The sequence below is a fragment of the Phyllostomus hastatus genome, unplaced genomic scaffold (genome assembly GCF_019186645.2).
Source record: "Phyllostomus hastatus isolate PE091 unplaced genomic scaffold, TTU_PhHast_1.1 phas_scaffold_501, whole genome shotgun sequence".
NCBI lineage: Eukaryota > Metazoa > Chordata > Mammalia > Chiroptera > Phyllostomidae > Phyllostomus > Phyllostomus hastatus.
The window spans coordinates 17662656-17915212 of record NW_025334033.1 but is presented as its reverse complement, the minus strand read 5'-3'; the positions used below and the strand labels follow the sequence as shown (position 1 = coordinate 17915212).

The 252557-nt window shown below is 40.3% G+C and overlaps 4 protein-coding genes, 1 long non-coding RNA gene, 1 other non-coding gene and 1 pseudogene across 10 annotated transcripts; 3 read left to right on the top strand and 4 right to left on the bottom strand.

The window, feature by feature from the left end:
• Nucleotides 1–6014: 6014 nt before the first annotated feature.
• Nucleotides 6015–76848, bottom strand: TMOD3 (tropomodulin 3). Of its 5 annotated transcripts, none has more exons than XM_045822387.1 (10): nt 76515–76822; nt 51844–52036; nt 45085–45241; nt 27166–27288; nt 25765–25854; nt 21783–21913; nt 20122–20229; nt 16820–16963; nt 15307–15451; nt 6015–10135 (listed from the first exon to the last, which is right to left on the bottom strand). In XM_045822387.1, exons 2-10 carry the CDS (start codon nt 51967–51969, stop codon nt 10101–10103), a joined length of 1059 nt encoding a protein of 352 aa, XP_045678343.1. In that variant the 5' UTR covers nt 51970–52036; nt 76515–76822; the 3' UTR covers nt 6015–10100. The 5 variants fall into 5 exon arrangements, with proteins under 5 accessions (XP_045678343.1, XP_045678344.1, XP_045678342.1 ...); XM_045822386.1 differs by lacking the exons at nt 6015–10135; nt 76515–76822 and adding exons at nt 11445–12343; nt 76387–76482; XM_045822385.1 differs by lacking the exons at nt 6015–10135; nt 76515–76822 and adding exons at nt 11445–12343; nt 75888–76257.
• Nucleotides 76849–93182: 16334 nt separating this feature from the next.
• Nucleotides 93183–108606, top strand: LOC123808512. The gene is made up of 3 exons (XR_006783794.1): nt 93183–93320; nt 96913–96968; nt 104810–108606. It is a non-coding gene; the product is annotated as an uncharacterized LOC123808512 (long non-coding RNA).
• On the bottom strand, nt 93314–142288 carry TMOD2 (tropomodulin 2). The gene is made up of 10 exons (XM_045823206.1): nt 142174–142288; nt 129560–129757; nt 127221–127377; nt 122500–122622; nt 119640–119726; nt 112537–112667; nt 110641–110748; nt 104202–104345; nt 96304–96448; nt 93314–94415 (listed from the first exon to the last, which is right to left on the bottom strand). Exons 2-10 carry the CDS (start codon nt 129683–129685, stop codon nt 94381–94383), a joined length of 1056 nt encoding a protein of 351 aa, XP_045679162.1. The 5' UTR covers nt 129686–129757; nt 142174–142288; the 3' UTR covers nt 93314–94380.
• A 17876-nt stretch (nt 142289–160164) lies between these two features.
• Nucleotides 160165–178120, top strand: LYSMD2 (LysM domain containing 2). Its single transcript, XM_045823115.1, has 3 exons — nt 160165–160603; nt 173172–173503; nt 177574–178120. The coding sequence occupies exons 1-3, from the start codon at nt 160343–160345 to the stop codon at nt 177614–177616; spliced, it is 636 nt and encodes a 211-aa protein (XP_045679071.1). The 5' UTR covers nt 160165–160342; the 3' UTR covers nt 177617–178120.
• Nucleotides 178121–186115: 7995 nt separating this feature from the next.
• Nucleotides 186116–222852, bottom strand: SCG3 (secretogranin III). The gene is made up of 12 exons (XM_045823970.1): nt 222460–222852; nt 221748–221800; nt 221217–221262; nt 220906–221121; nt 214869–215011; nt 213728–213877; nt 211106–211283; nt 208531–208647; nt 205274–205357; nt 204400–204531; nt 193343–193423; nt 186116–186437 (listed from the first exon to the last, which is right to left on the bottom strand). The coding sequence occupies exons 1-12, from the start codon at nt 222548–222550 to the stop codon at nt 186319–186321; spliced, it is 1410 nt and encodes a 469-aa protein (XP_045679926.1). The 5' UTR covers nt 222551–222852; the 3' UTR covers nt 186116–186318.
• Nucleotides 186533–187882, top strand: LOC123808314 (annotated as a pseudogene).
• Nucleotides 222853–228369: 5517 nt separating the features above from the next.
• LOC123808977 lies at nt 228370–228476 on the bottom strand. Its single transcript, XR_006783863.1, has one exon. It is a non-coding gene; the product is annotated as a U6 spliceosomal RNA (small nuclear RNA).
• Nucleotides 228477–252557: the final 24081 nt, after the last annotated feature.

The window sequence follows — 252557 nt, the reverse complement described above, 5'->3', positions numbered from 1 at the left end:
CTTTCTGTTAACCACATGGCCCTATGACTTTCAAAGAGCAGGTTCAGCAGGGGAGGGCTCACTGGACTTTGGGTGCTTTGCCAGGTGCTGAGCAGACCTTACCAATTCTAATCCTCAGAACAACATGGAGGGCCGGGGCTCTTATTCCAGTTTTACAGATGTGGAAGCTGAGGTGTAAAGAAATTAAGACTGGCCCTGGCTGGTGAAACTCAGTGGACTGAGTGCCGGCCTGTGAACCAAAGGGTTGCCGGTTCGATTCCCAGTCAGGGCACATGCCTGGGTTGCTGGCCAGCTCCTCAGTAGGGGGCGTGTGAGAGGCAACCACACGTTAGTGTTTCTCTCCCTCTTTCTTCTTCCCTTCCCCTCTCTCAAAAAATAAATAAAATTTTTATTAAAAAAAAAGAAATTAAGACTGCTATCCAAAGTTTTTTCTTCCCAAGTAAAGAAAAATCATCATTTTTGAGACAAGGCAGGATCTTCTGTGCACAGCCAAAATGCTGAGCAGGCACATTAGTGACCTTATGGAAAAAGACACCCAAAACACCTACTTGAGATAAACAGCCAGCACAGAGCAGTAGGAGACAAAACAGATTTAGCTTCTAACTTTGTGACTGGTACAGTAACTGGAATGTAATAGGTACCTAGTAAGTATTTACTGAATGAACCAACCATCAGTAATATCTCGGGCAGGTTACTCAACTTCTCTGATGTCAGTTTCCTCAAATCAGTGGTGTTTGGACTTGACCATGTAATACATCATGATTTTATATTTCTCTACCTTTGAGGATTAAAAATACTAATTTGATGTTTTAAAAATGTTTTATTGCTAAATAGCAGAAAACCTGGATTTACATTATATTCCCCTCCCTTTTATACTTTCAGAATGATTTTAGCACTGGCTCCCGAAAGACAAGTTAGAGGCTTATCAAGGACACCGAGAGGTACTAGCACAATTGTAGTTCAGCTGTGCTTCCCCCCATTTTTTCATGTTCTTATTTATTTAATTATATTTTATTGATTATGCAACTACAGTTGTCCTGATTTTTCCTCTTTGTGCCCCTTCACCCAGCACCCTCCTCTCTCTCAGGCAATTCCCGCACCATTGTTCATGTCCATGGTCATGTGTATGAGTTCTTTGGCTACTCCATTTCCTATGCTGTACTTTACATCCTCATGGCTATTCTGTAACTACCTATTTGTACTATTTTTTCTTTTTTTTTAATTGTTCAAGTACAGTTGTCTCCATTTTCCCCCACCACAACCATCCCCACCTCCCACCCTCTATCCTACCCCCCTTCTATTTGTACTTCTTAACCCCCTCACCTCCTCACCCATTCACCCACATGCCCCTCCCATCTGACAGCCATCAAAACACTCTCTGTGTCCATCATTCTGTCTGTTGTACTTGTTTGCTTAGTTTGTTTTTTAGATTCAATTGTTGATAGATATGTGTTTACTGCTATTTTATTCATAGTTTTGATCTTTTTCTTAAATAAGTCCTTTTAACATTTCATATAATAATGGTGTGGTGACGATGAACTCCTTTACTTTTTTCTTGTCTGGGCAGATAAAGCTCTTTATCTGCTCTATGATTCTAAATGATAGCTTTGCTAAAGCAGTCCCTGCTTTTCAAGACTTTAAATATTTCTTGCCAATCCCTTTTAGCCTGAAAAGTTTCTTTTGAGAAATCAGCTGACAGTTGTATGGGAACTCCCCTCTAGGTAATTAACTTCTCTTCTCTTGCTGCTTTTGATTCTCTTTTAATCTTTAACCTTTGGTGTTTTAATTATGATGTGTCTTGGAGTGGGCCTCTTTGCATTCATCTTGTTTGAGACTCTCTGTGCTTCCTGGACTTGTATGTCTATGTCCTTTGCCAAATTAGGGAACTTTTCTTTCATTATTTTTTGAAATAGATTTCCAATTTCTTGCTCTTTCTCTTCTCCTTCTGGCATCCCTATGATATGAATGTTGGACCTCTTGAAGTTGTTCCAGAGGCTGCTTATACTATCCTCATTTTTTAAATTCTTTTTTCTTCTTGTTCTGATTGGTTGTTTTTTGGTTCCTTATGTTCCAAATCATTGATTTGATTCTCATCTTCATCCACCTTACTGTTGTTTCCCCGTATATTGTTCTTTATTTCAGTTAGTGTATTCTTTGTTTCTGACTGGATCATTTTTATGCTGCTGAGGTCCTCACTAAGTTCCTTCAGCATCTTTATAACCAGTGTTTGAACTCTGCATCTGATAGATTGCTTCTCTCCATTCCGTTTAGCTCTTTTTATGGAGTTTTGATGTATTCTTTCATTTGGGCCATGTTTCTTTGTCTCCTCATTTTGGCAGCCTCCCTGTGTTTGTTTCTATGTATTAGGTAGAGCTCCTTTGACTCTGTGTCTTGGTCACGTGGCCTAAAATAGTAGGTATTCTGTAGGATCCAGTGACACAGCTCCCCTGTCATCCAAGCTGGGTACTTGAGGTGGGCTGAACATACCATTCTCTTGTAGTTAACCCTTGGTTGCTGTTGGCAGGTCAATGGGAGGGATTTACCCAGGCCAGTCAGCTGCAAGGACTGGCTGTGACAACTGGCCACCAACCTCTGCCCTCCACGGAGGATCAGCTGTGCAGAGAGGGGCAAGGTGGTGATATTCCAATCTGGCCTGTAGCTGTCCACTGGATACACTGGCCATGGTTATTATCTGGATGCAGGCCAAGGTCAGCCCCCACCTGTGTTTTGCCCAGGGCCACCCTGCCTGAGCTATAAAGCCATCTGAGATGGCTGCTACTTGTGCTGGGCTTGGAGATTCCCAGGTGAAGCCAAGCTGTGAATCTTGGCTAGTTGTTGCTAGTTTCAGACCTGAGGCTCACTGAGGCCAGCTGTTGCTTGAGAGGATTTAGGAAGTTGTGCAGTAAAAGCCAAGACCAGCTGTTCATGGAAAAGGAGCTTAGGTGGGCCCATAGTTGGGTGGGGCAGTCTCTGGGATTTCCAAGGTGGGTCAAACAGTGTTAGCCATGTTGATGGAGTCTCACAGATGGCACCAGCCTGCCAGCTCTGCGGCTCTGTGGGGGTAGGGTTTAGAAAAGGGCCAATGGCCTCTGGTTGCCTTGATACCAGACACATCAATTTCTCCCAGTATACCACTGGTGTCTTTCAAACTGCTACCCTGGTGGTGGAGCTCAGAGGGAGTAAGTCTGTGAGTCTGTGTGTGGGTTCTTTATAAGAGGAAATGCTTGGGGTTACAGAAGTTTCTTCCACTCTCCAATCCCCGCTGATTTTTGCAGCCAGAAGTTGGTGGGACTTACCTCCTCGCACTGGAACCTTGATGGGCAGCTGGGAGTCCTCGCTCCTAAGATATACCTCCCAGATTTTTATCCACCACACATCCATGTGGGGTCACCCCATACCGTGTCTGCACCACTCCTACCAGTCTGGATGGATGTGGTTTCTTCAATTCTGTAGTTGTCAGACTTCCATTCAACTCAATTTCTGATGGTTCTGAGTAATGGTTGTTCTATATTTTAGCTGTTGTTTTGATGTGATTGTCTAAAGAGGCAAGCCATGTCTTCTATACCACCATCTTGACTGGAAGTCCCTCCCTAAATTTAAAAAAATTAAATCTATTGGGCTGACATTAACGTAAATTTCAGGTATACGTCTTTCTCATATAGCATCTGTATACTATATTGTGTGCTCACCACTCAAAATCTAGTCTCCTTCAGTCACCATATATTTCAGCCCCTGTACCCTCTTCATCCTACTACCCCCACCTTCTTTTCCCCTCTGGTAACCACCATTGTTTCATCTGTTAACTTTTTGTTTTGTTTTGCTCCTGTTGCATTTTATGTCTCACATGAGTGAAATTATATAGTTCTTGTCCTTTTCTGTCTGATTTATCTCACTTAGCACAATACTCTGAAGATCCATCCATGTTGTCACAAATAGCAGCTTCGCCTTTTTTGTGGCTAAGTAGTATTCCATTGTGTGTGTGTATGTGTGTGTATATATATATACTTCTTTACCCAGTCGAACATTTAGGTTGTTTCCATGTATCAACTATTGTTAATAATGCTACAATGGACACAGGGGTGCATATATATCCATGCTCTAGATTTTGTTTGGTTCTTTTTTCATGGTTTCAGTCTCTTTGGTCATTTGTTCATTAATTTTATTCCTCAGCTTCACTGAACTGCCTTTTTGAGTTTTCTTGCATAGAGCTGCGTTTCTTCATAACTGCAGTCTTGAATTCTCTGTCACTTAAATCACTACCCCCATGACTTTCAGTTTGGTTATTGGAGACTTTGCTCCCGTTACCTTGGTTGTTCATGGTACCTGATGGATTATTTCTCTTCCTGCACATTTCAGATAATAAAGCCTTTTCTTGTTTAGTATTTTGCTTTCAACATTTCAGGTTGATAGGTAGGGTACTTTCTTTTTGATTATGTTGCTGGGGTATCTCAGCTTTCTTTACCAAGCTCTGCTGGCGTGTGTGGGGCAGGAAGGGCAAGTTCCGTATATGCCAGCTCTATCCTCCTGCCAGCAAAGGCTGCAGGCACCGTTAAAACTCACCCATTTTCTTCACCTGGCAGTGTGGGGCAGGAAAGGCAAGTTTGTTATCTCCAGCTCCCCCTCCCAGTAATGCCTGCTTTTTTTTAAAGGTTGTTAGAAGGAAAGGGAGACATCAATGTGTGGTTGCCTCTTGCTCACCCCCTAATGGAGACCTGGCCCACAACCCAACCACACGCCCTGATTGGGAATCAAACTAGTGACCCTTTGGTTTCCAGGCTGGCACTCAATTCACTGAGGCACACCGGACAGGGCTGTCATATTTTTAAAGCTTCCCAGCCACCTCTACTGGGCTCTGCTGCAGTGAAGAGGGATGGTACCTTTTCCGGGAGGGAAACTCCTTTTGTCCCTCTTCTGTCCAGGCTATAGGGTGAGGGCTGTAACCCACCTTCTCCACTGCTACCATGCTCCCTGAAGCCATGTTAGACCCTGAACTGCGTCTGTGGCCACCATCCGTGTCCATCCCCCATCCACCTCTCCTCATTCTTCACGGGTCCCAACAAGTGGATCTTTAGGCATGTTTGTATATCAAGCAGGGAATCCTTTGTTGAGTTATAATAGTCCAACTTGTAAACTGAAGGGGAGAAACAATGGAATCTTCTGACTCCTCCATGACACTGAGGTCACTCAGGTCAGCGGCTCTTTACGGGGTGGCCATTAGGTTCTGCTTGTCTGTAATCAGGACTGGGCTGGGAGATTCAGGCTGGAATTTCTAGGCCCTCAACCTTTGCAGACATGCAGGAAAGCTTAACACTGGAAGGATAAAAGATGCCTGGCAACTCTGGGCCACATGTGGTTGGCCACTTCTGTTATCTGGTACCTAAAAGAACATGAAGGGCACTGTCTCCCATGGCCACAGTTCCTGACACCACGGACACTGAGACTCACAGGGGCTGAAGTTACCTGACAGCACCTGCGACTCCAACTAGCCAAAGGGAACAGGCATCAGGGCTTCCTGGAAGTAAACTTGAGCGATCCTCAGAAGACCAGCCAACATTAAAGATCCAAGGGGAATTTCTTTATTTGTGTACGTTTCAGGACTGTGAAAATTATACCTGAGAAACTTTTATCCCTAAAGTTTCTTTAAACCCATTACACATTTCACTTTCTCTTTGGGTTGGTGGGTATAGGCGACTGATAAAGAGGTGCCTTTGCTCTGGTGTGAGAATACTCTACTTTATTAGCAGGACTGGTCCCAGTCAGGTCCCAGATGCTGTATCATAGGACCTGCTTCTTCACATCTGTCAACTCAGTTCAATTTTATAAATGGTATTGGATGGATGGAACCATATGAAATTCTATTTTTATGGCTAAAAATGTTCAGGTATTGAGAATTTTATGTTTAGCTGAATAGGGTGGGATAGAATAATTCAGGGAAATTAATGAGCTTGTTCTTGAAGAGGTGTGTAAGGAATAAACTTTAGAACATCCAAAATAATTTTTTAAAAGTCAAAGTCTACAGGATATTTGAAATTTTATTGAAATTCATTCAGTAAAATTTATTGAAATTCATTCCAGTATGAAGTGGTAAGTTTTCAATGCCTATAGTACATATCTTCAAAAGAAACTTCACTGCACTATTATGAACCAGGCTGATAGTATTTTGTAATATTTAGACATCAATATTATAAAATTTAACTTTTATATTTATAAAATTGAAAAAATAAAGCATCTAGAGCATATTTTAGCACTAAAAATGTACTTAAATACCTATTTGATGTGACAAAGAATGATGCATTGAAACAAGGTGATTTTCAAGCCTTTAAACATAACTAAAACCAAATATAATTCATCCAAAAACTAAAAATTAGAAAGTGGGCATTTACTGGAAATTGCAAACATTTGTATGCGATGTGTGTGTGTGTGTGTGTGTGAGCGTGCGTATACATGCCACTCTCTACCCCTTCTCAGCAGACAGATCTGAAAAGGACCTTGTCTGAGGGCAGCAGCGGGAGCTGCTCTGCCGCTCCTGTGTGTCCAGTTCTTGTGGAAGTGAAGTGGCCTCGAGGACATTAAGTAAAACAAGTCAGACAGAGAAAGACCAATAACGCGTGATCTCACTTATGTGTGGAACCTACGAAGACTGAACTTGCAGAAACAGAGGACAGACTGGTGGCTGGCAGAGGCAGAGGTGGGGATGGAGGAAACGGGTGAAGGGGGTGGATAGACAGAAACTCCCAGATATGAGATAAGTAAGGCCTGGGGGTGTAATGGACAGCGTGCTGACTGCAGTTAACAATGCTGTGTTGTATGCTTGAAAGTTGCTGAGAGAGTACAGCTTAAAAATTCTTATCACAAGGAAAAACATTTTTTAAACTATGTGAAGTAATGGCTGTTGGCTAAACTTACTGTGGTGACCATATCTCTATATTCATATACTAAGTCACTGTGTTCTATAACTTAAACTAACAGTGGTATATGTCAACAACATCTCAATAAAACTGGAAAAAAATTTGTTTAAAGAAGTGAAGCGGCACTGTAAGAAGGAGCAAAGTTGGGCAGTATATGAACTTGCGGAGAATGTTAGTTGCTATGGACCCCAGAGAAAAAATGCTCTTCAGATCTGCTGGGTGGCAATGGTGGTTCCTGATTTTATCAGGAGTGAGTGAGGCAGCCCTAGGAACACAAAGCCAAAAATAAAAGATTTTATGAAACCCCATGAATCTTTTCATCTTATTTTAATGGCAGCAATGGTTAAACATAATGTTGTAATAGAACATGACTAACATTTTATCAAAACATTTTTTCTTTTGTAATTTTTTTAAATGTCATGGAATTCTGTTTTAAATGAAAACACATGAGATACTATTAATGGGAAAACAATTTACAAAGTTCTATTTACATGTAACTTTTCCAGAGTGCACCTATTGCATAAAGCAAATATGTGGGTTATTTCATTCAAATAACAAGAATTTGCAATTTAACAATCAAAATAATCCTCTTTGAAATCTATAACAATGTGCTAATTTTTTAAAACACAAAATGTTTATTTGGTCTTTTAAATCACAGGCACCCTTAGAAAATGTATTTCTCCGGTACTTTAGACTTCTATATACTAGCTACAAGTATATAGCACCAAAATTCATTTTAATAGTATCAACATTAGTAATTAACATTTTAAAAAATACATATAATTTCATGTGGACATACTAGAAAAATTAGAACTTTGGACAAGTATGAATATAAATTTTTCTAAAATGAGAAGTTAAAAGGTTTTAGAAAACAGCAATTTAAAAACTTGAAGAATGTTCTTTGACTAGATAACCAGAGAAGCTGAAATTAGTTAAACTACAAAATTTAAGGTCTTACGTCTTTGGTTTAAAAGTCAAGACTACTTTGTAACTCTATTACAAATTTTAGAGCAATGTAGAAGTTACTAAAAGGTTAAGAGGTGCCAGATTTTTAAAGATCAAAGTAAACATCAGTTTTCTCCCCTGTAATTACAATTCTTGAAAGATTTTCCTGTATTCAACTGGGTGAACATTCACCTTTAATGTTATTTATGAAGAAGCTTTTTCTTCAATTACATAATGAACTATTGTAGCTCAGAAATGGAATGGTATAAGTAAAACCCTCAACTTCTTCACACTTTGATAAATAATAAGTGATAAAGATACTACTCATGAGTATGATACACAATTCTAGGGAAGGTCTTGCCTAGCTATTTTAAGAAAGGAAAAACCTTATGGGAGGAAGGGATAACATATTTATCAATGCACAGACTGACAGGACAGTGCACGCAGGCAGCCTTGCCCAAGGTGTAGTGGTAGCCTTATATACTTGCTCTGTGCTGGCTTCCCACCCTGCGGGAACAGTGCAGTCTCTGAAATCAAGTACATTTCCAAAGTTGTATATGAAAAGGAGAGAGAGGGGGAGAGAGAAACTTGCTCACTTAAAAAAAAATCAGCAGCCTATAACTGAAAGGAAATAGTGCAAAGTCAATCTTTGGCCCCTTTAACATGTTGAATACTGACTCAAAGAAACAAACACACTGGCTGAGGAGGCTTATTACCACAGCACACAAGGAGCAGCCTAGCTCACTGGATGTACTGTCCGCCCTAAAGTGAAGGAGCAGACATTTCGTAATCCAATTAAAAATAATAAAAAAAAAATAACAGCAAATCTCTCTGCTACTCTGATATGAGATTCTTCCCTTTAGAAAAATCTCCCTGTAAATGATGCAGCCAGACCTGAATTTCTGAGGCCAGGGTTGCTAGATTCCTTTGACCCCGCCCTTGGTAGCTGTGATGCCTCTGCCCTCTCCTGCCCCAGAGGCTGCCCCGAAACAGGGCGAGGACACAGGTCCAAATCCTCTGTCACACTGGCGGTTCTGGAGTCAGTCTTCCCAAAACAGTACACTGTTCAATTGTTCACTTTGACACTTGGAGGAATAGGAAGACAACTTTTGTTATGAGAAATAACTTTTACATAATGTGGACAAAAAAAGCACAAGATGAAAGGAAACATAATAAAACTTAGATCTGTGAAGAAGAGCAGTTTTCCTTACTGGCTGGAAAATCTGCAGAATGGTGATTAAATACCATTTATGGAATCCTGCATTCGCGTAGGGATGTCTCACTATGTGTGCAACACGTGAGTTACACGAGGGCCTATTTCTAATTTACTTTACAGCAACTATCAGTTCAAATGACCGTTTTGCATGCTCCTCAGACTTCATTACCGTCATGTTTACTGTGTCTGATTTCATGCGTGCAACAGCTTTCTTTCTCCTTTTACCCTATATAACTGGATACTGGCTATCAGCCTTTTATAGGAAAGAAAACAGCTTTCCTACTCAGATGCTTTTACTATGGGCCTGCACAAAAGATGAATCACGTCCATATTATTAAAGTGAAAAACTGTAATGAGTTGAGACATCATTATACTCTTAAAACCTCAGGTGTTGCTAAGACACATCAGACAAGGGCAGTGAGCTGGAATGAATTTTTTCTCTCCCAGAGATCTGCTGACTTCTAAATGGATGACCAGATTTTGAGTCATCTGTTTTAAAAATTCTATCATTGTGCTTTCCTGAGAGAAGCAAAAAGCACACTCTTGCCAAGTTCATGTACTCTAAAACATGAAAAGTTCTCCATGTCCTGGAACAAGGAAAGCTTTGGAGCGAGCACCTCAGAGGTACAACAGCAATTCTGACATCAGCCAACATCCCTTTTTTATTATTTTTTTTAAAAAGACTGGTCTTTAAATTGTTCATATTATTCTATATAAGTGACTAACTTCCTTATAATTGTATTTTATTTTACCAAGACCCATCATAAACCTCTCAATTAAGCTAAATTTAAATTGATTTTAGCAGAAAGTAAAAATAATGCTTTAAAATATAAAATATCACCTACTGTTTTACAATTTGAAACCAGTAACTTAAACTAGAAAAAATATACATGTAGTTAAAAAAAAAAACAATGAAGAAACAGTTCCAGTCTTTTCCCTTCCACCCAGGAAAATTTTGTATCTGGTACCACCAGCACAAGTCCTTGATGGCCTTTCGGAGTTCTCCTACAGTCGCACGTACTGTGGCGGGCTTACTGCGGGTCTCCTTCAACGCGTCTCTTGCGGACTAGGAGAAAAAATAAAAGAAGGCATGTTAGAAGTCCCTGTTCATTTGTCCAAACCTAGCTTGCTTGTTACAAACAAGTTTCTGTATAATCCAGCTATAGTTGCACAAAAATGAAGTGTCTGTTTCCAGTTCACATGGTTGTTAAAATAAAAAATTCACATCCTTCTTCCTTGTCATTTGCCTGCTGAGAGGTGAGGGCCTTCGAAGTGAGAACCACGTGTGTCAGCTCTGCTGCACTCACACAGCCACAATGTCAGAAATCTACAACAGAATGGTCAGCAGTCACCTTCGAGTCATGGTGCCCGCCTCATCTGTTTATTAAACAAAGTTTATACTTCCATTAAAAATGATTAATAAATGATGCAGCTGGGATTAGAAAGTATTAAATGTATTCACATGCTCTTCTGATTAGGTCCTACAATTTATTTCCTTAGTCTGAGAAAGAACACAGCAAACCATTTCATCATTCATTTTAAAAAGTGACTTGCTCCTACTGCTCTCCAAATTTTCCTTCTCTTGTCCCCTACAAGGTGAGCCGGGTCGGGGCTCTGACCAAACAACAAATGCAAAGTGACGGAAACCTCGGAGCCTGGTAATGCGGTCTGGTCATGGCTGGCTGCCCCAAACCCTGGCTGCCAAGTAGGCCAGCCAGCTAGTTCAGTTGACAGAGTAAAGAAAGGCATATATGTCTGAGGACCCCCAGTCTCTCTACAGACTGGTGACCCTAAACCACTAGGCTACGCTCGCTAGTAGCAGGGTAGCTTTAGGACCTGGCTACCTTCACTCTTACCTATCAGCCACCAGGGAGCATTTGCCAAGAGCCACCAGGCCAGGGCTCCTCAGCACTGTGGCCACACCCTATTTAGAGATGACAAAAAGCAGATTTGGAGTCAGCAACAAATAGTGTGAATTGTGGCTGTGTCACCTTTTCATAGTGCGTGCTCTTTGGCAAGGAAATAACCTCTCTGAGCCTCAACTCATCCTCTGTAGTAGGAGAATAGTAGTATCTGTACCTCATGGCTGTGAAGGTAAAGGCTGACTCACTACCGAGGGTACTGAGGACATAGTTAAGTATTCAGTATTAAGAGTACTCAGTGTCATCACACATGGTTACGGGATGGCCCCAAGGTCCTTGGCAGCCCTTCTTTTTGGGGTGAGGAAAGTCAATTTAGCTTTTAGAGAGGGTTTACATTTACACATTATTTGGTTTTGATACTCTTACCAAAGAATATAAGTTATATTTTTGGCTTATTAATTTTATACTCTCTTCTGTCTATGAAGAGAGTATAAAAGCAAGTAGGTAGGCAACTGCCTTTGTTTAGTCTGAACTTTCTGTTTAACAAAGGAATGAAAAGCCAACAGGTGCACCTGCCCTCCTGGCCAAGCTACAGGTGCTCTGCTCTCACGCTACTCTTGCTGCTGGCTTGTTACAGGCTTTCAACAGATGAGACCAGACATTCGAGTGACGTACATAAAAGCTTGCCGAGTTACTGGCTGAGTGCTAGCTAGAAGACAAAAATCAGAAGGACTAAAGTATGAAGTTCCTATGAACATTTTTATACTTACCTAATTAAGTACCCCCCCACCGACTCTAATTTTAGTTCATGTTAATATAGCACAAGTTTCATGGGTTTACTGAAATATTAAGGGGAGAAAAATCAGATGGAGACTTTAGTCTTCAAAAACAAACCTACTTCATGTATATAGATCTCTGAGAAATACAGAAATATCTGAAAGGCAAACCAGATAATTCTTTAAGGTAGAACATTTCCAAGAAGGTTCTGAATTGCAGCAGGGTTTGGATGTTATTGGCAGACCATTTCAAGTGTTAAAATGCATGTTATTAAAAAAAGTGTTACAAACAAGACTGAAAGGACAAAGTGCAGCAAACAGAGACAGTGGAGAAAATCAGGCAGTTAGCCAGGGTAAACAGAGGAATGTGAGACTCAGTTCAATCGAGCACTGCATATACACCAGGACCTTCTTGCTGTTATAGCTGTGACACTTCTTAGCTGGAGAGATGGCGAGTAGTAGCATTATTTCAACGAATAGTTGAGACTGATTCAGCCCCATTTGCAGGGTGAAGAAAGACTGTATGACCATGAGGTTCCGTACAAGTTTCAAGTTTCATTCTTTGGTGTCTCTCTCCGGGGACCACACATTAGATTGCGTGTAAGAAGACATGGTCTTCGGGCTCACCACCTGGATCTACAGGCAGAGATCAAAGTGCAGGGTTGAAAAAAATCAAGCTGACTGCTGGGAGCACGACACAGTAGAAGACGGGCAAAGAGCCATTTTCCTGCTCCTCTTTTTCATGTGGTGCCACATGTCACCTTCCAGCAATTCCTCCGTTCAGCCTCCAGATGAGAGGCTTAGAAATTTGGCCCCACTACCAAATCTTTGGCAATTTCTCTCCAAAACCCACTACTCCACAAATAAAAGTTCTCAGTATTTCGTGGTCAGTCAGTTGTGAGTAAGTCCTAATGAACCTCATATGCTATCACTAGAACGTAATACAAACTTTTTGGGAACTATCCTTTTTTTTTCTTCAAATAAGAAAATGTTTATTTAGAAAGTCACAGAGGCAGAAGAAGTAAGCGGTAGAAAAAATGGGCCCAGGAAACAAGGTGCAGAGGCAGAAGGTAATGGGGATGGGGGTGGGGGATGCGTTGGGGGGGCGTGGGCGTGCTCCCAGGAGGGAGAGCACTGGAACTATCGTTTGAATCTTGTATTCAGTTGTCTATGATGGCTCACAAATGCCTCCCACACAAAATCCAAAGAAATCTAAGTTCTTCGCCACATTATCTTAGTGCCTTCTCTCAGTATCCCTCCTAATCTGCTGACATAGCTTTTTTTTATCGTTAGCTTCAAGCAGCAAGTACTTACTGGAAGTTTATTCTGGAGGCAGCATCCTGCTATGACAGTCCTCAAATTTTCAGGCTGTCTTCAGCATGTACCGTATTTTGCCATGTATAACGTGCACTTTTTGCCCAATTTTTTGAGGGAAAAAATAAGGATGTGCATTATACATGACAAAATATGGTAAATAGCCTGCCTGCTCACAAATCTGAGCTTTTATTCATGCAAATCCCCACTCCAGGAATGTCCTTATTCTCATTTCATGTCTGAAAATCTACTTTAGATAAAAATGAATCAGATTGGGAGGGGGTCTAGAGAGCCATCAGCACAAAGCTGTTCACTTTCTCTCAGTTCTGCTTCGTGTCAGGCGACAATCTCTTTATGTGGCCTCTATCACACATGGCCAAGGACAGCAACCCGACTGCTCAGCACCAGCCTAAAGCAGCCTAGGAAATAGTTTCTGTTTCCTCATCTTTCATCTGCCAAAAATCATCCCACTGCCTTTTCTTGTAGAAATCTGAGCAAAGTGCTGCCACAATGGCTCCTCTGAAGAGCGCACAGCTGCTGAGGCCCTGCAAAGGATGGTGTCCTCGTCGTCTGATGATGCAGGCTCTCCCGGCAGTTCTGCACGGCAGCTGCTGGGGGAGGCAGGTCCCAGAGACGGCTGGGGCTGTAAGTTCGTTGGTGGGACCCTGGATGGATAGCTAAGATAGTTTCAGAGGATGCTTTTGGCTTGTTTATCGGTAGGTGCCAGACAACTGTAACTTTGAGCAGGGTTCAAATTCTATTACTTTCCTTATTCATCTAATAAATCTTTATTAAGTATATTGTCAGGCATGGTTTTAAGAGAGCTGTGGATTCAACCAACAGACACACCCTTGACCTCCAAAAACTTGGACTCTTTGAAAATAGATAATTACAATAAATTAAATTATTGAGTAAAAACTTTTTAGAGCCAATAATCTAAATGTTCTTGAAGCCCTCCAAGTGTCTGTGAAGTTCAGTCAGACTTGAGAAACACTACTCTAAAAAGCAAAATTAAATACCTGAAGGACAATATAGAAACCAACCAGTGAACCAATACTAAAACAATGAGCATGACTTTGCAAACTACATTCACAATAAAAAAATATACCAAAGCCCTCCAATTTTCTCATTTAAAGAGCAAGAGGTGAAACTCTTTGATAGGGAACTATAGTCACCAAAGGACAGAAAGGGTTTGAACTAGTACTTTTCACATTGGTCTGGGTTAAAGGAATGAAGGTGTACTTTTTCTAGTCTAGAAACCCTTAAAGAATATAAATTCAAAATATGGCTGAAACTTAAAAGAGCAGCCTTACTTTGAAATGTTAATCCCTTTAGAAGGTTTAAGTTCTTGTCTAAATGCAACTTCTAAAATATTCCAATGACAAACACCAAACTTAAAAGAAGAGTCAATTTTTGGAAACATGTAGAAACAGAACTATAAGCATCTTATTTTTTAATCCAGCTTTGGCTGCAAAATTTATTTCAAGCAGAAGCCAAGGCCTCCTCAGGTCAATAGGAATGATGAAAGAAAGGAAGACCACTGGCCTAGATGTGTGCAGTGGGAAGAGTAAGGGAGACTGGTTAAGTATAGCAAACGTTAACATACCACTGAGTATAAGACTTGAGTTAAGCCCAGACCAGTGTGGCTCAGCTGGTTGGGCATCATCCCTGCAAAGCAAAAGGTTGCCAGTTTGATTCCCCGTCAGAGCACAAACCTTGGCTGCACCTTTGGTGTGGACGAGAGGCAAATTATTGATGTTTCTCTCTCTCATCAATGTTTCCCTCACTCATTTTCTCCCTGTTTCCCCTCTCTCTAAAAATAAATAAAATGTTCAAAAAACCCACAACAAACTTGGATTAAAACTATAATTATTTTCTATCATATAAAATTCCATTTGTTTGATAAAAAGGGCAAAAACTTTCCTATAATGTTGAAACACTTGTTTTAAATTAATAGCTCCAAGGATTTGAGAATAACCTGTAGTTGAGAATAAATATTTGTTATAGGAGTACAGATGTTTGTTGTAGAAAACCACTGACTTACAGCTGTGAAATATGACTGTCACAGGAAGTACATTTTACCCACCAACCAACCCAACACCATCTAAAACCTCACTTAAACTGAACTCTGATTCAATCAGTATAAAAAGGACCACACAAATTTTAGAAATTAAGGCCAAGTAATCTCTCTGTTAAAATACATTTTAAAAGTAAAAAAAGCTTCACCAATACATTAGCTTAATGGCATAACTCAGAAATTAGATTTGATATTGCATACGTCTTACCTAAGTCATTGTTTTTCGTTATAGCATTAGCTGCCCGGGTTCGGGGTCCCTGCTGTGTAAACCGATAGCCAAATTTAAGGATATTTGTATTTTCCTCAAGCATCTTGGCCATTTCCAATTCTACAGCCGTCCCCAGCTGCTGCCTCTGGAATAGTTAGAAATAAAGAATAGTGTTAATAAATTAGATCAAAATACTTTTCAAGATAAGTCAAGACTAAGACACTGAGGTAGATGCTAATTCTGTTGGTCTATTCTTTTAACTAATTGCACATAAGAGAAACAAATTTTTCTTAAGATTTTATTTATTTATTTTTAGAGAGGGAAGCGGGGGAGAGAGAGCGAGAGCGAGAGAGAAACATCAATGTGCAGTTGCTGGGGGCCATGGCCTGCAACCCAGGCATGTGCCCTGACTGGGAATTGAACCTGTTATGCTTGGTTCACAGCCCGCGCTCAATCCACTGAGCTACGCCAGGCAGGGCACAAAATTTTTAAAAAAGATTTTATTTATTTATTTTTAGAGAGAGAGGAAGGGTGGGAGAAAGAGAGAAATAGCACGCCCCAAACTGGGGACTTGGCCTGCAACCCAGTCACACGCCCCTATTGGGAATCGGACTGGCAATCATTCAGTTCACAGGCTGGCAATCAATTCACTGAGCCATACCAGCAGGGGCGAGAAACAAAATTTAAGTTCAGTATACATCATACAGGTATTAAAAAATTGTGAATTATCACAATGAGATACCTTTCATATCTACTATAATCAAAAAGACAGAAAGTAATAAGGGCTGGCAAGAATGTGGAAAAACTGGGATGCTCAGGTGTGCTAGTAGGAATATAAAATGGTACAGCTGCTGTGGAAGATAAATGGTCCTTCCTCAAAAAGTTAAACATAGAGTTACGACACAACCCAGCAATGCCACTCCTATGTACATGCCCACAAACAATGCAAACACATGTTCATATAATAAGAACCTGAATATGAATGTTTACAACAGCTTTATTTCTAATACTCAAAACATAGATGCCACCCAAATGTAATAGAATATTAATAAGCCATAAAAATGAGTAAGTACTCATGTGTGCTACAACAAGGATGACCCTCCAGAACATCTGGCTAAGTGAAAGGAGGCGGACACAAAGACCACACATTATACAATTCCGTATGTATGAACTGTCCAAAAGAGGCAAATGCAGGGGGACAGGAAGTAAATTAGCGCTTGCCAGGGGCTAGTGGGAGGCATGGATAGGGAGTGACTGCTGATGCATATGGAATTTCTTTTTGAAATGAAGAAAATGTTCTGGAATTAGGCAGTGGTGATGGATGCACAACTCCATGAATACACTGAAAACGTTAAGTTACTATTCTAGATGCCTCGAATGTCCTCTCATCCCCTTTCATGCCACCACCTTGCAAAACGGCTCCCTGAAAACCCTCCTCCCACACACCCGAGTCCCCGAGTCCTATACAGCAGAGTGGGCTGAGCTTCCTCGGTTACCGCTGCAGAACACTGACCTGATTGTCGATCTTGAGCTCTGTCAGGGCCTCATTATCTCTTAGAGCCTCAATGAGTGCTAGAATCCCAGCTCCTGTAATAAAGTTGGACTCCACATTTAAGCTCTTCAAATTTTTGTTCACTCTCAGCATATCTGCAAAAGCCTAGATATTAAAGAAAACATTTGGTGATTATAATTTGACGGCACCTATTAAACACTGTACATGCCATTCACAAATACACGAATTAATGTAGCTGCCTTAATGTTTCTCATTAGATTGTTTTAGCCTGGCACCTACCTCACAGGTCTCACATGTATCCTTTTGTACATGTACCCTGTTACAATTTTTAGATTTTTTTGGTCACATGTAATTAATTCTCTGTTGGTAACATTTTCCTCTGCTATTTACATTCTTATGTTCATTCACACCCTTTGTTATGTTTCTTTTTCCTGTCTCTCATCCTCTCTGTCAGTTTCTGTGTAGGACTAACTTCATCAAAGTCTCTTTGGAACGTCTTTTCTTATCTGGGTCCTGGTGCAGCTGGGTTGCTGCAAAGCCAAAATGAGGGTAAATTATAGACCAATTTCCAAGGCAGAGACCAAAACAAATGCCTACGGCACACGGTCAAAAAAGATCACAGGTCACTAGAACTGCAAGAGCACAAAGACTACAAAGAAGAAGGGGTTAACTACATATTCAGTTCCTCAAGGAATGCTATGTCTTCCACCCACTTCCATTCCTTTCTCACAGGATACTGTGGTGCTAGGCATTCGACCCAGAGCTTCATAAACACCACAGTAATTAATTCACTGACAGAAATTTGTAAGAAGAGGAGGAAAAGGAGAAGGAGGCAGACAGAAAGGGAGAAGTTAGAATATAAGTGAGTTTATATAAAATAGTCTCTCAGAGGGGTCAAACACAAGGTCAGACTCCAGAAAACATGGGTAAGATTCAGCTTAAAGTCAACGTGAAGAAAAGGCAATGGAAGGGGCAGGGATCCTACAAAGAACTTGGAACAGATTATCTACATACTGGTACTCTCCATCAGTGACAACTCGCTATGTGACCTGGAACAAATCCCTTATTCATCCTCCTGTACATCCATTTATTCAAATATTATTTGTGGCTTATTATTTGATAAGCACTATTCTGTACATTCAGAAATAAAACATGCCTGATGGGCCTTGCATTCTAGTGGAGGGCCTAGATAACAGGAAAGCAAAATGTAAAGTCAGATGGTAAAGAGGGCTGCATAGAGGAAGAAAAAGGCAAAGACGGGTAGACAGGGAGTGCAAGGGGTAGGGCTGGAGTCGTTATTTTACACAGCGTGGCAAGGAGAACAAAGACTCAAAGTGATGAAGTGAAACTGGAGTATCTAAAAGAAAAAAGAAAAAAAAAAAGAAACTGGAGTATCTGTAGGGAGGGAGTTCTGCGCAAGAGGAACAAGAGTAAGGGCCTGAGCTGGCAGCCTGCATGGTTGCTCTGAGGGAGAGAGGGAGGCTGTACGGCAATAGCAGAATGAAAGAAGAACAAGTAAGGGAGATGAGGTCTGCTCATGCAAGGCCTTATAAGGCCATTAAGAGACTTTGATTTTTACTTAAAGTGAGATAGGGAGCTTCGGGAAGGTTCTGAATATAGGAATGAGATACTTAAATTTAAGCTTTAAAAGAATCACTTTTGATGTTGTGCAAAGAGCTGGCTTGGGGGTGGGTAAGATGGAAGCAGGCAGCTCAGTCAGGAGGCTCCCGCAGTAATCCAGGCGAGAAGAGGTAGTGGCTTATACCAGGATGGTAGCTGCGACAATGGTGAGATGTGGCTGCATTCGAGAAAAATTTTGAAGACAGGCTTGGGTATATATTTAAGGTTATTGTCGGGGGGGGGGGGGGGAATCAAGGGTGACTCCATTTCTTTTTGTCTTGAGCAGAAGAAAGAATGGAGTTGCCATTTGGTGAGAAAGGAAAGAGTATGAGAGAAGCAGGAATGGGATGGAAACTAGAAGTTTGATTTGGGACTTACTTAGACATCGAAATGAAGCTGTTAAGTAGGTAGCTGGACGAGTGTATGGCGTTCAGAAGAGAGGTATGAACTAGAGATAGTAACAGTGGTAGTCATCAGCATATACAGATAATACATAGCAACGAAACAAAATGAAATCACCCAGAAAATGAACGCAGACCAAGAAAAGAGGGCCTACAACCAAGCCCTGAGCTGTCCCAATGCTTAGAGGTTTGGGAGAAGAGGGGGAACCAGTATAAGGACAAGAGAAGAGATATCCAGATGAGGCAGGAGGAGAACCAAAGTGAGTGATGTGCCTTGGCTGGTGTAGCTCAGTGGACTGGGTGCGGGCTACAAACTAAAGGGTCACTGGTTCAATTCCCAGTCAGGGCACATGCCTGGGTTGTGGGTCAGGTACCCGTTGGGGATGTGCGAGAGGCAACCACACACTGATGTTTCTTTCCCTCTCTTTCTCCTTCCTTTCCCCTCTCAAAAAATAAGTAAATAAAATCTTAAAAAAAAAAAAAAAGTGAGTGATGTCCTCAGAGCTGAGTGAAGAAAAAAGGTTCACACCATGATCAAGAGGGCTTTAACCCAGGAATGCAAGGCGACTTAACATACAATAATCAATCAATCTAATAAACCATATTAATAGAATAAAAGACAGAAACAGCATGATCACCTCAATAGAAAAAGGAAAGTATTGGACAAAACCCAACTTCATTATAGATCCATAAATGGAATCTTCTGCAGATGTTAAAAAACTGGTGTGGAACTTTATGTACTGATATGAGAATATCTCTAAGACATACTGTTGGTGAAAAATTAAACTACAGAATAGCATATATTGCATGTCTCCATTTGTTTTTAAAAATTGTAGAAAGGAAATACAGGAAAAAACATAAAAGAGCAGTAAATCATGTATTGCTTAACAGAGAGCTAAATATTAATTGAAAAAAGGGAGTATATCTTGTTCATAAAATCACGGGTTAGCCATCTCTGTAACACCCTGGTATGTAGTTATAATTTCAATATTATCAGTAGTTAATTTACAGAGAATAAACTGGTGGTTGCCAGAGTGGAGGGAAGTTGAGGGTTTGGGTGAAAAAGGTAAAGGGATTAAGAAGTACATATCGGCAGTTGTAAGACAGGGGACATAGTCAATACTATTGTAACACCTAATGTATGGTGCCAGCTGGGCACTCATCTTACAGGGGGATCACTCTTTAAGTTATATGAGTGTCTAACCACTATGCTGTACACCTGAAACTAATATTGAATGTCAATGGTAACTGAAACATTAAAAAAAAAAGTAGCTTACTTACAATAGCAACAGGGTCATTGCTTCGCGTGGCTGCAAGACTGAAATGCTTCACATGTGTGTTGGTTTCCAAAGCCTTTGCAAAATCTTTTAGGGTTGGAATTGGAATATTCTGGAAAGGCAATAATGTGAAAAGTTACATTTCAGCTTTCAGGGCATTCAGTCCATTAATCAAATAAGTATTTGTTATTACCTTTCTCATTAAAATCTTCTCAGGAATTATATAAACACACAACAGTTGGTCTACAAATGAAAACAAGTAACTCTGCTCCCTCCATATCTACCTGACTTCACCATCATGGTACATTTGCCCAAACTGTCAACCTCGAGCTGAGTATACTATCACCATTTCTCCAGTAGTTAGGTTACTGAAGCTCTTCCTATTCTACATTTGATTATTAGTATTATCAGAAACACCTGAGTATTCCAAGTGGCTCCACTTCCTACAAAAGGAAGACGTGGGAGCGCACCCATAATGATCATGATTCCCACGGCAGAAGACACACTGTTTTTAGTCCCTCAGTGTCAGCTACAAGGCATTAAGGGAGATTAACCCTGTTCTGCTTGAAACGTGGAAGACAGAGTTCTAGAAGGAACCAATTTTTCCCCTTTAGTCCCAAAACTTCAATTCCCTGTAGCCTGGTTGTTTTCAGATCATTACTGCTGATTTACAGAGATGAAGACGGAATTTTTAAAGAATGAATAAAATTAATGACCAGCTATGGGGATATTAACTTTTCTGAAGCTTTCCTTCCTCCACCCACAGGAAGGAACACCCACTAAAGGAGTGTGGAGGATTTATTCCCTAGGCTCTCACAATTTCCAGATGTTCCCTCTACCCTTAATTCAGATAAATCCGGGCTTCAAACTCCAGGGAAATGAAAACATGTTCAGGCAAGACTGCGTGTGAATGTGTATAGTGGCTTTATTCATAGTTATCCCAAACTGGAAGCAACCTATATTCCATCAACTGACGAATGGATAAACAAATTGCACTATATCCAAACAGGGCACTACTCAACAATACAAAGGAACAAACTACTGATACAGGTGACAACATGAATCAATCTCAAAGGCATTATGCTAACTGAAAGATGCCAGACTTAAAAGGCTACGTACTACATGATTCCATTCATATGACATTCTGGAGAAGAATGATGCATTCTGGAGCAAAATGATGGAGAGAAAAACAGATCAGTCACAGAGGCTAGAGCTGGAGGCAGAGAATGAGGACAGAGGGCTGTGGCATGTTCTACACCTGACTGTGCTAGTGATTGTGCAAAGGGATGCGTTTGTCACAACTCACAGAACTGGATACCGAAAAGGGAGAATTTCACTATATATAAATCACACCTCAGGAAATCTGATTAAAAAAAGAAAACCCAAAAGACTAAATGCTTTTAAAAGTAGACAGTACTGTGAAAGCCAGAGAGTTACACTGACAGTTCGGTGGAGTTCACGTTTTCATATGAGAGTCTTCTAGAAGGCAAGTCGGGGAAACACTATCTTACTTTAATTTTTGAAATATAGAGGAATCTGTGTTACCACAGCGTTAGGAGCAAAAACTTTCCCTTTAGGTAGAAAGACATTATATCAAGACTGCCCCACTCTCATCCTAGATCCACCTGACTCAGCAATTCAAAACTGTTTGCTTAGCACACCTACCTTTATATTATTCAAATTAACTTCAACAAGATGAACATCATTTTCTTTAATTCTCTTTAAGCTCTCTTCAACGTTGGTTGGGTTTGGTGGCTCATCAAATACTGGAAGAATTTTTTCACCTTTTACCACATCTGTAGTAACCAACGAAAAGAGCAAGAGTCTCATGGTTGGTAGTATTTACAATGGATGCATGTATTAACTTGATAACACACCACACACACACATATTCAGTAGGACTAATTTGAAGTTTCTTCCCACAATTTCTACAAAATCCTTTATGTGTTGGCACATAAAGTGTGCAGATAAAACTTCAGTGAATATATAGCAAAAATAATTCAACATTTTATTTGAAATATACCAGCCTTCAAAAATGAGTATTTTCATTGTCTCTTGGTGTATTACAAGATATCTTTACCACTAGAACATATTTGATAACATAGGCCAATGCCCCAATTATTTTTATTTAACATTTCACATGATTTTCTTTGAGATCTGACTAGTAATCACTGTAAAGGCAGTAAGAATCACAGACCTGAAGAAACACAGCCTTGACGAGAAGAATACGGTGACAGAAGACAGAATACCTCTCCATCCCAGGGGGAGGACGACACAATGGGAAAGAGGTGGACTCTCTATTTGGAAGAAGTAGAATACGGGATGGGGAGGCAGAGAGAGGTAATAATACACAGAAGAGCTACTGAGGCAGACATTCCAAAAGTTCCTTCCTTCCTTCACTCCTACCCCGATCCTTCACCACATATACTATGCCCACACACACGGCCAGGACACAACTATGCAAAGTTGAAAGAGGACCTGGAAGCCCTGAACCCTCTAATGAGGTATGTGTGCTCTGATGTGTGCGTGGAGGTCTATGAACACCTATAACAGGCAAACTTTTATGGATAAGTTTTCTGGGGAGAATACCTCTAGCATGAGACTCTCCGAGTCAAATGACCATAAAATGTTAAGAATTGACAAGGAAAGACTGACAGGGTCACTGTCTGGCTTAGTTATTCCTATTTGCCCTCCTCTAGCTTTAAGCTTTTAGGAGCAAAACTCATCTTAAGACAAGGTACACTGCTACTCACCCAGCAAATTCCCTCTAACAGTGCTATGTTCTTTTTGAACACACACACACATGCAGCAACCTTGGGAGACTGACTTAGATGAAGGTATTTTCCTGAGAACAGTAGAAAGATCTGAATATATGTAGCCTGAAAGTACATTTTAAAGGAAAGTATGCTTGTTGTCTTCAGATTTACACCTTGTGGAAAAAGAAATTTCAGGTTGTTCTGAAAGGCTGGGTTAGAAGAGTGCAGACTGGCAGGAGGCAGGACTGGATTCCATACAAAGAAGCTCCTAACACAGCTCTGCCAGGAGGACAGAGCGGGCTCCCGCTCCCTGAAGTTCGGCAGGGCAGTCTTCTTCAAGATGTCAGGTCAAGTAGGTAAAGAAGAGGTTCCTCACTGAACTGAAAGTTGAACAAATTCTTCCTCAATTCTAACATCTAAAAGCCAAATGATTTCTTTCCCTACTCCATAGAATGTATGTATTTAGAGATTTGCTCCCTAATGAAAAAATGGATCCAATCAATAGGCTGCTGAAACCACTGTGAAAGGAACTTTAAATGGATGGATCAGGCTGCCAAAATTTGAACCCACTAAACACCCTTTACATATTCCCCAAAGAAGTATGACCAGACCTGATATGCTTCCTAATGTGATTTAATCACCACCGAGGAAGCATTCTCACCAAAAAAACAAAACCAAACAACTGCACCTGAATCTCATCAAGACTCTAGAAAACAAGTAACAGTTTACAGAAACATAGGAAATAAAGAAACATGTAAAAGGATACCACCTGGTTGCAATCAGCCAAATCTAGAATGTAGAACATTCTACATAACTAATGACCCAGGTTCTTTTTTTTTAAAAAAAAGATTTTATTTATTTTATTTAGAGAGAGGGGAAGGGATGTAGAAAGAGAGGGAGGGAAACATCAAATGGTTGTTTCTCACATGCCCCCTGTTGGGGACCCAGCCACGCAACTCAGGCATGTGCCCTGACCAGAAATCAAACCAGTGACCTTTGGATTTTTCGGCTTGGAAGCCGAAGCTTGATCCAATGAGCCACACTAGCCAGGGCTTAATAACCCAGTTTCTTAAAAATGACATGAAGAAAGTGGGGAAGAAGCTGAGGAGGAGAACTATTAAGAAATTAAGAAAAGCTGAAACCAGATGCAATCTGTGACCCTTAGTTGGATCCTGATTTGAACAACCAATGTGAAATGAAGTTTTTGAGAGAATAGGGAAAATCTGAACTCGGACTGGGTATCAGACGATAAGAAGGAATGATCAATTTTAAGTGTGATAATGGCATGTTAAAAGGAAAGTATTTATTTGGAAGAGACACATATGGAAATACTTACGGGTAAAGTAATACAAATGAACAGGATTTGCTTTAAAATACTCCAGGAAAAAAATGAACAGGATTTGCTTTAAAATACTCCAGAAAAAAAGAAAAGTAGAAAGGGTGAGGAGAGAGGCAGGCAACAGATGGTACAAGGCTGGCAAAAAGAGCTGAAAACTAGGTGATGCGTGTATTATTCTCTCTTCTATTATGTTTGCTTGAAAATTTCTGCAGCAAAAAGTTAAAAAATATGGGGAAAGGTCAAACAATAACACAGTCACGAAATGGAGTGTTACACTGATGTCTGGGTGAGGTAGCTCTGTACGTGCTAACCAGGGAACATGATACGTTGCTAAGAGATATGCTGCACAGCAGTGATTTTCAGCTTTTTATACCTCTTAGCACACACAAACTAATTGCTAAAATTCTTCAGCACTCTAAAAAGTACATTTTTTGCTGATATTACAAAAAATATAGGCATAATTTTGATTCATTCACACAGGACAGCTACTGTTGTATTGGCTCTTGTCACTTTTTAATTTGAGAATCTAAGGGAAAGAGGTCAGTGCCCTGACTAATGAGTCAGGTATTTTTAAAATTCTTGTGGCACAGCAGTTGAAAATTGCTACTATATAGCATGGTTTAAAATCCTCACCACTCACTTTGTGTGACATTCAAGCTGGTTATTTCACTCATTCTAAAATCTCAGCTCCCTCACATGCAAATAAAGAACAGTAGTAATAATACCTATTTCATGGAATGCTGCAAGGATTAAATAAGAACGATTCATATTCAAGAGCTGTGCAAACAACATGGCCCACAGTCAGCATTCAGAAAATCAGCCAACAGCATTATTTTTGAAAAATTAAGTTATAAGAAATATCTACAGTATGATCCCATTTGTGTAAACAAACAAACAAGACTATACATACAGATATATATAAGTTTATACACACACTGTACAAAGTCCAAAAGGATATACGCCCAATTCTTAACAGGGTTACAGGCACAGGGAATAGAAGGCATGATGGCTATGAATAGACACTTTTACTTCTTTGCTTACACATTTAAGTATTTTTTAAATGTGCTACACAAAATATACATTACTTTGGTAGTTTTAAAACATCCTACACATAAATTTTTTAAAAAGCTTTGCTTTGGGCTATTTAATATTTTGCTTCAGACCAAAAGTTTTAGGGGTTGAATAGTTCTGTGGTTTCTCCTTAATCTGATTTTATAATGTAGTCTGTCAGCAGTTATAAATTTCCTAAAAACCAGTAACATTGAAAAAAAGAATGTAAACGAAAGTCAAGTTTGACTAGCACTCACCTGTTTAGCATTAGTATTATTAGCGAAGTGAGAGTGGTTTCTATTAAAATTGCTGACTCATTAAGTATAAAATATCTAATATTCTATTTTTAATGGTTTTCTGTATCAATACCATCTAACTGGACTCTTAGGTTGCCAATTCAAATACACAACATTTGGTATGTATACACTGAAGTTGCTACATGGAGAAAACAAAATATATTTAACAAAGGACTAGAATTTACAAAACACTGTTAAGTACTTACTTGAAAAATGTTCTTGGTCAATGCCATTACTACTTCCCACTATATTACAGAACTGTGTATTTGTTATCAAATTGTGCATCCCAAGAATAGCTATAGAGATAGAAAAAGACAGTTACAACCAAAAATTTCTATTAATGATTTTAACATTCTCTGGAAAATTAAATTAAATACACATTTTTGCATCCAGAAAGGGGGACACAACATGATTAAAAATCATCTACAACCCTTTTTCATCAATGCCCTTGTGTTTTCCCCACAGTTCTGAATTTAGATTTCCTCACATTTCTGAATTGAGACACATAGCTGGAGCCAGCCTAACCTCTAAATGTAAATCTACGCTTAGCTCCATCTGGTGGCTAAGAAAAAAATTTAAAATGATCTATTTTTGCTGTTTGTGCTCACAAGGTTTCTAGCAACATAATCCAAAAGAATACAGATTTTCAACTTAACCTTCAGTATTTTTACATTAACTCTCACATTAATTTACATTCATATTTTAGCCGAGAGTAGAATGCTCAAAGTAGAGTTGAATTCCCGTATTTAAGATTAAAGTAGCATACTCCCAAAATGACACTTAGGAGAAATAAATTTGGTTTTTGTTTTTGATGCACTTTTGCAAAAATGAGGCAGAAGCTACAGCGTGCCCCTGGCCCATTCCACTCTGATGAATTTACAAATCCATCCATCCTCACTGTCCCGCAGATATAACACCTGCTATGGCTGTGGCTAATACCTCAACTGTCCTTTTCCTGGGTCCTCCCCAGAGAATCCTCACTGATCCTTTCAAATGTGTTATTCTTGGGGTTACTTGGGACTAAGATCTCCCATGTGTCATATTTTTCTATCTCGGAAAATGGGTGTGTGGGAACAGATGGGGGAAGATTCTAGTCCTTATAAGAAACTGGCAATGATAAAAATAACGGAGGTTTGGAGAGTTCCATGTATACTTTAGAGAGGTTGGGAAAGAGATGAGTATAGCTCAGGGCTGACGGTCTCATCTGCTTTCCAGTTACCCTCCTTGGTTCTTTCTGATAAAATGGGACAGCAGTCAACCCTGATGACTCTTTTCTGGTGCTCAGACGAGACAGCTTCTAGCTGAGTACTGGCTCATGAAAGATTTTTATAAAGACTTTCAAAATGGGCAACATGAGAAAAGATGTAAAGCAATACAATAAATTCCATTAACATAAAAATTTCACTACTGAGAAAATATAAAGAAATGAAATTCTTTATTTCAGATTTAGGGTATAGGAAATAAAGCCAAATATGTGGTCACTGATCCAACAGCACTTTGCTGGGCTAAGGAAGCATTTGCATAATGTATACAGGTGTATACAGGTGTGTGCTGGTATTCCCCTCCCCTCCACACCCACTCACAAATCAATGTGTTTTAGGAGATACCTGCAAGGTCACACAGTTCTGTATCAGAAGCAGTTGTCAAAGCTTCTTCTAATTCTGGATCAAGAGATACTTTTTCTTCTGCAAGAGTCTGTATAGGCTTCTGTTTAGGGATAAATCTTTTCCCTGTAAAATAAAGTGGTCTGTTAATTTATTACTGCTATAAACCCATTAGCATTTCACTCTTCTAACAAAAATTATTAAAAGTATGTGCAACCGAATCTAAAATAAAAAGTCAAGATTAACATCTACAATAAGTTAGTTTCATCTTCAATATACATTTATGTTTCCAGGGTAATACCATAAAAGTTGGAGGAAAAAAACCTAAGAAACTTTCCCATTTTGTAAAAATATAAATAGGCTCTTTTTGGAGTAATTATGAGTGAGTTACTTTACTGAATCAAAAGATAATTAATAAAGGAATAAAAAAATCTATAAACCTTTAAAAAGATTAAAAGAAAATTTACTTTTTTATTCTTAAGCAACAAATTATTCTAGTCCCTTGGGGGATGGCAGAAGTAGAATTCCAGAGATTCAGGTTGTAACTGTAAAGAAATTCCTGCATGTCCTGAGTGGCTGTCTGAAACTTTTCATCATTGTTCCTATGGCTTGATGAATACTAACAAGGTTACCTATTAAGAAACTAGTTATTCTAGAAACCGAGAGTATTTATTATGTGAAAATCAGTATTTTATTACTACACGTTCAATGCAAGGTTAAAAATATTAAGAGAATAGTAAATGATGATGATAAAGCTGCAGCACAAGCTCAACAAACAAGAGGCATTCACACACGGGAGGGACTCCATTACCCAGGTTGCCTCTAGTTTCTCTCCCAAGACAGGTGACAATTCTAACTAAACAATACGGAAAGGCCTATGTATGGATTCACAGAAGTGCCAGTTATTTTGTTCTCTATCAGGAACCTACCAGGGAAACAGGTGAGAATATGTGGCCTGATGAATCTACGCAGTGCTCCATCAAAAGGAGTGTTTGTGGGCTCATAATTAGTGTGGTGAGCTGCATACTTCTTGTTCAAGGTAAGTATCAGTTAGTGTAAACAAGGAACCCTTCCACGATCCAAACAATATAAACTGCTCCCAGGAATCTGGCCAAGGCTGGTCAGGTATTTTTTGTTAAACCCATCTAAAGGATCTTAATTTCTGATATTATATTTTTTATTTTTAGCATTTCTATTTGGCTCTTAAAAATTCCTCATCTCTTCATACCTCTTATGAAGGGCTTGTCACTTTCTGGAATTATTTAGATTTGTGTCCTCAAGTTCTCGGATAGGTTTTTTTTCTTAAACAAACATGAGTAAACTGCTTGTTCTGGTTGTTAACGTGAGAATAACAAGTCTTTTGCAACTTTCTACATCTGAATCAAAAGTCTTTCTGATCAAGGATTTTCTTATTTAAAAAATGGCATTTGGTCAATCTGTAATGTATTCCTATTAATAAGGACTTTTCAAAAACTTTATTTTTGTTGTTGAGACTATTACAGATGTCCCCATTCTTCCACCCTTTGCCCACCTCCACCCAGTCCCTGCCCCTCCTCGCACTGGCCATCACCACATGGCTTGTCTGTGTCTGTGGGTCATGCATAGATGTTTTGGACTAATCCCTTCACCTTCTTTCATCTGGGATGTTTTTAACTACACATAACAAAATACCCAATTAAAAGTGTTTAAGCTGTTGATTCTCAAGCTTTAATGTGCATCTCATTCCCTTAGGGATCTTATTAAGGCAGGTCTGAGGTGAACGCTGAGATTCTGCAGGTCTAATCAACCTCCCAGGTGATGCAGATACTGCTAATCCACAGACTACTATTAAAGGAGCAAGGGTTCAAACCATAAGTATTTTTACCTCACTTAGTAGGTCCCCAGGTATGTGGCTGCTCAGCAGCTCAATGTTGACATTAAAGATCCAGGCTCTGTTCATTTTTCTTTTTGGCTATAATGCCTTTGTTCCTAACCCATCAGCCTCAAGATAAGCTTTGTTATGCTAAGTAAGGACCTGTTGCATGCAGGTCATCATGCAACAAGGCTAGGACCGGAAGGAAGAAAGGAAAAAAGGAAGGAAGGAAGGGAGGGAGGGAGGAAGGAAGGGCACTCTCTCAATTGTCAACTCTATAAAGAAAACTGTCTGGTAGGTTTCTCCCCTAGTGTTACAAAACAGGTCTGGGTCACACAACCAAGCCCCAGTTGTAAGGATGGCTAGGAAAGTAAGCATCTGGCATTTTCAGTGTATTTCAGAGATGAATTCTGCTAGTAGGGAAGAAGGGGCCTGTGAAGGAATACATTTGTCTCAATGTCGAACCTGATGAACTACAGTTCTGTGCTCCCTTAATTCCCTGAACATTTTGCTATAGCTATACTTACATATTCTATATTTTGTCTGTCTTCTGTTTTGGGGAGTTTTTCAGTGTTCTTAAGAGTTGTGCAACTATCACTTGAGCACACAGTAGGCCATCCACTTTGTTGAGTAAATAATTTAGGGGTCACTTCCAGTTCCATTACTGCTTTTATAAAGTATAATTTAAAGTTTAAAGTTACACAGCAGAGCAAACACTAGAACACAAATTCTCAAACTCTTAACCCAATGCTTCTTTCAATAAATTGATGGCTTTAAAACTTTACTTTTTAAAAAAAAATTTTTAGAGAGAGGGAAGGGAGGGAGAAAGAGAGGAAAGGAAGCCTCCATTGGTTGTCTCTCACATGCCCTTAACCAGGGACCTGGCCCACAACCTTGACTGGGAATCGAACTAGTGACCTTTTGGTCTGCAGAATGATGTACAATCCACTGAGCCACACCAGTCAGGGTTCAAACTTAAAGCTCTTTAGCAGTGGACTTTCCCCCTCAAATAAATGCCTGTCTACATGGTGGTATGCAGAAATGATCTTCTCAGTGCAAAATTTTAGAGTTCTGGTGATTATAATCCTTATTATTGGTTCATGAAGGCAAATTCAAATCATTATACCTTGATAATTCCAAAGTACTTTTCACAGTGGCTGATATTATTAGTGGCAAATAAATCAGGTGGTAGACCTTAAATTGCCATTTCAGGATAAATACATTTTCCTGCGTGCAATCTCTTGTGCATCTGTGGACATTTGCGGCAGTGGTTTCAGTGGTGGCTGGACATTAGATTCATCCAGGGAACTTAAAAAGTTCTGATGGCCAAGTCCCAGCCTCAGAGATCCTGATTTAATTGATCTGGTGTGCTGTAAGGGATGCCTGGATTTTCACAAGTGCTCTAGGGACTCTAATGCACAGCAGCAAAGGTCAAGTACCACTGGATCATGTCATTTGCTTACTAAACAAAACCACACAGACTATTGAATAGCTGCCTGTGTCTTATTCTAGGGACCAGTGGAATCTAAAGCATTATAAAAATCTAAAGTATTTATTTTTGTAATCCTCACCCATATTCCATGCAGTTATTATTCATATCTAAGTTTTCTTCATACATAAACTTTTGCTAATACTTACAAAATAAATCTCATCAGAAAAAAACAACAAAACAAAATTTCTAAGGGCTTATGAAAATTGTCCCACGATAAAGAATTTCGTTCTCTCTCTTTTTTAATACAGCTCCAAAAGGGCTCTCCTGACCTTCCTCTATATTTTCTCTGCACAGAGATTTGTGTTGTGGAGGTAGTTAGTCTATACACAATGCTATACTTGTAACAGTACAAAAAAGTAATAACTTCATATTTCTTCATGGTTAGTTTAACACTAATACAGTATAAGAATTATCTTTTAATGTGTACATATAAAATCCAATTATAAAAATTAAAAATAAAGATAATTAATTTTGTAAGAAAGGATAAAATAGGTAGAACTTAAGTTTAGCACTAAGAATACAAAATCTAAGTGTCAGGATGGGCTGGGTAGGACAAGTGGGAATCTAGTTACAATTAGCATTTTGGACTACAAATATGGCCACCGTTTGGACTACAAGTAATATGGTGACTGAACTCTGACCCAGAAGAGGTGACTGACATCAGACCAGGAGCCACCAATGCTAAGTTGCTTCTTTGTTCACCAAGAACCAATCTTTGGCTCCCGTGCGAAGTCAAGCCATATAAAACTCCCACCCTTTCCCTTCTCCCACACAGTCTTTTCTTAGCCCCTTCTCTGGGCGAGGGAAAATGTCGCCCGGGAGCACAAACTTCCAAAATAAAGCTCATCTGCCTGTTTCCATGGCTAATTGGCTGTTTATTTCCTCAGCGGGGTCTAAGAAAACCTTACACTAAGAGGCTCCCTCAAAATTGACTGATAGACTTGAACAAACCCTTAACATATCTTAGCTGATTATCTGCATAAAGTGACAAGGTGATGAATAATTCACGTGGAAACCCAAGGTATCAAGAATGGCCAAATCATCTTGAAAAAGAAGAACACAGTTGAAGAACTCACACTTCCCAATTCCAAAACTTAATAAAGCTACTGTAATCAAGACAGTGTATGGTGCACAAGGAAAGACATTTAGATCAATGAAAAAGAATCAAGAGCCCAGAAACAAACTGTTATATTTAAGGTCAACTGAATTTCTACAAGGGTACCAACACAATTCAATTGAGAAAGAATCATCTTTTCAACAAATGGTGCTGGGACAACTGGGTAGCTACATGTAAAACAATGAAGTTGGATCCCTGTATTTCACGCCATACAAAACTTTAATTCAAAATTGATTACAGACCTAAATTTAAAAGTTTAAACTATAACACTTCTAGAAAATAATGCAAGAATAAATCTCCATAACCTTGAGTTAGGCAATAGTTTTTTAGATTTAACAATAAAAGCACAAGCAATGAAAGGAAAAGTAGATAAACTGGACTATATAGAAATGAAAAACTTTTGTGGAACAAATGTTACCATCGTAACAGGGTGCAGCCAAGAGGGGAGCCTCAAATAGGGATCTGTAATAAGATCCAGAAGAGCCTGGAGATAATTGGCTCCACACCACAGGGCCACACCTGCCCAGAATCTGGCAGCTGTAGCCATTTGTGAGAGGAGCCGGAAATGGGGCTTCAGAGGAAGATTGGTGCTGGGATTTAAACCGAGACGCGGCAGCCATTAGAGGGGGGAGAACCATGTGCAGCCCTGCAAGAGAGAACCACACAGCTTTAGCAAAGTGAAGACTCTCGCGGCCCTGAGGGAGAGAACCACGCAGCTCTGGCAGAGTGGGGACTCCGTGGCCCGGGGAGAGAGGACCGCGTGCCCTTGCCAGAGTGAGGACCCCTGCAGCTTTAGGAGATACGGTACTCTGGACTGGGCAAAGGGGGAAGGAAGGAAGGCCTTGTCTGTTTGTGGGTGCTTTAAGGGACTTTAGGATTTTTGGTGAAGACATTAGGTCCCTACTTTAAGTTTGTATAGCATTAAATAAACGTTTCCTTTCCTTTTCACAAATCTTTGGCATTGAGAGACGTCTTTCCTCTGGCGGCGGACATAATGGACCTGGGGGCTTCTTTATATCGTTTCAGGCCCCCCCCTTGTTTGTTCTGTAACACCATCAAAAGAGTGAAGAAATACCCCAGCTGGCGTTGTAGGAGGGTGCAGCCAAAGGGTGCCCAAAAGAAGGATTTATAATGGAGTTCAGAACTCAAGGTGTCTAGGTGATTTTAAGATGTCCTCACCCCCACTCCCCAGGTGTGGGTTGGGGGAAGGGACAAATGGAACAGAGCCATTGAGAGCTGTTTCACATAGCAGCAGCCTTGCAGCTACCCTCTGGCGTGGTCATTTAACATATCTATAGCCTTTAACTGGTTGCGTAGATATGTTAAATAGCTGTAATCAGCTCTGAGCCAGGGGAATGGAAGTAACTTCCCCACCAAGATGTAACTGGGGGCAGGTCCCCCGAGTTACAGCGCCTGCGTGGGAGCTCAAAGAAGATTGGCTCCATGACATGGGGCCACGCCTGCCCAGACTCATGATGGCAGCCCAGTAAAGCTGAAAGGATATGAGTTCTGGCATGTGAACCCGAGTGTGGGAGGAGTCGGAAATGGGGCTGCAGAGGAAGATTGGAGCGGGGATTTAAAACCCAGACTTGGCGGCCATTGAAGAGAGATCCATGTGGTTTTGGCTAACTGGAAACTCCTGCAGCCATGTGAGAAGGGGGCAGGGGCCGGTGTGGACAGGACGGGAGTCTCCATCGCCGCCTGCCCTGCCATAGACACCACCAGCTATGCAGCCGCCTGCAGCTCCGAGCCCCAGCCGGCTCTGCAGCTGCGGCCGAGAGAAGGGGCCACCAGTAAGTGACTCAGGAGCACCGGATCACTGCCCGGCCGCCGCAGCCACCACCAGGCCTCCACATGCTGCGCCCGCGCTCTCACCGCTCGGGTTCAGCCAACCTCGCAGCCACCTGCTCTGGCCAGGACACGATGAGCTCCGTGTTAGCCCTCTCAGTGGTGCTGCTGCTGCCACCGCCATCACCACGCGGCTTCAGCTGGAGATCCTGGCAACACAGTCAATAGTGCTGGGAACTAAGGAAGGCCTGCCAGCTGAGCACAAATTACTAGGAAAAACCGAGAGCTGCCTAAGCCACGGACTTCTATTTCTTTTCCTGAGATACGGTACTCCAGACTGGGCAAAGGGGGAAGGAAGGACTGTGTGTGTTTGTGGGTGTTTCAAGGGACTTTGGGATTTTAACAAAGACATTAAGTCATTACTTTTAGTCTGTATAACTTGAATAAATAACTCTTTTCTTTTTCATCAATCTCTAGCATGGAGAGCTATAATTCTCTGGCTTAGGGAAAGGTGAACCTAGTACAGGGGGACCCCAGGAGAAACGGGGATTAATTCCGTAGCATTGTGGGACCCCCTCTTCCCTGGTGGCCAATCGGGGAGGATCATGGGAAACCACAAACGCAGTAGCTTTAAAGTAATGCAACTACTTGTATATACTCAGTAAAAGCCCACCAAAACTAGCCAGGGAGGATCCGCCCTATAAGCATAAAGTCCCTCCAGCCCATAAGGTCAATCTCTGCTTGGAGTTGGCCTGCTTCCATGTCCTCTTCTATGAACTCTGGGTGTTCGGTTCAATTCTTTGTCCCAATCACTAAGAACCTGGTTACCTGTGCCCACCTGTGACAGCGTGGCTCAGTGGACTGAGCACCAGCCTGTAAGCCAAAGGGTTGCAGGTTCGATTCCCAGTCAGAGCACATGCCTGGGTTGCCGGCCAGGTCCCCAGGAGGGGGGCACTAGAGATGCAACTACACATGGATGTTTCTTCTTTTTTCTCCCTCCCTCCCCCTGTCTAAAAATAAATCTTAAAAAGAAAAAGTGAAGAAACAACCTACAAAATGGGAGAAAATTTTTTCAAATCATATACCTCATAAGTAACATATCTAGAATATATAAAAATGTTTATTGATAATAAGTATTGATTGACTGATGCAAATCAATAATAAAAAGACAAACCAATTTTAAAATAGGCAAAGGAATTGAAGAAACATCCAAAGATTCAGCTGTCTGACAGCACATAAAAAATGCTCAATATCATTAGTTCTCAGGGAAACGAAAAACAAAACCACAGCACACTATCACTTCACACCTACTAAAATAGCTATAATCAAAAAGACAAGAGTTGGTGTGGATGTGGAAAAACTGGCACCCTAATGCACTGCTGGTGGGAATATAAAATGGTGCAGCCACTACGGAAAACACTTAGGCAGTTCTCTAAATTATTAAACATAGTTACCATGTGATCCGGCAACACCACTTGTAGATATATACCCAAGAAATAAAAACATGTCTACACAACAACTCGTACACAAATGTTCATAGCAGCATTATTCATAATAGTTAAAATGAATCAACAATCTAAATGCCCATCACTGACGAAAGACAGAATGTGATATATCCATGCAATAATATTCATTCATAAAAAGGTATGAAGCATTGATACATGCTATAACATGGATGAAACTCCAAACATGTCAAGTGAAAGAAGTCAATCATGAATACCTACTATATGATTCCATTTATGTGAAATGTCCAGAGTAGGCGAATTTATAGAGACAAAAAGGAGACTCGTGATTTCTTACAGTTAGAGATTAGAGTGAGGAATAGAGGTTAACTGCTAATGGGTACAGTGTTTCTTTTTGGAATGAGAAAAACGTTCTTAATTGAAGACTGTGATGATAGGTGCACAACTCTAAGGATGTACGAAACACCATTGAACTGTACACTTTAAAGGGATAAATTTTATGATGTGGATTGCATTTTAATAACGATGTTAAAAAAAAAAAGGAAACACCACCATGGAGCCAATGTATTAAACATGGGTTTGTTTTGGTCATCCTAAGTAAATTCGTGTTTGGACCCCTAAAAATGCAAAGAAAAAATAAAAAGATAATTCTCTGAGACAACATTCAGCCAGACAGCACCTTTGTGTTTCTTAGTCAAAACCAGAAGTTTTCTTGGGAAAGACATAATTAGCAAACTGTTGGATTGAACCCATGTAACAGAAAATACCTTTCTAAACGTGTTCATTTAAATCAGTCTTATATTAATTAGGTTTAAGTTAAAAATCTTAATTACTATGAAACATCGATGAATAGATCTTCCTTCTTAATCGTTAATTTGATTTCTGCTCTCAGGGTCTTGTGGGACGTGTGAAATGTGGGGCTTCTTATTGGATGTGGAAGTATTATGTACAGTGTGCCTGTGTTTCTGCAGAGGGTAGGAAAATGGGCAAATCTGATACTGTTTTTATCCAAAACCATCTATTAACACACTTATTGGTATTCCATTTCATTAAGATCATTTTGCTTCTTATGTGATTTTTCAAATTATGGATTATTACTTATAGAAATCTCAATTTCATGGTGATATAATGACTTAACATATATAAGGGAACTGGTATATAGTAAACATAATAGACACATGTTAATTCTTTATTGTTATTTCCCCTGGAATTGTGTGTGTGTGTGTGAAGGGTGTGTGGGGGGGGGGAGAGAGTTCCAAAACAAAATAGCAACCCAGAACTGAAAATCAGACACTACCAAGTTATCTATAATAGCAGTTCTTAAATTCAGAGAGTGAGGACTGGCTAGGCATGGATATTCTTGAAAAAGTTCTTTTATGGTTCTAATTCTTACCTACTCAGTTGATAAGCACTTATTTGTATAATAGCTCTGAAAAAGATTAGGATGAGCCCTGGCTGGTGTGGCTCGGTGGTTAAGGGCCAGCCTCTGAATCAAAGGGTCACTGGTTTGCTTCCCAGGCTAGGGCACATGCCTGGGTTGTGCGCTGGGTCCCCAGTGGAGCACTCGGGAGGCAACCACACATTGATGTTTCTCTCTCTTTCTGTCTTTCCCTTCCCTTCTCTTAAAAATAAAATAAATAAAACCTTAAAGAAAAGATTAGGATGAGTTATCCTGTATTGATCCAATTTTACTTTTCCTCTCCTTGAAATACGGTCAACCCCCTCTAACTTATAACTATTATATTTGTATTTATTTGAAAATAACACAATGTCTGAGAAAATACTTTTATTCTTCAGCAGACAACATACTATTTAAATGATTTTAATTTCCTTATTCAAGATAGCAAAGTCTAACACTGGAATTTTTTTAAAAGATTTTATTTACTTATTTTTAGAGAGAGGAGAAGGGAGGGGAAAGAGAGGAAGATAAACACTGGCCTGCAAGCCATGCACACACCCCAAACGGGAACCCGACCTGTGACCTTTCAGCTTGCAGGCCAGCACTTAATCCACTGAGCCACACCAGCCAGGGCTAACATTGTTTTTTTTTTTTTATACTGAAATTATGGTTCTTTACATTGCTGCAAAATATGAAAATAAACAGTGACTAGATCAGAAAAAAATCTCTGACAAATATGAATGACATGTTCCGCCCCACAAAGGAAACAAGACAAACAAAAACAGGGCTATGACTCTTGGTTGCTAAAAATGTTAAAATAGTTCAGAAATGTTTCTGCAACTATAAAATGGCAGCTAAGGAAACAGAAGGAACCGAGATAAGAATTCATATACTAATAGCTGAAATGCATGGCATTTATCCAAACCCATGTCTGTGCCAAGAGGGGAGAGGGAAAGGAATATCTTGCCAAGATCCTAATCTTTGTTCCAAAATCAGTAAGAGATATTACGAACTGTGCTAATTTTATTGCCAGGACTTTTCTTCACTAGTTATCGCTTTTGCTCTGATTTCAAGTTATAGCTATCACAATGTTAAGAATGTCTTAAGTCATAGCTCCCATCGTTGCTGAGTACCTAAAGTATAAAAACTAAAAACAGAGACGGCTCTTTGTTATTTCCTCCTCACAGAGGAGAAAGGCCCTAATTTTAAGGTTTGTATATTTATAAGCTACCTTGTTCCAGGTAAGATTTAAGGCAAGTAGACCACTATAATTGCCACAGTGGGCCTTGGGATATACCTTTTGAAAAGAAGCACACAAACGTCAAATTAACCAAACTAAAGGATGAGGGGGAGGATCCTGGAAAGGTATTTGTTGGCCCAATGACACATACAACACCTGCCCAATACTGCAATATGATCGATCATCAGTAAATATTCCACAAATGTTTACAGAGTTTGTGTATACTAGAGAATGAGCTAGAAAAACACCATAAGCATTAAATAAGAGATCCTTCCCTTTGGGGATCTATAATCTAGTTGGGGATACAGACTATTTATAGTAGATGATTCTGGAGACGACTTCTGGCCGAGATGCAGATTAGGGACTTAACCAAAAAATGGACAACATATGTGAACATTATTAAGACAATGATCATCAGGCAACCAAGGACAGTGATCCCCAAGAGATAAGAAATAAAGTGAGCCCTATCATCGCCCAGCTTACTGCGGCCCAGGAACAGGAATGCAGGCAGAGTCTGGGGAGCTCTGGAACTGAGAGCTAGAGCTGGGGTCCAGAAAGACCAAGGGAGCCAGCATTTGCAGGACAGAGTAGCAGACGGGGAGAGCTAGGCAGAGAGAGCTCTGCAGATCTGCCGAGGGCTACCTCTTAGTATTCAGCAGAGTACTGATCAGGGGCGGGAGGTGGGGGAAGCAAATATTAGAGATAATAGTGCCTGGGCTCAGGCACGGCTGGGAACAGAACCAGCCAAACTGGAAAACCTCATAACTGACAGGACACTGGGTTGAAAACTCAGAACGGTCTTGCCTCAGCATCAGAAAAAAACATGAGCCCTAGACTGAATACTGCTCTAGTCTTGCCTATGAAATCTTATAAGCAAGACCCTAAAGGATCACCAAACTGTTTCCCACAATGATGCTCAAAAATATGCATGGGAAAACCAAAATATTCAGCACCCAACAAGTTATAATTCATGTGTGGTATCCAATAAAATTTATCAGCATGCAAAGAAGCAGGAAAATTTGATCCATAAGAAAAAAAATCAATCTATCAAAACTGACTTAGCAATGACAGATGATAAAATTAGCAAGTAGGGGTATTAAAAGTTATTATATTTCATGTGTTCGAAAAGTTAAGTAGAGACATGATATATAATAAAAGGAAAAGGAACAAAGAACTGATGAGACAGGATATACAGTACTATGCTAACACTAATCAAAAGAAAGAAAGGTTAGGTAATATATTAATATCAGACAATGTAGATTTCAGAGTAAAGAGTATTACCAGGGATAGAGAAAGTCATATCATAATAACAAAATGGACAATTCATCCAAAGCACATAACAACCCTAAGTTAAAGATTTTTAAAAATCCTAATAACAGAGTCCCACAGTATATGATTCTGGAACAATTAAAGGCCATATTCTATGGTATATGAATTACATACAGAAATGTTGAAGGGAAAAGAATATCCAGAGTGAGTATGGTTATCCAGGGAAAGCTTCCCATAAAACAAGGTCTTACCATATTTTGCTGTGTATAATGCCCACCCATGTTTTTGTGCACATATATATATGGGATTATTATACTCATGGTATGTGTTCATTATACCCATGTATAATGTGCTTCCTTATTTTCCCTAAAAAATTTGGGTAAAAGTATACATTATACACGGCAAAATACGGTAACATGAGTGATGAAAAACCCATCTGGCTAACTTCTTATCCCTAAAGATTAATGTGTGAATCATTCAAAGATACAATGAGCAGCCTGAAAAGGAAATGCCAGCATCTGCATGACTCATTTAAGCAGTCCATTTCAAATATTAGCTTCAGTGCCTGGGAAGACCAACTTTTAGAGGTATTTAAGGGATATTTAGAACTCATAAGCTATAAGTACTAAATAAGAGCCAGTCTTTATCCTGAATCTAGTGGAAAACAACTGCCCACTGGCAGTCACATAATCCTGTTGATTTGGAAAGGTGACAACCACCACATTTCTAGTTCACTATGGGATCAGGTCTGACTTTTCCCCAAAGAAATCATGTACTCAGCAAGGCGAGGAAAGTCTCTTTTAGAAAAGAGTGACTACAGTAATTTTTTCTGGAAAGCTAAGGTAACTGTAAATAAATAACTTGAAAAGTATATGGGAAATCCTTAGTTGAAGGCAATCTGGTTCAATTCAGGGTGGGGCATATGAGTTGTGAGAAGGAAACCCAAGGGCATTCCTTTCTTAGGGAGGAGAAAGGAAAACAATGAAAAACATAGATGGCTCTACCCAATAGGCCAGCAGGGAGGCAGGGAGGACACTTCTGCTCTACAAGGAAGGGAGGAGCATGACCTGGGTTAGTCAAAGAAGTGCAAATGGAATCAGGTGGTGCACCTGCAGGTGTAGTGTACAAGATGCAGCACAGTCTACCCATGAACTTTGGGACACCCAGGAAAAAGTCTTAGTCTAAGTATGGGTAAAGTGTGCTGTTAGAAATGGGCAGGACTCCTGGCAAAGCAAAGCAAAGCAAAACAAGCCTCAGTAAGAAACAGTGAAGACTAGGGCAAATGATTTCTTTAAGTGTCAAAACCATGGCAAGTCTCTTTTGCTTTATCCATCCTAGAGACAAAACACTCAAGAGATGTAAAAAATATGATGGGAAATAATAACCTGCTATACAGTCAGCACTCTGCATTTTCACCATTCTTGGGAATGAGAAAAGACCTGGATGCATATTCCCCTTCACCCTTGTCTTGCTCAATGCTTCAGTTATTAATAGTGTAAAATTTCAAGAAGAGGTGAAAAGCTTCCCAACATTTTAATATTATATCTTCAAGTAAAAAGAACATATATTTGAATTATGTTACTGTTTTAATTTTCTCAACCCTTTGGTTTCTTGGAATATAATAGTCTTACAGAAAAGACATTTCCTTTGAACTTTGCCAGGATTACTTGATACCCTGATACTATTCCTACCCTGAGCTTGTTAGACTTAGATGAACAGATGTATATTATGGATTCTACTGTAAATAATGCATTTAAAAACTATACTTAAAACTGTGCCTTACTAGCTGCCTAATACTTTTTTATTTCTGTCAATAAAACTACACCATTAAAAACAGAACATTTACTGGTATAGGACAAACTATTTCCCAAAATGCACTGAAGATATAATGCCTTGAACTTCACTTAATTAAGATTAATCTCTCCTTCTTAGAAGTTGACATTCACTTTCAATTCTGTAAAATATACAATTATAAACAATTCTTTCACAAATCACAAAATGAAATCACTAATTTATCTAATGTAACAGCACTCAAGTGTCCTTGTTAGTGTATCATGTCTTTTAAAAACATTTCGAGATGATCTAGAAAGACAAAATTTGGTACAAGTACTATATTTTGCTGTGTATAAAGCACACCCCACATTTGTGGACCAAATTTTCAAAAAGAAATCTTTTATTTTAAAATTTTAATTCAATTATTTATTTATATTTAGAAACAAAACTGATGATTATATTCCACTAATGTACTATCCATATTTTGCATACAGATATCGTTATTATTTTCTAGAGTTACACTTTTAATGCATAAGCATAAATAAAATAATTAAAAACATTTATATAGATATGAAATTAGTAGTACCCATGTATAATGTGCATCCTTATTTTTCCCTAAAAATTTGGGTGAAAAGTGCACATTATACACAGCAAAAATACAGTATATAGTTTTTGTTTGTGGTCAAAATGAAAAAATCCTGACCTATCCAATTTTCAGTTTTATAGGGATTTCCTTTGTTATGCCTGTTCAATGCCATTTTAGCTCCAGAAAGAGGGTGTACCTTAAGATGAAAGAATAACAAATATAATCAATTGTCATTTAATTGGCCTCAGAATATGAAAAAGTGGACTTTAATAATCAGATAACTACTTCTTTTAGTGTATTCTTATTTTTTTCTTTAAAAAGCATTGAGTATTCATCTGATTGACTTTTAAAAGTAATTTACAGGATCCTTATGTGATTTTGGCACATAACTTGGAAGAAGTTCAGGGAACTGGGTGACATCACTGTAACATTTCCTGGCACAGAAAGCTAACACAGTCATCGAATACTGAAACTCTGAGAGCAGTCATGTTAGTATGAAAGGTAAGTTAAGAGACCAATGGCACATTTTACGAATTCTAACTAGCCAAGTACACCAAAACAATAAAATGCTTCTGTTTTCTCAAGAGAGGCAGGCTTGCCAACTGTTTTATGAGGAATGAAGAACCTCTACTACCTGGGAAGGCATCCTCAAGCGGAAAGTCTCTGTCCTGTGAAATAAGCTATTAAAGTAAAAACTTGGGACTCAACATAGGTGTTCAGGGTAAAGGGTCATGGAGAGGCATCTTTAAAAAAATAACCTTCTGGATTTTCAGAGCTAATGAGGGAATTAATATTTAGCTTGATTGGGATATTTGCTAATAACATATAGATAAATTATTCTGAAGATCTTCTAGAATGTGATCAAGACCTTGGAAATAAAACCCAAGGAAAGGAAGGCCTATTAGTGACTAATGATAACCAAGACTAACTCATTTAAAGACGACTGCCTAGGATGAATTTGAGAAGGTAAGAGCTGGCTCTTAGCTATATTTCAAAGGAGAGTTCTGCAACCCAAGTTCCCAACACTGAAGACAAATTTGACGCTGTCAATGAAGTTATAAAACAAGAGCATACTGGGAAGCTTCCTGGGCTAACTTAGGACAAATGCAATTCTTTCACATGTCTTAGTTCCTTCTTCGGCAGGTCTACAGCACTGTAACATGGCTTTTCATAAGTCTTAACGCCACCCAGTCTAGGTGGTAGTATTTGCTTCGATCAGATGCACTGCTGAAACTCAAAACTCATCTCTCCGGTTCTGGACAACTCCTCTAAGACGGAATGGAAATCTCTTGTTTGGTTATGACATCACCATATGATCTTTTACAATGATTACACTGTAAAGGATTTTTATAGTTATTTCACTGTACCTTTTAACAAATTTGGTTCTCAAAAAACTTTATAAAGTAGGCAAGGCAGATCGCTGAAATGTATGATTTCATTTACATGAATTTCAAACCAGGCATAATTGATCTATCGTATTAGAAGCTGTAATGGTGATAACCTTTGAGAAGAAGAAAAAAAGACTGGAGTAAGCATAAAGGGATCTTTTAGAGATGCCGATAATGCCTTGTGATTACATGGGTGTGTTCACTACCAAACTCATGAATCTGCATCCTTCTGTGCATATTCTATAACATGTTACACTTCAATAAAATGTTCATTACTTAAAAAATTCCCTTGGTCTTAACCGCCACATCATAGTTGCCCATAAATAGTATTTAACAGACAAGTATAGCTATAAGTAGCAGTAAAAATACTTAATGTGTGTGTGTATATATATATAAAAAACCCCTACTGATTGTGAATGCAAAATTACCTGCTTTTTATTTCAACTACTTCCATATAGCTCTTTCAGGTTTTAGATGACTAAAACCTAAAGTGAGAAAGAAGGAAACAAAAACAACCACTCTATAGTTAAGGATATCCTTACTGTTACCCACATTCCTCACCTCTGTAATTTCTCAATTCTGACATTTTCTTATTTTCTACAATTCTCTACCTCCTCTAATCCTCCAAGATCCTTTCCTAGGTAACGGGGTTATGAAACAACAGCATACTGGGAAGCTTCCTGGGTCAGCTTAGGACAAATGCAATTCTTTCACATCTCTTATTTTCTCTTCTAGTCCTCAAATTTCATATTTTTCCCTGCAATCTCTTTTTCTCACATCTCTCCCTCTGAATATTTTCTCCATTTTTCTTCCTAAGTATAATCCCAGAGTCCATCTGAAACACACACAGTAGTAAAAAGTAATCAATATTTATTATCATAAAATTATGTTCTATATAAACAGAATTAAAATTATAAATAGTGTTATAGGTATGACTGTGCAGATGAAAATATAGCCAGCAGTCTTTTCTATAACAAATATAAAAGAACTCATGTTTTTACATATCTTCTCCACACTTCAAAACTATGCACTGATTTTCAAATCTTTTTCTGGCCCCAAACACCTGAGGAGCACGGCATTACCACCTGTAACAGATGGTTAATTTTATGTGCTAATGTGGCTGAGCATGGTGTCCAGATATGGTAAAACATTGTTTGTTTCTATGAGGTGTTTTTGGATGAGATTAACATTTAAGTCATTGAACTTCAAGTAAAGTTATAATGTGGTGGGCCTCATCCAATCAGCTAAAGGCCTTAATAGAACAAAGACTCATCTCTGAGCAAAAAGGAATTCTGCCTGCAGACAATCTCTGGACTCAAACTGCTACTCTTCCCTAGGTCTCCAGCCTACTGGCCTATCCTTACAGATGTTAGACTTACTAAGCCTCCACAATCACATAAGCCAATTTCTTAAAATAACTCTCTCTCCTTCTCTTGCTTTACATTTATATTTACACACACACCCTTTTGATTTTGTTTCTCTGGAGAACCATGACTAATGCCAAGTAGCTAAGGGAGTGATTCTCAACTAGAAATGGGGAGGGGGGTGTATAGAAAGAGCAGAGGGGTTCGGGATAATAATTTTTAAAAGGCCTGATGTAGACCTTGTGAATACCTACTCAAAAGCTGATTACTAGTCTTCCTCTCCTACAGAAGCTGGAATGCTAAAACAAAATTTTCAGCTTCCCTTACAGCTAATGGGTAGCCATGTGACAGAATTGTGACCAAATTCATGAGAAGAGCATCCTTTGCAAATACAAAGCTAATGCCTCACTATGAGAAAGCACTGTTCTAATTATGCTTCCTGCCCAGACCACTAAGGAGTCAGATGTGAAAATAGTACCTGAAAGAGCTGATCTTCAGCTCTACAAATGCTCCCACTACCCCTCAGTGCCCATGCGCAGTACCCTGAATAAGAGTGCAAGCAGAGGCTGGCTTCTCAGGCCAACCTGTACCTGGAAAACTTAATCTATGTCATGTTAAGTGTTACTTTTAAAAACAGAGCGGCACTCAGGCTCCACGGAAACCACCCAAAGTCAAAATCTGCAATGGGAAAGACCTGGACTAGAAGAGTTTTCTGAAAATAATGATTACAAAGTATTGACAATTATAGCCATAAATTACTAAGGAAGGCTATAGAATATCCTTTACAAAAGGTCTTTGAAAAGAGGGCCTGAATTATTTTATGGCATTCCACTGTAAAGACAGGAGTTAGAAGAGAGCAGCACTTGGATATCATTTCCATTCTATAATTTACTGTTGACTGAAAAATTTTACCTCAGTACACTTTCAGTATCTGTCAACAGAGAACTACAGAGTGTTATATAAAATCACTGTGTAATAAAACCTAACAAATAATTAAGAAGGAACTTACTAGGTAAGTTGATGAAAAATGTAAATAAAATGCCCAAATTACCTAACAATTTAAGTCAACACCATCATTCTTTAAGGCCATCAACGATATACCTCTAAAAATATTATTTTCTCCAGACCCATCTAAAAAAAGAAAAATCAAGTGCTAGTAAATAATAATTTCAAAATTCCGTGTTTGTTTACCTTTTTTTTCTCCAGTGTAGGGCACGTAGTCTTCCCGGTCCTTATATTCCAAAGCCTCCTTCTCCAGATATGACAGAAGGTGTTCTCTATCAAATGGCCCCGTGGCGGGCTTTGAGGTCTGGTTCTTCTGCCGGAATCCTGCAGGTAGAAGGGCATTCTGCCAAAGAGAATGAATCAACCATTATGACCACCAAGAATGCCAATGCTATATGCTTACATACATTACTCAAATAGGAAAGAATTACAGATTAGAATGTGATGGAGGCATTAAACACTTCACTACAGGATTTATGGCTGCAATATGAAAGTGTTCCAAAGTTCTTTTTTTTCTTTAATTGGGTAGTATTCACCTATATTATTACTGCAATAGGTACAAATACATTTCTTTAGATAATATTCTTCTACTAGCAGAACACCCTTTTACTTTTAAAATGTCCTTGGACAGTAATAAAAAGTAGTTTTTTAATGCTTAATAACAGTAATAAAAGGATGTTAAAAGACTATACATATCATAGTCCTTCACAATGACTTTTATTTCAGGGTGAAGACTTTCTTACGATCAAAACACGTACACCACACAGCAGAGTACAGGAGATTAAACACAACACGAAAGGTTCAACTCTATGTGTATGTATGTGCACGTATATCACCACTAGGATGTATCTGCAGCAACCACTGTGCACAAGGCACCCAGAGATACTCACAGCAAGAGTTATATCCCCGGGCTTCCCCATGGCTATAGTCTTTCTGAGTGCAGGGAGTGACTGAGCATGGACGAGGGTGAGATGATGGATTCAAGTTGTCTCCTGTAGTCTCTGCTCGGAATTTTCACCACCCAGGAATAGTAAATGGTGACTAGACAATGTGAGCTCCATCCTTCTGCTTGTCAGAAGTCAAAGAGGTGACCTTGCCTTGCCTCACTATTTCTGGGGTATTCCTTTGCTTTGAGAACGGGAGGAAGCCAAAAGCACACCAAAGAGCCAACCCTGTTTTGCAACACCTCTCAATATTGGCAATGAGGCTGTGTCTTAGAAAGGGTGATCTTATATGCATAATGATAATAACAAATATTCATTTTATAACTCGAAAATACAGCACTAAACTTTGGCCATTTACTGAGATCCATCATAGTTTTCACACAATTCACCTTTGTGTTCTCCTCACGTAATGGTGTGCATTACACAGAAAGCTCACCTACAAAGATGAAACACAAAGGAAGTCTGTTCCCAACCCCACACCAAGTATGTTTTTGTACCACAAAACTGTCTATGGGAATATACAAAAGAAAGACAAGATTTCTACTCTTAGACTTTGAAATCAAGACAAACTACACAGGAAGAATCAATTTCCAACCAACCATCAAGTGCTATCCATTTTTACTTCCTAAAAAATCTCACTAGTCTGTTTAATTTTCTCCATTTCCAATACCATTACTTTGGCCTAAACTACGATCCAAGCTGGGAAGGATTATCACATTAGCCTCCCAGTGCTCCCTCAGAATCAGTTCTGGATACTCTTCACCCCTCCCTCCCACCCCGCAAGGTTATCCTAACCTTATCTCATACCCTCTCTGATCTTGCCACACTAGATGCAGCCCCCCCCCCAAACACATGCCATACACTTCCTTCTACCACAAGGTCTTCCCCAGAGTGCCCTGTCCATCCTTATTCGCTACTCATTTTTCAAACTGCAGCTCCATTCCCCCAAAGGAAGATTCTCCTAACTTCCCATCATATGCTCTTATGTCAATATGGCATGATTATTTGATTAATGTCTAACTCCCCCCACTCCTACAGCCTGCATCATGAGGGCAAAGACCACATTTGTTTTGCTCACTCGTATCCCTAAGCCTGGGGCAGTACCTAATATCTATAGGCCACATCCCTCCCTCCCACCCAAATAGTTATTGAATAAAGAGTTGAGAATACTTTTAAAGAAAATTGCTCATTAAGACAAATTAATAAAAGCTATTTCTTTTAGCCATCAAAAAGGCATTCATGTATATACTGCCATTTCATGGTGGTAGGGATAAGAGTAGCTTTATTCCACCCACCTGCTCAAGTCCATATGAAACTTACGAGCTTTAATATGTCAGCTGGAACCCTGGCTCCTTAAATACAACCTTAGACTGCAAAATAAATGATAGCTAACTGGCTTTTGAGGCTTAAAACCCATGAAAAGCTTTATTAGAAGTATACTTAAGTTAATGGATCATAATTCCTTTTTTAAAAAGATAGAAATATAATTAACATGACTGTTACTAAACATTACATAGCCTTCCAAAATATAACAAGGCACCATACCTAACCTTATTCTTTTTGCTCTTACCCACCTTCTGAGACTTTGTAAGTTACAGTGATGCTTCTCTAGCTGAAGTAACTGCTTATAGCCTTTGCTCTCTTTTCTTACCTGGTCCTTAATGACACTCTTTCCAAACACTTCACCTAACAAGTGGCATGCTGTCAGTAAACATCACTGTTCTTCTAGTTTCAACTAACAGTATTTGAGGTTGGGGAAGTTGCAACTAGGGTTGGGGAATTTACAAAATATATACAAAGATTAGAACTCAAGTCTTCCCATACAAAAAGCAGGCCATGTATCTGCAAATAAGAAAATCTAGAGGACTTCCGGCAAGATGGAGGCATAGGTGGACTCACCGTACCTCCACACACAACCAAGATCAGAACAACAACAATTTAGAGCCAGAATAACACCCAGAACTGACAGAGAATCTATCTGAATGGAAGTCGGACAGCCAAGAAGTTGAAGTAGACCCGTTCATCCAGACAGGTATGAGGGGCGGAGAGGAGGAGCCGGGTGGGCGCGGGTGGGAGGCACGCAGAGGTTGGGGAGAACTTGGCACATAAAGCATCTGGGGCGCACAAGATCGCAGCGGGTGGACCCTGAGTACGCAAGCAGCGGCTGGTGGACCCAGTGAGGTGGCAATTGTGGACCAGGGCAGAGCTCCAAACCCAGGATCCCAGAGAAGGGACTGAGATCCCAGGAGAATGGAACTACCGCCATTGTTCCCTCCCGCCCCCAAGACCACCCCCGTCCCCACATATAATGTCACAATCTAACTATTGGGGTGCCCAGCCCCTGTGAACACCTAAGGCTCCGCCCCTCACCGTAACAAGGGCGACCAGACCGAAAAAGGAGAAACAGAGAGAGACATGTCGCCAACAGAAGAACAGATCAGTCCCCCAGGACTCATCCTTTTGAGCAACCAAGAAATAGCCAATCTATCAGATGCACAGTTCAAAACACTGGTGATCAGAAAGCTCACAAAATTGGTTGATTTTGGAGGCAAATTAGATGAAAAAAAAAATACAGGTTACCATAAAAGAGATGAAGGAAGATGCATGGAGAGCCAATAGTAAAGGGAAGGAAACTGGGTCTCAAAACAATAGAGTGGACCAGAAGGAAGAAAGAATCAATCAAGCAGGAAAGCATGAAGAAATAAGAATTCAAAAAAACGAGGAGAAGTTTAGGAGCCTCCAGGACATCTTTAAATGTTCCAACATCCGAATTATAGGGGTACCAGAAGGGGAAGAGGAAAAGCAACAGATTGAGCACGTATTTGAACAAATAATAAAGGAGAACTTCTCCATTCTGGCAAAGGCAATAGTCTTCCAAGAAATCCAGGAAGCTCAGAGAGCTCCAAAGAAGTTGGACCCTAGAAGAAACACACCAAGGCACATCATAATTACATTAGCCAAGGTAAAAGTGAAGGAGAGAATCCTAGAAGCAGCAAGAGATAAGGGGATAGTCACCTACAAAGGAGTTCCCATCAGACTGTCAGCTGATTTCTCAAAAGAGACCTTACAGGCAAGAAGGGGCTGGAAAGAAATATTCCAAGTCATGAAAGACAAGGACCTACATCCCAGATTGCTCTATCCAGCAAAGCTCTCATTTAGAATGGAAGGGCAGATAAAGTGCTTCTCAGATAAGGTCAAGTTAAAGGAGTTCATCATCACCAAGCCCTTATTTTATGAAATGCTAAAGGGACTTATCTAAGAAAAGAAGATACAGAAAAAACATGTATAGTAAAAGGACAGCAAACTCACAATTATTAACAACCACACCTAAAGCAAAACCAAAAGAAACTAAGCAAACTAGAACAGGAACAGAACCACAGAAATGGAGGTCACATGGAGGGTTAGCAACAGGGGAGTGGGAGGAGAAGAGAGGGGGAAAAGGTACAGAGAATAAATAGCATAGAATGTAGGTTGAAAATAGATAGGAGGAGGGTAAGAATAGTATGGGAAATGTAGAAGCTAAAGAACTTATAAGTATGACACATGGACATGACTAAAGAAGGGGATATGGGTGGGAGAGGGTGTACAGGGTGGAGGGGAGTGAAAGGGGGAAATGGGACAACTGTAATAGCATAATCAATAAAATATATTAAAAAAAAGAAAATCTAAACCATCAGCTTTTAGACATATAGCATAGAACGTGAGGTAAAGGGGACTCACTTAGTTTAACAGACAGACCACTAGACTCTGCTAGGGATCAATTAGGCAGTGAGGAACCCAGTCTCAGTTTTTCTGCTAATTGTAATAACTGAGGCAAGTCACTTAGCTTGTTTTCCATCTGTAAACAGAGGGCAAATTCTAGATCAATATTTCTCCACCTGTGGTGGTTTCATCCCCCAGGGGACAACTGGCAACATCTGGAAACATTTTTGGTTGTCACAACATAATGTTTTTTATGTTATAACTGCTGTGACATCTTGGGGGGTCTTGCTAATCCTGAAAAGCCTGAACCCCCCTGAGCTGGCTAATTCCTAAGAGTAGGGTGCCTTTCGTGTAAAAACCAACCAATCCTGAGCTCATACCCCCAGCACCTCCTCTACCTCCCATACACCAAACCAGTATTTCCCTGCCCTGAATCACCCAGGGCCAGGTACTGAACAACCATAGACCCAGTTTTGTAGCCCAGAGCCCACTGCATTTATTCAAACCACCTAGTCCTAAACTTGCTCAAACTCTACCTAGCTGCCTGCCCCACCCACCATTACTTTTCCTATAAACCAACTATAATAAAGATTCACAGCCATGCTCATTCCTAGCTCCTGACCAACCTGGGTGCTTCCCCATGTGGCCCTGCATGGCTTAGTGTAGCTCTTGCTATTGGGAATTGTAAGTAATAAACTCTTGTTTATAAAACAAACAATACTTAAAATATTTTACTTTAAAAAAATTGTTTTATTTTATAAAGCACTTCTTTTTTAAAATCTTTTTTTATTGTCATTGTATTGTAATAAACGCTTCTTGCAAGGCAGTTGTCTCCCTGTCTATCATTTTACTACACACCTGATTGAAACAAAATCCCAGGTGCTTTTTAAACAGAGGGGGTATGCTATTAGCTTGTAGAGGGTGAGTAGAGGCCAGGGATACTGCTAAACATCCTACAATACACTGGACAGCCCCCACAATAAGAATTATCCAGTCCCAAATGTCAATAGTGGTAAGGCTGAGAAAACCTGGACTAGACAAACTCTTTGGTTCCTACCATTTGATTCAAATAGATCTAACAGGTTGAACTGCATATAGAAGGTAATGCTGAGACATGATCAAAACAGCACTGTTCCTGGCTGGTGTAGCTCAGTGGATTGAGTGAGGGCTGCGAACCAAAGTGTCGCAGGTTCGATTCTCAGTCAGGTACATGCCTGGGTTGCAGGCCATGACCCCCACCAACCGCACATTGATGTTTTTCTCTCTCTCTCTTTCTCCCTTCCCTTCCCTCTCTAAAAAAATAAATAAATAAAATCTTAAAAAAAAAAACACCCCAGCACTATTATTCTAAGTATCCCCCCAGATTTACGTGTACTGAAAACTTTTCTTTATAATAGCAATTACGGTTAAGGAATTAGATCTGTGGTATTGATACCTTATCCAAGTGCTCAAGTAATGCTACGAACAGAACTGTATTCTCAATAAATATTCAAAAACATCCCAGCAAGAAACAAATGTGGTAGTAACAAGAACAATTGTATAAAACAAATTCTACTTCAATCCTAAAAGGCACTACAAATCAATGTCTTGGCATAAAGAAACTCAGTAAAGAAAAGAAGCCTAGTAACTATTACCTTCAGGTGATATAGCCACAACCTTAGAGTTCTTTCCTCACTGCTTCACCTCTCCCCCAATGCATACCAAGGAATAACAATTCAAGGGTCAAGGGTCTCTACCTTAGCCTGTGTAATTTATAAGACAAACAATATCCACTTTGCAAATCAAAACATGTATTTTTTCAGGTCTGTTCACATGGATTGCAGTATTGCTGGGAGTCTATTTAGATCTGGTCTACCAATGACTAGAAAATTATTGTTTGATCAGCATCTTTCAGAAAGGTACCAGTTAGATTCAAAGTCACAAAGAACCTTCCAGAGACACTGCACTGTAGCCATCTGGAACAGATAAACTCCGAAGAGGCACAAAAGTTGGCATACATCAAAGAACTAATCATCTGCTGCCTTTGACCAAAAGCCATCTTCCCTGCCCAGAGAGAAACTATTTCTTACAGTAGAGAAAATTTCAGAAGTTTGAAAATAAGGATGTTGCAGAAAGCAGTTTGGAACAGTCATGTCAAAGATGTGGAGGTAGAAGTGGGGAACTAGAGAGGAGGCAAAAAATTCATTTGAATAAAGAGGTGCTGATGAAAGGTCCCTGGAAAGCTAACTGACCAAAGGCAGCTACTTAGTTTCAAAGAGTTTAAAAAATTATTTTGTTTTTCTTCATTAGTAGCACCTACCTCAGGGTCAAGATCATCTAGAACAGTTTCCAGCTGTTTAAGTTCTGTTTCTGATAGCTTCTCAAGGAGCTCATCTTCATCCAGGTCCTTGTACTTTTCTAAGTCCTTCCGGAATGGTAATGCCATTGCTCCCAGTGTCACTTAGCTACTGCTATTCAATAAAGTCAGAAGTGATTTCTCCTTTTTCTTAAATCTATGGAGAGAAGAAATAAAAACATATTAAATACCATCTCTACCCACTCATTTATTATTAGCTTAAATGAAATTTAATTTCCACAGGTCATACATTCTTTGACCATGCATCACACAACATCCTTTTCTATAGATCATTCATTGCCTTTATCTTTTGTCTTTAGTTAACAAAAATAAACTGGAAAAGAGAGGGGCAGGGGAGAATAAAATTAAAACCCATTAAAATTCTACTTGATAGAATTTAGATTTTCTGATAACTAAGTTTTGAGGGAAAGAAGTTATAATTCATGCTAAAATACATTTTTCCCCCATCAATGGCTTCCAATTGAATGCTCCCAAAGTACTTTGCGTAAGCACAATAAGTTTAAGGTACAACTAGTTGTTTTACTAGAAGAACATTATTTCTGACTCAATATTAATATAGCAGGGATACTAATACACTCACTATGGGAGGAGCAGCATCTTGCCATTGGGAAAAAACATTTCTTGAAACGTGCATTAAAACAAATTTAAAGGAACTTTTATTCTAAAAATATTTTATTTACTTATGTTGAGAGAGAGGGGAAGGGAAGGAGATAGAAAGGAGACAGACATCAGTATGGAGAAATACACTAATTGGTTGCCTCTCGCACACCCCAGGGACCTGGCCTGCAACCCAGGCATGTGCCCTGACTGGGAATCTAACCAGTGACCTTTTGGTTCACAGGCCAGCACTCAATCCACAAAGCCATACCAGCTGGCACCAAAGGAACTTTTAATGGAAAAAATATAGCATTCTGAAACTTTCTGAAAAATATGCAAAACCATCAAAACCATGCTGAGCTATGTCATCCACTAATTAGCAAGGTTGGTCAGGAGAATCTGGTTACAGAAAAAGACTTTCACATTTCCTTACTATGTGGTTCTCCCCCAAAGAGCTGTGAGGTGACTCAGTAAGCAACGTCTTTCCAGTTACCACAGGACTGCTCTATAGGAAAGGGTACTTAAAGTAAGTCCCACAAAAAGTGTAAGGCAAAAGTACAATACTTCTATAAGTACTAGCCATACATGTGGGTCATTTGTCTCATAAAATGTTCCTTTCGTAAATAAAATAATAATCCCTACAGTTAGAGATTTGGCAAAATTTTTCACGGCTGCAAAATGCCCAGTACTTCAAAGTTTAGATATATTTTCTTTATTACCTCCTTCCCTCCATGTTTTCCCAATTAATATTTTAATTAACATACTTTCCTCCTCAAAACAGTAACATTTTATGGATCCTTTTGTGTTTTCATCTCCTAAGAAAGAAAGAAAGGTTCATCACAGGGGCCTGTCAGTTAATCACATGACTAGCAACCACCTGAGTCCAGTAAAAAGCAAATTAACAGAATTGTGCTTATGCAGCTGTTAAATTTCAGGCATTCTTGTAATAACTGCTCAAGACAGGTCTTGATTTCACCTGTTCTACTGGAACCGCACAGGTTTGGCAGTTATCCTAGATTTTTCCATTTAAAAAATTTATTATTATTGTTGTCATTACTAAGTTGGTAAACCTCCACTTTGTACTTCCAACTTTAACATAGTGAGCTTACTAAGTATCCTGAGAATGTATTTTCTCAATTAAAAATAATAGTCTGGGAGAGGACTTCAGATGGCAGTGTAGGCAGACATGGCTCACCTCCTTGCACAACCACAATAAAATTACAACAAAAATACAGAAGAAATATCACTCAGAAACATCAGAAATAGAGTCGAATGGAAGTCTGACTACTATGGAATTAAAGAAACCACTTCCATCCAGACTGGTAGGAGGAGCAGAGACACAAAACAGTCTGGTCCCATGCCCATAAGTGGTGGATAAAAATTCGGGAGGGATATCTTGGGAGTGAGGAGTCCCAGCCCCACACCAGGCGCCCCCCTCAGCCCAGAGTTCCAGTACCAGGAAGATAAGTCCCCACAACTTCTGGTTGCAAAAACCAGCAGCGACTGAGTTGGTGGAAGAAACTTGTGGAGTCCCAAGCTGTTCCTCTCAAAGAACCCACACACACACTCACTCAGACTCACTCCCTCTGGCTCCAGCACCGGGGTAAGCAGCTTGAAAGGCACCAGTGACATACAGGGAGGAATTAAAGTGTCTACCACTAAGGTGAGAGCCAGGGAACAGCTTTCTCCCACACAGAAAGAAGGGAAGTGACAATAGTCCCTTTTCTGAGCCCTAGCCCCAGAGAGCCATAGACCTGGCAAGCGGGTATCATAACTGAGACCTGGCTAACACTGTTGGCCCCATCCTGGAGATCCCGCCCACCTCATGGGATCACCCAAACCATTAACTAACTTTTCCATATGAACGGCTGGTCTTGGTTCATGCTTCATAACTTCCTAAATCTTCTCAATAAGAAATAGCCAGCCTCAGTGAGTCCCCATACCTCTTGCTAAGTGGACCCAGGCACAGCACTAGCAGCAGCCAGCCTATATTAACAACTTGGCTTTTCCTGAAAATCTCTGAGCCAAGACAGGGAGTAGCCATCTCAGATTCCTTTATAGCTCAGGCAGGTGGTCCTGGGCAAAACACAGGTGGGGGCTGACCTTGTCCTGTACTACCTAGAAACCCCCAGAGCCTGCACATCCAGTGGACAACTACAGACCACGTCAGAGCACCACCATCCTCTTGCCCCTGCACAGCTGATCCTCCAGAGGGTAGAGGGTGGTGGTAAGTTGTCACAGCCAATCCTTGCAACTGACTGGCTTGGGTAAACCTCTCTCACTGATCTGCCAAAAGCAATCAAGGCTCAACTACAACAGCAGGGTGTACTCAGCCCACAGGAAGGGCACACCTCAAGTATTCAGCTTGGGTGAGAGGGGAGGCTGTGCCACTGGACCCCACAGGACACCTACTACATTAGGCCTTGCTACCAAGACAGGGAGTCATAGCAGCTCTACCTAATACACAGAAACAAACACGGTGAGGCTGCCAAAATTAAGAGTCAAAGAAACATGGCCCAGATGAAAGAACTGATGAAAATTCCAGAAAAAGAGTTAAACAAAATGGAGATAAGCAATCTATCAGATGCAGAAATCAAAACACTGGTCATAAGGATTAAGGAATTTAGGATCTCAACAGTATAAAAAGGCCTAATCAGAATGAAAGATTCACTACTTAAGAAAAATTTACAGGGAAACAACAGCAGAGCGGATGAAGCCAAGAATCAAATCAATGATTTGCAGTATAAGCAAGCAAAAAACAACCAATCAGAACAAGAAGAAGAAGGAATCTAAAATAACAAGGAAGGGTAAGCAGTCTCTGGGACAACTTCGAGTGTTTCAACATTCACATCATAGGGGTGTCAGGAGGAGGAGAGAAAGACCAAAATTCAGAAATCTATTTGAAAAAATAACGAAAGGAAACTTACCTAATTTGGTGAAGGAAATAGATATGCAAGTCTAGGAACCACAGAGAATCCCAACAAGATGGCTGCAAAGAGGCTCACTCCAAGACACATCATAGTTAAAACACCAAAGGTTAAAGATAAAGAGAGAATCTTAAAAGCAGCAAGAGAAGTTAGTTACCTCCCAACTCCCCTACAGGGGAGCTCCCATAAGACTGTCAGCTGATTTTGCAAAAGAATCTTTGCAGGCTAGAAGGGACTGATGAGAAATATTCAAAGTCATGAAAAGCAGGGACCTACATCTAAGAGCAAAGATTGCTCTACCCAGCAAAGCCGTCATTTAGAACCGAAGGGCAGATAATGAGATTCCCAGACAAGAAAAATCTAAAGGAGTTCACCATCACCAAACCATTATTATATGAAATGCTAAAGGGACTGACTTAAGAAAAAAAAGAAGATCAAAACTATGAACAATAAAAATGGCAATAAATAGCCCTGGTTGGTGTGGCTCTGTGGACTGAGCACCGAAATAAGGCCTGTGTACACATATACAAAATACACAAAATAAGCATTTTATACATATTATATGTATTTTGAAATGCATACATATATGCATGCCACCTAGGTTCTATAGGTGAGAAACATGACATTCCTTGGAGAGAATAAAATAGTTTACCCTAATAGCTCATTCTTTAACCCAAAGTAAAATCTGTCACACAGAGCATCTTTATATACTATTGCTTAAAAAATAAAATGAATGCTTATGCATGTACTGTCCTTCTTCAGAAAGAGAACAGTACTAGTCCCCTCACATTCCCTTTGCCAGTGGCATTTTCATACCCCAAAGTAGCAGCCATTGTACTGAATTTTGAATTCTTACTCTCTGGTTTTCCCCTATAGTTTTGCCTCAAGTATACATATCCTTAACAGTTTTAGTTTTACTCTTTTTTTTTGCACTTTATATAAATGGGCTTATATAGTTATATATCCTTCTGTGACTTGCTTTTTTCACTTATTTTTGAGTTGATGCCTAAAGCTATACTTCTTTCATTTTCATTGCTATATAGTATTCAGTTAGTATAATACTGATAGTTATACATGAATATTTGAGGTTTTTGTAGTTTTCCTATTTTTCCACTATAAAAAATCTTATTACCTATTTCCTGATATACACATGCAAGAGTTTCTCAAAATTATGCAAAGGGTATGCTTATACTCTACTAGGTAATGTCAAACTATTTTCAAAGTGGTTATACCTACCTACAGTCTTAAAAGATTCAGTACCTGACAATTCAGGCTGTTCATCCTTTGTAATTGATGGCATTACCAGGTTTTTCTTTTTCTTTTGGCCTTTCTGGTGAATGTGAAATTTTATTTCACTGTCGTTTTAATTTGCATTTTGCTGAATTATAAGGCTGAGCATCTTTTCATATGTTCATTCACTGGCTAATGGTGTTCCTTATTCTATGAAGAATCTGTTGCCCATTTTTTTTGTTGTTTACTTTAAAAAAAAACAGATGCTCTTTTTATTCTGGATACTAATCTTCATCAGTTATGTACTTAAAAAACCCTTTTTCATTTTCTTCCAACTCTTAATTAGCTTTTCATGAAAATGTTTTTAAGTGTTCTTTATTTAATTTTTAAGAAATTGGCTTGCTTTTTTTTTTGGTTTACAAAGCAGTAGAATGCCATTTCAGATAATGAAATTTTGCCAAGGGGCAAGAAATTCCAGGTAATACACTAAAGTTTCCCAGAAGCTTCCATCCAAAGCAAACAACTGGTGCTCATCCTATCTAAAGTCACTGAAAACTTAACAGTAGTATTCTTTCATCAGGTGTTCACATTCTCAGATTCTCTAACTTGATAGTAGCTTCCCTCTCCACTCTCCTCCTCTATTGAGGAATGTCTGTTTGTACTGACAATGTTCCTAGCAGGAGAAGCTGAGAAACTCCTCAGTAAGGGAAACTGGAAACAGTGCTTTGCTCTGCTTTCTGCCCTAGGGAGAACCTGCCCTTGCTTGCTTGTGCTCTGACATCTGTCTACTGGAAGGGGAACAAATTCTGAACGATGAAGAAGTGAATCCTATGTGCTAGAAAAGGATTTTAAATCTATCCTGTGTCTGGAACTTTTTAAGATCGCCAAGCTAACGTAAAATACAATTAAATAAAAAAAATAACAAAGATAATTTACACATCACAGGAATAGGGTTTTTTTAAAGTACTGTATTCTCAGTCACTTAAAATACACACACACACTAAGTTTGTACATAAGCAAAAAGTTTTGCCAGGAAGTTAGGAAGGAGAAAATTTTTAAATTTGAAATTCTGTTATGTTCAGACTGTTTAATTCTTCCTCCTTATTCACTTTTTGGAGTAGCAGTTTTCAAGTTTTAGAAATCTCTGCAGAGGCTTGTTGAGACCCAGATTCCTGGCCCCACCCTCATTCTCCTGACCAAGGGGTCTGCAGCAGGGCTGAGGATCTGCATTTCTAACACACTCCCAAGTGGCCCAGGCCCAGAAGTGTACTGTGAGACCCACTGCTCCAGAAAGCTTACGTCATGTCAACCCTGATAACTAGGTTCACACTCTTGCAGCAGCCTATCTTGTCCTACTCACAGGCCAAAAAACTTGGTTAAAATAGCCCCCAAAGTCTACAGGGGCTGTTGCCATGGCATGCTTTCCTATTTACTCTGCCACTGCTTCACCTGACTTTGGTTAGAAGGGGTACACTCAGGAACATCAGGAAACTCTTCATCCCATTAACCAACTTCCTTTTTAAGTATTACTTATCTCTAGAGTCCTCCTTATTTTTCACACTAGATTTCCAGGACCTGCCAATTTTCAGATGGATTCTCAGCAATTTCATTTCACTGAGACATTTAGCTTTCTATTTGAATAGTTTTTAAAATTAGAGCCATATCCTACCAGGGGTGTGCAACCCGTGTTGGACTCCTGACCACATGGGGCCCAGGATAACTATGAATGAGGACCAACACAAAGTTGTAAATATACTTAAAACCTTTTTTTTTTTGCTCATCAGTGTGAGTTAGTGTTTGGTATATTCAACGTGTGGCCCCAGACAACTCTGTCTTCCAGTGTGGCCCAGAGACACCAAAAGGTTGGACACCCCTGTTGGATCTCTACCTATTTTCTTCCACTTTCATATTTTTGAGAGAGCATAAGGTCTTGACACTGACAGTAAAAACAAAACACCAAAACTGGAAATTACATGTTTCAGAAATACATTCTCTCATTACATGAGGTGTCACCTCCATTTCATCACTACTTCGAGAGGGCAGGCTCAGGGTCTTCAGACCCTTCTCTGTTCTCTCTTTAGTGAACGCATGTGCCGCTGTTCTCTGGCTCAAAAACCCTATATAAGACTCATATTACCACGTGTATAAAGGACACATGGACAAAGCCAAAGGAGTTAAGATCAAGGGTGGGAGGTGGGGATGGGTTGGGTAGGGGAAAATGGAGAAAGCTGTACTTAGAAAACAATTTTTTAAAAAGACCTCATTGTTACCTACAGCAGTGTTTAGGCTAATGATAGTGTCAGCGGGCAAAATTTTGCCTGCTACCTGTTTCTGTAAATAATGTTTTACTGAAACAAAGTCACATGTATTGTCCATAGCTGCTCTTTTTGCTACAATGACAAAGTTAAATAAATGCAACAGGGACAGATGGTCTGCAAAACCTAAAACATTCCCTATCTGACCCTTTGTAGAAAAAACTTGCCAACCCCTGACATACAAGATAAAGTTCAAGTTCCTCAGCATAAAATACAAAGTTCATATCCTGGTCCTAGACAGCTTTCTAATATTATCTCCAGCCATTCCCCAACTACATGGCCTATACTCCAAATACGAATTCTTTAGGTCGCTATGCCTTTATTTTTGTTCCCTCTCTCTGGAAGCATTCTTTCTCATCTACCTCTGCCCACAATCAAACCTCTACACATTCTTTGAGGCCTAGCTGAAGTGTTGACAAGGATGTGTAGCAACTGAAACTCATAAATTGCTGGTGAAGTGCAAATTGATTCAAACACTGGAAAACTATTTGGCAGTATGTACTAAAACTAAACAACCATACCATACATCATACCATAATGACACAGCAAGTTCACTCCTAGCTATATACCCAAGAGAGATGCTTATTTATGTTAATAAAATAAGATGTAAAAAGTGTTCACTGCAGCTTTATTCATAACATCCTCAAACTGAAAATGACTAAAATGTTCATTACAGAATACACAGAGGAATTGTGGAACAGCCATAAATAGAGATAAAGAGCAACTACTGATAAGTGCAAAAACATGAATGAACTCACATGCCTTATGTTGAAAGGAATATAAGAAGCCAGACATAAAAGAATGCTACATGCTTTCATGCACATAAAATTCAAGAACAGGCAAAACTAACCCATGGGAAATAGCTATTAGGCAGTACTGATAAAGCAGGGACATTAGAGAGCATCCTGGGGTATGAAAATGTGCTGTGAACTGGGTTGTAATTACACAAGTATATATATAAGTAAACTTATTAAGCTGCCCACTTAAGATTTTCTCCCTTTACTCTGGAATTGTGCCTCAAAAATTTTTTAAATATACTAAGTCCTCACTTAACGTCATCAATAAGTTCTGCAACTTCAGGCAAAAACACATATAATGAAACCAATTTTACCAATAGGATAATTGATATAAACAAGAGTTAAGTTCTTACACTACCCTCTCAATGTTATAAGGGAAACAATGTTGAACAAAACAATGTTATTTAAGGACCTGCTGTATATGTTTGCATTGCGCAATTAATTATATGTATTTAATTGTTGAAAATTAAAGTTCTCACAAACATAGAAAAGGATTTTTCTGCAGCCATTTTTAACAAGTCATCAAAAACCAAAACAAAACTCAACAATTTACCTTTGTAAGCAAATCAATCACCTTCAGCTTCTCACTTCCAAAGGTCAGCCAATTACAGAGATTCACTTCAGTAAACACTACTCTTAAGTGTCAGCCAACCAATCAAAAGACACCCAAATAATCATGCTTCTACAGTGGCGTCACTATGGCTTTGAAAAGTTTGCCAGTTGGGGAATTCCATGCTTCCCAAAAAACCCCTGTAAGACACTGGTCATCCTTGCTCACAGAGACTATGCCTAACCAGCATGGCTCTCCCTTTGTCTTTCTGTTCCAGACAGTGACTAGTGGCTGGTGGTCTCATTATCCTTTCATGGCAAAGAAGACTCTTAGTGATTACGGAAGTTTATCTTTAAATAAAAGTATTTCATGTTGATATATGTGAGATAATAGTAGTTGGAATCAAAGTATACCCTCTAGATAAATATCCATGTAATCTTTTGACCTGGTTATGGTTCACCATCCAGTAACATCTTAAGTATCTGCTTCAATTTGCTTTAGTTAAAAATTTCAAATCAACATTCCTTTTTTTGGTTTGGATCTGGCTTCAGAATTAATCTGGAAACAATTTAAAAATAAGTGATCTCTGCCTGGAAATTTTAACATTTAAAAGCACCTAACTACTCCCCTCTTTAATGTTAGGCTTCAGTTTCATCTCTGCTGGTTTGAGAAACATTCTTGGTCGCAGAAGGCTGGAATAAAGAAAGTCATCTGTCTATCCCTGGCTCTGTTAAAGAGTAGGAATATCTGTCAGTGATGGTGCGCAGCAGATTCCTCAAGTGCAAGGGAGTTCTAAGTCTCATAAGGTCACTTCCTTTTTGTAAGTTTATGATTCTAGATAACACTAATTATAACCAAAAAATGTACTTTGTGTCCACCTCATCCAAAGCACTATGTACACAGTATTTACTTCTAAAAAATGAAAACCATTTTATTTTAATTGTATATAATATGTGTTACTTTTATAGTAAAGACCATTTTTAAAGGAAATAAATTGGATACTAAACCTATCCCTCTGTTTGGTTCACTGGCTCTTCTACACAATGAAGCCTAAAAGACAGTGCACTAAATGAGTTTTGTGGAGTTCTCGGGATGCTACGGTTGACCCAAATGTGGGCAATCTGAGTGAGGTAGTTGCTTTGCATGCAGAATTCAAGAAAATACTGTGTAAAGGTTTCATGGGAACTAACCAACCCATGTATGAGATTAGCTAAGTGGCCCTGTCTTTCCTGCTATTGCTATTGACAACATCTTGAATTTTTAAAAAACTGATATCTATAGATCCCCAAAGCATAGGTAGGAAAATAGAGGTCTGAAGGTCTCAGGGCAGCCCAGAAAAACTTGATAGGGCCCAGACAAAGAAGAGGTTTAACTGGAAGCAAGTTACTGAGGGCAACCTTAAAAAACAATTTTAAAAAAATTAATCCTCATTCAAGGATATGTGTATTGATTTGTGGGGGGGGGGGAGGAAGAGGGAGGGAGGGATGGAGGGAGGGAGGGAGCAATAGAGATCAGTTGCTTCCTGTATGTGCCCCAATTGGGGATCTAACCCACAACCTTTTGGTGTAGGGATGATGCTCCAACCAACTAAGCCACCTAGCCAAGGCAGTGAGGACAACCTTCAGGTGGAAAGCAGCCAGGTCATATCTGTGACTACTATAAGAAAATAGTTAACACGTTACTCATACCACTTCAAAACCACTCTTTGAATAAGATAGTACTGAGAGACTTTGTGGTTCCCCTGTGAGCATCCAACTTCCTTTTCCGGCTCAAAGCAGCCACAGCAGCTCCTAGTGCTAGCTGACTCCTCTTTTTATTCTTCTTGGTGGAGTTGCAGCATCAGAGACACAAGGGAAGGTCAGAGAGGAGCCCAGTCTATGCATACCAAAGACAAATGTGCAATAGCCACACCCTTAACACACCCAGTTTCTCCTTTCTTTCTTTTTTTTGTTTTGTTTGTTTAATAGACTGGGTACATTAGGAAATGCTGAAGCTTTGCTAAAAGTTGTTACAAGCAAAAAAAAAAAAATCTTAAAATAGACATGACATCATATGAATGAAATCTCCCAGGGTAATAAGGTTACAGAACTCTTTATGTCTGCTGATTAACCTAAAAGAGCCTTCTACCAGTCATACTGTGGATAAAACCAAATATGATATGAGCTGACTTGCAAGGAAAGCTTATTATTGCTCAGCCATCAAGTGAAATGCTGAACCCGTCCAGGTATATAATGAAGACTAATCTGAGGTTTTCTTTTCTCTTTCTCTCCCAAAGGGAAGTACCGCTATGACTCATTCTTCCTCTTGCAAGAGTTTTCTTAATCCACTAAGTTAGTAAGCACTGGACTAAATACAAAATCCTAAAATAAATGCGAGGCTAGGTCTAAAAGAAACCATGCTAAAAGCAAGCTGAATTTTATCCAGTGAACAAAAGGTAACTGGTAACAAGAGTTTCATCTCTTATGAATTTCCTGGGCTTCAGACCAGATTTTTTCCTTACTTCCAGAAAACTCTCCCTTTTTCAAACTTACCAATTTCCCCACCTTCAAATCAATATAAATATGTTTATTTGTACATATCTATTAAGTGCCTCTTTCATTTAATGTACTGCTCTGGGGGAGGGGAGGCACTGGACTGAAGGGGTACAGCATGCAGAGAGAAAAGGAACCATGGGAATGAGAGAAAAAGAACTTGAGAAAATTGCATAGTACAGATTTTGCTCTAAGTCTCCTTTTTCTCAAACTGGAATTTAAGAGATTACAAGAATCAAAGATATGGCACAAACAAGGAACAGGGACTACAAATACTGAACTATAGATTTAATGTTAAATGTTAAGAACTTAATGCTTTTCAATTTTCTTTTGAATAACTCTCTCTCTCAATTTACACAAGTGGTGACCAGAAAAGTTGGGTGCAGAGTGAAAGCAAATCCGATTCTCCCTCAGACCTTCTCCCGCCACCTTCCATCATTAGAGAACAGCCTGCGAGGCACTGGGAATAGAACCCACCACTAGGATGCCCCCTCTTTCTCCACTTCCCGTTTGCACCGAGGGTGTGCAGAACCCTACCCCTAGCAATTCTATATGTCAACATCTGTATCACAACAGAGATTAAGAACTGCACCATTATTCAACTGGAAATTTGTTTATTTGGAAAAACATATCTCCGAATGAGGAAACGACCCTGGGAGAAATCAACTACACTGAACAGCGTGTGTGTAGATGAAGATGTGCATGAATGGAGTTGGCAATACTTGCAGATTTGATTACTTACAGTTAATAAGGCATCAAATATTTTGTATGAAAGCTGTCCTCATTCTACAGACTTTAAAAAAGGTTTTGGTAAAACACGGAAGAAAGTGTTCTAAGGGATTATAAGAACTAATCTAAACCACCAAAATAAGCCCACAAGATGTGGAAATTGTCAGAGAGGATATTTTTAATATGAAGATTTACCAAGTCAATGATCATAAAATAAATACTCATATACACACAGTATATATAGCTACTATTGCCACCTGTGTGTACTGAGTTGTTTGTAATTGCACAGTCCTGGCTAAAACGTAGATAACCGTTGAAAATGAAAAGCTCTTACAGCATCCCCCTACCCTGTGGCATGCTACTGGTGGTTTAATTCTTCCAGGCCAAGTCTTATGAACCAACAATCTCTCTTTAATAAAAGTCCTTCTTTCTGATAAAATTTCAACCTTTTCCCTCTTGTGGGGGGAGAATGGGTCTGGTTAGATTGTAACAGAAATAAGATGATAGCAAGTTTTAAACATTTAAGGGGAAAGCCTACAGTCTCAAAAATAAGTGAAAGCTTCTAAATTTTAGCTAGCTGTAACTCAAGCCCCTTTTCTTTGCTAAAATAATGAGAATCCTCTCTATCTTTAGATGGCCTAATGAATACTTCTGAGCCCTTCCCAAACAAACTGTGACAAACTTAAGTACCTAACAGAATTCAATTCTCACTTGAAAAGAAAAACAAAATCCAGAAGGAATACCAGAATTCTTCCAGAGAAAAAAGCCCAGTACTTAGCGCCCAGCACTTAGCTTCCAGCACTGAACTGGGGGGTGAGCAGATCTACGAATTATGGGCTTTGTGATTTTGAGTAGGCCACTTCACTTCTCAGCTTCCTAGGCTATTTGAGACAGCCAAAACACAGATAGCCCTGGTTCTGAATATGGACTTCTTCATGTCCCCAAAATGTAGCCCCGGTTCTGAAAATGGACAGCTCCACGTCCATAACACACACTGCAAACCAAACAGCCTCTCCCCCGGGTGGCTGACTCTGCCTTGGCCCTCAGGCAGCCACTATCCCACAGAGGAGAGAGAAGTGGTGAAGCCTGTTTGTTTAGTTAGCCCTGGGCTCAGGGGGCTCAGGTCTCTCTCTTCTACCTCCACGTCTATGATCTTAAGAAAACACTATTTAACCCAATATTATGGGGGGAGAAAAATGCTAACTTATTCTCATCACTGCTAAGATGAACAATATTTAAGAAGAAAGGAAAAATATGAAAGCTGAATCATGCTAAAAGGACAAAAACAATAACATGAAATACTTCAGGAAGGTGACTTGAAAAACCAAGACAGATTAAACAAAAAAGTTAACAGTGAAGTCAAACATGGACCAATGTGGTTAAGTACAAAAAAAAAAAAAAAGGTTAAAGTGGAATGACCATAGTAATAAATGCTTTCCTTTAAAGTCACTAAAAAAACCAAATTTTTACAGATCATTTCCTATCTTCCTATAATAAAATTAGAAATGTTTTTATGACAACATGAATTCTCACTACATCATAAATCATAGAAATGAATGCAAACAATCACAAATTAGATATAAATTTTACTAATACAGTAAAAATACTAAAGTACTAATTTATTTCTGCCTTGTTCTTTATTTTCTTTTTTAAATAAATTTAAAAGCATCTAAATATTGCTTTTACTTTAATTAAATTTGAAAACCAAGACACTCAAGAATAGGGCAGTACTAGAAAATATTAGAAAAAACCTTAAGAGAAAAAAAGTATATTCAGAATTTAGAAAGAGATCTTTGGGAAACTGGCTTCATAAAGGATTTAGTTTCAAACAGTGATAATGTAAGAATTCTGGAAGGGCCACCCAACCCCGTTATTTATCCACGTCCATTCCTCAAATCTGACCCACTTTTCTCTAACATCACAAGAAATGTAATGATAAAGAAATGACCCCTAAGATTCTTCCAAATCTAAAAGTCTAAGATCATTCAACATTTAAAACGTGCCTTGGGAATGACTCTTGAGAGGACGAACAAGACCAGAGACCAGCTGGAGAGCCAAGGATACAGGGAGAGTGCTCACTATATATCTAGTGGTTCTTTGAGTTTTGTATCATGTGCATTTATTTTATTTTTAATTTAAAGAACTCAATCGCTTATTGCATTGTGACACCATGTATGAAAAAACGGTAACAAATACCATCTCTGACTTTTGAATTATGCATACCACACGCAAATACAGGTAATAAGAAAAAGTGCTTTGGTAGAAAAGCAAAACAAAAGCATTAGTTATCAAAGAACCCTACGAAAAGAATTTCAGAGTGGTGAACACACAATACAGTGTACAGATGATGTGTGGCAGAATTGTGCACCCAAAGCCTGTATAATCTTGTTAACCAATGTCACCCCAATAAATTCAATGAAAAGGAAAAGAATTTCAGAACATTAAGAAAAAAGACTAACAATCTATGAGACAAATAGCAAAACTCATTTTAAGTGACATAAAATTATATAGTCTCTCAAGTTCCACAGCTTGGGACCAAAGTCCCTATATAATTGAAACTCTGGCACTCTGCACAGTGCTTTTTAAAATACTGGATCCTTGTACCTAAGTTGATTGGTTTTTGTTCGTTTTTTTACTGGTTGTGGGAAGAGAAATAAAAAAAGATTATCAACCCCCACCCCCACAAGTAAACTCTGAAACTGGGATTGAGGCCAGTGTGGGGGTGTTTTTTTCCTTTTCCATAATCAAACATCAAGAGAAGTAACTTTAATTTTTCTGATGTTCTGAGCAGGCCTTCAAAGCCCCATGTCTCTGGACTTAGTCAAATTTCTGGAGCCTCATAAAGAGGAAGTAAAAATAATGCTTTACCAGACTCTCTCCCCCAGGGACAAATAAACTTCTGGCCTGACTCAGGCTCATGTTTTCCTGCTCCGAAGATCTTGATCATAGTCACCTGACTCTGCTTCCTGAAACAGGGCTTTTACACATCATCCCTGTGTTCGGACATTTTTCTTATTTGTTAGGTGTTTGTAGTTTGACAGTTTCTCAGGAGATCCTAGAAAACTCCACCTTCTTCCTTTCAATAACAATTAGTACTAGGAATGCTCTGCTCTAAACAGCCTGGCTTCCTCCAGGTCTCACAAATATCCTAGGTAGTTCACCTTGACACCTTTACCTCATTTGTTTCCCACAACTCTGTGGGAAAGTGTGCACTTCTCTTCAACCATCCTCCTACCCCATCCCTAAACGTCACCTTTCCATCTTACCCAAACTTGACACGCCCTTCAAAGACTAGCTCAAATACATTCTTCTCCAAAGCCTTTCCTAGCTCCTCTGGCCCTAACTAATTACTCTGTTTTCCACTCTGAAGGTTACAATGCGCAGGGTGCACTATACCATTTTGTCCCAATACTTGATTCAGGTATCTGGTGCCCTAACTGGTATGACTGCATGCTCCTCAATGGACCGTGCCTCCCTCTACATTGTGAAGGCATTTTGTACACACCTTCAGAGAAGCAGCACACTTGTGACTTTTAGGTATAACACTGGTTTCACTCTAAACAATCTCAGGGACCTGGGCACATATACGGCAATTACATTAATTTTCAAACTAACATGGAGAAGCAGTTATATTTGAAGAGGCACCTGCCTACAATTTGCATAATGTGTCTTGATGTCTCACGTAGGAGGTGGGAAATACAGAACCAATCAAAGAAATTTGGTGTGCCCTGGAATTAGATGTACTTCTCACCAGGTAGAGAACACCTAAAAAGAGATAATACGTTCCCTTAGGCAGTCAGGCAGAGGGGGGCCATTCTTTAAGAAAATGGCACTGCCCCACCACCTCGACCCTGTGTCCCAACTGTAGAGAACCTCACTCTTAATGAAGTGCTATCGTATCTAGAATGAGTAACTGAAGCAGCAGTCAACAGACGGGGTACTTGTAAGGAGCCACACGTAGCCAGGAACAACATCCACACAAGGGATCTTGGGGACAAAAGGAAAAGGGCAAGATGACTATCCCCTCAGAAACCAAAGAGAACCCCAAAGAGTTTTTGATGGGAAAAGTTCTTGGAATTAGTGAATTGTATACTTAAAATGGATGAATTTTATGATATGTAAATTATACCTTGATAAAACTGTTTTAAAGAAGAAACTTTGGTGATTTGAGCTGGAGATTTGCATGTGGTGAAGCATCCAAGAATACAGTAAAGAGGGGGTATTCACAGGTTTTCATTGGAGTTTCAAGACAGAAGGCACAAAACTTTTGGTACAAAAACTCTAATTTTTCCACATTAAGTTAGGAGAGTTCACCATACATGATAATGAAAACTGCCAAAATATAGCTTTCAAAAATACATGTATACATACAATGAAATCCAAACTATATAAAACTACTGAAATAATGAAAACCACACAGCTAAAGGAGATAGCTTGTGGGGAAAAAAAGAAATGGAAGAGTTGGAGGTAGAAAGAAAAGCAGTATTTAAAATGTGATACTGAAAAAGCAGAACTAACAAAAGAAGGGAAGTCTGAGAGATCATTGTTATTGGCCAAGAAGCTTGGTTTACCAACCCCAGGGTCACAAGGTCTGTTTTGGCACAGGTTCTTCTAAAGAGGGCTAAAGGACATTCTTCCTGTGACAGTAAACAAGGGAAATCAGGAGAGCCACACAGAAGGGCAACTTAATTTAATGCAGAGGAGAGGAGGTTGCTGAGCATAGTTACAACCCCCAAACAGAGGTGCAGGATTAATAGTTCTAAAATGAACAGTTATGACACCAATTTTAAACATTTTTAAATGACAGAATAAAAGTGTCTGTATCTTTCTTACATCTTAGAAACATATTTCTTTCATTTACCCGAGTTTCTCAGATTAACAAAGAGGCCATGTGCTATATTCCCATATAGTAGAGAGAAAAACAAAGGAATCAATTTTTATTTGAGTACCTGTTATATGCCAGGTAGTTTATCATATATGTCTCCGTATAACTCTGCAAAATATAACTACCCCCATTTCATAAATAAAGAAACTAAGACTCAGAAGGGCTAAAGAGTCTGACCAAGGACATGTAAATTCTCAATAGTGAATATATATTTGAACCTGAACTTACTGTGTTGGCCAAAAAGTTTGTTTAGGCTCTAGGAGTGCTTAGTTGTCTTTAACTTCACTTGAAACAATTTTGTTAGATTGTTTTATGACAGCTGTCATGTCAGCATACATAAAAAATACTTATCAAAATTGGTGAATTTTTGTGCAGCCATTTTAATGTTGAAGATGGAAGAAGATATGCAACATTTTCAGCCTATTATGCTTAATTATTTCAAGAAAGCTAAAAACACAACTGAAACACACAAAAAAGATTTGTGCAGTGTATGGAGAAGGTGCTGTGACCGATCGACTGTGTCAAAAGTGGTTTGTGAAGTTCTTGGAACTTTGACATTTGGCCAAATAACTCTTTGCTGTGGGTCTGTCTTATGCACTGGAAGATGTTTAGCAGCACCCCAGGCCTCTACCCACTAGAAGCCAATAGCAGGAGATAGCCGGACATACTCCAAATACCCAAATCAATAAAGTTATTGGTGAAAATGAAAAAAATGTGTCTTTTATGGAAAAAACATAATGGACTTTTTGGCCAACCCAGTATTTTAAATATTAAAAATACTGCTGATTAGACTACTATACCCAAGAGTAATCATAATGGTCAAATGGTCAGCGAGTCATGGCAATAAACAGATACTAAATAAGAAACACACCTACTTTTTAGTTGTTAATCTACCAGATGCAGTGCAGATACATAAAAAGATACCTGACCTCTGGTACCAAAGTAAGCATGTTTGGGAACCATCAACCCTAAATCCCCTTGTTTGGGACCACCATACTGCAGGCTCTGTGACAAATACAGCCTAAGCAACCACATAACAATGCCCTCTTCCTCACAGATGTTTGGCAAAGGGGTTACCCCCAACCCAAGCAAGACAGATAACATTCAATTCTCCAGGAATCTAGAAAGCTGGGAACAAAACCTCAGCTGAGAGATATACTAACCAGTCTGGAGGCAGCATCACAGCAAGCCAAAGTCACATTTAAGCTGAAGTTAAGGGGGGAAGCCATGAGAAAGCCAATCTATAAAGGAGAGAACGGAAGAGGGCGAGGGAGGGAGGGAGGCAGTTGCCGCAGGTGCCAAGGTTGGAGAGTAAACTCAGTAATCATGATTATAGCATAAAGCACACAGTTTTTAAAAAACAAATTAACATTCTGGAGGGGCAGAGAAAGGTACAGAAAAAAGCTAGAGAGTCCATGCAAGACAAAGACAGAGGAAGGAGGACAGGGACTTCCCTGGTGCCTGCTCTGGGGCGCAGCTGCAGGTCATTCCGGGGAGCTCCTCGCCACACAGTAACGACCACTGCAACTGCCAGCCCTGCCACCATCCCTCCTGGCAGGCTAGGTTAAGTGGGTTTGTGTTCCCTGAGACCTGAGAGCCTGGATTAATACACTCTATGTGGGGAAATGAGACAGGCTTAAACAACAACAACAACAACAACAACAAAGCAATATGTAATTAACTGACAAAAAATAGTACTGAAATTAGTGCTACAGAAGTTCAGAGATCGCTGTGGGTTGTGGTCAGAGGAGGATAGATTTAGCTAAATAGAGGTAGAGGGAAGTATATACTAAGCAAACAGATCAAAGTACAGGAGAAAGGAGACAGGGAAAGGATCAGAAGAAAAGGGAGGGGGAAGGAGTGTTTCTGGAGCGCCCAGTGTTACAGCCAAGGAAGCAAACACAGCTTCATGCTTTCCGCCTCCAGCCCTGAGATCACATGTCCATCACACCTGATACAGTACCGCCTTCCCCTTTTTCTCACGTTCAAATCTTTCCACGTCTTTTAGCAACCTGTTAAACCAACATTTCTTTGAAATGTGTCCTACTTTAAGGATATAGGCCAGAACTATGGCTGTGGCAGTGGAAAAGGAAGAAAAGAGGCAATGGCAGGAGGGAAGGCTAAGGGGTTGAATGCAGTGACAAGTGCTGTTCTCTGGGGCAGAGCAAACTATACTCAGGAGTTCACTTGGGATGTTGTCCTATGTCTTAGGAGGGTAGGACGTGAGGCAGTTTGACAAGGAAGAATGCTACTGGGGGCTCAAGAAACTAGGGGCAGGTGTAGAGGGTGTGCTGATGACTAACAGAAGGGCCGAGCTGTACCAAAGGCCTTGCAGAGGGGAAAATGTGCAAATCTGTTGTGGTTCATTTCTATGTATAGCTCTGTGATTTTCTCCAAGAAATAGTAAATATTAGGGACAAACAACAGAAAAACAGGAGTGGGTGAGCAGAGGGCCTCAAGTTTCAAATAATCACATACTCATTGATATTTCCCAACAGAATCAAGCTTTCTTACCCACCTCCCCGCCCACATCCTACCTCCTAACACACTCCCATCCTCCTGCCATAGCACCCCTGTCTCCATATTACAGAGAAAAAGAAAAAAGAAAAAAGAAAAAAGAGCAGTCATTTAAGAATACTAACGTAAACCCACCATGGACGAAAATAAATCTTGGTGTTATATCAAATTGTGCCACGTTTGCCCCAGGGTAAGGGCTGCTGATGCCAGACTTAGAACGTGTATGTTTGAAGGCCCTCCTCTTTTCACAGATGTGCATATCAAGTAAATATTCTTTACCAATTCCACATTAAAATGATAACTCCACACACAGGGAAACAAAGTATTTCGTTGGTGATAATTTCCCAGATGCAAATCCCTTACTTTATGATTAATAATATCCTGCTGAAAGGGCTTGCTCTGTGCAATAGGCTAGGGAGCTACCTACAAGTCTATGCAGATCTACATACACATTAAATATATACCTACTAGACAATTGTTAACTGGTTAAAAAAAAAAAAAAACTTAACCAGAAGTTCTAGGAATTGCCTTAAACACCAGAAGTCGCTTTAAGTAACTTGAACCTGCCATCAGGCTCTCACTCACTCTTGCCCGACCGGCCTTCACCTTGCTCCACACACGTCAGAAATCGCATTCACCTGACGTTCTTGTAGTGACAGTGCTTAGATAAGCTGGATACAAGACTGTTGTAAAGGGTTATCTCTGGGCATCAGTCACCTTAGTTTGTAAGTTTGTCTTGATGTGTTTGTGTTCTTGAGTGTGTGTAGGCGTTAGAGTGTATGTAGCAGAGGAAATATCTTTACAGGAAGAGGATGCACATCTTTGAAGGAACCTTGTCTGTATTTCAGTGATTTTCAAAATGAACTGTTAAGTGCATAAAGGTGAAAGGAGACAGTAATAAAAAACTACATATTGCATGATTCTATTTATATAAAATGTCCAGAATGGACAAATTAAAACCACACAGAGGTACCATTTCACACCTAATGTGGCTAAATAAAAAAGACTGACAACACTAAATATTGATGACATTAAAAATGTGGAGCAGCTAGCCCTGGCTGGTGTGGCTCAGTGCTTGAGTGCCAGCCTGCAAAGCAAAGGGTTACAGGTTCAATTCCCAGTCTGTGGGCCAGGTCCCCAGTGTGGGGTGGGGGACGCATGCAGGAGGCAGCCACACACTGATATTTCTTTCCTTCTCTTTTTCCCTCTCTAAAAGATGAATAAATAAAATCTTTAAAAAAATGCAGCAACTGGAACTCATACATAAATCACTTTGGCAGTTTGTTAGTAAAGTTAAACATACATCTACCTACCCTATGACTCAGTAATTCCACTCCTAGGTACTTACCAAGAGAAATGAAAACATATATCCAAAAGAGAATTGTAAAAGAATGTTCATAACAACCTTATTCATAATTGCCCAGTTTGAAAATAAACCAAATATCCATCAAGAGAAAAACAGATAAACTGGGGTATATTCATACAATGGAATATTATTCAGTGATGAATAATCACTGATTAAAAAACACATACATAAAACAGATAAATCTCAAAAACATTGTTACATGAAACAAACCAGACACAAAAAAGCACAAATTACTGCATGACCCTATTTATTTGAAGTCCATGACTAGGCAAAACAAATTGATGGTATCAGAAATATGGCATCAAAGTGGCTGCCTTTGGAGGAGGCTGGGGAGGAAAATGGCTGGAAAGGAGGGAAGGGGTGCGGGGGATGGGAAAAGGTACAGGGAATAAGTAGCATATATGGTAGGTACAAAATAGACAAGGGAAGGTTAAGAATAGTACAGGAAATGTAGAAGCCAAAGAACTTATATGTGCAACCCATGGACATGAAGTAAGGTGGGGTGGAATGTGGGTGAGGGGGTGTGCAGGGCGGAGGGGAATAAAGGGGGGAATGGGACAACTATAATAGCATAATCAATAAAATATATTTAAAAAAATAAAAAAAATTAAAAGTTTTCTAGCTTGTTTTGGTAGAAGTTACATTGTATAAAATTGCTAGAATTCCTTGAACTGGACACTCCGGATATGTGCATTATACTGAATTTAATTATACCTCATAAAAAATACAAAGTAGGACTGCTTCAAGGCATAGGTTAAAAACTTTGTTTCAAATGAAATCTATATTGCTATACATACATTTTCAATTTTTGCCACTTTAGATTATTCACATCTCTATTCCTTATTACAAATAACCTAATGGATTACAGACAAATGTGGGTAGATAGATATAAGTATGTGTTCATGTTTAAGTTTTCATAAATAGAAAACCAAGTCTGAGTCTTCAGGATTGCAATACATGTACCCAATGGACCGTCAGAGGTCCAGTAGAATTTTATTCTTTATACCATTTTCCTCCCAATACGATTTTATAGTTGTGATTTTAGAGGCCTGAGATAAAACTGAGAATAAGGCATGTAAATCAAATGCCAGCAACAAAGATCGATGACAGCCAATAGTGCTTTAACTGCTATAACAGCCTAGAAACTAATGCCCTCCTCAATTATTTGAATTAAGAGAGAGCTGATAGTATTTAAATTGAAGGGGAACTGAAAAGCATGAAGAAAGTTTGGCAGCTAATTTGATCTTTAAAAGTTGATAACACAGCCTAAATACCAAGAGCAGTGTACATCAGACTGACCCCTGAAAACCCGCCTGAGCCCTTTCCTCCTCCTGTGTTACTGGGTCCTCCTCTTCCTTCCTTACTCTTCCTCCTTCCCCTCCCTCTGTTAGTCTCTATCCAGGTGTATTTTTATCCCCACCACCTCTCACCCTCCCTGTAATATTGCTCAGATCTAGTTGATTTTCACATACCCACTTCACTCCAGGTTCCAAATAAATGAATTTACAAAATTATACAGTATTCTACTGTAGCTATGACACATACACTCAAACAATACACAGACTATAGCCTAGGAAGACACAGATGATCAGTGTGTGGAAAAAAGATGACTTCATTTGTTTCCTATCCCCACAACTGTAAAAGATCTCCCCTTCTGAACTCCTACCACATTTTTACTCCCTATAGATGGCTCTTATATCTATCTCTCTGAACTATAAACAGGTACACATGCCTAAACTCAAAGAAAGTTAAGTTTTCAGACAAAAACTGTGTCTTAAAGTCCGTATTTACCACAAGCCTAAGACAATGACTTGTACAGGATGTGGCAAAACACATGCTGAATCTATGAATTATTGAATTAAAACGAGTAAAAACAGTTGAGAGTGAAAGAGGATGAGAGAGGAGAAAACACTGCGAGAATTCAGCAAGGAGAAAGGAGAAGCAAAGGAGAGAACAGAAATAACAGAAAAAACTTGTGAAAGCAATTATTTTTGTTAGAGTGAATAGGATTATTTTTTAAAACTGAGTTGGAAAAAGCCACTGCTATGCATGTAATATCAAAGCTATAAGCACCTATCTTTAAATTGACATTATGAACACCTAAAGTATCTCCCAACCCTTGATATTCAGTTTTCTTTCTGATAGGTAACTATGCCATTCCCAATCTGACATGCAGGTTCTAGGGCCCTACCTCAAACCTACAGGGTCCTGGGTGACTTATGCATGTTCATATTTGAGAAGTACCACCCTACACCACTCAAGTCCTTTTGTTGTACAGAGCTTGTGTTTTATTTAAATGGGCCAGTAGCTGAGACTTCAAAAATCTCTGATTAGAGTGAAACCTGATCATTGTAATGGGATTTGAATTGCTCGTATTTAACTTTAGGTGAAGTGAAGTGAAGAGTAATTTGCCCTGAAGGGTTTATAACAAAATTTTAAAGTTAATCATAAAAATATGATTAAAGGAAATTGAGTGGGTCAGTAACATCCTCCAGAACTTATTTTTATTCCTTCATGCCTAGCACAGGGTTTGGAATGACACATGTGGCCAATGTTTCTTGAATGATAATATAAATGAGTTTTTTAAAAATCAGAGATGTTTAGGACCAGAATAATGTTGGGGTCATCTGGTCCAACAACCTCATTTTAAAGATGAACAAGCTAGAAATCCTGGTAAGCAACCTGAAAATTATAATACCATATTTTGCTGTGTATAATGTGCTCCTGTATATAATGTGCACCCATGTTTTTAGCCCAAAATTCTAGGAAAAAATTCTTTCAATTTTTCACTTCCATTTTTTATTTATTTGTATTTAGAAACAAAACCAATTATCAAGAGTATTATTTTGCATATGGATATAAATGCTTTCTAGAATTACACTTAATGCATAAGCATAAATAAAATAATTAAAAACATTTATTTAGATACAGAATTAGTATGACCTATGTATAATGTGCATCCTTATTTTCCCCTCAAAAATTTGGGCAAAAAGTGCGCATTATACACAGCAAAATACGGTATATTGGATGTGATATTTTAATTCCCTTTTTGTTCCTTTGGTAAGAATGTGTTAGAAAGGGGATTCTAAGTATTACAATAAAATGACTGAGGGCTCTTAAAGAATAGGGTAAAAAGGTGCCTAGGACTAGGAAGAGACTACCACAAGTAAATGAGGCTGAACAAAACTATTTTTCTAAGCTTATTTTTTTTGACAGGCCAATTAATTAATCAATCAATCTAATCTGCTGAAAAACTAATCTAAAGGATTCTGAGAAAAAGAAACATGAGCTGCATGAAAATGTTACAAACCAAGGGAGACCGCACATAACTAATTTAAATCTCCACAGACTTATTTCCTGTTCAAATATGACCTCCTGGGATAAGTTTTACTGCAGTCATTACCAGATGATTTTTGGTTTTAAGAGAAGCCAAGGGCAAGTTGGAAACGCTATTCTTAACTAAACATAAAACAAAAAACAAAAGTCCTGCGGCTGTTTCTCATTTGTTTATAATCAGAATGCAGGCTTGCAAGGGAAACATACCAATCTCCGTAGGCAAAAATATAACGACCCAGTCACGTCCTCAAAGGAAATCAATATACAAACTTCACAGCCGGACCCAGCTGCACTGCACGGAAGCCAGGAATTTATTCTAAGAGCAGGCAGATCAAAACGGCACATGCCAGACAAGTCAGATTTCAATTGAGAAAAAAAAAAAAAGGGTGTGCCCTAAGGGTTTTTTTTCCCCCTTTCCACTTTCAACAAGTAGAAGCCTTCGAAGGAGCACTGGTGAGAAAGCCCTTTTAAGATGGTCATTCCCCGAGCTAAGCCTGGTGGAGTGGAAAGGACCGAGAGCTTGCACACTGCGACCAGCCCCGGAAAGGGGCCGGTTCCGACCCCGGGGAGGCCGGGCCCCCAACTGATTCATCAACTCAGGGTTCGCGCGCCTCCACTGCAGGCGACGCCCAGCGCGCCCCACGGCCCCACCCGGTACGGTCGTCCCGAAGCAGCCCTCAGCGTCCCCCCGCTCCCCGACAGGGACCTGTAGGGAAAGAGACCAAGGCAGGCGGCTGAAAGGCAGCAATCTCTCCTCCTAGAGCCTCCATGGCCGGTGCGACTCCTGCCCGAGCCTGCAGACGGACTTCCTGGAAAGCACCGGGCTGGACCCACCTGACTGGCGCCCGCTGAGGACACCGACTACTTCACAGACCCGCGGGGACTGCCTGCAGCTCGGTACCCAGTACCCGCCGGTCTTGCCTACGTCTGCCTCCCAGGGAGTTGCCGGATCCACCGCGAGCAGAACCCCCAACTCGACCGCGCTGTCGGTGAGGCTGGTTCCCCACCTCCGTCACCCACGCGCTTGCGCATTCTCAGGTCGCAGGGCATCCTGGGAGTTGTAGTTTCGAGCGAAGGTGTAAAAGCTCAGCGCAGAACCCGGGTCTTGACCAAAGATCTGCAAGACAATGGAAACAGCTACGGATAGCCAGGCCTAACTCCAGCCTGGGACAACGCTCTTTACTCGTGGAAATATTTAACCTCGACCCTCTAGGAGCTATGAGCAGCAGCTAGAGACTCTACTGTATAAATTCCCTCTTTATTTTGAGTTTTACTAAAGAGACACACGAGGCAGGGTTTGTATTGTATGTGCTCTTGAAGTAGCTAATGCAAGGACATGACATCGAGTCCTTTAAACTTGCTATAAAAAACTGATTAGTGAACAAACAAAAGCTAAGGCACAAGAGGGGCATAAATCAGGCGTATGTCATCTCAAGGACGTAGTGACTGTAGTGATTTCTTTAGGCCTGGAACCAGGGATGATGTCTCAGTGCCAGCATCTGCATTCTCCAGCAGTTTCGGCCCATCCCTTTCTCGCATTCCAACGTCAAACTCTGCACCTGGAGGTGGAGCTGGGCTAACGTGAGAGGGCGCTGCACAAAGGAGGAAACTGGGGCTGATGGGTAGCCTGGAAGGGAACATGGGGGCAGTGAATGACTGCCTTTGTGCCTCTGAGGAGAGAGTACAGCGATGGCCTTCCATTCATTCACTCATTCGGAATTTTTTGCCCTGCTTTTCAGGAGTAAACCATTCCCAGGAGTATTGTTCAGCTTTGATACACCTCTTACAAAAATATAGCCAGGAGGAGGACTAAAATGCCTCCTTGAGGTACGTTCTAGAGTGGGAGTCAACTAATAGCTAAACCTCTCCTGGCATCTACTTCTTCACTTGGAGCAAGAAGTACCCTAGGTAAAGTAAACATCCTGGAATTTCATGCAACTGGTACCCACTAATCACAGCAATAAAGATAACTGATGATTTGGAGTTTTTAAGAAAAAAACCTTCCTAAATTGCAAATACTCTTAGAAGACCAACAACATTAAATTGTGTGGCTATTGCATCTTATTTTCTACTGCATCTTATTTTTTATTATATTTTGTTAATTATGTGATTGTCCCAACTTTTCCTCCTTTGTCCCTCTCCACCCAGTACCCCACACTCCCTCTCAGACAATCCACACACCTTTGTTCATGTCCATCGGTCATGTGTAGGTTCTTTGGCTCCTCCATTTTCCATGTTGTACTTTACATCCCCATGGCTTTTCTGTAACTACCAATTTGTACTTCTTAATCCCCTCATCTCTTCACCCATCCCTCCACAACCTTCTCCCATCTGGCAACCATTGAAACACTCTCTGTATCCATGATTCTATCTCTGTTCTTGTTTTTTTTTTTTTAATTCAATTGTTGATAGATTTGTATATATTGCAATTTTATTGTTCATAGTTTTGATCTTTTTCTTAAATAAGTCACTTGAATATTTCATAAAATAATGGTTTGGTGATAATGAACTCCTTTAGTTTGCTCTTCTCTGGGAAGCTCTTTATCTGCCCTTTGGTTCTAAATGATATCTTTGCTGGGTAGAGCAATCTTGGTTGTAGGTCCCTGCTTTTCATGACTTTGAATATTTCTCATCAATCTCTCTTAGCCTAGAAAGTTTCATTTGAAAAGTAAGCTGACAGCCTTATGGAAACTCTACTGTTGGTAACTAACTTCTCTTGCTGGTTTTAAGATCTCTCTTTATCTTTAACCTTTCTCATTTTAATTATGATATGTCTTGGAGTGAGCCTCTTTGCGTCCATCTTGTTTGGGACTCTCTGTGCTTCCTAGACTTAAATGTCTATTTCCTTCACATAATTAGAAAAGTTTTCTTTCATTATTTTTTCAAATAGATTTTCAATTTCCTGCTCTTTCTCTTCTCCTCTGGCATTCCTATGATGTGAATGTTGGAACTTTTGAATTTGTCCCAGAGGCTGCTTATACTATCCTAATTTGTTTTTGGATTCTTATTTCTTCTTGTTCTAATTGGTTGTTTTTTTCTTCCTTATGTTCCAAATCATTGATTGATTCTCAGCTTCATCCACTCTACTGTTGTTTCCCTGTAAATGTTCTTTATTTCAATTAGTATATCCTTCCTTTCTGACTAGATCTTTTTATGCTGTTGAGATCCTCACTAAGTTCCTTAAACATCCTTTTAAACAGTGTTTTGAGCTCTGCATCTGACAGATTGCTTATCTATTTTGTTTAGCTTCTTTTCTGGAGTTTCAATCTGTTCCTTTATTTGGGCCATGTTTCTTTGTCTCCTCATTTTGGCAGCCTCCCTGTATTTGTTTCTATGTATTAGGTAGAGCTGCTTTGACTCCATGTCTTGGTAGTGTGGCCTAATGTAGTAGGTGTCCTGTAGGGTCCAATGGCACACAGGCTTGGTACTTGACGTGCACCCTTTGTGTGGGGTGAATACACCCTCCTCTTGTAGCTGAGTCTTGATTACTGTTGGCATGTCAATGGGAGGGATTTACCCAGGCCAGTCAGCTGCAAGGACTGGCTGTGACCACTGACCACCAATCTCCACCCTCCGTGGAGGATCAGCTGTGCAGGCGCAGTGTGGTGATGCTCCAATGTGGTCTGCAGTTGTCTACTGGGTGTACTGCCCCAGGGGTTACCCGGGTGGTGCAGGCCAATGTCAGCCCCCACCTGTGTTTTGCCAAGGGACACCCTGCCTGAGTTATACAACCATCTGAGATGGCTACTACTTGTGCTGGGCTTGGAGATTCCCAGCCAAAGAAAAGTGGTGAGTCTAGGCTGGTTGCTGCTAGTGCTGGGCCTGGGGATCCTTAGCAAGAGGTATAGGTGCTGGGGACTCACTGAGGCTGGCTGTTGCTTATTTGAGATGATTTAGGAAGTTGTGAAGCATAAACCAAGTCCAGCCATTCATATCAAAAAGCATCTTGGGTGGGCTGGTAAGTTGGGTGGGACTGAGTCGGGGGATCTCCAGGGCAGGGCAGACAGTATTAGCCAGGTTGATGGAGTCTCAGATATGGCACCAGCCGACCAGCTCTGTGGGTCTGTTGCAGGAGGGTTCAGAAATGGGACAATGGTCTGCATTTCTGTGTGAAATAAAGCTGTCTCCCAGTTCTTGCCTTGATGTCAGACACTTCAGTTTTTCCCTGCATGCCACTGGTGCCTTTCAGGCTGCTGCCCCAGAGGTGGAGCTCAGAGGGGATGAGTCCGATTAAATCTGTGTGTGGGTTCTTTTAAAGGAACTACTTGGAACTCCAGAAATTCCTACCACTGACTCAACCCCACTGGTTTTTGCAGCCAGAAGTTAGGGGGACTTATCTTCCTGGCACTGGAACCCTGAGCTGGGTGGCCTGGTGTGGGGCTGGGACTCCTCACTCCAGAGAAGTCCCACCCAAATTTTTATCTAATACACGTGGGTGTGGCACCAGCCCTCTTACCAATCTGGATGGATGTAGTTACTTTACATAGTTGTCAGACTCCCATTCAACTCAATTTCCGATGTTTCTGAGTGATGGTTGCTCTATATTTTAGTTGTAATTTTCATGTTTTTGTGTGAGGAGGCAAGCTGTGTTTACTTATGTCACCCTCTTGATTGGAAGTCCCTCTATGGCATTTTAGAGTTAATCACTTTCTCAAATATTCTTGGAGATAACAGCTTTCTGAGAGCAACTTCCTACATAGTTCAGGTTCAACTAATAATTATTGAGTACTTAATCCACACCAGGCAGTGTGCCAACACTTCACTTATAATAGCTCTCCAATCCTCAAAATAACCCTAAAAAGAAAGTATTAGTATCTTTCATTTCTTTTTGCAAATGAGAAAACTAAGATCTAGGCAAGTTAGGTACAATAATTTGCACAAGGTCACACATCTAGTAATAAAGCATAGGTATCCTGACTGAGATACTAGTGTGCATTCCACTGTTAAATAGATCAATGTGTCTCCTAAATCCCATCAAATCCTTTAAAATGAAATAACCTGTGACCATGTCCAAACTACAGGAAAAAATTCTCTAACACAACACAGGAAGATGGTACTCTGACTGACTGGATGAAATTAACATCTGGTTCACTTTATAGTTCTATTTTTCATTATAAGTTAGTATACAGGTATACTAGCAAGTCTTCTGTGAGTTCCCGCTACACCTCTGGGCCATCACTCCAGGGGAAACTGACAAAGTGGAGTTCTTGAACAAAGCAGAGGACCATGGCCATCCAGATAGGGTTGTTTTTTTTTAAGATTTTATTTATTTATTTTTTAGAGAGAAGGGAATGGAGGGAGAAAGAGAGGGAGAGAAACGTTAACGCGGTTGCCTCTTGCGCACCCCTAACCAGGCACCTGGCCCACAACCCAGGCATGTGCCCTGTCCAGGAATTGAACTGGCAACCCTTTGGTTCACAGGCCAGCACCCAATCCACTGAACCACACCAACCAGGTTCAGATAGGGTTCGTTTTGAGGATTTCCCTTTGCAATGTGGCTCCTTTTGCTTTGCTTTGTAGGCAGAAATGGCTATCAATGCAGCGTCTGATTGAATTAATCTACAAGTTTCCTTCCTGACCTTCCAATATGGGGTTTAGGCATACATTAAATATATATCTTCCTTTTGTTATTCATATTAAGGTTTACCTAACAAACATCTGAATTTTATTTTAGTTTCTTTTTGCAAAATAATGTTATTTGGTGTTTGATTTTCCCTCCTTTCTTCAGACAAATGTTACCGTATTGTAATCACAAGGTTTACAAACATGAATCTATAAACATGTACATTCAATAACACATATGGGGCCAGGGGTGTTAAGAATAACATCCTAGTATTGGATAACAATGTAAAACAAACAAACAAAAAAACCAGAACCCTTTTCAGTGCTTTCACTTTTGCTGCAGTCTATTCCCTATAGCAGCAGCCAGAATGATCTTTTTGAAAACAAATGAGATCATGTCACTCTCCTGCTCCAAACCACCCATGGCTTCCCATCATATTAGAATAAAATCCCAAGTAACCACCCTTGAAAGTCCTTACATGACTATTTTTTGCCCTCCCCACTCTCTCACTCTGCTCCAGCCACACTGGCCTTCCCAAGAGACTTCACAATCCTGCCAAATGTATGCTGCCTCAAGGTTTTTGCACTACACAGGAAAATGACTTTCCTCCCTAATACTCACGGTTCATGCCTTGCTTTTAATGAAGATTCTACTCACATTTCACTCTTGAAAGGCCTTCTATGATCACTTCACCCAGTCTTTCTCCCGTTTTGAGCTTCACAGCACAGGTCACTAGCTAACAGCATTCTGTTTATGTACTTAGTATAAGCTCATAAAAGACGGTGTTGTTTATCCCTCTATCCCTAGCTTCTGCAACAGTGTCTGACATATAGTAGGTATTCAAATAATAATGCTTGTAAGAAAATGAATATTGAATCCTTCCCTTTCCCTTCAGTTCTCATTTTGCCGGTAAATGCCTGCCAGTGACCTGATGCAGACAGAAACGCCAGCTATGAGAGAGCTGACTCCACGGGACAAGACTCAGTGAAACTCACCCTGAAATGCTGGCAGAATTCTCTTTCAAAAGGACTATATTTTATTGGTTGCCATTATTAGCTTATAGTTAGAAAAACACAATTCTTGCAGAGAAAAATAAAAGGAAAAACCTGAACATTGTATTTACATAAAGAAGTGAAAAAGCCCTGGCTGGTGTGGCTCAGTGGGTTGAGCACGGGCTGCGAGCCAGGGTGTCGCAGGTTCGATTCCCAGTCGGGGCGCATGCCTGGGTTGCAGGCCTCGGCCCCTGGCAACCGCACATTGATGTTTCTCTTTCTCTTTCTCCCTCCCTTCCCTCTCTAAAAATAAATAAATAAAATCTTAAAAAAAAAAGAAGTGAAAAGGTAAATTCACTAAATGTTTGTGGTAGATTGAAATGTTTCAAATATTTGCTGCTCTCTGAGGAAAAGACAGCCCCTCGCACTGCCATGTGACATGCAGTGCCCCTGATCTGGTAATGGGGTTTTCCTTCTATCTTCAAACAAATGTTGCATCTTGCTTAGGCCAATGAAATGTTGAGTGGAGGTGACAATATGATAGCTCTGAGTAGAAGCTTTTTTTAAAAAAAGATTTTATTTATTTATTCAGAGAGGAGAAGGGAGGGAGAAAGAGGGAGAGAAGAACAATGTGTGGTTGCCTCTCACGTGGCCCCCTATTGGGGGTCTGGCCCACAACCCAGGCATGTGCCCGGACTGGGAATTGAACTGGCAACCCTTTGGTTTGCAGGCCAGCACTCAATCCATTGAGCCACATCAGCAAGGGCTGAACAGAAGCTTTTGAGTCATTGTGTTTCTCACTTATCTGCCTCCCTCTACCAAGAGAACGGCATGTCCTAAACACAGGATGGTCCTTCCTGGGTCTCAGAATGAGACTTCACATGGATTAGAGCCTCAGCCAAACACAGGGGCTGACATGTAATGTGAGCAAGAAGTAAACTGAAATTTAGGTTTCTTTTGACTATACAGACTCACCTAGCAGAAGCTGAATGCTGCATTGGCCTACTCACTGAAAGGTGATCCTCTGAAATAGAAGTGGTATGGCACCACTCCCCTATGCACGCAATCCCACTTCAAGTAATGGAAAACAGTTTAAATTCAACATATGAAAGAGAACAAATCGGAGACTGTTAGGTAAAATATTTGAGGAAGGGGCAAAGAACAGTTCAGTTAGTTTTCAGAGTTGTGTTATAATGGAAGTGATTGATAAAACAACACTGCAGTTCTACTCAATATATCACAAGCCCTAATTAGTGTTGTTTTTAAACTTGCAGCTAGAGGAACTCATAAAGCAAGGTCACACTGAATCATCATATGCAAATTAATGCCCAAAGCAACTTTCTTGTTATCACAAGGTTCCTTTAGGAAATGGTTTCCTTGATACACTTAAGTATTTTTTAGAAATGTATTTTATGGGAGAGCTGAGAAAAACTTAAGCTAAAGACATACACTTGAAACTAAGAGGTAAGGACTTCCTTCTGGGAGACTGGAGTTAGTTAAATAGTGGAAGGTAGGAATCAGAAGATAAATACCATGGCTGGGGCATACAATTATACACAAAAGAATTCGAACAAACTCTGGCTTGAAATATCCTTCCCCATCACCCCCGACCTGCGCCCATTAGAAGCCTCGTGTTTCATTGTCCATCTCAAATGCCTGTTTCTCACTCAGACTTCCCTAATACCACCAGAGGGAATTAATTTTGACATGCCTCATATTTTCATACCCTGTTACGCCTCCACTGGAGGTGCACTAAATATGCATTTCAGCCAAATTCCAAAGAGCTGAGAATTTACATTTTCAGCTGAAGCCAAGTTACTCACAAATATCACTATCAAATAATAAATTTCTAGGATAGACAAACCTAGAGTATTATGTCAAAATTTAAATTATTATTTTAATATCTTTACTTAAAATGTTTGTGCTAAAACTATAAAGCTTAACGTTGTATATTAACATTATATGCAATATACACAAGTACAGAAACGATAATTTCCCAACTCTGTCAGCTGTTCGACTCTCCTGCGGTCTCGACAGAGTCAAACCTTAGCCAAGGACAGTGGATGCACAAGATCTGCGTCCCAAATGGAATTAGATAAGAATTAAATTCTGGTTTTACACTGTAAATGCTAGGTACACCAAACATTTCCACAAAGAACAGAGTTATGATGTAATCTCTGCTTATTCTTCTTTGTATTATTATTTAACTTTTGTAAATATTTACTGGCTAAAAATATAATGGTCTTCCTAAGTTACCTACCTAATACCATCTCTATATTTGTAGTAACTGTCAACCTATTTCTCTGTTTATCAACTTAAAAGTTCTTAATACTTTTTAATTATTTTCGATTGATTTTGAATATAAGCATTTAACAATTATCAATTGTTATAGCATTTTATTTATTCAATAATTACTATACACTTATACTTTATATAATTTCAACAAATAAATGAGATTTTTCACTTAGGTTACATCCAGAATGCCTGCCTATATCTGAACATAAATATTTGTGTAATAATAACATATAGGAATAATCTCTATACTTAAATATGCCAAAGTCTAAGGATGATGGAAATACATTGAAGCAGGCATCCCAAAAGCTGGGGCCTCAAGCCCAGGCCAAACAGCCAAGAAAGGCTCTTCTTCTGGCGTTGCCTCAGGTAGAGTCGGCTTTCAGGCTGGCACGTTCCACTGCTCACTCATAGTTAGCTTTCGGTCAACACCAGAGTCTTTATCCACACAGATGGGAGTTGTCATATTTTTCCCATTTTATCTTTTGTAGTTGATTTTTTTAAATTAAAAGCAGACAACTATATTGTTACCTGTATTAAATTTTTATCTGAGTAGACACAGCATTATACTTTGGCCTGTCCAGATATTTTAAGCCCATCAGAGTATTCCCTGTCTCTTCCAATGCCCACCAGCTAGAGACCCATTTGGTATTTTATCAGTATCACATCGGAATTACTGCTAAACTGCTGATCAAAACACATCACAGAAAGTGCCCTACAGTGGCTACTAAGCCCTTCTGGTTGAAATTCTTCCGTTCATGAGCACTTACTGATGGTCAAAAGTCAAAAAAGACTTTAAACCAATCATTTAACCATTTAGCTGCACTGTTGCAGCCCACATTTCTCAAGGATGTTTTGGGACTTTGTTAAATGTCTTGTTAAAATCCAAATACATTCATTCTTTTGACCAAATTCTCATGATTTCCTGTTACTTATTCTAAGTGGATCTGTGCTGCCTCTTGGAGATCACTGCTTCACTTCTAAGTGCTTATAAACCACTAAAGTGGGTTATATGCTTTTCTAAAATTTTGCTCAGGATTGATAAATTCAGTGGTCTAGGATTTAAAGACAGGCTGTAACACAGAAACCTTTGGAGCCATGCACCTGCCTGATCTTCCTACATCATTAGGTTGGTTGGGCCCAAAGCACAGCGCAACCTAATTCAAGCACACATGCATCTAGTTCCTGCTGAGGTCCTGTGACATGTGGGACACTTGCTAGAGGTTGTGAGCATCTGATCACGTTCCCCGAGCAGGAAGTGTGTTGGTAGCTGGGGCAGAGAGGGTGTGGGGCACCATTTCATATGGCATAGAAAGAGGCTGAATGATCAAATGGAGAGGCGGGTGGTCCATTGCAGAGTCAAGTCCAACCCACAGCAGGCCCATGCCAGACTTTCAAATCCAAAGGAGGCCACCCAGAAAGCAGAGCAAGTACAAACAAGTTGAAACATCAGGGGAGCTACGAGGAGCAGAGCTGAATGAGAGGGTGGGTCAGGAGTAACTCCTGAGTCAGCTCTATCTTGCTTCTAGCCAATACTTGGCGTGACAGAGGGGGGCCTGTCTGCCAGAAGGAAATGCAAAGTTTAGTAAGAGTCAGTCCTACTTAAATGCCTGACATTGTCAGCATAAAAAGGAGAACTCTGTTGGCATTGAAATCCATGCATATTTATTTAGGTTAGAAATTAGGATAGTAATACCGAAGTGTCTTCTGTATGACAAGCACTGTTTTTTATTAATCCTCGTAACAGTGCTACTGTGAAGCATGCCTATGGTTCCTATTTTACAGATGAAGAAACTGAGGCCATGCAATTTGCAGAAATTCACACAATTAACAGGTGAGATTTGAACTAGGCAAATATGACCCCAAAGTTGGTACCTGTAATTCCTATCCATTACAGCCCCATAGAATGAAAAAGAATTCTTTACATAAAATAATTACTATACCTCCTCGTCCATGATAAGGTGTGAAACATCTTAACTAAACACCTTATATGCTCCTTCTTGGACCTTGTCATCAGTTTCAGTGGCAGAGTTAAGCAGAGTTCAGCAGGAGGGCAGAAAAAATAGGTTTTCTTAATTTTCCAGGGCAAACCTTTATAATGTACCTTTATGATTTTTATCACAGAAGAACTTTTAAACAAGTAAATCCAAAGTTAATATAAAAAATTCAAGGTGAAACACTTAACCCATTTGGGTTATCTGTATTCTTGCTCCCATTTATTCTGATAAGTTTTAACTGTTTATCTAAATGTGTACATTTTTGTTATAATAATGAGCTCTCATTTCTCCCTCTGGCTACTTCTGGTTGTCTGTCTACTCCTTATCTTCATAAGGGCACTTTATAGTTCTTTCTGCAAATGGAGTGTCATCTAACAGGGTGCTAACGATTTATTTTGAAAGAGACAATGTATCTAAAAATTAACTAGATTAAATCAGTCTTTACTTTCATTTTAAAAGGAAAGTTTATTCATTCCTAATGTTCCGTACACATCTGTACTTGGAAATTTCATTTCAGACACAAATGAATAGATTATATCTCTCAAAGCAAAAAGATCTTGATTAACTAAAACAGTACACATTTACTTTAGCATTAAGTCTGGCTGGCTAATTCCACAGGATCAAACATTGCACTTAACTTGTGTCAGCTGGGATCAGGGTAAAGGTATTTCACGCGTCACACATTTTGCTTCAGCACACACTTAATTCCCTAACAATATTCAATTTCACATTTAAAAAGCAAATTAAGTAATTAATTCCTTAACAAATATAATAAATGTCTAGCTTTGATTGAAAAGTTTCAAATAAAATAATGAAACTACAGATTTTTCATCAACTGCTTAGCTAAATAAGTGTTGCCAATATAGGTTTAGACAGATTACAAAATAATACAGGTACACATAAGTCACACATTACAGCATCTAAACTGGAAAAATATTACAGAATGGTGGCATGCAAGTATTTTACATTTTTAAATGCAATAAAGAATGCTCATTTGTTTCCCTTGAATAGATGAAACAGAATTAAGATAAAGGCTTAATTAAAATATAAATATTCCATGTGGAGTTGTATTTTTTTGGAAAAAAAAAACCAAAGTGGCAGAGATAAAAATTTTAGGTCAGAACAATTTCTTTCTTAACTAAAGATTGTCACTGGCAACAGTTGCTAATAAAATACAATTTCTTAAAATGCACATTTCCTTCCATCTCATTTCATCATATGGCCAATTCCCATCTACCCACATTTAGATTATCCATGGGGAATTTTTAATAGTGGGCCAGTTTCTCTCAACCGCACATGTACTTCTGATTGGCTTCTCTGTTATCCAATCAATATGCTCTCAGAAAAACACACACACACACACACACACACACACACACACACACTCTTAACCTTAAACAAAAACCTATGAAAAACATGCTGTTTACTGTGCTCAAGTTTCCATCTCTGCATTTCCCCCTTTCCACCGTCAACCCTGAGGAGAAAAAATTAGGTATTTAAAAATATCCTTTCAGAAAAGGCTGTTCCTCAAGAACTATGCTGAAGATGAACAGACAACTAACTGTCTGGGAAGTTCAGACCTGTTCCTCTGAACAAAAATCTTCTGAAGAGAGATGAAACTGCAAAGGAAACATCTCAGAACCACGGGATCGGATCGTAATGTTCGGGGAGCTGGGAGGGGCCTAGGAGAGCACCTACTCCACTCACTTCATTCTCCGGATGAAATGAAGACAAGATCGATGGAAGTCTTGCCCAAAGCCACACACAGCTGATAGCCAAATCAGTATTGTTTTCCAAAAATACCACATGGTGGCAAATGGAGCATTTTTTTTTTTTTTGGAGCTGGAGGACAATTTAATTCAAGCAACATTTATTAAGCACCTATTGTATACAAGGCACCTTACTAGATTCTACTGAGGGCACAAAGTTTGATGAGATAGTTGTTGCCTCCAAGTGCTTATGAAAAGTCCCATGAGGCCATGTTTCAAGATCTTTCTCTGCAGAAAATAATACTGGGCAGGGCTAAGGTTGCTGGTGATCACAAGGCAGCTGCTGCCCAGGAGAGCTGATATCACAAGTGCGCCCTGAGGACAGTCTTTCTCTTAGCCCTCTGTCACCCCTCGGGTCATAGCCTGTCTCATCCTGACAAGTGACAGAGCTGATAGGAGGGCAGCAGTGCCAAGACCCTCTCCTCAAATCACTGTTTCCTTCCCCCAGGTGTCCAGCCTTAGGCTCTCGGCAAGGGTCCTGACCACGTCCCAAAGAACCACCAGAGTGACTCGGGAAGACTCCCGACCACACACATCACTGGGATGTAACACCCACTGCCCCCACCAACCACCTGTCCTGTGTCTATGTGAAAAATGAAGTAATTCCAGTCCCTTATGTCATACTCATGCCTCTATTTGCCATACTCATTACTCAAAACATGAGGAAGACATAATTGTTGCTCAGAAGAAAACAGATTCAAGAGGCAGTGGAAAACATTAGTAAAGAGATGATAAAAATGACCTCCCACTTTTGTATAATCCTGTCCAGTATAGTATTTTCATCTTACTATCTTATTATGCTCTCACCACAACTCTGTGAGGTAGTTAGTGAAGATATTATTCCCATTATAATATAGCTGAATAAGCTTGGACTTGAGAGGCTAAGTGGCTTGCCTCAAAGTCGCCCAGCTAAGAAAGCATGGAGCCAAGTGCCCAGGTTTCTTGACTCCAAATCCAGTGCTCTTCCCCCTGTACAGTCTGTAACTGGCAGGCAATTAAATGAATTGCCCATGATCATATACCTGCTAAGTGTTGGTGACGGAATTAGGAGTCAGTCTCTAATCTGTCAGTGTGGTGCCCATTCACCATACCAACCAGCAAAGCCAGTGTGCTCAGAATGACTGCCACGGACGATACCAGAGAAATGTCTAGCCTCCTTCACCTTCCCCCAAGTCAATGATGCATCACAAAACTGGGACAACCTCTGGTACCCGTACAGTCTTTCTAGAGCTGTACCCAGAGGCAGTTTCCCAGTTTAGACCCTGGAACTCCACCTCCATTCACCCACTGAATATTCAATCACTGATGTTATCAGCAGTTGGGAAAGACATAAGCTGAGCAGAGCTTACTTCTGCCATTACGCAAGTTAAAACCTCTAATTTCCATCTTCCTTCTCCACCTCACTCAGCCTCTTTACTTTACCCAACTCCTGAACCACAAACGAAATCCAATCTAATCCAGAGTTGGTAGCAAGAAACAAGGAATCCATCCTGGGTCCTGGTACTTTTCTCTTTCTAGTTTGTTGCAGGGGGCACGGGGGGTGGGGGGGGTGGGGGTAGGTAAGGGTAGGGGGGATGGTCATGTGATTTTCATCCAGAGGGCTCAGCCTGACGCTCCCATCATTCTCACACCTTCTCTTTGCATGTGTCTCAGTCCTTTAGTTTTGAAGATGGTACAGTATGTGATGAGGAGACTTGAAATGAGGTACAACAAGGGAAAACTGCTACTGGAAGGCAGAGCTAAAACATTTCATCTTTGTTCCCTGCTCATTAAAATGAAAGTAGCTATTACTACATCATTAGTGTACGAGAGGAAGGAACCTTCAGGATCATGACTTAAAACCTGATTCCAGAAAGAGTTCCACTGAGTACAGGTAACATACCACAGAACCTAGTATTCACATCTTACTGCCCCTGCCCGTTTTTGCTGATGCTATAAAAACTTGCACTAAAGATGGTGTCTGCTTTGCAAAAAGGCACTCTACCCTCAAAGTCCAAGAAACGTGTATCAAATTATATCACTCCAGAGCTTTGTACTTCCTCTGTCTCCTTCACAGTGACTAAGAGAGGGCTAAGTACATCACGGTCACGAAAAAGGGAAATATCTGCAAATTCTTTTGTGAATTTAAAGGGCCACCTTACATTTATAGCATGCTGATGCTTACTTAACACCAGGTTTCAAGTGCGAGGGACTGAAAGGTTCTCATGGCAGTTACTCAGAGCACACTGGTTTCCCTACTGCTGGTGCCCTGCCAGGGACCACGTTTCTGTCTGGAAGGGAAGCTGCTTTGAGGAACATAGGCATTTGGGATTTCTGAATTTTGAAATGGAGATGGGCTTTTACTGCGCAATGAACTGTGCGCTCTCAGACAGGTGAGCTGCACATGCCTCTCCAGGTTAGTGACTCTTGCCTAATGGAGGCCTGTAGCAATGCTGAGAGGGGTATAAGGGAAGTAGGACTAGGAGGCAGCATCTCCCTTCAATCAGTTGTCCAAGTTTAGCCAAATAGCTTCCTCCAGTATTTGGTGATCTTTATGTACAAAATATATATACACGTTTATATGGTATACCCTAACACAGATGGAAGGACGGGGCTGGATTGCATTAATGAAGATGAAAGAGCTTCTACTTACACGCTTTAGGCATATGGAGAGATTTGGGACTAAAACAATGAAATGATTTCAAGGTTTCTAATATTTATTCCCTAAGGTTACTGTCCATACATACTGTAAAATTTGGTGGTTGGCAACCTTCAAGTCCAGGGAGTGACTTCACATTAACCTGGGCCTGCAGCAACTCTAAAAATGACAAGGGACATGGAGCTGGGGAGAGAGCACACCCTTCCATCAGATGTCTAGAGGTGGCCAAACACCCAGTTAGATATTAGTTAGATATTTGGCCACACACACATACACACACACTACATTTATTTACATGAGGCCCTACCAAGATGAAAGGGATTTAATCATGCTGATGACGATGAAACAGCTTCCATTACACACTTCCATAAGATGGGGGATGCACTGCTGGACTACTGACATGACCTCCAGACTTCCAGAATTCATCTCCGAAAAGCCACCTTTAAGGAGTCATGTGATACAAGGCTGCAGGCCCAGGAGAGTGATTATGACCTGATGTGGGCCTGTACAGGTCTACAAGAGGGAAGGAGGTGGTCTGAGCAGAGATTATCTCCCTTCAATCAGATGTCCAGATGTCGCCAAATATCTCAACATAGTATTTGGCAAGACGTATATGTATAAAAATATTTTATATACATTATGCACCACCAAGATCGTGAATGAGCTTCTACGTGCCCACTTTGGGCAGATGGAGAGATGAAGTCCTAGGCTAATTAAGTTATTTAGGATCCCAAATGTAAGGATCCCAAAATGTAAGTTTATTTTCTAATAGTTATCTTTAACATAAGGATACTTATGTGAATACTCATGAAAATGTCACCTTTCAAGCTACTTTTAAAACACAGGTAATACTAAGATAAAATGATTAGTAATAAATATTTGATTTCATAGACTCTATTACATGTGACCCAACTATTTTACAAGCTGAAATAGTGCTAAATTTTGATAATACCCCATTATCTTACTTTAATACTATCAACAACTGCAGCACAGTTACAATCAAATTCTGATTTTTTCTTTCTTGCTTTTGCCAGCGTTTGTCGGAAGCTGCTTCAGCCCCCAGTCTACATACAGCACCTGGGGGCCGCAGAAGATACTCTGTAGAATCCAACTTTTCTTTGGGGTAAAGGTAAGAAAGAGAGTGAATGAGAAAAGAAAGGAAAAAGCCTTACTAGAAGGGGCATGCCAGGGACTCAGCACTTAAATATATCTGCATTGAATCTAAAATGATAGGAGGGAGACAGAGAAGAGAAATGTTTTTCCCTTTGGCAACATGGTAACCAAAACTTATGTACACCCAAAAAAATTGTATACGTTGCTGATGAATGTTTATAAACCAGCAACCTAGTGGAGAAAAGCCCTGACTTATAATATTTGATAACTTCCTTGGTATAAATACTCCCACCACGGCCAATTCCAAACCAGCAACAAGAGGCCCCGAACTTGAGGTTGGAAGAGGTGTGAACCGCACAACGTCACGCAGTGTCTGCCACATAGACACAACAGGGCCAGCAGTTTTAGGAGCCCAGAAAGCAGTAAAATCTTTGAGCACTACTTTTGTTTCTAATACAACATATTTAACTGTAAGTGTATGTCATTTAATTTTTATAATGGCTGTGTTTAATAATCTGCAAAATTCTTGAAAATTTAATCATCAGTCAGCCTGTATAAGTTGGCTCCAACCTTCCACACCTAAGTGATTAGAAGGGAAGGTAAAAATCAGACTGAAAACCATTAAATAATATGCACTGTACTTTTTCTATAGATAGGGAGATGTGGTAAAAAAAAACTAAAGACTTCGGAGTTCTAAAAATGTCAACATGTTCTGCTCATTAGTCCCTCACAAAAAAAGCAAAACATTCTCAAGAAAATGAGATGTTTCAAAGGATTTTAGAGCTACAGATGTGACTACTTGAAACACAGGTAAAGGTCTAATTTGAGAAAGGCTGCCTATCCTAAACGATTTCCATGTGCTTTACAAACTAACTAGAATAATATGTGAATTGTTTTACATTAACTGGTTGTACTGCTCTCAAGCAACTCTGGGAACACTCAATTATTAAACAGATCCTGGACTGGACCCACCTTCTGCCAGAATCAGTACCTCTCTAGCTCCAGGTGTTGCCAGCACAAAGGAAGCCAACTTTGCCAAGGCTCAAATTACAGAGGCGAGAAAAGAGAATGAGCTGGAAGGACGGGAGGAGAGCAGGGAGTAAGCTACTTGTCAGAGTGCCACCAATGACAGCCTTGGGCAGCGAGTTAGCAAAGACCTGTTTCCTTAGTGCAGGTTGCGAGTTGCGCTTCTGGGTTAGAAGATTAATGCTCACTGTCGTGCAATCATCTCAGTTGTGCTTTCCCGGCTCTCATTCTTGAGATGACAAACACCTGGGTAAGTGATAATTCACATTTTCTCCTGACGTTTGCAAATGTCTGGATGGGTCATGCCGCGTAGACAAAAATCTGTATAATTAACTCGAATGTTCTCATTTCATACTGTGATCTTGTTACACTAAAGAAAAAGCAATAAATGCTTCTAAAATATGCCAAAATAATGCAGTTGTGTGTATCAGACAGCCTTGATTAAGGTGCAATCATTGTTTTATTTGGGCATGTACTTTTTTAAGTCTTCCTCTTACTAATATTTAAAAATAACCATCATGTCTGGAAAACTTTCAAACAGTTTTGTGAAAAGTTATCCATCAGAGAGTCATGTTAAAGATTGCATTTATGGTGAATAATCACTGAAGGTAGATGTAGCAGTTCATTTTGCTGCCTGTGAGTACGGCTGGAAGCTATATTTATGGGTTAATAACCATTTTATTTACTTATTTAGTAAGGCTGTGTTAAAGTATCATAATGCTGTCTTGTTTTTATGAAGATGACATCACTGATTTCTGATCTGCGGGCGCATTTGCATTTAGTGACATTTCTGGAACTCAGAGAAGTTGTGCTAAGTTGAGTCACATTTTCTCATCCAGTGAAAGATTGGCAATACTAACTTACTCTGTGGTCAGCAGAATACTTCTGATATACTTAGCCTAACTCAAAGCCATGCATGTAAACAGAGATAGGCCTCTATCATAATCACAGTTACAAACACACTTATCTACTAAACTCCTTTCAGTGGTTAAAAAAAAGTCTATGTAACAAAGTAACACAACCCAACACGAAAGCTGTGAAATCATTTTCCACTGCTGTCATCCTCTACAGATCCGCATATGTCCACAGGTGCAAGTTGCCAGAGGCGCCCATGAGCAAATAAAACTACTGTGTATCTTAAAAAACCCAAGATAAATAAGGAGTGCTAAAAAAGAATAACAACTAAATTATTAGTTGTGTGGTTAACGAAAATGAACGACCTTTGATAAAATGGTCCCGGTGGGGAAGGAGAAGAGTTTTTGTTCGTTTTTAAACGGCTGCCGTGGTGAACCTTTACCTCTTGTAGAAATTTACCTTCGGTCTCCTTCAACTCGCCTTTTACGAACTAGATAAAAAAGAAATAAAGGTTAAAAAGACAAAGTGAAGGAATACTCCTTAAATTTCAGAGAAACAACATTAATCACAGAGAATAACAATCCCACACCCTTGAAGATACAGTTATCTTAAATTTCAATACTCAATTATTTACTGGATTATTCTATCATTCCCAATAATGATAGAAAAAACAGTGTCTTATGAGATGTGCATTTAAATAAACCTATGTCTGATAGTTCAGAATTTGGATGTTAGCACTTTCCCATTTCTATGGAGAAGGTCCAGAATAGATCCACAATGGAGTGAACTTCTAAGTAATTTCTGGGTCACTCATCCACAGCCCACATTCTCAGGTTCTGTGCAGCCCAGTCACCAACTGGCTTTAACCAATGCTGCAGGATGTCACATTCACAATCTGTTAATTCTGATTATAGCCTGAAGACCAAGAGGGTCTGCTACTGGAAATCAAAATTTCTAAGCCTGTTTTAAATAAAACCTCCTAAGAATCAACCACCGGGGGTGGGGGGTGATTCAGATGGCAAGCAAGCTGAGATTAGAAGTTGCCTGGCTGCCCATTCCCAGCATCTGCAAGCCAATTCTTCCCTCTTTCACTCCTCCACCTGCAGGTTCTTCTGATGGGTAGCAGGAAGGCTTCCTGAACTTGGCAAAAATGGTGCCCTGGCTGTGGTCCTGCCCCATTTCTCCTCTTTAAATGGCTCAGCCTACCGAAGGTGAAGCCCATAGCTACTGCTCCTGGGCTCAGGATGGCCTCCCCGGTTACTTCAGACCCCTTGTGTGGTGTGCCTGTTTTCCTTTGGCCTCCATGTTGTTCAGCTGTGGGCCCCCTCTGCTTCTCCTAGATGCCTCCCACCTGTTACCTCCACCCTTCCCCAAAGATCCATTTGCTGGGATGCTGCTTCCTCAGCCTCTGCACCCCGAAGGCAAGAGCTGCCACATGCCTGGCCAGCCACTAGATGCCACACACTGCACCTTGGCTGGGCCTCAGGGTCTTGGCTAAGCATGTGTGGGCAGGCAGCTGGACACTAACCTTTATCTGCCCCCTTCTATCTTAAGCTTCTGCCTCGTCCACTATCTGAATCCTCCCCATGGCCAGCACTGTACTTGGTGGAATAGCGTGCCCAGTTCCCCTGTCTAAGGTCTGGCATTCTGACCCTGAACTTCAAACAGGGGACTGAAGCCTGCTATGGATGACTGCTGGCCAAGTGGACTGTCTGCACCTGGATGTCCTTTTGCCATGCTGCTTCAGGTGGCTGGGATGACCCCAGATCAAGCCTTTCCAATCTGTCCCATTATTCTGTACTGCGGTTGACTAGGACATGCTCCACCTCATTCTAACAGAAGAAATGCCACAGATTCTCAGCAAAGAGCGGACAGCAGGAAAGATTAAGGAGAGCCTACTGAAAAAGCTACTTCTGAGTTTACCTTCATATCATAGTTCCATTAATTCATTCCACGTGTAAATTACCAAAGTATCAGACATAGCCATATTTAAACCCAAGTACAGGGCACTGTCAGGAATCAAATGTAAGTGAACTGGGAATTTCCATATCACTGTGTCCATCCACCTTCTGGTGTGGATAACAACAAAGGGCAATTACATGTAATAAGTAAGTAAAGGAGATGCAACACATAAAGGAAACCAAGCACAAATCACAGGCTGTCTGGAAAACAGAACAAACCATTCCTGAGAGAGCGCTACAACAGAACTTAAACACTGTGATGATGAGGAGGGTTCCTGTGACCATGGAACAGCGTGCCTTTGCTGACGGGCCGGCACTGAAGGCCAGTGGAATGGAGGAGTGTTATATGTGAAGTGGAGAAATGCATGATCATCATGCTTTTCTGAGAGCTAATAGCATGAATTATGGTTGCATTACCCAGGTCATTATTCTTTGTGATGGCAGCTGCCACCCTTGTTCTTGGTCCTTGCTTGGTAAACTGATATCCAAATTTGAGGATCCTTGAATTCTCCTCAAGCATCTGGGCAATTTCCATCTCTACAGCTGTTCCCAATTGCTGTCTCTGGTCACAGGTGCAGACACATACATGGCATGACAAGAAGAAAGAGGAAAGAGTTACTTGTGTGGGAAAGATTCATGGCTACTTGTTGGACAGAAAAAGCAAAGAGGCAAAAATCTCCAACTGAATGGGCAAAGTAGCTGGACATATTTTCTCCCCCGTCCTCATTTGCTCCCTGCTGAGAAGCAAAACCCAACAGACAGTCAAATCTACTAGCATGCTAACCTGAGAAGATTAAGTCAATAATTTATGAAGGAAAAGATGACACCAGATGTAAAATTACAGCAAAACTACTACTTGGTGTGTGTAATTTACCCCCCCGCCCCCCCAGTATCTGTACTTCAAACAGGTATTTTTAAATAGTGAAACTGTCTTGTAGCCATCAATATGATTGATGAATTTTCTATTCTGGGATTCATATCCAAAAATAATTGAAGACCATCAATAACTGTGCCATTCTCTCTCAGGAGAGTCTTACTCGGAGATTCTCAAGAGGCTTTACTGTGGTCAGAACCCCAGCCAGGTGAGTTCTCAAATACCAAAGAAGTTCCTGGGCTAAAAAAACTCCGAGTGTTTTATGTTTCTGAAAAGAGGATTTGTTTGTCTTTTAAGTTGAGACATAGAATAATACAAATATTAAAAGTAGATTTTTTAAAATGGTGACATATAAAACTAAGAATTTAAAATTAACTTTAAGGGACACAGTATATTTTTTCATAATATATACATTAAGTATTTTAAAGTAAAATACAGGCTTGTTTAGAAAAAAACAAAGGAAGTGTATAAAATATAAAAGCTCCCTTACCCTAATATTCGCATTCCCCAGAGGAAGCCAGTTTAGCATATAGTATGTAGTCTTTAAACATTTTCTATGCATTCACATATTTATGTAATCTCTTCTACATGTACAATTTTTTTTCACAGAAATGGATTCTACTAGCATATTGTCTGAAATAGGTTTTCATTTTTCATTTAACATTAGTCCCACCTTTTCATGTTGGTAAATATACGTTTACCTCACCCAACAGCAGAGCATTCCATTATAGTAATGAATCATAATTTACACAGCCAGGTCCTAGGGACTGACTGGTACATTGCCTTCCGTGTTTACCTTGCAGACAATGCTGCAGGGATCTTCCCTTGCACACACACTAGATGCTGGCCAGTTTCTGCCAGTGCACCTGGAGGGCAAATTTTGGCTGGGTCCAAAAGTAAGCATGTTCTAATTTTAGATACATTACTAAGTTACCCTCCAAGGTTATGACAATTTTTACTCCTGCTAATAGTGTTTGAGAGTTACTGTTTCCCCTACCCTAAGCAGCACGGTATATTACCAATCTTCACCTTTGTCGATATAGTAGGTGCAACTTATATTTCACTTGTATACATTTAATAGCTTTAATTTGCTTTTCTCAAATGATGAATAAGAACAATTTTCTCATGCATTTGTGTTTCTTTTTTTGGAAACTACTAATATCTGTGATTTGTCCATTTTTCTCCCAGGTTACATACAGTTCCTGGATATTTTTTATTGACTTGTAAATTTCTTATATATTAGGAAATTAGCTCTTTGCCATATTTGCTGAAAATACTTTGATCAATTTGTCTTTCTTCTGGAGTACTATAAAGGCCTTTATATGGTCATATGGTCAAATTCATCAATCTATATTTTATGTCATGTTTAGAAAGTCTCTACTGATGTTTTTCCAATTGTTTTATGATTTTGCATATTGTAATAGTTAAACCTTGATTTCATCTGAGATGAATTTTAGTATAAGAATTAAAATAGAACATGAAATTTATTTTGTTCCAAAATGCTAGCAAATTTCCCTACCATCTATTACTTAATTTTTCCCCTCCATCATTTGAAGTAACACTTTGCTGCAAAATTCTCAGGTATACTTGAGTGTTTCTGGACTCTATTACTCTGCCAGTCTACTTCTGTGCCAGTATCATGCAATTGGATTGCTTTACAATATATTTTAAAAAAATATATATATATACCTTTTAAATTTGGAAAATTTAAGTATGGAATAGATAAAGGAGAAAAATGTATGGAGGAAGTTTTTTGTCCTAGGCAAGTTCTAGGGCTTTAGGCTTTGCTCTTCATCTTTCTTTTCATCCAACAACCTGACAAACAAGTCTCTTACCAAAATATTCACAGAATGTGGTACTTCCAGTAAGACAACAGTTTCGAGAATGCACAGGGTAGAGATTAGCATTCTAAGCAATGTGAGTCTATGGGAGGGAGAAGTAGCAAAAATGTAAGAGCTACTGACCTCATAGTTTCATAAGCAACTTTAAGTCATGACACACTTTCAGACAATGGGACTGTATTAAGGACCGAGACCCAAGCTAAGGTTGGGCCTGCCAGAGTTCGGCTTATGCCCCTGGACTGGGCAAAGGGGTTCTACCCACTGGCAGCAAGAGCTTATGGTGCACTGACTGAGAGGGAAGATAAACAGTCTCTTTACTTCCTCACAAATCTCAAGCTTTTGGAGTCCTGCACCTGGCAACTTAGAGGATGGCATGCTGATGGTGATATAAACAAGCTGAAGAAAATTGTATTGGGAGGGGACAGATAATAGAAGGGGATGAAGTAATATAACATAGAGCATCTTTCTTTCTCAGCCTGAATCTTTTTTCTTTGATTTGAGGTCTTTTGTGTTGTATAAACAGGGCAACACAGGGGCACCAAAACCTCCTATAATTGGGATAGTATGTTTCTCTTTTTTAAGCCACTAAATACAAAGAAAAAAGAAACAGAAGCTTATGCATACATTTCTTAAGATAACTTTCTGTTTTTTCTTTAAGTAACCTCTTTTCCCTACTCAAATTTATTTAGCCGTGAATATGCATCACCATTTGTTCTTCTCACAGGGCGCTCCGTTAAGTCATTGCGTGTTTTTACCTGGGGCCCGTGCAGGGGCAGGTTCTCAGCAGGCTTCCATTCTGGGGCAGGTGCCTGCCACAATGATGCCAAATGGGTCTCAGCTGTTGACCCCGCCTGAGGAAACTGTCTTAGAGATCAGTTTATTTCAAACCCTTCATTAGACACATGAGGAAACTGAGATTTACTTCTAACAGTCTGAGTCAGTGAACAAAATTGTGGGTGGGAATCAAGTATCAACTCTGAATTTCCTCATCCTTAGAAGAAAACAAAGCATTTTCCAGATCTAGAACTTAATTCTCTTTCTCGTTATAAGTAAAGAGATGTCATTTCAGAGGCACATTGGGGGACTAAAGTTGAAAAAGTAGGACTTCTGGTCAAGATGGCGGCACAGGCAAACATGGCTTGCTCCTTCACACAGGCATATCAAAATTATAACTAAAATACAGAACAACCATCACTCATAACTTTCAGAAACTGAGTTGAACGGAAGTCCGACAATGACAGAATTAAAGAAACCACATCCATCCAGACTGGTAGAAGGGGCGCAAATGTGGAACAGGCTGGTCCCTCACGCAAGTGTGGTGGATAAAAATTCGGGAGGGATATCTTGGGAATAAAGACCCCCAGCCCCACACAAGGCCCTGGAGCCCAGGGTTCCAGGGAGAGGAAAATAAGTCCCCACAACTTCTGGCTGCAAAAACCAGCGGGGATTGCATCAGTGGAAGAAACTTCTGTAGCCCCAAGAAGTTCCTCTTAAAAAACTCACACACACACTCACTTACTCAAAATCAACTCCTCTGAGTTCCAGCACCTGGGTGGCACCTTGAACGGCATCAGTGGCATGCAGGGAAAAACTGAAGTGTCTGATATCAAGGTGAGCAGAGGCCATTGTTGCTTTTCTAAACCCTCCCTGAACTGAGCCAGGAGACTGGTGCTGTATCTAAGATTCAATCAACTTGGCTAACACTGTTTGACCTGCCTTGAAGATCCCCAGAAACTCTACCCCATCTAACTTACAGGGCCCACCCAAGCTACTTTTCCATACAAATAGCTGGTCTTGGCTGATGCTGCACACCTTCCTAAATCCTCTCAAAAAAGCAACCACTGGCCTCAGTGAGCCCCAGGCCCAGCACTAGCAGCAGCCAGCCTAGATTCACAGCTTGGCTTCTCCTGGGAATCTCCAAGCCCAGCATAAGTTGCAGCCATCTCAGATTCCTTTATAGCTCAGGCAGGGTGGCCCAGGCAAAATACAGGTGAGGGCTGACGTTGGCCTGCACCACCCAGGAAACTACAGGGCCAGCGCACCTAGAAGACAGCTACAGACCACGTCAGGGAACCACCACTCTGCCTCTGCATAGCTGAGTGTACACAGAGGGCAGAGGTTGGTGGTGAGTGGTCACAGCCAATCCTTGCAGCTGACTGGCCTGGGTAAATCCCTCTCATTGATGTGCCAACAGCAACCAAGGCTCAACTACAAGAGGAGGGTGTACTCAGCCCACACAAAGGGTGCACCTCAGGTACCCAGCTGGGGTAATAGGGAAGGCTGTGCCACTGGACCCTACAGGACACCTACTACATTAGGCCACACTACCAAGACAGGGAGTCAAAGCAGCTCTAACTAATACATACAAACAAACACAGGGAGGCTGCCAAAATGAGGAGACAAAGAAACATGGCCCAAATGAAAGAACAAATCAATACTCTAGAAAAGGAGCTAAACAAAATGGAGATAAGTGATCTGTCAGATGCAGAGTTCAAAATACTGGTTATAAAGATGCTCAAGGAACTTAGTGAGGAACTCAGCAGCATAAATAAGATCCAGTCAGAAACGAAGGATACACTAAATGGAATAAAGAACATTTACAGGGAAACAACAATAGAGTGGATGAAGCCAAGTATCAAATCAATGATTTGGTACATAAGGAAGAAAAAACAACCAATCAGAACAAGAAGAAGTAAAAATAAAAAAAAAAGAAATCATAATCATATAAGCAGCCTCTGGGACAACTTCAGGAGATGCCAGAAAAGAAGAGAGAGAGCAAAAAATTAACAATCTATTTGAAAAAATAATGAAAGAAAACTCCCCTGATTTGGTGAAGGAAATAGACATGCAAGTTCAGAAGGCACAGAGTCCCAAACAAGATGGATGCAAAGATCTACACCCCAAGACACATCATAATTAAAGTGCTAAAGGTTAAAGATAAAGAGAGAATCTTAAAAGCAGCAAGAGAAGAGAAGTTAGTTACCAACAGTGGAGTTTCCATAAGACTGTCAGCTTATTTCTTAAAAGAAACTTTGAGGCTAGGAGGGATTTGTGAGAAATATTCAAAGAGATAAAAAGCAGGGACCTACAGCCAAGATTGCTCTACCCAGCAAAGCCATCATTTAGAATCAAAGGGCTGATAAAGAGCTTCCCAGACAAGAAAAAGCTAAAAGAGTTCATCATCACCAAACCACTATTTTATGAAATGTTAAAGTGACTTGTTTAAGAAAGAGATCAAGACTATCAGCAATAAAATGGCAAAATATACAAATCTATCAACAATTGAATCTAAAAACCAAACTAAGCAAACAAGAAGAACAGAGACAGAATCATGGATACAGTGTTTTAATTGTCACCAGACCGAAGCGGGTGAAGGGACGGGTGTGCAGGAAGACGTGTGGGGTAAAGAGGGTGTGGTGGAATGGGTGAGGGGGGAGAGGGGAGGGGATTAAGATGTATAAATGGGTAGTTACAGAATAGCCATGGGCTGTAAAGTACAGTATAGGAAATGAAGTAGCCAAAGAACTTATGTTCATGACTCGGGACAAGAAGAATGGTGGGGGTACTGCCTGAGGGAGTGAGGAAGAAGGGGGGCAATGGGGGTGGAAATCAGGACAACTGTAACAGCATAACCAATAAAATATAATAAAAAAATAAAGCTGAAAAATTACACATAGCCTTTCCTAGATGACTGAAGAGGGATGATGAGGTTTATGCTTTGGAGGGGATTTAAGGGAGACTTTGTACTTCAGGGTCTTCTTCACACGCATTACGAAAACCTGCTCTATTCTACCATTTTAGGGTTTTAGCTCATTCACTAGGTACGAGGTTGTCAGATTTTGCAAACAAAAATATACGACACCCATTTAAATGTGAATTTCAATAAATACCAAATAACGTTTCAGTAGATATATGTTCCAAATATTTCATGGGACACACATATACTAAAAATTAACTGTTGCTTATCTGGAATTCAAATTTAACTGTATCTTATCTGGCAACCTTAACTCGATAATATTTTACAAGGAACTAGGAACAGAGTATCTGGAACATTATTTCAGACATGAGGTTTCACCATGACCTAAACCAACACAAAAAGTTAAATATGCTTTGGAATAAAGTGTCCACTTCTGTCTTAGATCTCCTGGGAATATTTACTAAGAGCCCTCAACTTCTTCCTTATCTTAATCTGTTCGATAAATATCCCTGAACCAACACTTGTTTCCTTTTCATATTTTTCTCTAGCTTGTTTTCCTGCTCTCCCACTCCTTGAGGGCTCTTTCTTAATGTACTAGCAGCTGGAGGCAGACCAAGATACACAGCATCAAGCTTCCCCTGAATGTGTATGGTCAGCCCCCTGTGCTCCCCTCCACACCTCTGCGTTTGGAAAGCTGTTCTGGTGACTCATCCCTCCTGGGCAGGGTGTGGAAGGCTGCCTGTCTCCTAGTGGGTTCCCCTGCTCCCCTGGCAACAAGCCTCAGGAGGAGGGCAGGTACTGACCAGTCAGTCCTCTTGTCCTGGTTAGCAAAAGGGAGAGCAGAGCTGTCCATGGGACCTGGTTTGGGTTGCCAGGCAAAAGTCCTGAGTAGAACCCTCAGGCTTTATCAGATCTTGTAGGATCTGGACCAGGAAGTTTCCCAGACATCAGGGGACACTCTCAATAGGCACTTTCCCCACTGTCCCTCCCACTAGCCCACAGGGGAATGCTCACAGCGCAAGTCTCCTGGCTGTCTCCTCTTTTTAGTTCCATTCCAGGGCCCTTTCTTCCTACTATACAGTGTCTAGATCCCTCAGATTCACCAATTCCCACTGCAGACACTTCCCTGTAGCCAAAGAGGCAGGGCACAGCGTCGCGCTGAGAACTGAGGCGTGCTATCTGTGGGCAGGAGCCAGCTGAAGCCAGCAGAGCAACTCCAGAGGCACTGCAGGCTGATGCTGGAAAAGAGAGTGCTTCAGGGGACAGGAAGTGTCCCTGGAAGTTCTCCAGGGAAAAGCAGCTTGCTTTGGCTGCTGATGGGAACCCGAGAAATGGAGCCACAAAGCTGAGACTGCAACTGCACTGTGCATGAGGACTGGTGCTATTCTGAGCCAGGCCATCTTCTAGAACCTGAATTCCTTTAAATGGGCTCTGTGGCCTGCACCACACTGCAAGAACCTGGTGTGCTCTTTCTTTTAGGTCCAGCAACCTTCATCCAGGGACAAGAATTCTGTCTTTGGGAGTGGCCACTCTGATTTCTCCTTGTATCCGTAGTCCCAGTGACAGGCAACAGCAAGGCTGGGACAGGAATGTGCTGATTCCTGCTAAGAGGCAACAGTGATGATGGCTGAACAAAGCAGCTGTCACACCTCGGCCCCCACCTCCTCTCTTTCTCCTCCAGTGCCTGATAGCCCAGGGCTGGGGGCCTTCCGGCTCTTTATGTCTCAGGCTGCCCAACTGTGCATTGCTTAATTATTAACATGCTTTCCCCCACTTGCCCCGTAGGCCATAAGTTGTTGTAATTTATAGGAAAGCCAGAATATCAAATCGAGCAATGTAGCTTTGTCTTTTACCTCACTCCATGGTGGCATTCCTTTCACATGAGCCCTGTGAGGCAGCTTACCTGGTTGTCAATCTTGATTTCTGTCAAGGTGTCATTTTCTCTTAGTGCCTCCACCAGGGCCAGGATCCCACTTCCGGTTATAAAATTGGATTCTATGTTTAGACTTTTCAAGGTCTTGTTTACTTTCAGCATATCTGCAAAAGCCTTATTATGCAAAACAATAATAACAATAACAGTTAGGGTTGCTAAAGATTTATTTCCTGAACTCTCCACCCCCAAATTAAGTATTTTTTACAGTACTTAAAACCTTAGTTTAATCATACTTGTACCTCCAAATAACAAAGATAATAATTTACAACTCAAAAAATTGTTTAGTCCAGCAGCTCAGATTTATGAATTTCACATATCTGCAAAATTAAAAAAAAAGAAAGATACCAACACAGAATTACCAACTTTGCTTTGTTAAGTAAGGACATTTTTTAAAAAATCACTGCCATCTGTTACCATTATCAAAATTTTTTTGAGAAAAGGCATTTTAACATTAGGAAATATGTGCAAAGAACATAACTTCAGAAGATTTTTAGTTTGGTCTTACAGTATGAATAGGTTAAACAAAATTTACCACTGGCTGGCATTCAGGCACTACTGATTTAGTCATACTATTTCAGGTCATCCAGAGATCAGAATTCCTCAAAGACAACTCTGGACAAAGTCATCACTCAGCATGGCAAACCCTGGGAGACTCCCGGCTCATGGCTGCAGACTGCACACATTCACCTGCTCGGTCCCCTTGCTCCCCGGTTTCCCCTTCATGAGGAACAGATATAATTTTTAAGCAACTGAAACTCTCACAGTGCAATAACAACAACAAAAAAGAGGGTCATTATCTTGAAGAACTGCTAAAATACAGAAAAGAGACTGGGGGAGAAATTAGCACAAAGCTGCTTAAGATGCTGGAGGAAGTTCCGACAGGGCCATTTCATTCAAGAACAGACGGAACAAGTAGAGCAGGTGGAGAGCACACCTTCCCTCCCTGTGGCTTCCCCCAAAAGAGTACCTGCTGGCGTATCTATCAGTGGAAAATCTCCCAGGACGAGCCTCTAGTGGAGCTGCTAGGACCATAGAGAGAAGCAGTGCAGATACTGAGGCACCTCCAGATCATTGTCAGATAGTGTGGATGAAAGGCCGGGAGAGGCAGCTATTGCCTAGGATGAAATAGTCCTGCAGAGTGAAGCCCTCCTAACTGCAGCAGCTGTGGGGACCCCCGGCTGCCAGCCAGCTCCTCATATACTCACTACAGAGAAGACTGCTAGTCATTTCACCTGCCTGCTTACAAAAGCACTCATCCGTCCACCCATCCATCCAAAAAAGACTATTTATTGATCTTCCACTATGTTCCAGCCCTAAAGAAAACAAAAATTCCTCTCCTAGGGAGCTGATATTTGAGCAGGAGGGCAGAATCAATAGGTAATGAATAAAATGTATAGCCTGTCACGTGGTGAATGAGGTCTATACAACTTGAGAGGAAATGATGCCGGTTTACACAAATCAAACTCGTTCTCCATTCAGAAACATGAACGGGCCACTCGTGATTGCTGGACAGGTTAGGAAAACCAAGATCGTGAATGAGAGAAGTATTATGAGATACTAATGTTAAGAAGTGTTAAGAAGTCAGCATTCATCCAATAGGAGTTTCACAAAGACAACAACAAAAAAGACAAAAGAATCGAGGAAACTATAAAGTAACAGGAAAAAAGTTCCCAGAGTTGAAGAAAGCTACAAGTCTTTATCTGAAAGAACCCACTGAGGCTCAGAAGAATGAATTAAAAGAGGCTAGAACTGGGCACACACAAGTGAAATTTCAGAACTCTAAGGGAAGAGAGTCCTAAAAGTCTCTAGCAAGGAAAAGTAAGTTACATGGAAAGAAGAATCAGATAAACATTAGTGACTTGATTTCAAGGCCCTTGGGAACAGAATACAGTCAGAACTCGGTACTCATCAGCTTCAGACCTCATCAAACCCAGTACTCATTGCATTTTGACGAGAAAGAAATGTTTCAGCACTCAGTGCTCGATTGGGACTCATCGCACTTGCTGACACTTGTGTAAGTCACGATGCTGCCCCGCAAAAGGAAATGCTTCAGCACTCCTTGCTTGCTTGCTACTCATAGATTTCAGCACTCATCACGAGTTCCAGAACAAATTAATGATGAGTACTGAGGTACCACTATATATAAATATAAATATGAATAGATTTATATTTACATTTGAAGTGGTCTGATAATTGTAAATGCTAGTGATAAGTTTTAAATCCTGGAGTCAATCTATATATATAACATGAAATACAATGACAAAATGTATAATGCTTCAATGTGTGAAAATAATAGAATAACTACAATTTGGTGACAGAAGAGGAAAGAGGGATGGAAGGTAAAGTGAGTTCAGAAATGCTCTCATCTTTTCTAATGGAGTATCAAAAATTATCTAAGATGATAAATAAAAATAAAGATATATATATTAGGGTTTTTCTACCCTGAGTGCTTATTAGAATGACCTGGGAGCCTAACAAACATGTTGATGCGTGGGCCCCACCCCACATGAATTAAATCAGAATCTGGTGGCCTGAATAGCTGCATTTTTGAAAAGCTCTCCAGGTGACTAATATGGTATCAGTCAGGATTGACAGACACTTTAATTAAAGTCATAACGACAACAATTAGAAGAATGAAAACAAGCTGACAGTGATTGCTCTGGGGAATAGAACAAGGAATTTCTAAACTATTTGAATTGTTTTTATGGAGAAAAAAATGAAGAAGAAAGAGAAGGAATCCAACTTGAGTTTCTCAGGCTCTGCACTACTGACATTTGAAGCAGGGAATTCTTTGTTGTGGGGTGTGGAAGGGTTAGCAGTCTCGGAGCCCTACTAAATGTCAGTAGTACCCACCCAGTAATGACAGCCAAAAATACCTCCAGACACTGCCAAATGTCCCCTGGAGGGCAACACTGCCTGAGTTGAGAACCACTGGAAGAGAAGAACAATCCTGTGTTTTAGTCAAGCAACTGCTTGAACTACAAAGAAGGTTCAAAGATCTGGACTGTCCTTATAGCATATACCATGTAAGTTAATGTGCATTTGTTCAGCACTAGGTCTTTAATTAGAATTAAATGTACACATTTTAATTAGAGCACCAGAAAGGAATGCACCAGACCTTATGGCCTCTTCAAGCTTTGGGATTTACTTTCAGTATTAGAATAACAAAAATGTCAGAGCAATTATGCCTTTATAAAAAAAAAGCTGCAGGGCTTCCTGGCAAGCAGCCAGATCTTGCCAATTTCTTTTAAACTTGAGAAAACACTTTTCTCATACTGAACAAAACAGGGGAGACCCAGCCAAACATAACCCTGGGCTGTAGGCCCAAGTTCATTTCAGTTCAGCAAATATTTGAGCATCTATTACATATGCTGGGGATGATAACAATAGTAAAACAAAAACTAGATTTCTTAAATGTTATAGAAATAAAGTACATTTTAAAAAGACAAGTTTTTGAGGCAAGATAGTAAGAAGCTAGGAACATTCCTTGGCAAGTAGAATAGGGCAACTGAAACAGAAAGCTGAAAAAAATGGCCAAGCAATTTACAGCCAGATACAGGTCACCTCCCTAGGGATAGCATCTAGGCCTCAGTTGTATTTCAGCTCCAGGCCCAGAAAAGCAGCAAAACCAAGTGGACAATGCCAGGACCAGCCCCAATGACTAACGACCCCCTGCCCTGGCACTGACCAATCAGTGGAGACCATGACCCTGAAAGAGCACACCTGGAGAACTGATGCGTATTCTGGTGAAAACCTCTCCTGAGACCTCCCCTAGGATTCCCGCCTGCAAGAGATAAAAGCCTCAGGGCAAAGGACCCAGAGTATAGTCTCCCTCTGGGGAGCAGCCCATGCCATTCCCTTTCCCTTCTTCTCTCACAGGCATGGCATCTCCTAAACCCTAAGGGACCCTAAGACTTGCAACCAGGGGAGCAATGGGCAGCTGGCAGCTCGTTCCAGGCTAATCCCCTGAACCTGCCCTCGAGGCCCTCTTTTCTCTGACTTCCCAGTGAGCTAAGGCCGCCCAGCCTAGGCTCTCCCGTTGCTTTGTCTACCCTACACCCTTTCTTATTTCACTGTCCCCAGCTTTAACAACTGTACCCTCATAGTCACCTGGACGCCTGTTGAGAAATCTTTCCTGCATTTGAAGTCAAGAACCCACACACTACTGGCTGGCTCTAGGCAGGCCCACTCAGGGCCAGGTCCCTTGTGCCATAAGTTTTCCTTTTTGCACTTCACAGTACGGTGTGAGAATGCAGTTTTCTGCATGGTCTAACTAAACCTGTGCCATCCAAATGGTAGCCACCAGACATAGGTGGCTATGGAGCCCTGGAAAAATGGTTGGTCTGAATTAAGATGTGCTATATACGTAAACCATACTCTGGATTTCAAAGATGTATATGGAAACATAAGGTAAAACATTTCTTATTTTCAACTTACATTCTGAAATATTATTTTGAATATATTGGTTTAAATAAAATATACTATTAAAATGAAAATTAATTTCATCTATGGCATTTTGTTTTTTAATGTGGTACTAGAAAATTTTAAATTATATAGGTGGCTGACATTTGTGGCTGTCATTTTATTGCTATTGGACAGTGCTGTACTAAACTCTTGATTTTTCTGGGGCATCTTTGTTAATAATAAGAGCATTTATTACATATTTGAGCCTTTTCTCTACATTGGCATTCAGTGAGGGCAAGTTTTATTAATATTCACTTCTATAGGTGTGGGTCTAAGGAAGTACTTGGCACATGGTGAATTTAACTTGATTATAGATAACTTATATTCACTTCCTGGCTTGATCACATGCTGTGTAATCTTAAATTGTTACTTAACCTCTGTGAGCCTCAGTTGCCTCATCTGTAAAATGGGGATAACATGGTCTCAGATACATTTAATTTGTGTACATTCACAGTAACCCCTCAAGTGCCTCATTGAATCAGTTTTTGAACCTTACATAGAAAAGTGTCTTGAAGCTCTTAAGCAGTTTTCAGCCCACAGAGAGATTCTTTCTTGACCATGGCATGGCTGCAAGGGCAGTCATCTGGGGGCATCCAGGTGAGAGCTGGGCCATCTTGGTGTAAAGCCCAAAGCGGCTTTTCCTGTCACACCCAGAAGGACAGCAATTCTTCCTCACAATTGTATGGTGTGTTTGTTGCACAGTATGCATTCAACACATAGAGTTGTTGCATTAAAAACAGTATCAGAGAGATTATTATATTTGGCATGTATTTAGTTCACTTAGAAAGTTATCTTTTTAACCTAGAGTAGCTTAGATTGTTTACTAGTAGTATTGACAATGGATTATAAACTATTCCCATCCCTGCCGTTTTACTCTAACTAATACATTAAAAAAGAGTGACAAATCATTTCTTTATTCATCCCTTTAGTCACTTTCATACAAAATGCATTGTGAATATTTTTGTTTCATTGAAAACAAACCTACTTAAAGGCAGAGATTATACAAAATCATATACAGATAAGAATCCTTAAATTGTTCATTTCACTTTACCAATGATATAGTTGTGCTCTTTTCCTAATTTAACAATAGGTTTCAAATTTGAAACTGCTTTCAACTTACGAATTTAGATATATAATAACTGCTGGTGAAAACATCAATTTTGTGGCTCAATCTCTCTTTTACATGAGTGCTAATCATGGAAATATTCTTTATTGCTGAGAGGTTGGAGGGCACACTCCTTCTTTGATTTAAGAAGTGTTTTTCAAACATCTACCCTGTGCCAGAACCATAACTTTCATACTGTCTGTTTTTAGCAGTATTTTAGATCTTCCAAAAGACATGTTACTTTGTTATTATTATTATTTTTTAAAGATTTTATTTATTTATTTATTTATTTATTTTAGAGAAAGGGGAAAGGAGAGAGAAAGAGAAGGAGAGAAACATCGATGTGAAGGAGAAACATAGGTTGGTTGCCTCTTGTACTACGTGCCCAGACTGGGAATCGAACCGGATAACTTTCACTTTGCAGGGTGATGCCCAACCTACTGAGCCACAATGGTCAGGGCTGCTTTAATATTTTCATATGTGCCAAGTTCTGGTAAGATTTGGGGTTTTATACTATCCACTGATTGTGACAAAATGTTACTAAAGATGCAAAAGTTTAGAAAATTTATATTAAGCCCAGAACGAAATCCAAATATATATTTAGCTAAATGCCTAATTTAATCCCATTTCTTTCTCCTAAAAGTGTATTGCTAACAAAATTCTACTTAATTCAAAGTGTTCAACAACTGGGTTCTGTTTTATTGTCTCATTATAACTAATTTTGTTTATTAGCTGTGTAGAAAATAAATTTACCAGATCTAAAAATCGTTAATAAAATAAACTAAAGAGTTTCTAACAACTTTAATCTTTTCATGTTGCATGTCTGAGAACTGCACTCACAATTGCCACAGGGTCGTTGCTGCGGGTTGCTGCCAGGCTGAACTTCTTCACATGAGTGTTGGTCTCCAGAGCTTTTGCAAATTCCTTCAGAGTTGGAATTGGGATGTTCTAAATGGGAAAGATACAGATAGTTTATAAACCAATTAGCAGCACCACTACGCCAGGCTAAGGACCCATAGATTTTAAGTAATTTATATATTTAGATGACTAATTGCAAGATATCCCTCTAAAAGACACTTATCACCCACCTTGCAGCAACCAAGCCGTCCCTAGCCAACAGCAGCACTTGGTGTCCAGTGAGGGAATGTAACACAATGCGACATTCTGGCATCGCCTTTCGGTCACTGGGAAATAATGCATGTGCCATATTCCCCTCTTCTCCCATTCTCTACAGTCTAACCAGAATGAACTACTTGCTATTTTTTAAAATATATCATGCTCTTTCTTTCCTCCATACCTTTACATATGCTTTTCCCTTTGCCTGGAAATTTCTTTGTCCTTTCTCTGGTTAATTCCCACTCTTTTAAGACCCAGTTAAAATATCACCTTCTTTATTTACTGGCTCTCATAGGCAGGTTCAAAGTTTTCCTTATCTGCAATTCCATAACATGTGGGGCCTTACCACATCGTGTTTTAATTACTTGTTCAGTGTTTTTCTCCTAATAAGGTCTTCAGAATAGACCAAATGAATCACACTCCCTCTTCTACAGCATTTAGCACAGTGCTGACCCCTGGGGAGGAAGACAGTGTGGGGCACAGCCAGGGACTGCTGCAAGTCCTGCATGTGCTAGGGACTGGTTCTGTGACTGCGAGCATCTTAACCTCTGTAAGTTGCTCTAAGGACTAAATGAGAAAATGAATTTCAAGTATTTAGCAAGAAATCTGGTACATAGTAAGTACTCAACAAGTCAGTTATTAGTATTAAACGCTAGAAATTGGCCCAAGAAGAAGAAACAAAGGGGATGTCAGACAATGTTCTCTGTCTCTCACACACACACTTCTTCATTAGAGAGTGACACAGCCCACTGACAAATAGAATAGAGTGGAAGCGACAGTGTATGACTTCAGAGAATAGGTCATAAAATGCATGGTGGCTTCCTAACTGTTCTCTTTCTCTTGGATCACTCACTTTGGGGGAAGCCAGCTGTCATGATGTGAGGACATTCAGGCAGCCCTATGCAGGGGGTCATGTGCTTAGAAATTGAGGCTTCCTGCCCTGGTTGGTGTGGCTCAGTGGCTTGAGCACTGGCCTGTGACTGGGTTGGATTCGCGGTCTAGTGCACATGCCTAGGTTGCGGACCAGGTCCCCAGTAAGGGGCATGGGAGAGGAACCACACATTGATGTTTCCCTCTCTTTCTACCCCACCCCTTCCCCTCTCTAAAAATAAATAAAATCTTTAAAAAAAATAAAAATAATTAAAAAAAAGAAATTGAGGCTTCCTATAAACAGCCACATGAGTGTACCATCTTGGAAGTAATTCCACCTGCCCCAGTCAAGCCTTTAAGATGATTGCAAACCTTTAAGATGATTGGCTGAGAACTTCACTACAGCCTCATTTGAAACACTGAGCCACAACTACTCAGCTAAGTCAATCCCTGCTTCCTGACACTCAGAAACTGTGTGAAATAGCAAATGTTTATTCTCTTAAGACTGTAAGTTTTGGAGTAATCTGCTATTCAGCAATAGATGACTAATAATACACTATATTTAACCCAGAAACTGTTATTATTTTCAAAGAATTCTAAAAATCACTTTTTTAAAACTTCTGCTTCTTTTGAATAATCCTGCCTCAAAATCAGTGACTCAAAAAATTTCAAACAGGTAATCAGTAATCTCCACTAAGTTTTCTAAACTCATGCTAAATCAAGGGACTGACAACAATCATCATGAGGTACCTTGATGTTGTTGAGATTGACTTCTTGGAGGCTGGGATCATTGGCTTTCATCTGCTGCAGGCTTACTTCCACATTTGTGGGGTTGGGTGGTTCCTCAAATATAGGCTTGACCTTTTCACCTTTGACCACATCTGAGACACAAGTTTTCAATTTGAAAAAGAAAATGTAAGGGCTCTCAGTTAAAATTAGTGATGATTTCCCCCCAAATGACCTTTCTTTCATATGCACTGATTCGAATAGTATTCTATTCTCAACCACAGTAAGATTATTCTCAACTAAGCAAGTGTGGGGGTGGCACAGCCTGAGTTACAGTTTCAAGGGTTGATGTTTCTCATCCACAAACAGAAGAACTCTCAGTAGTGACACTGCATGGAGCCAAAAGTGCAGAAGACCCTACAGCAAACTCAAACCTAAAAAAATCCCTGGGCAGCAATAACTGCAATAACCAACCCTAGGATCTGATATGCAAAAAAAGAAATAATGAATTTCTTTGTCTCCCAAACCTTAATACTTTCTGGCTTTTTGGCTAGCCCTCACCCTCCTCTGATATCCACTGTAGAGTGTTAGTTTTGAGGAAGGTATTGGAAGAGAAGTAAAATAGAACAGAAAAATGGAAAATTTTGCAAAAGCACTTAACATAAAATGTTTGCAATACATATATACTGTGTATATAACATACAAAGGGTTAATACTGCAATATACACAGAGCTCCTATAACTCAATAAAACAACCCAATTAAAAATGAACAAGTAATATCAAAAGAATCTGTAATGCAACTAAAAATATAAAAATAATTAAACTCTGAAATAAAGAATGAGATATATTTAATTAGCAAATAAAAGTAAAAGACCATAATATTCATAGTTGGCAACAATGTGGGGGAAATTTAAACTGGTGCATGCTTTTTGGGAGAGTAATTTAGCATCACCTGTTAAAATTTAAAATGTGGAAACTCTAACACAGCAATTCTATATCTAAAAGTCTAATCTACAGAAAAAATAGCATGACTACATAAAGACATACATTCAGGAATGCTTGCTGACGTATTATTGGTGACAGTGAAACACGACAAAATGTCCATCAATATGAAATGAACACAATGTGAAGTGGTTAAATAAGTTATAGCATAGTCACACAATAAGATGCTATCTATTCATTAAAAGAATCAGGCAAACCTACATGTACTGGTAAGAGAAGAGAACCATATATATTTTTCAAAGCTAATGAAAAATAAAATATTTAGGTATAAACCTGACAAAAACACAGAGTCTGGCACAAATGACACCCTTTTTTTATTATAAAATCTTTTTATTACAGAATCAGAAGCATGTAATTCTATAACATAATAATACCACATTCAAGCACATCATATGACATCTTAGGTGAAACATTCATTCAGATTAAGACTACAAATTATCACACCCCTATTTTTACCCTACCAACCACAATCAAGCAGGTGTTACTTTTGCCAGAGTTGGTATATACAAGATCAGTATTAGGAAAATTATAAAACTCTTGGAAAAAAATGAAAAGATTACTAAATGGAGAGATAGTCCATGTTCATGGATAGGAAGACTCAATACTATCCAGATGTCAGTTCTTGACCAACTTGACCTCCAGATTCAATGTAATTCCAATCAAAACCCCACCAAGTTATTTTGTAGAGATCCACAAACCAATTCTCAAGTTTATATGGAGAAGCAACATACCCAGACTAGCCAATACAATACTGTGAGAGAAGAACAAAGCTGGAGGACTGACACTACCCAACTTCAAGACTTACTATAAAGCTACAGTAATCAAGACAGTGTAGCGTTGGTGAAAGAATATATGAATAAATCAGTGGAACAGAATTGAACCCTGAAATAGATCCACATAAATATAGTCAACTGATCTTTAAGAAAGGGACAAAGGTGATACAATAAAAAAAGATGAAACAACTGGATATCCACGTGCAAAAAACATGAATCTTAACACAGACCTTACACTTTTACCAACATTAACTCAAAATGGATCACAGACCTAAATATAAAATGCCAAACTATAAAACTCCTAGCAGATAACATAGGCAAAAACCTAAAGACCTTGGGTTTGGTGATGAATTTTTAAATATAACACCAAAGGCATGATCCATGAACAAAAGATTAGATAAACTAGAACTTGATAGACTAGACTTCATTAAATTAAAAGTTTCTATTCTGTGGAAGACAGTGTGAAGAGAATGAGGATATGACCTACAGCCTGGGAGAAAATATTTGCAAAAGACACATCGTAAAGGAACATTATTAAAAACATACAAAGAACTCTTAAAACTTGACAATAAGAAAACAGCTTGATTAAAATATGGGTCAAAGACCTTAACACACAACTCACCAAAGAAGATATATATACAAATGGAAAGTAAGCATATGAAAAGATGCTCCACATCATGCCATCGGGGAAATGCAAATTAAAATGAGATACTACTACACATCTATTAGAATGGCCAAAATGGAACAATAACAAAACCAAATGTTGCCAGGGATATGGAGCAACAGCAACTCTCATTCTTTACTGGTGGGAATGCAAAGTGATACAGCCACTTTGGAAGACAGTTTCATAGATTCTTACAAAACTAAACATATTCTTACCATAAGAACCAGCAATCATACTCTTTGATCCTTACTCAAAGGAGATGAAAAGTTATGGCCACACAAAAACCTGCATGTAAATTTTTAGAACAAACTTATTCATAATCACCAAAACTTGGAAGGAACCAAGATATACTCCAGGGTGAATGAATAAATAAACGGTGGCACATTCAGACAATGGAATATTATTCAGCACTAAAAAGAAATGAGCTATTGAGCCGTGAGAAGACATGGAGGAATCTTAAACACATATCAGTAAGTGAAAGAAGCCAGTCTGAATAGGCTACATACTATATGAGTCTAACTACATGACATTCTGGGAAAGGCAAAACTATGGAGACAGAAAAAGATCAGTGTTTGTCAGGGAAAGGGTCATCAAGGAACATGTATAAAGGACACATGGACAAAGCCAAAGGAGGGTACAATTGAGGGTGGGAGGTGGGATGGGTGGGGCAGGGGGAGCAGTGAGGGTGGAAATGGAGACAACTGTACTTGAACAATAATAAAACAAAAAGAAAAAGAAGATCAAAACTATGAATACTAAAATGGCAACAAATTTACAACTATCACTAAATTCACAACTATCACTTACTTTAGCCACCAAATCTAGAAAACAAACTAAGCAAACAAGCAGAACAGGAACAGGATTGTTATAGATATAAAAATCATTTGGAGGGTTATATAGCAACAAGAAAATTAAGTACTAGGAATAAATTTAACGAAGGAGGTAAAAGACCTGTATTCGGAAAACTGTATAATACTGAAGAAAGAAATTAAGGAAGATACAAACAAATGGAAGCATATACCATATTCATGAATTGGAAAAATTAACATCATTAAAATGTCCATACTACCCAAAGCAATCTATAAATTCAATGAAATTCCTATTAAAGTATCAATGGCATATTTCACAGATCTAGAACAAATACTTCAAACATTTATATGGAACCAAAAGAGACCCTGAACAGTCTCAGCAATCTTGAGGGAGAAGAACAGAGTAGGAGGGATCACAATACCTGATATAAAACTATACATACTACAAGGCCACTGTAATCAAAACAATCTGGTTCTGGCATAAGAACCGATGCATAGATCAATGGAAAAAAAACAGAAAGCCAGGAAATAAATCCATGTCTCCATTAATCTAGTCAATTAATATTTGACAAAGGGGATATGAGCATAAAACGGAGTAAAAATAAGCATCTTCAATAAATGGTGATGGGAGAACTGGACAGCTACATGCAAAAAAATGAAACTAGATCACCAATTTACACCAAATACTAGAATAAACTCAAAATGGATAAAAAACTTAAATATGAGTCATGACACCATAAAAGTCCTAGAAGAAAACATAAGCAGTAAAATTTCAGCTATCCCACATAGTGATATTTTTTAAAATGATTTATTTAATAAATAAATAAACATTTTATTTATTTATTTTTAGAAAATGGGGAAGGGACGGAAAAAGAGGGAGAGAAACATCAATGTGTGGCTGTCTCTTGCACGTCCCCTACTGGAGACCTAGCCTGCAACCCAGGCATGTGTCCTGACTGGGAACTGAACTAGCAACCCTTTGGTTCGCAGGCCTACACTCAATCCACTGAGCTACACCAGCCAGGCCCACATAGCAATATTTTTGCCAATATATCTTCTAGGGCAAGGAAAATAAAGGAAAAAATAAACAAATGGGACTATATCAAATTAAAAACTTTCTGCACAGCTAAAGAAATCATCATCAGACTAAAAAGGGAACTGACCATATGGGAGAACATATTTGCCAATGATACACCAGACACGGGTCTGATGTCCAAAATATATAAAGAACTCATACAACTCAACATCAGGAAGACAAATAACATAATTAAAAAATGGGCAAAAGACCTGAAGAGACACTTCTCCAAGGAGGACATATAGATGGCCAATGGACATATGAAAAGATGCTCAACATCACTAGCCATTAGAGAGATGAAAATTAAAACTACAATGAGATACCACTTCACACCAGTCAGAATGGCCATCATTAACAAATCAACAAACAACAAGTGCTGGAGAGGATACAGAGAAAAGGGAACCCTAGTGTATGTTAGTGGGAATGCAGCCACTATGGGAAACAGTATGGAATTTCCTCAAAAACAAAAAATGGAACTGCCTTTTGATCTAACAATTCCACTGCTGGGAATATACCCAAAGAGTCCTGAATTACTAATTCAAAAGAACTTATGCACCCCAATGTTCATAGCAGCGCTATTTACAATAGCCAAGTGCTGGAGGCAACCTAAGTGACCATCAGTAAATAAGTGGATCAAAAAACTGTGGTCCATTTACACAATGGAATACTACGTAGCAGAAAAAAAGAAGGATCTCCTACCTTTTGCAACAGCATGGAAGGAACTGGAGACTATTAAGCTAAGTGAAATAGCCAGTCGGTTTAAGACAAATGATCTTAATTTGTCTTAAATACCATACAATTAATAAAAAATTAATTAAATTAAATACCATGTGATCTCACCTATAAGAGGAATCTAATGAACAAAATCAGCTAACAAAATAGAACCACAGGCACGGAAACATGGAATAGACTGACAGCAGCTGGGGGGAGGGGGCACAATGGTGCAAAGAAGGGGAAGGGACTAGTTAAAGCATGTATGAATGACCCACGGACATGGTCAGTAGTGTGGGGACTGACTGTGGGAGTGGGAGGTGGGATGGGTGGAGGAGGGCAAAAGGGGAAAAACTGGGACAACTGTAATAGAATAACAACAAAAATATCTTTAATAAAAAACAAAAAGAATGAACCCTAACGTGAACTATGGCCTTTGGGTGACAATGATGTGTCAGGTTCACTGGCTGTCATGGATGCTCGCCTCTGGAGCAGGGTGCTGACAATGGGGGAGGCGATCCATATGGAGGACAGGGGCGCATGAAATACCCCTGTGACTTCCTCTTACTTCTATTATAAGACCAAAACTGCTCTAAAAAATAATGTTTTCAAAAACATCCTCCACTGAGGATATGTTCGTTGATTTTTAGAGAGGGAGCAGAGAGAGAGAAACACTGATGTGAGAGAGAAACATCGATCAGTTGCCTTCTGTATGTCCCCTGACTGGGGATGGAACCCAAAACCTTTTGGTGTATGAAACAATGCTCTAACCAACTGAGCCACGCGACCAGGGAAAAAATAATGTTTTGTTTTGTTTTTTTAAGTTAATGACATGGCCCTGACTGGTGTGGCTCAGTGGGCTGGGTGTTTTCCCACAAACTGAAAGGCCACCTGTTCGATTCCCAGTCATGGCACAGGCCTGGGTTGCGGACTGGGTCCCAGATCCCAGGTCTGGGGTTGTGGGTGTCCAAGAGGTATGTGATTGATGCTTCTCTCGCACATTGACATTTCTCTCTCTCTGTTTCTCCCTCCCTTCCCTTCTCTCTAAAAAAATAAGTAAAATCTTTTTAAAAAGTTAATGATATGTATGTGTATGTATAAAATCCAAGAAGGTTATACACCAGACTTCTAATAGCAAACATGTTGTCAGAATGTTACCCTTTGATGTTGAAACATAATAAGGTTGAACATTTTTCATCTGTATGCATAAAAAAAACCCAAAAAGAAAATAAAAGAAATATTGTTCATTGTCTGGGTAAATTACCCAGTATAAATGATGATTTACAAGTAAGCTGCTGAGACTAGAAGTGTGTTTTGTATCCAAGAGAATAAAACATAATGTATCCCAGAAAAGCTGTGTTCTGCAGTGAATTTTCACAGCAACTGGATCACACTGTTCCAAAATTACCTCATTACTGGCCTGTCCCTACAACAAGTAGGTAAGTTCCTCTGGGCAGGGACCATCTGTTTTTATCTTTGCACCTAAGCCTAGAACACCCCTGACAGGTAGCAGGTTTCTGAAAGATGACTGCTGAGCAAGTGGGAGAATCTAATGGACCGTCTCCAGGAAATGCTGATGAGAAGACAGTGGTCTGGCACTTTCCGCTCTAGCAAACCCCTGCCAGTGTGTCTTCCCTGCTCCCTGGGGGAAGTGGGTATTCAAGTTCTAATGACGAGCATCCACACTGAGACAAAAAGACACACAAATAGAGAAAGGAACTTATCTAAGATACTACAGTTGATTAAAACATCTCTAGAAACATGAAACTCTGTCTGCATTCTGTGGGAACGACGCAACCTTTGTATCAGTAATTCTATCTTTTGACTGAAGGGACCTATCAAGAAAGTGTGTTTCGGACAAAACAACTGCTTGTTACTAGTTACGTGGCCAGACAGAGCTCCCAATATTAACTACTCTGTTCTGGTTTGACTGCCCCGACCCCGGCGATCCTTGGTGAAGTAACAAAAGCCACCTTCAAAGGCTGTAAGACAGAAGTCTGGACTCACTAGGAGGCCCAGTCTACACACCTCTCTCCGCCCAGCAGACCTGGAGGCTCCCAAGTCTCAGAACCACAGACTCCACGTCCACTTACTTCTCACAGGCCCTTTGCCACCTTTAGAGTTGGGTGTTTCTTCATCAAACTTTGGATTATTGAGCAAATTGTGTACTCCAAGAACAGCTGAAAGCAAAGAAAGTCAGTAAATAGACATTAAGTTCAGGAAAGCATGTTGGAACATCCATATTGTTAGTAAGTCTCCAGACCCCCATTCCCTTGCATAGAGTCTGGTACATGTGTAGTGTTAAATAAGCTTATATATATAAGCTTATTATACATATGTGATATGTTTCAATAAGCTCATATATATAGTGTTAAATAGGTTCATATATATACACATATAATGTTAAATAAGCTCTTATGTGTGTGTGTGTGTGTGTAAAATATACGGAACCTTTCTTCCAAGACCACTGGAAATCTTCACAGGTCTTTCTACCTGTGACACCATTTAGGATCTTGGGGACAGTGATCCAATTATGGCCCCAAATGACTGAAAATCTGCTGAGATCTCCAGTAAACGAGATTCAACCCTTCAGCTTTCTCAACTGTAAAATGTGAAGGCAGGACTTGATCTTAGGATATTTTAAGCTCTAACATCATAGAGATGATGACATGCATTTTTCCAGAGACAAAGAGCAAAAGGATCATAAATCTCTTTCAATGCAAGCCTCACCAAAAGAAGTCATCTTTTCTAGTCTAGAGCACCCCAGGGCGGGAAATCAAAGAACGCTAGCAATAGAAGGTTCAATAAGCATGTTGAGATTCTGAGTCTCCTGTAGTACACGGAACTCACACCAGGAGGCAGCACCATATGCGAGAAACAAGCAGGCACACCAGGAGGGCTGAAGCTGCAACTGCACACCCAGCTTTCCCTTTGCTAATAAAATTACAGGTGGCCACCTGGTGAAGGATCCCTAAGTAGATAATCTGTTAACAGGTGTCACTGTACTGTAATCTACACATTAGAAGAAGGGAGGCAGCCAGCACACCAATAATTATACTTTATCTGCTACAAAGATTAAATGACTTCCTATGTGTCAGGCACTGTTCAAAGTGCTTTACAAATTCTACTTAGTAAATAAGAATTTGTCGCTGTGTTCCTGGCATTGTCTAGGGAGAAAATGCCCTACTTCATAAGCACAGGCTGCTGAGACCATCCCAAAAACATATCTTGTTTTGGCCCCATACTCACTAATAACTTCTAATTACAATTTGGCTCCCATTGCCAAGCTTGAATTTTTGTTTTTTCTGTTTCCTTTGAACCTGGCTAGTAGATCAACCCTTACTGCCTGGCCCCAATCTGACTGCTGCTATATGCAATAACAAGACCAAATCTCTAAACCAGAAAAGCTGGAAACCAGACTGGTTTGGGTGGTGACCACACTGAAACACGACCACTGTGGGAGCTGCTGTCTCGGAGGTCAGCTGCTGCTCCCTTGATGAACCAACCACCTGTCTTTCACTCTGGGTCTGCTCTGGATCCGCTGCAGTAACAGGGGCAGGGCACCGAACTCTTTCAAAGGCTGGCAGCCCATGCACTCGGGGGCTGCTCCACCTCCTCCAGAGAGGGCCACCCTAGAGAAGCTGCTGCCACCCACCCTGACTGGGCTTCCTCCTGAGTGCTGAGGGAGCACTTGCTGAGCAAGACAGGCTAAGTAAAATAAACAAGACAGTTTTCTTCTGGGATTATCCCCCTAGTGGTTTATCTCTTTCTTCCTTCTTAGGCATTTCCTGGGGGTTTAAACCCCAGCTCTGCATTGTCCTCTTGGGCAATTCCAGTACAGACCAGGAAGGAACCCTGAGGAGGAACGGCCAGCAGAACATGATCCCTTCACAGCCACCACAGGGCTAAGCAGGCTGGTCACTGCTGAGCACCTTCCTAACTGTGCGGCACAGGTGCCTCGACTGCTGCCATGACTGCCGAGAGGGATTCAGACATGTGAATTTACTCCAGACCGCTGATACCACAGAAGGAATGAAAACGTAGCTGGAATGGTTTGCATGTTATTAGAATAAGGCACCACTGGTTCTCCCGGGAGGAAGGCGATTATAACAACACATCTTCCAATGGAATAAAAATGTGAGAATTCTTGCTAAAGCTGAGGAATGTTTTTTAAAGCACCTGTCTCCTGCGATGACCTAATGACCCTAATAATCCACATTTTCAACCCATTTGGGAAAAAGTGCATCCCATCAGTACCCAAAGATGCTGGTGTAAGCATGGACTCTTTCTCGATGGATATACAAGACGTGGGAGGGGGCTTGTGCAACTAGGGTCAGAGACTTTCATTACATATTCTTTTGTACTTTTGGGGCTTTTTCTGTCTGCATGTATAATAAATTCAAATAACAATATGAATCCTTATTATATTGTTGCTATTGTTAGGAAACTAGAGAAAAGTAAGCAGGTTGGGCTGAATGTGCACTTCCTGTGCTGTGAACGTTAACAGCAAATTATGCCTGTTCCATCGTCAGGTTTAACAGGCTTCTTAATAGGGATCAAACTGGAACAGCAACTGGGGAAGAGCGAGGACTTCATGGAAATTTCGTGGTGATAAGTGCCAAATGTGAAAGCTCTTTAGAAAGCATAAGGGCTGTTATTTCTTTGTGTGAGTTCTCAGCACTCCTTCACCTTCATGCTCTTGGATTTCTCCCAGAAACTCCTGAGTTTGGTAGGGGATATAATGTTGGGGCAGTTTGGAGCTGAAATACAGCAGAATGTTTGCTCAGCGAGGTCAAGTCACCTGTAGCAAGTCTTACGGCCACACAACGGTTGCAGTCAACCAGGTATTACATAAAAATCGATAGCTATGAAGAAGTTAAAAGGCTACGGCCAGGGGTGCCAGCCTGAAGGTCACTAAGCCAAACAGAAAAGTGTCCTGAGCTGAGGACTAACCTGCGAGATCGTAGAGTTCAGTGTCGGAGGCACTGGCCAAAGCTTCTTCCAGTTCTGGATCAAGGGTCACCTTTTCTTCTTTACGAGTTTCCACGGGCTTTTCTTTGGGGATAAAGACTCTCCCTTTAAATCAGAAGAAAAACAAAAACCATTGTGTGCTGCTGTCTTATTTTAGGGTAAGTGGACCCACCAGAGAATGCAGCTCTGGCCATTAGAAGCTGAGTCATTACGTCACTACACATCCGACTGGGAGCCCTTAATGGCTGGGATGATGCCAGTATCAATACCAGTAGTCCACAAGTGGAAGACAGGGAGGTCAGAGGGGGAACCCTTCATTCTGCAACACCGAGAGCCAAGGAGTCCACAGTCCTCAAACACAGAGAGAAACAGCCTCTGCCTCCCTCCCTCCCACGCATTAGTGGCACTGCCCTTAGACCTGGGCAAGGGGGCCCTGCCATGGACTCCACACTTTCTAGAGGGCCCAACTCTGGTCTCCTTTGGCTGCACCCTCCCACTGCCCCTCCCCCCAACTTGCTTCTGCCCTACCCAGGGAAGACTCGTGGGACAAAGGAACATTCCCATCCGGAATAGAGGCTGCCTGCTAGACCACACCCAGGACACCTGGGTCTGTGGAATTCTTTGCCTAAAGAGCCCTGAGCCTGCTTCCAGGGCCTGCCTCAATCCCTTCTCCATGCCTACCCTCCGGGAAGCACGTCACACTGCTGGGATGCGCACCCCCAGGCCAAGGGGAGGCTGCTTGTGGGTGAGTATGAATGAAACTTGGATATGTAGGCTGAGGTGTCAGCCATATGTGCCTGAGGTCTTAGCAGTGGACAGACATCCCTGTGTGGAACTCTTGGAAGTCCAAGAACACTGGTCTAGATATATTTATATGAAGATATAACATATTTTTATAGTTTGTTAACTTTTAAATATTTGTAAGAAAAATGGCACATGGGCTTCTATTTGTGTTCTTGTCTTGGACCCTGCAAATATTCAGGCCACATGAATCTAAACAGCCCTAGGGATTCCTGAGGGCCAAACTGGCGATCCTCCAGAGTTTTCCTCAAACCAACTGAGACTGTAGACTAGTAAGTAGGATGTTACAGCTAGGATCACTGGACCAGGGAGTGATCTGGGGATATAGCCACCTCTCCAGAGCATACCGAAGCAAGCCCGATTCAAAAGAAAAAAATCAGGGCCGTCACACTCAGAGACGTGGAGGTCTGAGCAGTAGGCGCTCTGTGTTTCCCACGCACGCATCCTCTGCCACCACCTCCCACTTCATGCTGTCAGCTGGATTGCATTTCTTTTGCCCTGACTCACTTCTGAATACACCGATATCTACAACACCCCTACCCCAACCCACCCAATCTCTGGACTAACAATCGCACTGCTGGGAGGACGGCACACTTCCTCAGCCTAACTTCCAGCCAGGCCAGCACACCCACGTCCCACTCGGGCTTTTAAAGGTGAACCCAAGACACTCCAGGGCCACCAGAGCTATAGCCCAGACCTGCTCATACTCTTTCCATTTCCTCCTGGCTTGGACTCAGTTTCTCTTTTAGTTTTTGGCATGATCTCTGAAATTGGTCTCCTCCACTTTAATCTTGGGAGTTCCCTAAAGACTCGCCCCTCCAATTCTTCTCCTCTTTGTTGCTGTGGGTAGAACAGACAGCTGGCTCCAGCTTCAGCCAACTGGGGTCCAAGTTCCTTCCAGGTCTCCTTGGCTAGTCTGACCTTCCCCACACCCATGGGAAAGGAAAGGGTCAAACCCAACGTCAGTACCTCTCCCTCATGCAAACTCTCCAGGACACATCCCTGGACACAGGGGCTGCATATTTCCTGATGGTTCACCAGATCTTCAAATGGCTGGGCAAGGAAACAGGAGCCAGGCAGAACTGGGCACCCCGAAGAGGCCGTACTCCTTGTGGCTCAGGCTAGGGTATCCTGGCCACAGGTTTCTACCTCTGACCATCATATAAGCAGCCACATTTCCCAGACATAAAGAAAACACTCTGGGAAACAAAATAGGAAAATGGCCAGATGATAGAAAAGGGAAAAAAAAAATCAAGTAATCAATAGAATCTCAGACACTGGCGCTTATCCAGACTAAATTTTCATACTATCTGTAACCTGAAGCATTTTATTTCTTGGCTCAGATGATCTTGGGTCCAGAGTCAAAACTAGGATTTCTAAGTTCCTAATTCCTGGTACTGTTTCAGATTACTCTAAACACTAGCAGCACAGGTGGGCCACAATGGTCGGTATTCGGTATCCAGGACAACTGCTGCTGCACATCCATTCCCTGGGGTCCGACCAAATAAGGAGTCCTCAGTGAATAAAGCTACAGTGGAGGGTTCACTGTAGCCTGGGAACTGAGGGCCCAGGGCACAGGGCGTGCAGAGCCGAGGTTGTGCGGTCCCTCTCCTGCGGCCTTCAAGGCAGCCCCCCGTGCGTCCAGAGCATCCATCCGCTGTCCCTCCTGGGGCCCTGCAGACTCCTCAGCCTAAGCCCTCTGCTCTGCTCAGAAAACTTGTTCTCTGCTCATTTTGCTCAGTTGTGTTGCTTCACCTAAGCTACCTGTGCAGTGCATACCCTTTTTGTATCCCCATTCATTACCCAGACTGCTCCGCACTCCTAATGCCCCTGTGAACCATCTGCAGGTTAACCTGGATGGAGAGGGAATTGAACACAGTTGCTCCTCAGACCTCTACTCTAAGAACAGAAGAAAACAGCTTCCCTCTATTATTCTGTCACTACCCTAATACTGGACGTTAACTGGAATTTTATTGGAAATTTGACATTATAATTTATTTTTTCTTTCACAATTAAATAGCCCCATGCTGCCATAGAAAGAGCTCCATATTTCAATGGCAATCCTTGGTTACTTGCCCAGTTTGTCACTGTTCAACTTTGCTTTCTTAGTAAGATGACATCATCAGTGGTGCATGATGCATTAAGGATGCAAGGCTCAGAGGAAAGCCTGGGTGCTGTGTGCGCGGAGGCAGCGCTGCTGTGACTCATGCAGGTGGGGGAGCTGTGTTCCTACTCCCCGCGGCCGAGATACAGACACTCAGATGGCATTCATTCGAACCCACGTTTACCGAGTGCCACCCCTGTGCCAGTTTCTGTGCCAGAGAGACACAGCCTCACTGGAGATCTCAATCCAATGTGGAAAACACACAAAACCCAAAATAAACAAAAGGATAAACACTGTCCGAGTGCTACGAAAGCAGGAAATGCGTGTCAAGGCGGAGAGAAGGGGTCTGTCTCAGATGGAGAGGTCAGGGAAAGCTGGAGGCCCGGGCATGTAAGCTAAGACGTAGAATGTAAACAGCAGGATGTGGGTCAGAGGGAAGAGCTCACAAGAAGCCCTGAGATGGGAAAGGGACTTGGCAGGTTTGAGGAACTGAATGAAGATACTGGGGCTGAGGCTTAGTGAGGGAAGGTACTCAGAGAGGTGGGCAGGGCACACTCTTCCAGCACTGTGAGGACCACAGTAAGGATTTGGGGCTTTGAGCAGGAAGGTGACATGATCCGACTTGTGTTTCGAAAAGACTGTGGTTGGCATGAGGTTATCAGTGATTTCGTTAGTGCCTGTGGGCCCAAGTTGCTGTCTGTAGCTGAAGAATCTGGACAGGCAACTGGTGTCCTCTTCTTCCTCCAAAGGGGCTCAGGGTCAAGAGTGAAGGAGGAGGATTTTCATGTCTTAACTCTGAGCTCACTCTGAGCATGGAGAGAGCTCAGGACTTTGTCTCAGAGCCTTCCAGGACAGGTGTTCTTCACTGCGGGCCCAGCACCTGGCACTTGGCTCTGCGCAGAGGAGGTAAATGCTGGCTGAATGAGTGACGGGCTGCACTGGCCTCTAACGGTAGCATCACAAGGAACAGAGCCAATGCCTAGACATGGAGGAGACTTCAGCAGCAGGTGAAGCACCAGGCTAAGACAAACCACTCATGCCCATGGGACCCTCTTTCAGATACAACACTACTTCACACTTCCAAAATTTTTTCTTTGGGAGTCAGGGTTTTTTTTCTAACGTAACTAATTTGAGTACCATCACGCTCTAAGCATTCATTTAATTTGCCTCCATGGTTCTTTTTTATTTAGTTAATAAAGTTTATTTGGGAGAGCAGTTTAAAAATTTGTTATTACTATTAGTTTTTAATCCCCACCCAAACCTATGTTTATTGATTTGAGATAGAGATAGACAGAGAGAGAGAGAGATAGAGAGAGAGAGAGAGAGAGAGAGAGATTGATGTGAGAGAGAAACATCGATCAGTTGCCTCCTGAGTGCTCCTCAACCAGCAATTGAACATGCAACCTAGGTATCTGCCCTGGGAATCAAACCCACAACATTTTGGTGTATGGGATGATGCTCCAGCTAACTGAGCCACCCGGCCAGGGCTGGGAGCAGTTTTTAGGATCAGAGAGGAAACTACCGAGAGTGGCACAGTTGTTGCAATCAATGAACCTCCACTGACATCAACGTCATTCGAAGCTTCTGGTTTACATTAGAGTGCACTCTTGGTGGTGCACATGCTATGGGTCTGGACAAATGTCTACACTGATACGTATCCATCAGCCTTCATTCTTTTTAATAACGAATCCAATTCATAGGCTTATTTCCCATTCCTATGTCGGTTCCCTTGCCAGATCTTCCATGACAATACAGTAGGAGTACCTTTGCCCCAAGGTGTGCCACCTGAGGTCCTTACCTTTCTTCTCTCCAGTGAAGGGCACAAAGTCTTCCCTGTCTTTCTGTTCCAAAGCCTCCTTCTCCAGATACATGAGGAGATGCTCGCGGTCAAACGGGCCGGTGGCTGCTTTCTGGGTCTGGTCTTTCTGTCGGAATCCAGCTGGTAGCAGGGCACTCTGATTCAAAGACAGAGGTTTGAGCCAGAAGGAAGGTGTCTGCCCAATTGATATTTTGTTATCCAACTGCCCCCTGCTGTATATGGGGGAAGCACGGAGAAGGACACCTGTGCAGAGGTGTGGGGATGTGGGTGTGAGCTCAGGGTAGGTTCTCTGGCATATCTGTCGCCCTACTTGCTTTAATATCCTGTGCTGAGGGCGGGGCCCCCAACAAATGCCGGCAGAACACAGATGGCTGGAGCAGCCTCTGGGTCTTCTGCAGCTGCCTTCTAACATGTGCTGGCAAAAGGCCAGCCTCCCTTCACAGCACCACAGGGACCAGTTAGGTTTGGCCGGAACTGCACCCAAGGTGCTCCCAGGCAGGCATATGGAGACTTTACAGAGGAGCCAACATTGCTGCTCTCTCTTATTTCTAACCCCTCTCCTGGGGAAACAGCCAAGCACTTAAAGAGAATATTATGGTATATATTATGGTGTATGGTATTATGTTGATACCTGCTTGATTAAACGTAGAGATTCCTTAAGTGTGAAGACTACAAACAGCCCTTGCCAGTGTGGCTCAGTTGGTTACAGCGTTGTCCTGTGAACCATAAGGTCACAGGTTGATCCGTGGTCAGAACACATGCCTACCTAGTTGTGGGTTTGGTCCCTGGTCGGGGGACATACAAGAAGCAACCAATCAATGTTTCTCACATTGATGTTTCTCTCCCTCTCTCTCTATCCCTTCCCTTCTCCCTAAGATCAGTAAGCATGTCCTCGGGTGATGAGTAATAAATAAATAAATAATAAATTAAAAATACAAACAGAATACTTATGTTTTTAAAAGTAAATATAATATCCAAGGTATCTGGCAAATCAGAATACCACAGAAATGATTTAGTGTCATTTTTATTTACAGTAAAATCATTATTTTGGATGCCTCTGGTTCTAAGTTTAAGACAATACCAGCAGGGCTGAAGAAAGTGCTTGTTAAACAAACACTATAATAAGTTATTGGGTTGGCCAAAAAATCCGTTATGTTTTTTTCCGTACGATGGCTCTAGTAGTGCTTGGTTTACTTTAACTTCATTTGAAACAATTTTGTTAGATTGTATTGTGACAGCTGTCATATCAGCATGCATTTAAAAAACCTTATCAAAATTGGTGAATTTTTATGCTGCCATTTTAATATTGAAGATGGAAGAAAATATGCAACGTTTTCAGCATATCATGTTATATTACTTCAAGAAAGGTAAAAATGCAACTGAAATGGAGGAAAAGATTTGTGCAGTGTATGAAGAAGGTGCTGTGACTAATCAAACATGTCAAAAGTGGTTTGCAAAATTTCTTGGTACTATTGACATTTTGGCCAAATAATCCTTTGCTGTGGCGCTGTCTTCTGCTTTGGAAGATGTTCAGCAGCACCCCTGGTCTCTGCCGACTGGAAGCCAAGAACAGGAGATAGCTGACATACTGAAACTACCCAAATCAATAGTTATTGATGAAAATGAAAAATGTGTTTTTAATTTTACAGGAAAAAGTAAATGAACTTTTTGGCCCAATACTTAGCTTTTTACGAGCTCACAAAAATATTAAAATCTCCACTTAAATGTACTTGATATTATTGTTAGTTCTTCTAATCTACCTATTGTTGTTTGATCACCATAGAGTGTCCAAGTTGTTTATGCATTTTAAAGGAACAAGATATAAAAAAGATCTGCCTTTGGGGTTAAAGACCAGGTTTAAATAAAATCTCTGACATTTACTAGGATGAGATCTTCAGTAAATTACTTCTCCTAGTTTGTCATCTCGTGCATGAAATGGTGATGATACAATTTACCTAAGGGGCTTTTGTGCCCAGCAGAATGTGTGACTCACAGAAGAAACTCAGTAAGATCTGTTCCCTTTCTCTCTTACCTTTCCTTTCTCCCAGTCAGACCAGTCTTTTGTCAACCAACGGAACCTATTTCTTCCTTATTCACATTAAACTGTTTTCTTGAGAAATACATTTGCCATATCCTATTAAAGATGTGGTTATTGAGGTTCTCCACAAATTTGCAGAAATAAGGGACTCAGACCCAATTGGGAGAACACAGAACTTGTGTTTGAAGCCAAGGCATTCCTACACCACTGCGTGAGGACCGTGCCACGTCATATATCCCAGACCGTCACTAACCCCCAGGCTCAGTTCCAGGCCACTAACCTCGGGATCTAGGTCATCAAGAACATTTTCCAAGTGTTTCAGTTCCTCTTCTGAGAGTTTGCCAAGAAGCTCATCTTCATCAATGTTCTTGTATTTCTCCAACTCTTTTTGAAAAGGGAGTGCCATGGTTTCTTATATGCCTTTTTCACAGGCCACGAACATTTACACGGGCCAACTTCCTGAGACTTCAGAATACTCCTAATAAGAAAGAAACACCGTTATCTCCTTTCTGTACATAGGACCTATAAACAGGAGACAGGGCCAGTGGGAGTCTCCCTAATGGATGATTAATTCATCAAAAAAAGGTACCATAATCTTCATTTGCAGAGCAAGCTGACCACTTACAAAGTGTTTTCATATACAGTATTTTCGTCACTTGATTTTTACAACAACCTAGAAAGAAAGCCTATACGGACATTAACACCCCATTTTACAAAGATTCTGAGGTGAAGGGTAGCTAAGCACGTTGCTCAAGGCATCAGGACTGGGGTGTGTCAGGCCTTCCGATCGATGTCCACTGTAGTGAGTGCTTTTCCACCATACTACTTACTCTACTGCCTTCAGCTTTCTGCAGAAAAAAGTGAGGAACAATGCACTAATTGTAAGGCAGTTGTGAGAAGCACACTTGTGTCTTTTCAGAGACGGAGTGATGGGAAGAATACAGAATGGGGTTCATTCAGGGAAGAGAGTTTGGAACGTCCATGTGAGGAAGCATTGTCCAGTAACTCCCCTGCCATTAAACTAAGTTACGGTTCTCAAATCCTGGCTGCATGACTACCTCTCCACTTCTCTCCTCTCTTTTCTTCTTTCCTCCTTCCCCTTATTCTTTTTAGTCTCATTTCCTTTTTGTTCCTGGGCCACCCTGCTTAATTCTTTAGACCCCAGTCCATTTTCCTTTCAATCCCCTCTCTTTATACCACCTCACCCCTAGGTGATTTTACTCAATTCCTTCTTTTTTTTGCAGAAGATTTTACAGGCAGTCCCTAGAAAGATAATATTGCATTCAGGAAATAACAATGTGCTCAACGGACTGTTTCTCCTTAGGAGGTATTAGTATCAGTCAGATCTTTCAAGGCAATTAATATTTGCTATACTCCCACTAGTTGCCAGGCAGAGTTCTAGAAAACAGGAATGCAAAGATAAACAAGGAGATCATGGCTCAGCGAGACACACAGATAGAATAATACCACTTGATAAGTGTTGTAATAGAAATAATGTATAAAGTAGGTTTAAAGCACATGAGGAAATAATTACTAGATAAGGGGGTCTAGGGCTTGAGGGGACACTGTGAAAAAGAGGTTGAGTTTGAGGCTGAAGGAAAAGGTCATAAGGTAGACATGAGTGGGGAAGGGTTGTTCTTAGGGAAAAGGAGCTGCACTAATAGAGGCATAAAGATGTACAAGTATGTGGTGTGTTGGTGAGTGCACGGATGCTCGGTGTTTCTAGAGAGGAGGGTTATGGGGAGGAGAGAGGAAAGAGCTAAAGGCATGGGAGACATCTATGAAGACCCTTCCTTACATGGCTTGTCAGAGAACCTGGACTTTATTCTGTCGGGAGATAAGGAGCCACTGCAAATTTGTGAAGCAGAGAAATAACTTGAGAAGCCCTGTTTTGAACAAGGTAATTCAAACAGTAAGAATGAAAAATGGGTTGGCAGGTAAAGAATGTTGTTCCTTTCTCCTTATTAATTCAACTGCTCACCATATTCAAGTTGCGGTTTTCTGTTTATGTGTGGTTTCCTTATATAATGTAACTCTCCTTTTCATCAGTCTACCTTCTTTTTGCTTCAATTGGTCTATTCCAGTAAAAACAAATCAAAACCCATCTCACTGAAGTCTGAGAAAGCAACTAGATCTTTTACACTTTGTTCTGGTTCCAGCTATCACCCATTTATTGTGGCTCTGGACAAGGATCTCAATCTGCCAGGCTCTTAGCCATCAAATGAATGAACTGGTTGAACTACACTACTTAACAGATTTAATTTTTTATTAAAAATTTTTAAAGATTTTATTTGTTTGTTTGTTTTTAGAGAGGGGGGAAGGAAGGGAGAAAGAGAGGGAGAGAACCATCGATGTGTGGTGGCCTCTCATGTGCCCCCAACTGGGGACCTGGCCCGCAATCCAGGCATGTGCCCTGACTGGGAATTGAACCTTTGGCTCGCAGGCTGGCACTCAATACACTGAACCACACCAGCCAGGGCCCTAACAGATTTTAAGCTGCACAGTTTCCCACATTTAACATCCCCAAATTAAGATGTGCCTTATAATTGATGGCCCTACAATAACCATTGACGCAGCAGCAGTCCAGATGTACTTGTTGCTACCCAGATAGATGTCAACATCAGAAGCAGCTGCTTCAAAACTAGCAGAAAGGTGTCATAGAACCTGGGGAAAAATCCCAGGGACTCTTTTAAAATCTAGTAAGGAGAGAGTGGGTGAGGTGGTGACTCAGGTGTACTTAGCAACACTCCCAAAGGAAGGTCCTGACTAGGCCAGTTCTGTATAATTACAGAATGGTTTAAGAGCCAATAGCAATAACTTTTATAAAAATACCATTCTTGATTGCATAGAGGAGGTACTATGTCAAAAAAAGCCAGACACAGATGACTATGAGTCAAAAAATGATTCAAAAAGTTGGAATCTGAACATGAAGACATTTAAGAATATCAACCAATTCATTTCACTTGCATTTTCCTTTTTTATGTATGTACAGGAATGTTCTTTTAAAAATCTATGCATATTCACAGCAGTTTTATTTGTAATAGCCAAAAACTGTAAGCAACCTGAATAATTATTAGTAGGTGGATGGGTAAACAAATTGTGGTCTATACATATAATGGAAGAGACTCAGAATTAAAAATGAACAAACTATTGATACACAGAATGACATAGATGAACCTCAAAATAATTATACTGAATGAAAAGAATATACATGGACCAAAAAGAATAGACCAGAAAGAATATGCATGGTACAGTTCCATTGATCTAAAATTCTCGAAAACGTAAACTGATCTACATGACAGAAAGTAAGTTAGTAGTTGTGTAGGGATCAAGGAGAGGTAGGCAGAGACAGAGGGAGGGAATGCCAAGGGACATGAGGAAACTTGGGGTTTATGTGTATGTTCATTGCCCTGATTGTGGTCATAGTTTCACAGGTGCATGACCGGTGCATGCACCGGTCAAAACTTATCAAACGTTACACTTGAAAGATGTATACTTTGTTCTATGTCAATTAAATGTCATCAAACGTCCGTAAGTCAAGAACAGCTCTTTCAATAAAATAAAAAGTATATATTTAAAAAGGCATGTACCACATTTTAATTTTTTTCTTAGTGGCACATAAAATACTGGTGTGTTTTACAATTGAAAGTATCCAGAGTTGATACGGTTCTATTTGTATTTCTATTCCAGGATTCTACCAGTATACCCTAACTCCTCACCTTCCCCTGAAACAGATTTGCTCTCCTGATTTTCTAGAAATCTAGATCATACCATTAATGTACCAGTCAGTCACTTCCAAAGCTCAGATTCCTCCCCTTCATTCCAGGTCTAGTCGGTTGACACCTCTTGTAGAATCTTACTGCACAGGACTTTCCACACCATCCCTTCCTGTCACTCTTGTTTCAGCCTTTTGTTCCCCTGGGCCTGGACTACTCTAATTGCATCTTGAAAGGTTTCTGTTCTTCCCTCTAAGACACCCAGATCACCACGATCAGATCATCTTTCTTAACAGTGCTAGCAAGCCACTACCCTGGTGAAGGACTTCCAATGGCTCCCTACTGTCTATAGAATACAATTCAGACAGTGTAGCATCCAAAGTTCCTGTAGTGTGGCTTTGATCTGCATTTCCTGTTTTCTTTTTTCATTACTTTCTTGGGCAGCCCTCCAATCTAGTCAAAATGTTTTATTCAATCTATGTGGCAGGCAGAATAATGCCCTCCTAAAGATGTCCACATGCTAATCCCCAGAACCTGGGGGTGTACTTTACATGGCAAAGGGACCAGTGTAATTAAATTAAAGATTTTAAAATAGGGACATTATCCTGGATTATCTGAGTGGGCCCAATTAATCACAGGGGCTCTTAAAAGAGGAAGGAGGAAAGCAGAAGAGTCGGAGAACAAGATGTGACCACAGAGGCAGAGGTTAAGAGGGATGAAATTACTTTGAAGATGCAGGAAGGGGCTGAGAGCCAAGAAATGTGTGTTGGGCTCCAGAAGCTGGAAAAGGCAAGGAAGTGGGTTCCGCCCCAGAGCCTTGAGAAAGGAAGGCATGGATTTTAGCCCAATGAAGCCTGCTTTGGACTTCTAACCCCTAAACTGTAAGATAATAAATTTGTGTTGTTTTAAGCCACCAAATTTGTGACAGTGGCAATAGGAAACTAATATATTCCCTTATCCATACACTTCAATTTTCCAACATAATTGTTCTGGATACCTTGTTTGCCCTTCCACATCCAGTCCCCATCCTGCTCTGTGCCCCAGGAAGACGATGTGTTTACACTGCCTCAGTGGGCTCCCTTGCTGTCTGGCTTCTGTTTGGCCAATAGGAGGCACTAGCAAGAAACTGGAGGGCAGGTGGAGAGGAGAGGGAGGTGGGTCCAGAGGCCACGTCTCCTATAGGGAAGCCTTCTCTGTACAGCGGCACTTCCCTTGTGGACTTCAGTCCTTGGGGGTGGTGAAGCGTCTCTCTGTGGCTAGGGCCAGATTTCTGCCTTATTGCATTCCTCAGACCCTTTCTACATCTTTATAAACAGCCTCTTTATTAAAATTCCTTCCAATTATTCAGCTTGCGTGTGTCCTCTGTTTCTTATTGGGACCTTGGCTGATATAGTAATATTACTTGGAATTCCCTTCTTTGTTCTCATGAATAAGCCATGTGCTCTGCTTTTGAGACCTGGCTCAGATTCCAGCCCCGTGATGACCACAGACTGTCAGAGCCGACTGAGGCCTTAAGGATCATCCAGTCCAGCCACATAGATGTTTTTTCTCCTCCCCTCTCCATCCTGATCTGTTTTGACAGCTCCTCTTCCTCTGCCTTAAATACTGGCAGGCTGCATGGTCCTGCCTTAGAGCTTTTCTCACACTATACATTTTCCTTGGGGGAATTCATCTCCTCCAAAACTTTAATTATTTTCCATACCCCAAAGATCCCCAAATCTGTATCTTTGTTCTGGACTAGATTTATATATTTCTATCTGCTGAACTGACATTTCTACTTGGCTGCCTCAGGCTTCTCAGATATCAGAAGTACTCTCATCATCTTTCCTTCCAAATGGCTTCTCTTCCTATAGAGTTTCTCATTTCAGGAAGTTGGCCCAGAAACTAGGGAGCCATTCTCTCTCTCTTTTTAATTTTTACTTAGTGATTTTAGAGAGGGCAGGGGAGAGAGAGGGAGAGGGAGAAACATCAATTTGTTGAGTCAATTATTTATGTATTCACTGGTTGCTTCTTATATATGCCCTGACTGGGGATTGAACCCTCAACCTTGGTGTATCAGGGCATCCTTCTAACCAACTGAGCTACCTGGCCAGGGCCTGGGGCAGCAGGCGGCGCACATTCTTGACACCTTCTCTTCCTTGTCTCCTCTTTAGCCATCGATACCCAAACCCTGTCTTTACCTAAATCTGTTAAGACTCCACCCACTTCACTCTACTGCACTGCCCCATCCCTCTTACCTGCTTTCAATCCATTCACCATGCAAATGACCAAAGTAATCTTTTTAAACAACTCTGCTCTAGTTGCTTACAATTCTCCAGAGGCTTCCCATTGCCTTGAGGACAGTTCAAATTCACAGTTTGGCCTCTGTCATCCTTACCAGCCCCATCCTGAGTGGGACTCCCTCCATCTCCTCCTGGCTCCAGCCTTCTGGACCACTTCCAATTCCTGGATCATGCCTTATGTTGTTCCCTCTGTTCATAGCACTCTCCTCCGCTCCTCCTCCAGCTCACTGCTGTCCTACTCATCTTCCAGCCTCAACGAAAGCTTCAACTCCTTAGAGAGGCCTTGTTCTCCCCATCCCCATGGCACACCCCTTGATCAGAGCTTTCCTTGACTTTATTGCAATTGCATATTTTATCTTTGTCTTCCTTGCTAATCTCTGTGAGGGTGGGGACTGTATCAATTTTATTCACTGTTATAATCCTGGCTCTCAGCACAGGTCTTGAACTAGAGCAGGCGTCCAACAGATATTGTGCAACAACCGTCAGATGAAGGAAATGAGCTCAGAGAGGTGAAGTGACCCACTGGTCCAGAGCTCGTTCCACTATACCCACTGCCTCCTGCTCTGTCACAGAATTTTCTGAGGCTATCTAAGCCCACAGAAGTTGCTCTGCTTCCTTGATTTGAATTGCCTGTTAACAATTTGCTGTTCACCCCTTGCCCTCCTGTTACCTTTTCATGCAGGTTATACATATGGTTCTCTCTCCAACTATACAACAAACTCTCAGGGGACAGGGACAATGTCAAAATTCTTTATATTCCTTCTCCAGCTCAGGTTTGTATGTTTATTCAACCAATATCTATTGAAAGCCCATGTTTTCCAGACACTGCCGGGGCAATAGGAGTAAATCAAACAGATGATATCCTGTGCCCCAACTGAGCCTATGGTTTAGCAGTGAGAGACACATTAATTAAGTAGTTACAATAACACGTTAATACTATGTAACTACCTGGTGAAACAAATTGCATGTGTTGTGTCAATGTACCAGGAGAATCTCAAAGCCAGAGGGGGAAAAATAAAAGGTGCATGCATCCTCCTGGAATGCAACTTAGAGTTGAGGATTTAGGGAAAAGCTAGTTATTATTTTTTTAATAACAAATACAAATATACTATGGAGAAGAATGCAGTATTCACGTAGCTTTTAAAATCAAGTTGCAAATTTCTGGCTCATGGCTGGCCTGCTTTAGCCCCACCCAGGGCCCAGAAGGGTTCGCATTGGTCCTCTCCCCTTGTCAGTGATGCCTCAGTGGAAAGTTTGCAAAGCACTGCCACAGCCTCACCTCCGGAAGACTGACTGTCCCATGGCAAGAGCTCAACAGGCAACGAGATACTAATGTTTACAGTGGAATGAAGCGAGGCAGATAAGGCTTCGGGAGCCCAGGTGGGCGCACACCCGAGCCAGTCAGGAAAACGGAAACCGGGAGCAGGGACTTTAGCTGAAGGGAGGATGACTGGGCCGTCAAATAACTCTTTATATTATCCAAAGATATAAGCCCTGAGAAGGAAATCAAGGGGAGTGGCTTTCTTTGCTTCCCTTTCCACTACCTTCTTTGTGCAACTATGGTATGAAAAAGGAAAATCAGATACAACACCAAGCACCTGACCTTTGGCCCTGCCTATATGCAAAGACTAAGCACCAAAGCAAAAACAAGCAGTGCAATCAAAATCTGAGAGTGATTTTTACAAAAGAGTGAACAAAAACTACTTGTAAAATCCTAATGAAAAGTTTTTTAAATGGGCAAAACAGTTCCACCAGTTGCTTCAGAGTGCGTACCTATCTGGGAAAGATGCGAAGGACTGCTCACGGAAAGGACAGAGCACCCTGGGAGGGAGGGTGGGGGAGGGGGACTTGATTGGATGGGGGACTCAGATTCCAACTGTACTGGTGATGATTTAATCCCAAGTGGGGGCAGTTGGTAAGTGAGAAGTTATTATTCTTTATCACATATCTTCAATATATCATAATTTTTACAGGAGCCAATTTATATTAGAGTCAACTCTACATTTTCTAAAACAAATGAAGCAGCACAGAATCAGCATATCAACATTTCCTCCAATAAAATTTGAATTGATCTTCTATATTTAATTCCTTTCTAGCTGTGGGTAAATACAAAGATGTGTACAAAGCACATAGCCTATATTTTGGAATCTAGCTATTTGAGGATGGCACAGTCAACCAAGTCTGCTTCTTTTTAAACAGCCAAATGGCTTCTGTCATACTATATGAAATTCTTGCAGGAGATAAAGCACAGAAAATAGGATGGAACAGGAGGAACTTCAGGCAAAAATGTGACAAGGCAATCGGAAGGAACAAGCTGGAGGCGATGAGGAACAGATCTTACTGGAATGGAGAGTCTGTGTCTGAGACTATTTGTTCTTAACTGGCCAATCTTATGACACAAAGTTGGCATAGCTCAAATTGTGCTTGAAAACAGTCTCCTTTTAAAACCATGTGCCCACTAGCGACCACCCCTCTTCAGGTTCAGAACACAGGAGACTAAACGTATGAGCCCTGGAATCAAACAGCCCTCGGTCTAATGGTTACAGATTCATGAGTGGGTGACCACCTCTGCAGGCCTCATTTCTTCTTCTGCAAAATGGGCAAAACCCCAGTACTTATCCCAGAAGTTGGACGGGATGCTAAGTAAGATAATGTGTGTACTGGGTTCAGTGCCTACCACATGCGAACCCTCAACCAAAGCCACTTCTCGTTTGTCCTTGGTCAAGGCATAATCTCCTATTTGGGGTATTCGTTCTCCCCGTCATTATCTGTTAAATATAGAGAGGCAGCACCCTGTAAGAGCCTTGAGTCAGTGTTGCCTGGTGTAGCAAGCCACCATAAGTGGGCTTTCAAAAGTACAAGACTGGTTTCCACCTGGTCAAGAAGTAGGGCAAGAAGTAGTCAAGAAACTTCCTGGCCGGGGGCAGAAGCTCTTTAGCATGGAAGTCTTACTGTCTGCCCAGACTGCCACCTGGTTTCTAATTCTCTTGTCAGGTTCTACTTGCTGCTTCCTTTTCCCTTTGTCCAGTCCTATTCTCTGTTTTCCCAGGAGTCCCCATTTCTGTCTGCCTGCCTCCTTGCCTTCCACTTGGGTATCTGTGTTTTAGTTTTGTTGTTTTTTCTTTAAGATTTTTTAGAGAGGGAAAGAGAGGGAGAAAGAGAGGGAGAGAAACATCAATGTGTGGTTGCCTCTCAGGCACCCCCTACTGGGGACCTGGCCCGCAACCCAGGCATGTGCCCTGACTGGGAATCGAGCTAGCAACCCTTTGGTTTGTAGTATGGTGCTCAATCCATTGACCCATACCAGTCAGGGCTCATTTTTAACTGCCTATTGATGCTAGCCATCTCCTCTCACCTTGCCTTCGGGAAGTTATAAGCTTTTCACTTCCTGACTAGCATGATGGGTTCCCTACTTTTATCTCTCGGCTCACGTACCCTCCTGGCTTCTGATGGCTAATATAGTTTTTGAGCCATGTATCTTGCCTCTTTCTCTGTAGGTACTGTGACTCACAAATGCTTAACAAGATTATAGGCAAAATATTTAGCAACTGGTTTGGAACGAACACTGCCCAGACAGAATGGCTGTCAGCAATCCACAACAGAGACGGCAGTCCTTGCATATACAGGCTTGAACAGCAGCCCGCACCCTACACTCTAGACCTCTCCAACCCTTCTGATGAGAGGCCTCCAGTTTCTTCTTAGGGCTCGTGCCTCAGATTTGCTTCTTACTCCTTATGTACAAGCCTGGCACCACTAGTCTTATACCCTGCTTCAGGAACTCCTGTCATCCACAGTCCTAGAGCTGACCTTCTCATTTCCTCTCTATTCAGCCGTCACTGGAGGAATCCAGAATACTGGTAACAGACATGAAAGAGAGGCCTTGATGCCAAAACAGCAGGGCAAAACATAAAAGCAGTATTTTTATATATACATTGCAGGTATAGCAAAAAATATTCTTGTAGCACAAAGTTCTGTATAGCATTATCAAGAGTTATTTCTGTTTTCTTGGTCTGGATACAGGAAGTCTCTTTCGCTCATGCCTTCTATGCACCTTTTTGAACCACTTATAGTCTATAAGGAAACAATTGGTTGCATGTGATTTGCAAATAAAGGGAATCAGAGGAAACCCTACATCTTCTGTTCTGTCAAAAAGCTGGACCTGTCCTTTCTCTAACACTTCCCTCATTCAAAACAAAAAGAACAACTGCCTGGAACCTTCTGCATTCACACAGATCTTGAACACAGAGAGGAAAGGGGCAGTGCGTTCAAGATGGTTGTTGAGTAGGGCTGGAATTTCTAAGGTTTGGTAATTTCTAATACTTTGAGGTTATAGTTAGGAGGTGGGTATCCTAAGAAAATCACTCAGCAGCCAGAATGAACCAGGAAAGGGACCCAACTGTGCATTCCCCATGAACTCACTGCAGCTGTCCGTCACCAACCACCCAGTCCTCTACAATGCTTTCCTTTATGTACTTATTGACTCTATTGATATCTCCCAATTTCTTAATTTAAAAAGTTTCAATCTACAAAAAGTTAAAATAATATAATAAGCACATCTATACCACTGTCTTTGATTCACCCAACGTCATCACTCCACTGTATTTCTGAGCTTGCTCCCCAACTCTTATACTTATTTCCTGAACCAGCTGAAAGTTGCAGATGTCAAGACATTCTGCCTCTAAGACACACATCTTGACAGATTAAGGACAGGGTCCTACATAGCCATAGTACCACTACTGCACCTAACAAAATTCAAAGTAATTCCATAATATTATCTAATATTCAAGACATTCAATTTTCCCTAATTGTCCCAAATCATCTTTTACAGCTATTTTTTTTTTCTGATTTAGGATCCAATGTTCACACACCCTGACTGGATGTCACATCACTTGAGTATTTTAAGCTACAATACTCCCTACTCCTCCAGTCTTCCTGGCAGGAACACACCATGGGTGAAGTTATGACCTGACTGCATCTCAGCAGGAGACTCATTCCAGGCACTAGTAAGCCTGATCACCAGGCTCCAGTGATAACTTGCTCATCTCTTCACTGTAAGGCCTCATGTTTCCTAGACAATCTGTGGTGAGATGCTTTGAAAAAATGTGAAAATCCTGTTTCCCAACAATTCACTCAGAAATTTAAAAAGATTTAATTAATTAATTAATTTGTTTTTAGAGAGAGGGGAAGGGAGGGAGAAAGAGGAAGAGAAACACCGATGTGAGAAAGAAACATCAACCATTTGAGCCTCCTATGTTTTGGGGGGCGGGGGGGGGGAACCTGCAACCCAAGCATGGTGCCCTGATGGGGAACTGAACTGGGGACCTGGACAACACCTGGCCAACTGAGCCGCACTGGTTAGGGCTCACTCAAAGGTGCTGTAACTGTGGATGAGTCCCTGTCTCAATCAGTTACGTTAGGGTTTGCATTGCAGTGGTTTTCTGGTTCTCTCATTCCTTCTATTGTGTAGTATTTATTATTCAAATAAACCCATCAGCACCCAGCCCTCTCTTTTCTTCAGTGGATATGCTCTCTGCTTACTTCTTGCTGGGGCTTCCTCCCCACAGCCCTATTGCCCACATATGACAACTGCAGCCCACCCTGGGGGGCCATTAGCTTCTCCCTTTACCTGCTGATCTCATCACTCCACCTTCAGCAAATCAAAAACAAACATAACACGTTGCCTACAAATTTACAGTAATCGACAAAAATTAAAACAGTGGTAATGCATATTTACTGGGTCAGACTAAAGAGAATAGATAAAGGAAATCACTTTTTTTAAATTAGATTGCATAAACCCGGAAAAATCTTTCCTCCTCTCCAGGGTAAAGCCACTTGCTCTATCACAATCAGGGTCTTCACGATGGTGTTGAACAGAGCCCCCTCGTCCCTTCAGTTCCGTTACGAGAATTTTGGAAGAACACAGGTTTAGAAATCATTTACCCAAACGTCCCATCTTACATGCAAGAGGCCCAGAGAGGTGAAGGGACTTGCCCAGAGTCCCTCAGCTTCTTAACCGTAGAGTTAAGACAGGAACCTGTCCTAAAAACACCTGCTCCGATGTTCTTTTCATTGCCTTTCCAAGTGCCTCGTGATTCGGATGTCTAATGGGCAAGATGATGCCGTAGCATTTCATTGCTAATTTGCATTTGGCCTGCATCAGCTTCCAACCTTTGAATACTTTAAGTTAAAATTCCCATGAGAAGACTTGTGTTAATATTATTATTACGGCATTAAAAAATCAAGCTTCATTTCTGCAGGTCAACAGGGTAAATTTAGGAAGACACAAGAGAACACTTGCTACCTTTTCTTTAATCAGGAAAAATATAAGGGTCTCAAGGACCTGCATCAGGCCGCTCTCTGAATGCTGCTTGCTCGGAGGCTGAAACTCCCTGCGGATGACAGCTCCGGGGGTCTTAGAAAAAGACGCAAGCCGGTGTCCACCCTACCCCACCCTTCCCCATCTCCCGCTTTAACGATGCAGTGTGAGGCATTAGTTAGGTACTGGGAGCTCGTCACATGTTCACAGGAGAGGAAAGTGGTGAACAAAGCCCAGCGTGGAAAAACCCAACCGCGCAGCCCAGGGAGGACAGGAGACCGCGCCCTCCCTGCAGCGGCCCGGAGGGCTGCAGAGGCTGCGGAGGCGCAGTGCAGGGCGTGGAACACACACCCGAAGGCGCCTCCCGCCCGCGCATCCTCAAGCACAGATAGCTCTCCTCTGCGCAGCCCCGCGCTGGAGGCACGAGGTAGCCCCGCTCTCCGCACCCTGCCGGCCGAGCGCCAACGCTGCGGAGCATCCTCCAGCCACAGGGAAGGAGCGGCTGCCCTGGCGCTGCAGACCGGGGCTGCAGACAGCGCGTGGCCCCAGCCGGACCCCTCCCAGCCCTCCGCGTGCTCACCCATCCGTGCGCCCATCCCGTAGCCGGCTGTGCGAGCTGTCAGTCCTTCAGCTTCTTGGTAGCCGGGCCACGAGCAGGGGCGGCGCCGTAGCCGAGCGCGGCGATCAACAGGCGGTTCCCAGACCGCAGGCGGGCGCTGCGCCCGGGAGCACGCGGCAGCGGAGCACGCTGGGAAGCGTAGTTCCGGCGGCGCGCGGCTCCCGCGCGAACGCGGGACCCCCTGCCCGCTTCTCGCCTCTACTTCGTCCCTGCCAAGCAAGCGTTGTCTTCCAGAATCTACGTCCGGACCCCTTAAGGGCTCTGCGGGCGAGGAGAGTCTCAGCCTTGGGGAAAAGCTTTGCAGGCTCTCTTGAGAAGCTAGGGACTACAGATAGGGTAGGTAGCAGGGACTCTTCAGTCTTGTGAGGAGCTGCTGGGTGAGTGAACACCTTAACGTGGCAGTCTCGTCAAGACCCAGTTCAGATGGAGACGAGGCTCAGATACAGACTTGGCTTGCCCTGGGTTTTACTGGTTTTATTCGGGCCTGGGCGCAAGCGTGCGGAGTCTCTGGGGTATAGGCTTGAGGGTAGGGAAGTAAGCGAGCAGATCTGAAGTCTGGGGCGTGAGAGTGTTTGCGAGCCCATGTACATGCAGTGGCTTCATTAGATGTGAGGCTGAACAACTTGGCCTCTGTTAGCCTTAGTATCCTCATCTGTAAAGTAGGCGTAACGCGTAAGTTGTGAGGACCAAATACTATTAGGCGCGAAAGCGCCTGTGTCTGGTACTTAGCACATGCTCAGTAAAGGGTCCTTCCTTGGGAGGTGCAAGGACCTTCCCCGGCATACTTTTTACCTGGAAAAACCTGCATGTAATGCTGAATCAAAGATAGCTGGGCCTATCCCTAGCCAGCGTAGCTCAATTGGTTGGAGCATCTTCCTGGAAATCAGTAAGTTAGGGGTTCTATTCCTGGTTAGGGCACATGCGCACTAGGTTGATGTTTCTCTCCCTCTCTTCCTCCCTTTCCCTCTCTATAAGAAATCAATACCCATGTCCCAAGTAAATGTTAAAAACCTACGGAAATTATTAATTACCAAACTATGTAGCATAAGGAGGTGCCAAACTACACAGCACAATGGGGTAACCTTTCAGGAGCTTTTTCTAGTTAGACTTGATCTCCTTTTTGAAGGAGATGTCTCCCCATGTTATAATTCTTGCTTATAACATTTATCTGGACAGTTTCAGGTATGTCGAGTTTTGTAAGTAGCTACTATACAGTATTTCACACTGTGGTGAGATTTACATCTTAGAGCTGTAGTGGAAGAAAAATTAAGGCCCTGGCTGGTGTGGCTCAGTGGATTGAGTGCTGGCCTGCTACCCAAAACGTCACCAGTTTGATTCCCAGTCAGGGCACATACCTGGGTTGCAGGCCTGGTCCCTGGTTGGGTTGTATGTGAGAGGCAATCGATCAATGTTTCTCTCACGCGTTGATGTTTCTCTTCCTTTCTTTTTGCCCCTCCCTCCCCCCTCCCTAAAAATGAATAAAATCTTTAACAGAAAAAGAAAAATGGTGGATGCAAGCAGCATTCCAGGTGTAATCTCTGCCTGAAACAGGCAAAGGGTGAATGGAGATGAAATGGCATCATCATCTGTGCGACCTGTGCAGGAATCATGTGGGGAAAGAAGTGCTGCAGAGGAAATTCTCTATTGGAAAGTAACAACACCACTTCGCATTTGTGAAATACTTTCCCATTCATGTTCTCACTTGATTTTTGTGATAACCTGTGAGATACAGAGTGAAGAGCTTTCTCCAGTCAGAGTTCTAAAGGCACAGAGAGGTGATATGACTTACCCAAGGTCATCCAACTGGTCATTAAGCCTATCTTTTCTCCTTCCACCCTGGGTACTCTGGCATTCCCTAAAGAGGCACCCACAGCACTGTCTTTCTTTTCTGTGTTTCAAAACAGGGCCATACCTTCTCCAGTAAGGGGGCTGCATCAGAAAATAAAGTGAATTCTCCAGGGCTTTTGGAACTAGCATGATGAACAGTGGCTTACAGGCACTGCTGACTGAGAGACCAGTGTGGTTTCCACCATCAACTGTGATACTGGATGGCACCCTGGGCCTCCTCACCAGAATGACAAGTCTCATCTTGGAAAGAGTTAAATGAAATGGAGGTGTGACCAAACCAGCTTAAATTACATTTCCGTGTTTTCCTAGTGTTATTCCAAATGTTCTGTGTAACAGACATGATATCTTTGACTTTACATTGTGTGCTTGTCACAAATCATAGCCTTCTGTTAGACAATGGGACTGCTTACAGATCAAGCTGTCAGTTTTCCCAGAGAAAATCGAAGGTAGGCATACACTGAAAATAATAAAGCATTTAAAAATATATTTATTTATTTTAGAGTGAGGAAGGTAGAAAGAAAGAGAGGGAGAGAAACATCAATGTGTGAGAGAAATATCCATCAGTTCCCTTTCACATGCACCCCAACTGGAGACCAGGTCTGAAAACCAAGCATGTGCCCTGACCGGAAATTGAACTGGCGACCTTTGGCTTTGTGGGATAACACTTAACCAGCTGAGCCATACCAGCCAGGCAAGCGATTTTATTCAGATAAGAAAAAGTAGTAAAGATTTGATATAGCAAAGATACTCAGTAGTGTAACATGTCTGTGTGTGATGAAATGAATGGAGCATTATTCAGATAAAGACTGTGAAAGCAAGCAGGCACAAAAATGATTTCAAAGTCATAGCTGGCAGTCAAAGGAGAGATACAAGAGCTATCTGACAAGCCCAGGGCCATGTATAAGCTCCAGGAGGATGTTGGCACCAAATAAAGGAAACATTATGAAAAGAACTTCTAATCAATCTGTCTATACCAGGAGGGTTGGCAGCAAGTAGATGTTAATGGATGAGTGAGAATAGAGTGAGAAAGTAGAATAGATAACCCCTCTATTTTTTATGTTAAAATTTAATGGACAGATATCATACATTTTAGTCAATTTAGTTCTTTAAATCTCTCTAAAAATTTCTGTACTTCTGGCCAAGATGGAAGTATAGGTAGATACGCATTGCCTCCTCACACAACCAAAAGAAGGACAACAACAAATTTAAAAATGAAAAATAACCAGAACTGACAGAAAATTGAACTGTATGGAAGTCCAACAACCAAGGAGTTCAAGAAGAAACATTCAGCCCTGGCTGGCATAGCTCAGTGGATTGAGCGTGGGCTGTGAACCAAAGTGTCGCAGGTTTGATTCCCAGTCAGGCCACATACCTGGGTTGCAGGCCACGGCCCCCAGCAACCGTACATTGATGTTTCTTTCTCTCTCTCTCTCCCTCCCTTCCCTCTCTAAAAATAAATAAATAAAATCTTAAAAAAAAAAGAAAAAGAAACATTCATCCAGACTGGTAGGAGGGGCTGAGACAGGTAACCAGTGTGAGAGGATGCATGGCAAGGTTGCAGCTGGAGGACCGGCGAGGTGGTGGCTGGTAGACTGGGTGGTCCCACATTTGGGTGTGGATAAACCAAGAGGGACAACTGGGGAGCAAGTCAGATTGCACAGCCCAGGGTTCCAGGGTGGGGAAATAAAGCCTCAAAAACCTCTGACTGAAAAAACCTGTGGGAATTGTGGTGGCAGGAGAAACTCCCACACTCATAGGAAAGTTGGAGAGACCTGCAGGACCCTAGAATGTATACAAGCTCACTCACCTGGGAATCAGCACCAGAAGGGCCCAATTTGCTTGTGGGTAGTCGGGGAAGTGACTGAAAGTGCTGACCCCTCCCCCACATACAGTGCCACAAGGCAGTGACATGGGTTGCCTGCCCTGGTGAATACCTAAGGTTCCACCCCTTATAACAGGTGTGCCAAGACAAAGAAATATGACCCAAATGAAAGAACAGATCAAAACTCCAGAAAAACAACTGAGTGACAAAGAGGTAGCCAACCTATCAGATTAAGAGTTCAAAACACTGGTAATCAGGATGTTCACAGACATGGTTGAGTGTGGTCACAAAATAGAGGAAAAAATGAAGGCAATGCAAAGTGAAATAAAGAAAAATGTATAGGGACCCAACAGTGAAGAGAAGGAAACCACGACTCAACTCAACACTTGGGAGCAGAAGGAAGAAATAAACATCCAACCAGAACAGAATGCAGAAACAAGAATTCAAAAAAAAAAAAATGAGAGGCTTAGGAACCTCCTCCAGGACAACTTTAAATGTTCCAACATCCAGATCATAGGGGTGTTAGAAGGAGAAGAGGAAGAGCAAGAAATTGAAAACTTACTTGAAAACATAATGAAGGAGAACTTCCTTAGTCTGGCAAAGGAAATAGACTTCCAGGAAGTCCAAGAAGCTCAGAGAGTCCCAAAGAAGTTGGACCAAAGAAGCACACATAAAAGCACATCATAATAACATTACCCAAGATTAAAGGACAGAATCTTAAAAGCAGCAAGAGAAAAGGAGACAGTCACCTACAAAGGAGTTCCCATAAGACTATCAGTTGAGGCCCTGGCTGGTGTGGCTTATTGGATTGAGCACCAACCTGTGAATCAAATGGTAGGGGTTTGATTACCACTCGGGGGACATGCCTGGCCCAGGTCCCCAGTAGGGGGCGCTTGAGAGGCAACCACACATTGATGTTTCTTTCTCCTTACCACCCCCTCTCTAGAAATAAATAAATAAATAAATAAATTTTTTTTTAAAAGACTAGCTGAGTTCTCAAAAAGAAACCTACAGGCAAGAAGAGGCTGGAAAGAAATATTCAAAGTCATGAAAAGCAAGGACCTACATCCAAAATTACTCTGTCCAGCAAAGCTATCATTTAGAATGGAAGGGCAGTGAAAGTGCTTCCCAGATAAGGTCAAGTTAAAGGAGTTCATCATCATCCAGTCCTTATTATATGAAATGTTAAACAGACTTACCTAAGGAAAAGAAGACTGAAACTATGAACAGTAAAATGACAACAAACTCACAACTATCAACAACTGAACCTAAAAATAAAAACAAACTAAGCAAACACCTAGAACAGGAACAGAATCACAGAAATGGAGATCACATGGAGGGTTATCAGTGGGGAGAGGGAGGTAAAGGGGGGAGAACCAGGGAAAAGGTACAAGGAATAAGAAGCATAAATGGTAGGTACAAAATAGACAGGGGGAGGTTATGAATAGTATGAGAAATGGAGAAGCCAAAGAACTTATATGTATGACCCATGGACATGAATTAAGGTGGGGGGGATGCTTGTGGGAGGGGAGGTGCAGGGAAGAGGGAAATAAAGGGGAGAAAAAAGTGGGACAACTGTAATAATCAATAAAATATACTTAAAATTTTTTCTAAGGGAGAAAAGGATGGCAGCCATACCTATAATCGGTTGAAACCCATCACCATTTCTGGAGTATATCTAGTAGGTGTAAGTTTTCAATTTGTTTTTTGAAAAATGAAAATGTAAATTTTTAGACAGAACTCCTAGAGCTGAAATGGACCTTACAGATCATCTATTCTAGTCTCTTTCTCATGCACATAAGGAAGCTTGTACAACAACAGTAAAAATCACTTGATAGTAAAAAGTTCTGTATGGCTGTTATAATGAAGTATTTTTATTATTCACAATGGAAAATGTAGCATATCTCATTAGAAACATGTAGTTGATACTGTTGCTTGCCTGCTCAACATCCATTCCATCCTCTTTCTTCTTCTTTACGGAAGCCTCACCAGGTGTTCACCCAATAGGGAAGGTGACGCTATTACCATCTCACAGGTATACTCCTACCTATCTCAGGCAAGGGGAATAGGATCCTTCTTGACTGGCCAGTGAGAGATTAGAGGTGGGAATGTAACCCAGGTCTGGCCAGGGAGACCTGAGGAGAGGCCTGCTGAAGGCCTTCTGGGAATGTTTTCTTGCTCTTCAACAGACATACAGGGAAACACGCCACCATCTCCACGGATGTTTTTGCATATGACTGCATTACCTGAGATTGGAATGGCCATCTTAGAACCAGCAGGGGATCTAGCCTTAGGACAAAGCCAACACACTGATGATGGCAGAGTAAAGAGACAGGATGAACTGGGTCTGTGATGTTGTCGTTGAGTCAGTAAGTCAATCAGCCCTGGTCTGCCCTACTTCTGGATTTCTTGTTATGTAAGATAATAAATATCCTTATTGTTGAGTCAATTTGAGATGGGGTTCTCTGTTACTTGAAGCTGAAAGCATCCTCAGTGTTACAGATGAAATGTGAAAGTAAGTTCTTTGGATGGACTGAAGGACTATTTCACAGAGTTGATAAAAATAAACAAGAATCACAACCCACAGGCAAAGGATGGGGATATTATCATGTAATAGAAGTATGAGAGGTATGGATTATCATTTAAATCCAGATATTTATTGTCTGCTTGACTGTGATGAAGTCTCTTTAACCTCTCTAAGCCCAGTGTCTTCATCTGTAGACTGGGTATAGTATTGCAATACTTACCATATACTGTTGTCACAGAGATTACATTTGATGATTTGTGTCAAATATGCTGCAAAGAATATGGTCAGCTCTACAGCATTGGTGGCTGTGTTGATGAACCTCGAATTAAGTCATATTTATAGTGTAATTGACAGCAAGTATCTAAAAGTGAATCACCATATAACAGTGATCATGTAAATTACATCACAGTAATGCAATCAACAAAATTCAGAGTGTGGGAAATTCTATAAGACAAACAATAAATAAATTGCAGGAAGAAGAAAAGGGAGAGCTTATAGGTACATAGCATAAGAGAAATAACCAAATACAGTGTAATGATTTTGACCTAAATAAATCAGTTGGCTTTTAAAGAAATTTCTTTTATTGATCTAGAGAGAGGAGAAAGGAGGAAGAAAGACACTGATGTGACAGAGAAACATTGATTGGTTGGTTAATCCGTTCATCAGTTGCCTCCTGCATGTGCCCTGATTGGGGACCAAACCCACAACCCAGGCATGTGCCCTGAATGGGAGTAGAACACTTGATCTTGTAGTTTGGTGGATGATGCCCAACTAACTGAGCCACATGGGCCAGGTCCAAAGCAGCTGTTTAAAATCTGTGTTTATAAGACAATTGGGGGAAATGTGAACATAGGATGTTTAATTATATTAAGGTATTATTTTAAATTTTAAGATTTCTTGTGGAGAGATACTACTACATATTACTAAAAATACTGAATTGTTTGGAAAAAATAATTTCTGGGGTTTACTTTTATAATAATCCAGTGTGAGAGTGGTGGTGGTAGGGGGGCAGTGTGGGGAGCAGATGAAACAAGCTTGGTCATGGATTGTTAATGGTTGGAGCTGAGCAATGGAGCATTCTTACATTTTTAAGTGCAACTTCATTGAGATATATTTTATAGACCACAAATTCACCCTTTTAAAAACTGTACAATTCAATTTTTTAAAGTATATTCACAGAGTATGTAACTGTCACCTAATCTAACTTTAGAATGTTTTTAAAAAAACAGAAAGAAACTTCATGTACCTTAGCAGTCACTGCCCCTTCCCACCACATTGCCAGCCCCTGGAAACCACTAATCTATTTTCTGTCTTCTCTGGATTTGCTTATTCTGGACCTTTCATAAATATGGAATCATAAAACACATGAGCGTTAAGACTGCCTTCTTTCACTTAGCATAATGTTTTCAAGGTTCATCCATGCTGTAGCAAGTATCAGTACTTTATTCTTTTTTTTTGTTTTTATGACCAAATGACATTATACTATATGGATATACCACATTTTCTTTATTTGTCAGTTGATGGACTTTTAGGTTGTTTCCACATTTTGGCTATTATGAATAATGCTGCTATGCACTTTGTGCACAAGTTTTTGTACAGATACACATTTTCATTTCTTTTCAAGTGGAGTTGCTGGGTCATATGGAAACTTTATGTTTAGCCTCTTGAGGAATTGCCAGGCTGTTTTCCAAAGTAGCTGCACCAATTTACATTTTTACCAATAATGTGTGAGGCTTCCAATTCCTCCATATCTTTGCCTGTGGGGAGACTCTGCCCACAGGACACCCCCCCCCTCCCCTGGCCGCCACAGATGAGAATAAGTCTACCAAGACATGATCTGCTTGGGGAGGAAAGGTGGCCGATCTCTCAAAGGAGAAGGGCCAAGAGACTTTTCCTCAATGGGCTTTTATTAGGTTCATTTTGCACAGGAATACAGGTAAAGCTTATTAATCATTGTCAGGCAGTAGGGATCAAACAATAGATAGCATACAAAGAACTATGAGGGCCTGTTCTGAGTCAGGGTCTATTAGCTAAAGGGCTACAAAACTTTGGGAAACAAACTCATTTCCTGCTCAGAACTTTATTTAATTGCGAGCATTCTTAGCAAAGCAGGTTTCACAGGATTTTACGTTTTCTTTCTTAGGCCTGATCACCAGGGAACCCGCCCTTTCCAGCACAGGGCTGCACTGCCCTTTGTCATTGTTTCAGGCTTAAGTCAGGCAGGGGAAGTAAGGCAGCCAAGAGATTAGAAGCGTTCTTGAAGATGGAATGAGAACTCAGGCTTTGTCAAAGCCCAGGGGCAAGGGTCTATCACCCCCTTTTCCTGTAGCCCCTTAAGTCCTTCCTTGGGCCTCCCTGTGATCGTGCCCTTCCTTCAGGAATCTTACCTGTCATTGGCTAACTGATCAAGCACATGGGGGGACAGGCAGGGTGAAGTAAAAGAGGCAGAAGTGGCACCCCTGCCAGGGAGATAAGCTTTGTCTCCTTAGTGGCTTATGGTTAGAAGGTCACTCACTCATCCTTAGCCATGGGGGGATTACAGCTTCTGAAACCAGGCAGAGTGGTTCCCAACATTTGCCAACACTTGCTAATGCTTAGCTTAAAAATTATGGCCATCCAGAGAAAGTAGAATGGTATTTCATTGTGATTTTGATATGCATTTCTCCAATGACTAATGATGATCATTTTTTCATGTGCTTTTTGGCCATTTTTATATTTTCTATAGAGAAATGTCTTTTCGAATCCCTTAAGTTTTAATTGGGTTATTTGTCTTTTATTACTGATTCATAAATTTTTATATGTTCTGGTGGTCATAAATGCATTATCAGACATGTGATTTGCATTTATTTTCTCCCATTCTGTGAATTGTTCTTTTTTTCACTTTTTTGATGGTATTCTTTAGTAAACACCCTTTATGAGTTTGTGGAAGTTCCTGTCTACTTTGCTTGATGCTTTTATCATGAAAGGGTGGTTGGTGGATTTCATTAAAGACTTATTCTGTGTCCATTATGAGGATCATGTGTTTTTTTCCCCTTTATTCTATTGGTATGGTTTATCACTTTGATTTTTATATGTTAGATTAAATATTCATTTCTGGGATACATCCCATTTGATCATGGTGTATAATCCTTTTTATTGATATATGTTGTTGAATTTAGTTTGCCAATATTTTGTTGAAAATTTTTGTGTCCATATTCATAAGAAAATTGGTCTATATTTTCTTTTCTCTTGATGCCTCTGACTAGTTTTGGTATTGGAGTAATACTTGCCTTATATCAATAGAACGAGTTAGGAAGTGTTCCCCTCCCCTTCTATTTGTGTAGAAGTGGTTATGAAGGATTGGTATTAATTCTTTAAATGTTCGGTAGATTTACCAAAGAAGCCTTCTAGGCCTTGGCTTTTCTTTGTCAGAAATTTAAAAATTACTAATTTAGCCTCTTTTCTTGTTCTACATCTATTTAGATTATATTTCTTCTTGAGTCAGTTTCTTTTGTTTGTGCCTTTCTAAGAATTTATCCATTTTATCTGAGTTGTCTAGTTTGTTGACATACAGTTGTACATAATATGAATTTATTATCCTTTTCATTTCTGTAAGGTCAGTAGTGATGTGCCCTCTTTCATTTCTAATTTTGATATTTGAGTCATCTTTCTTTTTTTCTTGGTCATTCTAGCTAAAGGTTTGTCACTTTTGTTGATCTTTTCAAAGAACCAACTTTTAATTTTGTTGATTTACTCTATTGTTTTCTAGACTCCATTTACTTTACTTCTGCCCTAATCTTTATGAACTTTATCATGACCCAGATAATTTCACTGGTGAATTTTACTAGTATTTAAGGAAGAAATGATACCAATTTGCTGTAATTTCTTCCAGAAAACAGAAGCAGAAGGACTACTTCCTAACTCATTCTGTGAGGCTAGCATTACCCTAATACCAAAACCAGACAAAGGCATTACAAATAAAGGAAAATTATAGGCCAATATATCTCATAAAAGTAGATGTAAAAGTCCTCAAAATTATTCAAATCCAATAATGTATATAAAAAGAGTTATATACTACAAACAAGTGGGATTTATTTCAGTTATACAATGTTGGTTTAACATTCAAAAAATCAATTAATGTAATTTATCATATCAACAGGCTAAAGAAAAAAAATCATATGATCATATCAGTAGGTACAGAAAAATAATTTGACAAATACAACATTCATTTATGATAAAAAGGTTCCAGCAAACTAGAAATAGAGGAGAGCTTTATATGTGATTAAGAACATCTGTAAAAACTTTACAGCTGACATACTTAACAGTGAGAAACTAGATGCATTCCTCCTAAGGTCAGAAACAAGGCAAGGACGTCTCCCCTTGCCATTCCTACTCAGCATTGTACTGGAAGTCCTAGTTAATGCAGTAAGATAAGAACAGGGGCTCGGCAATGGGGATGGTGTATACAAATGGAGAAGGAAGGAATGGAACTGTCTGTGTTCATAGATGGCATAACTGTCTATATAGAAAATCCCAAAGAATGATTTTAAAAAAGCTCCTGGAGTGAGGTTGCTATAGGTGATTATAGCAAGGCTGTAGGACACAAGGCTGATATACAAAAGTCAATTGCTTTTCTATGATTGGAATTTGAAAAAAGCCAACACTATTAACATTAGCACAAAGAAAAAAACAGAAAAAATACTTAGGTATATATATATATATATATATAATATCTATATGAAGGGAACACCAAAACTCAGATGAAACAAATCAAAGAAGATCTAAATAAATGGAGAGGTATTTCATGATCATGGATGAGAAAACTCAATATTGTTAGGGCAGTAATTCTTCCCAACTTCACCTGTAGATTCAATGCAATCCCGAGCAAAACCCTAGCAAGTTATTTTGTAGACATCAACAAAATTATTGCAATGTTTATATGGAGCAGTAAAAGCCCCAGAATAGCCAATACCATACTAAAGAAGAACAAAGTCAGATAACTTACACTACCCACCTTTAAGACTTAGTATGAAGCTACAGTAATCAAGACAATGTGGTGTTGGTGAAATAGATCAGTGGAACAGAATAAAAAGCCCAGAAATAGATTCACAGAACTACAGTTAACGTATCTTTGACAACAAAGCCATGGCAATTTAATGGAGAAAAGCTCGTCTTTTCAACAAATGGTATTGCAACAATTGAACATCAATATGCAAAAGAATAAATCTAAGAAGACTTTTTACTATTCACAAAAAATATATGGATTGTAGACATAACTACAAAACAAAAACCTATAAAACTCTTTGAAGGTAACAGGAGAAAATCTAGGTGGCTTTGCATTAGATGGTGACTTTTTAGACACATCACCAAAAGCAGATCCATGAAAGAAAAAATTGATGTTGGACTTTAGTAGGTTGAAAACTTTTGCTTGGAGAAAGCACTGTTAAAAGAATGAAAAGGCAAGGCATAGACTGGGAGAAAATATTTGTTTGCACAGATGTAGTAAAGTTGGAATCATTGTACATTGCCAGTGGGAATATAAAATGGTGTAGTTGCTATGGAAAACAGTTCGGTGGTTCCTCAAAAAGCTAAACATAGAATTATCTATGACCCAGCAGTTCTGCCCTTAGGCATATACCCAAAGAAATGAAAAGCGAGAATGTGAACAAGTACTTATGTATAAATGTTTATTGCAGCATTATTTACAACAGCTAAAATGTGGAACCAACCCAAGTGTCCATCACCAGATGAATGGACAAACAAAATGTGATACAGCCCTACAATGGAATTTTATTCAACCATAAAAGAAATGAAGTTTTGACACATGCTACAACATGGATGAACCTTGAGGACATTACACTAAGTAGAATAAGCTACCCACAAAACAACAAATATTGTAAGTTTCTACCTGTATCAATATCTACAATGGGCAGACTCATGGAGACAAAGTAGATTAGAAATTACCAGGGCCTGGGGGAGGCAGGATTGGGTAGTGGTTGCTTTGTGGTGCAATTTCTGTTTGGAGTGATGAGAAAGTTTTGGAAATAGACAGTGGTGATGGCTGCACAACTTTGTGGATATAATTAATACCTCTAAATTATATACTTAAATATGGTTTTAAAAAGTGGCTAATTTTATGTTATATGTAATTTATTATGATTAAAAGACTAATAGTATAGTATGAATATGCAAAAAACATTGAATTATACACTTTAAGTAAATAATTGTATGGTATGTGAATTTTTTCTCAATTAAGCTGTTAAAATATATAATCATATAAGTATAGTATAATTTACATATCTGTTCTGCTATTGATGGTTAATTGATTGTTTCCAGGTTTTTGTTATTCTGTTTCCAGGGTTTTTTTTTGTTGTTGTTGTTGTTGTTATTCTGAAGGATGCAGACATGAACATTCTCACACACATTCCCTGACATTTAGGTGTGAAATTTTTAACAGAGCATATACAATTTCTGGTATTAGAATTTCTGACTTGTAGGAAATGCACAGGTACAGTTTTGTGAGATAATGGCCGTGTTTTTCAAAGTGGTCGTACTAAGTTGTACTTCTCTCGACAGCGCATCGAATTCATATCTTCACTGATAAGTAGTCTTGCCAAACTTAACTTTTGCCAATCTTTTGAGTGTAAAATGGTTACCCTTTGTTGTCTTAATGTGAAATTTTCTTATAATTAATAACATTAAGCATCTTTTCATGTGTTTATTCACACCAGGATGTTTTCTTCTATAAGATTCTAGTTATGCCATTAGATTATTTGTCTGTTAGGTAGAATCAGCCCTTTAAGCACTCTAGATATTAATCTTTATTACAGTTGTATTAGTTGTATATGTTACAAATAAAACATTCTTTGCTAACAGAATCTATGTAGTTTCTCAATTCAGATAGCCAGAATTTAAATGTTGAAAAATATGTAGTTTTTAGCATCTATTGGTTCCTGATTTTCATATAAAAATTAACTGGAATTTGGGTAATGAGGGATAAATCAAACATTCAAATATGTTTGGTTCCTGGGGCACCTATATCTTTTCTTAGTTCCTAATTTAATTTAAATTTAAATTTAATTTAATTTTTTGTAATCCTCACCCAAGGATATATACTCACTGGAGAGAAACAGAGAGAGAGAAAGAGAAAGAGAGAAAGAGAGAGAGAGGGAGAGAGAGGAAGCGATGTGAGAGAGAAACAATGATCAGCCACCTCGCATATGTGCCCTAATCTGCGATGGAGCCCATGACATAGGAATGTGCCTATGGGAATCTGACTGGGAATCAAAGTCTCAGCCCTTTGGTGTTCGGGAGGATGCTCCAACCAACTGAGCCACACAGCCAGGGCAACAGCAGCTCTTAACATTAATGTTATGTTTACCAATCTTTTCTTTTATGAGTAATTTTTTTTTGGTCTTACTAAAGAAGTCCTTTCTTAGAAGTCCTTTTCTTAAGTCCTTTCTCGAGATTATAAAAATACTTTTCTATATATTCTTTTGAAAGTTTTAAATTTTTATTTTTCACATTTAAGTCTGTGATCTACTGGAATTAAATTGTGTGCATGGTAAGGAACAGAGATGCTACCAAATGGCTAACCAATTGTCCTGGCATCCTGTATTTCATAGACCATTCCCCATGGGGACTGTGGGGTCACCTGTGTCACGTATGAAGTCCTCATACATTTGTGATTGTTTCTGTTCTAAAAGTGTTAGGTTTGCTTTCCCCAATTATATCTGTAATCATTCTGTAATTGATTTTGGTACATGGTATAAGGTAGAGATTTAACTTCACTTTTTTTCACATAGATAACTAATTGTACCAGCAGCATTTATTGTCATAGGTTAATTTCTCTGATACGTATGGGTCTGTTCTGGGCTTTCTTTGTTGACTCTGTGTTACAGTTGTCTATCCCAACTGCAGTAAACCGCTACTGCAATGGTTTACTTCTCATCACTTTGTTATGTCTTGATGGCTGTGAAGGTTAAGTCCCCCTTCATCATTCTAATGTCTTGGCTCTTCTTAGCCCTTTACCTACCACAAGAATCCCATAGGAGTTTTGGTAAAAATTTCAGTGAGTTTATATATTAGTTTGAGAAGAAAATGATATTTTCATCATTTTGCATCTTCCTAGCCATAAACACATCTCTGCTTTTATGTATACCTTCTTTTATGCCCTTTCATATAATTTTATGATTTCTTCCATATAAAGCATTCTTCTCTTTTGTTAAGTTTACTCATAATGTTTTTTGGTATCTAGAAGGTCATCTCTTCCACAATTATATTGTCTGATTGATTGATGCAACTGATAGTTGCATGTTGATCTTGTGTGTTATGACTTTGAAGGTTGAACAGTTCCAGTGCAGACCTTACCTGCATTGTCTGTAAACATTTTAGTGTTGTCCATTACTGGTAAACAACAATTTATTTCTTTTCAATCTTCATTTCCCTTTCTTCCCCCTTTTCCTATTGCATTGGCTAGCACCTCCAGAAAAAAATTAAATAGAAGTAGTAATAGAAGGCTTCCTTCTCTTATTCTTGGCCTCAAAGAAAATGCTTCTAATAATTCACCATTAGTTGTGAGGTTTCCCCTGTGTTGTAGGTAGATATAAATGAAACCGAAATTGAAGAAGCAAAAATAAACATAGAAAAAAATTCAATCTAAGACACAAATTGTAGATATTAACTTTTATTTTTTGAATTAGGGGGAAATCAATATAAAATTCACAGAAAGACTAGGTATTTGGAAACAGCCTAGATATCTAAGGAAAAACAATTCACAAAGAACCCTAACTATAAAAATATCAACTAAGTATTAATTCAAGCTGATTAATTTCTTAGATTTAAAGGAAACTATCATGACGATCACAGAAATGAATCATGGAGGAAATTCTGAGAATTATGTGAAATTTATTTCAGAGCATTTTATGACCCAGGATTTAATGTGGCTGAAGAAATTGAAAATAACCAGGGGCAGCTTAGAAATTAGCCTGAATAAGAGAGAAGTGGAATGGCTTTTGAATCTCCATGCACTTGTGGTGGGAACTTTTCCCTGCACTTTTACAGAGGCTTTGATCATTTTGTAAAGGCATTAAGTGATCACCACCTAGACTTTTTCCGACTTGGCTCTTTTTCTGCCCCTTATGTTATTTAGGTACCTACTTTTCTGTCTTTTGGTAATCTCTGACTTTTCAAAGTCATCTTTCTGTTCTCTTATTTAGGCCTGTCACACCCTCTGTCCTGCTCCCTGCAAAAACTCTGAGAAAAAAAAAGGAGTTCTATGGTCAAATGAGTTTGGGGATTATGGTGTCAAGCAACATCCAGTAGCTTACTTTGCTGCAGGACTTCTAGAAACTTCTGTATTCTCATATGCATTGTGAATCTACAAAAGGGAAATAAAGCTGGCAATATTTCCCTGTACAGATGTGGTTGTGAACAAAAGCCAACTCTATCTTTGTGTCATGGATCATGCTGTTATCTTTAACCACCCTTACTGTCCTTTGTAAGCATACCAGTCTCTAGTTAATGATTACCTGTGTTCCATACAATAGTCAAAAGTATTTTTGTTAGTAATGGCCAGAATGAAATAACAACTGAGATCATTATCAAGCTGGTGATAGAACCGATTATAAATCATCATCTACCATAAGACCACCACGAGATATGGCCCCAGGCTCATACTACATCCTTCGTCCCTTTGTCTTGTCAGTCATCTGTACTTGAATTATATTATAAAAAATGTACTGTAATAAGGGTCTGGTAGTGAAGAATAATTTGTGCAGAACTGCTGGGTCACCTGTCTGCTCTGACCCTACAATCCTTTAAGTAAATTACCCTATAATAAATTCTGTTATATTTTGTGGATTTGGATGTGTCATTCTTCAGTCTGAAAATACCTTCTCACTACAGTGGCCATTACACCTTTGCCACACTGTTGGACATTACCCAATTAATCGATTATTGAACCTTTTCCAAAGAACACCTAATAACATATCATTACACAAGTTCATTAATCTTTAAATAAAAACTCCCAGGTTCTTCAGTAAACTTTTCCTTGCTGGAAGACACGTTATATGCTCTCTCACTACTAGATCGCAAACTCTTTGAGGGCAATTTCTTCCATTTTCTTGAAGTATTACCTGATCTCATCTATATTTTGAAACTCGGGTTTTCTTAGGCCCTGGGATGGGCACACTGGGTACCACCCAAGAGTTCATGCATGGAACATTCTTGCTAATTAAGGTAATTTAGTTTTTATGGTATTTTTACTACACCTCAATTCAACCACTTTTGATGCTTTATTCAAGCCTCTGAGCTAGGCACTGCTGAGCTAAAAAGATGAGGAGATATAGTTTCATCTCCCAGAAGCATGTATAGAGGCAACCAGACACGTACATGACACAAAACACTAGTTAAATGCTAAACAAGAGTTACAAACCACCTTGGGGTTCAATGGAAAAACAATGAACAACTGGGCATTTGAGGGAAGGGGATAGGTAAGAATCAAGAACTATCTCATGGAAGCTGTATCATTTGGGATAAGCCTTAAAAATAGACAGATATTGGAAGAGTAGCATTACAGATAGAGAGTATAGCATGTGCAAGCCATGAAGGTAGAAAGAGGCAAATTCACGTGACTGTTTGGCAGAAGCATATGGAGTATACAGGACGAGTTGAAGATTGGCAATGGCCATAGAATGGATAATAAAAATGGAAACAATAGCTTGAATGCCAGTGAGAGTTATGTTAACGCTATTGTCTACTGGCAGCCACAAAGAACTTTTGAGTGGGAGAATGATGTGGGGGCCATTTGCTCCTTTCCTATCGCTTTGTCTCCTGAACTCTAGGTCCTTTGCCTCCGTCCAACACAGCAACATACAGAAATTTCAGCCAATGAATCAAATTTCTGGTCTCCTAATCTGCCTACCAGGTACCTCATTTTGGAGAGCTGTCCAGAGTACAACAGAAATCCGGGCACTAGATTCAGTAAGTGCACGCCCACTCTGTGTAGAATACTATCACATGCTAGAATGTTGAGGAGAGAGTGTTTAAGATGAAGAATACAGACAAGAGGTCCTTGGTAGATTTAAGGATAATACTTTGGCGAGTTATGATTTCAAAGTATTAAAGAGGAAACCAAATCGATAAGAAAAAAAAAGATGGATGCAGACAGTAAATTCTAAGCAGTAAGCCAGTAACGAGACCGTAGCTGGTCAGACTTTCAAGGCAGCCCAGGACTAACATCGGTACTGGTGTGCAGTGAAGGGTGAAAAAATTGGAGGTTAGTTTGAGGTCACCCATCAGGCCTTGGAAGCACTATCCTCCTAGTGTAATGTTGAAAGGACTGGACCCTTCAGGCTGTTCAAATGGGCCTGGAGAGGCTATACATGTTTAGTAGTGTTAATGTTTTCTGTGACCTAGACTTAGAGGCACCCAGGTAATCGAGTGGGGAGAGCGAAGTACCCTTAGCATGGAGAGAGCCTGGAGGTCTGAGAAGGCTGGTGCCTGCTGGGGAATCAAAAAGGGGAGTAGAGCAAAGCTTTGGTGTTCTGCTGTGGTCAAGGCAGGACTCCAACCAGGCTCTTTCGGCCTGGTGCGGTGTTCACCTGGGGCCGAGGATACCTAAAGATAGGCCGCTCTTAGCCCCGTTTCTTGGCAGCACAGGGCCTCCCCGTCCCGGTGAGCAGGGGGGAGCTCGACAGTCAGCCGGGCGCTGCGGAGATTGGTTTTGCCCTTCCCTTTGCAGAGGCGCCCGGGAAAGGCGGGACGCGCGGGCCGTGGGGGCGGGGGTACCCGCCATGCCAGGCCTTCAGCTTCCCGCCGCCGCCTCCAGCCCGCCACCCCCGCAGCACAGCCATCCGCAGTCTCAGTGAGGAGGAAGCGGGGCGGCGGCGGCGGCAGAGGCGGAGGCACCGCCCTCTTGGCCCGCTTCCCGACCTGGCGGCCTCGCAGGACCCATGGCGGATTCCTCGCCCGTGCTGACCCTGCGGGAAGGCGGCCCCCGCGCACCTCGGCCCTCGGCCACCTCGCCGCCGCCGCGCTCGCGCTCGAGCTCCGAGCCGGAGGAGGCCGAGCTGTCGCTGAGCCTGGCCCGCACCAAAACCCGCTCGTATGGCAGCACCGCCAGCGTCAACGCCGGCGTCTTTGAGCGGCATGTGGAGCACCGGGTCTGCGCGAGTGACACGCTGCAGGGCATCGCGCTCAAATACGGAGTCACGGTGAGCAGGCAGGGCCGCCGCGGCCGCGCTGGCTGCAGCGGTGGTGAGTGGAGGGAGCGAGGGAGGGTCGGGGGGAGGTAGGTGGAGAACGTCTCGGGGCGGGGCGTAAGAGTAGTGGGGGTCGAGGAGGCAGCCTTAAGTCTCCCGGAGGCTCGGCCCCAAGCGCCGGATACGTGCGCGTTGCTGGCGACAGCAATGGTCGCCAAAACTAGTCCTGTTAGCCAGAGGGGCAGGCCGCCAGGGCTCCCCGCCCCAGGTAGGTGCATCGAGTTCCCGGTGCCCTGCCCAGACTCCAACCGATCTGTCGCGTGAGGAATGCCAAAGAGGACCAGGGCTTTGGCATCACCGGGAGCCGCGGTCACCGGATTTTCAGTCCTTTTCATGCCACCACGTATATATTTACTCAAAGTCTAACTGACCTGTGCACTTGAGAAGAGAAATTTGTTTTCTGTATAAACAAGCACTGTGATGAGTCAGGAATGGTAGTTGTTCCCGCAGGATGCTCTGGTTCTATCGATTATGCTTCTTTATTTAGAAGTGAAATTATACCCCTGGGCTCACTGGCAACTGTGAATGTGACATCTGTCGCTAAGCAGCAAGCCAAGAACTGTGGTCTGGGTGAGCTGGAGAGCTGTGTTTATTATAAATTTATAAGTGTGTCTGTCTTGGGTATATTGCATTACACCTCTGGGAAGAACATGGAAACCTGAGGGAACATATTGTTTCATTAAAATTACTTATAATTAACTCTGAGCTATGTGATGGCCTTTTTGCATTTGAGTTATGTATCAGTTTTCAGTGTTCTTTCCTGAAGCATTTCAGATGGGATGGGAAGAAAGTTGATCTTTTATATATCTCTCTTAAAGTGAAACTCTGGCCCTTGACCAAACGACAGAGACTGAGGAATCTATTTTGCACATACAAGCTGGTGTATGTTTACCTAGGAGGTCCTTCTGTCATGTAAACATTTTGAGAGCAAAGATCTTGCTGCACAGGCATGTGCTGACATTATCATGCCATGGATTATCCCATTTTGCCTTCATGGGAGTTTCTAAATGTGAGCTTAGGACTACAATTCTTATGTGCATTAATGGGGCTGGGTTTGGGTCAAAGCCAGAGGAAAGGAGTTGGCAAATGACAGTAGCTACCTCCTGCTGAATGCCTGCTAGGTGCCAGGCATTACATTTGTCCTGTTCCATCCTGTTCTTATTTAATTTGATTTTTCTCATAAGCCTTGAGATAGGTGTAATTAATCTCCTTTTTACAGGTGAGAAGATAGATGAGAGGTAAAGATATTTTCCAAATATGCTTATTCATTGAGGCCAGCTTGAATCCACACAGTGATAAAACATTTGCTTTTTTCTAGGTATTACTTCTGACTTCCACCCATATTTTTATCCTGGTATTATCAAGAGCTCTCTTAACATCAGCTCTCCTACTGAAGAAGGAAAGTCTTTTCTGTCTAGTCTCTATAGGTCTTACCACCTAGGCCAGGGTGACTGCACCTAGGAATCGGTGACATCCAGAGAAGTGATACTTCCCTGGTCACTAGCCACATCAATCTCTCTGCCGCCCACTGCCCTCTGTGGTTTCAATGGACTTGCTTAGAGCTTCTAAGCATCTGCTCACTGCAGGTGTCCGCCTTAGATCAAATGCTTTCTAACCCTTGTTTTTCACTTGTATAGATCCTCTTACTTATAACCTTATTACCCCTTTCTGTTAAAGTGTAAATCACATTTTCCGTCAGCTTTATAAAGATACTTGGTTTAAACATGTTAAGCTGAAATATAATGAACTAGAATCTATAGATACAAACAGTCTATTACAGGGTTTCTCAACGGCAGCCCTATTGACATTATGGACTGGATGATTCTTTGTTGAGGGGAGGGTTGTCCTGTGCATTGTAGGATGTTTAGCAGCATCTCTGACCTCTACCTATAGATGCCAGTAGTACCCCCACCCCAACCAGACATTGCCAAATGTTCCTGGGGAAGAAACTCACTCTTGTTTGAGAACCACTGGTTTATTACATATATATTATTTACTTTGGGCTGTGAACTATAAATTTCAACTTTATAGTTCAGGGCTTATAAAGTTGATGAAATTTCAACTGATGAAATTTTTAGAAACTTTTCCACTGATTATGTAGAACTAATGAAAGTGATAATATGTAACAGTGATGTTCTTGCTTTAATTAATATCTGCACCTATTAACTGGATTTACTCATTGTAAATTGAGATTGTTAGGTAGAAGCTATAAAGGCAGAAAGGCTTTCCTGTTTCCCTGACTGAGCAGAAAGAATTTGAGTAAGTTTCTAATATTGACTGCCAAGATCATCAATATATTTAAACTATTGTTTAAAGGAGTACGTAACCAGATGTTGGAGATTTAGAAACCGAAGGTGGTACACCTGGAAATTAAGAGTGAATCCAGGCAAACATTTGACTTGAACATCCCATGTCTGGCAAGAGCAGAGTACATCTCTCCAGTCTTACTTAGCAGAGCAGGAACTCTCAGGGAAGACTGTCTGTGGATGACAGCTCCCTGGCCACCAGCTGGGAGTCCAGACAGGCCCTCAGGCCCTAGGTGGGGGACACTGATGAAAGCCAGTAGTATTTTAGGTATAAGGAGGTTCCCAGAACAAAGACTCTGACAAGAAGCGAAGATGGAGACCTGGTGGCCAGTCCTGGGTTACTAGGAGAACAGCTTGGAAACTGGTTATCTGAAGTGGAACTCAGTGACTAGCAGCAGTGTGCATCCCAAGATGTGGAAATAGATGAGTTCCTCAAACTTGCCTGGATAGGAGAATGCCCTGGGACAGACTAAAAAGAAAGGATTCTAGCTGATCTTGAACTCAACTGGATCGGAACATTCAGAAAAGGGACTCTGGAATTTTTGTATTTTTATATGTGGCCTCTTTCCTAGTTCCCAAAGCACCGTCCCTTCCTGGAGGGCCTTCGCACTTGCTGTTCCATCTGTCTGGAACACACTTCCCCTGAGAGCTGCATGCAGGGCCCTGTTCATGCGTGTGTGACCGTGCAGTCACACAGGGCCCCATGTTCATAAGAGCCCTGCACTTGGTTTAATGCTCTGCTGTTGCCACCTGGAAGTTTTTAATAATTTGTCAACAAGGGCCCCGCATTTCCTCTTTTCACTGAGCCCTACAAATCATGTAGCTGATCTTGGCTGTGTAACTTGCTCCCTCAGTGCCTTCAGGTCTTTGCTTAACTGTCTCCTCTACGAGACCTTCCTGACTACTCTAGGTCAAGTTGCAACTCTCCTCCCTTTTACTGCCTTGCTTTCCTAACAGTATTTGTCGTTCATCTAATTTTTCTTTTTTCTTTTTTTCCAGCTTCTATCTTTTTGGTGATACATTAGTGAATAAATAAAAATCCATGCCTTCATGGAGTTTATATTTTAGTCAGTAGAGACAGTAAGTAAACAAAATATGTTATATGTCAGGTATTGATAAGCACAGTGAAAAAAAATGAAGCAGGGAAAGGAGATAGGGAGGGCTGGTGGAGGTGGCTGCAATTTAAAATAGTGTGGCCGTGGGAGACCTCCCTGAGAAGGATGTGAGGGAAGAAGGCATGCAGATATCTGTGAAGAATATTCCAGTCAGAAGAAACAGCAAGTGGTGCAAAGGCCCTGAGGTGGGAACCTATAGTATGGCTGGTGCTTAGAATGCAATAGGGTACATTTGGACCAGATAACTCAGGGCCCTAAAGGCCATTGTAAGAATTGACTTTTTCTCTTAATGAGTTGGGAAGCATTGGAGGAATTTGAGCAGAAGAGTGACATGATCTAAGCTATGCATTAAAAGGATCACTCTGGCCCTGGCTGGGTAGCTCAGTTGGTTAGAGCATTGTCCAATACACTGAAAATGCGGGTTTGATCCTCGATGAGGGCACATTACAAGAATCAACCAATGAATGTATAAATAAGTAGAACAACGAATCAATGTTTCTCTCTCTCTAAACTCAATAATTAAAAAAAAAAAAGACCACTCTGGCTGCTGCTTTGAGAATAGGCTGGTGTGGGATGGGAGTAGTGGAGGTGGGGAGGGTGCCAAGGCAGATAGAATAGAAGCTTTGCAACAATGTAGGTGAGAGGGTAGTAGTTTGGACCAAAGCAGTAGAGAAGTGGTGAAATGGTTTGATTCTAGGTAATCTGATGATATGCTATACATTTTCTGAGTATTTGTTTACTGTTTTGTTTGAGTATTTCTGCCCTAGAGATGGGCCAAGGGATCCAGGAAGCTTCTGTATACGAAGGAAAATTGTGGACCTGGCCAGGCATTCCAGTTCTGCCAGTGACTTAGGAAATATCTTAATGACTCTTTCCACCATCCCTTCTAAAGTCATTTATAGTTAATTATAAGTGACATTCATTATTTTTTGACTTAACTTATTGAGGCTGGTTTGTTCGAGGCCCTGTGCTGGATGCTGGGGCTACAAGATAATACATGCTGTCCTTTTTTTTTTCACAGCGAGTCTATCAGCTGCTGCTTTCCCCTAGCCTATAGCTGCTTGAGAAGCCAGGTTGCTTGTGATTTATCTCTGTATATTCTGTGTCCAGCCTGAGTCTGGCACATGGTGGGCCCTCCACATATGTGTGGATTAGTCCACAGGAAAGCCTGGCTGGTCCAAAGTCACTGGGCCCTGGAGTTGAGCAGACCCCTAGAGATGGGGCCCAGGGTCTGGGTTGAATGAGGGGGTGCATTCTGCTTGGCTTGAATTACAAAGTTGGGTTTGAGGCTAGCTCTCTAACCTGCAGAAAGAAGACTACTGCTGCAGCTAGTACATGGTGCTTCTTTCCTCTCCTGCCCACAGCATTGGGTCTTTATATCGAAATAAATATAGATTTAGATTTGAATGTCTCTAGCAGAGTAAGAGGCATTTTAGAAAATGTTTCTGGGAAACAGAAACTCTTTGGGCTGAGTTGAGAAACTATTGAGTAAAGTTCAAATTTCAGACATGAACTTGTTGGGACTGGAATTTCCCTGGCTGTGCTTGTCTGCACTGAGGCATTAAGGCTCTTTATCTAACCTAGTTTACTAGGTTCTGCTTACTCTTCTTAGTTGGATGTAAGCCTCTGGAGGAAAGTAACAAGCTTCAGGCAGCCACTGCAAACTCTTTGTTTGGAAACCCTGAAACAGTGTTCAGAATAGAAACTGAAAGTGGTTAGGCAGGGAGGGGACCTATTATTTGCATAAATATTTTTCATCTCTTTGCTTTCCCCTGGCAACTTGCCCGTCCTCTCCCCTCTCCAGAGTCCACAATACCTCCAGTGCCCTTACTTGCCTCCTGTTTTATTACCAGGGTCTTCTCTTTCTCTTCCAGTGAGTTGCCAAGCCCAGGCACTTCTTGACACTTCCCCTAACAGAAATCACTTTGCTGAGAAAAGGTGAAATGATTGTCACTTTAGGGGAGCCAGTGTTGGGAGTTAGAAATGCAGATGTAGTAGTAAATTGTTCGTGTTTATAACTTGAACACGAACTGCTGGTTGCTGCTGCTGGAAATTGTTGACCTTTGCTGGTCAAAGGGAAGAGAACCATAAATAAATACTGCCACTTGTAGTGAGAGGTATGGTAAAATTGTCTTTAGTATTGGGGGGGGGGGTAATAGATTCTCATGTGTTCTTTTTTAAAAAATAGCTTTATTGAGAAATAATTTACATAGTGCACAATCCACCCATCTTAAGTGTACAATTCAAGGACTTTTAGTAAATTTACAGAGTTGTGCAACCATCACCAGAATCCAATTTTAGAATAGTTCCATCACCCTGAAAAGCTCCCTGGGCCCATTGCCCTTACTTCTCATTCCCTTTTCCAGCCCTAGGCAACCACAAATCTACCTTCTAACCTATAGATTTGCCTTTTCTGGACATTTCATATAAATGGAGTCTCATACATCCTTCTGAGATAGCTTGGAGAAGAATTAAATCCTTTTCCCCTTAGCACATGGTAGTGGAGGAGTCTGATTACTACCAAAATCTAAAACTTAACAGGAGACAGTGGGGTAGTGAATCCGGCACTTACTAGAACATGATCTGGAGACAATTCTAGAATATTTAAGTCTCTTTTCTTTTCTGAAAAATGATCATCAAATGAGAGTTGTGTATATATGAAAATATTCCACAAGCCACACAGTGCTGTGTGTTAGTTGTTTATCCTGAAATGTCTTTGGAAGGGTGTGTCTTTCTTGAGGAATGGAGAATGTTAACCTAAAAATAAAAGGCCTTTCAAGAAAGGCAACATGCACTGATTGAGATCAATGAGAATAACTATTTGGGAAAGGTATATTCAAAAAGAAGCCTGATTAGGAGAAGAAGGCAATGGGTATCTATGAGAAAGGAGGGGGGAACAATGGCATTGGTAGGAGGGAGACTTTTCTGTTGGTGCAGATACTGTAACAGTGATGTTAATTCTAAACAGTGTTTTACACCTTTAGTCCAGTGGTCATCAGCCCAGTGGTCATAGTAACTGCTTTCTTGTTATCTTTGCAAACAGTGTTTTGGTAAACAATATTTCTTCAGGCTCAGCCCGCAGGTTATTTCACCCTGTTTTGGACATTCCAAGGTTTGAGACTTAAGACATGCAAGGCAGTTCTTCTCGTATGGCAGCTCCGGTTACTTTTTAAAGTGGCTCCATTTATATTATTGTTTACAAGAGAAAGAAGAAAATTTGACTGTCGCTTTAACCATTGGGCAGGTGGCCTGGTGACGCTGGCCAGAGTTGCCTTCAGGAGCATTCTTGCCCATCCTCAGCAGCTGCTGTTGAGCTACCTTTGGTGGGGGCAGTTTTACAATTTCCCCTAGGGTAAAACCACCTTTATAGAAAGCATTTATGGGGGTCATTTTATTTTTTTGTTTATTTTTATCTTCACCTGAGGACATGCTCTATGATTTCAGAGACAGGAAAGGAGGGAGAGAGAGAAGGAGAAAAACATTGATGCAAGAGAGAAACATCAATCAGTTGCCTCTCCTATGTGCTGTGACCAGGGACTGAACTGCAACCTAGGCGTGTGCCCTGACTGAGAATCAAACCTGTGACCCTTTGGTTTATGGACCACGTTCCAACCATCTGAGCCACATGGGCCAGGGCTACAGGGGAGTCATTTCAAATAAATTATTTTTAAGTTGTTGATGGCACTTGTTCTACCTGATTTCATCGTGGTTGACCTTACAGCCATCCTGTTAGCTCTTATTTATTCTGCAATCTATTTCTTAGTAAGCAGACAGTAAACTTAATTCTTATTTTACTTTTTAAATTAAACTTACTGGGGTGACACTGGTTAATAAAAACACACAGGTTTCGAGTGTACAATTCACTAAAACGTCATCCGCACACTGTGTCCTGTGCTCACTGCTCTCTCTGTCCCCATTCGTCAGTAAACTTGATTGAGCCATGCTATTCAGTCCTGATTAGAAAAGACTTCTGAAATGAAAGCATTTGATCGCTATACCTCTCCCCTCCTCATCTACCCCCAAGAAACAGAGGGTAGTTCTGCGCCACCTTGAAAAGGTCACACTTTCTATTGTCAACATTAATGGGGCATTAGAAAAGGTCGAACAGAGGACAGGAGGGGCAGCTGTGAAGTTTTCCAGGTCTTCCCTGGACCGGGTCATGGCTTTTCTTCACTTTATGTGAGGTGAACTCCCAGATCATTAGGCCCATCTAAGCTCAGGTAAAAGTATAAAACATTCCTAAAACATCATTTCACTGTTTGGAATGATTTACAGTCTCTTGTCTGTGCTGTTGTGGTTTCCTCCATACTGGGCTTCCTTGTTTCCACTGATGCTAATCATTTCCACAGAGCTGCTGGAGCGGTCTTTAACTCTAATCACATCATGTCACTCCCAGCCTTCACCGTCTGATGGCCTCCCATTACTTTTAAAATGAGATACAGATTCCTCACCTTGGCATCCAAGGCCCTGCGTGGCCTCCAGCCACACCGTTTTTTCCTGCTCTGGGGCCTTTGCTGCTGCTCTTCCTGGCTGGAATGTACCCCCACCCACCCCTGGCATTTTGCATGGCTGGTTTCATTCCTTAACTTTACTATAGGTAACAGAGTTTGAAGCCTACGTAGTTGGTTCAAGCCATAGTTTGTAAAGGAGGACAAACTAAGAGCATAGTAATTGCCTCTGAAAACAAACAAGTACACACCTCGGGGCAGTGACGACACACAGCGTTACTCATCCTGGCTTATTTGCCTGATTTTTTTTCTCTTACTTTGTGGGAGAAATATCTTTTATTGGGAGAAATTCTTACCTCTTTTCATTTGCTGAACATTTGTTAGGATCTGCTCTTACCTGTTGCTTTCTCACGTTTAACCAAATTTAATGATAATAGTTGCTAACATTTCTGAGTGCTCCTGTGTGCCTGCATTGTTCTAAGTGCTTTTCATGAATCAAATTACTTAATCTTCATAATGATCATATTATGTGTAAGGTACTATTCTTCATAATGATCATATTATGTGTAAGGTACTATTCTTAGCCTTAGTTTACAGAAAGGAAAACAGGTATAGAGAATAATTAGAAAGTGGCAAATCCACAATTTAAACCCAGAAGACGTGGCCCTGAAGCCACATTCTAACTACTACCTTATATTAGACTCATTTACCATTTTCACCTTCCTACTCAAAACTGCTCATCCTTAGACTGGTTTCCACCTGGATGCTCACTGTGTCTGGATATCTCCGGTGTCCTTGATGTTGGTATCCCGTGTGTCCTATTAGAGTGTAGCTATAAAGGTCAACATGCACTTTAAATGTTTGCTGACAAATACCCAGAGGGTGCCAGTTCTGACCCCAATTTAAGGAAGCTCACGGACTAGTTAAAGAGGCAGTTCTATTGGTGAATCAATTGTACATCAGCATGACAAGAGCCAGGGGAGCCCTGCCCTTCAATCCCTGTGGACTCCCTGACTACACCAGCCTTTGACTGGTCACCTTCTCTCATGCTCCCTGTCATTGCCCCTGCCTGGCTGTGAGTGATAGATGTATCAGTCAGGATCCTGGCATGATACAGATAGTGGACTCAGAAGGTGTGGCCAAAGAGAGTTTCATAAAAGGGTATTTACAGAAGTGTGAGGAGAATTGAGGGACCCCACAAAGGATGGTTGAAGCACCCGAGACTGACAACGTCAGGGTGATATTACGATATTACTGCCACCCCCCCCACCCCCCCCCCCCACCACCCGGCCTCAAGGCCAGGGGAAGGAGCCGTATAGCTGACGGGGGGTGGGGGGTGGGGGGGGGCTGCCTGGCAAGAACTTTGTCACAGAGGGATGCAGCCGCTGGAGTCAGGGTGTGGTTGTTCTCCTGGTGTCTTCCTTTGGAACACCAACAGGAATTCCAAGGACAAGGGGGCTTGGGTAGTGCAGTTAAGACGCCAGCCTCCTGGGGTTCAGAAGAGGCTCAAGAAGAGTTGGAGATGGATTGGGAGGTCAGGGTGGGTTTACAGAATAACTAACACACCATAACTTACTACCCATTTCTGGTTACTACTCTGGGTTTATCGTCTATGCCTGTCCCTCTGACCTATATCCATCCATCCTTCTATCTACCTATCAAAACATCCAACCATCCTAAGCATTTATTGCGTATACAATCTTTGTTAGATTGTGGGCTATACAAGTAACAGTTCCCATCTTGAAGGAATTCAGTTTACGGATCCCAAGCCCTGCCTCAGGATCTGATTAGATCCTGATGTTTCTGCCCTCTGTTATTATTCCCAGAAAACAATGACGATTAGCAATTGTAGGTCCCTGCCAATAAGCATTTTAGGGGCACTGTGTCAGTGAGGGCTCTTTCATTCACAAGTGTCAGAAAACCTAACTCAAACTGGCTTAAGCAAAAAACAAAGAAAATGGCATTTATTGGCTAATGGAAATGAAGGTCCTAGGGTATCCTAGCTGCAAGCTTTGATGTTGGTCTGATTGCTCTCCTCCAAGATGGCCTCCTTGTCAGGTTCCAGGAGGTGGGAAGGAGGGTTCTAGCAGCTCCAGGCCCATCTCCTTCCAGCAGGAAAAACAGAGGAATTTAACCTCCCAGACCCAGTGGCTTTGAATTATTCTGAGATGGGACTGTGACCTATCATGAAAGCCACTGTGACACATGAAAGGACAGGAGTGAATCACAGGCTCACCCTGGAGCCAGGGGAGAGCTCCATGTCATTGGAAGCTCATGGGCTGAGAGAGATGGAGAGGTCGATACTAAGTGGCAAATACAAGGGATACTAAAGGCAGATTAGACTATACCTGAACCTGCTGTGGATAAGGTATTCAAGTTATTCAGCTCTTTCAAATCTAAGCCTAAATTAGACCAAAGATACTTAGGATTTTTAGATTTTAATTTTATCTCTAAACACACCGGCCTATTCATGGTCTCTCTTTCTCACCTTTGCCTTCTCACTTTTAACTAAGAACAAGAACACTAAAGACCACCCGCTCTACACAAAAGATACTATAATGTAATGTCTTTAAAAGGTAAAAAGAAGGCTTTGAATGTATTATTTGTGTGGATTCAGCTTACAGTAAGAAAGTAGGAGGAATAGAATGCATTTATTTAACTAACGCTTTTTCAGACTCTTTGAAGTAGAAATCTAATTTTTTCACTCAAATCGGTTTGACATTAAAGGATCTCCATAATTTATTCCCATTAGTCATGAACTTTCATCCTGGTGTTATATGGGCCTTAGAGTCAGACAGAAATTCTGGCTCATGTATTTAAAGAACCATATGCACTTTGTCCAATCAGTTATCTGTGTTCTTTTATTTCTTCATTAGAAATGGAGAGGAGTAAGTACCATATACTGCCAGGCACTCTGCTAAATAGTCTCTATCTGTCTCTATTCTGTATCTATCTATCTATCATGTATCTCCTCTCTGCACATATGCGTATAAACTCTCATTTAATCCTTCCAACAACCCTGTGAAGAATAGATACGTTTTAAACATGAAGAAACAGATTCAGTGAGAAAACCAACGAGCTCATGTTCATACAGTCTTGGTAGAGTCGGGATTTGAAACCAAGTCTGTCAGATTCCCAAACAGGCTCAGTACATACCTTATATGAAAAAGTTGTGGTGAAAATTAGATGTTACAGTGAATGCAAAGAGCCTAGCATGTTTCGAGTCCCAGGCTAGCTGGGTAGAGAAGTCTGCAGATACCTTATAATATGGTGTGATGGACATAAGAGTAGGCACTTCGAAAGAAGCCAGTCAGAGAAAGATAAATACCATTCGATATCACTTATATATGGAATCTGACGGACAAAATAAACTGATGAACAAAGTAAAAACAGAGCATGGATACATGGAACAGACTGACAGCTGTCGCGTGGAGAGGGGGAGGTGGTGCTGGATGAAAGAAGGGGAAGGGGTTAGCCAGAGAACACATCTGCATGACCCACAGACACAGACAACAGTGCGGAGATGGCCAGAGGGAAGGGGGCAGGGGCTGGGTGGAGGTGGGCAATGGGGGTGAAAATGGGGACATCTGTAATAGTCTCAACAATAAAAATAAAGTTAAAAAAAGAGTAGGCACTTCTCCACACACTCAGTACCAGCATAGTTTGAGTCCTAGGTGCACTTACCAGCATTATGGACTCAGGCATGCCACTGAACTCTTTCGACTCTGTTTCATTTCTGAAAAGGAGGTACTAATACCTAGATTGCAGACCTGTTATGGAGGTTAAATGAGGTTAAGTAATGTATGTAAATTCCATTCCCCCTTCATCCCCAGCTCCTATCCGCATTTCTGTGTCTAGAGGAGTCACCCAAAGGCCGTGAATGAGTTTGAGGTTGTAGAAACCTGTATTAAATTCCAGCTCTCCATATGCCATTTGTATTATGACTCCATAGGACACAACCTGTATGAGTTTGGTTTCTTTTACTTGTAAAGCGCGAGTACCTCCTCAAGTACGTACTTTATTAGGTAGAAAAAATGAGATACTGTATGTAAAGTGCTCCCCACCTCCTTCCTTAACTGTCCCAATTCTACCTGTTCTTCAAAGTCCATTTAAAGGTAAAAGAATCAAAATCAGAACCCCACCTTCTCTGTGAGGCCTTTCTTAATACACCATTCTTCCAAATTCTCCTTGTGCTTGTCTCTGTACCACTGCCTGCACCCATTGTGCTTACCCCATATAATTCAAGAGACACAGGAAACACCCCATAAGTAAAATAACAGCACTAGTAAATTTTTAAAAAATCAGATAGTAGAAATTTTAAGATAGGAATGGAATTTATAACACAAATGCTAAAAATTCTATATTGTTTTAACTTTGGAGATTGAAGGCTGCTTGGTAAAAGCTGTCTCGCAGTGCAGTTACTATAGTGGGGGAAATTAGTCCGTCCTGTTTTAAAATTAGGAGACAGAATTTCTTGAAATAACTGGGGGTATTTTAGGAGATGACAAAACTCGAATTAAAAATCTCAGATCCAGAGACAGCATTGCACACATTTTGCATACATTGCAAATATTTTTACCTGTGTGGTGTGTAATGAGCCCTACTTCCGCTTTTATTTATTTGTAACTCTGTTTCCTTTTTTATATTTTAGATGGAGCAGATTAAAAGGGCAAATAAACTCTTTACCAATGACTGTATATTTCTGAAGAAAACTTTGAACATCCCAGTTATTTCGGAGAAGCCTTTGCTGTTTAATGGACTTAACTCAATTGATTCTCCCGAAAATGAAACTGTCGATGGCCGATTTTCTCATGAAGAAGGGCTGGTGGCGGCTGCAGAAGCCCTGTCTCCTCCCAGTCCTCCAGCACCTGAGGTTCAGCCCGTGACGCCTGAGGAAGTGTCAGCCAGAGATTTCCTGCAGAGACTAGACTTGCAGATTAAGTTATCAACACAGGCTGCCAAGAAACTAAAAGAAGAAAGCAGGTAAAAATACTCTGGTAGAGTGTCAGAGGCTGAATAATATGCTCTTAAGATATTTTTACTTGGTCAAATTTTCTTTTCTTTTTTTGCTTTAAGTAACTATATTTTAATTCCAGAAAGACATTTTTAATATGTGAAATCTAAACAGAGCCACTGCATTCTATGTAAGACTTCATCTGTTGCAATGCTTTGTCACTGTGGTTTATTATAAAAAGTTTGTTTCTTTGCTTGAATAGCATAACTTGTCCAGCTAGCGATTCTGGACAGCAGCCAGGGAGAGACATCTAGCTGACACCCTCAAAGGAAGTGGTGCCCTAAAGAATACTTCGTAAAATACTGATCCTTATAAAATTTGTCAAAGCCATTGTGCGTTGTTTGTTCCCAGATGATTTTTACGTTAAGCTCTTATGTGAGTTTTTTCCTTTCTTCTTTAACTTGGTACTAGGCAGACTTTTCTTTCTCCTAGAATATTGGTTTCCTTCTTCCTTTATGATTTCAAGGATGGCTCAACCTACCACGTTTCCTTTTTTGCCCTGGCTACCAGAAAGATTGCAACTAAAACTGGTGCTTAATTCAAACACTGTATGATTTCTTATTGTTAATATATTTTTATTCTTCTCCTTCATCCTGATTTTTAATTTCTATTTTATTCATCTTACATGTATCCCCTTTGTTGTAGGCATCTCAAATCCTTTTAAGAGATGAAATATTAAAAATATAAATGGACATAAAAAGAATATAATTAAATCTTGATTTAAGCTTCATCACTTTATTTAAATGTAATATAAATATAAATATATAACAAGTGCCATTCTTTCTTACAATAACTGAGAAATCAACAAAATGGAGTCAATAAGGTACACTCAGTGCATACTTGCATGTCATACAACATTACAATGTAAGTTGATATACACCTGCACTTCTTGGGCAAGTGGATATTAAGTTGTATGATCAGTGCAGTTGTTAGTTTTCTTTTTTAAAAAAACATTTTATTTATTTATTTATTTATTTTTAGAGAGGGGAAGGGAGGGAGAAAGAGAGGGAGAAAAACTTTAATGGGTGGTTGCCTTTCACATGCCCCGCTACTGGCCACCTGGCCCACAACCCAGGCATGTGCCCTGACTGGGAATCAAACCAGTGACCCTTTGGCTCTCACATGCTAGCACTCAGTCCACTGAGCCACCCCAGCCAGGGTGTATTAGTTTTTTGAACACAGTATTTTATTTTATTTATTTTATTTATTTTTTATTTTTTTTTCATTATTTTTTTAAAGATTTTTATTTATTTATTTTAGAGAGGGAAGGGAGGGAGAAAGAGAGAGAGAAACATCAATGTGTGGTTGCTGGGGGCCACGGCCTACAACCCAGGCATGTGCCCTGACTGGGAATCAAACCTGCGACGCTTTGGTTCGCAGCCCGCACTCAATCCACTGAGCTACACCAGCCAGGGCTGAACACAGTATTTTAAAAAATTATTTTATTGATTATGCTATCACAGTTGTCCTGCTTTTTCTCCATTTGCCCCCCTCCACCTATATGCCCCAGATCCCCAGGCAAGCCCCCCACCATTGTTTGTGCCCATGGGTCATGCATATAAGTTCTTTGGCTACTCCATTTCCTCTACTGTATTTCACATCCCTGTGGCTGTTCTGTAACTACCCATTTGTCTTCTTAATCCCCTCACCTCTTCATCCGTTTCCCCACAGCCCCCTCCCATTGGGCAACCATCAAAATGCTCTCTGTATCTATGATTCTGTCTCTGTTCTTGTTTGCTTAGTTTGTTTTTTAGATTCAATTATTGATAAATATTTATTGCCATTTTATTGTTCATACTTTTGATCTTCTTTTTCTTCAATAAGTCCCTTTAACATTTCACATAATAATGGTTTGGTGATGATAAACTCAAGAGTTTTTTTTCTTGTGTGGGAAGCTCATTATCTGCCCTTCAATTCTAAGTATCTTTGCTCGGTAGAGCAGTCTTGGCTGTAGGTTCTTACTTTTCATGACTTTGAATATTTCTTGCCAATCACTTCTCTTACAAAGTTTCTTTTGAGAAATCAGCTTATGGGAACTCCTCGGTAGGTAACTAACTTTTTTTCTCTTGTTGCTTTTAACATTCTCTCTTTAACTTTAATGTCTGGCACTTTAATTATGATGTGTCTTGGAGTGAGCCTGTTTGCATCCATCTCGAGGGGGACTCTCTGTGCTTCCTGGACTTGCATGTCTATTTCCTTCACCATATTAGGAAAGTTTTCTTTCATTATTTTTTCAAATAGATTTCCAATTTCTTGTGCTTTCTCTTCTCTTTCTGGCACCCATGAGATGTGAATGTTGGACTTATTAAGGTATCCCAGAGGCTGCTTATACTGTCCTCATTTTTTTGGATCCTTTTTTTTCTTCTTCTTGTTCTGATAGGTTGGTTTTTTTTTTTTTTTGCTTGCTTAGGTTCCAAATCATTGATTTGATTCTTGGTTTCATCCACTCTCCTTTTTTTCCCTGTAAATTGTTCTTTATTTCAGGTAGTGTATGTATCCTTCGTTTCTGACTGAATCTTTTTAATGTTGCTAAGGTCCTCACTAAGTTCCTTGAGCATCCTTATAACCGATGTTTTGAGCTCTGAATCTGATAGATTGCTTATCTCCATTTCATTTAGCTCTTTTTCTGCAGTTTTGATGTATTCTTTCATTTGGGCCACGTTTCTCTATCTCTTTGTTTTGGCAGCCTCCCTGTGTTTCTTTCTATGTATTAGGTCAAGCTGCTATGACTCCCTATCTTGGTAGCATGGCCTAATGTAGTAGGTGTCCTGTAGGGTCCAGTGGCACAGCTTCCCCTATCACCCAAGCTGGGTACTCAAGGTGCACACTTCATGTCCACTGAGTACACCCTCCCCTTGTAGTTGAGCCTTGGTTGCTGTTGGCAAATCAATGGGAGGGATTTTCCCAAGCCAGTCAGCTGCAAGGATTTTCTGTGTCCACAGACCATCAACCTCCACCCTCCATGGAGGATCCTGTGCAGCTGTTCAGGAGCATGGTGGTGATGCTCTGACAGTGGTCTGTAGCTGGGTGTCCACTGGGTGTGTTAGCCCTGAGGTTTCCTGGGTAAAGGAGGCCAAGGTCTGCCCCAACCTGTGTTTTGCCCAGGGCCACCCTGCCTGAGCTATAAAGCAATCCAAGATGGCTGCTAGTTGTGCTGAGCTTGGAGATTCCCAGGCAAAGCCAAGCTGTGAATCTAGGCTGGCTGGGGTTAGTCCTGGGCCTGGGGCTCACTGAGGCTACCTGTTTGTGTTTGAGAGGATTTATGAAGTTGTGAAGCATGAGTCAAGACCAGCATTCATATGTAAAAGCAGTTTGGATGGGCCCATAAGTTTGGTGGGGTGGAGTCTCTGGGGAGCTCCAAGGCAGGTCAAGCAGTGTTAGCCAGGTTGATGGAGTCTCAGATATGACACCAACTTGCTGGCTCTGTGAGGGGGGAGTTTGGAAAAAGGACAATGGTCTCTGCTTACCTTGATGCCAGAGACTAGTTTCTCCCATTATGCCACTGGTGCCTTTCAAGCTGCTACCCTGGTACTGGAGCTCAGAGTGAGTGAGTCTGAGTATGTGAGTCCATGTGTGGGTTCTTTAAGAGGAACTGCTTGGGGCTCCAGATGTTTCTTCCACTGACTCAATCTCCACTGATTTTACGGCCAGAAGGTGTGGGGACTTATCTTCCTGGCAATAGAACCCTGGACTGGGGGGCCTGATGTCGGACTGGAACTCCTCCCTCTCAAGATGTCCCTCCCAAATTTTTGTCCACCACATGTGAGTGTGGGACCAGCCTGTTCTGCATCCGCACCCTTCCTACCAGTCTGGATGGATGTGGTTTCTTTAATTCTGTAGTTGTCAGACTTCCATTCAACTCTATTTCTGATGGTTCTGAGTGATGGTGGTTCTATATTTTAGTTGTAATTTCAATGTTGTGCGAGGAGGGAGCCATGTCTGCCTATGCCTCCGTGTTGACTGGAAGTCTTGAATACATTTTTAAACACTGTATTATAAACACTGGTTTATACTGTATTCCTTTTTTTTTTTTTTCCAGAGAAGACGACAGTCCCTATGCAACTTCACTCTATCACAGTTAGATGATCAGGGGTCATAATCTCACCTGATTAAGCGATGGTTGGATCATAAAGAAACCAACAACTGAAGATTCAAAAGCATTTCTTTTGGACTCTGAGTGTACATCTTTAAATCACAGTTAAGTAGTTCCACCTACTGCAGTTGCACTGAAGTGATTAGTTGCCTCTGGCTTTCCATAATTTTAAGTCTGCATTATGGCATGAAACAAAATTGTATCCTGGAGCTCATCACTTTTATAGTGGTGGTAGTTTTTAGACTTGCTTTTGTAAATACTGTCTGACATAAAGCATCAAAGACTATTTACATAGCCAAGCTAAAAACTGTTTATTTCTTGAGAATTCCTAGTGATATGAAAAATATGGTTGCCGTTTAAGTGATGCTGATTTTGCTATGTGTTTGTAATTAAGTGCTATATATTTCAATATGTATTACATATTCTGAATTACTATAAAGAACCAAATTTTGTCTGCTATTTTGTAAAAATAAACTACCAAAGTCTAAAAAAATAAACTATGTTTTTATATTTGAGTCTCCAATTTTTTTAAATGAGAAAATTGACTTTAAGTTATATTTTGAAATAGTGACAGCTTTTCTTCTACTTGTACAGTTTTTATTATTTTAACTGCAATTTTGAAAAAAGTTTCAATAATCTGAAAGCAAATCAGTTGCCGTTACTAGTAACTTTTGCATTTTTATAATATTTGATTTGATGTGTTTCAGATATAGTGAAAACATGGAATATGATCAGTTGAAGAAAAAAGCAATACCATGACCTGACACACTGATGAATTCTAGTTTAGATTTCATTGATAAGTCACTTTATGGCATGTTTTGTAGTCACTGTGCTCATTTGAATTGAAGGTTAGGTTTCTATTCCCATAATTTCATTTGTCTTACTTTTATTATATATATAGTTTATAGCAGGAAAAATTAAGCAGTCCATTATTTACAGTTAAATATTTTTTGGTCTCAATTTCTATTCAAATGTCAAGTGAAATAAATCTTCAGGCTTCCACAAAAATTCCTCATATTTATTCCTTCCCAACATTCTAAAAGGGGTCTGCTTTCTGAAGGGCAAAATGGACCTTCGTTTCCTGTCTTCTTTGTCTCTTTCCTCTTTCCCTGTTTTCTTCTCCCAATCTTGTTCCTCTAGGTCTTTCTTCTATTAAGTGGGAAACAAAGGTCCTTAGGTGTGAATGCAGCAGAGTTTACAGTACCAGAACTGCGCATGTCCAACCCTTGAGGCATGAATGGGAAATGGTAGCTGTCTGCCCTTGCTGTGGATTTCTTGTTCGTTCACAATGTACATAATCCCTTGTGTTTTATTTTTATTTGTTGTTTTTTCCCCTCTTGTTTTATATCATCATCTTTGATAGAAGATGATCTCTTGATCATGCTGTTTTCTTGTATCCTATTACGTAAACGATGGAGGGGAGTTAGTTGGAAGAGGAGAAAACTAAAAGAAAAATAAATAAATAAATAAATAAATAAATAAATAAATAAATAGAAGAAAAACAGTGATGTATGTAAGAAAAGGCTCAGGGCTCTCTGGAGGCACAGGAACTTTAAAAAATGTAAAGTAATCATGCTATTTAACATAAAATTATCTCAAAGTTGAGTGTAACCCAAAAGATATAAATCCAAAACACTATCCATAGGGACCCAAGATAGCAGAGGAGTAAGTGGAAGCTACACTAACTTCCTCTCAGGACCAATCTGGAATTACTACTAAATTGTAGAGAAGTCATCCTGAAGAAACAACTGAAAACTACCTGGACAGAAGCCTTATAGTCAAGGACAGACAGAAGAGACCACTTCACCACAACATGACTGGTGTGGAGTGTGGAGGAAGCACGAGAGCACTGGTTGGGCTCCCATGGATGGCAGCTGAAAGTCTGAAGGGATATTTCAGTGGCTGGGTGGTTTTCCCAGAGAAGTGTGGAGTGTAAACCCCAAACTGGGCTCCTCATCCTGTAGCACCAGAGCTGGGAAAGGACCCCAGAAAACATACAGCTGTGAAAAGCAGCAAGGTCTCTGTCTGCCAGGGAGAGATGGCTGGAAATGCAGAGCCTCTAAAGGGCCAACACACAACATTTTGTTTGCAGACAGTTAACCTAGGTTCCAGCAGAGAGATGGCAGAGTGGACTAAAGATGCTTGAGGTGAGTCTGGGGCTGGTGGCTCTGGGGAGAGAACTGAGGGAGCAGCCACCAACATCCCTGTGCTGAATCATCCCTCATACTGCAGGAGCCATCTTGCTCAGGCACAGCACTCCCCTCCACCCAGCATCAGCCAGAGAGGAAGCGATAGCCCCACCCATGGAATTACTCTGCCCCACACTGTGGAGCTTAAGCTGGGCTGCTGAGTACAGCTTGATGCTATATCACTAATTAGTTTAACAACTAAGGTGGATCTCTGGTGGGAATTCTGAGACTTTAGCTGACCCTTCTATAGGCCTGGTGCTGATAAAGGCTTGCCTTGGTGCATAGCCTGGTTCTTTCTGCACACAAACAGGCCCAGCAGAGGGAGCCTCATGCTGTAGATCACTGATAGCTTCTAACAGTTTGCCCTGGGCTAGTCACAAGCAGCATCTGACAAAAGCGTACACCAGAGTCTTTGCAGATCTACCTAATATGTAGAAACAAATACAAAGAAATAGCCAAAATGGGAAGACAAAGAAACAGACCCCAAATGAAAGAAGACAGTTCTCCAGAAGAACCAGATAAAATTGGAGGTGAGCAATTTATCACACAGAGAGTTAAGAGTAATGATTATAGCCTTGGCTGGTGTGGCTCAGTGGATTGAGTGCCAGACTGTGAATAAAAGGGTCACCAGTTCGATTCCCAGTCAGGGCACATGCCTGGGTTGTGGGCCAGATACCCATTTGGGGGCATGTGAGAGGCAACCACACATTGATGTTTCTCTCCCTTTCTTTCTCCCTCCCTTCCCCTCTCTCTAAAAATAAATGAATAAAATCTTTTTAAAAAAGAATAGTGATTATAAGGACACTCATCATGAAAAAACATATAGAAAGGACCAGTAAGAAAGGACCAGTAAGAAATAAATGCAATATCTGAAATAAATAATATACTGAAAAGAATAAACAGTAGATTAGATGAAGCAAAGGATCAATCAGTGATTTGGAAGACAAGGTAGAAAAAAACAGGCAGAGCAGCAAAAAGAAAAAAATTTAAAAAATGAGGAGAGCGTAAGAAACATTTTGTACAACATGAAGTATAACAGTATCTTCCTCATGGGAATACCAGAGGAGAAGAGAGCAAGAAATTGCAAACCATTTTGAAAAAATAATGGTCAAAAACTTTCCTAATCTGGTAAAGGGAAAAGACACACAAGCCCAGGGAGCTCAGAGAGTTCCAAACAAGTTGGGCCCAAAGAGGCCTTACAGAGACCCATCAGAATTAAAATGGCAAGACATAAAGACAAAGAGAGAATCCTAAAAGCCACAAGAGAAAAGCAGGTAGTTATATACAAGGGAGCACCAATTAGACTGTCATCTGATTTCTCAAAAGAAACATTTCAGTCCAGAATGGAGTGGCATGAAATATGCAAGATGATGAAAAGTAGGGCCTACAACCAAAGCTGCTTTGCGCAGTAAGGCTATTATTCAAAATCTAAGGAGAAATAGGGAGCTTCCCAGACAAGGAAAAGCTAAAGGAATTTGTTAACACCAAACCACTACAGCAACAAATGTTAAAGGGCTTGTTTTAAGTAGAAGAAGAAGAAAAAGAGAAAGAAAAAGCAAAAGAGGAAAATAGTCTAACAATAAAATGGCACTAAATACATATCTATCAATAATCACCTTAAGTGGAAATGGCTTCAATGCTTCAACCAAAATACATAGGGTAGTTGAATGGATAAGAAAACAAGACCCATAAATATACTGGCTCCAAGAGACCTCAAATAGAAAGATACACACCTCAAATAGAAAGATACACACTGACTAAAAGTAAGGGGACAGAAAAAGATATTTCATGTAAATGAAAAAAAAAAAAAAAAAAGCTGGAGTAGCAGTACTTCTCTCCAGCAAAATAGACTTTAAAACCAAGGCTATATTAAGAGACAAAGAACAACACTACATGATGTTAAAGGGAACAATCCAACAAGAGGATATAACCCTAGTAAACATTTACATAGGAGCCAACATATTTACACCTAAATATGTAAAGCAAATCTTGATGGACATAAAGGGAGAAATAGACAGAAATAGTCATAGTCGGGGCATTTTAACACCCCATTGACTTCAATGGAGGGATCTTCCAGACAGATAATCAACAAGGAGGCAGTGGTCTTAAATGACATACTAGATCAAATGGATTTAATTGCTATCTTCAGAGCATTTCACCCCAAAGCAGCAGAATATACATATTTTTCAAGTGCACATGGAATGTTTTCTAGGATAGATCATGTATTAGGACACAAAACAAATCTCAATGAATTTAAGAAGACTGAAATTATATTAAGCATCTCTGACCATAATACTATGAAACTAGAGCTCAGTTACAAGAAGGACACTGGAAAACACACAAAGACATGGAAGATAAATAATATGTTATTAAACAATGACTGGGTTGACAATGAGATCAAGGAAGAAATCAAAAGATGCCTTGAAACAATTGAAAATGAAGACACAACAATACAAAATCTGTGGGATTCTGGGCAAGCAATCTCAAGAGGGAAATTCATAGCATTATAGCTCCATCTCAAAAAAACAAGAAAAAGTTCAAATAAAAAAATCTAAGTTTACACTTAAAGGAACTTGAAAAAGAACAACAAAGCCCACAATGAGTAGAAGAAAGGAAATAATAAAGATCAGCAGAGATAAACAAAATAGAGTCTAAAAAAAAGCAATTGAAAATATCAATGAATCCAAGAGCTCATTCTTTGAAAAGATAAACAAGATTGACAAACCTTTAACCAGACTCATCAAGAAAAAAGGAGAACCCAAATAAATAAAATCAGAAATGTAAAAGAAGTAACAACTGACACAAAGAAATGCAGAGTATTGTAAGAAAATATTATGAACAATATGCCAACAAACTAGACAACCTGGATGAAATGGATAAATTCCTGGAAACATACAATCTTCTAAAACTAAATCAGAAAGAATGATAGAATCTGAATAGACAGGTTACACCTAGTGAAATTGAAGCAGTAATAAAAAGTTCCCAACAAACAAAACTATATTATAAGGCCATAGTAATCACAACAGCATGGTACTAACATAAAAACAGACACAGATCAATGGAAGAGAATAGAGAGCCAGAAATAAACCCATACCTTTATAGTCAACATTTGACAGAGGCAGCAAGCATATAAAATGGGCTAAAGATAGTTTATTCAATAAATGGTGTTAAGAAAATTGGATAGTGCAGAATAATGAAACAAGACCACTTTTTTTATGCCACACACAAGAATTAATTCAAAATGAATCAAAGACTTATATCTTAGTCTCAAAACCATAAAAACCATATGAGAAAACATAGGCAGCAAAATCTCAGACATTACTTGTAGCAATATGTTATGGGATATATCTCCCCAGGCAAAGGAAACAAAAGAAAAAAATAAACAAATGGGACTACATCAAACTAAAAAAGTTTTTGCACAGCAAAGGAAAACATTCAAATAAAAAACAACCCACAGAATGGGAAAACATATTCTCTGAAACATCTGATATGGGATAAATATATCCAATATTTATAAGGAACTTACAAAACTCAACACCAAGAAAACAACCCAATTAAAAAATGGGCAGAGGACCTGCATAACACTTCTCCAAAGAGGATATACAGATAGCCAATAGGCATATGAAATGATGCTCAACGTCACTAATCGTCAGAGAAATGCAAATTAAAACCGTAATGAGATATTTCACACCTGTCAGAATGTCTATCATCAATAAATCAACAAACAACAAGTGCTGGTGAGGATGTGGAGAAAGAGGAACATATTTGCACTGCGGGTGGGAATGCAGACTGGTGCAGCCACTGTGGAAAACAGTATGGAGTTACTTCAAAAAATTAAAAATGGATCCACCTTTTGACTCAGTGATCCTGCTTCTGGGAAAATTTCCCAAAGAACCCAAAACACTAACTTGAGAGAATATATGTACCCCATGTTCATTGCAGCACTACTTACAATCGCCAGGATATAGAAGCAGCCCTTGTCCATCAGTAGATGAGTGGGTAGAATAACTATTGGCCATTTACACAATGGTATACTACTTGGTGGTAAAAAAGAAATTTTACCCTTTGTGACAGTATGGATAGACCTGGTGTACATTATGCTAAGTGAAATAAACCAGTCAGAGAAAGACAAACACCATATGATTTCACTCATGTGGAATCCACCAAACAAACTGAACTAATAAGCAAAATAGAGAGACTCATAGATGGAGCCTGATGACAGCTAAAGGCAGGGGGAGGTCAGAGGGTGGTGGGATAAAGCAAAAAGGAAAAAGGACTAATGGACATGGACAACAGTGTGGTAATTGCCAGGAGGAGGTGGGCATAAGGGGAATAAATGGTAATGGAAAAAAATAAATAAAGAATAAATAAATCATAAAATAAATAAAATTAAAAATAAAGAAAATTTTTAAAAAACCAAACTATCCCATAATTAAAAAACAAACCAAACCAAATCCAAAACAAAAGCACTATCCAAAAGACATAAGCTGAATATTGAAATTAAGTCCACAATCTCAAAAACAATTTTCTGAACATCTTATTTTTGCCTAAGGGTCTCTCTTAGCAATTTCTAGCCAAAACACCTCTGCTCTTTTTCAAGTTATTAAAAACTTGGAATTGGTTGTGGCTATAGCAAAACTGTCCTGGCCTAGAGTCCGTTAGCCTTTGCCTTGTGCCTGGAATCCCTGTGGCAGAATGGGCCGAGATCAGACACCTGGGCTCTAGTTTCAGCTTTACGACTTCGTGGCCATATGAGATTGAGCATAATTTTTTGAGAACCAGTTTTCTTATTCATAAAACAGGATTGATGATCTATCTCCCTTTTGTCTGGTTATCAGTAAGAGCTAACGAATGTTAGTGTGTTCACAAAGCTACAATAAACTCACTAAATACATTTTTATTTTTAAAAATACTGCATAGATATGTAGGTAATGTACAGAAAAGCAAATGATAAAATGCTTTAGTCACAGCCAGTGTTTTCTCTTTGATGTACAAGCAGCCTATTTGGACTACAGGACATGGATGAAGTAGAGTCGGCCACGTTATCCAAGATGACTCATTGAAACAAGTCTGAGTTATTGTGCTTTGGCAAGTGTAGTTTGAGCAAAGGTGTTTTTCGTTTTCTTTCTGCTCACTAGTGAGTGCTGGCTTCTCTGGAATAAATTAAGTAAAGAGTTTACGGGTATTTGTGTGTGTGTGTGTGTGTGTGTCAGACTTTGGTGTTTATTTCTGCAATTCTAGAGGGGATGGGAGGAGCTACAGAGGTCTCCTACTCAGGAAAAACAGCCTCTCCCGTTTTCCCTTAAGTTCCCAGTCCTCACCAAAAAGTGAGGACTTAACTGCACCAGCTAGGGGCAGTTAAGACAGGTATCAGAAGGCCATTTGAAGCAGTGACAGCTAATACACAAAGCATTATATTATTGTTATGCTTTTCAACGGAAATGTATAGAAAATATGTAATTGAGTTATACTGAATAACACATTTGCGAAGCGTTCTTTGGTTTGGGGACATTGCATTAACACGTCAGGAGGACCTGGGGCAGCTGCACGTTGCCAGTGCTGCGTGTGTGGTGGTGGTGGTGGTGACTGAGGAAGAGGGTTTGTGGGGCTGTGCAGCTCATTACCCCTTTCCTCCAGGGAAATGCATCGACCTGCTTAGGTTCCCAGGGAAGGAGATGCTTTTTATCTCTGTTTCTACCCTGCTGTCTCGCCCTCTTGAGAAACTTGGCTTGGATCAAGTCCAGTTTAGATAACTCAGATCTGGCATGATTTTTTTTTTTTACCTTACTTTATGTGTTGTTTATGACCTCATTTTCTGCTTGGAGAGTACCTAGTTATCCCTCTTAATAAACAAAATCAATGTCTGAAAACTCACTAATAGAAAAATATTAAGAGTGGGGGAAAATTGTTTAAAAATCCAGCAAATCCTATGTCCAATTTTCAGGTTCCCTTTTGTGCCATTGGGCCTGAAATAGAACCCGCCGGAGCAGCCTTAAGGGAAAAAAGGAAGGTAGCTTCCCTCAAGCTATAGGGGCTTTGAGGAAATGTGAATTTATTTCAACCACAAGGGAGCTGGTAGTGAAAAGGACATCTTGGAACAGATAAATGCTATGAGGTGCTTTGGTAACCAGCATGCCTTGAAAACAGAACCCCAGTTCTTTAAGGGGTGCTCATATGTGTGGCACAGTGGGAAAAAGGTTCAGTTTTAAGGTCAGTCCATTACAGGATTTTCCAAAGCAACAGATCTCTGATTATAAAATGTAAATCTACAAGGAAATAAGGATTCTATATACAAAATCTGAGCTTACATACTTTACTTTTCAGGTAGTTTTTGTGGCAAGAAAGCTATGTTTTAACCACTTCTAAAAGGTTAACTACTGTAAATCCAGCACTTTCTAATAATCCTTGGGTCAAAATAACTTTAATCACAGAATTAGAAGAGTTTTAAGCTATATGATGTTCTCTGAAACAGTGGAAGGACTCCGGGACCTTCTTGCCATTTTTACAGGCTGCTGTAAATGCGCTTGATGGCATCGGCTTCTTCCTTATCAAGGATGCCCTTCTCCACATAAGCATCAGTTTGTTGGTTGATGAAGTCCCTCATCTTTGAAAGGTCATAATCTGAAAAATATCATTGTGGTATCATGAGAAAGAGCAGGAATGAGCAGCCCCATCGCAGTGACTACCATTAACCAAGAAGCGTTCTGTTTGCCACCATGACCATCCCCATCTTTCATATCGAAAGACGTTTCAGGTTTTGGCATTTATGTGGAGTTTTTCAGCTTAAAATCATGTGTATATGAATTATACTAGCTCATCTGCTCTCCAGCATCACACTTGCTAGGTGTTCAAGTGGGGACTACCACCCTCATCTGACCATGGAGGGAACAGGCTTGGAGACCAGGGCTTCACAAACTTGACCGTTTATACCAGTCACCTGGGACTCTTGGGAAGTTGCAGATTTGCATTCAGGAACTCCAAGGTGGGGCCCCACATTCTGCATTTTTTTCCCTAAATTTAATTAAATTTTTTTTTCAATTACAGTTGACATTTAATATTATGCTAGTTTCAAGTTCCAAATAGCATAGTGATTTGACATTTATATAATTTATGAAGTGATCCCTCCTGATAAATCTAGTATCCACCTGGCACCATACATAGTACAGTATTATTGACTATACTCCTGGCTCTAGAAGACAAAGCTTCCTGCTCCAGACATCCTGAGCCCAGATGCCCCCAACTCAGTGCAGCCTTGAGTGCCAAGGTGAAGGTGATGGGGCAGAACCAGGAGAAATTTCTGCACCTGGCCAAGTCAGCCAAGGGGGTAGCCCTGGACATACTTATCCACCAGGTGCTGGAGGCTCACAGTGTCTACCTGTTTGAACAACTGCTGGATATGCCTCATGTTAGACAGCTGGTGAGAGTGACCTCGCTTCCATATTCTGCCTGCTCACAGTGTTTGCTTACAGAACATAGGCTGACTGCTTAGCTGAAGCCTGGAATCTTCCCCCACTCACAGAGATTCAGAAGAATAAGCTTTGACACCTATCAGTCATCACCCTAGCTGCTAAGTCAAGTGTATCCCATATGCAATGTTGCTGAAGGCCGTTGCCCCGCATAATGTGCGGCAGCTGGAAGACCTCTTCATTGAAGCCATATATGCTTATGTGCTTCATGGCTCCCTGGGCCAGTGCAACCAGCGGTTGGAGACTGACTATAGCGTTGGGCAGGACATCCAGCACCAGGATCTCAGGGCTGTTGGCTGAACCCTACAGGAGTGGGGTGTGGGCTGTGAGGTAGTGCTGCCAAGCACTGAGGAGCAGGTAAGCAGTGCCAACCAGTACAAGGAGCAGCAGCTGGGCCTGAAGCCACAGATTGAGAGTGAGGTCACCAACCTTTAAAAAACCATTAAAGTTACTACAGCAGTAGCAGCTGCAGCCATTTATCAAGACCCTGAGCAACACCTGACTGAACTGCAGGAACCTGGCCAGCTGATAATCCTAGGTCCACGACCTTTCACCTCTCTTTTCTCCCCCACCCCCATGCATAGATCACACCTTCTCTAGGGAGGAAGCAAGTACAAGTCATGTTTTTGTTGGTACTTCCTGTTTTATGTGACTTTCTTATGTGTTCTACTGTCCCCCTCACCCTTCTACCATGCTCTTTCTCCTATATTTTAAAGAGCCAGCATTTTTCCTTGAATAGGTGGGGCTGCTGTGTGCCCAGTATAACCCACATATGTTCCTTGTCCTACCACCTGCCCCTGAACCTGCAGGGTGATCCCCAATTCCTACTCTCTCTGCATCTGCAGAGCCACAGGGCTCCACCTTTGTTCCCACCCTGAGAGTTCTGGGAGCCAGTCTGCCATTCTAGGAGTCACTGGACACTCACATCCTAGAATTCTGTCGCACTACAGTTGTTTCCTCTCCTCTCACCTCCCCTTGGTCCTAGGAATGCTGCTGCTTCAATGACCCCAGAGCCTAAGAAGGGCAGCTGTTTCCTGAGATGTTGAGAGATGGTTCTTTCTTGGCCCTGGCTACTTTGGAAAGCCTGATGGCAATCCTGGCTTCATACTCCCTCTTGTGAGTTTTGTGGGGAAGGGAAGGGGATATAGATTATATATATTTTTAAGTATATATACATATATCTATATGTAACATAACACAGAAATAAATCTATGAGGTATATCTACAAAACACAATATTATTGACTATATTCCATATGCAGTACCTTACAGCCTCATGACTATTTTGAAACTGCTAATTTGTACTTTTTAATCCCTTCACCTTTTTTACCCAGCCCCCCTAAATCCCTCCCATCTGGCAACCTTCGGCTTGTTCTTTGTATCTATGAGTTAATTTGTTTTGATTTTTTGTTTGATTTTTTTATTCCATGTATAAGTGAAATCATACAGTATTCACCTTTCACTGTCTGACTTATTTCACTTAGCATAATACCCTCCAGGTCTGTCCATGTGGTGTAAATGGTAAGACTTCTTCTTCTTCTTCTTCACTGACTGAGTAACATTTCATGGTATATATGTATATATGCACCACTTCTTCTTTATCTAATTGTCTATCAATAGACACTTAGGTTGCTTTCATATTTTGGCTTTTGTATATGAAATGTCCTTCTAGCCTTTGTTTTAAAGTCTATTTTGTCTGATATTCTGTGTAAGTACTGCTACCCCAGCTCTTTTTTAACATTTTCACTTGCATGAAGTATCTATCACGAAGTTTTCTATCCCTTTACTTTCAGTCTGTGTGTGTCTTGGAGACAGCATATATAAGGGTCTTGTTTTTTTCTCATTTAGCTACCCTATGTCTTTGGACTGGAGCATTTAATCCACTTATATTTCTAGTAATTATTGATAGGTATGCAGTAATTGTCATTTTATTCATATTTTTATCTTTTTTTCTTGTTCTTCTTAAGGAAGTCCTCACATTTCTTGAAATATTGGTTTGATGGTGAGGAACTTGTCTAATTGTTTCTTGTTGGGAATAGATTCTGCATTTTAAATAAGCTGCCAGGATGTACAGAAGCTGCTAGTCTAGGAATCACACTTGGGGTTAGAAGACCCTAAAGCTTGAGTGGTAAAAGTTACGATCACAACCAGCTGTTTGACTTTTTGAACTCATTACACTGGTTAGTCCCTGTTGAGGTGACAACCCACTTTTACATTGTTTTTTCCAAATTAAGAATTACTTTGATTTTCACACTGTTTGAATTATATTCATGGGGCAAAAAGCCAAACCATGACTTCTTTAAGGTTTCTCTGTCCTACTTAAACACACAAAAACCTGTGTAAACCATCAAACCACCTACCCCAAACAAAGGGATCCCCAAGTAAGGCTGCTTGTGGCACCTTTCTGAAGGCTTGAAAAGAAACCCACATCTTCCCTTGATTCTTTAAGCATTATGTGCCCATTGTTTTAAAAAGTAAAAGAGAGAAACATGAAAATCAAATGTAAATGACCTGAATCTTACTAATCATCAACAACCACAGTTGGTATTTTGTTCTATTTCCTTTTAGTTTTTCAAATAAATCTGTTTCAACCAGGAATTGAGATCACAGTGTGTATACAAACTTATAACTAGCTCCTTTCACCTAAATTTACACAGTGAGTATTAATATTCTTCATAAACACCATTTTTAATGGCTGCATGCAATACATCCTATGGAGGTACCAAAATGTACGACACAAATCCCTTATGGGTGGGCATGTGGGTCTTCCGTACTTGGGGAAACCCCTCCAGATAGTGAGTTTCTTGAGGCTGAGTTCCTTGAGGACAGTGCCATTCCTCTTGGTGGCAGACAGCCCCTGGACCAGAACCTGCCTCCTTTCCATTTGTAAAGGGAAAAAAGCAAGGAGAGAACGGGGTACAAAGCTCAGAGTATTCCATGGCCCCTTTAGCTAGCTTGGGTCCCTTGGACATCTTTAAAACCCTGCGTGGGAAAAAGAAAGAAACCAAACCTAAGCCTGAGGACCTCTCTACAAGCACCGGGTGTTCATCATGTCCAGGTGAGCTGAGGCTTAGCCAGAGCTTGTTTCCACCAAGGAGGGTATTTGCTCCCCACTAGAGCCCAGCCTCGAGGATTAGAGATAATGCTCGGTATTGAACACTTTGCAACCACCATCTGACCTGCTCCTCACAAAACCCCAGGAGTTTAGCATTAGTATTTCCATTTCAGAGATGAAGAAACAAGACAGAGGAGGTAAGTCACATGTGCTCAGGTCGTGGGAGAGTCAGGTTCTGAACTAGGGTCAGTCTGTAGTCACTGCTTTGACCACTCTTCCCTTAAAGGCCACTCTGTGGCCTTTAAGTAGTGAACCTGGAGCATTTAACTGGTGCAGAACAATCGTTCAGTAAGTGCTTGGGGTTTTTCGTTGTTTGACTTTCTGTCTCACTCAGGCACTGAATAGAGGACCACGCTGAACGTGCATTTTGTGTTGCCTCACAAGCTGGTCCTGGCTGACTCACTGGTTCACGCTAATACTCTTCAGACTCGGTTGCAGGGTCAACATCTTTAGTGGGACAAAGGGCAGACTCCCAAGGACAGATGTGAAGAGGTCCAGGTGATGTGAATGGACAAATGGCAAAATACTGTGCTTTCTTTTGAAGTGGAAAAACTACATCTTTATGACTTAGCTCTCACTGCATGCCAGGAAAAGCAGCCTGGTGCAGACCAAAGACCGTTAGCTGGTTATGCGACACACAGGTCAGTCTCTACCTTGCTCATTTTAAAAAAGGTTTTAAGGTGGTGAGGCACAAAAGAAATAAGAAATAAGTGCTGTGATTTACTTTCTTTAAAGTACACTTTAAAAAAATGGCAGCATAAGATGATTTTTATCATCATCCTCATTATCACATCACATGGACCTTTCTTTCCTGCATTTGGAAAGGAGATTCATGTCCCCCAGGCCCCTGTCAAACAAAGGGCATCAGCAGACATCAAGGAAGTCAGAACTGATAGGAAGTCAGTCAGTCTTTGCATTCACACAGCCACAGCCACTGCATGACTCCACAGGCTTTGAGAGATGACCCAAGTCTAGCCGAGCACATATGATGGCAGTGGAGAAAAAGCTCTCTGATTCTGCCTTCAGGAGGGTGTATGATGTTCGTCACCCTTGCTCCCTAGAGGCAGAAGGAAACATCCAACTCAACTCTGTCATTCTAAGTCTGCTCGCAGAGCCTTCGCAATGCAAGCACCAGAGTTCTGTGCATTTGGAGGTTGGTTGTTTCTTGAAGTGAAAGACTGAACTGCAGGATGTTCCTCCTTATGACCAGGAGTTTGACTCATACGTTAATCAGTGACAGAAATAACATAAATAGTCCAAATTGTTGGACCATGTTATTTATACTCGTTTCAGAATGCATTCTGGCCCCTACTATTACACTGATTCTAAGATGAACATTTAAAAAAATTTTCAAGTCTTCGCAGTCAGTCACTGATGGCATGTTATATACTTTTTCTTCCTTAGTGGTGCATTAAACAATGTGCATTTTCTGATCAATGGCAGATTTGATGAACTACAGTTCACGTGAATTTTAACAGAATGAACAGCCTGTAAATCCACAATTATGTTGAGCCAAATAAAATGAATAGGTGTGAAGATCTGATAATTGTTTCCATTTTGCTCAACTTACAAGCCCCCAAGCTAAATGGGGCTGAAAATACCTCTTCCTCCCACTGTGCTCCATCTATCTCGGTGGTTCTGAAACTTGGATGCATGGTGAAAAGATGGGGGGTTCAAAAAATATTGATGCCTGGGTCCTGTCCTCAAGTTTCTGATTTACTGATGCCCCCTGGGCAGCAGGATATATAGAAGCTACGCATGTGGTTTGAATGCACTTTAAGGGTTGAGAAGTACTGTTCATTTCACTTTAAAAGCATCACTTTGCAACTGCTCTGGTCAGACACCTAGGAATCATACTGGACTGTCTCTCCACATAGCTCTTGAGTTTTTTCCTTCTTTATTTCCTCGGCCTTGCCCTGGTTTAAACCCCATCAGCTCTGCTCTAGATTCTTGCCTCCTATTTCTCTCCAGCCTTCTGGGGTCTTATTTTTTCAATCTGTAACCATATTACATGTCAGATAGATTTCTCAGTTCTTAACTAGGTTTTCAGAGCTTAAATAAACCCTAATTTAGGCTCCTCTGGCTAAAACAAACCTCCTTTGCAGGGTGTATAAGCCTGTTCCTGACCCCTGCCCCCCTGCCCCACCTTCCCAGCCCTGTCTGTGGTCCCCACCACAGACACCCAATGGTCCTGGGAAACTGAATAGCTCCAATACTCAAAATGTATCACTCTCTTTTGTCCCTTTGTGTTTTGGTAACCAGTGCTCCCTTTGCCTCCATCTCTCCTCACTTACCTCTCCAGTGAAGGCTTTTGCCCAGCCCTTTCTCCCAGTGATCTCTGTCCCGGTAAGACATACCCCCTCCTCTCATCGCCCTTGCACCACCACACCTGTCTGTGCCAGCTCCAAGCAGGGCCAACCATGCTTTACTGATGCTGTGAGCGCCTTGTGGGGAGGGTGTGCTGCATTTTGCTGTGCTTCACATTTCTGGCACTCAGAACAGAGCCCGCTTAGTGCTGTGTTTTAAGTGAGTGAGTGACTGCTTTCCTGACTGCCGAATGAACCTCATATGTGCTCAGAAAATGCCTCTGTTTATAATACTCCAAGAAAGGGGAGCGGGGGAGTAAACAAAACAAGACTGGCAAAATGTTGATAATTATTGACAGTGGGTGATGGATGCATGGGGATTCATTATACTATTCTGCCTACTTTTGTTTGACATTTTTTCATCATAAAGTGTCAAAAAAAAGGGGAAAATGCCTTTGTTTGAAAGCCTGGCTTGAAAAATAAGAGAAACATAGGTTCTCTTCTACATCTGAGAAGTGCTAGAATCTTTCTGGAATCTGAGAGGAGACTTTAACCTAATTTGATTGTGGGAATATTTATTTAACAAGAGCCCCTGACAAATGGGTGAAATTTGCAATTTATAACCATACTCAAGCCTTACCTTCTTTATTTCCTTTTTTGTTGTGTTTCTTCAACCATTCGATATTTTTTCTGATGGCTTCCAAATAGGCTTCTGTTTTCCCTGGAAAAGGCAAGAGACCCATATCAAACACTCATAAAATATGACTGCATCTCTTTTTAAAGACTACACTTATGTTTAAAGCCATAGACAAAATATTGGCATTATCGAGCATGTGTGAGGTGGTATCCCTAATGAGGTAGTGTGCATATTTGTGTGTGTGGGAGGGGGAAGGGGTGTCAAGGAGAGTGGGTGGGGATAAGATTCTAGGAGGCAGGACCAAGCTGGTAAGTGTCAAGGATGCACTATTCCCCTACACAAATAAGTACAATGTGATATCCTGGCAGAGAAGTGTTTGTAGGTTTTTTTTAAAGAATTTATTTATTTATTTTAGAGAGATGGGGAAGAGAGGGAGAAAGAGAGGGAGTGAAACATCAATGCATGGTTGCCTCTAGCACACCCCATACTAGGGAATATGGCCTACAACCCAGGTATGTGCCCTGAATGGGAATCAAACCAGCAATGCTTTGGTTCACAGGCCTGTGCTCAGTCTACTGAGCTACACCAGCCAGGGCCGAAGTGTTTGTATTTAATTCACTTGATAGATGGCTCCTTATAATTCATGGAGTGGGTCACTTATGGTTAGGGATAGTTCTTCCAAACTGAGGAGAATTGTCAGGTCAAGACCTGAATCAGAGTGGCAGATACTATTCATCACTGAGTAAGTGATGATAAAAGTAAGTCCAAATTTGCGGCTTTGTGTAAGCTGTTATGCAAGTCTTCAGCTCACTTCTGGTAGGGAGTGTGTAAAAACTCAGATAAAGAGGCGACCCAAACCTCATTTCAAGTTTTGGATGGTGAACGTTACAAGTCATTCTAGTAAAGCTTCCCTGGACTTAAGCCGTTTTCTGATGGGCCTCAGCTGTGGTGGGAGAATAGCAGGCATCACTGAACTACCTGCTGTATGATGGCCTTTGCGTGCCTTATTACTTGCAAATCAGTATTATCTTCAACATAGAGATGAGGAAGCTAAGGCGCAGAGAGACTAAGTGACTTGGCTGAGGCCACACAGGAAATAACAGAGCTGGAATTGGGCCTCTGATCTTGCCAAGTTTTGGCTACATGCACCATTCTGAAAGACTCTACCTGTATTTAGACATGAACACTGATGTATCCTTGTTCCATCTCAAAGAAATCAACCATCCCCTTAACCAAGTGAGGTCCCTAATGCTCAGAGTGTCTGTGAGACACCAGAGAGTCTAAAGAGTACTGAATAGCCTAAGAAAAGAGGCTTTCAAAGTGTAGGGCCTCTGCAAAAGTAATGTAATGTCAAGGCTTAGTGTGGCGGCCACCTATTCTGAGCCCCCTTTGAGCCCTCTTACCTCTAGTCTACTGTCCAGACTTCATGGTTGAACTACCTGTACCATATGCTTTTAATGTGCCAGGAGCTGTTTATTGTGCTTCAAAATGCATTATCTCTTTCACTCTTCACATCAACCTTTTAAGGCATTACTATATTATCCCCATTTTAAAGACAAAGAAACTAAGACATAGACAGGTAAAAAGTAATATGCCGAAGATCACATGGCTAGTAAGTAGTAGATCCAGGTTTGAACATGGGCACATCTGACTATACAGGCCATGAACAATAACACTGCCTTAAGCTCTGACAATATTCTGAGGGTCCAATATGGCAGCACAGTAGGTGGAAGTTATACTCATTTCCTCTCAGGACCAAACTAGAATTACAACTAAAATACAGAGCAAGCAACCTGAATAACCATCTGAACATTTGCTGACAGAAGTTTTACAACCAAGGATTTAGAGAAGAAGCCACATCAATATTGGTAGGAAGGATGGAGTCTCAAAAAGGGCGGGCCCTGCCCACACAGATAGTGGCTGAGATCCTGGAGGGATATCTCAGCTGCAAGGTGCCCCCTGAGAAGTGTGAAGTCTCAACTCAAGCCAAGCTCCCCAGCCCAGAGCACCAGGCACCCACATAACATCTGGCTGTGAAAATCATAGGGGATTCTGTCTGCCAGGGAGAGACAAGAGTCTGCTAGAGACACAGGTGGCTTCTTAAAGGGATAATGCACAAAATCTCATTCTCAGTCACTCTCCCTCTGGGCTCTGGCAAAGAGTGGGTGGAGTAGACTAGAGTTGTGTGAGAGAGACTGGGGTTTGTGGCTTGGAAAGAGGGCAGAAGAAACAGCCGCCAGGATCCCTGTGCTGAGTCTCTCTCCCACACCACAGATGCCATCTTTCTTGGGGGGAGCACTCTCTTCTTTACAACTTCAGCCTGGGGGAATGCATTAGCTTTACCCTCCTGATTCCTGGTGGCTCTGCAGAATCTGAGACAAATAGTTGTGTGGCTCTGGGACAGGGGCCACTCTCCCCACCTTCCCCTAAGCCTGAATGGCACCTCCCCCTCACAGGAGATCCGTTAGCCCCACACTCCTGACTCCCTGTGGCCCCATCTGGCTGAGATTAGGCTCCTGGAAGAATCTGGGGCAGGCTGAGTTGTGTGGCTGTAGGACAGGGCCATTGTTCCCTTGCACATATGACCAATGTGGATCTTCCACTCACATAGCCAATTATTGGTCTGTCTGGGCCTGGTAAACTCTGCTGGCCCCACCCTGATGACTCCCTGAGACCATGCTCCAGCAGAGAGGTGTGCAAGCACCCCATGGGTGGCAGCTAGACTCAGTACACCTTAGGACATTTGCTGAGTGACCTGAGACCCAACACTGACACTGAGCTTGAATATATATCAGTCTGATAAATACCACTCACCCCTACCCTGTGACTCACTGAGAATGTACCTTATACAATTTGAGTATGGCCAGAGTCTTCTTCAGTGACTGAGCCTAAAAGGCAGCTGGAAAGTGGAGGAAGGCAGAGGTAGATCTTGGGGTGCCTTGGGACTTTTGCTGACTTGTCCCTGGGCCTGGTGCTGATAAAAGCTGGTCTTGGTGTGCAGCTTGGTCCTTTGCATACACACCCAGGTCCATTGGGGGCAGCCACAAACTGTGGATCACTCTATAGCTCCAAACAGGTTGCCCAGGACCAGTTACAAGCAGCATGTGACATTGACTGCACCAGAGTCCCTCCCAAGAGGCCCCAGAACCAACACACCCAATGGCCAGCTTCAGACAACAGAGCAGGATCTAATTCGCTTTACCAGCAACAAATCCAAAGGGAGACCTTCAGGGCCACCAAACCCTGCTGAGGTGAATTCTAGTTTGTGCAGTCAGTACCTGCACAGCAAGCAGCTTGTACACAGTGGTCAAGGTTGATCCTCATTGTCAGCCAGTCTGAGGGTGGACCCCATGCATGAATTGACCAATAGCAATCAAGAGTCAATTACAACAGGAAGGCTCATGTAACCCAAACAAGGGACATTCTGGAGCTCCCAGCTCAGGTGATCAAGGAGACTGTGCCACTGGGTCCCACAGGACACCTAGTAGTACATAAGCCCACTCTGCCGAGACTGTAACAGATAGCAGATCCACCTAATATACAGAAACAAACACAAAGGGGCAGCCAAAATGGGAAGACAAAAAAAAAAAAAAAGAAGCCTCAAATGAAAGAAGAGGAGAAATCTCCAGAGAAAAGAGCTAAATGAAATGGAATTGTAAGAAAATATTATGAATGACTTATATGCCAACAAACTGGACAATCTAGATGAAATGGATAAATTCCTAGAAACATATAATCTTCTAAAACCAACTCAGGAAGAATTAGAGAATCTGAACAGACAGTTTACACCTAATGAAACTGAAGCAGGGAAGGGGGAAAAAAACACCTCATAACAAACAACAGTCCTGGACTGGATGGCTTCCCAGGTGAATTTTACCCAATAGTCAAAGAAGTTACACCTATCCTTCTGAAACTGCTCCAAAAAATTCAAGAGGAGGGAAGACTCCCAAGCTTATTTTACAAAGCCATAATTGTCCTATTTTCAAAACCAGATAAAGGCACCAAAAAGAAAGGAAATTTGTGCTAATATTCCTGATGGACATAGATGCTAAAATCCTCAACATGATATTAGCAAACTAGATCCAGCAATGCATTAAAAAGATCTTACACCTTGATCAAGTGGGATTTATCCCAGGGATGCAAGGTTGGTACAATATCCGCAAATCAATAAATATGATACACCACTTAAACAAAATGAAAGATAAAAACCACACAATTATATCAGTAGACACAGAAAAAGGCATATGATAAAATCTAGCACCCATTTATGATAAAAACTCTCAGCAAAATGGGCATAGAGGTAGTAGAGGTAATATACCTAAACATAATAAAGGCCACTTATGACAAACCCACTGCCAGCATCATACTCAATGGGAAAGACTACAGGCATTCTCCTTAAGATCAGAGATCTCTATTTCTTGCCTGCTGATGTACTCCCATGCCTTGAATAAAGCTTGAGCCATAGTAGGCTCTCAGTAAATATTAGTGTAATGATATAAAAGCTTTTTACACAGTAGCCAAATTATAATCAGAAAATTGCTTGGTGAGCATGGAATCAAAACTAGAGAAAATACAATTTTTGAGGTAGAAATGGTTAGATTACTTTTCTTTCTTTTTTTTTAAATAAACTATTTGAAAGCCTTGAAATTTAATGAATTCTGAATTTAAATGATGGCTATATCAGAGATATATTTAAGTACCTACAAATGTGCTAGATATACTATATCCATATGTCACTTAATCTTCACAGAGCCTTATTAAATAAGTATTATTGTCCCCTTTTTACTCACGAGGAAACCGAGGCTTGCAGTTAAGTGACATGCTTACGGGGACATGGCTGAGTAACAGTCAGAAACCCGTCTGGGACCAGAACAAGCCTCTAATGAGTGGAGCTGGGTAAAATCTACCTTTTAGACCAATAAGGCAGTGGTTCTTGGATGTGGGTGCATATTAGAATCATCTTTTTAGGATTCACCCTTTCATTTAAAAATAAGTAAAACTTCCAATGCCCAGGTCATTCCTTCCCTGTATCAATTAAGTCAGAACATCTGGGGGGTATGGACCAAGCACCATTGTTTTTTTTACAGACAGTCCTGAGATGAGTCACATGTGCAGTAAAGTCTGGGAACCACTGCCATTGGCATCAGACCTCCACCCTTGTACCAGAGCACTGCAGTGAGGGGATTAAGATTAGGTGTTCCTCTGCCCTTGGAGAGAAGCAGCTACTTCCTATTTACATGGTCTCTTCTCAGGAGCTGCAAAGCAAATCTTTTATTTACACAGTGTGCACTGAAAACCCAGGAGAGTCCACTTGGGAAAACTGGACTATTTTTTTCCAATTTACTTCAGCTTCCTTTGGAAAAAAATAGCTCATGGCTGAGGTAATATGGCACAAGCCTTAGAACATATGCTGAAGCAGATGGGCAGAGGGCCAGAGTCAAGAGGCAGTCCTGCTTTTCTGGTTGTTCTGGTTTTCAGCGGTACCAAAGAAATATCCCTTTTTGTACATGAATTTGTCCTGCCCCTGATATGCTATCGTGATCTGCATCCCCTTAAAAAAATTGTAGAAATGAAGAGAGTTAAACTATTGAATACTGGATATACTACAGATATTAGATCTTATAAAAGAGTGGTTATAAAAATAAAGTTTAATAGGTGAGGCTTAAAATTCTTATAGGGGGAAGATTATATGACTATAATGTTGAGCTGCATTAAGCAAAGCAACTAATACCGATATTGTGGTTGCCAGTATGGGCCCCAGAGCCATTCAATTCAAGAATTTCTGCACAATGATGACATTTCATACGTCCAAAATATGCAGCATGGAATTTTGGGATGAGCACTGAATGGGGGTCAAGGGACAGGAGTTTAAGGCCCAGCTCTGCCACCCTTTGGCTGTGAGATCTTAGGTGAGTCCCTTCATCTCCTAAGCCTTGGTTTACTTATTTGTAAATGAAGGGCTGAATCCTAAAAAGATGGTTCGTGGTTTCTACATCTGGGAAGAAACTCCCCTCTGCAGTGTTTGGAAAACCTGCGTAGATGGCAGGTCTCTGTGCCTGTGCTTAGCTCTCGGCACACTCGCTGACTCACAGGGGAGAAGACTGGACTCGCTACTTTGGGCTACTTCTAGCTATTTTTGCTACTTCTAGCAAAATGCCTTAGGACTTGAATAAAAGCATGAATTTCCTCCACTTATGTTGCTTTAAAAATAAGATCCACATGAGTTAGTCAGTTTATCGATTTATTAATTAAGTAGGCTACCTTCTCTTTTCTGGCTTCTGTAAAAGTATGGAAATGATAGGATATTTAGGTGAAAGGTAACTTAGAGATTACTTTTTAAACCCAATTTCATTATGTGGCCATAAACCTGACAAATGATAGAACTGGAAAGAGTATTATAAGGTTTATCTCATCCCTTGGATGATTTAAAAAAATATTTTCAGTGACTCATAAAGTAGAAGTGAATGAAGAAATATCAAACTGGCAAAGAAAAAGAGCATGCTTAGGTCATTCAATAAAGTTTTAAAGTACTTTTCTTTGGTCTTCAGGGAGTAATTTACTTAAAAAGTTAAGCAACTTTATACATATGGTTGAAATGATAAATTCAATTTCATTGGCATAGCCCTAAATTTAGGACTAATTATCAAATCATTAAATACCTGCACCAATTAAAAATCAATATTTTAAAATATTGTTCTTAATATGAGTCCCTATAGAAAACAAGAGTTTAAGTAGTTAAACTAAGCAATATTCAAAGGTGAATGTGTCATTTTCATCATTGGTGATTCAATTGGATCATTTTACATTGTCTGCCTACAATGAAATACATGTAAACATGCTCTGTAAGTTGAAGGGTGATATAAAAGTAGGGTATTATTATTATTATTATTATTATTATTATTATTATTATTATTCCTGTTTCACAAAGACCCAACATATGCTTGGCATGGTTAATAAATATGTGCAGCCACACCTCACATTGCAAGACTAAAACAGACTCTCTACAGATATTCCTGCCAATGTGTCTTGCTTATGATTAATTTCTTAAGCGGTTTTAGCTGGGAAGAGCATAGCTCATCCCTTGCTGTGCTCTGTAATGTCCTTCAGCTTTATCTCAGAAGGAAGCCTGTCCTACATACTCCTGATTCAACAATAAGGGATGTAGTTTGTGTTACACTTGCCCTCACATGGGTTAAGAACTGCTTGAGGTCATTTCAAAGCTTGCTTGAGTTCTCAAAGTCAGGCAGTGGTTCTTGTATTCTTTCTGTAGCTCTACTTCCTGAACACAGTGGCAGGCAGGCCATCGGAATAAATGTTTATTTGTTGCTGAATAAATATCTTAGAAAACCCAATCAACCCTAATTTCCTCCACATGGATGCTTTTATTTTTCTGCCTAAAGACAAGTGTTTCCTCAGTGGATTTTATAATAGAGAAACAAAATTGATTTTGAAAAAAGTGCAATAAAGCAATTGTGAATACAAAGGTATATATCATAATATGAATTGGAGGGGATTAATTACATTTTTTTCAAGAAATATTTGCCTGTGGCTTAGAGCTCAGTTTGGTATTTTCTAAACTGTACTAGCATCATGTTTCCTTATCCCAGAGTAATAGCGGTCAGGAGTAGCATGAATAAATTAAATCTCTAAATAATGAGTCCCAAATCCCTACCCTCTTTTTAATGTTTCAGGAGTGCCACCACACAGAGTGACACTGAATGGATGGAGTTTCTCTTTCCTCTCTCCCCATTATTATCTCATGGAAATTTTAATGAGAAAAAGAAGTCTAACCTCATCATTAGTCTCCACTCTCATCCTAAACAGGCATAGTAGGTGATCAAGAATCAACTCCTTCATATTCCTTTTTAGCATAATATTTTCCTAAAATAAGCAAAGAGACCCGTCAGCACCCATTTCTAGGAATATTTGCACAGTCTATAAGGTGTTGTCTTAGGCACTGGACATGCAATCTCAGCAAGTTAAAGGACCTAGACGATTGCTTGCTGTGTTCTAGGGAAATACATTCGTTACACATGGGCTGCTTTCAGGGGAGATGATTCAGGCACACTGGGTTTCTGTTGGAACGGGCTGTAGCATTTTTTGCTGCCTAATTTCTGGCTCTCTGTTTCAGGCCAAAGGACCACTCTCTTCCTGGTTAGCTACCTCTCAGAAGTTTACCACTCATCTTCCATGTCATACCCATTAAGACAGCCACCACGAAAAAAATGGAAAATAAAAGTGTTGGTGAAGATGTAGAGAAATTAGAACACTTGGACACTGATGATGGAAATATACAAGGGTAGAGTTGCTACAGAAACAGTATGGGTTTCCTTAAAAAATTAAAAATAAATGATCATATGATTTGGCAATTCACTTCTGGAATATTACTTCCAAAATTGAATGTAGGACCTCAAGGAGATATTTGTACATCCATATTCACAGCAACATTATTCACAATGTCCAAAAGTTAGAGGCAACCCAACTGTCCATAGACAAACAGATGGATAAATAAAATATATATACATTCAATGAAATATCGCACAATCTTTAACAGGAAGGAAATTCTGACATTTGCCACAATATAGACGAGACCTGAGGACATTATGCTAAATGAAATAAGCCAGTCAGAAAAGAACAAATACTGTAAGATTCCACTTATATGATGTATCTAATTAGTCAAATTCAGAGATAGAAAGTAGAATGGTAGTTACCAGGGGCTGGGGAAGGAGGGGAAATGAGTAGAGTTTCTGTTTTGCCTGAAAGAGTTCTGAAAATGGATGGAGCTGATGGCAGCACAACAGTACAAATTTACTTTATGTCACTGACCTGTGCGCTTAAAGTGGTTATGATGGTAAAATGTGTGTTGTGTGTATTTTAACACAATTTCAAAAAAAAAAAGGATTAAAGTTTATCACTGATCCAGAGTGGGTCTAGGGTTGAGTAGAAGTATCAAGATAGCGTAGCTGGTCTACGGAGTCAACAAACAGGGCACATATCTTACCAATCCCTTTCCACTGCCCATGACAAACATTGTTAGTCAGTCAGTCATTCCCATACTCTTTCCTCCTGAGCCCAGAAGCAACATCATAACCATTCTTAACACAGGCTACTACCAAACCATTTGACTTGGTATGTCAGCTATGTTGGCATAGGAGAAAATTGTGAATGTCTTTGAAATCCATGCCAGAGCAAAGGAGGGTATGATAATATAAAACTTTACAAGATAGGAAAAATCAACATGAACTTGATATACTTAGAAAAAATTTCTTTTTCAGCACTGTCTCAAAAAGTCCTAAAATAACTGAAATCAAAGCATTGGCTTTGGCCAATCTGAACCCACATAACCCAGGTTCAGGTCTCTATAAATGAATCAGAACTCTTTGAAGGAGAATTGATGTCAAGTTTTGGGACAGGAAAATTCAGAATGGATCTAGGATATCCTATTGTTGCCAGAGAGCAAAGATGATTTAGAAAACCACTGATCAGTGCTTAAAAGGACAAAAGACAAACTTGGGGACAGGGTTCCTACTGCCCAAGATATACCCATATCAGCATAAAGTCATCATCGTCATCATCATCATCATCATCATCATCATCATCATCTAGAACACACACAAAAGTGGAAAAAGTTAACATAGTAGGGATATAAAACAAAAATGATAATTTTGTTGCTTTTATTAAGCTACAAGGTATTGTCTTCATAGCTAATCTCTTTCTTTTCTATTTAATACACAAACACTGTTAAGCATTGGTTCTGTCAAGTAGGAATGAGAACCTGTTTCTATCCGTATGAGCAGGGAAGATTGGGCAATGCAAGTGGGTTGAGCAGTTGATTCAAAATTAAAGCTATCCTGTGAACACGATCGGCTCTGTGACCTCATGTCATACTATAGCAGGGAACAAGCAAAGTCCATCAGTTCATTAATGATAATATTATACACAATAAACAATAAAAGAGAACCCAATGGTGTGTTTTCAGATGATAAATTAGCTGAATGCCATGCCCACTCCCCAAGAGAGCGCAAGGACTCACTCCCTCAGCCCTTAGGGGAAATAACCTCTAGATGACCCTGCTAACAAGATGCTAAGATGTAAGTAAAGTGCCAATTATACCAAAGAGGTCAACATATAGTGACAGAAAAATGAGGCAGGTTCATGCCATGTGTTCACAATTTCTGATAAATAACAACAACAACACTGAATTTCAGAAAAAAATATCTGTTTGAGGGATAGGGTTATAAATTTTCCATGATCTAAATAGAACACTGTAATAAATGGCACTTGAACCACTGGACTATGCAACCAGACCCTATATCCTGACCTGAAATCAAAGGGGTAACAATGTAGAACTTGCAGCCTCATAGGTCTTTTCTTTCAGGGTATGGTAAAGTTTCCAAAATCCTAGGAAGATGTGAATTTTGTATCATGTAGACTTACTAAGGCAGAGTAAAAACTGGACCTCAGGAATAGGTAAGAATAAAGATAAAAACATAGGTTTTTAAATTATTGAATTAGTTGAATATATTTTTTGCCTTTCAAGGTATTTAGTTTATTTAAGGAAATCTGATATATTTTATTATGATTTTTAATCAAATGTCTAAAAGAGTCAGGTTGTAATCACTGTAAACAATTTAAATTTTTTTCTGTGTTAAATCCATAAATTTTGATGACTTTGTTGAATAAGTAGTATGTGACTATTTGAGAAGTGTCAACAATTGCATTTAAAGAAATACTGCTTAATAAATTCCTAAGATCCTAAACTGGACATTGAACAATGCACAAATGATCATGAGTATTCCTCCCTATGGACAACTGTCCATTGGACACTGAAGACCATCGAAAGGATAAAAACCCATTTGCCATCCCAGGAGACTCAGGAACATTATTTTTTAAAAAAGCTTGTTGTTCAAGTAAAGATATCACATGCTCAATCTTTTCTATACAGATGGTGTTAATTTCTCTAACTTGGTGTAACTTGACTTTTGGATCACCCTTCCAGGTGTGGTGAAAGTTTTTGCTTCCTCAATTCCACTGCCAACCCAGAAATGTCAATTCCATACCTTTGGGCTCATCTGTTTTTCCTCCTGGGTTATCATCTTTTGTGGAATCCTTCAAGGTTCCATATTCCTTTTCCATCTTAGCTGCTTCTTGCTTGGTACTATCTGTTTCTTCATGACTCTGCATTGATGGCGCTGGAATCAGATTGTGTACTGATGTTATAACCCTACTCTATATCTATTAGTTAATTCCTAATGTAGAAATAAACTTTATTGAAAAGATGCAGAAACATTTTTTGAGCTGAAAGAGATCTCAGTGATTATCTACTCCAACTCCCTCCTCCCATTTCACAGAAGAGGAAACTGATGCCCAGAGATGAGAAAGGTCAAGGTCACCTACTGAGTTAGCAGAAGAGCTGGGCCAACCCACTGGCTTTCTGGATTTTGGTTTAGTGCTCTTTCTCTTTTGCCACACTGTGTCATTAGAGTGTAAATTATTTTCCTTACTTTAATTAATATAGGCAATCAAGTGGGATATGTCAGGTCCCAAAGTAAATTTGAGTCTTGATTCCAAATGCCAATAAGTCTACAGTTGCCCAATCTCTCCTTTATGTTGTATTTTTTAAAGAACAGTTTATTATTCATAGAAGCAGCTAAGATTTGGGACTATAGCAGCTGTGTGGGCCTATGGCCACCTTCTAAGAATCTTCAATCAAGGTGCACATTGATTTTCAGTGCTGCTTGGGACCAGATTTCTGTGCTGAGACTAGCCTCAAAGTAACCAAGGTTGTAGCTACTTAAATCTATGACTGGATGCCAGATTTTAAAACTTTTAAAAGTCTATAATTCTTTATCAATGCTTATTGAAAGTTAATTATTTATCACTCAAAAGGGATGTTGTGCTAAAAGCTAAAAAAAATCATTAAATAAGTCATACCTGGGAAAAGCTTGCTTATATTGTCAGTAAAATTTTTTTCTAGCTTGCTCTTGGTCTGAAGAGCAATCGTTTCATCCAAGTTTTCTGGAAGGAGGAGGGGAAGAAATATAATTTTAGTTTCTGAAAGATGATATCAAACTTCTACTAAAAATGTTTACATTTCACCAGAAGTATCACAATAGCAATTCCACAATATTAACACGTCCAATAAGATGCTTTGACACAGATTTTATTTCTAGGAATCATAGATTCTCAGGGTAAAAAAGAATACTACTTGAGATCCTCAAGTTAAGCCTCCTACTCAGTTAACTGCAGAAGTTCCTTCCATATTTTTGTGGCCACTGCTAGAACATGCCCAGGGTTGAAACTTCTAGTGGATACCTGTGGTTTTGGCCTCCTCCACACCTTCCCATAACTACGCCTTGATTTCCTGTTGGAGAACCCAGAGCTCTTTCATTCTCAGCACATTTGGCTCAAGTGGGGGCTGAATTAGCCCTACCTGGCTCCTCAGTGTCTTCCATCACCTGGGCTGCAGTGATTGGTTCAAGGAGAATAAACTGACTCAAGCCAGGCCAATGAAAGTCAGTGGTAGAACCTTTGGGAGAAAGAGGCTCTCTTTCCCTGTAGAATTGGTGTACTGTGAGAATGTGAGATTGGGGTCGTGCTAGCCATATTTTTCCTATAAGGAAACAGCTTGTCTGGAATAATTTAACATATGAAAAGTCAAAGCTGTGAGATGGAGAAGGATAGCCTCCTCACATGTTGCTGGACTTCACAAACCTGAAGTGAGACCATCCCCAAACCTGGAATTTTCAGTTACATGAGACAATTAAATTTTCTTTTTGTTTAAGCCAAAAAGTTGGAATTTCCATCATTTAGGGTTCTCATTAATTCATGAGGCACCCAGTTCTATTGTTAGGTAGTCTTAGGCAGTTTTAATAATTTCCCTATTCCTATCAGGATGAAATCTGTATCCTTGTCTTTGTTCTAACTTTGTGCTAACTTTGTCCTAACTAGACATGGGTCTAGACTGTAACCACCTCAAGGGAGACAACGCATTAAAATCCACACTCTTTGTATTCAGTTATTCAACCAGCCACATTCATCTCACTAATAGGGCTGGACTTTTCTGCTATTTGCACACAAGCATTTATTTGCAATTAATATGTAAAGAATCCATTATTATGGATTGTGTTATTTCTCCCTAAGTAAACTTCTCCTTCTATCCTACACCATGACTCTTTTGAGGAGATGCATTGTTTTATTTCAGGTAATATGTTGGTATATTTCCTTCCAATTTTCTATACATACATTCATTTTTTTACCACCAAGATTGAGGTTACATTTTAAATGGCTTTAAGTATTCAACAGCATATCATGAACATTTCCTCCTGTCATTAATCTTTATAAACAATAATTATATTGCATATGTAATAAGCATACAATTATTAAACACACAAATATTTAAAAGTACAGTTTAAATAGTCTAACATAAGAATAACTAAATAATTTATTTTAGATGTTCCCTCTTATGGAGTATCTAGGTTATTTCCATTGTCTTGTTCCTATAAACAGTGCTGTCCAATAGAACTTTCTGCAATGATGGAAATAGTTAGTTTTTTGTTGTTCAACATGGTAGCCACCAGGTACATGTGGCAATTGGGCACTTAAAATGCACCTAGTGTAAATGAAAAACTGGGTTTTAAATTTCGTTTAATTTTGATTACTTACAATTTTAATAGCAACATGTTGTTAATGACTGCCATACTGCACAGCACAGCCATAAACAGTAGTGGAAATATCCACCTTGTTTATAAGCCTTGTGACATCTCTAATTTATTTCTATAGGATAAATGACTAAAATGTGGAAGTTCTGAGTCATGGAATATTGGTATGAAACAATGACTGGTTCGAAACAATGTCTTTGATCTACTGTTAATTGAGTAAGTAGGCCGAGAAGCACTGTGTGTAATGTGAATCCGTTTTTCATTAAACAAAAGAAAAGGAGAAATGACCTAGGTATACATGTGTGCCTGCACACACACGCGCACAGAAAATATCTGGAAAGACATGAACCAAAATGTTACATCACTGCTGGTATTGAGTGATTTTTTATTTCCTTTTTTGCACTGAAAGACTTTTTAAAATAAATATGCTCTTTTATAATCAGAAAAAAGTTGTACAACTCTTTTTAAGCAGAAAAAATGGAGTTCATACAGAATAATTCTACTTTGTCCCACGAGATGTTCTCTTCTATTTGTTTCTCCCTCCCTCACCCGAGATCGAAGGACTGTGAAGGCGTCTTGCCCAAAGGACATCAGGGGTGAATGGTATTTGTTGACTAACTAAACCACACAGGAAAATAAAAGACTTGAAAACAACAACAACAACTTACATGCAGTATCAAAAAATGTCCAAGCTTATTTATAAAGTTCCAGGAATCAAGGATAGAAAAACGTTTTCTGTGAAGGGCCAGATAGTAAAGGAAGGTTTTTGGCTTTCAGGCCATAGGGTCTCAACTATTCAACTCTTCCATTGTACCACAAAAGCAGCCATGGATACTGAAACAAGCGTGAATGGCTATGTTGCAATAAAACTTCATTTACTAACACTGAAACATGAGTTTTACATCATTTTTTTGTGTCACAAAATACTATTCTCGTTTTGATTTTTTCCAACTGCTTGAAAATATAAAAGCCGTTCTTTGCTTGGGTGCTATACAAAAATAGGTAATGCACCAGAGTTGGTCATGGGCAGGAGTTCACTGGCCCTGCTGCAGATAACCAAGTCCATTACTGATACAGAAACTGAGGCATTGGTCTTCAGCCACATGACAAAGCTGGTCTCAGATAGAACTTCTGGTGCCCAGTCTAGTGTTCTTTCCTCCTTATCACATACAGACCTCACTGGTTAAAATCAAGACTCTTTTAGTCCCAACATTCAAATACAATTGAAAAAAAAGTCCGATTTTAATAAAATTGTCTCTGTCATGGAGATTATTAGAAACTATTAGCAAAACAAAATATAACAAATATGAAATGTTTGTACTCAAGCTGGATCAATAAAGATTAAAAGCTGAAAACTTTTGTTTAATTGTATTTGTATGTATTACCAAACTGGGCAATTCTGGTTACCCAGATGATTCAGGGTATTTTGGCATAAATTATCAGATTACTGAAGTAATTACTACCAAATCCCCACCTCCCTTTGAATGATGAAAACTAAAACAGTGAAAACAAAACAGACAGGACTCTCACCCAAATAGGAGACCCCTTCTTCTGGAGATATAGTGCCGTACTTGACCATCATCTTCACAAAGTCAATCAGCGTTTTCATGATGGTAATCAGTGTTTCTTTCTCTTTTGCCTCTTTTTCTATATAGAAAGACAAAAATATATACTTTTTAAAAAACTAGTGGAGCACAGCTTCACCTTTCAATGTCAGTTGATGAAGTACAGCATCTTATTGAAATATTTCTTCCCACATTTATACTTAAAACCACTTGTATTTAATGTACAAAATGCCTAAGACTTGATTGGGGCAATGTACAGGTATACTAAATTTTCCTAAAATGGATAATTATTACTTCCCCCAAAAGATTTATTTGAATCTGAAATGCTTTATTAGTGGAGTAGATGACAGAGACAGTTTATGGCCAGAGACAACGTGGACTCGAAAGGAACGTCAGAAGATCGGTGACTCAACAACTTTCCTCCACTCAGGCTGTACATGTGAGGGGGCAAGAACAGCCTGCTTTCATTAATCAAGCTTAATATTTTAAATAAACACACACATATCTTTATTTTTTAAATGTAAAGTTTATTCTAACAGTTGTATATATTTCTTCCTACACTGTATTTCATTTGAAAGAATATATGTATACACTAAAAATATTGCAATAGTACAGAAGTAAATAAGAGTCAAAGTAACATTCTCCTCCACCTCGGGGCTCCTACTCCCTGTGGGTAACCACTAGTAAGAGTTTCTTGGGAGCTTTTCATATTTGACACACTGTTCTGCATCTTGGTGTGACAAGATGGCCAATGATTGCATAGGAGTTCAGTAGATGTATTAATTCTAAAAGCAGAAAAGAATCTATTTCCACTTTTGAAGAGAAAAACTATGATGCTAGAGAGCTCATTTTCCCTATTCTTTTAGCTGCTATGAAGGATTTTCTCGACTCACTTTTAGCCTTTCCCCATCTTTTCATCCTCCCCACACTTGAGGTTAGTAGCCAATAGGTATCAGTCTACACTTCTCTACCAATGGAGATTGGACATCTTTCTATTTTCCACTCCCCTGGAACAGTGGAAGGCAGGGGCCTGAGAAAAGCACTGGATCTGCAGACTCTCACTATCCCTGGAATTGGCTGTTTCAAGAGCTAGACTGAGGAGTGAGAGCGAGTAAGCCCATTATGGGCTCTCATACTAAGCTACATTCCACAGCCTCATCTTTATCAGTATCAGAGATATTTTGGTTTTCTACCTGCTTTATTATTTCTCAGTTGGTTCAGACCTTGGGTAAGAAAGATAGGTACTATCAAAGACCTCAGTGTAAGTATTTAAATTAAAAGTCTACAGATATAAAGGCAATATGGAATAGGGTCAAAGAACCTAAAAGATTAAAAACAAATAAAATGAGGAACACTCCATACAATGGAATCTTTAAAATACCATAAAAGTCACAAGGTTGGGAGAGAGAAAAGGTAGGAGAAGAAGTGTGGGGAGATCTCTTGAAAAAGGGCTGGTAAATAACTTCAGCCATCCTATTAGTTACTCAAGGTCACCTCCATATAAGTATTTGGTATCCTGCTGATGGTCTTCACTGACAAGAAGTGAATCACCAGGATGACAGAGGTTCTGAGCTGGGCATCTGCCAGCCAGTGGGGCAAGATGGCTCAGAACAGACCCTCAGGATTACAAACCTTGCAGACACCAGCAGAGGGGCTGGTGCCGTCTGGCCACTGTCTGGAATTTAAAGACAAAGGATGTTGTTTAGTAATGAAAGTTCACTCTAAGGTCACTTCCTGGGGAAATATTGTTACATTTACAGAAACCTTTATTACAAATGCTCAGTCCAAGCCTGAATCTTTAAATAGGAAGAGGAAGAGCCATTGAGGCAGTGCAGGCCATCTGTGTGGACAGTATCAATAACAGAAACTTTGCCCAATGGTATCCTCCTCATAGATCAACCAAAAGTAGAGGAACTGAAGTCTTCAGCTAACTCATTTTGATACACATGTAAGAGAAAAGAGCAAGGAACATTAAGGACTTTGTTTTGAAAAAACATTATCATTTTCCAAGTGTGTTTTGGGCTCCTGACCTCCTTTAGTCCAATGTTTATTTCACTGTGAATCATTTGAAAGGGGAAGCTAAAAATATCTAAAAAGCAAAATTCTGAATCACTTAAAAATAATCAGTTATGGTCCACACACTGTTCCCACTAAGAAGAAAATGAATAAAAGCTTTAAAAAATATTTGCAATAAGAGTTGAGGCTGAACTGGGACACTGATTCACCTCTCACCTGCACCAGGTTCGCTCCAGTACCACGACCGCACATGTGCTCAGTAACTGTTTGCTGAGCAAATACATAAGCCATCTGTCAACAAGAGGATTAAATTGTCCAGAAATTCTGCCTTTCCTGATTACCCTTTTCTCAATATTTCCATGACTCGTACACTTTAGAAAACATGTATGTGAACTGTTGTCCCCCAGGTCACGATATATGTCATCGAGGATTCCATCTAGATACTGAAAACAGGAAGAGAAAGCCACCCACACATTTCCTGGAATTACTGTTTCTGTTCCACATGGTCAGAAAACAGTTTTTACCTGAATCGATGCTTTTCAGCAGTGCATAGAAGTTTGGGAAATACTGAAGTTCTTCAAAGTTGTCTTCACCGTAGGTTTTAGTTCTCCTTTCTAAGCCATTTGTCAAGGTTAAGGTGTTAGATACGGTTTCATCATTTTCTCCATCAGCAAAACCATCCTGAATTGCTGCCATTGGAGTCTCCAGTGGGAATTTAAAAATCAATAAAAAATAAACATTTTGTTAGAACTAATGACACGCCGGCTTGGTTCTTTCCTCTATCCTGCCCTTGACTGTAGGAATACCTCCTCCTCCACCTGCTCTGCAGGATCAAACTAGAAACATGAAAAAGTCATTGGGACATAGAGACTGAAGACCCTGGATCCTGCTCAGGAGAGAAGTAGGGAATTTCTAGGTTTCTGCTCTGACCCAGTTCCCCTCCATCAGTTCTCAAGAGTGTTTCCTGGTAAAATTGCCTCTCACCAAGCTGAGGTGGGGCTGGGGAGATTTGAGTTCACAGACTCTTAGTAAGAAAGATGGTGCAAGGTATAGGAAATCTTGTCAGAATACCTAAAACTAGTAGAACAGTCACACCATGGAGGTTTCTGGGTAACATTTTAAGGACTGTCTTGTCTAGAAGGGTGCACAAGACTCTTTTACCTAAACCTGATCCATGTCTGGGGTTCTCATATTCATGACCCATTCTCCACTCAGTGAACTAAACAGAAGTTTATAAGCTTTTTTTTCTTCTTTCTCTTACTTTTCTTCCATTCAATCCATCAGTAGCCCTTTGGTCCTACTTTCAAAACGTATCCCAAATTTGTACATTTCTCTTTTTCTCCTTACCCAACTCTAGCCCATGCTGCCTTTACCTCTTACCTTTTAACTGCTACACCACCCACCTCCAAACTATTCCTCACACTGCATCTTCCACATTTGTAGCCAGAGTAGTCTTTTTAAAAAACTAATCATGTAACTCCTTTGCTTATAATCTTTTAGTGTTTTTCCATCATTATGATAAAGGTCAGAATCCATAACAGGCTCATAAGGCCCTGCCTGGCCTGGCCTGGCCTGGCCTGGCCTGGGTCCACTTCCCAGTCTCATCTCTCATTGCTCTCCTTCCACTTGCCAGCCTGAGCTTGTTTTAGTTGCTTGGATACTCCATATGTCCTTCTTTACATGCTGCCTTTCCTGGTCACGAGTTGAGTCATTCAGCTTTCAGTTTTCAGCTCAAGTCACTTCCTTAGGGAAGCCTTCCTTGAGCCTAAGGCCAGGATAGGTTCCTTTTTTTATAAGGACTCATAGAACCATGTTTCTTTCCTCAGAGCACTTAATGCAGTTGTAGTTAGAATACATGACTATTTGAAGACCATCTACCTCTTCCATTAGATCTTAAGCTTCTTGAGAGCAGGGACTGTGTCTTTTTAAATGGGCATTATATCCCCAGTGCTTGTACACAGTTGGTACCTCAATAAATATTTATTAAAGAATATTTCATTTGCATTGATGCATTTAGATAACGAGTGAACAGGTGAAGAACATGGATATTTTAGAGATTGGAAACAAGGAGTACATAATTGGAGTGAAAAAAAGTGAAAATTGTTATGTCAGTTTCAGTTCAGACTGGTAAGCTTGAGTGAAAGTCATAAGTTCTTTGACAAACCTAGAAAGATTTTTACAGTGGGTAGATCTTCAAAAACTGTTTAAAAAGATGGCAGCTCATGGGGATTGGAGGTAAGGAGAACAAAGGAGAGGTTTCAGACTACCTACTAACAAGAAACTAGACCCATTTTCTGTGTTCTAGCCTCCTCTAAAGCAGGGGTATAGAAGCTTATATAGATGTTTTCCTGGTATTTGGGATAGGATGTTGAAGGGAATAAGAAGCCATGGGGTGTGGGTGCTCTGGTGAAGAAAAACCAAAGAAGAGGTGGGGAGTTTGATATCTTCCTATCATTAGCTCCATCTAGAGTTTTAAAGAGAATTCAAGAAAGAGACAAAGATTTCAGAGCAAAGGGCTCCAGCAAGGAAAAGGAAGAATGAATGACTGGTCTAAGTAAAGGAAGACAGACAGACCTCTGAGCCAGTGAAAGAAGGCAGGAGAAGGTGAGAGAGCACAGGGTAGAGCAGAGGGAGCATCAGGCAAGCTACCTCTGGGGAATAGAAATGCTGGTATGGCAGAAGATCAAATCAACATGGCTTCTAGATTTTTTTAAATCTGGGGTACATATAATGATATCCACAGTGAACAGGAGTTGGATACCAAAAAAGCTTGGAAATATTTAGTTTCATTACACTAGGATTATACAAATAGTTATGTAAAATATCCATTTTACATAATATCATGTTATTACACTGCAGGGTATAAGATGTAACCTTTATTTTTAATATAATATCACATATATGTCTAAATTATTGTCAAAGTCGAGTTCATTTATATCTTTTAACTTACTAGTACTTCATCAATATTTAAGTTGGCTAAAAATGTCACATAACCCAAATGTTCTTTGGCTCCAAGTGAGGTACTGATTATATACAGATCATGTTAATTATATACAAACACGAGTATACACACACAAACTCATGGCCATGCACATGTGTGTATACATGTGTACATAGCATATTCATGCACATTCACATATACATACCACTTTCTCTCGTATTTTTCCAGTCTGACTCTCAGTCTTGCTTGTGGGTTTATTGGTTCTCTCCTCATAACTGTTGGCTTCCTTAGAGATTAATTTTTGTAAAACCTCTGCCACTTCATCTTCCAGTGTGTGTGCCTGACTTTCTGTGATCTGTTATAAAGAGTCAAAATGTATGGTAAAAAAAAATCTAGACTAAACTGTAGTTGAACACATTTTTAGAAGACAAGAGTACCGTATTTTTCGGACCATAAGATGAAGCTAGGTTTTAGAAGTAGAAAATAGGATAAAAGTTTTGAAGCAAAAAATGTGGTAAAATATTTAATAACATAAATAACATAATATTTCACCAATATAAATGTAAACAGAACTCAACAGCAGCATTAACAACCATTATTCCTCCCAAATGCGGGGAGCGGGGGGTGGGGGGGGGTGCGTCTTATAGTCCGAAAAGTTATGGTGTCTTCTGATCTCTCTTCTGGACAACCCTTGTTTATGCCTCCCCACAGGTAGGTCTTCACAGTGAGTGACCGGCACTCCTGGGAAGAAGTGTCTTGGGCTCATGGTACAAGTAGTCAGGCTTGTCTGTTGAAACCCACAGAACACTTACTTTGAGACACATCTTGACCATTGTTTCTCAATCCTCAGCTGCAAGTCAGGTAACCTGGAAACCTACACATTTTGCACCCTACTAAAGCCTGCCAGGGCTGTGTAGGACTGGGGAGCCAAGCTGAAGCAGGCTCAAATTGGATTGCTTTGTTTCCCAAACATAGCATGCCTTTGTTGATGTTATTTCCTTCTCCTCTCACAATATCTTTTACTTAAGCTGGTTAAACCCTAAGCATCCTTCTAAGCTCACTTCAAACACCTCCTCCTCTGAAGATTTTCCTTATAGCTCAACTGGATATAATCCATCCTCTGGCAAACTAAACTGATCTTCTGGTTCTTATGCTGCTTCCATTGTATGCGTGTGTATACTTGTCTAATTCCTCTGATAGACTATAAATTTCTAGAGGGAAAGAACAGTGCCTAGTATAAAGGAGATGCATTATAAACATTTGGCTATTTGAAGCGAATGACTTGGCTTCATAGCATACTCCAAACTGTACTAAGAATTTGGTTTATTTTCATGCATATGACTCACTAGACCAAGATTCAGAAGTTTAGAGACGATCTTGTCAAATACTCCTCTGTCATTTTCCTCGTAAATCCTGGTAGCAATTTTCTGGACAATGTCTTCAGCGGTTAAAGGAGTTCCATCTAGTTGATGAAGGCCATCTGGATCATCTAGGCAGAGCAATCACAATTTCACATCATGGTGAAAACATATATCTATTTCTTGGATCATGTGAAATTCCTAATCTATACCTTGCTCTTGTATACTTAGATATGTTTGGAATATATTTATAGTGGTGCTTGGTCCACATAAACTCTTGGTTTGAAATAAAGTTTGACTTCAAGTGAAGAACCTAGGATGACAGTAGAAATTCTGAGAGCCTCTTAAGTAATTATAAGAGGCAGAAAAATCTGAAGTCAATATTACTAATAATACAAATAATGTTATACTTTTTATTTTTATAGTATGCCATATTTATCTAATATACCATATTGTTTACAGTACCCTTTTATATATTATATAATGATATTCCATTTCCATGTAAGGAGTAGATTAGTAGTATCCACACATGTACTTCATTTGCAGGCAAATTCCTGGGCTGAGAGTGGGGGCACCTGCTTCACACTCAGAGTATGTACTGATGGTTTTATGACTTACCTGGAATAAGTGTTTACTTCTAAGTGAACATGTGCCAGAGTGCCTTTATATAAAGCAGCTTAATGTGACAAGCCTCTTTCTCCAGAGAATAGGGAACTTATTTTATGTGCCTGGAATTTAAACTTTTAAAATGTGACAACCAATCTGCACAAAACGGTATGTAAATCTGTGTAAATCTCTGCGGAGAATATTGCAGATATGTATCCTTGCCTTTCCTGGGAATACTTTTCTCAGCACCACTTCAGGGAAGGGAGGAGGTGATAGGGTTGGTGACAGGAAGCGTTGTACCTCATCCATGGAGAACTCCCAGCAGCTTGCTTGTTCATTTGCTTTTCCAGTCTATATCACATGGAGCAGTATATTCATATGTGCAAGTCTGCGAGGCACTTAACTGCCCTTGCCACCTCTAGGCAGATTGGAAAAATGAGAATTTTAGCCCCAGTGATGTGTATTGTTATCTATGTATCATTGGATCACTGTAGAAGAATATAATAAGAGTATCTAGTTCATGGGTTGGTAAGGATGAGATGAAATAAGATGTAAAAGCACCTCTTCAATTGCAAAGTAGTATGTGAAAGTTACTGTCATATTAATAACAGATAGTGAATTTGTACCTGAAATCAAGGAACTGTAATTATCTTCTAGAGAAAATAAACATTGAATCCCTGACCAAATTCTGCCCAAATAATGTTGACCGTATTCACTTAAAGAAGGAAGAACCTAGTATTTCTTTTCTAATGCTGCCCTTTTCTTCCATGGTTTCTGGGGACTTGAGCAAGAAATTTTGTCCTTGGTCTGTCCAGATTTTATGGAGATGAAAGTATATGAAGCTTCAGGCAGACTATTTTCTTGTTTGGAAAGAAGCTGAGGAAAATAAGTAGGGGGATTATGCCCAGAGGACAGGACGTTTTCTGGCGGTGTATTGGAATAGATGAGCTGTTGACCACCTCATGAACTCTGACCCCTTTGAGCCCTGTAAACCCCAGTCAACCATGAACACAAAAGCCCTAACAAAGATTCCGTGAAATCAGTTTCCCTCCTGGCTGACTTAAAATTGGGTTCATCATCTGTTTTGTTTGTTTGCTTATTTATTTGTTTTTCAGGAGCACAGACCCATTATCAGTTAGGTCTGCTTTTTTCCACTTGTGGGCTGCAGGCCAGACTCTTGGGAACTAGTGGAGCAGAAACTGCCCAGGTCTATGCAGAGGTGGAAGAATATATTCTCCTATTCTACCAATAGTCTTCCTTTTTCAGTTGTGATCCTGAGGGATAAGTGGGAAGGAAAACAAATAACTGAGATGACTGTTTTTCAGTTCATTTACTTCTCATCAGGGAGATCATTAGCAACACTCAAGAAATAGCCTCTTTCCTCTACTGCACTGCTGTATTGTTTGAGCCAGGAGCTTAGGCCTCCCCTAGCAGAGCTTTGCTAGATGAGGTTAATAATTGAGCAGTTGGACCTTGCTCCTCGCCTTCTACTGATTTCCCCTGGCTCCTCTAAAATGGACAGAATACTCAGAATGATCTCTCCGACACTCATGAAGGGATAGTTCACCCTCCTGTGCAGACCATTAAGGGGAAGCCAAACATGAGGCCAACATTTGTAACTTTCTTTAAGCAGCTATAACATTCTAAGTGAATACAAAAGGACCATGTTCTGCCTGGTTATGTTTTGCCCAGTTACATTTTGAATCTCCAGCATCTAATATGGCATTTGACATTCACTTGCTCAATCCGTTTTCATAAAAGTCTTAATGTGGGCCAAAACTGGAAATAGAGTGATGAATAGTTTAGTCATGGTCCCTAAGTACACCGACCTTATTTTCTAGTTCAGTGATTTTCAACTGGTGTGCCACAAGAATTTTTAAAACATGCAATACCTGACTATTTAGATAGGGACACTGACCTCCTTTCCCTTAGACTATCAAATAAAAAAATGACAACAGCCCTGGCTGGCGTAGCTCAGTGGATGGAGCGCGGGCTGGGAACCAAAGTGTCCCAGGTTCGATTCCCAGCCAGGGTACATTGCTGGGTTGCAGGCCATAACCCCCAGCAACCGCACATTGATCTCTCTCTCTCTCTCTCTCTCTCTCTCCCCCTCCCTTCCCTCTCTAAAAATAAATAAATAAAATCTTTAAAAAAAAATGACAACAGCCAATACAACAATAGCCATTGGGTATAAATGAATCAAAGTTATACTTAATTTTTCTTGTCAGATGGACAAAAAATATAACATATTTTTGGGTCTGCTGCAGAATTTTAGTAATTAGTTTATATGTGCCACGAGATGAAAAAGGTTGAAAATCACTATGTAGTTCATAGTCTGGCACATAGTAAATGCTCAACAAACATTTGTTTGGTGAATGTACACAGAGGCCTGAAAGCACTATTGCATAAAATAAACTTGGAAAATATCCTGAATCTTACATACTGCAGAACACATTGAAAAGGAGAATTAATGGCCCCTGTAGCCCATTTGGCAGTTTCCTAAAGATGTGAAACACCCTATAATACAGTATAGTATAGTATTACTATACTATAAGGCCATAGTAATCAAAACAACTTGACACTGGCACAAAAACAGACACGTAAATCAATGGAACAAAATAGAGATCCCAGAAATAAACCCACACCTTTATAGTCAATTAATATTTGACAAAGGAAGCAAGCACATACAATGAGTTAAAGCTAGTTTATTCAATAAATTGTATTGGGAAAAATTGGACAGATATGTGCAGAAAAATAAAACTAGATCATCTTCTTACACAACACAGAAGAATAAATTCAAAATGAATGAAACACTTAAATGTTAGACCTGAAACCATAAAAATTATAGAAGAAAACATAAACAGCAAAATCTCAGACATTGCTCATAGCAATATTTTATCATATATATCTCCCAAGGCAAGGGAAACAATAGAAAAAATAAACAAATGGGACTCATCACACTAAAAAGTTTTTGCACAGCAAAGGAAATCATCAATAAAATAAAATGACAGCCCACAGAATGAGAGAATATATTTGCTGATATATCTGCTAAAGGGTTAAATCCCAAATTTATAAAGAACTTACAAAACTCAACACCAAGAAAACAAACAACCCAATTAAAAAATGGGCAAAGGACCTGAATAGACACTTCTCCAAAGAGGACATAAAGATGGCCAACAGACATATGAGAAGATGCTCAACATCACTAATCGTCAGAGAAATGCAAATTAAAACCACAATGAGATACTATCTCATGCCTGTCAGAATGCCTATCATCAATAAATCAACAAACAGCAAGTGCTGACAAAGATATGGAGAAAAAGGAACACTTTTGCACTCTTGGTTGGAATGCAGATTGGTGGAGCCACGGTGGACATAAAGAAATTAAAAATGGATTTGCCTTTTGACCCAGAGACCCTACTTCTGGGAATATAGCCCAGAGAACTCAAAACACTAATTTGAAAGAACATGAGCACCCCTGTGTTCATTGTAGTGTTATTTACAATTGCTAGGATGTGGAAGGAGCCTAAGTGTCCATCAGTAGATGAGTGGATAGAACAACTATGAGACATTTACACTATGGAATATTACTTGCCCATAAAAAGAAGAAAATTTTACTTTTTTGAGACAGTATGGATGGACCTGGAGAACATTATGCTAAGTGAAATAAGCCAGTCAAAGAAAGACAAATACCATATGATTTCACTCATATGTGAAACCTAATGAACAAACTGAACTAACAAGGAAAACTGGGACAGATTCATAGATGGACAGCAAGATGACAGCTAGTAGGAGGGAGGTTAGTGGGTGGAGGGATTGAGCAAAAAGGTAAAAGTTCTCATGGACATGGACAATGGTGTGGTGGTTGGTGAGGAGAGGGGATATAAGGGGGCTAAATGGTAATTGGAAAAATACAGTAAAAATTAAATAACAAAAAGAAACAAAAAATTTGACAGATACAGGAAGTAAAATTGATAAGATTGGTGGATTATCATTTGAGAGGTGAGGAAAAAGAGAAATAGTTTAATTTCTAGATTTCTGTCTTGAAAAACTGCATTGCCCTAACTGGTGTAACTGGGTTGGGTATCATCCCATAAAACAAAAGGTCACTGGTTTGATTCCCAATCAGAGCACATGCCCAGGTTGTGGGTTTGGTTCCTGGTCAGGATGCCTGAAAGAGGCAACTAATCAATGTTTCTTTTTCACAGTGATGTTTCTCTCCTCTTTCTCCATCCCTTCCCCTCTCTCTGAGAATAAATAAATAAATAAAATCTTTAAAATAAAAAGAACAATTGCACAGTAGTAGTGTCTTCCTTAGAGAAAGAGCACTTTAAGAGGGCTAGGTTGTAAGGTGTACAGATATGAGATTAATCTTAGCCATGTTAAGTTTGAGCTGCTTCTGAGACTTCTAAAGCAAGTTATTAAGTAAGTAGACTGACATATGTGTCTACATAGCTGAGGTCTGCCCAGAAAAAGTCCAGCCATTGTTAACATAACAAGAATGGTTTGCGCCTCACCTGGGTAATTTGATGTTTCGTCAAAAACTCTGCAAGAGATATGATGCAGGAGCAGGTGTGTTGTAATGATAAAGCTCTTAATCACCAATTGGCCATAGCTGTGGCCTTCTGAACAATCTGAATAGTTCCCGTGGAGGAATGTTCAATTTAATGCAAAATTCAATGCAGATTAGTTGCTGTACTTGCTCAGTCATTTTGGATGTGATGGCCACCAGTTCACATGCTCAATGGTATTTACTGAGTCCACTGACTAGTAGAGTGAAGTTGTCATTGTTTACACATGAGCAATCTAGTCCACTCTCTTTGGCTGCCAGCTTACATCGATGTCACACAAACCATTCTCATTATGTTAACAATGGCTGCACTCTTTCTGGATAGACCTCATTGTATGTATCTGTATATAGGTATGTATGTATGTACATATCTATAGCTCAGAAAAGTCTATACTAATGATATGTTACAGCAGGATAGAGATGGTAACTGAAGCCATGAAAAGGTTAGAATGACCTAGGGAGAAAGGCTATAGCTAGAAAGAGAACCCTGAACAGAGAGTAATGGGTATTTCACCTTTGGGAAGTGGGTGTTTTGTTGATTCAATCATTTGAGAATTATAATATTTTGTTGGTACTAATAGTTAAAATATTAAATCATAAATAGCATAAAATATAGATTTAAATTTTTTTTCAAAGCATCAGTAAAGGGACCTTTAATGAAAAAATAGAATTTGGACTTCTGTGGAGCTGGGGCTTTGTATACTGTCAGTAAATTTGGGCTTTTTCTCAGTTTTGGACCTGACTAATCCATGATTATGAGTCTATTTTTTAAGGTATAGTACTTTCTCCTAACCCATAATTGGAAATGCCAAATTAGACAAACAGGTAGCAATTATTTTCCTCATTTACCTTGAAATTTCTGGTCCAGTCCACTCTTAGTAGAATCATAATCGTCAATTAGTCTTCGATTTTTGGTTGAATCAACATCTTCCATGTTCAATTTATTATCATATGGGGAACTTCTTATGGATTGTCTTTCTTTTTCAATTTTTTCCTTTTCTGCTATTGCCTTTAGCAGGTTCAAGTTATCAACAAAGGAATAATTGCTTTCATTTGGCTTGTTTTCTGAAAGAAAAGCCCCCAAACCCAAAACATTCATTTTAGTTAAGGTTTTCATAGCCTACATCATGTAAATTAATATCAGTATACTTTCTTTTTACCTGGAGGGTATGTTTGTTTAATCTTGTCTGCTTCTGCTTCAGCAATCTGTGAAACAAACAGGAGATAGACCTGGTTTTAAATCATTGCTCTACCACTTACCAAATATGACAGCTAAATGATTTAATCTCCATGGGATTTGGTTTTCTTGTTTGTAAACTATAGATAATAATTTCTATATCAAAGTATTGTCATAAGGATTAAATGAGGTAAAAAAAGAGCAGATGGTCTATAACTATTAATCCTCTTCTCCTACAATATTGGTGAAAAGTAAATCCCTGATAAATCAAGCAATCCTACAATAGAGTGGATGTGATGTGGACCTCACTGGGTTATTATACAGTCAACTCTATAATACAGATATTACATAGATATTATGAAAATTGTATTTCTCATCCTAGTTTCTGTCAATTTATCATTAATCTCCTGAAGTTTGTGAACTCAAAATGGCTAAAATGTCACAGCATAATTACATTAAATTATAGCAACTAAAATAAATAGAAATAGCATGTATATTTTTATTTTTGACTTACCTGTTCATTCAGAGGTCTTTCTGCACTTAATTCTCTATTATGTACAGGCTTGTCTAGAATGAACATACAAATATAAATTTAATTGTGCATCGGAAAGACATAATATGTCTCCTAAGAAATAAAATTTTCATAAAGAAAAACAAATATTAGCAGACATATTTTGGATAACCATGAAACAAAATTACGTATTAACAAATATTATTAAGATTATACAAGAACAATGAGCATCATGTTATCTTGCTTATTGTCCTCTTTATTTCCTGAGTTAACTGAATTACACTTTTTTTCTTACCAGAAACTAACATATAGTTCTACCACTTGGCTTTCCAGCTGTTTTCAACTAGACAGACCATAATTTGGATTGGTATTATAAGCACATTAAAAGCTTTTAACATACACTGTACCTATTATGAACAGAGTATCTGAGAAAGATTAAGACAACTAGAAAAAAAAAAGCCTTTTTATTAGGCAGAAAAGCTACCCTCTCCCAATTTCAAAACAAAATCTTTCAAAACAATCCAGGTTATTGCTCCATTATACAAAAAGTGAGGGAAGAGATGTGTCTCTAAATTCGAAATGATTTCTCTGTCAATATGCACTGATCTGATCTGATCAGAAAAAGAGGCAAGGTGATTTACAGTTCACGTATATTGCCCAGCTTCGCCTTTTCGTGGCGAATAAAGGGGAGGTGGGAAGGAAAGTGGCCACGTACCTTGGATGCCTCCCGGTTTGGGGAAAGCTTGAATCGGGCTGCTGTGGACCACCAAAACCAGAATCCAAGTGCCGGTCCACAGGAACCCCATTCTTCGCTCCTGGCTTCGGAAACAGCCTGGCGCCGGGGTCTCGGGGCTGTAGCTTTTGTTATGAATGAAAAAGAGGACTAACGACAGGAAGAGCAAGAGCGCGGAGGGCGGGTGAGGGGAGGAAGAGTGGTGGGAACCCTGCGGCGCGCGGAGCTAGACGCGGCTTCGGAGGGAAGGTTAGAAAGGCTCCGGGCTCTGAGTCCGGTCTTCAGGTGCAAGGGAGCGCTGTCCGCCCCTTGGGTGCTGAAGTTCCTGTGACGAGGAGCCGCCGCGGATCCGCTAGGGCGTAGCCTCACTCCCTCTCTCCTGGAGAGGAAGTGAGGAAGGAAGCGCATGCTCCCTGCAAGGCAGAGGCGGGAAAGGATGGCGTCAGCGGCTCCAATGCTACTCCAATCTCCTGGGAAAGGGATGGGGCGGGGGGGGGGGGGTGGGGAGGGTGGCCGGTCGGCTGGCGTACTTTCTGTGCCGCAGTCCCGGGGCTGCTCCTTGCAGCTGATCCAGGGCTGATCCAGGGTCACCTGGGTCACCGAGAGCTTGGACATCATCGTGCTAATTCCCCAAGTAAACGCTACTTCAAGGACCAAATGCCTTCTCTGCCCGTGTACCTGTCAAGGAAAGCTAGGTAACCTGTGTGAAGGGTTCTGCTTTGGGATTATTCTGGGATATCTGCACCAGAATCCCTTTCCATTCCACCTTCTATTGAAAGGTAAATATAATCCCTAGAAAGCCCTGCTTTTTGTGATTGGGTTGATGTATCAAGGGGTCTCTTGGTGCACTTATTTGTGTCTCAGTTCCATGGAGTTCTTTTAATGGGAAAATCAAGAAGCATTCTTTCTGATAGATTGCTGCAACACACTCTCAGTTTCCTAGATGCTGAAACAGAACTTAAAAAAAAAATCATTGCCTGTTCCCCTAGAGCGAATAGCCTCACATTCCTGGATAGCTGGTCAGCAAGGGCCAGTTTTATTATAAAATTATCCATTCTCACCAAGGGAGACAGCTGTCCCTTCCCCACCACCACTACCTAAAAGTAAACAACAACAACAAAAACAACAAAGCAAACAGCTACACTTCTGTAAAATTCTTCCCCAGGACTCAATTTTGCCTAAAAACCTGGTTGTTTCAGGGGACCTTGAAGAGAGGGGACAGTAATGAAAAAGCATTTTTGATCATAATTAGGTCAAGGAGGTACTCTCTGTGTTTTGAAAATATTCCCAGAAACCTAAGATTATTATGTAATAAAGGGCATTTAAAGATGAAAGCAAGGAACACTGCTGTGAGCAGGGTGCTGAGTAAGCTCTTTAGTCTAATTTTGAAACTACTTGGACACTTTCCTTTGGACTGTAGCATGCTGGGAACCAGACTGAATAACGATGAAAAGAGAAGGATTCAGCACAATCAGGCCTTTGATTTCTGCACCCCTGCTTTCCAAGGAGCAAGTCAGTCATTCAAGTAACTAAAAACAAATAAAAAACAAACTAACAAACAAATTTCCCTCCTCCTGCAGGTTGTTGAGTTTGGAAATCACTCATGTACTTCCTTTAAGAACCTAAAGAGTACTTTTTATTGATTATGCTATTACAATTGTCCCAATTTTCCCCTTTTGCCCCCCCTCCACCCAACACCCCCCAATATCCTCCAGTGAAACCTTCCCCTTTGTCCATGAGCCATGCATATAATTTCTTTGGCAACTCCATTTCCTATATTTGCTCTTAACATCCCCCTGCCTATTCTGTAACTACCAATTTGTACTTCTTAATCCCTTCACTTTTCCCCCATTTCCCCAGACTCCTATCCCTACTGACCACCATCCCAATGTTCTCCATATCTGTTATTCTGTTTCTGTTCTGCTTTTTTGCTTAGTTTGTTTTATAGATTAAATTGTTAGTAGATATGTATTTATTGCCATTTTAATCTTCATATTTTTTATCTTTTTTTTCTTAGATAAGCACCTTCAACATTTCATGTAATAATGGTTTGGTAATGATGAACTCCTTTAGTTTTTTTTCTTGTCTGGGAAACTCTTTATCTGCCCTTCAATTTTAAATGATAGCTTTGCTAGATAGAGTAATCTAGGTTGTAGGTCCTTGCTTTTTATCACTCTGAATACTTCTCATCAATCCCTTCTATCCTGCAGTTTCTTTTGAGAAATGAACTGACAGTCTTATGTGGATGCCACTGTAGGTAACTGCTTTTCTCTTGCTGCTTTTGAGATTCTCTCTTTATCTTTCACCTTTGGCATTTTAATTGTGATGTGCCATGAAGTGAGCCTCTTTGCATCTATCTTGATTGGGACTCCCTTTGCTTCCTGGATTTGCATGTCTATTTCCTTCACCAAATTATGGATATTTTCTTTCATTAATTTTTAGAATATGTTTTACATTTCTTGCTTTCTCTCCTTCTTCCAGCACCACCAGAGTGGGAATGTTGGTATTCTTGAAGTTGTCACAGAGTATCCTTACACTACGCTCATTTTTTTTGGGGGGGTTCTTTTTTTCTTCTTGTTCTGTTTGGTTGTCTTTTGCTTCCTTATGTTCCAAATCACTGATTTGATTCTCAGCATCATCCACCCAACTATTGTTTCCCTGTAAATTCTTCTTTAACTTAATTAGTGAACACTTTGTTTCTGACTGGATCTTTTTTATGCTGTTGAGGTCCTCACTAAGTTCCTTGAGCATCCTTATAACCAATGTTTTGAACTCTGCATCTGATAGATTGCTTATCTCCATTTTGTTTAGTTCTTTTTCTGGAGTTTTAATCAGTTCTTTTATTTGGGCCATGTTTTTTTTGTCTCCTCATTCTAGCAGCCTCCCTGTGTTTGTTTCTATGTATTAGGTCAAGCTGCTATGACTCCCTATCTTGGTAGTGTGGCCTAATATAGTAGGTGTCCTGTAGGGTACAGTGGCACACCCTCTCCTATCACCCTAGCTGGTTACCTGAGGTGTGCCCCTTGTGTGGGCTGAGTAAATCCTTCTCTTGCAGTCGAGCTTTGATTGATATTGGCAGGTCAATGGGAACAATTTACCCAGGCCAGTCAGCTGCAAGGACTGTCTGTGATCACTGATCACCAACCTCCACCCTCCACAGAGGATCAATTGTGCAGGGGCAGAGTTGTGGTGCTCTGATGTGGTCTGTCACTTTCCAATGGGTGCAAAGGCTCTGCAGTTTCCTGGGTGGTGCAGGCCAAGGTCAGCTCCCACCTGTATTTTGCCTGGGGCCATCCTTCCTGGGCTATAAAGGAATCTGATATGGCTGCTATTTGTGCTTGATTTAGAGATTCCCAGGCTAAGCAAAGCTGTGCATCTAGGCTGGCTGATGCTAGTGCTGGGCCTGAGGCTACTTAACAAGAGGTATGGGGACTTGGGACTCACTGAGGCCAGCTGTTGCTTGTTTGGGAGGATTTGGGAAGTTGTGAAACGTGAGCCAAGACCTGCAATTCATATGGAAAAGTCTCTGTTAACAGCTTGAGTGTGCCCATAATTTGGGTGGAATGGAGTCTTAGGGGATCTCCAGGGGATCTAAATGGTATTAGCCAGGTCAATGGAGTCTCAGATGTGGCACCTGACTGCCGGCAATGTGGCTCCATGGGGGGAAGGCTCAGAAAAGGAACAATGGCCTCTGCCTGCCTTTCTGTCTTGGAGAAAGCTGTCCCCCAGCTCTTGCCTTGATGCCAGACACTTCCTCCCTGTGTGCCATTGGTGCCTTTCAAGCTGCTACCCTGAGAGAGTGAGTCTGAGTAAGTCCGTGTATGAGTTCTTTAAAAGGAAATGCTTGACTACTCCAGAAATTTCTTCTACTGACTCAGTCCCCACTGGTTTCTGCAGCCAGAAGTTATGGGGACTTATATTAATGGCACAGGTACCCTGGGTTAGGGGACCTGGAGGGGTTGGTGTAGGACAGGACTCCTTGATCCCTAGATATTCCTCCTGAATTTTTAGAGTACTTTTCCTAAAGATTTTACTTACTTTTCAGAGAGAGAGAGTGGGGGGGAAGGGAGGGAGAAAGAGAGGGAGAGAAATATCAATGTGTGGTTGCCTCTCACACGTTACCATGGGGGATCTGGCCAGCAACCCAGGCATGTGACCTGACTGGGAATCAAACCAGCAACACTGGTTCTCAGACCAGCACTCAGTCCACTGAGCCACACCAGCCAGGGCTTAGAGTACCTTTCATCTAACAGTACTTCAAACACACAATTGTTTCTTGGCAGGGATAATATAGCATTATTATCTCAGTATACTGCATTAAAAATTTTTAATCAGTGATAGGTGGAGGGTGAGCAGGGCAGGGGAGAGAAATGGGGACACCTGTAACTGAACAATTAAAAAAATTTTTTAAATTTAAAAATAAAAAAAATTTAATCATAACTGAAAATCCCAGCTGAGTTAAGAGTAAATTTCCAGTATCCTCTTCTTTAAAACAGAGATGGTAGGCCATGTTTACCTCACAATGTTATTGTGGAGATTGAATGGATACACGTTTAGATCAAGTAATTTTAATGCCATGAATATTTTGACACAGACTTTAAAAAATATCATTAAATGGTTTCAGCTTTTAAGAAACATTACCAAATATCATGTGAAGTAGTCATTCACTGATTCTGAGACTCTATCACTGACCTAATCTCTCAGCCTTTCTCCATTCTTTGTCCTATTCCTGACTCAATTCTACCCTCAATATATGTTGGAAGTTGGGAGAAGCAGCTCAGGACAGAAAGAGGTAAAGCATGGTTGTTGAGGACGTTGCATTGCTTGTCAACAATAAAAAAAAAGGTATTTGACTTTTCTCTGCCATCTGGACTGAAATGGACTGTGTTAAATGGACAGTAAATCTAGGAACATTTTATGTTTCTGATAATATGAGCTGTGGAGCACTGAGTAAACATAAGGCATGAATTAGTTTACATTCCTCAGTCTTAAGCATGTTTTTGCTGAATTTAGTATGGGTCTATGAGGGGAGTACTCCTAAGTCTTATTTATTCACTCATTCATGTAATAGATGTTTATTGAGCAATTGAAATGTACCAGATATTGAGATAATTTCTGGGTATACAAAGACAACTAAGATATGATCACTGGTCTTATAATCTGATAGAGAGAAAAGACTGTGATTATAACAGTAACAACAATAACCACAACTATTTACTAAATAGGTTTCATGTGCTACACTCTTATCTCATTGAAATATGAATGAACAAATAAGCACAAGAATGTATTATGGGTTCCCCATTGTATGTGCAAAGTTGAGGTTGGGTGCAAAAATTAAATGGTCAGGAAAGGTTTCAAAGAAAAGATACCTCTTTTCTTAATAATGAAAAGATTAAAATATTTGATTATTGTATGTAAGCACACTATAAATGTTGAGTGATATAAAAATATATGTTGTGCCCTGGCTGGTGTAGCTCAGTGGATTGAGCACGGACTGCAAACCAAAGTGTCGCAGGTTTGATTCCCAGTCAGGGTACATGCCTGGGTTGCAGGCCATGGCCCCCAGCAACCGCACATTGATGTGTGTGTGTGTCTCTCTCTATCTCCCTCCCTTTCCTCTCTGAAGATAAATAAATAAAATCTTTAAAAAATATATGTTGTAATTGTAAGACAACAGTCATCGACACAGATCAGATGACCATGAAACAGACAACATGCATGCGCAGTGAGTCGCAGCTGCTTGTGGAGGCATCAGCACGCTCATGGGTTGGTTGTCATTTCCTTATTTATTAGTGAAGGTACCTTTTGAGCTGAAACTTGAAGACTTATTTGAAAGACGTTGTTATTTATTATAGAAAATATTATTATATGAATTATTATTGCCTATTTTTTTAAAATATAGAATGCTTCACAAATTTGCATGCCATCCTTGCACAGGGGCCATGCTAATCTTCTCTGTATCATTCATATTTTAGTGTATGTGCTGCTGAAGTGAGCACTGTTGTACATTTTATTATTACAAAATTTCAAACACAAAAGTAGAGAATATATTGAAATGTACTTTCACAAATTCATTACCCAACTTCAGTAATCGTTAACTCATGTGACCATTCTTTTTATTTTATATTTCCAACCACTTTGCACTCCCAATGGATTATTTACCCATAAAAATCCCAAATTTCATATCACTTCATCCATAAGTATGTCAGCATGTTTACCTAAAAGATAAGGATTCTTTTTTTCCCAACATTACTGGAATATCTTTATCATACCTCATAATAATAATACTACCTTGTTTTCATCAAATGTCCAGTCAGAGTTTAAATTTCCCCGCTTTCATTACAAATATTTTTACAGTTGGTTCACTTGGGCCAGAATCCGAAGAAGGCCAGGCATCGCACTCGGACGGCCTGTGCAGGACACACGTGGGTATAAGACTGGGAAGGCGGATGCTGCCAGGTTTCTCTGACTTCCCAGACAATTCACTTCCACAGAATACTGTGCACATGTCCAATATAGCATGTATCCCTGTGTGCTTTTTGTACATGCCTCTTTTCTTCTTATTTCAAAAATAATAAATATACATCAAAGGAAAAATTCTGAAAATACAGGTGGGCAAAAAGGAAAAAGTCATCTGACAGAGATAACCACTGCTAACTTTTGATGTATGCAGTTTTGGTGCATGTTTTTTTTTTCTAAAAAATATTTGGTACATGTAGCTACAAAATTGTATCTCTGACTGTAATTATCTGCTTACACATCTAGCTATCTGTCCCACTAAACTGTGACCTTCTCCAAGGAAAGGATCTTGTCTTACTCATCTTTCATTTTTCAGCCCTTCTTACAGCATCTGGAAATCCATTTACTTAAATCAATGAAGTGACAGAGGATTGCCTGTTTACCTTTGGTCTTCAAATGCTAAGATTATTATGACTGTGTCACAGTGGAGGATCATCACAGTCTTACAGTGCCAGGAGCTGCCAGCTCCTTAAAGAACTATTAGCCACTCTGCTGGTGTGATTCTCCATGGAATACCTTATTAGCAGGGCTCAGTCCTTTACATACATATCTTTGCTAAGAAGCCACGTTTTCAGGAAGGTGGACTGTCTCAGGTTGCCCTTTCCTGGGAAGCAGACTCTGAAGTGGAGGTTAGCATGCAGGAAGTTTATTACGGTATCCTCTTGAATAAACAACTATGAAAGGGAAAGACTGGGAAAGATGCAGGATTTGGCAGAGAAGGAAGTTAAGCTGCAACATAGTTTTAATGGAAGCTTTAGCCAATCTGTTCTGAGTAGAAGCTAGAGGCGTAGGCATTTATACCCTTGCATAGGTCAGTCATTGGATGCAGGTCTTCCCAGGAAAGAGTCATAACCTTGGGTAAAGGCATTCTTTTCAGCAGCTGGGGAAACATGTTCTTCCGTCCTGAAGTGAGATCTGAGCAGCGCCTCCCAAAGTTTAGCACACACACCCTAACCCCCTTGTTTAAAGTTGTAACCCCTGCACCTGCACTCCCCTCCTCTCCCCTGCCTTATATTTATTTCTCCATTGCACTTGACACCTAATATACCATCCATTCACTTACTGATTTTGTTTTTATCTTTCTCCCCAATTAGACTGTGAAATTTTTTTTTACCAAATCTATATTCTTGTTTTGTTCATATCATGGTTAAATATTAACATCTTACTTTAGGGCACAGGTGCTCCTGACTGACCCTCTTTTATTTGCTCTCACTGATGTCACTGTCACTGCTGCCGTCACTCTCTCTGTCACAGGCCAATGCAGTTAGGTTAGATTGTATGATTTTTGTGGGCAGGAATTTTTGTCTATATACCCTTTTGTTGCTGCATTTTGAGCATCTAGAATAGTGTCTGACATATAGTAAGTGCTCAACACATATTGATACCTGGAATATACTTTAAAATACCCCAGAAAAAAATATATAGTTACATAAATAGAAAAATAGAGTTGCCCATTAGTTGATAATTATTGAACCTGGGTAATGAGTACTCAGAAATTTAATATATTATCCTCTCAAATTTTATATGTAACTGAAATTTTTCATAATAAAAAGCTTTAAAATTTATTTATTTATTTATTTATTTTTAAAGATTTTATTTATTTATTTTTAGAGAGGGAAGGGAGGGAGAAAGAGAGAGAGAGAAAAACATCAATGTGCAGTTGCTGGGGGCCGTGGCCTGCAACCCAGGCATATGCCCTGACTGGGAATCCAACTTGCAACACTTTGGTTCGCAGCCCACACTCAATCCACTGAGCTACGCCAGCCAGGGCTTAAAAATTTTTATTTTAAATTTACTGCTCACAAGTGGAGAGAGTAATAAGAGAGACTTTTTCTTTTTTTGCTCCCAAAGATATTCTGAAAATACAATGATACATCTTCGTCAGTGGCACAAAAATCAGTATCTTCGCTCTGGGGCTCTGAAGCCCGTCCTCCAGCCACCTGGTAGGCATGTGCTGCCATGGGGACTCTGAGTGACTTCGCTGCCGTGCCCCTGCAGGGTTAATGGTGTAATTTCATTTTTCTTCTCCCAGGAGGCCAATATTTTACAGATGCTGGAGAATTAGGCCATCATTTTTTTTTTTTTTTGCTAGACACTGCATAGATGCAATTAGACAGGACTAATGCATTCTGAGAAACTAAGAGTGATTACTGAACCTCCCCTCCTGTCCGTCATGGAACAGTGGGTAGAAGGAGACTGTGTGGGAGTGCTCACCTCTCCCCAAGGTGGAGGGCAAGTTGACTCACAGGAGGGGGTAGAGAGGAGGGGGAGCAGTTACCTCTTCTCTGCTGACTGTTCCCCAAACAAATCCCCAAGAAAGGCCCTGCCTGGTATGGCTTCTGCAGCCTCTCTGACCTTTTTCCTCCCCTCACCCCCAGGCCCCTGAGCTCTCACTGCACTGGCCTCTGCTGCTCCTGACATGGTCAGACCTGCCCTTGTGTTGGCACCTTGACAGTGACCTCCTCCTCTGCCTGTAATAGTCTCCACATGGCTCATCCCCCCACCTTCTCCAAGCCTTAGCTCAAGTGTCACCTTCTCAGTGATGAATTATTTACAACTGCACCCACTTCTACCACCCCCGCACTCACCACCCCATTACCTTGCTCTACTTTTTTATTATTCCTTGCCACTTATCTCTTTCAAGTATATGACTTATTTATCTATTTATCCTGAGTGCCTACAGTAATGCCTGGCTCACAAATAGTGATTGAAAAAGTGGAATAATAAATAGAGCTCAGATTGCTGTGTTTCTCAGTGTCCACATGTTAAGATTCTAAAAGTCAGTCCTGGTTTTAACTGTTACTGTCAAATCTCTCTGTTTCCCTTCCTCTTGCCCTAAACCTCCATTTCTCCAGTTCATAGTTTAAAACAACCAGACTGATCTTTTAAAAATATGTCTGATCACAGGTAAGGGCGAAGCCACATGGAAGGTGCAGCACCCTGTGCCTACTCACAGCTGGGAGCTATGTTACCAGCCAAGGCCTGAGAGCTGTGTAAGAGGGCTGCTGACAGGGACTGTAGCCTTCAGTAGAGGATGCAGCCAAGAAAATATTGGGTTGGCCAAAAAGTCTGTATAGTTTTTTCCTTATAATAAAAGATACATTTTTCATTTTTACCAATAACTTCATTGATTTGGATATTTTGAGTATGTCAGCTATCTCCTGTGTGGTATAATATTAATTGTTCTCAATTAATATCTCGATTTGATCACTATCAGCTTCAACTGGTCTACCCAATCATTGAGCATCTTCCAGAAAGAAATCTCCAGCACAAAACTTTGCAAACCACTTTTGATGCATTTTATCAGTCACAGCATCTTCTCCATACACTGCACAATATTTTTTGTGTGTTTCTGTTGCATTTTTACCTTTCTTGAAGTAAAGCATAATGTGCTGAAAATGTTGCATATTTTCTTCCATCCTCAATATTAAAATACCTACATAAAAGTTTACCAATTTTGATGTTTTTTTAAATGCACACTGATATGACAGCTGTCACAATACAATCTAGCAAAGTTGTTTTGAATGAAGTTCAAGACAACTAAGCACTACTAGAATCATCTTATGGGAAAACAAAACAAAACAAAACAAAATTTTTGGCCAACCCAATATATCTATTGTCCAGGTATTTGAGTCATTTTTCCTTTTTGCTCAATGTCTGGTGATTTTGGAGGTAGGAGGAGGAGGGTGTAAGGGGGGACAAATGGCAATGGAAAAAGTATACAATAAAAAAATTTTCTTTAATCTAAAAAAATAAAAAGCTCCTGACTCCACTCTCCTCCCTTCTCATCTCCTACCAGTGCCACCCTGTGGCTGAATTCATCCAGAAAGCAGAGGGCAAGGGAGCAGCTGATGCCGTCCTTGGGAGTCAGCCTTCTGGGCACAGGGTGGGTGGACAATGGATCCGGAGGGAGGGGGGAGATTAAAGATACCACTTTTTACCTCCTTTCATGCAGTTTATATCATTCCTAGAATATGACAAGCTTTCCCTCAACTGGGACTTTTTTACTTGCTCTTTCTTCTGCCTGAGTGCTCCTTCACACAGCTAGCTGCTGTCATCCTGGTAAATGACCCTTCCTCAAACAGGCCTTCCCTGGTCAATGTCCTTGTGGAAATCAGCTGTAACTGGGGTTCAAAACAAACACACACACAAAAAGAATTGTCCAAAGAGTTTTTCAAGAGATATTTGAATACATTAAGGAATATAAATAATTTTTAGCAATTCTGAATTCCATGAAAAAGGACAGTTGTTATTAAGTTCTACAGTGTGTGACAAAAATGAACACCCAAATATTGTTGAATATTGTATGCATTTCACAGAACATTTTTCTTTTACAAATAAAATTTTAAATATATATCTAAATATTTAATTTCTATACTTCTGTATAATGTTTCATGCACATAAATTCACAAATCAGGAAAAATCTCTTATTATATTATGATTCCTACATTGACATCACAAAATATGACAACCTTAACCATCTATAAAAGTTAGAACCATTATATTCTTTTTCAATTTATAGAGGGAGAGGAAGGGAGGGAGAAGGAGAGGGAGAAAAGCATTGATCGGTTGCCTCTCGTGTGCCCTCAGTGTGCAGGAAGACACCCAGCACACTGAGCCACACCAGTCAGGGCAGAAGCATTATATGCTTGAAATTTCAGGAGAGGTCAACAGACACCAGTAGGAAAAAAGGAACTTGTTCTGAATTTCCTGATGTGCTAATCTTGTACTGTTCCTAGTCCAGTTGCCTCTCTTGTCCTCTCCATGCAAAGATGTCCATTTCATTTTTGGTGTTCCTTATCATTCAGATGATTTGGGAAGCAGAAGTACCTCATCAGATTCTCTCAACAGTTAGTGGCAAATGAAAAATAAATGGCTCTTTTACGCTCTTTTGTTCAAGCCATTGTTCTACTACTCAAAAGACAGATTTACTGTGAAGCCAGTGAAACTTCTCAAGCTTGTAGAAGCCTCTTTCCAGGTCTGGAGAAAAGCCCTAGCTCTTGTTCACATAGCCATATACTTTTGTAAAACTTGAAATAAGTGTTTAAAATACAACTGGTTAAGACCTTTGTCTTTGTACTCCCAAATTCGTACCAAAATTCCTCTCATGTTGACTACTGAGTGAATGGCCATGGCCATTTCTGGAAGTCAGATACAATTGAGTTGGCGATACACTGGGTTTGGTGGGATATTTTAAGTGATCCATAGTCACTCCTATATAAAGTTATTGCTAGTCTTCCCGATATAGCAATGGATTCCAGGAACACACCTACTGCCAGCTGTGCCAGTGGATCTGGCGTTTCAGAATGAAGGTGCATAGATAGAGATCCTATCACAATATGAATGTGTCCTACAGATTCTGTCAACAAAGTATGTCAATAGTGGATGAGACACAAAGTCATAGTTATGATGAAATAACTTGGGGATGATCAATGCGGGTGCAAAGTATAATGTGAAGAGCATGCAAATGCACTAAATACTTCGACTGAACTCTGACTGGTGTGGCTCAGTTGGTTAGGCATCATCTGGCAAAGTAAGGATTGCCTGTTCAATCCCCCAGTCAGGGCGCACGCCTGCATTTCAGGTTTGGTCTGCAATTGGGGCACATATGAAAATCAACCAGTCAATATTTCTCTCTCATGTTGATCTTTCTCTCTTTGTCCCTTCCTCTCTCTCTAAAATCAACAAACATATTAAAATAATTTTTTAAAAGACATAGACATGTTGAAAGTAAAAAGATAGAACCGTACTGAGCCTGAGCTGGCATGTAGAAGTGTAAAGTTATAAATGGAAGATTCAGCTCCCCATGCTTAGTCAAAATGGAAGCTCTCTCTTTTCAGTAATATACTTGATAATGCTGTATAAACAGTTTTAAATACATACCTTTTATTACCACACAACAGATTTTTTCACAATCCCTGTGTTTATGGACATAAAATAAATCTGTAGTAGTCCTAAGTGTTTGTGTATGTGTGTGTGAGAGAAAATGTATGTTTCGAGATCCCAACAATCCAAAATAAAAAACAAGCTTTGATTATCATGCCATTGAAAAGATTGACTATGGAAACTGATATTAAATTTCCATAGCCAATTTCCTCTATGGAAATTGATACTAAAAAAACAATGTCATGTGGAAAACTTGCAGCCCAAAAATATGGGGAAGAAAGATAGTATACAGGTATGTCACGCAGTTAATGAAAATGTTATGTATTTTTAAAAATTTATAGTGTTTTTGGTATTTGTCAGCTTCTCAAAATCTGTAATTTGTCATAATTTTTTGCTTATCCAAGTAAATATTCACCTTTGGGTATATACAAATACCACAATTTAGTATTTTTACTTCTTTTTTTAAAAGAAGGCCTCAAAAATTGTATAAGCTTCAGGCATCCCTCCTGCCAAAAAACTGGTTTCTTCTCTGCCCATATGTCTATGAATGAACTGTAGATAATAAATTAAAGTCAAACCATTTGTTTTATTTAAAATATGCAATTAAACAGGCTTCACAGTTGAAAAGGCTACATCACTCTGAGAACTGAGCTCAGCACAGTTCCTCTGAAAGGGTGAGTCTCTGACCCATCCCTTCAGAAAAATACTCAGTCTTTCATGTAGACTTGCAAACATGAAGTTCTTTGCACTAACTGATGAAGCCATTCCCAGAGCCTCTTCTTAGAATTCTCGGTTATGTTGTGCTCATCAGATTGATGAGGGCAAATGGTGAACAGTGACGATGGTGCAGCAGGTTGCTTCCTCTGTATTCATACTTAGAATGCCTACCGAAGCTGGGTAGGTTCATGTTACCTCTCTCTTATTTGCCCAAAATTGGTTTTCACATTGTTAAGTGTGACAATCTTAGAAGCAGAAAACCCATTTTTAAAGCACACAAATTCTTCCTTTTTATTTTTTATTTATCTTTATTTATTTTTATTTTTTAGAAAGAGGGGAAGTGAGGGAGAGAGAGAAGAAGAGAAACATTGATGTGTAAGAGAAACAGCAATTGGCTGCTTCTTGCATGCCCCCAACTGGGGACCTGGCCTGCAACCCAGGCATATGCCCTGACCAGAAATCTAACTAGCAGCCTTTCAGTTCATAGGCTGGCACTCAACTCACTGAGTCACACCAGCCAGGACAATTTTTCCTTTTTATTTTAAAAAAATTTAAATCTTTTATTTATTTATTTTTTGATAGAGGGGCAGGGAAGGAGAAAGAGAGGGAGAGAAACAACAATGTGTGGTTGCCTGTCAGTCACCCTCTACTGGGGACTTGACCAACACCCAGGCATGTGCTGTAGATTGGGAATCGAACCGACAACCCTTTGATTCTCAAATGGGCACTCAATCACTGAGCCACACCAACCAGGGCGAATTCTTCCTCTTAAAATAAAACACAGAACCGCTAGTGTTGAGCATTAGAAGATCCATCTGTAGGTTGGCAGGAAACCTGAGTAAACACAGCGGGCCTAACTCTGCCCTTTACATTTCAGATTTCTCTGGGTCTCATTTTCAGAGGCCCGACTTCCTTCTGAAAGGTTTATGTGTGAACAAGAACCCCCATGTGTTTTGGTTAAGAATTAGGAGCATGGGCACTGGAGTGAGAAACGTGGAGACCCCACTCCACTACTCACTGACTGGGAGACCATTGGCAGAGTCCTCAAACTCTCTATATCTCCATTCAGTCAGTATTCTAGCAAAGGGTTGTTTATATTTGTATTTACATTTATATATTAATGAGCAAATACTGGAAATACACTAGACAAGACAGATGCAGCTTCTGCCTGAGTGATCCCGCCACTTTCGGGGTGATACAAATAATAACTCAGTAAATAAAAGTAGAGAAGACTGGTGCCTTCTTCTCTTCTTTGCAGCCCCCAGTAAACCTTCTGCACACAGCTCTACACTAGAGTCTGTTTTCAGAGAATGGGAATGAACACAATAAAATATATAAGAGAGATAACTATAGATTGTGGTAGGTGAAGGAGCTCACTTAAGTATGTATGTGTCTGGGAAAACTCGGGGGCTGGGGTTGCACCAGGACGGTTAACTCAGACAGCGGCTCATGTATATGTGAGCCAAGGAGGAGAAATGAAATCCCAAAGGAAATAGGGTGATGTCATAGAGAACAGGGAAAAGCCATTTTATCTAGGATAATCACTGGTAACCACCTCTCCTAGAAATAAGTATTTTTAACATTTTAATATATTTTATTTCAATATATTAATTTTCAATGTGATTAATGTTAGGAGAAAATATAAGTTAATTCATGTACAGTTTGATTACAACTATAAAAATATACTTAGAGAAAGAAGGACTAGAGAGGAATGTAATAATATGCTAACAGGTTATATGAATAAAAATATGTGACTTCTTTTCTCTACTTAAAAAAATGTCTGCTACCTAATAGTTTAGTGAGAAAAATTAACATAAGCTTTTAAAAAGAACCTATTCGTTGAAGCAATCCTCAAAGAAAAGTTCTAGAATTACCATGCCAGTGTACTGACCTCATAAGGACCTGCCAAAACAATCCTACCTCTTTCCGTTCATGTGACTTTGGACATCACTTTGTAGGATTGGGTTTACACGGAAAGTACTCTTGAAATAACAGAAGGTACTTATTTCCTCCCTGACATTCTATAACAGAAGGTACTTATTTCTTCCCTGTAGCCTGTGTAACAATAAGGAAATACTGCCACCAAGTGGGTGGTAGCATTTAGTTTTGGTTCCTCTTGCTTTAATTCTACGTAGGAAGTCAGACTAAGATAGACCAGACGAAGGGTGTGTGTGTCTGGGGAAACTCCAGGGGTTTGGGTTGAACCCAGAGGATTAACACAGAGAGTTGCTCATGTATGTGTGAGCCAAGCAGGAAAGATGAAACCCCAAGTAGGAGAGAAGGTAAAGCAAAAAATCTTCAAAAGACTGAACTGTGTATCTAGCATACTGAGTAATATGTCCTGAGTAATCATGGATGTGCAAAGATTTAATGTGGCTATTTATCATGTTTTTTTTTCATAACAAGAAAAACAAGAATTTAAATGTCCAATTACTGAGGATTAATTGAATAAATAATAATACATCTCTACAATTAATTACTCTTTGACTTTTAAAGTGATACTAAAAATGTGTAGTGACAAAGAATGATGTCACTACATACCATATGTAGTTGACCCTTCAACGTTAGGGGTGCTAACCCTGCGCAGTCAAAAATCCACATATAACTTGTGATTCCCCAAAGACTTAACGTTGGTATCTGAGGGGGATTGGTTGCAGGACCCCCTGCAGATACCAAAATCCCTGGGTGCTCAGGCCCCTTATACGTGGTGTAGGAAATGCATGCAGCCAGGCCTCTGCATCCTGGAGTTCCCAATAATGGATCAAAGATGCTGTTTCAATCTGTGGTTGATTGACTTCTCTGATGTGAAACCCAGGAATATAGTGGGCAGACTATATATTTACTGAAAAAAAATCTGCATATAGGTAGACCTGTGCAGTTCAAACCCATGTTATTCTATGGCCAAATGTATTTTTTATTGAATAACGCAGGTCACGAAGTAGCATATATCATACACAGCTAAAACACCACAAGGATATACATCAAAATGCTAATAATAACTATAATAATTTATATATATGTTTAGGGCTTACTATAATATGTGCTAAGCAGATTAAAATAGTTATCTTGGACCCACCTATTCCTCTCTTCTCCGATTTAATCCTTCTAATGTTTCCCTCTCCTTCCTAGCTTTCTTGGGCCCTGGACCTCTTTAGCAGGCTGGTCATGCATATGGAGTCCAGAAGGATGTCTCTAAATCATTAAATAAAACATATTGCATTAAATAAGAAAAAATTACAGTGAAATACAGTTATTAAAATAACTCAGAACCAAATTTGTGACATAGTAATATGTATGTATAGTATAGGTATATTGTATGTAATATCTTTCTATATACTTTATTAATGCATTGAATAAAATATAGTGGAAAGTATAGTAATAATTTCTGAGTAGAGATATTAATAAAAACTATTCAAGATAATTGCAACAACTGTGATATATGAAAATATTTGTGATTTCTGTTGCTGACAAAGTCACTGTGTTTTGTTGGCTGTATTCATAGTTTAAGTAAATTTTAAATTGCAGTGGAAACACAGTGACAATAAAGATGTATTTGTTCCTATGTCTGTAAGACATAGGCTGAGAGCTCCTGTCCTTCAGTCTGTTTTGCAGCAGCTGCCAGATCATGTCATTCCCTTCTCAAACCCTTAAAGAGCTTTCCATCTCACTTAAGGTCCTCACCCCAAGGAGATCTGCTCCGTAGTGTCCTTTCCACTCTCATTTCCCATGGTTTCCTACGGGTACCCTCCTTGTTCACTGCCCTCCAGCCACACGCCTTCTGTGCAGTTCCTCGAAGACAAGCCAACCACGGCCCTGACTTTTGCTCTTGCCATTCTCTTTCCCAGAGCATTCTTCCCTCAGACACTGACAGGACTTGCTCCCTTATGTCAGGGGTGGATATTTTCCATAAAGGGACAGACGGTAAATAGTTCAGGTTTTGGGGGCCATATCATTTCTATAGCAACTCTGCTGCAATAGTGCCAAAGCAACCATGGACAACATATAAATGAATGGGTGTGGATGTGTTTCAATAAATCTTTACTTTTGGACACAGAAATTTTGAATTATATATAATTTTCACAGGGTATGAAATTATTATCTTTCCAATTTTGTTTTTGCATTTTGATTATGTTATCTCCTTCATCAGCTATCCTAGCCATCTACAAACCTGACAACTTTTATGTTTTCTTCCAAACCTTTCAGAGTAAGGCAGAGAAGGGGACTGACTCCGTATAACTCCTCAGGTAGCTGGAGCACCCCCAATCCACCTTTGTGAGATATATCCTGTAGGAGAGGCTTTAGGTGAGGGTAACCGGGAAGTCTCTCCACATTAGAACTGGGAGTGGAGGAAAGGGGGACTTCAGATACTTCAACTAAATATCAACAGCTGAGACAGTCAAAGCACATTCTTAAAGAGGGAAATGCCTACTATTGATATTAATATGTCTAAAGAGAAGATGTGTCAATCATAAGACACAAAGGAGAATCCATGAGGCAAATGTTGACCTTACCCAGCCTTATGTCAAGCCTCCTGATAGAATATCTCTTTTGAGAGCTAGCTAATTGAATCTAACAAACTCCCTTTGTTCTGATTCCAGACTCATACCAACCCTTTCTGTGAAGATTCAGTTTCTCCTGTAAGGAATCCACAGGGAGAGCATGGGCTGGTCAGCTTGGCTCCACTGTCTGCGCCACCAGCCTGTCACATTTCTCAGTGAAAATGAATAAAATGATGTCTGTTCCAACAAAGTATATGTTCATCAAGAAAGTATATAAACTAGTAAATTCATACATTGCAGTACTTCTTAGCAGGAAAAATATAACAAATAAACAAAAATCCCTGCCCTCCAGAAGCCCTGGATTCAGCAGTGAGGACCAGCCCTCATTGAAGAAGACTGGAATTAAGCATTCCGATCACCTGCTGTGTTAAGTGAAGTTCTATGGTGGTGTTTGCTTGAGAGGGCTCAGTGATGCGGATGCCCTTTCTGCTGGTGTGATTAAGAGAAAGGAACCAGATCGTGGCTTCATTATAAATTTCTGTTGAAGTCTCCAAACACACAAACAAAAGGAGAGGCCATTTTTTGAACACTTAGTTCATAATAAGTGTTCAATAAATTGTGTCGTAATTACTTTCACCAGTACTCTCACTAGGCTTTCTAGTGTCTCTTTAGTGATACAGTTGCATTGGTTAGGTGAAATTAAATACTTTTTTGGTTATTATCATTAAATTTGACCTGAAACACTTAACATATCACTTATTCTATGCTAGGCAGTGTCCTAGGTGTTTTATACATGTTAATTTATTTAATTCTTACAAGAACTCATCAGATCTGTGGTACTATCACCCCCATCTCACAGGTTAGAAAACTAGAGTGTGGCTTGGTTTATTTGCTCAAGTTCAAATAATTGGCAAATGATAGATCTGGTTTTGGACCTAAAATATTTCACTAGTCTTTGTGTTATTTGTCTGCCACTTGGGATTGTGTTCATTAGAAATACCAGGGAAAACCTTCATCAGCCTATTAAATCAGAACCTCCAGGAGTAGGACCCATAATGTGAGACTTTAACAGGTTTTACAGGTGATACTTCTCCAATGAGCCCAGCGTCAGCCAATGGGCTGACATGAAGGAACCAGGGGCCTGGTTCCTCTTGCTTCCTAGTGCCACTGTTGCTCAGGCAACCATCACGGCACAGGTGTTGCCTGTGTATGTGCATCACTTCTTTAGAATGGGTATTAGAAGCTTGGTGAAAATCCCACAGACAATAATGAAATGCTATCGTAGAGATTCTGCAACACTGGTGCTTTTGATGGTACAGAGAGTGATATGGTGTGGAAACACCCAACACTGATAATTCTAACTTAAAGAGTGATTCGGAAGAGTTGAAGTCTGAGTACAAGTGGGTTTTAGGAAATTCTCACCAATTAATTTTGCCTATGTTTTCCTTTCTTTTATTTATGTATTCCTAAGAGAGAGGAATTTGATAAAAATCAAAAGATCTTTCAGTAGGTTTAAATATCCTTAGTAATAAGTAAGGAATGTGTCATAGTTTAATTGGCAGTTTTTGTCCTTTCCTTGTGGTCTATAAAATAATGATACTCTTAGAATCAGTGGCATCTTAGATGAGATTAAATACAAAAAAAAAGTGTCTCTAATCTTTTAGAATTACCCTGGTGATTCTAGTGGTTCCTGGTGGTTCCTGGTGAATGAATGAGATATCTAAATTCCTTCTCAGGAGACTTGGGTTCTCACTTAGGGAAAAAACCAGAACAGCGAATGACAAAGGGAAAAGAAATGCTGTAAACCCAGAAGAGTAGGTAGTAGACTCTAGAATATTCCTTCATCTCCACCCCTTTCTTCCACATAATTTCAATTTGGTTGAGATGTTTGAGAGGGGAGATGGAGCTGGGATGGGGGAAGTTGCAGGTAGGAATAACACAGGCATATTTCAGAAATATTGTGGGTTTGGTTCCAGACCTCTGCAATAAATGCAAGTCATAATGTTGCTGGTGTAAGGTCTTGCCTTCAATTTGTAACCCCCCCCCCCAAAAAAAAACCCTGCAACATCTTTACTGTGAATCACAGTAAAATGAAGCTCCATAAAACAAGGTATGCCTGTAACTTGGTCTTCCACCCACCTTGATTCAACTGAGGGTCTCTGTGTCCCAATTTTTTATTCTTAGCTCCGAGAAGATTCTGGTTGGCTCAGCCAGACTAACAGTTGGTTCATTTGAACAGGTACATAACCTTGATCCATCCTGCTGCTGCAAGCCTTAGTGGGAGTCAGATGGGACAAACATGGTCAGTAAGGCTTCCCCCTTAAGCAGAAAAGGTAAATGGAGGCAATTTTAAAGAAGGGAGCATGATTTGGATTGGTAAGCCAAAATATGTCTATTATATTTGTCATAATTAATTACTAATCTGTAGTTCTTAATACCATTATCATAGTGTTTGTGACTGTGTGGTTTTTAATTTTTTTCCTACTTCATTGGATTCTCAGCTCTTAGAAGGCAAGATTTTAGCATTGTATGGCTTCAATGTTCTCTGTTTCCTCATGTTCATAAAGGGGTTCATAAAAGCATCTAGGTAGTTAGGCAAGCATGAAAGAGAATGTGCTCAGTAAACATCATTATAAATATTCTTATCTCAGCTTCTTCAGTCTCCCTATTCTTCACATACCAATAATGAGTGGCTCTCAATTTTTTTTTGTTGTGTATGTAGTTGAATTGAATTCTCAGTAGGTAAGTCATGAGTAGGTAAGTCATGAATGGCTTTTGCCTTAGGGTTATATGGAATCACTTCTCTCCTAAGGATAATTCAAATTGTTCCCTCTCTCCCAATTCTCTCACTGTCCCCTTAATGGTGTCACAGATTAATCTTCCTAAGTCACAGCTCTTATATATTGTATAATAATTATTTGTTTACATACCTTTGATGTGTACTGAATAGGTCCCTGAAGTCAAAAAAGATATTTTTCTGCCTGGCATGAAGGAGTTCAATATTAAACCATATCTGAAGATTCAGTTTTGAGCTCATGTTCTAGCAGAACTATACACAGATATCCAAGCTATAAAGTGTCAAGAAATACTGTCCTAAACTTGGAAGTGGGCCAAATAAGTTATTGGATGTACTTTCAGTAGATTGTTGGGCATTGGCTACAGGAAATGTATGGATTATCTGATTCTATTTGGTTGATTGTTAGGCTATTTTAAAGTCCTGTAGGAGTAGAAGTTAAACTTTAGAAAACTGATGGAAGTACAAATAATTCATGTTCCTAATAGTGCAAATGAGCTTTGTCAGGTACAGGACATGAATCTCTGTAAGTCAAGTTCTTATTTGAACTAGTTTTAACATCTCACTGGTTTTTCAATTAATTAATGAGTTGAATAAACTCTGTAACACAATTTCATTTTATATTTGCATGGGAGTATCTACTACTTTTCACTCCTTGAAAAAGTACACTTTAGTAGAAATAATGTGATAAATCCTATAATGGAAGCACAAATATTTGTGGAAATATAAGGTGGGATCAATTTATTTGGTATCATGGGGGAGGGACGATTTCACTTAGGATGTGATTTTTAAAGCTGAGATTTGAACACAGAGTTCAGTGGAAAAAGGGAAGACAAACTGCAGGGTCTGTCTATTTGCCTCCCCTCCCCCCACTGCTTAAAGGCAAATAAGTCTTAGAACTACCACTGGCTCTGTACCAACCACTTTTCAAAGGTGGGGAGATCTCAGGGGTATGTTGTCTGACATTGTTGTAGGATGATGGAAGTCATCGTCAGCTCCAAGATCAAGACCCAGTAGGATCTCTGATCCCTTTACATCCTCTTTACATGTCCCAGCACACACTCTAGGTAGGCTTATTCAGGATGGAGAGAACCCATTGAAGTGCTTGTTTTTAAAACAAATTTAGACATGGTAGTTGCATTCCTGTTTGAAATTTTATATATGACTATATGAAAATAAATGTATTTTAAAAAGTGAAACATATTCTGTAAACCCCTTATATTTGCCCTTAAAATTTAACTCTGCAACAGGAAATCTGACATAGGTTATAAAATATTAATCATGAACATGGTGTCCTAGTTTCTTAATTAAATTTCTTCATAAACTTAAAGGCCTATATTTAAAATTTTAAAGTATTTTTTCTCAATCTAAAAGCAATTAACATTTATCTACTCATTGTTGAAAAATTAGAAACTGCAAAAAGGTTAAAATTAAACTTGTTCATAATTGTACCAACCAGACATGATAACTGTTATATACCTTCAGATATTTTTCTTAGTACACACACACACACACACACACACACACACACACGTGCATACACAGTTTCTTTTTAGTTAACAAAAATGTTATTTTTTATTAAGGTAAAATTCACATAACAAAAGTAGCCACTTTATTTTTTATTTTTTTAAAAATATTTTATTTATTTTAGAGAAGGGAAGGGAGAGAGAAAGAGAGGGAGAAAAACTTCAGTGTGCAGTTGCCTCTGGAGTACCCCCTACTGAGGGCCTGTCCCTCAACCCAGGCATGTGCCCTGTCTGGGAATTGAACCAGCAACCCCCTGGTTCTTAGGCTGGTGCTCAATCCACTGAGCCACAGCAGCCAGGGCAAAAGTAGTTACTTTAAAGGGAAAAAATTTCCATCATCACATAAAGATAGCCAGTATCCATTAAAGAGTGACTCTCCATTCCCTCCTCCCCCAGCCCTTGGCAAGCACCAGTTTCTTTTCTGACTCTATTCTATGCTGGGTTTTCATATAAATGGAAGCATACAATATGCAACCTTTTATGCCTGGTTTCTTTCACTGAGCATACTTTTTCTGAGGTTCCTTTGTGTTAGAGTATGTGTCAATATTTTATTCCTCATCCTGACTGAGTAATATTCTATTGTGTGTATATATTGTATGTATTATGAAAGAGCATAACACAACTATGAAATGTAAAGATCTGATTGGCTTTATTAAGTGACTCACAAATCAGGCAGCATCCTATCTAGCACCTGGAAGGGTGCACTGATGAGTTGTACAAAAGGTAAGGTTTTTGCAGGCAGGAAGAGGATGGGACTAAGACATTTAGAGTAGATTATTTTAGGTGAGATCACCTTCCCTTTGGTGAAAGCAGGAGTCTTATCAGACAGATCACCTCACTAGGGTTGATCAGAAAATTCTAGACTGATCAGTTTAAAATTCCAATCTTGGGAGAGGCTGAAACTACAATTGGGTTAGTTTATTAAGTTTTGGATTTGGTGACATGGCTTAGCAAGTGACTCCTTTTATTTTTGAAGCGAACATATCCTCAAGATTTTATTGGCACATAATTAAACAGAATATGAAGCTTAGAACTGGACCACTTGGCCCTTTCTCTTCCCGTCTCCTCCCAGCTCAGAAAGCTCGCATCTCCTAACAGCCAGCATCCTCTTAGGCCCGCAGTTGGCTCAACACATTCAAGCCTCAGCACATCTTTGTAGTTTTAGTCTTTTTGCACAAAATTGGCTTGGTCTGCCCATAATAGCCATTCTGCTTCCTGTTATAACACTACTTTCCCTGCACAATCCTTGCTCGCCTTTCACTGTGTTGCTTTGTGGGGTTGAACAAAAGAAAAGAAAGGATTATTTTGGAGCAGGACAGCTGGAAGGGTTTTTCTTATCATGCACATTGCATCTTCTTTCTATAGGTGGTCCTGGGTGGGGTGGAGGGAATGAAGCCCCATGTAACAGATTACCTTTCTGGTGCTTGACCAGAACATTTCAGACTGGTTGACTAAGATTATGCTTCTGGCAGAAGATGAAACTGCAATTAGATCAAGTATTAAATCTAGATGTGGAATTATGGACTTTTAGCACAAGTGACACCATTTCAGGCCTGTAGTTTTTCTCTTTAACCATAGCAGATTCATTATATTCTCTAAGTCTAGGAATGGATTAACTACTTACTCTCTACTTAAAATTTTATTTTTCTCATGCACCATACCAGCAAAACTAATTCATTTCTCCAGAGGCATAGGATGGTCTGTTTACTACTTGGCAGACTATACCTAGCTTTGGTAACTGTTAAAGAGAAAACCACAGGCTCCAAAAGGCCTACACTAAAGATTCACAATTATAGGAAACAGTACCTGTTCTTTCTAATACATCCTGATAAAAATTCACCTCAAGGAGTTTTAAAGCAATGTAATTGATTCCAGACCTTGTCCCCGGACTCTCTGATACCAGGGGGCACAATGACTCAGCCTTATCTTTCCTATACATTCCTTCCATTTGATGTAAAACAGTTAATGATTAAAAATGTATGTACCCTAATTCACACTTCTGCCAGACCACTTTGTTTGCTTATCCCTCTCCTCTGCCTGTTACCAGTCCACAGTCTGCATGCCTGACATTTCAAAAGGCCAAACCTCAGAACATCAGGGCTTGGAGGAGGTAAATGTTTATTGATAGAGAAGACACCAACTGAGAGAGAAAATGGGAGCCCTAATCCTCAAGTCCATTTTAAGAAAGTACAGAGTTTAGGCTTCTTTAATGTCAGGGAAAGGGAAAATGGGAGGGGTTGTTTCTGTAAAATCTCCAGTCACAAGCGGGATTCCTCTAATGATCAGCGTGTGTAAAGCAGGAGCTGTCAGCCTGAAGGCTGTGGGCACAGCAGGCCCAACAAGATGAGTCAGAGAGACCAAGCACTTCACTATGTTACATTCGTATAAAGTGCTCCTGACTTTTCCAAAGTGGTCCAATTTGGGAGCAGTGTTTCAAGGCTTCCTGAAGTTCTACTCTTGGCTTATAACATTCTTTTTAAAATTTTCAGAGATTCAGGTTCTTTTCATTAACAGCATAAAGGGCACAGTAGCCACCTTTTAAAGAAAATTTCTAGAAATTGCTATAGAGTTCATCTTCAGCTACCATCTCATTTTTTCAGAACTTAATCAATGACCAAGTAGCAACATAGTAGGCTGGGAAATGTAGTCTTTATTCCAGACATTCATTTGCCAGCCAAAAACTGGAGATTTTCATTAGGAGAAACAGATAATGAAGAAGGTAATCAGCAATTGTCATCCAGACACAGTCCCGGCTTCTAGACGGAGGAGGGGAATACCTATACGAGTATATAACATAATTGACACTGGGCAAAGCTCTCCAGGGACAGTGGTTTCTGAACTGAAATTTGAAGGCTGTGGTGGTGGTGGTGTGATGGTGGTGAGGGAGTTTCCAGATGGGAAGTAGTGAGTTTCCAGAGGTTTGAAAGATCAAAGTAATTACTAGTACTTCAGTGTGATTGCAACATATATTAGAGGTCAGGAATACCAAAAAATGAAGTTGGAAAAGTAAGCAGGAGTCAGGTCATGTTATGTCTGGTCTACTCTACATAACAATTATTTAAATGATAAAGTATTTTTAAAAATTACTTGCAACTTAACCTCCCACTTAAATGGGCTTATGACACCACTAAACCTTGATGTTTAAGGAACTCAGTTATATTTGTAGAGCATCCTGTTTCTCACAGCACAATCATAAATAGTGCCTGCAAAGATAGGAAACATTTGCTACATTTCTTTTAAGATGGTCAGTCTTCTCAGGTCCTAGCAACAAAAGAATCCAACCAGAGAAAAATGCACTTTGTTCATCTGCTTACAAGATTCATAAAGGTTCATTCCTCCTCCCTACCCTGAAAAAGTGTTTAAGAATTTCCCTGTGTATAATGTATCCATATTAGAGACAAAAAGCCAAAGGCTTAAGGGGTGAGTTAAGTAACTAAGATTCTGAGGTGTAGTCACCAATAAGGTAGTAATTTGATGTTAGAAGAGAAAGACATCACAGAAAATATGTAAACTGTTCACCCTATAAGTTGTATTCTTAATTAAAACAAGGCAAAAATAATGAATCAGAGTCCATAGACATGATCAGAGGTAGAGTCTGGGTCTGTGATAAACACATTTTGCAAAGATGACTAGGACAGTTTTTCCTGTATCTCTTTGCACTGTGACTTTTCTGTTCCTCCCATTGAAAGATGGAATTTGTTTCCCTAGGCCTTGAATTTTTGCAGACCCTGTGACTTATTTTGACCAAGACAAGTGATAGAGGTGATTCTATGTATTACCTTCAAGACTGAGCCTGAGACTGCTTTGAAAGTCAATCTGAGGATGGGAGGCTACAGGGTGGGGAACCAAGGCGTCCCAGCAAGCATCAACCACCAGCCATGAGCCTATCTTGCACCTTCTACCCCAGGTGACCACTGCAGATGAATGCACCTGCGTGAGTGAGCCCAAGTGAAACCAGCAGAGGAACTCCCTACCCAACCCACAGAGCAAAAGAAGTAATAGATCATTGTTCTTTTAAGTCACTAAGTTTCAGAGTGGTTTGTTACCTAGCAATAAATAAATGAAATAGAGTCATTCCTATGACTCAAAAGCAATGAAGACATTGCTATTATATCAATTTCATGCTTAGTTAATAGACTTTGCAAAATGAACTGGTAATAGGGAGTCATGGCTTTCATTGCTATCTACCCAAGAAAATAGCAGGTACATTGTTAAATATCTGTAAGAAGTGGTAAGGTTTCCACAACCAGATGAAATATTTTTAAAACATGGATATTAGACCCATCACAAAAACCAATGGACTCACTTGGGAAATTCAATGTTCAAAACATAGAGAGAGCTTAACTGTAAAGAATGGATAACAACAGAAACATTAAAGATCAGCATTATGACACTCTAGATTTATGAGTAGAAATTCCAATATCTTCTGTAGGTAAGGATAGGAATGACCCAAATGGTGCTACTTGACACTTGATATTATCCTTGACTTCCGTGGTATGCTACTCAGCCTCCAGGGTGGCCCCCAGTAATGTCATTCCCTGGTATTCACTCTCTTGGGGAATATTCTCCCAAATGAAGTTATGGCTGGCCTGTGTCTCCATTAAATATGGTGGAAGTGGTAGTGTGTGACTCCTGAGGCTGGGCGATAAAAAGCATGGCAACTTCCACCTCGGTCTCTCTCTTGGATCACTTGCTCTCAGGGAAGCCAGCTGTTATATCATGAGGTCACTTGTGCAGCACTTTGGAGAGGACCACAAAGCGAGGAACTGAGGCCTCCAGCCAAACGCCAGGATCGCCTTGCCAGCCATGAGAGCATGCCATCTTGGAAGCAGGTCTTTTAGTTTCAGTCAGTCCTTCGGATGACTGCAGCCCTGGATGACATTTCTCTTTTTAGATGGGTTTATTGAGGTTACAGTTTATTTATCATAAGACTCACTAAGTCCAATTTGATGATTTCTAGTACATTTACAGAGTTGCGCAGCCACGACCACAATCTAATTTTAGAACATTTCCACTGTGCCTGTGCCTAAAGAAACCCCATGCCCATTAGTAATTACTTCCCATTCCACCATCAGTTCCCGACAGCTACTAATCTGTTTTGTGTGTCAATAGATTTGCTTTTCAGAAAACTTAATCCAATTAGAATAGTATAATGTGTGGTCTTTTGTTTTTATTCGGTATCTAGCTGACAGTTTGACTGAAACCTCGAGAGACTCTGAACTAGAATCTCCCAGCTAAGCTACTACTGAATTCTCGATGCACAAAAACTATAAGAAGTAAATGTTTATTGTTAATTGTAGCCGCTTAGTTGTGGGGTAATTTGTTACACAGCAATAGATAACTAGTGCACATGGGTATGTGATTATTGCTTGGGAAGAAACTAACTCCCTCTGACATGCGGTGTCCCAGTAAACTCAGCCCAAGAGGTACCATGTGTGCTACTGTTAAAACTTGTGGATGTGAAAAATGCATGCCTTACAATTGTATTGGCATGTTTTGTTAAGGACACAAAATTGATTTTTTTCTAATAAAAAAGCCATTTTCAGATCAAAAGAAAGAAACTTCACTTTATTTTTAGGTCCATGAGAAAGGTTTAAGGAACATGGAAGAAATGAAATTGTGGATACTTAACATGTGGCTTAGCATCCTGGTTGGGTGGGCTACCAAAGAAACTTGCCATATTAGTCTGGAATGAGTTTTGGTTGATTAAATTAGACAATAAAAGGCTCATCTCATCTATAATTTCAAGAGACTTCACTAGCCAGTTGCAGCCTTGGGATATCGAGTGATAAAGAAGTCATTTAAAGGATTCATGAGGGAAGAGGGAACAGGTGTATGCGGGCTTCAGGTTTTTTGAGTTGATACCAAAAGAAGGAAGAGGCTTAAATTTCATAGCTGTGTGAACAGGTCAGAAGTTCATGGGATGCTGTAAAATGAGAGTCAGTTGTGAAATAGTTTAAATAACGTGGAATTAATCTTCTGAACAATCTGACCTCAATTTCTTGTTTGATGATGATTTTGACTCAGTTTCTAATGCAGGGAAGTTTGAAGAGTAAGAAATTCATCTAGAATTCAGTAGTAGCAATGTTTTCCAAGATTTGAGAATATTTAAGTTTGGAGGGTGAAGATTAAAATCTTTGTGACACTTTGAAAGTGTTCATTTTTAATTATGCAGTGATTATTCACTAAAACATTAGTTACTATAACAGTTTTTTCAAGCCATTCAATGTGCATTAATACTTTGTAAAATATTTGCCTTTAAGTGTAAGCATGATGTTGGAATTTCTTCAAACTTATTTTTGCTGTATGTTTTGTTCCAGCTTTTACTGAAATGTTTGTCTACATGTATTAAACCTTTTTGTAAAGGTATTTTATTTTATTCTATTTCACTACTTGATTTATACAATTTTTACTGAAATATGTTGTATTTATAGAAATTCTCTCAAATGTATTTGACACTGTGGTTTGCTTTTTAGTTGCTAGTACCAGTATTTGCCTTCATGGTACATCACACACAGCATGGGTTCATTTACCCATCATTTGTGTGTGTATTGTTGTGTGCCATATTTTCACTATATATTCCTTTTAGCTGTGTGGCTTAGTACCTTTAATCACAGTTAATAGGCTACAATTAAATACATAGAACCTCTGATTTCCTACAGCCCAATATATTGTACATAGTATGCTATATTAACATGATCATGTAATACTTCCCTCCACAAAATTGATGGGGGACTCAAGACTTGGAAAATTTTAGTTTAAGTAATAGCTAATAAGCTTAGTAATCAATGTACGTAAAAGCTATTGTTCCAGGAATTGAAGGCGTGATTCACCCTGACTCCAAGAGACCATAAGCAGTTCCACCTTTGTGCCTCAGGGGGACTGCAAGCAATTCCAGACGATATCTGAGCCATTGTACTCTGGGGTGAGATGACCACTGCCCAAGACACAGCTAAAGACCACCCAAGGCAAGAATACTGCAGTTTTTTAATCCAATTAACTTTTCCCTGAATTCCAAACTCCTTACCAACACTTTGTTCTCCTTATAAAAAGGACCATTTTAAAATGGAATTTAAGACAGTCTGTTAGGGCATATGAACCTGCCGTCTTCTCAGATCGCTGGCCATCTGAATAAAGTGCCCCCAAAGATTCAATCTCTGTCTCAGCTTATTGGGTTCAGTATGTGACAGGCAGCACGGATGCTTGTTTTTTTTTTTTTTTCTGGTTTTAAAACCCCTGTAAACTCACTTAAACATTTTTACAGATATAAATAAATACATGTATAATGAAAGGCACTTAAATTTTTTTTAATTTATAGATTTTAGAGACAGAGGGAGAGAGAGAAATAAAGATTTGTTGTTCTACATACTTATGCATTCACTGGTTGATTTTTGTATGTGCTCTGATGTGGGGCATCGAATGCCTCCCACAATGTTGGCATACCTGGATGACGACGCTCTAACCAACTGAGCTACCCAGACAGGGCCTTGAAAGTTATTTTGCCCCAAAAATTTTTCTTGCAAAATTGGGTGCTCTCACTCACATTCAATCTTGTATGTCAGCAAATAAAGTACTATGATTCAGGCACTGGGTTGACAGGAAAATGAGATACTGATCCTGACTTGAAACATCTAAAACCCTAGTGGAAGAAACAGACACAAACCAATAGTTACATTGTTATGTGATACATTGTTTCAACAGGAGGAAGTCTAAAGGTGTCTGGGGGTAGACAAAAAAAGCTTTACTGAATAGGGTACTTTTAAACTAAACTGTGGTTTGTCAGGTCCAGAGGCAGAGGAAGGGCATTCCACACAGAGCAAAGAGCAGGAACTAGGAAAAGGAAGAAAAGAGAACACAGCATGCTCTGGAAACAACAAACAACTCAGAGGGGCTGGAGCATAAAGGCCAGAAGGGAACAGCTGCAGATGACAAGATAAGGCTGAAACCAGAATGAACAGGTTTGTCAGCCAAGCTAAGGAGTTCAGATTTTAACCTGTAGGGAGTCGGGATTTTAAGCAGAGGAATTTTCCCTTTCAAAGGCTTCTCTGGCTGCAGTGCGGTGGATGAATTGGAAAGCAAGAGATGGGAGGCAGACTAGTTAGGAGGCTATACGGTAATTAAGTGAGAAAGGATGAGGTC

Coding starts and splice junctions, on each gene's coding strand:
- SCG3 (XM_045823970.1), bottom strand. CDS start 222,550: ATGGGGTTCCTGTGGACCGGCACTTGGATTCTGGTTTTGGTGGTCCAC. Junction 215,012..220,905: donor ACTGGACCAGAAATTTCAAG/GTAAATGAGGAA, acceptor TGCTCTGCCTAG/ATGATCCAGATGGCCTTCAT. Junction 211,284..213,727: donor GAAAAATACGAGAGAAAGTG/GTATGTATATGT, acceptor TTCCCACTGGAG/ACTCCAATGGCAGCAATTCA.
- TMOD2 (XM_045823206.1), bottom strand. CDS start 129,685: ATGGCACTCCCTTTTCAAAAAGAGTTGGAGAAATACAAGAACATTGAT. Junction 127,378..129,559: donor TTGATGACCTAGATCCCGAG/GTTAGTGGCCTG, acceptor TCTTTGAATCAG/AGTGCCCTGCTACCAGCTGG. Junction 110,749..112,536: donor TCAATCTCAACAACATCAAG/GTACCTCATGAT, acceptor TTTCCCATTTAG/AACATCCCAATTCCAACTCT.
- LYSMD2 (XM_045823115.1), top strand. CDS start 160,343: ATGGCGGATTCCTCGCCCGTGCTGACCCTGCGGGAAGGCGGCCCCCGC. Junction 160,604..173,171: donor CGCTCAAATACGGAGTCACG/GTGAGCAGGCAG, acceptor TTTATATTTTAG/ATGGAGCAGATTAAAAGGGC. Junction 173,504..177,573: donor AAACTAAAAGAAGAAAGCAG/GTAAAAATACTC, acceptor TTTTTTTTCCAG/AGAAGACGACAGTCCCTATG.
- TMOD3 (XM_045822384.1), bottom strand. CDS start 51,969: ATGGCATTACCATTCCGGAAGGACTTAGAAAAGTACAAGGACCTGGAT. Junction 27,289..45,084: donor CTACACTGGAGAAAAAAAAG/GTAAACAAACAC, acceptor TTTATTTTACAG/GGAAAAGATTTATCCCTAAA. Junction 12,344..15,306: donor AACGAAAAACAATGACTTAG/GTAAGACGTATG, acceptor CTCTGCCTGTAG/ATCCAGGTGGTGAGCCCGAA.